General features: G+C 37.9%; 15 protein-coding genes across 23 annotated transcripts; 5 read left to right on the top strand and 10 right to left on the bottom strand.

Moving 5' to 3' along the window:
* Positions 1–19112: 19112 nt before the first annotated feature.
* On the bottom strand, positions 19113–73906 carry LOC120413585 (protein pinocchio). Of its 3 annotated transcripts, none has more exons than XM_039574479.2 (4): positions 73346–73906; positions 72188–72438; positions 21676–21742; positions 19113–20455 (listed from the first exon to the last, which is right to left on the bottom strand). In XM_039574479.2, the coding sequence occupies exons 2-4, from the start codon at positions 72423–72425 to the stop codon at positions 19933–19935; spliced, it is 828 nt and encodes a 275-aa protein (XP_039430413.1). In that variant the 5' UTR covers positions 72426–72438; positions 73346–73906; the 3' UTR covers positions 19113–19932. The 3 variants fall into 3 exon arrangements, with proteins under 3 accessions (XP_039430413.1, XP_039430412.1, XP_039430414.1); XM_039574478.1 differs by lacking the exon at positions 73346–73906 and adding an exon at positions 72779–72843; XM_039574480.2 differs by lacking the exons at positions 72188–72438; positions 73346–73906 and adding an exon at positions 27368–27751.
* Positions 73907–77210: 3304 nt separating this feature from the next.
* On the bottom strand, positions 77211–78148 carry LOC120413641 (uncharacterized). Its single transcript, XM_039574556.2, has 2 exons — positions 78008–78148; positions 77211–77940 (listed from the first exon to the last, which is right to left on the bottom strand). Exons 1-2 carry the CDS (start codon positions 78044–78046, stop codon positions 77287–77289), a joined length of 693 nt encoding a protein of 230 aa, XP_039430490.1. The 5' UTR covers positions 78047–78148; the 3' UTR covers positions 77211–77286.
* Positions 78149–82605: 4457 nt separating this feature from the next.
* LOC120413583 (uncharacterized) lies at positions 82606–83584 on the bottom strand. The gene is made up of 2 exons (XM_039574474.2): positions 83426–83584; positions 82606–83367 (listed from the first exon to the last, which is right to left on the bottom strand). The coding sequence occupies exons 1-2, from the start codon at positions 83468–83470 to the stop codon at positions 82681–82683; spliced, it is 732 nt and encodes a 243-aa protein (XP_039430408.1). The 5' UTR covers positions 83471–83584; the 3' UTR covers positions 82606–82680.
* A 22-nt stretch (positions 83585–83606) lies between these two features.
* On the top strand, positions 83607–84585 carry LOC120413584 (uncharacterized). Its single transcript, XM_039574475.2, has 2 exons — positions 83607–83759; positions 83822–84585. Exons 1-2 carry the CDS (start codon positions 83709–83711, stop codon positions 84488–84490), a joined length of 720 nt encoding a protein of 239 aa, XP_039430409.1. The 5' UTR covers positions 83607–83708; the 3' UTR covers positions 84491–84585.
* Positions 84586–88422: 3837 nt separating this feature from the next.
* On the bottom strand, positions 88423–91017 carry LOC120413617 (TBC1 domain family member 23). 2 transcript variants are annotated; one of them, XM_039574523.2, is made up of 3 exons: positions 90863–91017; positions 90665–90794; positions 88423–90600 (listed from the first exon to the last, which is right to left on the bottom strand). In XM_039574523.2, exons 2-3 carry the CDS (start codon positions 90679–90681, stop codon positions 88500–88502), a joined length of 2118 nt encoding a protein of 705 aa, XP_039430457.1. In that variant the 5' UTR covers positions 90682–90794; positions 90863–91017; the 3' UTR covers positions 88423–88499. The 2 variants fall into 2 exon arrangements, with proteins under 2 accessions (XP_039430457.1, XP_039430458.1); XM_039574524.2 differs by having other exon boundaries at positions 90665–90797; positions 90875–91001.
* A 3114-nt stretch (positions 91018–94131) lies between these two features.
* On the top strand, positions 94132–188717 carry LOC120413643 (uncharacterized). Of its 3 annotated transcripts, none has more exons than XM_039574558.2 (7): positions 94132–94224; positions 94338–94383; positions 98733–98967; positions 143491–143607; positions 143744–144095; positions 180707–181137; positions 187590–188717. In XM_039574558.2, the coding sequence occupies exons 3-7, from the start codon at positions 98814–98816 to the stop codon at positions 187778–187780; spliced, it is 1245 nt and encodes a 414-aa protein (XP_039430492.1). In that variant the 5' UTR covers positions 94132–94224; positions 94338–94383; positions 98733–98813; the 3' UTR covers positions 187781–188717. The 3 variants fall into 3 exon arrangements, with proteins under 3 accessions (XP_039430492.1, XP_039430493.1, XP_052564087.1); XM_052708127.1 differs by having other exon boundaries at positions 94170–94216; XM_039574559.2 differs by lacking the exon at positions 94338–94383 and having other exon boundaries at positions 94153–94224.
* LOC120413649 (uncharacterized) lies at positions 118899–119893 on the bottom strand. The gene is made up of 2 exons (XM_039574564.2): positions 119672–119893; positions 118899–119605 (listed from the first exon to the last, which is right to left on the bottom strand). The coding sequence occupies exons 1-2, from the start codon at positions 119714–119716 to the stop codon at positions 118994–118996; spliced, it is 657 nt and encodes a 218-aa protein (XP_039430498.1). The 5' UTR covers positions 119717–119893; the 3' UTR covers positions 118899–118993.
* Positions 130385–131589, top strand: LOC120413644 (uncharacterized). The gene is made up of 2 exons (XM_039574560.2): positions 130385–130545; positions 130607–131589. Exons 1-2 carry the CDS (start codon positions 130510–130512, stop codon positions 131504–131506), a joined length of 936 nt encoding a protein of 311 aa, XP_039430494.1. The 5' UTR covers positions 130385–130509; the 3' UTR covers positions 131507–131589.
* Positions 132003–134500, bottom strand: LOC120413648 (uncharacterized). Its single transcript, XM_039574563.2, has 2 exons — positions 133060–134500; positions 132003–132994 (listed from the first exon to the last, which is right to left on the bottom strand). The coding sequence occupies exons 1-2, from the start codon at positions 133093–133095 to the stop codon at positions 132326–132328; spliced, it is 705 nt and encodes a 234-aa protein (XP_039430497.1). The 5' UTR covers positions 133096–134500; the 3' UTR covers positions 132003–132325.
* LOC120413646 (uncharacterized) lies at positions 136136–137143 on the bottom strand. Its single transcript, XM_039574562.2, has one exon. It carries the CDS (start codon positions 136969–136971, stop codon positions 136216–136218), a length of 756 nt encoding a protein of 251 aa, XP_039430496.1. The 5' UTR covers positions 136972–137143; the 3' UTR covers positions 136136–136215.
* LOC120413645 (uncharacterized) lies at positions 139830–141065 on the bottom strand. Its single transcript, XM_039574561.2, has 2 exons — positions 140908–141065; positions 139830–140846 (listed from the first exon to the last, which is right to left on the bottom strand). Exons 1-2 carry the CDS (start codon positions 140950–140952, stop codon positions 139989–139991), a joined length of 903 nt encoding a protein of 300 aa, XP_039430495.1. The 5' UTR covers positions 140953–141065; the 3' UTR covers positions 139830–139988.
* A 7854-nt stretch (positions 188718–196571) lies between the features above and the next one.
* On the top strand, positions 196572–199214 carry LOC120413637 (intraflagellar transport protein 80 homolog). The gene is made up of 3 exons (XM_039574553.2): positions 196572–197551; positions 197613–197992; positions 198047–199214. The coding sequence occupies exons 1-3, from the start codon at positions 196754–196756 to the stop codon at positions 199122–199124; spliced, it is 2256 nt and encodes a 751-aa protein (XP_039430487.1). The 5' UTR covers positions 196572–196753; the 3' UTR covers positions 199125–199214.
* Positions 199215–199536: 322 nt separating this feature from the next.
* On the bottom strand, positions 199537–202233 carry LOC120413632 (reticulocalbin-2). 2 transcript variants are annotated; one of them, XM_039574548.2, is made up of 3 exons: positions 202077–202233; positions 201057–201896; positions 199537–200092 (listed from the first exon to the last, which is right to left on the bottom strand). In XM_039574548.2, exons 2-3 carry the CDS (start codon positions 201890–201892, stop codon positions 199921–199923), a joined length of 1008 nt encoding a protein of 335 aa, XP_039430482.1. In that variant the 5' UTR covers positions 201893–201896; positions 202077–202233; the 3' UTR covers positions 199537–199920. The 2 variants fall into 2 exon arrangements, with proteins under 2 accessions (XP_039430482.1, XP_039430483.1); XM_039574549.2 differs by lacking the exon at positions 202077–202233 and having other exon boundaries at positions 201057–202034.
* A 4679-nt stretch (positions 202234–206912) lies between these two features.
* LOC120413588 (zinc finger protein swm) lies at positions 206913–219476 on the bottom strand. 3 transcript variants are annotated; one of them, XM_039574488.2, is made up of 3 exons: positions 219322–219476; positions 216342–217407; positions 206913–209752 (listed from the first exon to the last, which is right to left on the bottom strand). In XM_039574488.2, the coding sequence occupies exons 2-3, from the start codon at positions 217011–217013 to the stop codon at positions 207080–207082; spliced, it is 3345 nt and encodes a 1114-aa protein (XP_039430422.1). In that variant the 5' UTR covers positions 217014–217407; positions 219322–219476; the 3' UTR covers positions 206913–207079. The 3 variants fall into 3 exon arrangements, with proteins under 3 accessions (XP_039430422.1, XP_039430421.1, XP_039430423.1); XM_039574487.2 differs by lacking the exon at positions 219322–219476 and adding an exon at positions 217491–217618; XM_039574489.2 differs by lacking the exon at positions 219322–219476 and adding an exon at positions 217491–217617 and having other exon boundaries at positions 216351–217407.
* Positions 219477–223446: 3970 nt separating this feature from the next.
* On the top strand, positions 223447–224266 carry LOC120413618 (uncharacterized). Its single transcript, XM_039574525.2, has 3 exons — positions 223447–223796; positions 223872–223973; positions 224043–224266. Exons 1-3 carry the CDS (start codon positions 223551–223553, stop codon positions 224181–224183), a joined length of 489 nt encoding a protein of 162 aa, XP_039430459.1. The 5' UTR covers positions 223447–223550; the 3' UTR covers positions 224184–224266.
* Positions 224267–230682: the final 6416 nt, after the last annotated feature.

Raw genomic sequence — 230682 nt, 5'->3', positions numbered from 1 at the left:
AGCGGATATAATAATTGTGGAAAATAAAACTTTTTTTGTACAGTCGGTACTCGATAATTCGAAACCTACATTTCCGAAGATTCCACTATCCATTATAGAATCTTCGAATGATTAAACCTGGGTGCTGAATAGTGGTTCGCAAAACGGCCTCAATTTTGAACTGTCAAGGTGGAATCAATTTACTGTTCGCCAAAAGTAGAGAGTATTGTTATTGATAATGAAAAATTGTTTTTTTGTTGATGCAAGAATGAAAAATTTGTGGCTCAAGAAAGAAATTAAAAAATCTTAAGAAAGCTGAAGGTGAGACCATCACCGTGTTCTTGAAACCACCTTGAGACAGGGTTATTAAAAAACACTCAAAAATCAAGAACTGAAAATTTGGTTTCTTGGACCTTTTCAAAACAACACTCCAGAAGTTGTCTTTATTGTTTGATTCCGTTTGAAAACCTGGTTTAGTGAAAATCTTCTTTGTTTGTTGGATCAGCTTCGCTAGCGCTAGCTGGACCAGGAAGAGCTGCAGGATTCTAAAATCAGCCAGGAAATATATCGGAGCCATTGCAGAATGACACTCTCGCCGCAGTTCTTTGTAACCCGTAAAAAGAAAAATCTCCTCTAACCGGTCAAAGGGCGACAATTTTTCAGCAAAAATGTCCAAAACTGGACAAAATAAGACACACTACTGATTATAAAACAGCTCATTTACCAGTAAGAAAAAAGTCATACTTGTGCTTGAACAGCCTCCTACTTTGTATACCGTAAACCGGGGTGACTTTGATAGGATTTCAATTTGTTTTTAGAACATTTTCCAACAGGTAAGGTTTTTCTCAAGATTATTATTTTTAAAACATGTACTGGGGTAGGCCACACAAAGTCCATGCACTATTTTGGAAAAAAAAGTTTTTTCAATAGTGTTTAGAAAAATAGTTACGTTAAAAATTCTTGGTTTTAATTCCGGGGTGTTAAAATCATATTTAAGATGTTCAAAGTTTATTTGTACGTTAAATGTACCATCACTAAAGTAGCTGATATAGTTTGTAAGAAAAAAAAAATCAATGTTTATATTAAGTTAACTAAGTTTATAAGCTTTTTAACAAAATACATTTAAATTTTAGGTAAAATTGATAAAAGTCTGAATTTTGCCTGAAATTTGTTAAAAATTGTTTTGTTTATAAAATTATCGATTTATATTGCATTTTATACTGAATTCGAAGCACGAATCACAAGTTTTCACATTTTACATGAAATTTGTTCAACTGAATTTGCCTATAAATTTGGAGATTTTTTTAAATTGTGTTTCAAAAACACATATTATTTATTATTTACAAACTTATTTAACCTTCTCCTAGTGGAAAATTGTCCAAAGAATCCGAAAATGCATTCCGTTTTCCGATTAAAAATCATGTTCATTGAGAAAATCATGACACTTTGAGAAGTTTAAAATAATGACTTTCATCCACATTTTCTAAACTATAGTTAACTAACTTTATAAACTTTTTAAAAATTTATGAAAAGTTCTTCATGAGGTACTTTGAACACTTCTCTACCACGGTCAGTATGTTTCTGAACCATTCCTTACGTATTTTAAATGTACTCTTCATTTTGCGGAAAAATCGCAAACCTATCAAAGTCACCCCGGCTATCAAAGTCACCCCGTTTTACGGTATGTAAACAAAGTGGGATCATTGGAAAATCACGTTACGCATTCTCTCTATTCATCACCCAGAATTAAACCATATAAATAAAAGATTTTTGTATTTTTGTAACCTTTTTTATTTATTTTTGAGGCAACTTTAAGATCATACCCATATGATGCCCACAATTTCTACTTCGTAGCTTGAAGGATTTTTCAAAAAAAATATCATTTTCCGTGAGTCCAATTTTACATAAAAGTCCCTTGGTCACCTAATTTCAAATACTTATCATTTAAAGCTTCAAATTATTGAAAAAAAAAGTTTTTTCGAATGTTTAAAAATGAAAGGGGTCGTTCCACCCCTCCGCCACGAGTTATTGAAAAATGACCCGTTAAAAAAATCAAACTAGGTATCAATTGATTTTGAACAAAATGTTTTCTTTGGTTTTACTTTCTTTTTCTGATGTTTGATCTTAAAATTTGTAAGATATTAAAATATATAGCGGAATTAAAAGGAACAATTTGTCTCTTTGTATTCACAAAAACGCATTCTGTTAAAGAATTCGATTTGTGATGCCTTTTCGTTGGGTCGCAAAATTTTTCGCGTCCGTTGTCGGTGTGCAACAACAACAAAACCCTATCAGACCATTTCAGCTCGATAAACATTGTAACTCGTCGTTCGCAACGTTAACCAGTACCTCACTAAACATCAATCATTTAAAACTCGTAAAATCATCTCAAGTTAAAAATTGCACTGTTCAATCGTTCATTCATTAATTTCAAATGATTTTGGTTCTATCTTTCCACAGCCGGCTGTCTAAGACTAAACCATTTCATTTTAAATTTAACAACAGATAAACGGGAAATGTCTCATCCGCAGCATCCGATTGCTTGCCTTGAGAATAATACCTAATACCATTCAACAAACATTTCATCATCTTCTGTGGTGAATCCTGACCAAACACCCTATCCTACTAACAAATTTCCAGGTTCCTGGCGCTTGTGGGGTGTAAGCACAGAGTAAACCTGCTGCCCTATTCCCGTCCCTTAAAATCGGGGTCTACAAACTGACCTGGCGGGCGCCGTTGGTGGCCAATGACTGTTGCCTATTCGCAACTGATCTAGCTTTAGCAATCATGGTGTTTTATCTTTTCAGCGCATTCATACATGCTGTTGATAAGGGAAACACCACTAGATCGTCGAAGCCTATAATCCAGGGGTGACCAAAGTATGGCCCGCGGGCCAAACGTGGCCCGCGAGGTGATATTTTGTGGCCCGCGAACCCATTTTGAATGATCAATCAAAATGGCCCGTTGACCATCTGTAAAATGATTTTAAACTTTTTCAAAATTTAACTTTATTTTAATTTTTTTGTAAAGTGAAGTAAAGTAAACTTTTAGTGCTGATATGTTTTTGTTTTTTTTGTTATTATTAAACTAATGATTTATTCTTTTTGTTATCCTTATTTTGCGATACAAATATGTTGCTCAATGGATCTAATGGAAACTTTTTTCACACGTTTCAATGTGAGAGAAACTAGTAAATATTGTCATAATTTTCATCATTTTTTTGGAAATGTTAATGAAACGTTCAAATTAGGGCCTGGTGGCTCGGTGATTAGCGGCTTCGGCTGCCGATCACTAAGTTGCTATGGGGCGCGGGTTCGATTCTCGCCTTATACTCCTGGCCTTCTATCGCATGGGGAAGAAAAACGACGGTCCATTTGCGTAAAAGAGGTTTTGGGTGACTCATCACATATAACCTTTTTGATTGCTTTGCTTTTTTATATAAAACTGTAATAATAGCAAAAATATAAGCATTACATATTAATTTAAAAGTCATTATGACCATTTCAATAAACTAAGCTTCAAACTTACTTTGCACTTAGAAACATTCCACCTCGGGATTTGAACTCATGACTTATGACAACTGGATAACGAAACTGATTGACTACCATCTGATTCAGACAGACAAAATTTTAAATCAGAGGAATAAGGCGGCTGCAAATATTTTTCAAAGCATTTGTTATTTAAGTGCAATCAGCTTAAATACATTTAAAATGCATTCCTCTGCGTTTATAATCATTTTGGGCATGCTCGGGTTTATTCAAAAATAATTTGAATTTTAGTGAACTTTCGATTAACAACAAAAAGTGTTTTTCGCAAAAATGTATTTTTTCGTCGAACCTTACATATTTTGAAAATTATGATTGCAAATCTAAGTGTGTTTTTCTAACATTTTCCAACAATTTGTTCATTGAAATGTTGAATATTGTGGCTTGTATTTTCAATTTTCATAATTCTTTAAAAAAAATTTGCCTCCCCTCGACCATGGCCATGACCATGAGGGACAAAATCTTTTTTAAATATTTGCATCGGCCTTATTGTTGGAAAAAAATTTGAACCATTTTTCATGAGTGTAACAATTCAAAGATAAAATTTTGCCGTAGCATAAATTGTTCTGATTTTATGTCATCATTTTCAAAATATAGACAATACTTAAAATTTAAATGAAAACACAAGTACATTCAACTTAATACCTTTTTTCAAATACCCAAAACAATTATTTCAACAAAACTGGTGGAAACTGTCATTTCTCGTTTTCTATTATTTTTAAATAACGAAAAGGTTAAAAATAAACACCAGAATTTCAAAGAATAACTTCAAGTAATAGAATAACAACGTAATTTCATAATATAAATAAATAACCAATTTTATAGAAATGGCCCGCAAGCTCATTTGAGCTTCAAAATTGGCCCGGCATCTAAAAACTTTGAGCACCCCTGCTATAATCAGTAGTGCTGAAAGGATATTACGGTTCTGTTCAGCAACGGAGGGGCAACCATGGGTGATCTCTCATGCTCATGTTCATGCTCAAAACGGATTCTGTTAAAACGCTTAACCAAACCACAATATTGTTAAGAGTTCACAATAGAATACACAAGATTTTACAATGGTTTTTTTTTTATTATCTGCAATATTGTTTTGTATTCATTTTTTTTTGGTAAAATTTTGAAACTGGCTGGCCAAAACATTATATTAAATTTGAAATGGCTTTTATAGAAGGGTAGAAAGTTCTTAAGTATATAAAAAAAGTTTACAATTCAATTGTCAAAACCATTTGCACAATTCTTCGAAAATCTTTTCACCAAATCACCTCACCCAAAGTGCTTTCCCCCAAACTTTCCACAGGTTTAATTTGATGACTTTATTTTTATGTGTGGGCCTTCGAACGATGGGGGCCACGTGTCTGAGGGGCTGTATTCTAGACTCTTTTCTCCCACACTCTGCACCCTTACACCGTGCCACGTGGCTCTGGGTGTGCTCGCAACTTTCCAACCGCCTTCGGCTACGACGAGGGTGAAATTTGCTTCCCCTCCTCTCGGAACTAGACTTTTAGTCAATCAAATAAAAGGGTGCCGAAAATGGGCCACGCACAGTTTGGCCGTTTGATTAATTTGTTTTATATTGGGGGGGAATGGTTGAGCAAAGTTTATATCGCGCCCACGTGCTGTGCCCGTCCGAAGGAATGCAATCAAGGAACGCAGGCCGGTTTGCCCGTATGTAGAGGACCGTGTAATTTGGAAACTTTTCCTAGTGATGATGTCCTTACGACTTTCTTTTTGAGGCCTCACCACATTCAAATGCCATCACATACTTGACATAATTCCCCTCATCCGTTCTGGATGGAAAAATAGTTCTGGGGCCAGCGCCATAGTTTTCCCACTTCAACTTGTCCTTGTTTTATCCATATTACCCACATCCTGAAGAAAGAGTGAGAGGAAGGCTTTTCCTTCTGAGATAGTTCATATGATTCATCTTGAGCTCGCCACCTACACAACATCCGGCAACCAGGCTAGAACATTCTGCTGTTAAAACACAATAAAAAAGTTAAGTGTTCAATTTACCTATTTTATGTATGAAGATAATTTCTCTCAATCAAAAACGAGATCATTTTACTCTCTACTGCCTGCTAGGGGAAATATACCCATCTTAATCACTCTAAGCCATTCGATCAATTCTCATCACTTTTGTCGTTTTCCGCTATTAAATCAACATTTTCAGATGTATCAACAATGGAAAATTGCTTGCTCAATTTTATTTGAGCTTTTTATAATTTTGGAACAGTCAAAATCACTTTATGAAAGTTGTAATTCATGTTCAAATGGCTGCCTGGCCGATAATAGAAATAGGCTGCAAAGGGTAAAGTTCCCCTAAATGGTACAGTCGAAAGTAGAACGATGTCGTTTTAGATTGAGAGTTTTTGGTGACAACTAGAGTCAAATGTCTCTTGTGTGTTTTTCCTCTCGTTCAAACTGTACCTTTTACTCTCTGTTAGATGTTGCGCAGTTTTGAGTGCAAATATTGTAAGGTAAATCAATTATCATATCAATTTAAATTTCAACCTTTCTTACGAGTAATAAGGAGGAGGTATGCTTTTAAAAATGAGCATGAACAAAAGGTCTCAAAATTCACATCATTTTTGCACAGTGCAGTTCGATCCCGCAAAGTGCTTGTTATTATTCTCTGCGTCTTGTCGAGGAGAAAATTATCATTTTCCCGCTCATAACGGGTTGGCTTGGCGGCGGCTGGATGGGGGTGGAAAACATTTTCCTCATATTATGTCCTCCGGGCAAATACGACAGGACGCGCGACGAAGCAAAAAAAAAAATGGACGAAAGGAATTTTGCAAAGTTTGCACATGCCGGATAGAACTGGCAGCCGGAGTTTTTCCGTTGGCCTTTCGGGCTACAAGTTGTGGGAAAATGGCCTTTTCCCGGCGAAGGCGATGACGATTAATTATTCCACTCATGCAAAAGTGCAAAATTGTCGTTCGGGTCATCCGATCGTCAAGGTAATGTGGTGGATGGTAAAATTAAGCACCTCACGTATTGGTACGTTGGTAAGTGCTTGAGGTTCGGACACGTGTTTTGTAGGCCCACAACATATTGATGTTTTATCCCTAACCAATTCCGGCGTAAGCTGTTTTATTAACTATGTAGTGAATGGTAAATGCACAAAATAATGATCATGTTTTAAGAAAAAAAAAACTTTTTGAATATTACAAAATGTGGGCACTTGTTTGTAACTAGCTTATATTATTGCTATTTCCAAAAAAGTTTAAATTTAATGCGTACAAATATAAACATTTTACAATTTTCCACTTCACTCAAATAGTAGGTTTTGGTGGATTCTCTCCGTCCAGACGTGAGTTTGAATTGTAGACACGACAATTATATTTTCGAATTTACTGCATTGTTTCCAATTCGGGTATTTCACAGAACAAATAATATAAGTAAATTAAAATGTTATTTGGCCTTTTGGCTTTAATTTAATTTGAGAATTTTCTATTTTCTATTCAATGTTGAAATAAAGATTCTCTGCTGTATAAATGTATAAATTTTTGTTAGGTTGTTTGCAGATATTATACATGATCAGAGAGCAAACTTCAACTTTTTAATTGAAACAGTTAGTCTTCATCATCTGAAATCACTTTAAAATGAATTTTCATGTTTCGACAACCGTTTTTAGCATGTTTGAGCTCGTTTAAAAATATTTTGATTTTCTGTGCAATTCCGATGTACAGTTCTGCAAAAAATTTGTGTCGCTAATTCTTGGATATTTTGTAAACTTATGATTGCAAAACAACTGTGCTAGTGTAAAATGCATTAAAATATTCTTTTTCATTGCATTGCTGAAAGATGGCTTGCAGATTGAGGGGATTGAGATTTTTAAAAAAGTGTCCACGTTGTTTGTTAATGGTCCCTTATCTAATGTTTATACATTTTTACGTTAAAATTACTACCAATAAAAAAATATAAACAATACCATAAAACAATTAATTAAATTCAAAACGTAAAGAATTATCAGGGTAAAAAGCTGTTGTTTTTGAAATACCGTCAGTGGGGGTGACATTGGGTCTGGGGGGTGAGATTGGGTCAAAGTGATTTTTTACGGATATTACCATTTCTCAGGTTCTTCTCACTGAAAATGAATTCTGTTCAAAGGATTGTGTAGGGGACATCTTAAGATGACTTCTCAGAAAAAATCTCGTTCCTAGGACAAATCCTGTTATTTTGGCAGCTGTCTTAAGTTGGGGTACGTTTTTGGCCAAAAATTACCTCTCGAAAAATCATTTTTCTAATATTTTTGTTAGAATTGCTCGAAAACTACCCAAATGTTTGAAAATCTCCACTTCAAACATTGTAGCGTGTCAATACGATTCCCTCGAACAAGAAACACTGTTGGATGACTTGTTTTTACCATATCGTTGTTTTGAGCATCATTTTAGTTTCATTTGACCCAATGTCACCCCTTCTAAGGGGTGAGATTGGGTCAATTTTCAAACAATTGGCATTTGAGGTAGTGTTCATCAAAATCCACCATATTTTGGGAAAATGTTAGTTAACTATCTAAGAACAAATCTACGTTGAAAGATTTTCGATGTTATTTAAATTGTTTTTGTTATTAAGAAAATACGAGAGGTGTATCGTTTTTTGACCCATAGTCACCCCCACTGACGGTACGTTAGGCTGGTACAAATGTTATTAAAAGTTTTGTCTCCCCTCTTTAAAGTTGTCCCGAAAAATTAGTTAGAAAAAAAATATTTATTTTTTTCAAAAAAACTTCTATATTTCAATGAAAATTTAAGTGCAATCAGTTGGAATCCATTTAAAATATATTCCCCTTCGTTAAAAATAATTTTTATGCATGTTTGGGTTGATTTAAAAATATTTTGAATTTTTTAAAATTTTTGATGTTTATTATTGCAAAAAGTTTTTTTTTCGCTAATTTTTTTTGTTTTCGTCAATTTTTTTTTTCAAAACCAATAATTGCAAAACAACTAATTTAGTATAAAATGTATTTTAAAGTGCTTTTTCATGCAAATGTTATAACTATTGCTTGTTATTGCAATTTTTTTTGCCCTCACCTTGACCCCGGCCAGAGCTGAGGGACAAAAACATTGAAAAATATTTGCATTGGCCTATACTTAAAAAAAATCAAAGTAAAATGCATACTTTGAACATTTTAATAAATGTGTTCCTTTTTGATTGCAAACCTCATTTTACACTAAAAAAGTAACTAAAAAATGTTTTATATGTATTAAAAAAAACAAAAATTAAAATTCAAAAAAAGATCAATTTCGTAGAAAACTGCTCTTATGTTTTATTAACGTGAAAACTTCAATCATGGTCATGATTTTTCGTTCAAAGATATAATTTTTGCGTCGCTTTCAATATTTTGACAAAATTCCTTCAACAAGTTGTTTAGAATAGTGCCCTACACATGCTGATTCCTTTTGGTAACGATTATCCCATTCCTTGTAAAGTAATGGAAATCGTCATTAATCAATGATTGCCAACTAGGACGTCAACGACTGTGCCACAAAAGTATATAAATTTTGAAGCACATTTGATTTAGATCAAAAATTCTTTCAGTGGCTTCAAGAAGGCAACAACCGGCACATGCTGATTCCTTTTGGTGCTAAAATTCGTTAAATTGAATTTAATACAAAATATTTAATAGTGATGATTAAATTTCTTCGAAAATGATCAACGGCTTCACCTTAAGAGCGAGTCCACGAACAGAGCACTCCTTTGTATGGGACGTCATTTGGACCTCACCAATCTACCTGATAATTTCAAGGGTTGTTTGTACATATAAAACTAGCATCTGCCCAAAATATGAGCACTCTAGGTCAACGGGAAGTGGGGCCAATCGAGACACTAAGTTTTAAGGTTCAAAAACGTCAAAAATCTTAAAAATGCTATAACTTAAGGTAAATTAAGTTTTGAGCCCGATCGGAGAACTTTTTTTTCGGTTTAGGCTCTTTTCGAATGGAATTGCTGAATATTAACACACAACATGGAAAGTGCTTTCTGCCTATTAGGCCCAAATAGGGGCTTCTACCATACATTTAATATTGTTTTAAGATTTTTATTGTTTAAATATTTTAATGGATTTAAAAATTTTAATAGCAATAAGCGCAAATTGAGCAACCATATATTTATTTCATCATTTTAAGTAAAAGCACATGACACGACAGGAACCTTTAATCAATTTCAGTACTTAAAATAGGTGCGTCACGTCCCCACGTATTGGTATCAACGACCCGAAAACGGGCCGGCTGCCATGGCCGGGCCGCGGTTTCCATCGTAGGAAAATGCATAATAATAATTTAGACGACGCCGGTAACAAAGTGGCCAAACGTTGCTCTGTCGTGAATCCTGCGTGTGGCACTTCTCCAGGGAGGGAGGGTGTGAGTCCAACCTGTCTAGCCTGGTGGGGCGTGCGTTTTTGAGCTACTCTGTTTCACGAAATGAAGCCCCACCTCACCCTTCGTGTTACGTCAATAATGAACCACGTTGACCCAAATTTGGTGGATATTGGGGAGCAAGTTGTTTGGGTTTTGGAGGCATGATATAAAGCTCGACGTTCGGTGACAGAAAACTGCTACTTTAGTTAATAGGTGGATCGATGAATAACGGATTATGTTTATGAGAGTTTTCCCATCTTTCCAAGATCCTCAAAGAGATGCAACTGGGGTACGATGTCAACGACGACTTATAGCAAAAAAAGCAACTCGGTTTGCCGGTTGTAACCAGTGACCTTTATTTTCACATTCATTCTCGATTGCGGCACCGGAAGTTCGCCTTTTAGACACACTCTCTTACGGGTGGAGTGAGAGTTTACACAATTATGAGTACTTTCATCGTCATACCGACTACACATCTGCAATGTAAAAAGAGGAGCATCTGAGCGCACAGAACAGAAATACTTGGTCTAAGGAGAAAGGTCCTGGCTGGCGGGCATATTCAGATCGGCATTCCATCCTTGAACAGAATCTTCTGGCTTCTTCAGTTTTACGATTACGCAGGGTAAACTGACATTGCTTGGTTTTAAAATTTCTAAGGAAATTATGAAATTAAATTTTTATTTGAAATTATATTGCTTTATAGAGGTATTATAAAAATATTCTCTTAAAAATATGATTTTTTTTCAACAACTTTAAATCAAATCTTTAAATTGGTCGATGGTGCCCTTCACTTTTGGGGCAATTACTGTCAATGGTGGTTTTTAATTCAGGGTACAGAAATATTAAATTGAAATGAAAAACTAATCACTATATGTAATACTTCTACAAACAACACAAAGAAAACCATGTTTTAATTGAAACATTCTGAATCAAGATTTGAATGTTTTTTTAAAACAAACATGGCCGCCAAATGGCCAATTGGGGATGATGGCTTCCTGAGCCTTAAATTTACTAAAAGTTCAAAAGAGCACAAATTTTATGTTCAAAATAGGAAATGTACGTAATTTGTAAATGTTTGATAATGACTGAATATTATATATTGACAGAAAAGGGACTATCTACAAACCACACTTTTTGGAAATCTCAAACCCCCCCCCCCCATCGTGGACAATTTCCATTTCCATACAAATAAAATCTATTTTGTATAGTGCGTGTACAATCGCCAACCCCCCCCCCCCCCCCCTAAGGTGTCCGCGTGGTTTATGAATGGTCCCATAATAAACAATTATAATACCTTCATATTTTATAAACCTTTTGAAAATCTATATTTTTGTTAAGTGCTTATTTTTTTTTTTGGTCCAATACCCGCTAACCGATAGCGAAATTATGGGAAAGTATAATTTGTATCAGACTTTGTATATGCCGAATCCTGATACAACTTATCTCAGTCCCGGGTATTAGGTGGTGTTGGATCAAACATCCAACTTTGGTCCCGCCGTGCGATCGCTATCGGCGCCGGGCTCTACCATTTTCCGCGAAAAGAGCAACTCGTTGAATCACTCCCAACGCGAGCGTGGTGAGTTTCTGAAACGTCACCTGACGTCAAGTTTGTTTATGTTTACTTCTTCGTCTTCAGTGATTGGTTCTGTGATATTTAATATTAGGTTTTACACCGTGACGTCATTTGACAGCTCGTGTGCACTGTTTACATGGTCTTCGTCGATTGTCGACGAACTTCCCCGAACAAAATCGACGATCGCATCGAACTGTGCTAAGTCCATGTAAACAGTGCACTCCTTTCTAACCTCCAAATCCAGTCGGCGTAAAACCTAATTGTGAACTTAGCTTTAAGATGTGAGAAATAAATCGCCATCTTTTACTTTCGACCGCCGAGGAGGCTGGATGCCTCTCGGTGCACCTGGAACAACCGTGTTTCATTTCAACCCGTGCCAAGCCCTGAGGGATCTTTTGTCCGCCCGTAAGTCCACTGCTGCTTCGGTTCCTGCGAGTTCTGGCCATCCACAAACACAACGTAGGAACGCTGATTCGGCCTCTGTCCGAACATTTGGTGCCGTGACCAGGATACGGATGCCGCCGGAATTCCTGGACTTTCTGTGATAGCAGCGGCAGAACTTCAAAATGGTGCCAACGCCATCGCTTCAAGAGGTACGTCAACCATTGTGCAGCTTCGCTGGTGTTCGGTAGTTGAGCCATCGATCATTTGCGAGGCACTGGCCTCCAAGCTACGGGCTCACTCGACTACCGACATTGCCGATTCCGTTCAACCCGTCCGGCTTCAAGCTTGACTCGAGGATGTCAAGGCTGGGGTCAACTTGCACCTTTCCCCCCGTGCGGATGAACGCCCGGAGGAACTACGAACGGAATTGGCCCCTTTTTTGGTGACAAAATGGCTGACACCTCCATCTACAATTTCGATATCGGCATTGGGCGCTGAATTCTACCGCTGGAGCAAGAAGGAACCGTCGCTGAAACCTTTCGGTCACGGGGGCCGGAGCAAGCCATCGTAGTGCATCGACTTGCGGACATCTTTAATTTAAAAACATCCGTTTTGGGGGCCGGTATGTTGGATCAAACATCCAACTTTGGTCCCGCCGTGCGATCGCTATCGGCGCCGGGCTCTACCATTTTCCGCGAAAAGAGCAACTCGTTGAATCACCCCCAACGCGAGCGTGGTGAGTTTCTGAAACGTCACCTGACGTCAAGTTTGTTTATGTTTACTTCTTCGTCTTCAGTGATTGGTTCTGTCATATTTAATATTGTGAACTTAGCTTTAAGATGTGAGATATAAATCGCCCTCTTTTACTTTCGACCGCCGAGGAGGCTGGACGCCTCTGGGCGCACCTGGAACAACCGTGTTTCATTTCAACCCGTGCCAAGCCCTGAGGGATCTTTTGTCCGAGTTCTGGCCATCCACAAACACAACGTAGGAACGCTGATTCGGCCTCTGGCCGAACAGGTGGTGATAGCTCTCGCGCTGCTTCCAACGACCCATTTCAGAATGGCAGAGATCCTAGCGGCCCAATTCCGAGGTCGTTGGGCATTGTCCGGCCCCACCTTAACATAGAAGCAAGCACCAGACGGATCAGAGCGTATCTAATATGAGAAGAATACAACATGTTTTACAACCTTCAGATGGCCGACTGGTTAGAGTCCCAGACCATCAATCCAGAGGTGTGAGTTCGAATCCCACCTGATTCAGTTTCGTTTTTGTTTCAATTCCTGATTCCAAATTTCAAAGGTACCGACCGGGATTTGATCCCTGAAACTTCTGCTTGTGAGGCCGAAGCCGTAACCATTAAGCCACGGAGCCGGTTGAATTTTTCTGAAGTGCCTAATTTGCGTTTAAAAGTTTTTATTGATTATTCTTCATGACTATTTTGTTGTTGCAATTCTGTTTTCAAACTGCCATAATTTCCTGTCAATCTTTAGGGACGAAATGATTCACTTATCGTAACAGTGCTGAAAAGTTAATTGTATATTTTTGAATGAGAGTAGACAATTTTATAGTTTACAGTGTAGGGTTGTAATAGTAGTTTATGCAACAAGTTGCAAAAAGAGGATTTTTTCAGCATGAGTCGTACATTTATCCAACAAGGTTCACCGAGTTGGATAAATACGAAGAGTGCTGAAAAAATCAAGTTTTGCAACGAGTTCCATACAACATTTTTTGCAATTCCAAAAAACACACACTGAGTGAAATTTTAAGTCAAATTTTCAAGTATTTTGTCAATAAACCGTTTAAATCAAAAAAATGTTGAAAAGAGTTACTTTTCGAAACAAGTGCTGAAAAGTTCAACTTTTCAGCACCCATTTGAGTGCTGAAAAGTAGAACTTTTCAGCATTTATTTTGAAAAGTGTTGCTATTCGATTCTGTTATTTTTGGTACAGAAAAGTAGGCTTTTTCGTCGTTCAAGAATGACAGGAAAAGTAAGTAGTTTCACGACGGAATTGCAAAAAATCGCTTTATGTGTATTTTTAAAAATTCATTACAAATATAAACAATTTAAATTAAAACATGATTTCTTTTTGTTCCTTTTGGGAAACTAGGACTAATATAATAACCCTGCCCAGCAACGATAAGATTCTTTTCCACCAGAGAAATGACGCAGGCGGAAGGAACATACTTGGGGCATAACGCTCGGCAGATCTCCAACTTCCGGTGCTCTTCACCGATGCTGTGGTCCTTCTGGTCCAGATGAAATATGAGTAGATGAAAGAAGTGGCACAAACTGCAAAGCCAGGCCACAGTCCGCAGTCCCGGACTTCCCAGTCAAGAGCCGCTGTCGATGGGGCACTTCGAATGAGCAACAGGCGATTTTTCTCCTCAGTGGCACTCGAATTCCACGCCCAGAGGGGCTTGCGGTCAGGGTTCTAGCGGTGGTGATGCAAATTTCCGCCTTTTTGTGCCTAGCTGCATTGTCTTTTACGGTCCAATTGTGGGACCGACGTTTGAAGATATTCGAAGGACGCACCCCGTACCCTCTGGCTAGGAAAAAGCCTGATGGCCTGATGTGGTGGTCCCATTTCAAACATCCGGTCTATTTGAGGAACGCATCGTGCATAATTATTATTTTCTCATGATTCTCTTTTTTAGTTACTTGGGGTCATGTGTAGATTATTATGATTCAGATATATTTGCATTTGTTTTGTATTTATTATGTTAGGAATTCAAATGATGATACGTTTAAATTGCAATTATTCAAATGCGTTCTTTTCAAAAACATGTATTTTTTTACAAAATTTTAGCCATTTTCAACATTATCAAATCTAGCATTGATAAAACAGGTTTAGTTACATTTTGGTTTTTTTAAATAATTTCACACAACATTTAAAAAAAAAATCTTGTTTTTTTTGTGCAGGACAAATCTCTCTTTATTATACAAAGATTTTATTGTAATTTGAATCCAAAATTTACGATAAGGGTATTGTAAACCGAATTGCCAAGATGATTTAATATCGACCACGTCCAGACTTGATAGTAAAGACATAAGAAAATCACCCTCCATGAAGTCATTTTTGAGTGTCAGAACATGCGTGAATGGAGAATTCAGCACGCGACACAGTAAAGTGACACGCATAGGACAGGGGATTCATCGGACACGAGGATAATGCTAGGTCTTGGAACCATGGGGGGAAGGCATCCTTCGGCAAGTATTAAATTTCATTCATAAACATTCCATTCCGGCAGTCGGTGGCGTCGCGAAACCGGGAATTCTACCAAGAAGATCCGGTGGCACACATATGGTTCCCTCTCACAGTGTGGTTTGTTTTTTACGACATAAGGTTATTTATACATTTTTGACCAATCGAAAATTTTAGTTCAGTTTTTGAAGAACCTACCACTTGACCTACAATATTTTTTTGAGTATTTTTAAACGTCTATGCTTTCTTGGGTCAATCGAACTTAAATTATGATTTTTCTCAGATCTTGACTAAAATTTACAATTGAAAAGTCTTTATGAATTCTTTTAGAACTCAACAATTCTGGAGTTTTTTTTAAAAGGTCCAATAAACCAAATTTCCAGTTTTTACTTTTTGGGTGTTTTTAGAACCGCCTTGAGTCAGGGGTATTGAAAAACACCCAAAAAGCAAAAACTGAAAATTTGGTTTATTGGTCCTTTTCAAAAAAAACTCCAGAATTCAACTTTAAACAACACTACTAAACTCACGAAAAGGAAGTTTCACTGTACGTGCTTTGCATATGCTCCCGTTACGCAAGTGTGTCTCATGTTGACCCTTAAATTATGTCACACGCGTTTCGAGGCTCGCTCCCCCTTTCTTTTAGTGGTCATGCGGCTATTTGTCACGTGCTAATAAATGGTGCATACCTACTATAGCCATTTTGTGGGGGAGTGGCTGAAAATGGAAAAATGCTTAAAATTTGCTGATCAGTGACAATCGTGCCCATGAGGACACGCAACAGTTTGGTTGGGGAAGGGAGCAGCAGAAAGTTTTTTTTTAAATAATTATTTTGAAATTTTAAACGTATGTGAAACATCATTATTATTTTATTAATTTTCTTGATACAGAAACAAATATTCCAGCAATAAAAAAAAACTACAAATTTCAGAATCCTTAGTCTAGTGAGCTAACTGAACCTTCTAAAATAATCGAAATATTTTACATGAAAATGTCGAAAAGATGATAAATAACTCCATTCGTTTAAAACAAAAGCTTAAGATTCGAACAACCTCGCGTCCCCATTGATCTGAATATCTGTGCAACAGGTTGTACGAAGCTTTTTCACTTTAATGAATAGGCCACATTCTGAAATTACGTAACGCTTGCGTGTTTGGGTCTTCATACGACATTTGTATAATTAATTGTAAATTGTAATCTTCGAGAAATATGAAAATGAAAGGAATATACAATTTGGTGATAGATAGACGCGTTGCATAGATAAGGAATAGTCCACTTGAAAGCTTTCCTCCAAAACACTTTCGAGCTTTTGGTGCACTAGCGGTCTCTATGTTTCAAAATGACTTTACGATTGGCGCAGTGTGTAAGAAAAGCAGAGGAAAATGCTCGCAACAGATAGGGTGGTTATTTTGAGTTAAAACTTTAAGAGATTGAATTCTGGATTTTTTTTTGAAAAGGTCCAATAACCCAAATTTTCAGTTTTTGCTTTTTGGTTGTTTTTAATACCCATGACACAAGGCGGTTTCAAAAACACCCAAAAAGCAAAAACTGGAAATTTGGTTTATTGGACCTTTTCAAAAAAACTCAAGAATTGTTTGTGTAGGCGACATATTAAAATGACTTTGCTGAAAAAAAAACAATTCCTGTCATTTTCGCAGCTGTCTAAAGTTGAGGTATGTTTTTGGCTTTAAATTACCTCTCGAAAAATCAACTTTTTAATATTTTCGTTGGAATTGAAAAATACCCAAATGTTTGGAAATCCCTGCTTCAAACATTGTAGCTTGTCAATACGATTCCCTCGAACAAGAATCACTGTTGGATGACTTGTCTTTACTATATATTTGTATTTGAGCATCATTTTAGTTTCATTTGACCCAATGTCAACCCCCTCTAAGGGGTGAGATTGGGTCAATTTTCAAACGATTGGAATTTAAGATAGAGTTCATCAACTTCCACCATGGTTTGGGAAAAATTTAGTAAACTATCTAAGAACAATTTTACGATAAAAGAATTAGAATGTTATTTAAATTCTGGAGTTTTTTTTTTGAGAAGGTCCAATAAACCAAATTTTCATTTTTTGCTTTTTGGGTGTTTTTGAATACCCTTGACTCAAGGCGGTTCTAAAAACACCCAAAAAGCAAAAATTTAATATTTGGTTTATTGGACCTTTTCAAAAAAAACTCCAGAATTGTTTTCGTTATGACGAAATTACAAGAGTCTTTCGTTTTTTGACCCATGGGGTGACTATGACGGTTTTTGTTAAAACATCAAAATAAATAGATTTTTTTTTTTAAATTGATATAAATGTCATATTGATGTAATATTTTAATTTACTCATTATATTGTGGATTGAGTTGGTAGCCGGATTTTCTGGCATCTTCTCACGGTCATTGGAAACGGTCGTGGATAGACCTAGGGGTTCTCAATTGGAGTGAAAAAGTTCAAGTTATAGAAAAAATATGGATTAAAATGTTGATTTTTAATCACTTCTCCAACATTAGGAATAAATGTTTGAATATGCTCGCAAATATTTTATTCAGTCGGAAAAATAATATTTTTCTTGAAAAAAGTTTTATTTTTAACCACATGATCACCCCAAATTCTGGCTCGATGTCGCCATCACGAGACCGCGTGCTCCGTTTGTTTGTCAACAAAGCTGCAGGTGGATGGTGGTTGATTAGGTCCTAAAAACATATGAAACAAAATAGCTTATAGGACCTTTAAAAAACTCTAGATATTTTCTTTGAAAACAGGCAAATTTTCAATTAATCGTAAATCACGAACTTTTAACTATTTTGGGTTTTTTGTTGTTGCATGAAAACATTGTTTCTGAGGAAAATCCCTATCATAATCTATGTGAGCTTGCAGGTTTCCTATCCTAATCACGAAGAAACAATGATCTGAATGTTGGCCCTATTTGATTAAAAATATGGAAATTCAACTTCGAACATTTGTATCTTGGCTGATTTCAAACCGATTTCGAAGATTTTTTTTGAATATGATCCTGAAGGATCTCAAGCATAATCTCCAACAAGATAGATTGACTATGGATACATTTATCCCAAGTTATTTTAGGAAATTATCCTTCAACAATTTATCTATGGTTTTTTTTATTATGCAAATCAAAAAGGCACTTTTAATGCCGTTAAAATTTGTTAATTTGACTCTCAAATGTTTTTTGAAATCATTTTTCTGGCATAAAAAATAGGTGGATGCATGAATAATATTCAATATAAAATATAAAATTTGCATTGTTTTAAATTATCGAGGGTAAAATATATTGAAATGATATTTAATTTGGTACTTAGGGTAAATGAGCAACTCTCTACGAAATCGGCCGATTTCGACCATTTTTATTTTTTGTTTTTTTTTTTTTTTATTTGGCTCAAACTTTGTGGGGGCCTTCCCAATGACCAAAGAAGCTATTTTGTGTCATTGATTCACCCATACAAGTCTCCATACAATTTTGGCTGCTGTCCATACAAAATTGGTACGTAAATATTCAAATAGCTGTAACTTTTGAGTGAATTTTCTGATCAATTAGGTGTCTTCGGCAAAGTTGTAGGTATTGTTGAAGACTATTGAGAATAAAATAGGTACATGGAAAAAATGCATATTTTTTAATCAACTTTTTATTAACAAAACTCAATTTCCCAAAATACGTATTTTTTTAGGGGACAAATATCCGCAACTTTTGAGCTACAAAGAAACATGGTCAAAAAATCTGCCGCCGAGTAATATATTTTTGAATAATAGTGATTTTTGGAAAAAATCGAGATTTCATGCAAAAAAAATTGACGAAATATGGAAAAGTTTGAGCCAAATAAAAAAATACAAATAAAATCCATTTCCGGTTTTGGTAGAGAATTGCTCAAATATCTTTATTTTGGACCTACATACCTAGGCGGAGATCTTTTTTGAGATTTTCCGGATGAAATGTAGCAAGAATCATCCGAAGAAATGATATTCGATTAAGAACAGCTTTTAGAAGTTTAAATTTCGTTTTGGGCTGCAGGAATTAGTAAACGATTGTTTCGATACGTTTTTCGAGAGGTAATGAAACATATTGTTTATACATTTTATTTATTGTTGTTATATTGAAAAATATACATAATTATATCATACGTACTTAGGAAAAAGAAACTTTAGACCACAAATATTAAACATAATACAAACAAAGTCTTAAGGCTTAATCCGAAATTCTGTTTCTCATTTTCTTTTTTTACACAGTCGGTACAAAAATTTTAACAGCTAAACCGCTGCAGTAAGTGCCTTTCACAGAAAGACACCCCCAGCAACGTGCATGCATGGAGTCCTTCTCCGCCATTTTCCAAAAAATCTTTCCGTTAAGCTATCACGTTACTACGCTAAATCCTATACTGGTTCAAAAACGCTAAACTTTTGATCAAAATGTACTCGCCAACCTTTGAGCTGCTCTCTCTGTCTCTCCCTATCGGGGGATAATAAATATAAAGGCTCTTCTCTTCACGATTACACGAGGTGTATAAATATTTGTATACGTCAATTCCTTGTGCCCGGATCGTCACGAACGAACCTTTGCTGTCGCTCTGTCAGATCTACTGGTTGATAAGGTTGATCGTGACGTCGCACTCTTGCGTTCGTTTTTCTTTTGGATTTCTGTATAAAGTTTTTAAAATGCAACATAAGAATAGTTTTCTTTTTCTCTCTCTCGCGTGTGTGCTCGTGTTGGCTATCTGGATAGGAACTCATACTTGAAATGGGTCAAACTAAATGTGTTTACTGCTCGAAACGGTGTGTTTCCTGTAACTAGCTGGAAATCTAACGCATGGTTGATACAATTAACGTAAGAAGTTTTGCTTAGGGCTAACAACGTAATTGTTCAGACGTGTCCAGTGTTGAAGAGTTCAGTTGTGGGCCTTCGTGGTGAGCTTTTCCAGCCGGGCGCACAGCTCCTGCTGCAGAAACTGCTGGTTCGCTGTTCCGTGGCAGGTGGACATGGCCGCCGACTGCATCAGCTGGTGATGGCTGCCAAAGCTGGCACAACTGCTGAGCGGCGCCGACGACTGCAGCTGGCTGATCATCTGGGCGGGAAATTTGGCGGCGCACACGCCCTGCCAGCGCGACTTGCCACAGGCATGGCTCATGGTGAAGTCACGCTTCCACGGCTGGCCGCACATTCCGTCGCACAGCATGCACGGTCGCTCGAGGCTGTAGCCGCCGCACTCGGAGCAGTCCAGCGAGACCTGGTCGTGGGTCCAGGAGACGCCACACGTGAAGCACGAACCCAGCTGGGCGCGCAGATCTTCGATGGTGAGGACGGCTTCGGAGCTGACCTCGAGGGCGGCTGCGGCGGTCATGGCCGAGCTGGCCAGCGAGGGGCTGCCGACGAGGTCCGACAGGGACGAGGACAGACTGAGGCTGGTGCGGCTGTAAGGGGGAAAAACGAAACGGGGGTTAGTTTGGCTGACTTGGGAGTTCAAGGTGGTGACCGTGACCCAACCCTTTTTCGAGATAAACCGGATATAAATAAACGCTGACGGAACCACGTTGTTCACGACTGAACGTGCTATTTTTATCACGCGGCGTGTACTTTTTTAGTGGGAACTAGCCAGGTGAGGCGTGTACTAGGCAGAACGGCTGGACAATAAAACACTCGCGCGCGAGTAGAGATAACTAGGGTGGTTCTCACCGATGACAAGATAGAGCCCGAATGAAGCGACTAGGATCTACCCTAAGCACTAGTTTAAGCTACTCTGTAATGTTTAACTATTGCCTCAGACGGCGTCCATTTCGGGACACAGTCACATGTGTAAGTGTATATAATTGCCGCGTATGTGTGTCGCACACTAATCGTCGGAAAGGAGTCGTCAATGTCAGGTTCAGCGCTTTGAGTGGAGGTTCTAACATTATCGGATTGTGCGGCCGTTGGCGTCGTCGAGAAGATAAAAAAGGGAGAATAGAAGCTGACACGAGTCGAACTGTCTAGGGTTATGCAACTCTCGTAATTTTAGTTTACGAAGACAAATGATTGGATAAGTTGCCATTTACTAGCGGTGATGTAACGGAATTAGTTGCAAAAGAGTCGCATTACGTTGAGGTTATCTGAGAACCTCAACCTCGTCAATCTCAGAAAAATATTGGTTATAAGAGCAAATTATCCTGGTAATTGTAACTTAGAGTTTGACCCAAGAGCTGTCAGAAATAACCACATGGCGTACCCCGATAAAAAAGTTAATCCTAGAAAATACATGATTCACACGTTGAGCTATAAACTCGTTTTGTACACATTTAGTGTAAATTTTAGGTAAACAATTTTCCATTGCCATTTTACCGTGGCCAATCCACTCACGGCTTGCAATTATTTGCCAATTCATGGCCAATTAGCTGCTCGAGATCGAAAAATTTCAAAAAGAGTTTTTCACTTTCTTCCGCGCATTTCAACCCCGTTAAAAATGAATGTCGACTCTGGGGGCGCTTCGATTTTCTCTAATTGGCCGGAATTTGCCATTTCCGGACGGTTTTCTGCACCATCGCTTCAAGTCGTAACCGCGCGCGCGCACTAATTGAAAGGGACAGTTTGATGGCTTTGGACGACTCAAGTCCGATATCGTTATGTCGATCCCACCCCTGACGGTTGCGACACTTACCTTAGCGAACTACACAGTTCGGCCAGATGGGGAGCCTGTACGCTGGCGACCGACATTGTGGATGGCACTGAAAGAGAGAGGGAGAGAAACCACAGAGAAAATTAACACCGACATTCCACGGAAATTGCAAGCGCGAGAGATATCAAAAGGTCTTTCCATGACTAATTCAATGATTTCATTTCCTATTGCGAGACAACCAATCGACAACATGGCACCCAAGGTAGTCATAAAACGACCGGAATTCGACGGAGCGGACACGCTTGAATTGACATTAGTCAGACGCCGTTCAGGCGGAACCGACAAAAGTCGGAGACAACAAGAATGCAGCTGCGTCGTTGCCAACCTTGATCCGTGCGAAAGAGGAACACGGCTTACTTTGATAATCTGCGCGTCGCAGAAACCTTTCTCCGTCGTCGGTGCCGCCAGGCGGCGCCACCATAATGAGTCGACATATTTGCGACTCGCATGACTCGCGAGATTCTTGAACATGCGTTATCAAGAATGTTCACGGTACACCCAGTCCCCGAATGGTTGTTACAGGGTGATGCAAAGCCGCCTTCTAGAAGACACGCGCGCCTCTCGGGAGATTATCATGTAAATTGAACGTGATTTTCCAGAGTGCGGGGAATTACCGTCCGGGATGAGCAGATGCAGACAGATGAGTCCGGATTTAGGCAGTTTACTCAGTATCACGTGGGCAGCTCGCGGGGATCAACGCGCTAAACTGGTCAGAGCCAGGGTCGAGAATTTACATGATCAAGGTGCATGATTCATAAACAAGATTGTCGCGAACAGGGGCGTGGAACTGGTTTCTGGAATGACTCGCGTTCTTTCCATTTGTGGTACACAGCTAAAGAAAGCTAATTAAACTGGAAAGCGACCCGGAGCAATCACTCTGGCGGTGGGTGTGTTCCTGATAATGGGCACGCAGTTGGACGGTGGCTCCCCAATCAGCTGTCCGACGCCTGTCCGAAGCTTATCGGAGTCCCGCTCTTCTTCGCAGAACCCATTTGTTTCATCATGCAATTGCATCATGTCCGTGGCCTCCAATCTTGGAGGATAGACGCGGCCGTAGATCTTCGGTTGGCGTGCTCTAGTTTTGCGAGTAAAAATCAGCTGATTCAGACAGAGAGTCGATAGAGAGAGAGGGCACTGCGTGGCTCACGGAATTACCGCGTGCACGAGCAGGGAATGGAAGTTGTTGCCATTAGGCTAATCGTTGAACATGCTGTTGAGGTAAACATAAACAGCGCGGTAATGTGCCATCAAGAGTCGTGTAAACGTTCGGCTTAATCTGAATGGAACAAAGCATTGTCATTCCAGGGAGCAACTTGGATGAGAATGCTATCACGCCACTTGTCGTAGTACTGGAATGATGCGGTTTCGCTGTGGATTTTAAACAGGTGTTTGATCTACAAAGCTTATCTATGGTGACCCCGTTGAAAATTTGACAGTTGTGAATGTCGACCAACTCGATTCAATTCGACGCCGTCATGCAGATTAAGCTGATTTCGTACGGGGTAGTTTTATGTCTTTACAAAGACTACAAGCGCGTGACACGATTTCCTGAGCAATTTTGCACGAAGAATCGGGGAGCTGGTGGTAATTTTCAGTTTGGACTGCGCGGCAATTTGCTCTCCGTAAAATGTACGATAAATCTCAACTGCACAATTGAATCACCGGTCATAAATCCGAATGAAACGTTCCAAGCTCGTCCAGCTGAATGGGTATCATCAAGAGAAGTCGTTGATTGCTGCAATAGTTGCGCGAAGGACTGCTGGACAACTTTTCAAAATAGAACAAGCAATACCGTAAAACCGTTTAAACAAATTCGAATTTTCATATTTAATTAATTCAATTGCGAACAATTTGACGCAAGCAAACTACTTTGTTGCTCGCAATTAAAATTCTAAAAAAATCCTACATTTTCCCATGACCGGCCGGTGATCCCACGAACTGTTCCAGTTCCATCGAATTCCCAGCTCCGGCCTAAGGTTTCCGGTTCAAGCGGCAACCCAGGTTAATGGAATTCTCACATCCATGTGACGCAAAGCGCCGTCGTCGACGTCCAGAAAGTGGACTTAATTAAAGCATTGCCGCGGTCAATTGTTTCCCAAGCAAATTAATTCTAGCGCGCGCGCCGCCTGGTGGAGAAATCTTGCATATCTCAATTTGTTTATTTGCGTGCGCGCGCGATAATTTCACGCTTTGCGCGAGCCAAGATAATTGAACAATTAATTGAATTGCCGTTTCGTTTTCACTAGACGGCTAATGACCGAAGCGCCACCATCTTCTCCTCCGCAGCGTTGATTGGGTTATTGGCCGCGGCATCATGAAATCGAGAGCATCACGCGGGACTGGGAGTGAAGGTCGCCTGTCAATGCGCTTCACGAAGCGGCCGCATGGCGGCGCTAGCCCTAGCCTACATTTTTGCGGCGATGGATTATCAATGTCGACTAATGGGCCATGTTTACAACTTTCGGTAGTATTTTATAGGTCATTAATTGGCCGACCTAGCGCCGCGGCACTCGTGCCATTGAACCGCACCACGGACAAAGAAAATCTATTTCCGTTTTCGATTCGAATTTTAACCAAGTGGGCGTTCGACGAAACCACACGGCACTCTCCTTGACACATTTGGGTTATATTGTTTGGTTTTGGAAGTGTCCTCGGATGACCTTGCTCGCCCGGCAGTAACGGTTTATCCGGGAAGAAGCCGCGTTTGGTCGATAGACGGAATTGGTTAACTACTCCGCCGGTGGCGACGGTCACGTCAATGTCAATTCGTGAATCTGCGATAAATCGCAGGTTGCATGTCGTGCTTTTATTTACGTGCAAACGAACCTAACTCGTTTATCGACATTGTATTATCTCATTCATCCGATAGACAGATTGTTGAATCAATATCTGAACCTCAGGCACAACATAGCTTATTTTCACTTTCCGTGTAGTTTTGACAGCTCGCAGGGTTGCCGAACCAGTTGACCAGTTGGGGTGATTCAAAGGAAATTCGCACCGCACTAATGGCGGGCTAATTATACCGTTGGAAATGCCAAAATTCGCCAAGTCACGACTCACGGTCGGGCTTTCTCTTACGACCCAATATTTTGGGGGGATGGTCAGGTTGTGCAGCTCTAATAGCAAACCGTTGATATCGGTGTCGTCCCCGTTTACGGGTAAGTTTAGCAATGTTTTTGCACGCCTTTGTGCTCAACTTCTGCGAACGGTCACGATTACGTAATGCACACCTCTTGACTTCCTCCAGCTGCGCGGTTACGGTCTGCACATCGCTTTCTCTATCCATCATCGTTGGGAAACCTGTCGACACCCCTTAAAAGTCTCGAGCTGCCGCCGCCGCCGAGATTGATGCTGATGGACACCAATTTGGATCAGTTGAGCGCGCGAGGCGGCTTTGTTTGGGTTTGAGATTTCGCAAAGGTTTGCACTGTGTCATAATTTGTGCTACAGCAAATTGAGATATTAGCCGGTTGAGTCCAGATTTAGCTGTACTAAACAAATTTGCAACAATTTAAGCTCTCCCTACAGTGCTGTAGAGCTGATTACGCTGTAGAACTACCCAGAACCTCATATCTTTAGATCCGGCAGATCCAATTGAGTCATTCAGAATATTTTATGCATTGTCACCAACACTTTCAATTGCAAAACATTCCGCGAATCACGACATAAAGCCCCATTAAGAACCCATTCAGCGAATTTTGGTCCCCCGAGAAGAGGCCCGTCTGATGACCAAAAGGCTCGCATCAATTTGCCAATTGATTCCAATTAGTACGCGACGGTAGCAGAAACAACAACGAAGACCGCGCTGGGGAACTGTTCTAAAGTGTTACATAAAGCAATAACGAAGAAGAACAACAACGATTCTGGCCAGGACATGGTTTAAGTTAGTTAGTGCCAGCACTTGACCGGTTTAGGCCAGTGTCAACTGCTGCAAACTCAATTAGCAGACCATTAATTGATCGATGTGTCTTGATCGTTACCATGGGTATAGGGTAGCTGGGCCAACTGTTGATCAAACCACTCAATTTTCGAACATCTTGAACGTCGTTTCTTTCAAAACCCGATATCTGGACCCTCGACGGTACCTCCTGATGGAGACACCGATTCGTTCCGACTTGGACCAGGATTCGTTTGTTCAATGAAGTCCGAACCGGTTCGCGTCGGTATCAATAACTTGGCCGGCGCTAAGCGCCGATCGTCCTTACAATGTGTGCAAACCAAATTCCAACGCACTGCGCAGAAGTGCGGCGGGAAACCCCCGCGCTGTCGATTTGGGACGCGAAGCGCGTCAAAGTCACATGACTGTCTGCGCGGACCATCGTTATTGACAACGGATTTTGCGTGCGTCAGCGTGACCATGCGCCGGAGATGAGCGGCGAGGCGGCAGCTGAAGCAGGAGATGATTTGCACTTCACGCGCGGCGGATGAACGGTTTCGCGCAAGGTTTCTTCGGGGTAGGGAAATAGGTGAAGGGGACTGGGAAAGGCCCATGTTTTTGTTTTGAAGGATTGGGTTACGGACCTGGAGGTGTTTCCAGCGAAGCCGGTTTGAGAGATAATGACGGAAGAACAAATGTTTTGAAGTTCTGTTACGATCTGAGGATTTTTTTTAAGTTTCATTAGGATGTTTTTGAGCATCAATAGAGGTATTTACAACCTCTTGATCTAAAACAAGAACCTTAGAGAGCTCCGTTGTATCAAAGTGAGCTGACTTAAGTAAACATACATGAAGAATTCTTTTGTTCTCAGACTGCAATAGAATATCTTGGAACAGTCACATGATCCAAGGACTTTTTGACAAATTGCGTATTTCAGTCACTTTTACGAGTCAGAAGATCAAATTTGGACTCAAACTTACGGTCGGTTGTTTTTTTGTTGGCAACACTGACCAACTTGACCAATAGAGGGGTGGTTCATTTTATTTCTTAATCCTAGTCTCTGCCCAAACCAAGACGATGTTTAATATTGAAATGTTAAAATTAAGGTTAAAATATTGAGGTTTTTAAAATTTCATTCTTTGTAGTTTTGAAGAGTCAGACTGATTTGGCCTGACGTCGTATCTTGTCTTAGTCACAGTCTATGTCCAAAAATCCGGTCGATGCATGACCTATTTGGCACCCGTTCAGCGCAGAGATGCACAGAACGACTTTCAACCGGTTCACAGCTCAGCTGGTTCTAATTTTAAGATGCGTTGCACCCATAAACCGTCTGCGGCGACGACCTCCACGGACATTTAACCACCGCACCTCAGCTGACCTCAAGGATTCCGACGCCGGACGACGCCAGTCTACTGACCGCGAGAACGCGTTCCTGCGCGCCGTGTTGTAACAACACCAACTTGGCGCGCGCGCGAGCCAGTTCATGAAGGTAGCAATTATAATTTTCTCTGTACAAGATCGCGCTAATAATAGTTACGCTGGTGTAAATGACTCCACCGAGCTCAGGTGGAATGTTTTAAATTCCGAGGCGTCGCGATGTATCAACAGAGCGCGGGAGGTCAACCAGTTTCCTGCAGTCGCCGAACTTCTCGAAATGATTCAAGCAAGATTGTCATTGAACGCAGGGGCCAAACAGTCGATGACCTGGATATTTGGACAACTACTGCGTCGCAGTAACAGGTCGACCTTGTCGGACTTTGAGCGGACACTATCAGCAGTAATACAGTCAACACTTACATTAGTTATAATGAGTCCTGATGCGGGAGGGTACTTTTCCGGGTAATTTACTCCGAACACTAGACTCGAGCTGTTCAGCTATTCAACGTTCAACTTGGCTGATGTTAATGTTCAGCAATGTTCCACAAGATGCACTTTGGCGCTTGTCTTATAAATTTTCCGCTTATCTTCACACTCTTTCACCAGGTTTCACCTCTGGTGACTTTTAAATGCACTTTTTTCTGCCTTAAACTCAAAGCTTTACAGTTTATCGCACCTCGATGTTACACTTTCAACTTAAGCTTCAGTAGGCAGCACACAATAAACAACGATCAAACGACTTGGTCTGAACTGAAGCGCTTGTAGCGGTTTGCAAACCGAACGTAACGGGTAGCGAGCAACAACTGAGAGCCGAACTGGTCGAGAGCGTTGTATTTATAAAATTTGCACACACGACGACGACCGCCGTAGAGCACACATGCATCAGTCACGACGGTGATAGTGGAGACGACGGATGGGCGTCGTGACGCCGCGCTACCGGCATGTTGGTGCGGCGGGGTGTGTATGTGGGAAACCAAAACAAGCCGAATGGATGTGGGTGTGTAGGTGGAGGGTGTATGTGCGTCTTGTATGATAGTACAAATAGTGGCATCCCCCAAAAGCGTGGAACTAGGGGTGGTTGAAGAACTATTTTGATTACTATTCTTTTCAAAAACTTCATTCCCCCCTTAAATCTTAAACTAATTGATATCAATGAACAATTGTCATTGATTTATTTTTTTTTGTTCGTAGCAAGTTTAAATTTCTAATAACTTAAAAAAAATTATAGCTATTTTGAACAATTTACAAATATTTGAACAGCTCATATTTAATGACATATTTTTTTTTTATTGAATAATATTTTTCTAACTGCAAATACTCTTTCATTTGCGGGGTATTTTAAAAAGTGTAACAATATTTTACAAAGTTGTAGAGCAGAAAAATACAAAAAAATTGTATTATCATAAGGGGTTTTCTTGTAATCACCACGAGTTATCAAGATTTTAGTTTTGAAAAAGTTACGTAAAAAAACAATATGCCTAATATAGGTCATATTAATTTTGTAATATTAAACAAACGATTTTGAGTTATAGCTTGGGTCAGAAATGGGTCCTGCAAATTAAAGAAGAAAAATGTTCTCCTCAATTTTTTGCTATTTTAAAATAATGTTGTTTTTTTTTGTAAAATAAAACCTCACCAAAAAAATAATGTGAAAAGGAACAGCATAATTTTTTGATGAGGTTTTATTTTACCAACAAAAAACGTTACCCTCCACCTCAAAAATAAAAATAATTCACTCAAATCAGAATTTTTTTCCGTTTACTCATTTAAACATTTACATGCTCATTAGGGTGTAATATCACAATCGATTTTCCAGCACAGCACTTTTTCAGTTCCTTTTGGGGTTCTAAACAACTCCCCAAAGTTTGGGACCGATTGGTTTAGTCCTCACTTTGCGCAAAGCCATCCAATTTTCCATATAAATTTGTATGGGGAAAATCATTTTTTTGGATTTTGGTATTTATCAAATCCACGTTTCATGCTATATCAAAACCGGACTCATATTCGAATGCTCTAGAATGTCCTCTACAACTTTGCCGAAGAGAGAATGGTGCTAACTTACTCCTGAAAGAAGATATAGCGTCCTCAAAACTCGTCTAAAACCTAATTTTCGAGCGAAAAACACGTTTTAGACGAGTTTTGAACACGCTGTATCTTTTTTTTAGGGACAAGCTAGCACCATACTCTCTTCAGAAAAGTTATATAGCATGAAACGTGGATTTGATAAATATCAAAATCCAAAAAAAATGGTTTTCTCCATACAAATTTATATGGAAAATAGAATCGCTTTGCGCAAAGTGAGGACTAAACCAATCGGTCCCAACCTTTGGGGAGTTGTTTAGGACCCCAAAAGGAACTAAAAAAGTGCTGTGCTCACTAAATTTGAACAACTTTATTATTTCCATACAACCATATTACACCCTAATGCTCATAACATTTGATAGGGTTGCAGGGATGCCACTTGGTTTTCTAAAATGTCTGTGAAAAAGTCTGTGTATGTCTGTGCACTTGCCTAAAATTCAAATATATCAATTTATAGCCATGGAATTCTATCAGAAATTGTGTTTTCAGGCATTTTAAGACTAACGAAATAAGTTTCGGTTGATATTTTTTCAAAATATTAATTTAATGAAGTTTTTTAAAAGTCTGTGCACCTCAAAAAATGTCTGGCACAAGCTCAAATGTCTGTGAAACACAGACAAATCTGTGTATCTGGCATCATTGGGGTTGACAGATCTCCAGTACTCATGACTCATTAAAAAGATCTATTAATTAAATATCCAATGCCACCTTGATTGATTCGGACGAAGGCTTCAAAAAAGTGTATAATTAACACTTATAACTTTTGATAGGGTTGTCAGATCTTCAATCTTTTAGGCTCGCTGTAAAGGTCTATTGATTACCCATCCAACAAGCTAGATCCGGACAACGTTTTCTTCACAATATTTGAGATCCGGCCTCCAAAAAGTGTATAAAAAGCACTTAAGTGCTGATATTTTTTAGACTCATTGGAAAGGGCTTTCAAATACCTTTCCAAAAATGTATAGCATGACGGATTTTCTTAGAAAAACCACCCTTTTTTAAAATCTTCCAAACTTTAGCCAAATGAACTTTTTTAAACTTCATAATGTTAACTAGGGTCTTGTGGGACCTCAAGACGGATCGAATGAGGCCAATACGGTCCAAATCGATTCAGCCAGTCCAGAGATAATCGAGTGCATTTTTTGGGTGCACGGACTTACAGACATACACACGCACAGACATTTGTTCAGAATTTGATTCTGAGTCGATAGGTATACGTGAAGGTGGGTCTGCGAGGTCGAATTAAGAAGTTAATTTTTCGAGTGATTTTATAGCTTTTCCCCAGTAAAGCGGATTACGCACTTCGGAAGGAACCGGTCAAGAAAAAAATCAAATGGGCAGCAGCGGCAGCACAAGCAAGTCAGAGAGGGTGAAGAAAAGCCCCAAGAAATTGCTCGCTCTCCTTTGTTCTGCTGTTCGTAAAGCTGTTTCTTGACCCCTTTCCTTCCGATCTGCATACTAGCCTTAAGGTGAGGAAGGCAAAAAACAAATATTTCAAAATAGCAATAGATTTAATATATTCTCAGGAGAACTTTTTTCAACTTTATTTTGCAGTCTAAAAAATTGGGTCGTTACATTCTTATATCAAAGTAATATTAATTAGTTAGTTTAAAAAGTTTAATTGTAGAAATCGATCATCCCTACACTGAAAAAAAATAAAAGTACCAAATTCCTAAATTCTAGGAATTTTGGCTCCTTTCTTTATTAAGTAATCCAAAAAACCCGATTACTAAATAAGGAAAAGAGCCAAAATTCCTAGAATAAAGGAATTGGGTACTATTTTTTTATTTCAGTGTACCGCCAATGTAAACATCAGAAACCAGTTGTGCAGTTCAATTTCATGGAAACCCCACAAAAGGTTCGGAATCGTGTAGCATGGCGCCATTCACACTAACATTCGCACACACAGACAAGCTTACACATTTTTTCCTCAACTAAGCGTTGATAAGTGTGACTTACACGCTAACAACGGATGATGATACGAATTAAGGCAACGCTGGGCTGCTGGTGCAAATCATGTGTGTTTGGCAGATAGTTGCTGCTCTTGAATATTGCACCGAATGCTCATCACACTTCATCGTGCGTGCACACACACACACACATCGATGCCATTGATGAAAGGTTACGACGTCGCGACGCCTAGAACGTGGCGGTGGTTTGGTTCATGCTGGCTTGGTGGTGGCAATTACGCGCGAGAGTTTGAGTTTGTTTTGGCGGCTTTGCGGAACTTTATTTAGAGGCTGGGCTGAAGTAGCGCGAAGGGGCAAAACCACCATGGCCAAGCGATCACCACCGCTGTTGATGGAAGTGTCGCAAACGACTTAGGGCGCCGCAACCAATTGATTTGCCTATTCTGCGTGAGTAGCGCGAAGAACTCGTTTGCCTGGGGATTTTGGGGAAATCCACACAGGGTTTGGAGATAAATAATGATTTTAATTCATTTCACGAACTGATAGACAACCAGAGATAATCTTGAAATTCCCGGGAAACGGAAACTTTTTATTTGTTAATCATTGTTATCCGAGCATTCGTTGGTGAAGGTTGTCTGAATCAACATGACTCGTCGCGTCCCGGCGCAAAACGCCGGCAATATCGCCCTACCTGCCGCTCAAGCAGGCAAAAAAGTGGGAATTTCCAAAAGGAAGGTTGAGGCCTCAACTGATGGCCAAAAACCGGGGATTTCCAAAAGGAAGGTGCTTTTGGAAGTGACATCGAACAGCAAAAAGACGAAAAAGAGCGACGGTACTGTACCGATGGATGAGGAGGAGGAGAACTCTTCATCGCACGAGGAGCAGCTTTTGAAGAACAACAAGTTCGCTGGACTGCCTGACGAGGACCAGGTAGCGGAAGCTAAGGAGAATGAAGTGAAACAGCGAAAGGAGAAACTGCCTCCTTTTTATGTGCGGCAATCAGCAGCAACGATCGACTTTCGAGCGGGGCTGGTTGAACTCATCAAGTCTGGGAAAGTCCAAGGCAACATTCGTCTGTGTCAGGACGGATTTAAGGTGCTGGTGCAATCCAGGCAGCACTATCAACTGGTCAAGGATTACTTGACCGAAAACGAGGCGGAGTACTTTACCCATGATGTCGTCATGGATAAGCCGTTCAAAATCGTCGTCAGAGGTCTGTACGACATGCCAGTGGAGGAATTAGCTGCCGAGCTAAAAGTTTTGAAACTGGATGTGTTGGCCGTGCACAAAATGAGCCGACGCAACAAAGACATCAAGTACCGTGACCAGCTCTACCTGCTGCATTTGGCTAAGGGATCGACGACGCTTCCTGAGCTGAAGGCAATTCGAGCGGTTTTCAACATTATCGTGTCGTGGGAGCGATACCGACCAGTGCATCGTGACGTCACACAATGCTTCAACTGCCTGGGTTTCGGGCACGGAGGTAAGAACTGCCACCTGAAGCGTCGTTGCGCCAAATGTGGTACCGATGCGCACATCACATCCCAGTGCATCCAAGATTCGCTGGTGAAGTGCCTCAACTGCAACGGTGAGCACTCGTCAACCGACCGAAAGTGCCCCAAGAGAGCTGAGTTCGTGAAAATTCGGCAGCAAGCATCGACGAAGAATCAGCCTCAGCGTCGTAGAACTCCTCCAGCCCTGGTGGAGCAAAATTTTCCACCTCTTCAACCGCGACGCCAGGTCCCGAACTTGGCACCGTTGCCGTTGGATCCCAGGAAGAGAGCTGAGATGAATCATCCACGGCCGGGCTCCGAGGAGCCGAGACCGCCACCACCGGGCTTCAGCCAGGAGCCAAGACCAACCCAAGAACCAGCAGTTGAGGAAAATGGTAATGATCTTTACACCTCAACCGAACTCCTCAATATTTTCAAACAGATGTCCGCTGCACTGCGTGGATGCAAAACCAAGACCCAGCAGATTGAAGTGCTGACCTCGTTCGTCATCCAGTATGGATCGTAGGTCTCTCAAGCTGCTGAATTGGAACGCTTGCTCCATTAGGAGAAAGAACTTAGAGCTGGTGGATTTTCTTCGCGAGAAGGAGATCGACGTAGCTGCCATCACGGAAACTCATCTGAAGCCCGGTGAAAAAGTTTATCTGCAAAACTACAAGATCGCGACGCAGCTCGATAGGACCACCTCTGGAGGAGGAGGTGTGCTTGTCGCTGTTCATCGTGATCTCAAGCCACGCCGGCTGCCACACTTTAAGCTGGACATCATCGAGGCCGTTGGAGTGGAAATTCCCACTTCGGTTGGCCCAGTACTCTTCATTGCTGCATACTGCCCACGTCAGGTGAATGCCAGAGATGGTTCAGCAGCAAAACTGAAGAGCGATATCCAGAAGCTGACACGGCGGAGCGCAAAGTACATCATCGCTGGTGACCTCAACGCGAAGCATGAAGTTTGGGGCAACAGCAGGAGGAATCGGAACGGAGTGATTCTGCACAACGATCTGCAAAACGGATACTACAACGTTGTGAGTCCGGATCGTCCAACGAGGGTGGCTCGGTCTGGGAATCACTCAATCATCGACATCTTCATTACCAATATGGCTGAGAACGTGGCTCATCCTGAGGTGTTTGAAGAGTTGAGTTCTGATCACTATCCGGTGGTTGTGGAGGTTGGAGCTTCCGTTACTCCGCAGCGGCAACCAACCCGGAAAGATTACCACAACGTTGACTGGCAGCAGTTTCAGCAAGTGGTAGACAGCAACATCGACTATGATCAACACCTTGAAACTTCTGCCGATATTGATCGTTCGCTGGAGGTGATCCAGCAGGCTATCAACCAAGCAGAGGCTGCCAACGTTCGGGAGGTTCCTGTTAATTTTAAGGTAACTGATATTGACGTAGATACTAAACACTTGATTAGACTTAGGAATGTTTATAGGAGACAATATCAACGGACTGGGGACTATGACAAAAAGATTTCAGTGAACAATTTGAACAAAATCATACAAGACCGACTTGACAATATCAGAAATCAAGAATTTTCAAAACATGTAAGCCAGCTTGGGAATTATTCAAAACCATTTTGGAAACTTTCAAAAGTTCTTAAAAACAAACCAAAGCCTATTCCTCCTCTTATTGTTGAGGATTCTCCCTTGATTACATCAGAGGAAAAGGCAAATGCACTTGGGCTTCATTTTGTTAGTTCACATAATCTTGGCGCTTCCATGACCAGCCGTAAAGAAACATCAGTTGCCAATAGTATTTCAACAATTAATAGCTCTACTTTTGAATTTCCTGCAGATTCCCATGTTTCTGGTGAGGAAGTCAAAGTTGCAGTTAAACAAATGAAAAATATGAAAGCTCCTGGCTTTGATAACATTTTTAATCTGGTGTTGAAAAAACAGAGTGATCAGTTCTTTCAACATCTAGCCAATATTTTCAATAAATGTTTGCAACTTGGTTACTTCCCCACCAATTGGAAACTGGGCAAAGTCATACCAATTTTGAAGCCTCAAAAAGATCCAACATCGCCAACAAGTTATCGTCCCATTAGTCTTTTGAGTAGTCTGTCCAAACTCTTTGAGAAGGTCATCTATTCAAGGCTTTTGGATTTTACCAACGATAATAATATAATTTTGAACGAGCAGTTTGGCTTCCGAAAGGGACATAATACTGCTCATCAGCTTACGAGAGTAACTAAAATCATCAAGCAGAACAAGCTTGAGTCTAAATCAACTGCTATGGCTTTGTTGGATGTTGAGAAGGCTTTTGACAATGTTTGGCATGATGGTTTGATACATAAACTGTATTTATACGGTTTTCCAATGTATCTTATCAAAATTATCCAGCACTATCTTTCGGAGAGATCGTTCAGGGTTTTTCTGAATGGGATTGCTTCTGGATTATTCAACATTGATGCTGGGGTTCCCCAAGGAAGTATTCTTGGCCCACTTCTGTACAATATTTTTACATCTGATTTGCCTACTCTTCCTGGTAATGGTGTGTTGTCACTTTTTGCTGATGACACTGCCGTTATTTATAAGGGTAAAATAACCAGATATTTAGTTGGCCGTCTTCAGAAGGGTCTTGACGTTCTTTCCGAATACTTTGGCGACTGGAAAATTCGCATAAATGCAGCCAAAACTCAAACCATCATTTTTCCACTTTCCAAATCGGCCAGATTTGCCCCAAAGGATGATGTTTTGATAAAAATGAATGATGTTTCGATACCCTGGTCGAAGGAAGTTGTCTATTTAGGTCTCATACTTGACTCGAAACTATTGTTTCGGCATCATGTAGATAAAATATTGAACAAGTGCAGCATTCTCATCAGGTGTTTGTATCCTTTAATTAACAGAAAATCAAAGCTTTCTTTGAAAAATAAGTTAGCAGTTTACAAACAAATAATTTACCCCGTCATTGAGTATGCAGTACCTGTTTGGGAGTGTTGCGCTAGAACTCATAAATTGAAGCTCCAGCGTGTCCAAAACAAGGTACTCAAAATGGTTTTAAATGTTCCTGGCTGGACAAGATCAAGTGAGGTTCATGAATTAGCAGAAGTAAAAATGTTGGATCAGAAGATTCAAGAAAAATGTTTGAAATTCAGGGAAAAATGTGCTATTTCTGAATACCCCTTGATTCAAGGATTGGTTTAGTTTATTCTAAGTTTTAGTTAGTTTTAGGTTAGGTTATGTTTTCTTAACATTTTTTTTTTCCTCATTGTACCTAGTGTTACAAAAATGATAAATCATATACTTTTAAAGTTATGAAAATGAACAGTGTTTAAGTCACGAAAAACAAACTAAAGCTGAAGAGCCACAGCTGACCACTTATTATGTAAACCAAATGTAATTATTATAAGAAAGATTCAATAAAGTATATTTAATTCAAAAAAAAAAAAAAAAAAATTTATTTGTTAATCCTGGGATTTTTGAAAACTTAAATCTAAATTAAAATTCCCCGGCTCTCTGTTATTTCTTTATGAAAAACTACCGTATAGACAATTAACCTTATAAGCCATTAGTTTTTCTAAGTGCTACAAGTACTACTGAACTGCTTCAAATATTGCTGTCTGTAATTCCGATTCGTCCCAGATGTCGATGCTTTATACATAACGTTGTCCAAGCATGAATACAATTCACATCAAAGTTTTTTATTGTACACATTAAAATTTTCTGCAAACTTATGTTAAAAAAAAAAAATTAATCAAAAATCTTTATTGATTCATTTCAAAACACACTCTTTACCTTTTTTTAATGTTTTGTTTCTTTACCTTCTTCATTTTATTGAAAAACTTTGGGGCATAAGAAAGAAATAATTAAGAATATTTTTGATCAAAAATACTTTGTTAAAAAAACTATTTCGGGGTAACTTTTTTATCTATTTAGGTTTATTCCTCACACCTAAGGACAAACCCTTGTTAAACTTTTTATGTGTGTAATATTTACAAAAACGTGAAGTTTGAAGTAAACTTACTTTTATTATTAGATTAGTTACAAAAGTAATAATAATAATATTTTAAGTTATTTAAAGATTTTTGAGTATTTTATATTTTTTGTATAAATAGTGTAGCGTAAAAACATTTACAAAATAAGTTTTTCTGCGTAATCCATCACGAGTAATTCCGAATAAACGCTGCATCATCGTCGCTCACATTTTATTGCTTATTTTGGCACCAGCAGTTCAGAGTAAACATATGGCTTCACCAGGGTGCCCAGATTATTGAGAACCTGGTTTTACAAATTGACTACTGTTTGCACTTGGATATTCTATGTCTCTGAATTAGATCAAAATTAATCCCCACTAACTCATTAGTTTTAATTTGACGCAACAGCTTTAAAAGCCATAAAAAAAAACAATTCATTAGCAAAATATATCTTCTGGGCACCCTGCTGTTACACCCACTCACGTGGATGACTTTCTGCAGAATATAGTCTGCTTTGCTGAACAAAATTACTCGTTTCCTGGAATCTTTTAGCGTATCTCGACCAATTGGTACTAATTTATTGACATTAGCTTGGTGTTGTTGCTGCTGGCGTCATTGGGATTTTCAGTTAATCATTACCAGATTTAGTAAGTTATGCTAAATAGTTTGATGGTTTTCTTTGTAAATATTATTTAACCTGTTCAATTATCATTTAATGGGGTGCAGGTCACTCGACAGAGGAAGCACTTTTAACGCAATTTGCTTCAAAATGATTGACAGGTGTTTTCTTGAGCAGAGAGGAAGAGAGTAAATGTATGGAACGAAAACGAGTGCAAAAAAAAAAAAAAAAACGTTTCCGAAAGTGAAGGCTGGGTTAACTAATTAGCTATAAAGCAAATTTATAAACAAATATATTTATTTAAAAGCAACTAAATTTTGTATAAGAGGAAATCTAAAAAAAAAGAACTTTTATAATTACGTTTGAGAAAAATTGAAAAAGGAATCAAGTGTTCATTTTATCCCAATTTTCAGAGTGTTGAGTAGAGGAACACCCATTTTAAGCCTAATTAGCTAATAATATTCCTATTAAAAACATTTAAAAAAAATATTTCCTAAATGCATTCTAATCAGTCGAGTGTAGAGGTGGGCAAAATCGCTCTTTTTTTGGAGCCGCTCATTTTCGTTCGCTCTTTAAAATGAGCCGCTCTTTTGAACGGCTCTTTCACTCTTTTTCACAATATAGATAAAAAGGATATTTTTTAAGAATGATGTAATTTTTAAAGCTATTTACATTGGATTTATATAAGTTATTTAAAAAAATAATCAAAAATGAAAAGTGCCCATAAAAAATCATAGGTATTGGCGATATCTATGCCAAAATTTCTACTTGAACCTTAACGTTTGAATGATTGAATTGCATCCAAACTTAAATCTAGGACTTTGAAGAAATTGCTATTAATTTTAAAATGGCTTTTTTTTCTGCGAACATTAAACTTACGCTGATATTTTATTAAAATAAAATATTCTGTTAACTCTTTTCTACATTCTGATTTGATCGATAATGTTTATAAACGCTGAAGTTTATTCGGGCAGGAGGAATTATTTTTTCCTAAATCTCTAAGCTATTTAGTAGATTTTTGATAATAATTTACAAGTTAAGCAAATTTAAATGCTCAAATTTGCATTTGGGTAATATTTTGTTGTACGATGAATACAATTAAAAGTTCCTTGGTTTTGTTTTAAAAATTCATATACTTGTGAAATTTAAAAAAATAGCAGGAAACTGAATATATATGCATGAAAACTTTTAAGTGGTGTTCAAAGATTGACATCAATGCTATTGAGAGTCTTTCAATATATGGAGCCTAACATTTCAAAAGGGCACAAAACTTTTGTAAACAATAGTAAACAATCCCTTTCACTCAAAAGACAGTTTGCATAAGGTGTGAGAGGGATACACTCCTGTTTACAAAAGTTTTGTGCCCTAATGAAATGGAAAGCACGATATGTTGATGAGAAAGTTGCTATAGACTTCCCAATGAAATATGACGATTCAGCTCTGAAAATAGCTCCTCATTAGTATGTTAACGTTTTAATTTTAAAGTACTTGAAAAGTACTTTTTTACAATCATTGAAATATTTGAAATTGTATTTTCAATTCTCAAAAACAAATTTTACAAATACAAATTTGTTACAAATTCAATAAATTATATTTATAACAAGTTAATTTTAAAACTTGGACCATTTTGGAACGATTCTTTCAAAAGACCGGAGTTTAAAAAAGAACCGCGGTTCTTTTTTAGTGAGCCATGTTTCGTTCGCTCTTTTTAATGAACCGGCTCTTTGAGCGGCTCGCTCTTTTTTTGCCCACCTCTAGTCGAGTGCATTGGGCCACGCCCATTTTTCTATTTTCAGCTTAGTTCTTTTTTTCTTCCAGCGCTCTTTTGGGTCTGCTTAGTGCTGCCAAAATTGATGAAATTTTAAGCGAACACTCACGAAAAGTAGCATTCATAGCGAAAGTTTCCTGGCAGCACTTGCTCACTCTAACAGGGGCTGCACCAGCATGTTGGTGGTGTTGGTGGCCACCTTTTGTTCTTTATTTGCCTTCGCTCCTCGCTCGGTTTTCTTCAGCCTTCGATTGGAATGGGTAGTCAAAATTGAAACGTCAAAAGACTGAACGCGCTTGTTTTTTTGATGGCACTAACTAGGTTTACATGTTTCGGGATTATTTTTCAAGTGAGTGACTAATAGCGTGGTTCACGGATATATGAAAAAGACAAAAGTGTTCAATTTCGTTTGCATCAACCGGAATTTTGAAGTACTATGACCCAAAAAGCTAGCCTGAAAATTTTAGCTTATTTGGTTAAGGTTTAGTTGCTCCAGTTTTATATGAAGTTAGAATGGAATTTTAATAAATTTAATTGATTTATTTTGGAAATTTTCTATAAAAACATGTAAAAAGTTACAATTCTCCATATTAAATTGAATCAAGTTCCATACTAACTTCAGATCAAAACTGGAGCAACTAAACCTTAACCAAATGAGCTCAAATTTTAAGGCTAGCTTCTGGGGTCATAGCACTTTGAAATTCCGGTTGATGCAAACGAAATAGAACACTTTTGTCTTTTTCATATATCCATGAACCACCCTAGTGACTAACTAATGGGCAAAAGAACATGTTGCCGTTAGTTGGAAGCAATTTTATATCTTAAGCGCTTTTAAATCGTTGGCGCAAGTGAAAAGATATTGATGGCGACTTTCGTTAAGCAGTTAACCTCTCATCTTGCGTGTGGATGTGTGTGCCACCAAAATGATGAGAAATGGTCTCGCAAAATAGAAATTATGATCAAAAGTGCATGAAATTTGATCTTTTTGGCCAGTAAATGTCATAAATTTGCATGCTTACTTGAGGCGGTGCTGTTGCTGGTAAGTTTATAGCCTAAATAGTATTTTTGGAGCTTTAATCGAGCATCAAACTCTTCATATGACGAAGATAGGTGTTTGATTAGAAAGGGTATATTTCCCCTAGAAGGTAAGTTTAATTAAAAAAAACATTTGTTCAAATTAGTAGCTTGTTGTACATTAGTATACTCGCAAGTATAATGATTTTTAGCTACTGGGAACTGGATGGAAAAAAGCTCATGCTACTTAATAATTTGAGCCATTTGAGATGAATGTCTCAAAGGTTATATTATTTTAAATTTTCAGTTTGATTGATTTTCAAATATCTTACTCATTTTTTTGGTATTTAAAAAAAAATGTAATGTCTCAAAAATTGAATTTCAGAAGTTGAGGCCTTCAACATCGATGTTTATCTAAAATAAAACAAAACTTAAAATTGCATTGAATAAGTAAACTGAAAGTCGATCCAAAAATATCAGCTCTATGTCACTGCGCAAAGCGACACAGAGCTCTGTTCCAGTTGAATTCTTCGCGTCTCTCTGCCTGAAGTGGCAATCAAGATATCACTCGACGACTACTCATCGCGATCGGTTCGAATCGGTTTAGTTCAGGTTGGGACAACACCCGAGAATTGGTCATGTAAGTGGCCGGTATTCCCTTGCAAAATCGGCGGGCTTTCAGCTCAATTCAAAAGTTTCGCATCGGAATTTGAACTATTTTTCACGCCATCACGTTTTTGTCTTTTTTTGTTGCTATTTTGGGCAGCTTTCGCTTTTTTCACTCTATTTTCTTCGATATTGCTCACCGTTTTTTTTCGCGATGATATCCGTAACGCTTTTGGACAGCAGTGGCTCAAGCGTGATTGCCACAACTGCCCGTGTAAAGAAGTCGAGTTGATCAAGACCTTAAGTGGTGCATTCTTCCATTGACCATGGGAGGTTCGGGGAGTCCACATGGACATCCACGCGATGGGCGCAGGACGCGTTCCCTGTTCAATTATTTTTTTATGATGTAAACGACTTAATCATTTTCAAAGTCAATCCTATTCAGGCCACATGGCTGAGCTCGTGATGGCAAAGACGTAAATCTGTTGCCTGTTGGTTTGTACGAATCAATCATGAGCCAGAGATGAACGAGGGCATCAGGTTGCCACGAATGATTTTTGTTTTTCAAAGACAGCTGCATGAATAAGTACATACTTGGCATTTTTCGGGAGTCCCCCAATTTAGACATGTTTCAAGCGAGCATAATCAAGCCGATGACATGCAGGTACACGCTTAATTGACATAGTTGAGGTGTGTCATACAACGCTCGCAGCTGCTGTCATCGCGGATTTCGGTCACGAAGATTTGGATGTCGCCAAAAATTGGTTTCGTTTGCGTAGCGAGAAAATAGTTGTGTTCATAATGTTGCACAAAACCTAAATAATAGGACCATAAACCCTTTGTAAATGTTTATGTACGACGGTTTAAAACACGTTAGCAACCATTCAGAGCCGTACCTTGGGTCCACGGCGCCCTTGGCGAAGCATCAATTTGACGCCCTTCCAAATTTACAAGCATTTTTATAAATCGATGTTAATTTTCAACAATTGCTTCAATGAGTTTTGATTTTATAGTTTTATAATACCTTAATATGAATAAATCCAGAAACACAGTTATTTAATGTTTAATTGTCTTTTTTCAGATAAATGCGCAGAATTGAATGCTCAATCATGATAAATTTTGGTATACCGTAATCTGGGGTTAATCGGGACTACAGTCTGAATAGGGACAGCAGTTTTTAGAGCACTTACAGCTTTTAAATTTGGAAATGGATGTACAAATTTTGTTGGTCTGAGTCTGTTCTAATTGAAACCAACCAGAAAAATCACAATATCGTGCTCCAACATGGTTAAAACTTCTGTCCCAATTCGCTCCATGTGTCCCGATTGACCCCAGTTTAGGTAACTTGTTAGCAAATTTGATATTTTCTGTGCAGGCTTAGATGATCTGATCTAGTATTAATTTGATTGTATAAGCAACGAACTATCCCGGATTCGTTAAATAATTAGTTGATTCGACTTTGGATTACATTTCGGTGCAATTAGAAAAAAGAAAAAGTCCTTCTTCAAAATTGATAAATAATAAGTCGATGCCAGTGTGCTCTCTTGTGATATCTAGATTGGAATCCCAGCAAGTTCAATACAAAAGAGCACGATGGCATTAGCGTGGTTCACGGATATATGAAAAAGACAAAAGTGTTCAATTTCCTTTGCATTAACCGGAATTATGAAGTACTATGACCTCAGAAGCTAGCCTGAAAATTTGGGCTCATTTGGTTAAGGTTTAGTTGCTCCAGTTATAATCTGAAGTTAGTATGGAACTTAAATCAATTTACTATGGAGAATCATAACTTTTTACATCTTCTAATAGAAAATTTCTACAAAGTTGTTTCCCGGATCAAAACATATAAGAGAACTCTTACATAACATTTTATCGGGTTGAGGAAAACTTTCTAGAAGAAGAGTAAAAAAGTGATAAATAAATCAATAAAAGTTATTGAAATTCCATTCTAACTTCAGATCAAAGCTGGAGCAACCAAGCCTTAACCAAATAAGCTCAAATTTTCAGGCTAGCTTCTTGGGTCATACTGCCGTTCTACGCATAATTGTTCAATGTTAAAAAAGTGCAACTGAGAAAAACGCAATTGAAATTTTTCGACCGTTTTTTGTGCTGCTATGCATAATTCTAGAGTTTTTTTTAAAGGACCTATAAACTATTGTCTTCCATATGTTTATAGGTCCTTTTCAAAAAAAAAAAATCGAGAATGGTCCCGTAGGTCCCTATTCACCCTATATGTCCCTGATTGCTCCAGTAAGCAGTTTATCACTCTTAATTGTTATTTTCTTGCCTTACAAAAGGTAAACAAGACACAATGCTTTGTAAAACTAATGATTCCGCGAAGGAAAATACTTGGTGGGACAAGTATGCGTAGAAGTACAACGATGGGAAAAACAGACTTGGTGTTGTTTTTGATAAGTTTCTTAACAACGTACTTGATTTTATGTGTTTTTCGAAAAGCAAACGTCAAACTAAACCTAAAAATGACAAAAAGTCAGAATCGACCAAAAATGACATGGGACAATTATGCGTAGAACGGCAGCATGGTACTTTAAAATTCCGGTTGATGCAAACAAAATTGAACATTTTTGTCTTTTTCTTTTTCATAAATCCGTGAACCACGCTTACCGGCATTGAAGTATTATTTTTCAACATGCAGCGGCAGAACCAAACTTCGTCAAAATCAATTCAAGATCATTAAAAATACAGCGCAATTCATGAAGAAACTTATTTTAATAATGGGTAATTCTCTACCAACCCACACGAAATCGGGAAAAGTTGCCCCGACCCCTCTTCGATTTGCGTGAAACTTTGTCCTAAGGGGTAACTTTTGTCCCTGATCACGAATCCGAGGTCCGTTTTTTGATATCTCGTGACGGAGGGGCGGTACGACCCCTTCCATTTTTGAACATGCGAAAAAAGAGGTGTTTTTCAATAATTTGCAGCCTGAAACGGTGATGAGATAGAAATTTGGTGTCAAAGGGACTTTTATGTAAAATTATACGCCCGATTTGATGGCGTACTTAGAATTCCGAAAAAACGTATTTTTCATCAAAAAAACACTAAAAAAGTTTTAAAAATTCTCCCATTTTCCGTTTCTCGACTGTAAAATTTTTTGGAACAAGTCATTTTATGGGAAATTTAATGTACTTTTCGAATCTACATTGTCCCAGAAGGGTCATTTTTTCATTTAGAACAAAATTTTTCATTTTAAAATTTCGTGTTTTTTCTAACTTTGCAGGGTTATTTTTTAGAGTGTATCAATATTCTACAAAGCTGTAGAGCAGACAATTACAAAAATTTTGATATATAGGCATAAGGGGTTTGCCTATAAACATCACGAGTTATCGCGATTTTATTAAAAAAAGTTTTGAAAAAGTTGGTCGTCATCGATCATGGCCGTTCATGGTCACCCGCGACAGACACGGACGACGAAACAAAGAGAAACGCAAAAAGTAACTTTTTCAAAACTTTTTTTCGTAAAATCGCGATAACTCGTGATGTTTATAAGCAAACCCCTTATGTCTATACATCAAAATTTTTGTAATTGTCTGCTTTACAACTTTGTAGAACATTGTTACACTCTAAAAAATAACCCTGCAAAGTTAGAAAAAACACGAAATTTTATAAATGAAAAATTTTGTTCTAAATGAAAAAATGACCCTTCTGGGGGGTCAATGTAGATTCGAAAAGTGCATTAAATTTCCCATAAAATGACTTGTTCCAAAAAATTTTACAGTCGAGTAACGGAAAATGGGAGAATTTTTAAAACTTTTTTAGTGTTTTTTTCGATGAAAAATACGTTTTTTCGGAATTCTAAGTACGCCATCAAATCGGGCGTCTAATTTTACATAAAAGTCCCTTTGACACCAAATTTCTATCTCATCACCGTTTCAGGCTGCAAATTATTGAAAAACACCTCTTTTTTCGCATGTTCAAAAATGGAAGGGGTCGTACCGCCCCTCCGTCACGAGATATCAAAAAACGGACCTCGGATTCATGATCAGGGACAAAAGATACCCCTTAGGACAAAGTTTCACGCAAATCGAAGAGGGGTCGGGGCAACTGGCGGAGAATTACCCTAATAATAATAAGAGCATTGTGAGCAAAATATGAAGATATGAAATTTTTAATCATTTTTAGTGATTCGCCCATACGATGCTTGAGAATATTTTTATAATATATTTCTTTTAATTATGTTTTGCATTGATTTTTTTCATCGGAATTTTTTATTTATTTTGAACTCGTAAAATTAAATTTTAATTGAAAAGACAAGTTTGAATAAGTTTCTCATTACCAATGCTTTTTAGACGATTTTAAAAAGTAAACAACACTAGTTAAGCTAAAACAGAAAATGTGTTTATTGAAAAAAAAAATGTTGGTCTTTTTGGTAAAAATTTACAGCAGTTTTCCTTTTTCAAAACTCTAGTATTTTGAAAAAGCATTGGCAAATTTCAATGCACGAAGTTACTTATAAGGGGAAATCGTGCCGAAAATATTTCCAAGGCCTTTTTTAAATCGAAAATGTCGAAATTTCTTAAGAAAGGTATATGTTTTAATGTTGAAGTAATTCCTGTTTCAAAGAAGCTTAAAATATAAACATATTTTTATCACAATTTGGCTGATTGTGATTCACAGCCAAATTAACGTGAAAATAACATATAGTTGGACAATTTTTTAGTCTGGATGGTGTGATTTAAACTTCATTTTCGACTGTTCAAACTTTAAATGCAGCATTTATCTTTAAAAGCTCTTCTAGAACTCCTTGAACTTGTAATTCTACTTTATAATTTGGCGCCCTTTCGGTTTCAAATGCTGAGGATGTTATAACTGATATGAAAATGTTGTACAATCAACGATTTCGGCCAACTCCTTAGGTACGGCGCTGGCATCCATTTTTTATCGCTTTTTTCATTTCATTTAAAAGCAAAAGAAACTATAAAAAATTGAAAAAAAAACTATATTTACTATTGACACACTACAAAATAAAAAAGCTGCGGTAATATACTAGCAACAATCACTAGGTGAGTGAGTCTAGTTTCTCAATGCACCATCTTAGCGTACACGCGGCACGTGATTTCGCTGACCTGGCTCTGGCATCAACCACCCTTCGGCTATTATTTTCGTTTTGGCAGCCCCCTTACATCTCACTCGTAATTCATTCACGCGACTATTAGACCATGCTTGGGGCGGGGAGCAAAAAATAGTGCACCTAAATTTGCACTTTGTCACCGCCACTAGTAGTAGTAGTAGTAGTACTCGCTAGTAGGTGGGACTTAGCTAGCCATTCAAATGTCACCGAGGCGCAGTTGGGCAACTGCCAGCGGCGATCCAATTAACTTTGTTACGCCCGACTAGAGAGATGAATTAGCACATGCCGGTGGTCGGTGTGATGATTGGAAGGGTTCGAACGTGCCCTTCTGGACCTGGCTGGTGACCAACCAACGCCAGGCGTCTGGGAAGAATATTGTGTTATGTCTCCTCAACACGAGCGGTTCATATTTCTTGGTTCTGTGATAATGCACAACCGGTATTGTGTAACAAAGGTGATTCCTTCTTGGAAGTTACACGGGCAGACAGTTCAATTTAGTTCAAGACTTCAAAAAAGTGTGTAATAATAAAGTACAAGGAATGAATCCAAGACATTTTTAAACTCAATCGGGAAACCAAGCCTGTAGACCGTTAGAACCGTTAATTCCACTCACAACAACCCAGCTTTATTTTTACGTTTCCACTTTCAAAACATTTTTTCCACGGAACGGATCATATTGACGCCTCGTGGATTTCCTTCCCGCGAGCGATAAGAACTGTTGGGGGGTTTCAGATTCGTCTCGAGGGCGACTTTAGTCTTGCTTGCAAATTGTCCACGCGAAGCAAAGATCAACAACGAACGAACAGCCGGTACACCTGTGCCACACGTGAGATGGAACACTCGGCGGTGGTCAAGTTCTACGCCGCATACACACAGAACCAACAGAACTAATTTGAAACTCGTGGAGCTGGTGACCGGCACGCGCCGACAAATGGCGCCGCAAGGGGGCGTTTTGTAACCCTTTCACGTGCTTGAGCAAATCGCAACAATATAATCACCAATATTTCAGTATCTTAGAACATGATAGAAACTGAATGATTGATCTTTAAAAATGCTATTTCACATTTTGTGACAAAAGTGCTATGAACTACTGTGCATTTCTTCTAAAAAAACAGCAATGGATTTCATGAGATTTTTTTGATTTGGTTGAAACTTTTTGAGAATGTTGAAAATGAAAGCTTTGAGAAATTTTCCAATCATTCGAAAAAATATTTTTAAAGTTTCATATTCAAGCCCGACATCCTAAACGAACCAAAAACTACATTGACAATCTTACCATTAGTTTTCGAAATATCGTCAGTTGATAAATTTAGGTTAATTGGAAAACAATATTTTTGAAAAAAATCATGAAATTTAGAGTATCGTGTTAGCAGCAGTGCCGGGATGGTAGATTTTTGTAGTGTTCTTTTTGTGCTGTATTCGTGATCGTGTTCAGAGTGCATAATTGGCAACGGGAGCGCGTGGTCGTATAACATATTCGGAGTGAAAAGTGATTTTTTGTATGCCTTTTGCTTCGCTTTTTTGTCGTGAATAGTGTGCTGCGACGAGGCCACGCGCTTGCCTTGCAGAATTTTTGTGTTTTATGTGCTTGTGTAATCTTAATTAATTGTTTTGTGATTTTCAAAGCTCTTTCTTTATCAACATTGATCGGAAGGCACGGCGTCGGGTAAATTGTGTACACATTTTTCGAATAAGGTTTTATTTTTTTACGGTGAAAAAGCCATTTCTATATAATGATCGAAAGACGCGCTGGCATTTTGGATAGTCGAGTGGAGTGGAGCAAAATAACTGTGAGTGAGTGATTTTGTGTGTTAACCTGAAAGACCTTCCCATAGCATCGTAGCTCGGGAGGCATCAAAAAGCCAATACCTTATCCTACTAACCCGAAAAATATTAATCACGTGATGCTTGAAGATGATGCTGTGGATTCAAAGGCCTCATGCTGTATCAACATTTCTAGAACAACCTTATCAGGAAAAAATAGTCATCCTTACTTTCAAATGTGTCTTATAGGAAATTTTCTCAGCTTTCCAATGCTTCTAAGAGCGAACTGTTTCATTGAGAAATTTCTGAGATATTTTTATTTTAAGTTTTTTGTTTAAAAATCCTTTATCATTTATTAAAAACTTTTTAAAAACAGTTCAGAAAACTAGCTGAATGATGTGTTATGTGTCTTTTACTCATCAAAATGGGCAAAATAAGACAAAAAAACAAATTTGTAGAATGTTGCAAATCGCTAAACATTTTTATAATTATATTTTAACTGAGTTTTGAACATGTGGATTTTATTCAGTAATTAGAATTATAAAACCGTATTTACATGAAAATGTTACTACAACTAATAAATTATTACATAATTTTTGTGAACAATATCACGTGTCTGCTCTGATTTAGCAGAAACTACCAATTTTTTGCAGGTGTGAGATTGTTATTGGATTTTTATGAAAAAAATATGATATTCCCTTTGCTTAAGGAAATATCACCAGGATGATGAAACATGATTTAAAATCGGAAATGTACTACAAATTACTGTTGCATGTACAAAAGTCATATTTTCATTTTCTATTTTTTTACTCTTGAAAGTATCATTAAAATTTTGTGTTTCAACTGAGAATGTTGAGAACACCTTCATTAAGATTTTTTTGGTTGAAACAAAAATAAAATGTTAATTTTAAGAAAAATCAAACAGAAGCCTCCATTACAAGCTTTTTGAACAAAACTCAAGTTACTTGTAAAACGTTTTTAAAACAGACAAGACTTCTATAACATTGCTGATTACAAAAAATCTAAAAAAAAACCTTTCATACTCATGAAAAGTATTTCCCCTGAAACTCTACACAGTAATTTGTAGTTCAATTTCAAGTAAATAACATGTTTTGGTATCCAAGCAACTGGTTAATGTTTGGTTAAGGAAATATGATATTTATTCATAAAAATCTAATAACCCTTAACAATCTCAAACCTGCAAAAATTTCGATTGTGTCAGCTATATCCAAGCTAAATCCGAGCAGACGGCTGATATTTGTACACAAAATTTTTGTTATCATCTAATTATTCTAGTGAACATAAATTTAAATACGGTTATCTGAATTATTTCTGAATAAATCCCGCATAATTAGAAACTCAATTAAAACTTAATTTTCAAGATATTAAGCAAAGGTTGCAATTTAACAAAGTGGATTCTTGTATAATTTTGCACATTTTTATGAGTAAATGACACATAAAACACGTCATTTGACAAGTTTCCCAAACTGTTATTTTTCCAATAAATGATGAACGATTTTAAAACAAAAAACTTAAAATAATGTTATCACAGAAATTTCTCGATGGAACATTTGACTCTTAGAAGCATGGGAAAGCTGAGAAAATTTCCTATAAGACACATTTGAAAGTTGCGATGACTATTTTTTTCTCCTAAGGTTGCCCAGAAAACACACCGTGCCCCTTTTCGTTGAACTGCAGGCTTCTTGGGAGGGCACCGGTATTGACTAATAAAGTAGGGATCTTCAGAGTTTAAACAGTGAACGGATGGTTGGCTCCCATTGATGATTTTTGATTCATTGTTTGACTTCAGCTGATCTGTCAATAACGGAGTAGCAGCTCATTGACAGTCAACCATGCTCATTAGGGTGGGTACGTTTTTCAAAAAGTTCTCTGTTCAAATTTTAGTATGGTTACCCTTGTAGGGCATGCCCATAGGGACTTTCATGCCAAATATCAGCTCATTTGGTTGTAAACTGACTGCGCGCATCAGGGTTAAAGTTTACATGGGAATTACTATGGGAAATAGAAACTTTTTGTTCAAACGCTCCTACAGGTCTGGGAAAATCACGCGCCAACTTCTGGTATGGTCAAGCCTATGGAAAATGGTCTGGAGAACACTTTTCCCGAAGAGAGCATATGGATTCGTTGTCCCTAGACCTGGCGCATCGGCAAACAATCCGATGTCTCCGGAATCAACGGTTTTCCCTCAAAAAGCATCAAAATTTCCTTAGCATGCTATGAAAGCTTGATGAACATCGCGACGCCATACGTCAGGCAGCTACCACGTGGTTGAAATATTTGCAAAAAATACAAATTCGCTATGCAAAGATTCTGAATTCGACTAAATAATATCAGGATTACTCGAAATGATCATTTTCTAGTTAAAAAAAGGTTTGCAATTAAATATTCCAGCCGTTTCTCACCCACGTGATAGCTGTCTGACAAATGGCGTCGCGGTGTTCATCAAGCTTTCATAGCATGCTAAGGAAAGTTTGATGCTTTTTGAGGGAAAACCGTTGTTTCCGGAGACATCGGATTGTTTGCCGATGTGCCAGGTCTAGGGACAACGAATCCATATGCTCTCTTCGGGAAATTGTTCTCCAGACCATTCCCCATAGGCATGACCATACCAGAAGTTGGCGCGTTATTTTCCCAGACCTGTAGGAGCGCTTGAACAAAAAGTCCAATTTTCCCATAGTAATTCCCATGTAAACTTTAACCCTGATGCGCGCAGCCAGTTTACAACCAAATGAGCTGATATTTGGCATGAAAGTCCCTATGGGCATGCCCTACAAGGGGAACCATACTAAAACTTGATCCGAGAACTTTTTGAAAAACGTACCCACCCTAATGCTCATGCTCATTTTTGAAAAAAATCATGAAATTTACAGAAAAATATGTCTTTATGAAAAAAAATCCAATGCTCCTACGAGCCTAAATGCACCAGAACATATAGAAAATAATTAAAAACACAAATTTTAAGAATAGTAGTTTTTTAAGAAAGTTATTTTTTTAGTGTGATTCGGTTCTCTTACATATTAAATGCTACATTCATCCCTCATATTCGGAACAGTTTACAGATCAGATCGGAACAGTTTACAGATGTACACAAACTTTGGATCTCGCCAGGAGTACATATTTGTAACAAAAAAATGACTTCACACACTGAAACCAGTGAAACTCAAGCTTAGTGATGTTTTATCCATGGTCTGATAACTTTTTTTGTGAAAATATCAGTTAAATTCAGGTGTTCCACAATTGAGGGAGGCACAATAACATCCCACAATTATGGAACAGGCCATTTGGAGGCAGTGTTTTGATGCTTTGGATAAAATGGTCTTGAAATAAAGTTTTTTGTTTAAAAAGTACTGCTTTTACTAGTGAAATAACAAGAGAATGACCAAATAAAGGTCCTAAAAATAGTAGGGTCGAGAGAAAAGCTGCATTTGGCGTGCTATTGACAAATTATCACAAAAGTGTTCCGAATATGTGGGAGGACTGTATATTAAGTTGTATGCAAGAGCGAAGAACCGGCCTAATTCTCCATACAATCACTGGAGAAACCCCATTCGGCCCTGTCTAAATATTTTTGAAAAATTCAAGGTGCACGTGTTTCTGGGTACCCCAAACTTCATGTTTCCCATCGAGATTAGGCTGCACAGCCATTTATGTCATTTTTTGGAGTCGAAACGAAACGAAACTATTGGCTCTACGCCCCCCGGGGCATGGCCTTCCTCTAATGTGGGATTTCTGCTCCAGCGCCTCTGACGAGACAGGAGAAACCGGGACCGACGTTTTACTTCACCATCCGATAGAAGCTCAGTGGATAAGGCGGGAATCGAACCCGCGTCTCATAGCATCATCGGGATCGGCAGCCGAAGCCGCTACCCCTGCGCCACGAGACCCACTAGAGTCAGTGCTATCAAATATTACATATCATTTTTATAAGGCCAGATGCCAATATTGTACGAGAGTATAGTCCTCTCGCGTGTTCATTCGTTCATTGGAACAGTTCATCCTATGAGTGACTTATATGGACAAATGACCGCCACTTAGTCTCCGAACCATGGTGGTCCATACGGCACAGGCACAGATCAATATCCCGAAGGTCTTGGGTTCGAATCTCGGTACCGGTACTTTTTTTTTGATAGATGAACTTTTTTTTGAAGATGAACCCATGAGTAAAGTACTCTCGGTAGTTTCGGGATTTATCCTCTCAGTTCGCACACAGTACCATTTTACTACCGAATCGTGCTCTTTATCTTCTGGTATGCCGATGTCCAGTGCTGGGTGTATGGATTGGATACCTGTATGAACGAACTTATTATGCAAACTGACGTCCAGACGTGATTATTTGAAGGCCTAGCAAATTTTCATTTCGGTTGTTGAATCTTCGGATAATCAAACCAGGAACAACATATTTTTTCGCAGTATTTTATAATTTATCCGCTAAAATTTGACCTTAATAAAGTCGCAGAACTCGAATTTGATGTAAAATTGAAAAAATAAAAAAGAACAAAAAACTTTTTTTTTTGTTCATGATCCGACTATTCGAAGTCACATATATACTAGGGTGGGTACGGATTTTGAAAAGTTCTCAGATCAATTTCTGGTGTGGTTCCCCTTGTAGGGCATACCCATAGCTGTTTAACACGTGGCGTCGCGGTGTTCAACAAGCATTCATAGCATGCTAAGGAAAATTCGATGCTTTTCTGGGGAAAACCGTTGGTTCCGAAAACCCCGGATGTATTGTCGTTGAGCTCGATGGGGGTTGGACGAATCGACCTGGTCTCTTAGGGAAAGTTGTTCTCCAGACGATTCCGCTCAATTCTGGCCATCCTAGAAGTTTCTACATGTTTTCCCCAGGCCTGTAGGAGCGAATGAACGAAAATTCAAAATTTCCCATAGTAAATCCCATGTAAACTTGAACTCGCTTGAGACAAGCCAGTTTTCAACCAAATGAGCTGAAATTTGGCGTGAGAGTCCCTATGGGTATGCCCTACAAGGGGAACCACACCAGAAATTGATCTGAGAACTTTTCAAAATCCGTACCCACCCTAATATATACCTTCGGATAATCAAGTTTAAGATAAGCGGGAATGGATAAAATTAGTTTTTTGTTCCGAAAATATAATATTTAAAAAAAAAAATAGTTTTGACAAATCGATTCAATTTTAGATTTTTGGAAAAACACGAAAACAACATTGCCGTTAAAAATGACATCACCCCTCCTAAAATGCGTCGTTCCCACCAAATATGGAGGTAATGAGTACAAAAACAAAAATCTCCGCTAACGGCGCAATTGAAAGAAATGCAGGTCATGCGGAGTATAAACCTTACGCAGAACGTCTTCACGCGGAACAGCGCTCTTTGAACTCCGCAAGTTGTGGTCATTAAAGCTAACCGATTCGTTTGGGTCATTGTGTGGGGAAATTTATTAGACCCCTCTCTCTCTCTATACCAAAAAGATCGGGAAACCGACAACACATCACCGTGCGGACACGGTTCACCTAACTTAACGCTGTCTGTTGATACTAACTATTTTTTTATCAACAAAACGACACCCAATAACAGGCCATATTGTCAATTATTTATGGTCTTAGTTTAAGGTATTACTATGGGCGGGGATCCCCTTTCTTCTCCACCTTCAACGTGTTGAGCCTTTATTGTTAGATAATAATAATCGTGTTAAATGCGCCGCATGTGAGCACAGGTGGAACTAAATCATATCAGTGTCGTTGGGAAGCAAGATATTAAACGTTATTATGTCAACTCCGGTGTAGCTACCGGTTGAGCTTTCGTCACGCAATCAATCGATTAGTGACGAGTGAGATAAAGCCCTGGGTATTTTAGGACGACATTGAAAATAATATTATTCTTCATTTAATGTATTGCAAGGTATTAGTTGCAGAAAATTTAATCAAATGCAACTCTAATTATTTTCATATTTTCCACAACCTCTTTTTTATGGCAAACCCGTGCAAGCCGTTAAATCTCTTCACACCTCTCTGTTTTGGTCCGGAACGGCTGGCGAAACCCAACATCTTTGTCAGATGCGACCAATTTGCAGCGCCAATTTGAATCATATGCCATTCGTAATCACATGATTGGCGCTGTCATCGTCGTCGCTTCCTCTCTGAGTTAAGCTGTCTGCCTTCGGTCAACTGGTGGAAAAAATAAACCTAAACCGCGCTCTCTGTTTTATTTTCGCCCCATACTTTGCTTATTTATAGAAATAAAAGAACCAGATTTACGTTCATCCTACGCTAAGAAAAAATACATTGCCGGCCATTTCGCTCTCGATTTAAGCTAAACAAAATTGTACCCAATGACGTTTGACGCGTTGCGATGCAAATTGTCAGATGACCATCTAGCGGGGCAAGTGAGTTGCCGTGGTTGTGCTCACTTGGCGAAAGTGGTATTTCGTAAATAAAGATTGAGATATCATTTAGTTAGCCCGTCGATTCAGGACCAAACTAGAATTAAATAATTCAGATAAGTTTATTGAATTCTGTTTCCTATTTTTTAGTTAAATGAAAATTTGCGAAAGTTTTAGCTTTATTTGACAGCTCCAAACATATTTCTAGAGTTTTGTTTTTGAAAAGGTCGTATAAACATATGAAACACAATAGCTTATTGGACCTTTTTCCAAAAAAAAAAACTCTAGATTTTATCTGAAGCTCCCAAACGTCACTTTTGAATTGTTAGAACTTACCTTTGCGAAAGTTCAAAATGCATGTGTAAAAATGTGTTTTTTTCCACAAATATTCTGATGTTCAATGAATGACCGTAAATCGAAACATCATCATTATGTTATACACTCAACCCCCGGTGGTTGGTTAAAGTCAAACTTAAAAGTGACGAACTGTCACTTTTCACACGGCGCCCACACACACTATCAAAACAAACGTTTGTTAGTGTGTATGAACTCCGTGTGAAATAGAGATATCCACGCGCGAGAGTGTGTTAGTTTGTAACAAAATTTACACGCAGACATAGGCAAATCGAGTAGAATGATTCGTCTGTCAAAATCAGCTGTGTCCTTTGTTATACCACGAGCACGTGGTAAACAGCTGGTTTTTACAGACGATTGATCTACTCGATTTGCCTATCTCTGCGTAAAAAAAGTGTAAACAAAATCAGCTGCTTGGAATTCAGCCAATCACAATCGTTCAAAACCAAAACAATACTTCAAACACAAATACTAGCACAGAATGATGGTGTGCGTGAGAGAAACCGTGGAGATCTCTATGGGTGTCAAACGTGACCCCGTTCGTTTGGCAACAGTTGGCGTCAAACCATCGGGGATTGAGTGTACATCATTTGGTAACCCAAAAAACGTCAATTGCGTTAAGAGAGTATCACGTCGCGTGTAACGGTCAGCTGAGAGGGCAACGATTTTGGCTCTTTCTGCTTGTTCACTTGTATACATTACGAAAGTGCGAAACCTCAAGAATCGTCGACGCCGTCGCGCCTGGTTTGACGACGGAATGTCAGACGACACTGTGACTGTCATCGGCGTCGTCGTCGTTATGGCCAAGAGATGATTGTCACTACGCAGCGTGATTGAGTGAGTGAAAGTCTCCGGTGATGGAATAAGTGGGAATGGTTTCGGGGTACTTTATGTTCCGTAGTTGCTAAATTGAAGCCAATGTCAAATTTGTTAAACAATAAATTATGATAATAATACTATAACATAGAAGAAATCTAGAAATTATTGAAACTTTCAAAAAGAAATCGACGGCGCCACATTTTCCAACAGTTGCAATGGACACATTTAATTACGCCCCCATTCGCTTGCGGCCTTTCCCTCTGGCACCAGCGTATGTCGCGTAGATTGGTACGCGGAATCGATCACCCGATCGGCGGCAAACCGGCGCCACGTGGCCCAGCGAAGATAAACACTTGTCACCTGCTAATAGACGCCTATAATAAACCGCGATGTCTATTTCTGGCCCCGAGGAGTCCACAATCTTGAAGCTATTTACGGAGACATGCACCGTTGCATCAGCCTCAGCCTCAGCTCTGGAGGACATGTTTCCGGGCATCAGTCGGCAAGCTGATGTTGTTGAATCTTTCACTTTTGCAGTGCATGATCAGCGAATGCGTTGTTGTTGTGACACCCCGGAGGTGTGGAGCTTCTGAGCTGGGGAATTGTGTCAGAGGCGTGTGTCAGACAGGAGTGATTAAATGTGGTTATTTATGGGTTCGTGGCAGGAGGATGGCAATAGTCATAGAATTACGTAACGGTCATTATTGTGAATGACCCAATAATAATTACTTTTGATTTCATTGCTTATCTGCTTTGGTCACGGTTCTTGTATGTTGTGTACCTTCTCAGAAAATGTTAATATCAATTTTGTGCTTTTTTGTGTACGATTGGGATGAAATGATAAAATATAATGGAATAAATAGTATATGTTTGATAAAACCCTTTTTTTATTTTTTTAAACGTTTGAATTTGGTTTTTGTTCTAAAAAAGTGATGGAAATATTTTTTTTTTTGCGAAAAACCAACAAGTAGCATTGTATGTGTGACAATCTTACTTTCCATATTTCTCATCGTGCTATCTTTTGAGAATCTATGACATTTCCCCGAAACCCATTTTACCGAAGGGACATTTCCCCGGATGCCACTTCCCCGAAAAGACATTTCCCATAATAGTCATTTCCCCGAATTCCATTTACCCGAATTTCCCGTTCCCCCTAATCGTCCACATCCCCGAATGCCATTTTCCCGAATGGGCCACAACCCCGAATGCCACTTACCCGATTAGTCATATCCCTGAACGCCATTTCCGCTTGACCGCGTTCGGGGAAATAGTATTTTATAAAAAATAATTGGTGGCAATTTTTATCACATCAAACTACATATAATATTTCTTGAAAGGTTCGTATTGGCCTTGAATGATCAACTTTCTTTTTGGCTCCATTCAGAACAGACGTAGCATTTTTAGTGGGAATGGGTTGTTTAATGGTTTGTGACTATCCATTCAAATACAATGAATATTGTTACAGACTTTTTTAATATATTCTCAAAACGAACACTTTTTTCTTATGGACATGATAGTAATAAAAAAGATAACAATAATGCAATAGAAGTGCGATTTGCGATCATTTTATTCACATTGCTGGTTTGGGATTTAATTTTATGGCGAAAAGTAAAAACTTTAAATAAAATTCGTACCAGCCTTATAAGGCTTTCCAGGCCAAGTGAAAAAATATAATTTAACCCAAAAATGACGAACTTCTCGTCACAATTGGACAAACTATTTTAATGAACGTATGAGCACGATTTGTTGTTGTTGTAGCACGAGAGGTCTTCACTCTCGCGTTTTCAACTGAAATCGAGTGATAAATAGCTCAATAAGAATTGGGTATGCAAGCTTCTATCAAAAGTTTTGCAAAATTAGTTGTTTGAATAGTAAAAATCAGCAAATTGGATCGAGTTAGCAGCAAGCACTTAACCTGCCAAACATATGAGAATTTGTCCGATTTTTGGGTTCTTGAACAAAATCCGAAAATAAGACAAATTTCCTTGAAAATTTCTCTAAAACATACAACGCATCTTATTATGCCTTTAAATACAAATGTTAATTGAAAAAAAATCTGATATTTTACAACATTTAATCAACAGCTTACCCAAAAAGCTGTTCGATGAAATTGAGAAAAAAAAATAACTGGTATTCATGGAAAAAGGCTTTAGCGAAAATGATGAAAAGGGGATATGAAAATTCTGGAAAATTAAAATTCAACTGAACGGCAATTGGCGTAAGTGTCACTTCGGGAAAAGGGCATTCGGGGAAAGGGCATTCGGGGATGTGGCTGATTAGGGGAAGTGGTATTCGGGGATGTGGCCGATTGGGGAAAATGATTTTCGGGGAAATGTCATTCGGGGAAATGAGCTAGATCCATCTTTTGAGTATGAGCATCGATCTTGAGCAATTCTCTACGAAATCGGTCTTTTTTCTTCAATTTTAATTTTTGTATTTTTTTAATCCGACTGAAACTTTTTTGGTGCCTTCGGTATGCCCAAAGAAGCCATTTTGCATCATTAGTTTGTCCATATAATTTTCCATACAAATTTCGCAGCTGTCCATACAAAAATGATGTATGAAAATTCAAAAATCTGTATCTTTTGAAGGAATTTTTTGATCGATTTGGTGTCTTCGGCAAAGTTGTATGTATGGGTACGGACCACACTGGAAAAAAATGATACACGGTTAAAAAAAATTTGGTGATTTTTTTTATTTAACTTTTTATCACTAAAATTTGATTTGCAAAAAAACACCATTTTTAATTTTTTTATTTTTTGATATGTTTTAGAGGACATAAAATGCCAACTTTTCAGAAATTTCCAGGTTGTGCAAAAAATCCATGACCGAGTTATGAATTTTTAATCAATACTGATTAAAAAAAAATCGAAATATTGGTCGCAAAATTTCTTCAACTTCATTTTTCGATGTAAAATCAAATTTTCAATCAAAAAGTACTTTAGTAAAATTTTGATAAAGTGCACCGTTTTCAAGTTAGATCCATATTTAGGTGACTTTTTTGAAAATAGTCGCAGTTTTTAATTTTTTTAAATTAGTGCACATGTTTGCACTTTTTTGGAAAAAATATTTTTGAAAAGCTGAGAAAATTATCTATATTTTGCTTCTGCAGACTTTGTTGATACGACCTTTAATTGCTGAGATATTGCAATGCAAAGGTTTAAAAACAGGAAAATTGATGTTTTCTAAGTCTCACCCAAACAGCCCACCATTTTTTAATGTCGATATCTCAGCAACTTATGGTCCGATTTCAATGTTAATATATAAAACATTTGTGAAATTTTCCGATCTTTTCGAAAACTTTATTTTCAAAATTTTCAAATCAAGACTAACATTTCAAAAGGGCCAAACATTCAATATTACGCCCATTTAAAATGTTAGTCTTGATTTGAAAATTTTGAAAATAAAGTTTTCGAAAAGATCGGAAAATTTCACAAATGTTTCATATATTAACATTGAAAATCGGACCATAAGTTGCTGAGATATCGACATTAAAAAATGGTGGGCTGTTTGGGTGAGACTTAGAAAACATCAATTTTCCTGTTTTTAAACCTTTGCATTGCAATATCTCAGCAATTAAAGGTCGTATCAACAAAGTCCGTAGAAGCAAAATATAGAGAATTTTCTCAGCTTTTCAAAAATATTTTTTCCAAAAGTGTGCAAACATGTGCACTAATTAAAAAAAATGAAAAACTGCGACTATTTTCAAAAAAGTCACCTAAATATGGATCTAACTTGAAAACGGTGCACTTTATCAAAATTTCACTAAAGAACTTTTGATTGCAAATTTGATTTTACATCAAAAAATGAAGTTGAAAAAATTTTGCGACCAATATTTCGATTTTTTTGAAAAAATATGTATTGATTAAAAAAATCATAACTCAGTTAATGATTTTTTGCACAACCTGGAAATTTCTGAAAAGTTAGCATTTTATGTCTTCAATAACATATCAAAAAATAAAAAAAAAATAAAAATAGTGTTTTTTTGCAAATCAAGTTTTAGTGATAAAAAGTTAAAAAAAAATCACCAAATTTTCTTTTACCGTGCATCATTTTTTTCCAGTGTAGTCCGTACCCATACCTACAACTTTGCCGAAGACACCAAATCGATCAAAAAATTCCTTCAAAAGATACAGATTTTTGAATTTTCATACATCATTTTCATATGGACAGCTGCGAAATTTGTATGGAAAATTATATGGACAAACTAATAATGCAAAATGGCTTCTTTGGGCATACCGAAGGCACCAAAAAAGTTTCAGTCGGATTAAAAAATACAAAAAAATCGAATGACCGAAATCCTGGAGAACTGCTCTCTTTTGATACCCATACATCTAGGTTATCTATAAAACCCACGTTTTTAAATACCTGCAAACAGTAAGTTTGATCCGCTAGAACAAAAATTACGAAAGTCCATACATTTTTAGCAGATTGCTAAAACGAAACCATAACAACGTTATGGTATGACGTAATTCCGAGTTGATACGAAATTCCAATGAAAAATCTATTCTAGCGATACAAAGACCCCCAAAACGGTGTTATACTCACTCCAAAATGCTTGTTTAGCAATTGTATGGTAATATATTGACATTTAGTAAAATTAAAAGTTTGAAGTTTAGATAAGTTTTATATAGAATTTCCAGAGTTATATAAACTTTTATACTAAGTAATGAGTAAACTTTATGTTCAATCCAATTTTATTTTTAATTAGTTAAGGATGCCTACTTTATTTTACTTTATTTTTCGAAAGGTGTACACACTTTTTTGCACCTTTTTTGATATCTGTAATAGTATTTGTTATATAACTTTTTATGGAAATCATCTTTTCATGAGCTTTTTACAGCAAAATGTTCGGCATGAGTTTTTGAACAAAACGTAGTACTAGGTTTCTGTAAAACTTTCAATTGTTTACATGTTTCATCACAAAAAGTGCATAGTGCCCAAGGGTTATACTTTTTTTACATACTGCATTTTAAACACTCAAATCGTTGAAATTGTTTAAGGATTTGGTCCGCAAATGAAACAATTTTGGAAGAAGATGACATAAACTTCCCCAACAAGTTTGTATTCTTGAATAGCATTTGTCACGTGAAATATATTCAACATTCTTTTTCCACAGATACATTTAGCTTGGTGACGTTTTATTCGTGCCAATGATTATAATTTCAAAGTGCACAACTATGCTACCCGTTATCGATTCCGGACGTTGATAGTGAAAAGACTGAATGAGCGTAAACGCCAAAACTAAGAGTCATACCTGGTCCACTACACTTCGACGTCGATAAGAAATTCGCGCACGTGATAAGTGAAACCGGCTGACGAATCGCGTGACGCCATTACGCTTTTTGACCAAAAACAACCCAAACCAGTCCACACCTTTAAGTAAAGCGTCGTCACCATTTAGTAGCAAAAAAAAGTTGTTGTTTGTTTTTCTCTCGGTCGGTAATCACATCAGCGCGCCATCACTTATTTTCCCATCTCGAAAAACGTTCCAAACAATATTGGACGGAAGTCAGCGATCTGTTAATAACGATCCCGTGTACCGTCACACGGCAGCGGCGGCACCACGTTGTTTGAAATTTATGACAGATTCGATAGTGGGTGCCCGGTTCGGCGTTACGATTGCAATCGCGTGGAATGTGACAGGTTGTACTGTGGCGCAGAACTAATGTGGGGGATTCTGGCAGATCGACTCCGGTTTGAGCCGGTGTTCAGCATCGTGGACGTCCACGTGAGAGAACCTGTCGAATCGTGTAGTTTTCAAAAACATTACATTATGCCGTAACTCTTTTTTTTATGAAAATCTTGGGTGTGATGATTTTTTAGATCAAAAGTATAGAAGCTCAAAGACCATTGATAGAAGCTGAACAACAGTTAATTAGATAATAAATTTAAACACATTTTACCGCAATGAACTAAAGGTGCACTTTGAACCCAAGTTAAGCTGGACTCTATTAAAAGTCAGTTAGTTCAAGTTTGCAAATCTTTTCCAAAGATAATAAATAACAAATTTGACAAACAAAAATAATCGTGTAAACTTGGTGATAATACATTCTGAGCGTTCTGGAACAGTTCACCCTCAGGAAATTGCACACTTTTATTCCATTTAAAATTAGCCCACTAAATCCGGCAAATCTGTTAAGCTCCAATATCTCGCCAAGACCCCGCCCAGGCACACTGCCTTCGAAAGCAAATCCCGACGAGTGGACTTGGATACCTCCCGGAATTCCCCATCCATCATGCTCCCTAGCACGGCAACAGCCACAAAAGACGCCCCATTCGGCGCACACACAGGTGATACCAGTAAAGATTAAGCAAAAGTCAGGGTTTGATAAGAAGGTGGACGCGATAAAACCAGGTAAATCGAATTAAATGTGCCAGTTGGGCGAGCGAAAGTAACGGTGATAAGGTGAGCTACTTGCTCGGAATGGCCTCGAAGAACATCTGATTTTTATGTTTTGTCAAAATAAATTGAGAATGTCACATTTTTTTTTGATATTACAAAATTGGGTGAAAACAATCAAATCAGGCCATATCAGTTGAAATTTTTTGACATTTTCTTCTAATTTTTTTGCATAGGAACAGCTCCTTTAGATTGAACACCCCCTCAAATTCGAATGATTGATGGCACACGCCCCCACCAACTTGAACTTATTTTCGTCCGTTATCGTCTGCCATCGGCCAAGTGTGGCATGATCAGCGGTTTTTGCACACGCCTGAAAATATTTACAATAAAACATAATATTTACAAGCCCCAGGGAGAAACGATCCCCTGCAGCGATCTCGGTGCAACTGGAGAGGAGCTTTGGCCAAAGTTTAGTCGTGGAGACTTTGTTTGTAAACATTAATCGGGAGCCACTGGAAACTTTCTGTCTGGGGCCTTAGGCTTGGCTAGGGAGAAGCGTGCCACGCTAGAACGTGTTTAACCTAGTAATTTTCCACAATAGTACACTTGGTAGCACCCAAAAAGTAGAACAGTGGTTCTTTTCGTAATTATTTTACCTTTATATATTTAAATAAAAATATTTATATCTAAGATATTTTGAGGAACGTAATGAATAAAATTTGCCGGCAGTCCATCTAGGGTATTTGTCCCTATTTTGGGCCTACTAAGCCGAGCGCACTTTTTATTAGATATATTCTCAAAGGCAGCCACCAAAGGCAAACGGTGGGTTGTTTGGGTGAGACTTAGAAAACATCAATTTTCATGTTTTTAAGCCTTTGCATGGCAATATCTCAGCAACTGAGCGTCAAATCAACAAAGTTATAGAAAAAAGAGAATTTTCTCAGTTTTTCAAAAATATTTTTTCAAAAGTGGGCAAACATGTGCACTTATTTAAAAAAATGAAAAACTGCGACTATTTTCAAAAAAGTTACCTAAAAATGGCCTTAACTTGAAAACGGTGCACTTTATCAAAATTTCACTGAGGTACTTTTTGATTGCAAATTTGATTTTACATCGGAAAATGAAGTTGAAAAATTTGTGCGACCAATATTTCGATTTTTTGAAAAAAATCAGAATTGATTCAAAAATTCATAACTCGGTCTAAGATTTATTGCACAACCTGGAAATTTCTGAAAAGTTGGCATTTAATGCCCTCTAAAACATATCAAAAAATTAAAAAAAAATAGTGTTGTTTTGCAAATCAAGTTTTAGTGACAAAAAGTTAAATAAAAAATCATCAAAAAAAATTTACCGTGTATCATTTTATTCAGTGTAGTCCATATCCATACCTACAACTTTGTCCAAGACACCAAATCGATCAAAAAATTCCTTCAAAAGATACAGATTTTTGAATTTTCATGCATCGTTTTTGTATGGATAGCTGCCAAATTTGTATGGAAAATTATATGGACCAACTAATGATGCAAAATGGCTTCTTTGGGCATACCGAAGGCACACAAAAAGTTTCATTCGGATTAAAAAACACAAAAATTAAAATTCTAAAAAAAAGACCGATTTCGTAGAGAATTGCTCTTCTATCAAAATAGATCAAAATGTATGTAAAAAGCTCGATCATTTGGTACCCATATTGTAAAAAACCAAATTTTTGAATAAAAAATAAAAAGTATTATATTTATTCAAAAAAATATTTTTGTGAATCATTTCGTTCTAAAAACACAGTATGCGTATTCTTGAGTACATCATCCTCCCGATACCAAAACACTATTAATTTGGATGTAAATGTGGGATGTTGGAATTTTTTCGGGGATTTTTACCTTCTTCTCACAGCAGTTTTCTAATACAAAATCAAATATTCTTGTATGAATCGTCACAAATTTTCTAAACAAAATTTATTTAACAAGTAAATTTACACTCACTCGAAAACGGAATAGTTTATCACTTTTTAAAGTCGGTTTGAGATCTGAAAAAAATTGTATTGTCTTACACAGTCAAGAAATGTAGTTTTTAAAGGTGCCTTATTTTATACCCCGATGAATAAACGGTTCAGTATTCATATTGGTAAACAAATTGTTAAGTAAGTGATTTTAGAGTGTTCTATTCTTAAAAGCAAAAATGAATCCTAAAAAGTGTACATTTTAATTTATGCAATTATTAAGTAAAACAATAAATGTTTGAATAAAAACACAAAAAGTCATACGTCATTGGCACATCCCTTGGGAATGACGTTCTACTAAACATCTCACTTTTATGCAAATATTGCGAAACTATTCCTTTATTTACATTATTTATAGCGGTACGAGTGCTGGAATTAAGGGCAGCACTACGACGCCAGACAAACATCCTTTCTGCATCTGCCTCAACACAGCCATGGTTAGTGACGTATTGAAATTTCTATTTCTGTCCGTTAATTATTTTCCATATGGGCTCTGTTGCTATTTGAAGGCTGACGTAGTTGGTTTCTATGAATAGAGTAATAAATGGTGCATTTCTAATCGCAAATTTATGTATTGGATAACCCATCAACCATTTTTTTTTCTTTAAAAATTGACATTAAAAAAATCTGCCATGTGATGCTAGATTGCACAAGCAAATCATGTGACAATTAAGTAACCGGTAAACATCGCACCTTCCGTGTGTTAAAGGTAAAGAGGTGCTTCTAACCTGTAGATGAGTCACACATTACACTTCGTTACACTCTTTACCAAGATCCGAGTGCTCAAGTACAGCATCCGTCAATCCGCTTTACAGTGCTTTACAATATGCAAAGTAGCATTTAGTGGGGAGCTGTGAAATGATAGCAACGTTTAGAAGAAAAAAACGTTACTTAATCCACCTTTATGTGGTTGGTGCCTTCCTCACATTAATAAAGTCAATACATTCAGTAAAAATAGCAACATTCCCCCTTAACATGTTTAACAAATCAACTTTATTACTCATTTCTTTTAATAGGGTTCGCAGACCTTCAATATATCTGGCTCATCGGCAAGGTCTGATAAAAAACATATTCAACGATAGTTTGCATGGAAGATTCAGACAATATATCTATCACAATATCTGAAATCCGGCCTCCAAAAAGTGCTAATAACTCTTGATAGTGTTGTCAGATCCTCGATGTTTTAAGCTCATTTGAAAGGTATTTTGATTATCTAACTAACGACAGGTCGCATGATGGACCCAGACATCATTTTCATTGAAATTTCTGAGATCCGGCCTCCAAAAAGTGTATAAATAACACTTAAGTGCTAATAACTTTTGATAGGGTTGTCAGATCTTCAATGTTTTGGGCTCATTGGAAAGGTCTTTTAAATACCTTTCTAAAAATGTATAAAATAGGTTTTCTTGCAAAAACCACCCTTTTTACAATCTTCCGGACTTACGCCAAAATTGTTTTTTAGCATAACTTTTGAAGTACTTAACTAAACTTGCTGATTTTAAATAGAGATCTATGGGACCTCAAGACGGATCGAATGAGACTAATACGGTCAAAATCCGTTCATCCAGTCCGGAGATAATCGAGTGACAATTTTTTTGTCCACCCACCTACACACATCCACACAGACATTTGCTCAGAACATGATTCTGAGTCGATATGTACAGTATGTAAAAAAAGTATTTACACCCCTTGGGCACTATGCACATTTTGTGATGAAACATGTAAAAAATTTAAAGTTTGACAGGAACCTAGTACTACGTTTTGTTCAGAAACTCATGCCAAACATTTTGCTACAAAAAGCTCATGAAAAGATGATTTCTATAAAAAGTTATATAACAAATACTATTACAAAAATAAAAAAGGTGCAAAAAAAGTGTGTACACCTTTCGAAAAATTAACATAAATAATGTTATTTGTTGACAAATCACCATAAATCCAGTCTCCCAACTCCAAATAGGCATCCTTGACTGATTAAAAAAATAATTTGGATTGAATATAAAGTTTACTAACTACTTAGTATAAAAGTTTATATAACTCTGGAAATTCTACATAAAACTTATCTAAACTTAATTTTGCAAACTTTTAATTCAACTAAATGTCAATATATTACCATAGAATTGTTAAATAAACATTTTGGAGTGGGTATAACACCGTTTTGAGGGTTTTTGTATCGATAGAATAGATTTTTCGTTGGAATTTCGTACCAACCCGGAATTACGTCGTAGGAAAATCCGCCGGCATCCGAACCGATCCACGATTCACAAGTCAACCTATGTGGAATCGGAAAGGGCATAAAATTTCCGATCTTTTGATACCCATACATCTAGGTTTTCTATAAAACCAACGTTTTTAAATACCTGGGCAAAAAGTAAGTTTGATCCACGAGAACAAAAATTACGAAATTCCATACATTTTTGGCAGGTTGCTCAAACGAAACCATAACAACGTTTTTGCTTAGGTATTTAAAAACGTGGGTTTTATAGAAAACCTGGATGTATGGGTATCAAAAGATCGGAAATTTTATGCCCTTTCTGATGCCACATAGGTTGACTTGTGAATTGAGGACCGGTTCAGATGCTGGCGGATTTTCCGACGACGTAATTCCGGGTTGGTACGAAATTCCAACGAAAAATCTATTCTATCGATACAAATACCCCCAAAACGGTGTTATACCCACTCCAAAATGTTTATTTAGCAATTCTATGGTAATATATTGACATTTATTTGAATTAAATGTTTGCAAAATTAAGTTTAGATAAGTTTTATATAGAATTTCCAGAGTTATATAAACTTTTATACTAAGTAGTTAGTAAACTTTATATTCAATCCAAATTCTTTTTTTAATCAGTCAAGGATGCCTATTTGGAGTTGGGAGACTGGATTTATGGTGATTTGTCAACAAATAACATTATTTATGTTAATTTTTCGAAAGGTGTACAAACTTTTTTTGCACCTTTTTTATTTTCGTAATAGTATTTGTTATATAACTTTTTATAGAAATCATCTTTTCATGAGCTTTTTGTAGCAAAATGTTTGGCATGAGTTTCTGAACAAAACGTAGTACTAGGTTCCTGTCAAACTTTAAATTTTTTACATGTTTCATCACAAAATGTGCATAGTGCCCAAGGGGTGTAAATACTTTTTTTACATACTGTATACGTGAAGGTGGGTCTACGAGGTCAAATTAATAAGTTCATTTTTCGAGTGATTTTATAGCCTTTCCTCAGTAAGGTGAGGAAGGCAAAAACGGACAAATCTCACGTGTGGCGATCCCACGTGGAAACGCGGCGATTCGCAGTAAGGTACACACATTCTATCACGCTGCCGCGGTCCCTTGTTTTAAAAACTTTAATCAATGATGCAACGACGTTTTTAAAAGCTGGGAATGTCTTTCAATGATAACGGCTAACCAGGCTTTAGTCGACAGAGATTGAAACTCACGTTGGTCGGCACGTTCAGAGGCAGATGTAACTCAGCTGATTTGATCTCATTTTTTGTACTGCAAATTCTCGGTTGAGTTTTCAAAAAGCCGTAAGAGCCACTGTGACCTTTGACACTAGTTTTCGTTTTTCTTGAAAATGGAAAAAAAATTCATTTATCTTTAGTTTGGGGCACTTGAAGGACTTGAAGATGAACAATCTCAAGCATTTTTGATATTGGTTTTTCGTAAGTAGGTCGAATACCGATGCAAAAAGGACTTTGTTTACCAATGGCTCTTACGGCTTTTTGAAAACTAATCCGAGAAATGTACTTGGGCTACCAGAGGTGTATTCAAAGTGAGAAATTAAATTGAAATTGCGTTTTTTTGTTGTTTAAGGCGAATGGAAATTTATCATCACCACTGTAAAAACAATCAAACTTTGCGATTACTATTTCAAATATCAAAACACAATTGTAAATTCTAATTTTGTTTTGTTGAATAGTGAATATCCAAAGAAACTTTGCCAAATTACCGAATGATCAGAATATTATCATGGCAAATTCAGCTGCGATATTGTCCCAAACTCCAGGAAACGCTTAAAACATCTCGACATTGCCAGAAGTCTTCTAAACCAACTGTCGTCAATATTAGCCCAACCAAATAAGCCTTAGCAGCGTCAGGAGGCTCGTCACTTCACTCTTTTTTTGCAGATTTTACGCACAAATTCGTCTAATCAAAATGTTTTCTTGCTGCTATTTTTCGCCTCACTATTTGTGCTGGCAGCCAGTCCAAATAAATAACAACACCCACTTTTGCTGACGTTGATGCCGTGCAAAAATAAGACGGTCCAAACAACAAGTAAGAGTTTTTTTTATACATTACATCTATGGTATACCGATTTTACTACTGTTAAGTTGGGCTAGATTGGAGCAAAACTTGCAATCAAAGACTGTGTGAATTTAAAAATTGTTTTAATTTGTTCAAAACATTTTTAATTTATGTATATTTAATTGATTGATTGATCAATATTTATGGAACTTCTTTAAAATAAAGTAACATAGCTTTACATGTAAAACAAGTAATCTAATAAATGATCTTATCAGCAAACCACGTCCATCCGACGGTGAAAGAAGAGGTGTATGAGAAAGCACTTACCTTCCTGTCGATTGGTTTGTTTGTTGATCCGTACAATTGCTGCCTGTGGGTCAATCGATTGAGCAAACAGATTGCCAGCAGAAGAAACGAGCAAACGGTGTGCGGTGGCTTAAAATTTGCATGCCACAAACCCAGAACAATGCAAAAGTAAGTCAATATATCCAAACGGTGGATGCTGGTGGCTACGTGCGTGGGCGGCGATTTGGACGATTTTGGATGGTGCAAATGAATGACGAACATGTGCGTCAATTGGCGTGATCTACGCGGTTGGAGATAGTCACGAGGATATTTTGTTGTTTTTTTGGGGAAAAATGATCTAATTTAATCTTTGAGAAATAAAACCCCATTCTTTATAAGAAAACATAAAATTACCTTTTTTAGTACCGTCAGTAGTGGTACACCTCTAGTAATTTCTCAATCGAAAACAATCTGCATAACATCGAAAATCTTTTAACGTAGAATAATGTTTCGATAGTTTACTAACATTTTCCTAAAATATGGTGGAAGTTGATAAACTCTATTTTAAATGCCAATCGTTTGAAAATTGACCCAATCTCATCCCTTAGAGGGGGTTGGTCAAATGAATCAAAAATGATGCTCAAATACAAAGATATGGTAAAAACAAGTCATCCAACAGTGGATCCGTTTGAGAGAATAGTATTGACATGCTACCAGGGATGGAATAATCGCAAAAAAGCATTTTTGCTTGCGAACTTTATTCTCCCGCGAAAGAGAGAGGAGGCAAATCACGCAAAAGAAAATCGCTCCCGAAATTCTCCAAGAAAATAAATCTGCTGATGATTTTTGGTGATTTTCCTTGTCGGAACACTTAAAATTATTTATTTCGTTTTGTTTACACACATTGCCCATCTACAAAATGTGACAGGTCATTTTTCGACGTGTAACGTTTTACTTGCGTAATAGTGAAAAAGATGTTCCGCTGAATAATCAAGATGATGATTTTTTTAAGAATCCTTTTACCGATCTTTCGTGCGCGAGACAGGAGAGCCATGCTGCCTTCGGATTTTTTTCTCTTGATGAACGTCCAATGATTATCTTTTGATGATGATTATTCCATCACTGCATACTACAATGTTTGAACTTGAAACTTTGAAGTAAAGATTTTCAAACATTTGGGTGCTTTTCGAACAATTCCTACAAAAATATTAAAAGTCGATTTTTCGAGAGGTAATTTTTGGCCAAAAACGTTTCTCAACTTTAGACAGCTGCCAAAATTACAGGATTTTCTCTAGGTACGAGATTTTTTTCAGTTAAGCCATCTTAAGATGTCCGCTAAATAACCCTTTTAACAGAATTTAGTTTCTTTGAGAATAACCTGAGAAATAGTAAAATCCGTACAAAATCTTGTTCATCCAATCTCACTTCCAGACCCAATGTCAGCCCCACTGACGGTAAATGAGAAAATGTGCAATCTATATGAGTTTTACCAGATAAACACGCATCTTTATCAAGACGTGTCTTCTAGGATTTTTTTTTCTTTCTAAAAACTCATTAAACTAACTAGAAAAAAAACCCTTCACTAAGGTCACCAACCCATAGCATTAATAAAATCGTATGACATGTAATTTAAGGCAATTATTTTCCCCCCAAATTTTTGTTCAAACCTATTAAATTTAAAAATCACTTTTAAAAAATCTGAATAATACATACAAATTATATAAAATTTGAGTTGAATCCAGTTTTGCCTTCCTCACCTTACTGAGGAAAGGCTATAAAATTACTCGAAAAATGAACTCATTATTTGGACCTCGTAGACCCACCTTCACGTATACATATTGACTCAGAATCATGTTCTAAGCAAATGTCTGTGTAGATGTGTGTAGGTGGGTGGACAAAAAAAATGTAACTCGATTATCTCCAGACTGGATCAACGGATTTTGACCGTATTAGTCTCATTCGATCCGTTTTGGGGTCACATAGGTTTCTATTTTAAATCAGCATGTTTAGTTAAGTACTTCAAAAGTTATGCAAAAAAAACGATTTTGGCGAATGTCCGGAAGATTGTAAAAAGGGTGTTTTTTGCAAGAAAACCTATCATGTTATACATTTTCAGAAAGGTATTAAAAAGACCTTTTCAATTAGTCAAAAACATTGAAGATCTGACACCCCTATCAAAAGTTATTAGCACTTAAGTGTTATTTATATATTTTTTGGAGGCCGGATCTCAGATATTTCAATGGAAATGATGTCCGGGCCCATCATGCGACCCACCCATCGTTAGTTAGATAATCGAAAAACCATTCAAATTAGTTTAAAACATCGAGGATCTGATAACCCTATCAAAAGTTATTAGCACTTAAGTGTTATTTATATATTTTGTGGAGGCCGGATATTGGGATAGAAATATTGCCTGAATCATCCATACGAAGTTTCGTTGGATAGGTTTTTTTTTTCAAACCTTGCCGATGAGACTGAAATATTTTTAGGTCTGTGAACCCTATCAAAAGAAATGAGTAATAAAGTTGATTTGTTAAACATGTTGCTATTTTTACTGAATGTATTGGCTTTATGAATGTGAGGAAGGCACCAACCACCTAAAGGTGGAATAAGTAACTTTTTTTTTTAAATACAATAGCTATCCCAACTTACTTGTAATGGCCTTAACTGCGGCTTTTTCTCTATAGAGTTGATACAAAATTTTAACTTTTTGTATGAAACGTGGTGTTTAACCAGATCACCCCCTCCTCCCTTTTAAAAGGCCACGTGGTTTATGCACGAGCCTTTAGATCTTTGACATGGCCCCAAAAAATTATTCTTAGTAAGTGGACTTATTTGGGAAGAAATGGAAAATAAAAAAAAAAATGTGATTAAATTATTTGAAGTTTTTTCTGAAGACCCTTAGGATAATCAAACTTTAGATAGTCGAAACTTTGGGCAATTGAGTCTGAATGTTTCTTTCGAAAATTAAGTCTAAATCTTGTCTTTGTCTAAAACGTTCTTAATTTAAGTAATGTTTTCACAACTTGACACGACTAAATATTTGTGCTCCGATATTTTTAGCAAAGACAATATTGAGCATCTCCCAAGCCCAAGGCGGTACACTCAACCAATAAGTTTTTCAACTTAAACTCTTTCGAAATATATTTGCAAAATAAATATTTTCATCACATCCAGCGACGCGCAGTGATAATCATCGGCCCAAGTTTGCCATCTCCGATGGAAAACAGATGACGCACTGGAACTGGAGTCCTCATTAGCAGATCCCCACATCTTGCTCACAGTCAGAGATGCGACCGAGATGCGAACGATGTTTACCCTATGTATCAAAACTTCAAGAGCAACTCTTGAACCCGTGTTTACAGCTTGCGGTGCGGTACTGACTGCAGTAGAGATGCTTTACAAAATACCATGTTGACCGTGTACCAAGTGTCCCAGATAGTCGCTTGAACTATATCGCTTGATGAACAGATATTTAAAGCTTTCGAGAAGATTCCTGTTATGAACTTATAGCGTTTGATCTGATGTGAATATACATTGTCAATATTTTGATATCTTTATCCGTTTTCAGTGAGACTGGATATCTGGACCGGGATCCAATAATCGGATCTAGATTGTCAGACAATTTATTTTATTTCATTTCTGAACATTTGAAATTAGTAATCATTCCTACAGATAACGAACAAAAACCTGCAAACAGTAACAGATGATCAGATTTGGTCTCATTCATATTTTCAAGACATGCAGTCAAGATTCGATTCGACTTCTTAGCATCAGAAGTCTCGATTATCCGATGTTAAAATTATCCAAAGTTTCGATTATTCAAAGCTCGTTTTTCTGTAGGGAAACTTTGGATAATCTAATTGTATCTAGTTTGCTTTAGTTTCTTACTCTTAACATCATATTTAAGTTTAGCGACCAACATATTACTCAAATTTAAGTGGTTGATTTTAGTTTCATTGCCAAATTATTTGTTTCAATGCTCCATCATCGCCATCTTGGATTACAAATTTCAAGATCACTTTAAAATATTTTTGGGATCTCAACGACCCAAAAAAGGATAACGAATCTGATGCTTTAAACCCGGACAGTAGTAAATGGTGTAAATTTGGACGGTGTAATGAAGACTCTTGCATGATGTAACATTGCCTTAATGCATTGAGGTTGCAATGTAGGTGGAAAAGGGGAATTACACTAGAAAGGAGGTATATTTACATATGTTAAGGGTAAAATTGTGCACGTATTGCCAGATGTAATATTACCATTTTTTTACTGGTCAGATTATTATATTTGAGTCAGCAATTCTACGTTTGGCAGATTATATTACTACACATTGTGATTGACGAAGGTAATAGTCTGGACCCCATGCCTGATTTTTTGTTCTATTCTTATTGGAATTCCATACATGCGGAATTGCAGACACGGACTGTCAATTAAATAAGAAGAAATTGTTTTATTGCAATTATCATCCTCCGAATTGTGCACCCGCAAAGCTATTCGTTAAGATGAGTCTTTTACTCGTGTACTCACCTTTCAGGAAGCGCGGCAAGCTGGCGGGCACGTGCGTCGTCGTCGCTCCAATGCTGAAGCAGGTCGTTGAACGGCTCAGCACGGCGGTGGGTGTGCGGAAGACAATCCCACCGGTGGCAGCTCCGGACATATCGCCACCGGAAAAATCCGGATCGTCCGAATCGAAGGCCACGTTGTCCTCCCACTCGGACACCACGGCCCCCGACGGCTGTTGGCCTCCCAGTCCGTGCGATTTCATACTGACGGACGTCCTGCGCAAGTGAAAACAAAACAGTTTTAATTTTCAGTCCAAGCCATCCTTCAGGCAATTGCCCGACTGGCCGTGCTGGTGTAATTCGATGCATCCACGCAAATGCTAATCCAGCGAATGTTTAACCTTTGCTACGCGTTTTTTTGTCTTTGCAATTGTCCAACTTAATAAAATGATAAAAACGTACCACGTTCAGACAGCGTGGCGAGTATCGCACCTTCATTGCATCAGCACAAAAAACTAACAATTGTCTGACGTATAAAAAGTTGTTAATTGGGACTTGGTGGCCAAGAACGTGACATTCGGTACTAACAGTTTACTGTAAACTTTACTTTTCTTACATAAAATCACATATATACTGAGAATGTTGGTGTAACTCACTGTTAAACATAGTTGTTTAGCTCCAGAATATGCTTACTACACGAATTTAGAGAATTCAACAATCATTGACGTCCCTATTATATATGCAGCTTGTGCAACAAAATAGAGTCTGCGACAATCGCATCACCAAATCAAAATTTGTCGCAACTACAGCTATGTTGTGGACCAAGGCACCTTACCAAAGGTTGATGGACTGATAAATCCGATAAATCTGTTGCATTACATTTTGCTCAATTCAATGCCTAATCAATGTAATTATTATTTAGTAATTCATACATTTGTGAAAAAATTAAGCTAAACGTCTAACCTAATCTGTGAAAAACTTTCTTCTAATATGTCACACAACATGTCGCGCGACATAGATTTCCATCTGCTCACCAACACGCGACAAGCTGATAATAATCGCACACACAAACTTAGACAAAAAATAACACCATCAGCAACAGAGAGTCACTAAAACATAAGAAAAAACTCCACGCTCTTTATTTGAAGCACCTCACAATAAAACCCCAAACGAAAGCACTTACTTTTCGCAAATCAGATGGCACTCGATCGGATATTTTTATCAGCAAATGATTGTCGGACGAGGGCTGCAACACCGCCACGCTTGGTGATAGAGATTTTTTCGCTTTTCGGGACACTCACGGGAATTGATCCCAGCTGTGTACCGTGGCACTTGACACCTTACTTTGCAGCTTACACTATAATTTTCACACATTTACCGAAAAGCAAACCAAATGCTGTCACCCGATTCTGACGTGAGGAAAGGTGAACTTGCAGTAATATCAATAAAAAAAATCGCACTCACTGCTAATTACCGAGATTTTTTTTCTCTTTTTGTTCTTAGCACCTCAGAGAATCACACCAATGTCTACGAAACATCTGCAAATTGTCACCTCGAATTGATGAATGAAGACGGCTCTGACGGAAGCAAAAATTAGCACCTTTCCACAACTATCGACTCAGTCAACTAAACACTGCACTTTGTGTCGCTACAAGTCAACAAAAGATTGCAATTTTCGACCTGTGCACACTCAAAACAGAAGTTTTTGTTTGACCCTGGAATTTGTTGTGCTGCAAACCTAAGGCGAATCGTCTTTACAGGCCAGCAGCAGGCAATCACACCACTTTGAAGAACGCGTACAGCGAAAAGTAAGTGAACCGCATTAGAGGAGAGCGTGTCGCGTGACGAGACGCCGTGCGACGCAACATGCGATTTGTGTTGCACGTGGCAATGCAATGCCGCCGCATACGAACGTTGACCAGAATTAAAGGAATTGCGCCTAACGTTAGGCATAAGTATTGCGTGTACGTACACGATGGATTTTTAGGTTAAAATTTGTGGTCTCCAGCAAAAACAAATGGTAAGCTAGTGTGCGTGAGGTCGGGCTTAGATAACTCTATAGATATTTTTTCTTATCTAATTAGGTATTTTCACCGATTTGAGCCAAATTGGTGGAGAAGTTTATCTACACTCAAAAAAACATTCACGTTGATGTTACGTGAAAAGCTATGTGGTATTTTTCCACTAAAGTATTCACGTAACTTCTACAAGATGACTCTAGTAGAAACGGAATTTTCTTGGCCAGATCGTTTCACATCGATTCTACGTGTTTCACACGTAAAAGCTAAATGAATAAATTGATGATTTCTACGTGTTTGTTTTAGTAAACGTTATATGATTTTTGTAGTAGTAGATTTCAGTTTTGCCTCACTTTATTTTATTTTTTCGAATAGAAATAAAAATGATGTCAGTTCAATTTGCACAAACTTGGTTTATTTTTCAATAATTAACAAACATTGTAAAGATTAGAATTTTTCGGAAACACCGATGAGGCCTTTTTACCAGGGGTTTAGTTAGCCGAATCTGCTGACCTACATGCACACGGGAACCCGTTTCAAGGCCAGGACGACGTTCGCAACGCATCCGGCCTAGACGATCTGACCACCAGCTGGATGCACGATCTGACCACCAGCTGAACGAGTTGTGCAATCTAGACAATCTAGAAATCCTCCGGAGAACACTCAAGTGAACCCGTTGGCCTTGTCCGTGCAATTTTCGTTGGCGTTGAGCACCACGGTAACACCGGCCGCTAAGGTTGGAACGGGCCAGAATTCCAGTGGCCGCTGGGAAAGAAGATGATTACTTCCAGAGGTCAGATTCTGCAAAAAAAGAAAAAAATAGCTGTCATTCAAATTAATCAAACTTAACTAAACTTACCGTCTGTTCCATTTTAAAATTAATTTGGCGAGAACAACTCCAGCTGCAGACCTTTGCCGTTTGCTATCAATTTTCATACTAAAATAATCACGTAGAAATTTGACAGAATGGCGCACTCGAGTCTCGTTGAAGTTACATTTCAAAACACATAAAAGCTACATGAATAAACCTAGTGGAAAAATACTATAAGGATTTCCACGTAACTTCAACGTGAACACATTTTTTTGCCAGAACACTTTCACGTTATTTTTACGTGTGTCACGTAAAACGGGCCTAGTGAGGGGAAAATCGAGGTTACGTGATTTTTCACGTAGCATCAACGTGTGGATTTTTTTGAGTATACGAGAGCAAACCCGTCGTTTGTTTTTTTTTTTTTTTTTTTCAAAGCAAAAAGTACTTTATATTAATGGTACGTTCGTTTGATGGCTAGTTCCACACTGAGTGCCGCACTCAGAGCTGTCAAAGTGTTTCTTTGAAGAAACTCGCGCTAGTTCCGCACGAGTTTCGCTGCCATCTTGGAACTGAAACTCTAGTGCCGCACTCGATATTTTTTCAGTTTCATGCGAGTTCCAAGCACACTGACAGATGACGTTCGATTGAACCAAAACTGACACCGACGAGTGCGAAACTCAGTGCCGCACTGGCTGTTCAAACGAACGTACCATAAGTCATAACTCTAGAACTGTTGGACAAAGAAACATCCACTGGGTTGTAGGAAATTGTTGAAGGAATCAGGTCAAAATAATATTTTAACCCTCAATTACCACTCAATGTTCCCATTGATGCCGTTTCTAAATTCTACCATTAATCCAAGCCATTGCCGTGAAGAGCATGTTCTTCGTGCGCACTTTATAGATTAGGATGTAACAAAATGGTCGATTTTTGCAGACATTTCAGAGCCCGAATCCCAAATATGAGCTTGATTGGATGCGACAGAACCTGGCGCTTTGACTTTGATGTTTAAATGGGATTCAAGCCGTAAACTCGGTGCGTTTTGGGTTTTGTCAACCCTTAACGATTTTTGCATAGCTCATAGTCCGTGTTGCAGGAAACAACTTTTCCGAAAAAAATCGGTAAATATTAAAAATGTTACACAATTGGGTACTAAAGCCCTTTGTCAATTTTTATGTGCAACGGTAAAAAACACGATTAAAAACCATTTCTGATTACTTTTTTTTTCATTTTAATGCAAAAAAATGTTTTTGACAAGACAACATTTTTTCGATGGATCAACTATGGTCTCCTTGGAACGAGCTGTCAAGTAGGAGCTTATCTGTCAAAAAGGATCGCGAGGTTAATTTTTCAAAATTTATTTAAAAATCCATTTTAAACTCTTTGTGGTCGTACAAAGGGTCATTGTACTCCGAAAAATAAGCTTTATGGCTGTAAACAATAATATCAGCAATCTAAGCTTCATTTTAGGACCCAATTTATAACACCATCGCTGAAAACTTCAACTGTTTCTTAAGGTGAAGCCGTTGATCATTTCCGAAGAGAATTGATCATCACTATAAAATATTCTGTTTTAAATTCAATTTAACGAATTTCAGCACCAAAAAAAATCAGCATGTGCCAGGTGTTTAGTTGTACAAGCCACTGAAAGAATTTTTGATTTAAATGCGTTCAAAAATTTATGTAATTTTGTGGTACAATCAATGACGTCCTAGTTGGCAATCATTGATTAATGACAATTTCCATAAATTTACAAGGAATGGGATGAACGTTATCAAAAAGAATCAGCATGTGTAGGGCACTATTCTAAACAACTTGTTGAAGAAATTTTGTCAAAATAGTAAAAACGACGCAAAATTTTTACCTTTGAACGAAAAATCATGACAATGATGGAAGTCTTCACGTTAATACCCTTGTGGCAATCATCAGCTTGATTTGGCAGCTTAATTTGCCACTGTTGCCAATTTATTAAATAGAGTATTCAGAAACTGTGAAAAAAAAGTGGAATACAGTGTGTTTCGTACAACAAACTTATGATTTAAAAAAATGGTAGGTCTGCTATGTGGCACTTTGGGCCCTTTCCCGACCTTTTGCATGGAGAATCCAAAATATTTCGTCGGGGTTTAGAGTATGCATTGAGAGACTCAAAATTCCATATTTATGATAATGCAAAATGCAAGAAATGGTACTGTTTTTTGAAGTTGATATGAAAGAGTATATTTAGTTCTGCAGAACTTTTTATGTTAATTTATTTTCTAGAGTTTGTTTACAAGCGTAAAAAAATGCATTTTAAATCTACTGTTCGTTCAAGCATTGCTCCGTCTGAGCCTTCAGCATCTCCAGCTGACTCTTGCGTTGGTTCAGCCTGGTCGTCAGACACCCGGTGTAGGTGGGAATTTTGTCATTCAAATCGTTTACAAAATCAGTCACCGTGACATCCAGCTCGGGCAGCGCCTCGGTAATATCAAAGTTCAGCGCGGCAATAGCGTCGGCGATCGACTGCGGGTTGCTGATGATGTTACGCTTCTGGAACACCTCCAGCAGACTGTACTTGCTGATGTTCGTTTCATCTTCCAGGAAACGTCCGTAAACCGTCGCGATCACATCGCTGACCGAACTGTCCAGCTGCTTGATGCACTCGCTGAAGTCGTTTCCAATCCAGCCCATGATACCTTCCAGAATGGGTAGGTTATTGTCCCAGCACCACGATTCGAGATCCATTCCGTACTGCAGCAGGTCACCCTCGTCCTGAATAACACTCTCCAGGTAAGAAACCTTGCGATCGAACACGGTGTGATAGAAGCCGGCCAACACTGTTGAAGCCTTCTGCTTGGCGTCGGAAACCCTCAGGATGGCGTCGTCCTGGACCAGCTTAAAATCCGGGATTGCAGCACGGAGCATGTCGAGTGCGACCATCGAGTTGTTGCGTAGGTCCGAGGTTTGGGCGCTCTAAGATTATTTAAAAGGAAAACGGTCAACTTTAAACACTTTCACTTGGCAATTTTAAGATACTCACAGCGTAAGCCACAAACAGAAGAGCAATGAAAAATTTCATTTTATTGTTTGGGTTTGTGGATTTTACACGAAGTGATGGGTTTGAAGCAATCCTTGCGATTGATACCAAACACAATTTTTGCACGGTATTTATTTCAGATTAAGCGACCAATAAGCTCGTTGTCAGCTAATCAGCCAGTTATCGTTCTCATCTTTGGATAATGACATAAATTCAAATGATTGCCGTCTTCCGTTGCTTATCAGAATTCTTGCGATTTATTGTTTGCCATTCCAGGATAGAGTTTTGGACGTGCGAAATGACATCAGATCCAGGATTTGTATTTATCTATACTTTGTCTAGTATAATCAGCGAAACGCAAACAAATAACATCATTTGTGTCATTTATTTGAAAAGAATTTCAAATGGCTCAGGGTTTTTATTTTGAATGCCTTAGTTTTATCATGGGAAACAAGAATATGGCTGGCTCGTTTACATTTTTTTTTTAATTATGAAAATGGTTCAGAATATTATTGAAAACAAACTGCACTTTCATTGAAAATCATGTACAAATATTGGATGCATAAGGCATCAATGTTCATTTTTAGCTTGCCGTCTTGCTCCAGTAGAGTGAATAAAAAAAAAGATGAATTGCCAAAAATAATCTCTTGAATCTTGTCTTGCTCTCTTGCACTAGCCATTTTTAGTGTGTGTGAAAATTGCTGAAAGTTTGACAACTGGCCAAAGATTTCAGGTCGGAACGTGTTTAACACGTTAGAACTCGGGTAGTATGACTTTGACCAACCAACGGGGTACAAACTAAAAAAGTGTCAAACGAAAAAGTGACCAACCATGTATGTTAAATGGTTCAACCATTTTATCTAAGTAGGTAATAGAACTTAAAAAATAATAGTTTAAATTAGGCTTTTATATATTTTGTAAAAGTTTATGTCTTTTGCTTCGTAGTTATATATTTTTTTACAAAAAAATCAGAGCAATTTCAAAATTACTTCCAAAAATAGAATGTTCCTTCTAAAATTTTAAGAATCGGTTGAAGCTTTTTACATCGAAGCCGTCGTGCTATTTTGTCGCATTGTTTGCATTGTTCCGAAGTTTGGTTGAATTTGGTAGCCGGAGTCTCGAGTTATAATTGAAAATATTTTCGTTAGTCGGGCATGTAGTGTCTGTCACTTTTTACACGGCGCTCACAATAGGATTGCAATACGGTATTCAACCTACTTAAAAATTCATTCACTTCAAGGCTATAGATGCAGTTTAACTCATTAAGGTCAAAATTCAAACAAAGGTAATTAAGTTTCCCGGACACTGGAAATACCGGAAAATACCTTATCAAAAAACGATTGACAGCTAAAGTAACAATGTGTATATTTTCAGAATTGCAATTAGAGGTGGGCAAAATGTATTAATTTTATTGAGCTTCTCATTTTTTATTTTTTTTTTTGAATTAAATATATTTTATTGAATCTTTCTTATAAAAATTACATTTGGTTTACATAATAAGTGGTCAGCTGTAGCTCTTCAGCTTTAGTTTGCTTTTCGTGATTTAAACACTGTTCATTTTTCTTACTTTAAAAGTATATGATTTATCATTTTTGTAACACTAGGTACAATGAGGAAAAAAAAATGTTAAGAAAACATAACCTAACCTAAAACTAACTTAAACTTACCATAAACTAAACCAATCCTTGAATCAAGGGGTATTCAGATATAGCACATTTTTCCCTGAATTTCAAAAATTTCTCTTGAATCTTCTGATCCAACGTTTTTACTTCTGCTAATTCATGAACCTCACTTGATCTTGTCCAGCCAGGAACATTCAAAACCATTTTGAGTACCTTGTTTTGGACACGCTGGAGCTTCAATTTATGAGTTCTAGCGCAACACTCCCAAACAGGTACTGCATACTCAATAACGGGGTAAATTATTTGTTTGTATACTGCTAACTTATTTTTCAAAGAAAGCTTTGATTTTCTGTTAATTAAAGGGTACAAGCACCTGATGAGAATGCTGCACTTGTTCAATATTTTGTCTACATGATGCCGAAACAAAAGTTTCGAGTCAAGTATGAGACCTAAGTAGACAACTTCCTTTGACCAGGGTATCGAAACATCATTCATTTTTATGAAAACATCATCCTTTGGGGCAAATCTGGCCGATTTGGAAAGTGGAAAAATGATGGTTTGAGTTTTGGCTGCATTAATGCGAATTTTCCAGTCGCCAAAGTATTCGGAAAGAACGTCAAGACCCTTCTGAAGACGGCCAACTAAATATCTGGTTATTTTACCCTTATAAATAACGGCAGTGTCATCAGCAAAAAGTGACAACACACCATTACCAGGAAGAGTAGGAAAATCAGATGTAAAAATATTGTACAGAAGTGGGCCAAGAATACTTCCTTGGGGTATCCCAGCATCAATGTTGAATAATCCAGAAGCAATCCCATTCAGAAAAACCTTGAACGATCTCTCCGAAAGATAGTGCTGGATAATTTTGATAAGATACATTGGAAAACCGTATAAATACAGTTTATGTATCAAACCATCATGCCAAACATTGTCAAAAGCCTTCTCAACATCCAACAAAGCCATAGCAGTTGATTTAGACTCAAGCTTATTCTGCTTGATGATTTTAGTTACTCTCGTAAGCTGATGAGCAGTATTATGTCCCTTTCGGAAGCCAAACTGCTCGTTCAAAATTATATTATTATCGTTGGTAAAATCCAAAAGCCTTGAATAGATGACTTTCTCAAAGAGTTTGGACAGACTACTCAAAAGACTAATGGGACGATAACTTGTTGGCGATGTTGGATCTTTTTGAGGCTTCAAAATTGGTATGACTTTGCCCAGCTTCCAATTGGTGGGGAAGTAACCAAGTTGCAAATATTTATTGAAAATATTGGCTAGATGTTGAAAGAAGTGATCACTCTGTTTTTTCAATTTCAACACTAGATTAAAAATGTTATCAAAGCCTGGAGCTTTCATATTTTTCATTTGTTTAACTGCAACTTTGACTTCCTCACCAGAAACATGGGAATCTGCAGGAAATTCAAAGGTAGAGTCATTGATTGTTGAAATACTATAGGCAACTGATGTTTCTTTACGGCTGGTCATGGAAGCGCCAAGATTATGAGAACTAACAAAATGAAGCCCAAGTGCATTTGCCTTTTCCTCAGATGTAATCAAAGGAGAATCCTCAACAATAAGAGGAGGAATAGGCTTTGGTTTGTTTTTAAGAACTTTTGAAAGTTTCCAAAATGGTTTTGAATAATTCCCAAGCTGGCTTACATGTTTTGATCATTTTTTAAAGTATTTCACTAAATCAATATAACTTGTCTTTATTGAAACAACTTAAAATTGCTCAACATATAAATATTGCAGAACAAATTTTTCCGATATTTATGATAAATGGTTCAAATTGAAACAAGCGTGGGTTTATTATATAAATTTATGGTTTGTATATTTTTTCGGTTTGATGAATCAACCCATTTGAGCTGCTCGTTATTTTTGCCCACCTCAATTATTGACGAAATGTACCCGGAACTAGATAAAGAGATTTTTTTTCATTGAAGAAATGCGCAGCTCAGTTTCTTTTTCCCATCAGTCCTTAGGTCACTGTAAGTATGATTCTTTGTTTCTTTATTTCGGTGAACGTTTGCTTTCAATGTATTTATTTAATTTATAGGCTAGTATGCAGATCGGAAGGAAAGGGGTCAAGAAACAGCTTTACGAACAGCAGAACAAAGGAGATGGAGAGATTTCTTGGGGCTTTTCTTCACCCTCTCTGACTCGCTTGCGCTGCTGCTGCTGCCCATTTGACTTTTTTCTAGACCGATTCCTTTCGAAGTGCGCATACCGCTTATACTGGAAAACTAACTAACAGCGAGTATTATTTTGAGAACTATTAACAAATAACCTAAAATTGATTTAATTTTGATGTCAGCTATTTTAATATACCTTTTTAAGTTACTGTTGATTTTTTTTTGCAAAATGTTAAAACAAACAAAATTCTCAAAAACAAAAATATTAACTTATTAATAGTTTTGCTCCACTTTCTACTCTAATTTCTTTTCTATTCTAGGTTTACCAATTTATTTGGTTGTTCGTGGGATTAAAATAATATTTTTCAGTGTTCTACAGAGAGATTCTGCAATATAAGGCATTGTTTATGGTTTAAGACAGGCCACATATTATTTGCTATGTATATTTTAAACCTATTGTATGTATGCCTCTGTTTTATTTAAAAATAGTCAATATTTCTCAAAATCTCTGATACTTAAAAAAAATCGTTATTTCTTCTATCAAAGAAGAACCCCCTTTAGGATATGCATATCCGTATCATGTAACAAAATTATAAACTCTGAGTAAATTACATTAAGTGATTTCAAGAATAGTCCTTATAAAATTTACCCTGAAAAAGCTAATATTAAATGAATCGATGTGTTCAATTAATAATGATGGGGTTTCACGTTTCTTATGCGTATTTAGACAGGCAATTAGGTTAGTGTTCAATTAGGCTGTTTTTCTTTATTATTCATTCATTATTCCGAAACATTGTCAATAATAAAATATGATTAAATAAGTTAAACAAAGGGGTTTAATGAATTATATTTAATTTTTGAAACTGCAACTTTATTATCATTTTTATTATTATTGCATATTTTCAATTAAAAGCAACTGCTAGATAATCCTTCCCTTGCAAATCTGCAGCAACTGCGACCTTATATTATCGAGGGCAGCTTTCAAGATGTTATCATTCTCAACCAAACACACCCGGTACACTTTCGCAATGGCACCAAGTCTAGCCTCAAACTGGTCAACAGCCACGTTTAGCTCCTGTGCGATTTTGGGAATAAGCTGCTCCAAAACGCTCAACTTGTCCGCAATTTTTGGAATCAGATCATCGGGACGCATCAATATGTTGGTTCTGTCCATCGCCAACAGTACGTTCAAATCGGCAACCGTTGCATCTTGCTGTAGATCTTCGAGAATTTTGACAATTTCCTCCCGAATCAACGTGTCCACGTCCAACACGCAGTTGGTGAACTCGACTCCGGCCACCTTCATGTTATCGTCGACCAGGACACGCGCATAGCCCAGACACGCGTTGTCCACGTAGATCGGCGGATACAGCGATTGGCTGTTGAGTTGGTAGAGGATCTCCTCTTCTGCCCAGAAGGACTGTTGCAGGTATAGCTCTTTGACTTGGACCAACTCTTGGTGGAACTGCACCAGGATCTGGGTCGAGTTCTGCTTGGCTGCGGTGACCTCCTTGCTGACGTAATCCCGGAATGTGTCGAACTCTATTTGGGCATCTCGCAACTTTTCCACGACATCAAGTGTTTCTTGACGGTCTGCAAAGATAATCTAGAGCCAAAAGACGTCAGCTTCCGGTGCTAATCGCAATTTAATCAACTCGACTTACATGCAAAAACGCTGCAGCGAAAAATATTTTATGAATGAACCTCATTCTGTTGACTGGAGGTCTGCTCACGGGCAGATATCGAGCACGAATGGTAATCAGAATTTAATCTACAGGTTGATTTTATATGGCCTGTATTGGGTGATTTAGGATTACAAACGAGTATGACGACTGCTTTCATTGAGTAAAATGCGCAATCAAACGGGCTCGGTATAAAACGTCGATTGTCGATAAATTTCGCTATCATTTCGCGAGCAAACCTCAACCAACGGAGGTCGTTATCAGGATGGGGGACATCCTCCTGCAATCCATTTTATTACCGCTGCTTGTGGTGACCGTAAGTTCAATTCCAAGAAAATTCTTGTTTGTCCTTAAATGCATTATTTATCACACGAACAGTTCACAACAGCTCAACGGCCAAGCACGCTGAAAGTCATTGACGACCTGCGCTATGCAGACCCGTACATGCGAGCCCACCGTAATCTGGTCCTCGACGAACTCCACGCAGCCAGACTGAACGCATCCGACCTTCAGTCGGAAATGATCCAACTCATGGCCAATCAGAAGCAACGGTACGTCGAGTTGGCCGTTGACGCGGAGAAAGCCCTGGTCGGGGACATCGATCGAGAGATTGGCGATGCACCGTGCCTTGGTTATCTGCGGAACATCGTGGAGAACAACATGTACATGGCTGGCATCTTCTTCACCAACTGCGTCGATGAGTTGGACGCTAAGCTTGACGCGGAGACCAACAGCGTGTACGGAGAACTTCAGCGAGATGAGATCAGCTTTATGCGGGGAAAATTGCTGGATGCGTTCAATCGGGAGAACATGGTACGAGATCCTGAGCGGATTAGTGAAAAATTGGAGGCGAAGACGGTTCAGTATCAGCAGCTTTCGACGACCGCGGTGGCACAGTGGAGCAGTATTGTGGGCCGATTTCGTGACCGATTGGTAACGGTGAGGAGTGTGTACGAGCAGTGTCTTATCAACAATCAGAACCTGTTGCAGTTGATTTTTGACAATACCAAGAGACAACTGAGCCGGATTTGTCGGCACGGATTGTAATAGTCCAAATCATATATTATCATTTAGTCATCGTATAGTTTTACGAAAAAAAACTTTCATTGTGGAGAATAAAATAGCTACAGATAAATTTGGAATTTGGACTTTAAAATATTTTAAATATCGTCATCTGAAGCCAATTTGGACAAACGCGACAAAAATGGCCATACTTTGCCATAATGTTTTGATAATTTTAAATAATAAAAAAATGCATTTCAAATTGTTTTATGTCTAATCTAATCTAATCGAACACAATCGCAGCCAGTCCAAAGAAAGCATCCGGGAAGAACTTATGGTTAGAATACGCCTCAAGTTCCTTCTTGTCATTATTAATGATTGCAGTACTTTCGAGAACCCCCGAAGTGTATTACACTCATTAAAGCGGCCCGGCCTACTGCGTTGCATTAACCGCATGAGACAGATTCTATGAACGGATCCCACATTTCATAGAACCATCAGGGGAAGAAGAAGAAGCCGGGGACATACCGTACCAACCGGTTCGAGTTATTTATAGATTATAATGGTGTGTGGTGTGTAGGGGAATCGTTGGGGAAGGGGATTGTTGTATTATATAGTAAATGACCTTGTGTCATTATTTCACCATTACGAATTAATTCACTCAACGAGTATTAATCCCTTGGTGGCCGAATGTCTAGAACATCTGATTTCCAATCCAAAGGTGTGAGTTCGAATCCCACCTGATTCTATGCGTTTTTTGTTCACATTCAAAGTTCAATTACAGTCGAAAAATTTCAAAGAGACCGGTCGGGAATCGAACCCTGAACCTTCCGCTTATGAGGCGGCTATGTTGCTATGTTTATGTTGACTAGAAATCTACCTCTATTAGGGACCATCCATAAACTACGTGGACACTTTAGGGGGGGGGGGGGGTATGGCGATTGTCCACGCTCCATACAAAAAAGTTTTTTTTGTATGAACAATTGTCCACGAAGCGGGGGGGGGGGGGGTTGAGATTTCCAAAAAAGTGTCCACGTGGTTTATGGATGGTCCCTTAAGCCAAGTTGTGAAAACAATGAGTTGCTTACAATTTCAGTGCTGAACAGTCTGATTTTTAAAGGTATTGATTTTCAAATCTGTTTTTATTTTTTTTTGTTAGGGAAAAGTAAGCCGTTTCGTTTCTCCAGAAGAACAGGAAAAGTTGACAGATTCACAGCGGAATTGCAAAAAATAGGTTTTTGCCCCCTCATTTTTCGGGCCGATTTCAAAGGGAATTTTACAACACTATATTTAAAAAAAAAGTTGATTCTATGGCTTACAATTTTAACTTTTATTTTTTTTTGTTGCCCTCCCTCGCCATCGGTCAGTTTTGAAGGATGTGAAAAACAACCTAAAAACAACCAAAATTTTCAACGGTCTAAACTGCCCCTGATCGCATAGATGTCCAATATGCATTTTCTTCGATTTCGAGTTATTGATGGCAGTTTGGTTCAACATTGTGTGCTCTTTCGAAGGAGCCTATAACATCCAGTACATTGTTCTAGAAATCAGGAGGAAATCCAGTTTTTTCGCGAAAACTCAACACGTAGCCTTATGTATGGGACAAACTTCAAATGCGTATTTCTCAGCTTGCTGTTTTTTCATATGGGACATTTATGCGAACATGGGCAGTAAAGGACACTAAAAAAACAACGGTTTTATTCACATTCAAGTCAAAGAGTCACTTCTCTCTGTTCAAGTATTACGATTTCCCTTTGGAGACCAAGCCCTCGTCATGAAAATTCCATTGCATAAAATTTGTCTCATATCCGTACCGTCATCTGGGGCTAATGGGAACACATGGAGTGAATTGGGCTGCTTTAGCCATGTTTTTGCACAATACTTGAATATCAAGACTTTTTTTAAAAGGTCTTATAAATAAACAAATTAAACACAATACCTTATAGGAACGCCTAAAAAAATCTAGACATGTTTGATTGGTTTTGTTTAGATCAAACACCGAACATTCGTATTAGTACAATGATTTGAAAATTTGTACTTTTAAGTATCCTATAAACTGTTATTCCTATTCAGACTGTTGTCCCAATTCGCCAATTTACGATAGGTATTTGTTTGAAAAAAAAAGTCAATATTTGAAAAATAAAAATAAAAACTCTTGTTAGAGTAATGAGAACGCAGTGGATTACAAAACACGTCCAATCGGTAAAAGGTTTATTTAACTAATAATTGTATACATGTGTATTATATTATAACCAAGCTGCCGGCACACAGTGCCTACTTGATTGCGCGCAGTCTTCAACTCAACACTCCTCCTAGACTGCTGCGGTCAAGCCGATCATCCCAGCCAGCTTCTCCGTCCTGATCCTGGCTAGTGGCTTTGTGAGAAGGTCCGCCACCATGTCCTCCGTTGGACAGTAAACGCATCTTACCCCCCCCCCCCCCTTCTCGATCTGGTCCTTCGTGAAGTGGAATCGCGTGGCAATGGGCTTCTTCCTGTTGCTGAACTTCTCGGCAGACAACATCTTCAGGCAGCTTTGGTTGTCTTCCTGGATAACGACTTGCTGCTCGTCGTTCAGCTCTTGCAGAAGCACCTTCAGCCACAGCGCCTCCTGCACCGTTTCGGAAAGTGATACAAACTCGGCCTCGGCGGTTGATAGTGACACACAGCTCTGCTTCCTGCATGCCCAGCTCACCGTTCCGCCGTTGACCTTGAATACGAACCCGCTGTTGGATTTTCTGTCCTCACGGTTCTCCGCCCAGTCGGCGTCGCAGAATCCAACGATCCCGCTGTCGGTTCCATTCTGGCTCAGTCGCGATCGGTAATCTTTGGTTCCTTTCAGATACCTCACGACCGGCCTCGTGTTGACGGCAATGTACAGCAGCTTCCCAACCAACTTCTGGTACTCCTTGTTGTCCGGAAGAGACTCCTCCTCCGACTCGCGCTTGATGTACCCCGGATCCAGCGGAACAGTGGACACCTTCGCGTCCGCAAGTCCGCTCGACTCGACGACTTCTCCGATGTACTTCCGTTGGCTCAGGAAGTAATCACCTTGTGCGTTCTTCTCGATCTCCATGCCGAGGTAGAACCGGATGTCGCCCAGAACGCTCATCTCGAAGTTTTGCTGCAGCGCTCCAGCCATCGACCGCTTCCACCGTTCCATCCGCCTTCACCTTCGGTTCGACGGCATCCCACAGGTCTTCAACTTCGAGGTGGGTTTCGACCGCAAACTTCCAGTCGGCCCAGTTCTCCCGACCGACCAGCCGTTCGATCCCGTAATTCCGATCGGACATCTTCCGCTAGTCTTCGCGCACGTCCGGGCTCATAACCTCTTGTTAGAGTAATGAGAAACGCAGTGGATTAGAAATACGTCCAATCGATTAAAAGGTTTATTTAACTAATAATTGTAACCAAGCTGCCGGCACACAGTGCCTACTTGATTGCGCGCAGTCTTCAACTCAACAAAAACATTTTGTTAATTTTGATACATATTTTGGTTTATTTTTCATCTTTTTGCTACTAATATACAGGTTGCGTAAGTGTTTCTCTGTATCATTGGATGAATTGAACGGTTTCACTGTTACAGGTTTTTCTTTTTCTTTTTGCCTTAAATTTATGCAACATTTTTCATACTATATTGGGATGGGCTTTTTAGTTATAACATAAACAATAATCAATTAAGTGTAAACGGTTTACAACCACATAAATAAACATATCATTCTTAGAATTCATAGTTGGGGAAAACAAAATTAAAATATTTCACAGAGGACAGGAAAGCAACCTCTTTTGCTGCGCTAGTTCATAGTTTTTAAAATGGCTTCAATTTCGTTGGCTTTTTTTAGGTTTGTTTAAAAATAGGGTCTTCCACATCAATCATCTCTGCAATATAGGCTTTTGTTCTAAACTTTTGTATTTCTCATAAGTGTTAAAAAGTGGTTTGCTGTTACTGTTGGTTTGCTCTATAAAAACACTCGCCGGCTCTATCAATCGCGAGGAGGAGGAGGGGGAAAGTACACGTGGTGCTTCTATTCACCAATTAAGTGCCCGGCTGATTCTCTAGGTTTGCTTGATGATATGCTTGGAAATCAGCTCGGTTGCGTCGCTTGCGTTCGGTATCAGAAAGCGGTCCATGTCGGTAATGACGAGGTTCTCCTCCTCCGGGTAGCCGTACTTGAACGTGATCAAATCGCGGTGCCGCTTTTTTGCGGTGATTTTGACGATGCTCTGGAGCGGTCGCCGCACGATGACGCGCGCCTTGTCCTTGCGGTCGAGCTCGCGCAGCACAATGATGTGGGTGGGCGTTACGAGCAGGTAGCTGTCGTACATGTACCCATTGAGGTGAACTTCTTGGCACTTGAAGGAACGAATGACGTCCGGTCCTTTGAGGTAGGCCTGGATCGAGACGAGGTCGTCGGAGTTTTCCGTGTTGGAGCCGGGCTGCTGAGCGGCGGGTTGTTGCGGCGCATCGAAGCTTGCCGAGGGAAGATACTCGTCGTCCTGGTCTTCGCCGATGCTGAAGACGGGCGCGACGTTTCGGTAGCGTTTACCGTTGCGTTCGTTACGGGATACGTGCTTCTCCGGGACGGGTGCGACCGTCGCGTTTGGGTTTGAGATGTAATCGAAGAGTTTGCCCTTGACCTCGGCCGATTTAGACTTCATCGCGAGCGAGAGTTTGCTAAACAGGTCTATTGTTGGCTTGCGTTCGGCTGGATCCGGTGGAGGATTGTTGTTTCGGCGGTTGTCCGCTCGTTTGAGGCTTCCGTTGCCACCGCTGACGGCGTTGTTGTTGATGCTCTTGCCGTACTGGACCTGACCTTTGTTGCACACCAGACAGCTGAGGGGATCGTGATCTTCCAAGCAGTCGATCATGTTGTCTCCGAAGTACTCGTGGATAGCTTCGTAGCCTCCGGTGAGCAATGACACGAATTTGGTATTTTTCTGCAGGAACGAAGCCACGACCATGTGCGTGTACTGGTCTTCTTCGAGCCGACCAGAACCGAGGAAGCAAAGATGCTCTCCTCCTGCATTTGAATTTGCTTCGATAGCGTTCTTCTGTGAGCGTAGAAGTCCTTGGACAGCCGTTTGAAACGCTACCGGTTCCTGCAGCATCAGATTGCAGTCCAGGTGGAACGCCGTCGAGAGATGACCCGAGTTGTACTGATCCGCGGGACGACAGTCGACCAGGAAGAAGCGCACCGCATCTGGGTTGGAGTTTTCACTGCTCGTTGAAGCGTTCTCGACGAGCTCGTTTACCGACACTGGCAGACACAGGGCTTGCGAGACGACATTCTCCTCTGCGGCGCTGCTCTGAACGCCAAAAAGTACCTTCAACAGGTCACGCTTGAACGACGCGGGCGTCTTCAACGAGTAATATTGCGCCAGCGAACAAAAATCCATCACGTCGTCCGCTTCGATGTTGCACGGCATGTTGACTAGAAAGCTGATCAGCTCCTCTTTGGACGCACTTTTCAACGCGATCACCTGGTCCCGCCCGTTGATTAGCACGATTAAGCTTAGGAAAAACACCAGAAACGGATCCGACTGCTGCAGATACAGATCCCACATAGCCAGCACAACCTGCAGCGAACACGTTGACGCAAACAGCGTGTTGAACCAGCTCATGGCGTAAGTGTCCGGCGTAACGCGCTTCGTATCCAGTATAGAACACAACTCCGGATCGTGGTACTGCAGCAGCAGTCGAAAGATGTGAAACACATTCCCATTCTTTACGCACCCCTTCGGAATGTACGTGTCTCTGATGGCCTCAAACAGATTGTAAGTATCGGACCGCAACAGTTTCAGCGACAACAACGGCAATAGCAACTCAACCCACCCGTTGTTCGACTCGTAAACCAGATTTCTATTCTTGCAGTAGAACGTCAGAATCGACTCCAAATCCGCAACGACCGCCACCTTGTCTTCCTCTTCATTCCCTAGCTTCTCGACGAAACAGTTACAGTCCCGTCGGAGCTTTGTTTGAAACGGAAGGTCAAAGATCTCGTTGAACTGCGCAAGCTGGTCCATTTTACTCCTAACGTCCAGGCAGACCTGCCACACGTCCGGCCGTAGCGCCTCTGGAATAGCCTTTCCCTGGCATATCGCATAGATATCATCCACTGTACAATCGTCCAGCAGTGCCGACTCCAGCTCGATCAACCTGCGGATAAAACCCATATCAAGACCCCCTTATCTCGCAGATGCCCCAAATAAACATTACTCACCACAAATTACCGTCCATCCTTGAAGCCTAGAAAGTCGTCACCACTTTTATTTTCCCGACGAATGACGAATGTAACTCTCAGCAGCTGGTTTTGGTCTTCTAGAAGCAGCGATCGAACGACATTGCGCGCCCTGAAACATGGAACATTACACAACTCATCGAGCCCCCTCGGGGAGGGCTAGTCAACGGACGATCTTACCTGTACTGGGAACACAAACTTTATTTACTTTTCGGTCAGCCACCAAAGGAAGATCGTCGCGCAGCAAACTCTGCCAGCTCCTCGACTTTTTTCTTTTCTTTTCTTACGCGAGCTGCTGATGAAAGACACTTTTGACAGTCCACCGAGTCACGATTTAGGAATCGGGGAGAGAGTGGAATGCATTATTCTCTCGCGAACCAAACAGAGAGGAGAGTTTGTGAACGAGGGGCGTGTTTGGTGTGCGTTTCTGACGTCCCGAGTTGAAGTCAGCTCTATTTAAAAATAATAATAAAAGAATGCTATTTATTTAATTTAACCTTGAAATTAAGTACCTTTGTAAATACTTTATCTTTTTTCAATTATTTTAACAGTGAGCCAGAACATTTTATTTTGCTTATTCTTTTTTAAATGCAAAATAATTAATTTTTGATCACTTAAAAACTTATTTTTGTAGCAAAAGGTTCAACAGTGATTGGAACATTAGGTTTAAAAATAATACCACATTTCGGCGTTTCAATGACACGTTTTTTTTATTAATTTGTATCGTATGGTATTTACATCATTTAAAAAACTAGATTAGAAATTTAATTTTCACAAGCCACGACTATAATAAATAAATCTAAAGCCGATTTTTTCATTTGCTACATCGATTATGTACTCCGTAAAGTTGCAATAACTGCGATTTTATATCCTCAGATTAAAAAACTATTGACACTCTTCACTATTTCTAAAAATCGTGTCTTCTTCAATAGTTATGCAAAAGTTAAACTATATCGGCTTAAATTCGGAAGATTGTGAAAAGGGTGGTTTTTTACATAAATTCCTTCAAAAAGATGTGTTATTTCTCTATAATATTTATGATTACCAGGTGACTTTGATTGGTTTGAGATTTTTTCGCAAAATGAAGAGTACAAATAAAATACGTATGTAATGCCATGGAATCATACTGACCTGAGTAGAGAAAGGTTCATGGTACTTCTAGAAGATGTTTTCATTAAATTTTGAAAAGTTTAAAAAGTTAGTTAACTAAAATTAAGAGAACGTTGATGAATAGCATTAATTTCATATCCTCAATGTGTGATGATTTTCTCAATGAACATGGTTTGAAATCGGAAAACGGAATGCTTTTTCGGATTCTTCGGACAATTTTCCACTAGGAGGAGGTAAACGAAGTTAGTAAATAATAAAAATTGTTTGTTTTTGAAACGTAATTAAATAAAATATCAAAATTTTAAGGCATTTTCAGTAGAACAAATTGTAAACAAAATGTGAAAATTTTTGATTCGTGCTTCGAATTCAGTTTAAAATGCAATATGAATCGATAATTTTACAAAAAAAAACTATTTATAGCATAATTCTGACTTTTCAACAATTTTACATAAAATTTAAATGTATTTTGTTAAAAAGCATATAAAATTAGTTAACTTAATATAAACATTGATTTGTTTTTGTTAAAAACTGTATCAGCAACCTTAGCGATGGTACATTCGACGCAAAAATAAAATTTGAACACCTTGATAACCTGATTTTAACAACAAAAACTATGACTATCACCCCAGAAATCAAAATATGAATTTTGAACGCAACCATTTTTTTAAACACCACTGCATTTTTTTTAAATAGTGCATTAACCATTAACCTTAAGTGGACTACCCTATATATACTATAGTACATGTTTTAAAAGAAAACCCTTAATAGTTGGAAAATATAACAGAAATAAATTAAAATCCTATCAATGTCACCCCGGTTTACGGTACCTTTTCTCGACTTGGATTTGAGTCAAAGCTAGGAAGCAAAATTATTTTTTAAAATATTCAAAATTAATCATTATTCTAACCAAACCCTCAACCTGATTTTTGCCTACCTCACTGAGGTAGGCTATAATCCTGCTCTAAAAATGAACTTTGTCGTAGACCCACATATCGACCCAGCATCGAAAACTGAACAAATATGTCTCACTCAAATGTATGTAAAATATGTCCGGATCCAACATCCGACCCATAGTTGGTTAGGTTATCAAAAGACCTTTCCAATGAGTCCAAAACATTGCAGATCTGGCAACCCTGTCTCGAGATATGGCCACTTAAGTGATATTGATGTACTTTTTGGAAGCCGGATCTCACTTAAATGTATGTAAACTATGTCCGGATCCAACATTCGACCCATAGTTGGTTAGATTATCAAAAGACCTTTCCAATGAGTCCAAAACAGTTAAGATCTGGTAACCCTGTCTTGAGAATAGGCCACGTGATATTTATGTATTTTTTTCATTCCGGATCTAAAAAATAGATTAAAAATAGATCCATTGTTGGTAATGAGTGAGGAAGGCTCCAACCACATAGAAGGATTAAGTTAGTTTTTTTCTTATTTCTTATCACTTATAACATTTTACTGTTAAAAAGCTCTATCCGATGACAAATTTAATTATTAAAATAACAAAGGTTAAATATAAAGGTTGAACTATAAATAAAACATACCAAAACACCGATCGGAAAACTGCGTTGTTTGCCAAAGACGCTTAGGACTTATTGTAACCAATAAAAACTGTTTAATATTTGTAGTATTCAAATATCGTTAAAAAAACGGACCTATAAAAACACAATAATTTTGCCATGAACATAGACAAAACGAAATAAATTAAATTAGCAGGTAATTTGTCTTAAAAAAAATATCCCAAATATTCTTTAGTAAGAATCTACCAAAGAAATAAAAAGTCTACATAAAAAATGCTTTTTCAAGGGACATACCGTATCCTTAAATAATATCTCAAAGCTATCATTTCAATTTAAAACTTTAAACTTGAAATAAAATTTACAATGGCCAAATTTATCTGCTATATATATAAACCTATAGGTTAACACAAATGATCATTAGAATAAATTCAAACTTGTACGCAATCGCCTCAGCCACTGGATAAAGCTCTTCCGGACAAAGCTCAAATTTTCTCAGTTTCACCCCTCGACGATTAAAAGCTCCCCTTTCAAACGCCGACTTCCTGCTCGATTTCTCAGCAACGCCAACCGATTTTCCGCCTTATCAATCGGCCCTCGATAAAAACTAAATGCGCGCGTAACTAGTGCTAATTTTCCCTCTCCGGAAGTTTCACCCTCGCCCCACTCTCTCTCTCTCTAGTCGATTTGTGCATCCACACGAAGAGGGATGAAGCTATGGAAACCATCGGACCCTTTTCGGGGAGGGTGGTGTGTGTGCGTGCGTGCGTGTATGTGTGCTAATCTCGGGGGCCGGGAAAGCGCCTATATAGAAAAGGAAAACGCGACGAGGAAAATGATTCAGTTGTGCGGTGCATTTCCACCAGTTGACATCCCAGCAGCAGAACTCCGGAACTGGGAAAAGGATCTAAGGTTCGGGAGGAACCAGTTTTTGTGTGATTTTGTGCTTTTTTGTGTGAAGAAGAACATTCGGTGTTGCTGAACTTTGTGAAACTTAATACTTTTTTTTGTTGCTATTTTTTCAGTGTTTTGTGGTTGTGGTAGAGAAGTGCAGTGAAAGTGATTTTACATGTGAGAATCCGTTTGCTTTTTGAATCTTTACATGATTTTTGGTTGAACATTTCGAACAATTTATGGCACGTGGAAAGGTGATGGAAACGGAAAATTTAAGATAAAGATTGATGTAACCGATCAGTTTAATTTGAAAATACCATGGGGAGTAAATATTGTGCTGCCTTCGCAGTAAAAACGTTTTTTTTTATAAATTATATATAAATTTGCAATACATTTTCCCTTCAATTACAAAAAAAACTTCATTTATGTTGTTAAATAAACTGAGAAATGGCTACCATCATAACTTTAGGGCATGTGCTCAAATGAAATCATTTAAAAAAAGTTTCAATCATTTCGAATCAACAACTGTTTAAGATTGTTACAGCTATATATATAAGATCATATTTATTCAATGGAAACTTACTTTGAACAGAGGTCTTCAACAAAAAGCATAGCGTCAAACATAAAATGACTAAAACTTAGCAAAAAAAATGGTTAAGGAAAAATGCAACATATTTCGATTTAAAAAAAATTATCAAATTGCATAACAATTTGCATCTACAATATTTCGTTTGTGAATAAAGTTAAAATTGAAAATGTTAAAAATGCCAAAATCGTCTGTTGTGTGCTATCTTGTGACAACGTCCATTTTGGTCGAAAATAAGTAAATGATAACGTTTTGCTGAACTCAACAAACCTTACAAGGTGCCTTAAACGGATTTTGGAAATTCGTTTCCGTTTTTCGGATATCGCAATACACACTTGTGACATAGACCAATTTATCATTAACATGTGACACTTGTGACACGTAGTACAATTTCACTTTCAAAGCACACTTGTGACACGTGCTTTTCAGATTTTTGTTTACATAACTAACTGTATCTTTTGACTGGTGTAACCAAATCAGTTGAAACTTGGAGCGTTTATTTGGCGATAGTATACGAACCGATTGCTTAAAAAAATTACTCCATGCTTTATAGTTTTGAAAATATTTATCATCAAAGTTTAAAGCTCAATTTTCTCGACAAGAACTAAATGGTCATTGTCACATGATAGCACACAACAGACGAAATATTCAAATATTATAATATTGCTGTTATTTTATAAAACATTTTGTCTAAATCGAATCTTCTACTGTTTTTGTTGGGAAATGCATTTGCCCTTTATTTTGGTATATTGGTGGTCATTTTACGATTTTTTCAAAAGTTCAGAAAATCTTTGGACCTCTGGTTGTTGAAATACAGCCACAAAAAGAAAAGGTTGTAGAAAATATTAGATATTTTAGTTATAACTCCAATTCAATTCAACTTTCAAGTAACGATTTCTCATTACTTACATTTGAAAAGGATTGAGATGTCAAATTAAGCTCTTCTTAATATTAGTTTTGAGTTTTGATTTATAATTTTGATAATATTTGTATCGAAGAAGTCAGAAAATTTCACTATGTTTAATTTTTTGACTTTACAAATCGGATCAATACCTATAGTTGCTGAAATATAGGCATTCGAAAATTATATTTTTTGTTTTTATTTTCATTGGCTATGTTTCAGCAACAAGTGGTTCAATTTTCAAAGTTTTTTGGACAATGTTATAAAAAAGTTTCTGGATTTTGGAATAAAATCGATTTTTTAAAAACACAAAAATCAAAATTTATGCGGATTTAGCTCGAATCCAGTGCACTTTACTAAAATTTCTGTGAAGTAATTTTTGATATTAAATTCGCATTTAGAAATGCAATCAAATTTTGTGTGGACTTTTACAAGATTTACTAAATATTATGTTTTTTCACAAAACAGGCAAAACTTGCAAAATATTTTTTGCTCTTGTTCATTTCTTTTTAATCCTCTAAAACATTAAAAAACTATTTCATTATTAACTCGGATCGCTTTGAAATTTAAACACAAATAACACCACCTTCCGGGAATGATTGTAAATTACACTGACCTATACAAAATTACAAAAATTACTGCGCAGGCTAGCTCAACCCTCCATACAAACTTTGGAGAAAACCCATTAGGCCCATATTCTTTGATAAATTCTAAGTCCACGAGCTTCTGGGGACCAACACTTCATGCTTCCCTTCGAGTTGAGCCTGCGAAAAAAAAATTTTTTGATCGGTGTTATTACTTTTCTCGATATATATATTTTTCAAATTATTCTACACAAACTTCAACGCTGCAAAGCGACCCCTAAACCTTTTTAAAAAGAATTTGGTTCAAACTTGCACATATACTAAAATTTGCATCATTAATCGAGTTTGGGGAGGAGGATTTTTCAAAATATTCATATTTCGTTGTCAACCTAATGAATAGCTGCCAAATTGTGTGAAAACTGATAATATGAAAGAAGCAATGACGCAAAATGAAAGGTCATAGGAAAGGCCCCTACAAAGTTTAATGCAAATGAAAAAAAATATTGAAAATAATTGATCGCCGAAATTTTGGAGAATCGCTCAAAAAGTTTTGAAGGTCTTCTTTTAAAATTGTTTTTTCAGCATAAATTTCATAAAAAAAAGAGAGTAACAAATATATTTCCAATAAACCTTGAAATTAACATTTTCAAGTTAATTTTAGATTGAGTATTTTTTTTATTCCTAAAATCAATTTAATAGAGTTTCCTATGAGATAAACCACGTGAAACATTTTGTTATTTAAAAATTTGAGTAATTGGCTAACTGTTAAAATAAGAAGAAAATATAAAAAACGAGTTTAGTGTTACTGAAAGTTGCCTTATTATGATGTAATATGGTTGTATGGAAAAAAATAAAGTTGTCCAAATTTAGTAAGCACGGAACTTTTTCAGTTCCTTTTAGGGTCCTAAACAACTCCCCAAAGTTTGGGACCGATTGGTTTAGTCCTCATTTTGCGCAAAGCGATTCAATTTTCCATATAAATTTGTATGGAGAAAACCATTTTTTTTTTGAATTTTAATATTTATCAAATCCACGTTTCATACTCATATTCATATGCTCTGGAATTTGCTCTACAACCTTTCCGAAGAGAGTATGGTGCTAGCTTGCCCCTTAAAAAAGATAAATCGTGTTCAAAACTCGTCTAAAACGTGTTTTTTGCTCGAAAATCAGGTTTTGATACAACATGGAACGTGGATTTGATAAATATCAAAATCCAAAATAAAGGTTTTCTCCATACAAATTGATATGGAAAATTGAATCGCTTTGCGCAAAGTGAGGACTAAACCAATCGGTCCCAAACTTTGGGGAGTTGTTTAGGACCCTAAAAGGAACTGAACAGTGCTGTGCTGGATAATTGATTTTGATATTACACCCTACTGCCTTATACGCGCAAAATATTTTTTTAAGGATTGATTTAATTTTGTGTGATTCTTTACAGAAATGATTGCATATTTAGTAGGGTGTGTCATTTTTTTTTATTTAGGTTCCCAGTTTCAATCCATTTTGTCCCCAGCTAAACGTATAACAAAGCGAAACCTTAACACAATTTCCATCTGTTTTGCGAAACAAAAAAACTGCAGTCCTGTTCGATATTGTGTGCAGCTTTTACAGTAGCAATATCAAGATCTTAATTGAATTCCGGTCGTACCGGTACAAGGGTAGGGGCAAAACAAGATGACATTGTGCTGCTTTTTTCCTGTTTTCGCTGTGTAATTCCGTGTATGCATTCTGGTTTTTCTATAAAAATGCTTAATTCAGAATTTAATTCAATTGTACTTCAATTTGGTTAAGGGGGAAAACAGGAAACACACAGTAAAGTGGAATTGAAATTGAATACCTTTTTTGCTCTGATATTTTTTCGTTGGTCAAAAATTGATTTCTTAGGTTTTTGACGATTTGTTATCCGATCAATCTTTTTCTACCTTCAACCAATGCTCAAGTGCGGCTATTTTCTTCAATTACTTTTGATTGTTTCCGGTGAATGAAGCAATCTTTCGTCGTGATTGACAACACGAGGGAGTTAATCGCGCGAACCCTATTGCGAGAGAGGGAGCTCCCGGAGGCTATATGAAACCAAAATTTATGGAGTTGGTCTACCTTGGCTCACCGAACACCTAAAGTTTGTGTTCGCTGTTGGCGAAATTTTCACGTTCCGGGAAAATTCATTCGTTGTTTTCCCCGCGGAGCTTTTTCTCGTGTCCTCGTGCGACGCCAAATTCCACGCTTCATTCGTCTCTGTTTATGTTTAGTGACAAATTAATGAAGAGTTGATTAAAGCTGCTTCTTTCATTTCAAAGCTTAAGTTCAAAGAAATAAATTTTCCGTTTCCAAAACAAAACTTTTCCATCGCCAAAAAAAAGGCACACACCCTTGTAGGAGTTGAAACTTTTCAACCCCAGAAGTAAAAATTCCGTGGAAAAGTCCGAAAATAATTGCTTGAAAAATTCCTAAACAGGGTGAAGTGGAAGTTCGCCAACGGCACAACACGTCACAACTGTACCGGTCGTCGGCAGCAGGAACAGCGCCAGCAGTGAAAATGAAACCCAGCCCTGGCCAAGCCGGTGGAGGCCGCTGCCCCCAGAGGCTGCTGTTGCTTCCGCCGGTCGCGCTCCTGCTCGGCGGCATCCTGGCGACCACCGTTGGCGGCGTTCCGACTTCGGTGCTCGCCAGCGCGAAGGATTCCAGCAATGGTAAGTCATTTTTAAAACAAACTTCCTTGAACAACTCCAAAGAGGCAAAAAATACACCCAGAGTTTATGTCAAGTCCAAGAATCATTGAAATCTGACAACTCGTTCGAGACTTGCTCAGATCGAAGCAGAATCAAAAAGTTGATTGAAAGAAAAACAAAGAGTTCATCCTCTCTGCTAAACTGGCCGCAAGCAGGGAGGTGGTATCGGTTTGGCGGAAAAGTTTTCCCATCATCTTCATCAGGAGTCCATTAGCGAAAATGACGCAGCAACATTATTGACTGAGAGGAGGTTTGATACGTGAATTAACGAAGGGACGGGGATAAGATTTGGAAAAAATGTGTTTATATTTTTGTACTTTCGATTAGCCGGCTTGTTACCGTGAGAAGCAGGGAACCTGATTTTCGGTTAGAATGATTTGGAATGACTCACTCGGTGTAAGTAAGATCGCACGAATCGTCAGCGCGCAATCAATCGTGAGCTACCACGATTCAAAAGCAGCAAGCGATTGATCTGATCTCTGCTCACAGCTATTCAATTTCTCTGTGAATCTGTGCAAGAAAATTTAATATTTTTCAACAGCGTTTGAATTGTTATAGTTTTTCGATAGCCTTTCAATATTTATGTTAATTTATAACACGGACGAACGGACATGACACGGGGTTTCAAAAAGTGAAGCAGGTTTTCTTTTACTTCTTCTTGGCGAAAACCTACGCAAGCGAGATCGCTTATGTCAAAATCTTCGCGCCACGTGGTTTAAAACGTAAACAAAGCCAGCGGATGATGCAAACTCATGGGCATTTTTTTGATATATGTAGTCGTATGAATTTATATTAAAATACCATTTAAAAAAAATCAGCAATTTTAGTATTAATCATAAATAACATAGTAATCATAGAGACAAACATAATGCCAAAAAACTGTTTCTAGCACCACACTAATGCTAAATGTTTTAATTAATTATTGCATAAGACATTTTGAGAAATCATAGGTAATCGCGCGTTGCTACTTCGACAACTTGAATGTAGATGGCGCAAGTGATAGTTAGCTTCAGAAATTTTATTGACCCACTTAAATAACTATAGGGGAGACTGGGGAGACTTGATCCCCTTTTTTGTATCGCACATAACTTTGTCAATTACTCACAAAACTATAAACTTTTTGCATGAATTGAAAGCTTAAACATTCATCTATGTTTGGCTTATAAGGGTATATCATCAGATGAACTCTTCTAATCATGCCAAGCGTTTTAAAAAAATATTTTAAACCGGCATTTTAAAAATGTTAGGGGTAACTTGATCCCCCTTTCAACATTTTGAAGAAATCTTAAGCAAAATGTTTCTTATTCATCCAAACTTTAAATTTTCTATAAGTTACAGCAATTTCACATAAAACCTGTACGTTTGTGTTCAAAATTTAACAAGTTTAGTATGTAAAATATTTAAAAACTTAAAATATTATTTTTTAGGTCAAAATTCAGCATGTTTACAAAAGCTGGAAATTTTTGTTTACAAAACTTTTGAAAAAAGGTTCAAACTGCAGTAAAGTATGTACAACTATACTAAAGGAAACTAAGTATGAAATCCCAGCCCAATTAATTAATCTTGAGGCTGATTCCAAGGACTGCAAAAATGCAGGGATCAAGTCACCCTAAACGCACTTTTTTAAACAATTGATTGTAAAAATAGTATGACGATAAATTTAACATCAAATGCTTAAGGGTTTCGAAGTTGATAAGTTTATCAAACAATTCACATACAAAAAATATTTTTTTGAATATTTTTTTAGTGTTTTTTATGCATATCAGAAAAAGAAAAAAAGATCTCTTGGAAGTTTTTTGCAGCTCGTTTTAGAAAAATGTGTGTAACTCAATCAAATTTTTTTTTAATTTTTTTCTTTGTTTTCTACAATGAGTTTTAGTTAATTTCGCACAACTTTCTAGAACAAAGCTAATTGTTTTACCCACATGCTGATGAGATACAGGCTTGGGATCAAGTGTCCCCGGGGATCAAGTCTCCCCACTCTCCCCTAATACACGCATGATGTGGCCCGATTATTATAAACCAATGTTATTTATGGAATTGAGTGAGTTTTTGAGTTTTTTTTAAAGATGCAAATTTAAAGCATAATGAAAGTTCAACCAAAGAATACCTGCTTTATAAATAACAAATTTCGGTACTGTGCTACCCATAAACAGTCCTAAAACAAACTCCTTGGTAGTCCAACAAGCACTAAAAACACACATCATTACATAGTTGCTTGTTTCCGGACACGTGCCGATGGTGATGAATGTTATTTTTAAATTTAGTCCCACTCCAGGGCAAAAATACCAGTCCCTAGTTCTAACTGAAAACAGTGCGTAAGGTAACGATACATGCTACTTGTAGGATGCTAGGATAATATCCTTGATTACCCCCCGATTTCCTGTGCCGTCTGTATCCCAGACCCCTCCCGGAGGGATAACATTTGAGGCATGTCTCTCTGCGTGTGTGTGTGTGTGTGTGTGTTTTGGGTCACATCAACAGAGCGACCCAACAACATACCAGCGGGAGCATTCCGCACGTGCCAAAAGTGCGAAAATTGCTAGCATGAAGCGCTCCCTCCCGGCAGCAAAGACAAGACAAGACGACTCGGTGGGGAAGCACTTTTGCACGTGTGTCTTTCGGGTGGCTTCAATTGAAAAGATCGTATTACGCACACATATGGTAATACATTATCTGCCTACCCCACCCACCCTCTCATCTGAGAATATACACTCTCCTTTGCATCAGATTGACGACAACATGTCATTATGAAGAGGTTTGGGTGAAATTTGATGAATCCAGGAGATAAGATTCTTTGCTGTATCGAGTATCGCGGGTGGAACATTTCTAAGAAGTACTTTGTGGAATTGGGACATGCCTTTCAAATGGCAGTGATATGCCTAATTAAACATTCCATAAGGGATGAGTTTAAGGTGATGCTCACCTTGTTAACAGGTATCTTTCATATTTTGTTATTAAAGCAATTGAAAGCATTATTATTGATTCTTCGGCAAATGTGTGGCGAAACGATAGTAAATGTTAACATAATTTGTGGTTAAGATGAAACCGTCATTCATTTTCATAGAGAGTAATCAGCATATGGCGGTTGCACTCTTCTTGAAGGCCCTGAAGGATTGCTTGTCTAAAATAAATGTGTCTCAAAGGTTATATAATTCTGTCAAGCAATAATTGACTTCCTGCTTGACAAGCATTGATTAAAAATTATTTTCATAACTTTACAAGGAAGAGGAAAATCTTTACATCTGTTTCATTTTTTTAACATTGACAATCGGGCCATTAGTTGCCCAAGTAACATTATTTGTTACCGATGCACATTCCTGACTAGTTTGAAACAAATAAAATGAGTAGATACGACTAATGTGTAACCTTCAGCGTGACTGGAAAAGCGCAATTTGGAAGCTGTTTTGAAACTTATTTTACGTCAGGAATTTTGTTGAAAAAACGTCGCCAGAAAGTTTCTATTAAGTTGTCAAAGAAAGTCATATAAATAAAGTTTTACCAGATATGTTAGGTTTATGTTGCGGCAATATTATTAGAACATGATGTTTTTTGTTTTCGTTTGATGTAAAGTTGACCTGTCAGATATCTCTTCCCCTCAACAAATAAAAAACATATTCAGGAATATTGATGTCTCAATTATGTTTTCGCTGAAGATGAAAAATATGAACAAGTTTAAAACCGTTTTCATTTCGTCTACGGAACTATCTGTCGTGATATAGTGAAAGATAGTTTAAATGATCAGTGAACAACAAATTTTACTGCGAATTTACCTGCACCGAACGAAATTTGATTTTACCTTCAAATATTTGACGGGCCTAATTTCTGAAGCAAATTTTTCACTAAAAAGATAATAAAATGAATGCAAAATAAATCCTAATGCTATTTTTAGCTACGGATACTATACAACATCATTAGTAACTAATGCATTCAATGATTGTATTCATTTCAAACTAAATTTAATCAGTTTAACTCCATAATTATGTAATCATTTCATTTGTGATCATTACCATATTACAAAAAATGGAATAAACAGCATGGCTTCCATCAAAAAACAGGGTCTAATTCAGGCGTCGACAAAACAATACATCATAATTATATATCTGAAATGACTCATTTTAACAGTCAACAATTATTAATTATTATCGCTTACAGAAAATTTCATAACGAAATTTCAAATTAAAAATATTTGTTAGCAGATGTGAAATAGTTTGATATACTGCAAACCGAGTTGAAAGCAATTAAACAATAATAATACTAAAATTATTAGTATTTATCTGCAAGGTATACTTTAATGTTCAAAAATAATGTGAATGCTCTGTATTTAAAGTTTTGCGAGGTTTTGCATGTTTAAAAAAATAAAAACAATCCGATTGCTGTGCCTATTTATTATCATGCACCTAAAATACGGCCCTGTTTTGATTTTTTGTCAACTTTCGGTTTGTTGCATTTTTGTTGTGATAATGTTTTTTGAATCATAAACTAACATGTTGACCATGCTTTGTTTTGTTGCAAATATGTGTACAAATTTTCTCCGTCTGTAGCGAGAACTGTCAATTTGTCGCACATTGTGGATAAGTTGTATTTTATGAATGTTTATGGCAAATTGTTTAGTTTCGCCAGCAAATCCAAAACACATTTTTTAAGATAGTAATGCAAGTTTTTCCCCGCTAGTTCTGGATCTAAGCTTATGTAATTTTTTGGAAGTTGGATTGTTGGGCACATAAACTATAAATATTTTTAATAGTGCGTTCGTTGCGTTTTGTTCGATCTAATGCTCGATTCCCCAATTTTGGAGGATTTCTCGTAATTCAATCGGGTTATGTTTCGGGAGAATTGCAGACTCGCCATCGTCAGACTAGGACAATCATTTTGCGATGCATCACTATCGGAATCCATCGAAGACGTTGACTCAGCTAGATCAAATCGAGGGTGTTGTAAATCCATCCGATGGTCTTTCCTTTTTTGATTTCTGTGGGCTGTTTAATGTAGTCTGCATTTCCGTTCACCAGTTTCGGCTTCCTTACACGGAACGACGCCAGATTGCTAAATTCTAAAGCGGTTTTTAACCTTACTTTGCATTCCCCTTCATAATTTCTGCTGTTTATTACTCGTCGGACACAAACTGAATGAATCAAAACAATCAATTCATGCTGTACCAAGCACAAGAATGTTTTGGCTAATAAATGTTTCTGTGACATATTCATAACAGAATGTTGACAAAATAAAACCATTCGTGAAGTACATGCAGTTGTTTCAAAAATAACTTAGTTCTATCAAAATATGTTGCAAATCATCAGCTTTTTCAGTTTTTCGGTAGGCTAGGAGTAAGTCAAAGACACTCATTACAGTCATCCCACATATTCGGAACGGTTTCCAGATTGTCCAATGTTCAAAAAATCATAGCGAATCGATAATTGAACTTAATGATTCGTTTTTACCTTCATTTGAAAGCTTTTCTTGCGATCTTTCGAATGCTGTATCGAACATCTGCAAATTTTAACTTTTATAAGAAGTTTTTGAAGAATTACTTTGACCCTTAAAATCCACAAATTCGGAACACTTTTTTCTTACGAATGTAAACAAACTTTGGATCTCTCCAGGAGTACATATTTATTACCAAATAATGACTTCACACACTGAAACCAGTGAAACTCAAGCTTAGTGATGTTTTATACATGGTTTGATAACTTTTTTGTGAAAATATCAGTAAAAATCATGTGTTCCACAATTGAGGGAGGCACAATAACATCCCACAATTATGAAACAGGCCATTTGGAGGCAGTGTTTTGATGCTCTGGACAAAATAGTCTTGGAATGAAGTTTTTGTTCAAAAAGTACTACTTTTACTAGTGAAATAGCAAGATAATGTCCAAATGAAGGTTCTAAAAATAGTGAGGTCGACAGAAAAGCTACTTTTGGCATGCTATTGACAAATTATCATAAAAGTGTTCCGAATTTGTGGGTGTTCCGAATATGTGGGATGACTGTATATTTTGTTTCAAATTAGTTGTGAATAAGTGTCGGCCACAAACTCTAAACAGTTGTAACAATCGTAACTTTTCTACGCCCTTGGTGTAACATAGTTCAGAATTAGTCATTTGAAACATGTTTCGCGATGCTGCTTGGGTGCTGAGATATCGAATTAAGAAAATAGTGGGTTGTTTGGGTGAGACTTGGAAAACATCATTTTTTCTGTTTTAAACCTTTGCATGGCAATATCTCTGCAACTAAGGGTCGTATCAACAAAATTAAAAAAGCAAAATTTAGAGAATTTTCTCAGTTTTTCAAAAATATTTTTCAAAGGTGAGCAAACATGAGCACTAATTTAAACAAATGAACAACTGCGACAATTTTCAAAAAAGTTACCTAAAATGGCTATAATTTGAAAACGGCGAGCAAAATTAAAAATATTCTAAATATATGCCTTCTCGTTTGTAATCATAGTAGCCCATGTTTTATGCTAAAAACGCTTAAATACTAAGAATTTTGAAAATTCTTCACTTTTAGCTCACTAAAATGCAAATATCTCGGCTTTGCGTGGACATGCATAGAATGATAAAAAAGCAAAATGATCTCCGTAAAATTTCCTATAAGCTGAATGCATTAATTTTGGCTGCTAAATTTTTTGGCTTGTTTTGGAGAGTGATTTTTGAAAAAAAAATTCCAGCAAATACAAATTTTTCTCCCTAAAACGCCCTGCCCAAACACAAGCTTTAATGGACTACAGGAAAATGTTCAGGGGACATTAAACTATAACTTGAAGCCCAAGGCGACCAAAGTTGAATGGCTTTAGTATGATTGTTATGCGCATTTCTGAAAAATACTAGAAAAATGCACTTTTTTCATTCAAGCTCCGCGCGCGAGTTGTAAACCAATTTCGGGAATTTGTTGTTCTATGAAAACATTATTTCTGACATCCTTATCTTTCATTCAAGGGGTGAGCACCAAAGATTTGACAACCTTTACATTTTGTTTGGCACGGCCTACTTATCCCACTTATCCATAAATATGATTCGTTCCTTTCTCCCCTTAATGTGAAGACTTCCATCATTGTCATGATTTTTCGTTCAAAAATATAAATTTTGCGTCGCTTTCAATATTTTGACAAAATTACTTCTACAAGTTGTTAAGAATAGTGCCCTACACATGCTGCTACATTTTGGTAACGATGCGAAGTTATGGAAATCGTCATTAATCAATGATTGCAAACTAGGACGTCAATGACTGTACCACAAAATTATATAAATTTTGAAGCACAATTGATTTAGATCACTAATTCCTTCAGTGGTTCAAGAAGGCAACAACCGGCACATGCTGATTCATTTTGGTGCAGAAATTCGTTAAATTGAATTCAATACAGAGCATTTTAGAGTGATGATTAATTATGATCAACGGCTTCACCTTAAAAAAGTTGAGTACAACACTTCTGGTCGGCATTGGACGGCTGTCATGGTGGTGAGAAACTGGTTAAAGTGGAATTGGTTTTATTCCCAATTACTAGTTCCTATGCAACTTGGGCTTAGGCAATCATCACATTCATGGCGAAATCCATCACCGTCTCCTAGCGAAGCGAATACTGACATACGAGAAAAAATGAATACAGGAATGTTTTTCAACTGAAAGCCATTATGAAAATTTTCCAAGACTACAACTTTCTAATCCGTTTCTATTCATGGCAACACTCAACCATAAGAGCATTTGTCCATATTACAATTGAACTCGTTTACTAGTAAATCGACCTCTCACTACTGCCTCCAACATTAAACCGTGAAGGATCCTACCTCTGGACTGTCTTGTTTTGCTTGTTTTAATCACGTTCCATTTTTTTTCTCGAGATTGCTCCACAGACCGTGTTACACACACCTTGGCGCACAGCAAATCACTAACAGATCGTTAATTAACGGAACAACCTTCCCCTACTTGACTGTGATGGGACCCTCATTCTCACTATCCCTAAGCTGCCCGAGATCTCCGGTGCGAGTCCTTGAAATGAGATCCGGGGATCCCTTCTCAACTTACGCGTGTACATTTCTACCAGCAGTATTTTTTGTAATTGATTTTGATGGAATATATGTCCTATTTGCATTTTTATAGATTGTCAGTCTTTTCAAGTAAATTTTATATTTCGTCGTAAAGTTTAAATTTACGAACGAAACCACGAATTTAAAATATTTTGAAATTTTCGAAACAAATAAGACAGTTTTGCGATTACAGTTCGGCTAATGTCCCTCCATCCCACCAACCAAACACACGTGGTAAGGTGAGCAGAGAAAGAAAGCAGGAAAATGCTTCCGGACCCGGTCAAGTGGTCACACAAAACCCAGTAGTCCCCGAAGTCACCCCGAGGAGGACCTGTTGCGCGGCGATACCTGACGCCTCTGTTGATTGGAGGGTGGTGCGTTACTGACCATGGTGGCTAATGGCCAGCAGCTCCGTGCGCGCTGTGGGCTGGGACTGGGACCGGATAGCTGGACAACAACAGGTTGTTGGCTGTTATTATCCGCATGGGAAAGCTGGAAAATGGGAAAATGAAATAATAAAATTTAATTTACGTTAGAGTCACTCTCTCTCGTTTTTTTCCCACTCTCCATGTAGGGGAAATATGCCCATTTTAATCACTCTAAGCCGTTCGACCAATTCTCATCACTTTTGCCGTTTTCAGCTATAAAATCAACATTTTCAGATGTATCAACAATGGAGAGTTGCTTGCTCACTTTTGTTTGAGCTATTTATTGCTTTGAAACCGTCAAAAAACACTTTATGAAAGCTGTAATTCATGATCAAAGTGCTGATAGGCCGATAATAGAAATAGGCTGAGAAAGGGTATAGTTCCCCTACTTGACTTTTTTGTCGCTTCGCACTTCTTTTTCTTTTCTACTGGGAGGATGAGTGTAGTTTTTCTGTAATATCATTTGAACTTTGCGTTAACTAGCGCTGTTCTTTGAACATTCATCAGTGTTTCAGTTAGTAAAATGTTGTTTCATAACTGTAACTTCCAGTGAATTTTCAATAAACAGTTACAAGTTTAATTATATCTAACTAGCGTTGACCTAACTCTGATTTAGCAAAAATAAATTGGTTTGGATATGAAAAACTGCCATCACAAATGAATAGAACAAAAAAATACAATTTTAAATCAGTCTGATTGATTTGGGTGATAAAAATCAATGGAAAATACGTTCCATACAGATTTCTAGGCTTAGTGATTTTTCATTCTAAAAAAAAATCAATTTTTTACGGTGACCACAATTTGCAAACCTTAAATTTCGCAGGAATTTCACGGAACGGGAAAAAAGCTGTAATAACTTTAAAAAATTATGTAAAACAACCGGACAGATTTTTTACATTTAATTCTATATTAAGCAAATAAGCTAAGTGATTTTTCAAGCTGAAAATTTCCAGTTTCACGGGACCATCAAGTTTTGTGAAAATTTTACGGGCTTAAGAAAAAAAATACAATGCTTTGGAAAATGACTGTTTTTTTAACGATCTAAATAATACTATAAAGACCATGTAATTAAAACTCTGTGCTGAACTGTACATGGAATATTCACTGATATTCAACAAAATTTTGAAGAACGAAATCGTGATAAAAGTGATAGTAATTGAATCTAAACGATAGTTGTTTCAATTAGTTGTACTTTTATTTTAACAAAACATTTCAAAGATACTAAAAACTAAATTTCAGGATTTACTTAATTGAATTTATTTTAAGTAACATTTCAACATTCCAAGTAACAAACTACACTTTAAAAAATTCAAAGTATCAATGAAGTCTTCTGAAAACATCCCGGAATTCTACCAGTGTTAGGGTGTCCAGAAAAAAATGACCCCAGCTCCACAAGCGGAAAACGGTTTTTTGGGTTCTTTTAAGCATCTGTGTAAATTTTGAGCGACATTGGATGAGATTAACCCATTGATACCCGAGCCTAAAGTTGGTGAAAAAAATGTTTTTCAGACAAAAATAACTTTTTTAAATCGCTAATAACTTTCCAGGATCGGATTTTACAGTTTTGGTATGTTCTACAAAGTTGTAGAGCATTAAATTTTCAAAATGGATCTCACTTTTGGGAATATTTGGATGGAAAAAACGCACCGTGCAGACCAAACCGTAAGAAACTTGGGATCTCCATACATTTTTTCGATTTTTCCCATACAAACATCACCTTCGAGTATCAATGCCCAAGTAACATTTTTTCCAGGAGTTCTTCAAGAGCTCTTCAAGATAGCTACAGCATAGCAGTTTGGACCGCGGTAGGATAAAATTCTCTTCAAAACTTCTTCAGGAGATTGGAAGAGTACTTGAAGAGAGTTTTATCCTACCGCGGTCCAAACTGCTATTCTGTAGCTATCTTTAGCTATCTTGAAGAGCTCTTGTAGAACTCCTGGAAAAAAATGATACTTGGGTGGGTAAATGTTGACCGAATTTGCTCATATTTGGCCCAGAGTCCTAAAATAGGTCAAGGAACAATATTCAGCTTGTGAAGTGAGGTTTTGATAAAAAGTCGCATATTCTGGGCACCCTAACCAGTATATATCCAATCTGTGGTCACAAAACGCAAAATTTGGAATATGCTTAAAAATGACAAATTTCATTTAAATTGCTAATATATTCGAAACATAATTCTATTTTCATATGATTTAAGCGAACATATTTTTTGCCAAATTTACATCAAGTTTGTGGACCGTTGTGGACAAAATATTTGTTTTTTTTTTTTATTCTTGGCAATGATTTCAGATAATCCTAGAATTTCACGGGATTTCACGGAAATTGTGCAATTTCACACTGCCCGCGAACTCGTGAAAGTTCACTAACCCTACAGATTTCGCATGAAAATTTCAGATAAAAACTCTTTATTGTCAGATATAAGAAATTACCCTGTTCTAAGTTTAAGGATATTATTTGGCGCTAAAATATTTTTGAGTCAGAAATTTTCAGCAAAAAAAGGTCACAATAAATTTATAGTTTAATTTTTAAAAAGGTCGATTGATTTTGTCGTCGAAAATTCAAGATTCAATTTTCAAAAACTGTCTCTCGTAAATGTTCCCGAAGAATCCGTTAAAAATATTCTCAGACTTGACTGATGGGATCGCTAAAACTGTATTTTATGATTTCTAATGACATTTTCATACGTTTTGAAATTTTTTTGTTTGAACTATGTATTATTGCCCAACTAATTACCGTAAAACGGGGTGACTTTGATAGGTTTGCGATTTTCCGCAAAATGAAGAGTACAATTAAAATTCGTAAGGAATGGTTTAGAAATATACTGACCGTGGTAGAGAAGTGTTCAAAGTACCTCAAGAAGAACTTTTCATAAAATGTTGACATGTTTAAAAAGTTAACTATAGTTAGTTAAGAAAATGTTTATGAAAGTCATTATTTTAAACTTCTCAAAGTGTCTTGATTTTCTCAATGAATATGATTTTTAATCGGTAAACGGAATGCATTTTCGAATTTTTTGGACAATTTTCCATTAGTAAAAGGTTAATAAAGTTTGTAAATAATAAATAATATGTGTTTTTGAAACACAATTTAAAAAAAAACTCCAAATTAAAAGGCAAATTCAGTTGAACAAATTTCATGTAAAATGTGAAAACTTGTGATTCGTGCTTCGAATTCAGTATAAAATGCAATATAAATCGATAATTTTACAAACAAAACTAGTTTTAACAAATTTCAGGCAAAATTCCGACTTTTTAACAATTTTACCTAAAATTTATATGTATTTTCCTAAAAAGCTTATACACTTAGTTAACTTAATATAAACATTGATTTTTTTTCTTAAAAACTATATCAGCTACTTTAGTGATGGTACATTTAGCGTACAAATAAAGTTTGAACATCTTAAATATGATTTTGACAAGAAAAACTATGACTACCAAAGTCACCCCGGAATTAAAACTAAGAATTTTCAACGTAACTATTTTTCTAAACATTATTGAAAAACCTTTTTTCCGAAATAGTGCATGGACTTTGTGTAGTCTACCCCAGTACATGTTTTAAAAATAAAAATCTTGAGAAAAACCTTACCTGTTGGAAAATATTCTGAAAACAAATTGAAATCCTATCAAAGTCACCCCGGTTTACGGTACCTCCATTTTGCTACCAAAAAGCAAAGCAATCCACTTTAACGACCCCCGGGTCTTTGGTGGTCTCTATTGCAAGTTTCTGCTCATTTCTAGGCGTCCGAAGGTTATGTGTGGTGAGTCACTCAAAACCTATTTTACGCAAATGGACCGACGTTTTACTTCTCCATCCGATAGAAGGCCAGGAGGATAAGGCGGGAATCGAATTCGCGCCCCATAGCAACTTAAGGATCGGCAGCCGAAGCCGCTAATCACCGCGCCACGAGGTCCTCATTTTGCTACCCTAATGGATTAAAAAGAGAAGCGACCGTGATATGGTTATGGTGTTCGCTTTGTAAGCAAATGGTTCTGCATTCGATTCCCATCTGCTCCCATTGGGAATACTTATATCAAAAATTTAAAGTAGGTCGGAGTGATGTTCGATCGTCCGTCATTTGGATTAGTTAGCAAAAATGCTAGCCATTGTTTTGCTGAGCAGGTCTCTACGAAATCGATCTTTTTTTTTGATTTTATTTTTTGTATTTTTTAATCCGGCTGAAACTTTGTTGGTGCCTTCAGTATGCCCAAAGAAGCCATATTGCATATATAGTTTGTCCATATAATTTTCCATACAAATTCGGCAGCTGTCCATACAAAAATGATATATGAAAATTCAAGAATCTGTACCTTTTGAAGGAATTTTTTGATCGATTTGGTGTCTTCGGCAAAGTTGTAGGTATGGATAAACGACTACACTGAAAAACAATGATACACTGTAAAAAAAATTTGGTGATTCTTAATTTAACTTTTTGTCACTAAAACTTGATTTGCAAAAAAACAATATTTTTACTTTTTTTAATTTTTTGATATGTTTTATGGGACAAAAAATGCCAACTTTTCAGAAATTTCCAGGTTGTGCAAAAAATCTTTGACCGAGTTATGAATTTTCGAATCAACACTATTTTTTTCAAAAAATCGAAAAGTTGGTCGCAAAAATTTTTCAACTTCATTTTTCGATGTAAAATCAAATTTGAAATCAAAAAGTACTCCAGTGATTTTTTTATAAAGTGCACCGTTTTCAAGTCATAGCCATTTTTAGGTAACTTTTTTGAAAATAGTCGCAGTTTTCCATTTTTTTAAATTAGTGCACATGTTTGCCCACCTTTGAAAAAAATATTTTTGAAAAGCTGAAATTCTCTAAATTTTGCTTTTTTGAACTTTGTTGATACGACCTATAGTTGTTGAGATATTGCCATGCAAAGGTTCAAAAAGCAGGGACATTGATGTTTTCTAAGTCTCACCCAAACAACCCACCATTTTCTAACGTCGATATCTCAGCAACTAATGGTCCGATTTTCAATGTTTAAGTATGAAACATTCGTGAAATTTTCCGATCTTTCCGAAAACAACACTTTAAAAATTTTCAAATCAAGACTCACATTTCAAAAGGGCCAAACATTCAATATTACGCTTTTTTGAAATGTTAGTCTTGATTTTAAAAAAAAGAACATATTGTTTTCGGAAAGATCGGAAAATTTCACGAATTTTTCATATTTTTACATTGAAAATCGGACAACTATTTGCTGAGATATCAACGTTAGAAAATGGTGGGTTGTTTGGGTGAGACTTAGATAACATAAATTTTGCTGCTTTTTAAACCTTTGCATGCAATATCTCAGCAACTAAAGGTCGTATCAACAAAGTTCAAAAAAGCAAAATTTAGGGAATTTTCTCAGCTTTTCAAAAATATTTTTTTCAAAAGTGGGCAAACATGTGCACTAATTTAAAAAAATGGAAAACTGCGACTATTTTCAAAAAAGTTACCTAAAAATGGCTATAACTTGAAAACGGTGCACTTTATAAAAATTTCACTCGAGTACTTTTTGATTGCCAATTTGATTTTACATCGTAAAATGAAGTTGAAAAATTTTTGCGACCAACATTTCGATTTTTTGCAAAAATAGTGTTGATTCGAAAATTCATAACTCTGTCAAAGATTTTGTGCACAACCTGGAAATTTCTGAAAAGTTGGCATTTTATGTCCCCTAAAACATAGCAAAAAACTGTTTTTTTTTTTGCAAATTTAGTTTTAGTGACAAAAAGTTAAATTAAAAATCACCAATTTTTTTTACCGCATATCATTTCTTTTCAGTGTATTCCTAATCCCTACAACTTTCGCGAAGACACCAAATCGATCAAAAAATTCCTTCAAAAGATACAGATTTTTGAATTTTCATATATCATTTTTGTACAGTCATCCCTCATATTCGGAACAGTTTACAGATCGGCCAATGTTCGAAAAATCATAGAAAATCGATAATTGAACATATTGACTTGCTTCTACCAGTATGTGAAAGCTTTTCTTGCGATCTTTCGATTGATGTATTGACCGGCTGTACATTTTTTCGTTTTATATCAAGTTTTCAAAGAAAAACATTGACCCTTGAAATCCACAAATTCGGAACACTTTTTTCTTACGGATGTAAACAAACTTTGATTCTCTCCAGGAGTACATATTTTCTACAAAATAATGACTTCACACACTGGAACCAATGAAACTCAAGCTTAGTAATGTTTTATGAATGGTCTGATAACTTTTTTTGTGAAAATATCTGTTAAATTCAGGTGTTCCACAATTGTGGGAGGCACAATAACATCCCACAGTTATGGAACAGGCAATTTGGAGGCAGTGTTTTGCAGCTCTGAATAAAATAGTCTCAAAATGCAGTTTTTGTTCAAAAAGAACTACTTTTGCTAGTGAAATAGCAAGAGAATGTCCAAATAAAGGTCCTAAAAATAAAAGGGTCGCCAGGAAAGATGCATTTGGCATTCTATTGACAAATTAACACAAAAGTGTTCCGAATTTGTGGGTGTTCCGAATATGTGGGACGACTGTATGGATAGCTGGCAAATTTGTATGGAAAATTATATGGACAAACTAATGATGCAATATGGCTTCTTTGGGCATACCGAAGGCACCAAAAAAGTTTCAGCCGGATTAAAAAATACAAAAAAAATCGATTGACCGAAATCTCAGAGAATTGCTCTGCTTCTTTGTTTCACTCAGTTTAAAAGCTTGTTGTGTTCCGTCAATCAACTCTGAGATAAAATGACAACTGTCAGAGTAATAGAGAACTTTGCTGAAAACAGCGACAAATTTTGCTAGTTTTTCTGCTGCCAGATATTTTTGACAAAAATAAGCAAAAGCAAACCAACAGAACTATGTTACTTGTTTTGATTTTGCTCAGCCGATGGCGTCAGCAAAAAAGAGGCAAACGACAGCTTTTTGAAGAAAAATCCTCTTATTCTAGAAATGGATAAAATCAGGAAATATTCAGCTTCCGTGTTCAGTGTTCTTACTTATACACATTTCTCTTCAAAAATCAAAACATCGCTAAAGGTGAATGAATACAAGATTTTTTTTTTCTTTCCCTGCTCCATGTGCGGTGTGATTTTCCTGTTTTCCTATGATGGCATTTGTATGGCCAGGAAGGGTACTACCCCATCCACTTACCACACTGACGATGCTGTTTATGTGATGCCACCGGGAAAAGTGGGAAAAAGCATAACCAAGAGGCACACTTTTTCCCGTCCTCAACCACCAAAACCACTCCAGCGGATGCTCCAACGAGAAGTACGACGGCAATGTGTTGCGATGAATGATCCTGACGGACGAAGAATCGTACTTGACTGCGACCATTAGTTAGTGGTGAAGTGCGTTTTTAACTTGCTTCCTGTCCCATTATAGTCGCGTTGAGGGAGAATTCAGATGGATTTAGTAAAAGTATTTTGAAACGATTTTTAAGTCATTTCAATAAATTTGAATTTGAAGTTAGGGTTCCTTCCTAACCAATAATAATCTGTGATCAATCACTTGGGAGAACCTTCCGACGAAAATTTCCATAATTCACTATTGTCCGGTGTTCGTCCGTCTGCGTCACAAAACTCACCGGGGACGATGGCGGCAATGAAATTTACGTGATGATGAGGTTTAATTTGCTGATGAGATGAGATTACTCATAATTTTATGGTTCCCTCTCGTTGGCCAAAGTGTGGCGTGAGTTTCCGAGCTTGTTTTGATTATTTCCTTCTCCGTCAGGTTAGCATCTGGGGACTCAAATTTTCCACAGCGGAATAAACCTGTCCGTGGGGGCGTTTTTGGAACGGAAAGTTTGTAATGAAAAAATGATGAGCTGGAACCAAATGGTTTCAATTTGAAAGACGAGCTTTAAAATGAAATGATGTATTATTTCATGCAAAACAACAAACGATTAGCCAAGGATACGGCGAAAACGTTTACCGAAAATCTTTGATACAATTTATTTAAATCCTGTGTTGTTTTGCACGTGTTTGCTAAATAAGAAAGAAATACATTCAAACACATAACCCCCTAAATTTCTGTCAGTTTTTTAAACAAGGGTATGTTTGTGTTTCTAAATGCTGGCTTGCTTCACTGGTATCTGAAGCAGCGTTTGTCAATCAATGCCAACTGACAGGGGATGAGAGGGAATGTCCGTCCCAATACTGGATGAATGAAATCGATTGGTTGATGTTGAACAACGTCTTAAAAATTTAGGACAACTTTTGTTTTGTTTTGTTCTAGAGGTAAAGGCACCAGTAGTTAGTACATGTAGGGATTATGGGTTGCAGGATTGAATATGTAATAAATTATTAAATGAGTATTTATTATAAGATTGATATAATTCATAAATAAGAGTTAAGAGCGCAACAAAAAGTGCGCACCTTCATGAATATTGCCTTGTTAGCTGATTGTGGATCGAGTGCGAGAGCGCGCTAGCTAGCTACGAGAGAGAACAACGAGCGAGAAAACAACGAGATGCGCGCGGCCGGCGAAAGAGAGAATGAAGATTGTCAAATCAGTTTTGTGGTTAATTTCTGTGGAATAAGACGTGTTGTTTGTTAATTGCAAAATATCTGTGTTTTTATTATAAAAGAAAGTCCCCGATCACGACAGTACACAATGACTTTTAAATCATAAAACATAAACATTTAAATACACGATTCTTTCTCGATAAACTTTTTCCATGTCATAGTCATAGGTCCAAGTCATAGTTATATTAAAATAGTTCCTAAAATATAGGAATTGATTGATATTTACTTTATTTAAAATTAGGATGGTTGTTGGGATGCATCGCCTCTGATCGAATGAATGTCCCATATGCGACGTATTCGGAAAACGACTAACAAAAGGGGTCAAAATGTAAACATTAGTTAGACAACTGCATTATGACGTGTCAGTGCTTTTTTTGTACGAGACCGAGTCACGTAGCCCAGTGGTAACGCTTCCGCCTCGTAAGCGGTAGATCGGGGTTCAAATCCCGGCTCAGACCAACACAACTGGTAATCTTTTCCCTTCTGGATTCGATTGCTTAGTAAAGGGAAGGTAGTAAAAAGTAAATCTTTCCCAGTTCCTGAGGGGAACACCCTTGAAGAGTATCGGGGCCGGCATTTACAAAGCGGATTCAGTGGCAGTTTCATTCTCAACTTAATGTTAACATGTTATATGGTTAATGTTAACATTCCATAGGTCGCCTCCCTAAGGTATCGTGACAAGGTCCAGTTTGTGACGATACACTACCTTCCCTTTACTAAGCAATCGATTCCAGAAGGGAAGGTAGTGTATCGTCACAAACTGGACCTTATCAAGACACCTTAGGAAGACAACCTGTGGAATGTTAACATTAACCTTAACATGTTAACATTAAGTTGATTTATAAACTGTTACTGAATCCGCTTTGTGAATGCCGGTCCCGATACTCTTCACGGGTGTTCCCCTCAACAAGGGAAAGATTTACTTTTTTTATTTACTAGTGCTTTTTAATTTGAATACGTTTGAATTAGCCTGTGGCCTAAATGTGTAGAACAAACTTGCTTAAAGATTATCGAACATAGCCAGTTTATCAATTTGAAAATTAATCAATAGATACAGTCATCATTTTCTGTTCGAATAATTGAGTCTGGACTGTAGAAGAACTTTGAAAAAAAATTACCCCTATGAACTTTGGATAAAAAGATCTGACAGCATTTTTCTTCCAAAATACTATTTTTATCTGAAACTGTTTTTAAATGATTGCAGGACAACTCTAGAGTTTTTTTTAAATAGGTCCTATAAACATATGAAACATAATAGCTTATAGGACCTTCTAAAAAAACTCTAGAACTGTACTGATGTGTAGGGGAAGGTGGGGCAAGACGACCATACGGGGCAAAAGGAACAATCGCTCGTTCGGCCGTATTTTTTTCAATTTTGATTATTTCCAGTATAAGGAATTGTTGCTAGCAATGCAATTAGCTGATTCTACTACCACATAACCGCCAAAACGACGTAAACGCCACGGGGCATAAGATTAAATGAAGTTTTTTCCAAAACCTTTGTTTTCTTATAATATTTGGAAAGAACAAAATAAGGCTTAGGTTTCGTTTTAAAGCTCATTTTATCAAAATGCTATTTTTCCTAGATCAGTAGTGTCCCTACCAATGACTTGCGCCTATGATAAAATATAATTTAAATTTTGGTTATTTTTGTTGAGAGCTTTTGAAAAATCTTGTTCAGGTGGGGCAAGTGTACTATATGGATTGTTAGTATGGAAAAAATTACGAATTGCTGCATAAATACATGAAAGTACTTAAAAACTGATAAACAATTCTTGAAAAAATGTCCATACAAAACATAGTGATATAATGAAAATTTACTATTTATCATCTAAGTAATATTTTTTTCGTTAAAACGATACAATTTTAAGTAAAATATTATTATTTAATCTAAAAATAAAAGAAGAAACCTTTCAAATACATTCTAATCTGATGTATCTAAGTGATAACAGTTCAATTGTTGGCAAATTAACATGTTTTTTCATGCATTGTTCCTCTTGCCCCAACGGGTTGTTCGTCTTGCCCCACTAGTTCAGTAGAACGTACGGAAAATGAAAAATTTTAAGATCATTTTTTTACATTAAAAGACTGGATTTTTTAAAATCTTGTTCTAACAAAGTCTTAGTCAAGACCTAGAAAAAGATAATTATAATAAAATCCGACAGATTTTATTTACTTTTTAATGGGTTATAACGAGCATTTCCGAGCAGCTTGTTACACTTGCCCACTTTCCCCTACTATTTTTATCTGAAACTGTTTTTTAAATGATTGCAGGACAACTCTAGAATCAGTCACAATAACAAGATTTTCAAAAATTCACATAAAAATAAAAAAAAGCATGGGGACTTGAATGGACGAAACAATCATGCAAAATGACCAAAAAAACTATTGTCCTCCTGAAGCACCAGAGTGAAACGAGTTTGTATCAAGATGCCACAGTTTTTTATTTGTGTTCTTAAATCGACATAATTTTAAACTAAAAGGCAGATAATTTTGTTAGATTTAATCAATTCGACCGAACTTTTTACTTAATCATTTCAGACGCTACACTTTTCATTTGTTGTATTATTAAAGCAATTTCAAGAGCGTTTTAAAACACGCTCTAAAATATGTTTTGTTGAACAGCTTTTTTCAAATTAAAAGATTTTATGTGTCAAAAAGTACTTTCCCATAAAATGATAAACCGTACTTATTGTTTAAGTCATAAAAAATAACATTGTCGAAGTTAATCATGAAGCTCTTTGATTGCTGTTTGTTCAAGCCATCTATAGAAACAATCATTCCAAACTCTCAGCCAAAATTTCCGTCAATGAAAAACAAAAAACAAATTTCCCAATTCTAGCTCCCCTTCTCAAAAAAGCATTTCACACCCATGCTGCAGCGGTGGCTAAAACTTTCCATCCCCAAAAATAACACCGACAGCCAACTCGTAAGCACTTTTGAATAATTTATTTCATCAACTTTGGCCCGCTCTCGTTTTGCAATAGGATCCGCCCACTTGGCGTGGGACTCCGCCCCTCGATTAAACTTGCTTAGCGCAAATGGCCCGCACCTGCTGGGCGGTAAAGTTTAAATTGTCCGCCAACCGGGACTGGGCCGTGGCCATGCACGCGCGGAACGCGGTCTTCAGTTCATCAAAGGTGGCGGCCGTCAGGGCGCTCGTCGTCACTTCGGGGGATAGCTCGGTGCGGGTCTGCTGCCAGTTGGCCAACTTTTGGCGGATTTTGGCGGGATCGGCAAAGATGTTCTCACCGCGGAACACCGCCAACAGATTGAGTTGGTCGTACTGGTCACGGGACAGCGTCTGGGTCGTTTCGGAAAGTTTGCTGAACAGGGCTTCGTCAACTTCGTTCAGACAGTTGGTGTAAGCGATTCCGGCGAGACTCATCAGCAAGTTCACGTTGGTCCGGATGAACTCCACGCACTGTGGGCCGTTGCGCTGCACGTCACTTCCGGTCAGTTGGTTCAGCAATTCAGCCTCATCGTTGAGCGCCGTCTGAACGTAACTCTCCTCGGTCAGCAGCACTTCACGTTGGCCACTTGCAAGAAGGTCCGATGCACCGGAAAATAGCTTCGTGGCACGTTTCAGCTGGGCAAAGATCTCAAGTGGGTCCTCGCGCTCGGCCAATGCAACCTGTAATCAGTGAAAATCGCCGTTTAATCCGACCACTTGAAATCCCGTGTGCGGCTAATCACTCACATTTCCTGCCAGCAAAATCACCGCCGATAGCAGCACCAGTTTCATCTTGATCCGGGTGATTTATTGATGACGCGCGCGCGCAAAACACACTGACACTGTCTTGGGTCGGTATTATCGGTTATTATCAACGGATTCTACTAGAAGAAACACTTTTTTACCGCGCAATGAAAATCAGTTTGTTGTCTACGTTTACGACTAGAGACGCATTCATGAATGATGGCCAGTGGCGACAGGTAGTGCAGTTTTATATTTCTTTATCAGCGCGCTTCATCGCGAGCTTTGACTTCTTATCGATGTAGGGCCAGTTCCTGCTCAAATCTTTGTTGGCATTTTAATGGGTTTTTAACAGTTCAATGAATGAACGAAATTCAAATAAATATTTTAATTGATCGTTGAAATAATCATTCAGGAAACAAAGAATCAAAAAAGATATCAAAGTCATACTATTATCTTCCTTTGCAGGCAGCAATAGGACCAATGCTAATTATGTTTAGAGCAATTCTCTCAGATTTCGGTCATTCGATTTTTTTTTTGTATTTTCAATTTCATTTTCGATGTAAAATCAAATTTTCAATCAAAAAATACTTCAGTGTAATTTTCATAAAGTGCACCGTTTACAAGTTATAGCCATTTTTAGGTAACTTTTTTGAAAATAGTCGCAGTTTTCCATTTTTTTAATTAGTGCCCACTTTTGAAAAAAAATATTTTTGAAAAGCTGAGAAAATTCTCTATATTTTGCCTTCTTGAACTTTGTTGGTACGACCCTTAGTTGCTGAGATATTGCCAAGCAAAAATTTAAAAATAGGAAAATTGATGTTTTCCAAGTCTAACCCAAACAACCCACCATTTTCTAATTTCGATATCTCAGCAACTAATTGTCCGATTTTCAATGTTAAAATATGAAACATTCGTGAAATTTTCTGATCTTTTCGAAAAAAAATACTTTCATTTTTTTAAATCAAGACTAACCTTTCAAAAGGGCGTAATATTGAATGTTTGGCTCTTTTTGAATGTTAGTTAAAAATTAGTTAAAAATCACCATTTTTTTACCTTGTATAATTATTTTTCAGTGCAGTCCTTATCCATACCTACAACTTTGCCGAAGACACCAAATCGATTTCTTCAAAAGATACTGATTTTTGAATTTTCACATATAATTTTTGTATGGACAGCTGCCAAATTTGTATGGAAAATTATATGGACAAACTAATGATGCAAAATGGCTTCTTTGGGCATACTGAAGGCACCAAAAAAGTTTCAGCCGGATTAAAAAATACAAAAAAAAATCGAATGACCGAAATCTCAGAGAATTGCAGCTCCAATGCTAATTTTATTTGATTTTTTTCACTCCCCCCTTACTAATTCTGAGGACTAGTAACTTCTCCTGGAATGAAATGTGCAGTTACTTTTTTCCTTTTTTTGTGGCTTGTGTAATAGGATGTACCGTCATCTGGAGCGAATTAGGACAGCTGTTTATGCCTTGTTTCTGCACAATTTTTGGATATTTTAAATATTTTTCGGATAGAACAGACACAGATTAAAACATTTTTTGCACCGATTTCCATATTTTATTCTCTATTCAGCCCTGCCGCTCTCACTTTAAAGTTTAAATAGGTAAATTTGGTGCGTGATGGGTTTTGCCAGTTTTGAACCCCTTAAGGCTCTGAAAGGCATCATTCCCGATCGTATTTGCTAAAATTGTGAAGTTATCGCAGATTTAGTGAAAATAGTTGTTTTTTCCGTTTTTTTTTTCATTTTCTCCTTTTTGGACGTCGTTGTTGGGTTGATTTTATTTATTGATCGGTCTTTCGCTCCCGTATTTTTGCTCATGGCGTGTCGAAAACCGCAGATGCTATGAAAAATTTGGTTTTTGCGAAAATCGACGAAAATTGAAAATTTTCATATCACCCTAAAGTGGTGTAGGTCACCCTAACGGCCAAATAAAAAAAATACGGGTCTAATCAGGGCCCGGCGATGACCTGATATGAGCTACCGAACAACATTGGCAATATGGCGTCGTTTGTTTACAAACATGGGATTGTTTGTGGACGAACCGAAAAATTTACTTTTTTGTAAAAAAAAAATCTATAATCATTGTGCAATAACATAAAGTCTTCCAAAACAGACAAAATTTCATTAAATTCCAGACCAGAATTTGTATTATTATTTTTTTTTCAATTTAAACCTCTTTTATCGCGATTCTGATTAAGATTGCACATCAAATCATCGTGCCTTTAATGTATCTTTAGTTTTCACATCGATTCGCTGTAGATTCGTGTTTAAATTTTGAAATTTAGCATAAATTAAAATAAGTTGCAAAATTCCCAACTTCAACCATGTGCAACAATTTCCACATCACCCATGTGGGGAACCGATAATGGGGTAATTCATGCGTTCCAAACTGTCAAAATTCCAAAACGTCATTGCCAATCTTCGGTTCGCTGCTTTTGTTCGTGTTTGAAGTTTCGGGCCGAGACTCTGGGTCTAATTCTTTCGGCCACCCCACTCCAATTTTGAGCTAATGGCCTATCTACAATCACTTAGCTTAGAACATCTAAGTAAAGTAGTTACTTAGGAAAGTCTGCAACTTACGTTCGTCATCCACAATCAACTTAGAAAACTTGCTGGGCTGATATACGTTGCTATGCAGTTGTTTGTTTACCTTTGATATGGAAACGTCAACTTACCGTAGATTTTGAAATTTTCCAAACCAAACGTCAGTTTCTAATTTGATTACTTTTCTATTGTAGAAACTCAGATTCATTTCCATTGATTCAAATTCCTAAGCTAAGTGAAATTTTCTAAGCTAAGTGATTGTAGATAGGCCATAAATCAAAACAACTTTTTTTTCTTTAACTTTCGTATGGAACTGCTGAATTGTTTTTAGTGTGTGTTGCGAAATGAAAAAATGATGCATAACTTCAACATTAGGCGCACATTTTAACTGAAATTTTGGCCTCAGCATCGTGTTCCTGACAAATTGCTGCATAGGTTTTCCAATTATGATCTATGCTTTATTTTTAGTTCACGAGATATTGAATTTTAAATGTATAAGTTTAATAAATCAATTCCTGCTGGTCCTTTTCAACCTTTCTTAAAGTCCATGCCTCTGTGTTTTATGAAGGCTCAATTGAGTAAACATTTAAAATAAAGCCTCCCATCAAATTTAAACCTTTAATCCCTCAAGGGCTAATTTATACCCAGAGTTATTTATTATCACCGGTGTCTTCCACCCTCTGCTGTAAGGCACTTCATTCCAGGGTGAAATATTTCGGCCTGACCTACAGTTTCGTGATGTTATCTAGCAAGGCTTTGTTTTGGCGCATGATGGAATGGAGCTGATGCGTAAATACCACTGCTCTCAACGCGCGTTTGACCACGCGTGCCACCCGACTGATGGAAAACGCTAATCGTCGTGGTTTGTCAAAAAAAAAGTGAGGCCACACTGCACAGTGGGGCGAGGTGGCAATCTAGCGGGACAAAATTAATAGCGCTCTGGGGTTACGTCCTAGAGCTTCGGTGTCTTCAGCAAAGTTTCTCAGAAAAATCAGGGCTACATTTTGGTACTAAAATGTAGTTCCAATTTTGGCCACATAGGTGGCGCTGAAATCTAACTTTTTCCAGTGACCTCCTAGCGAGTTGGTGTCTTTGACAAAGTTGTAGATCTCGCCAAATCACGTATAGTCACCCAACATGTCAAAATTCTCAAAAATAACTGTGCTAAGTTACAGTTAGTTTTAAAAATACACAAATTAGCTTGCGGGCCAAATGTATAAAATCGGTTATTTAAAAAATTAAAATACGTTATTTTATCATTCAATAACAGTTGTCCATCAGTTTTGTTTATGTTATTGTTTTAGGTATTTGAAAAAGGTATTTAGTTTAATGTTCTTGTGTTTTCTTTGAAATTTGTTTTTTTTTGGAAATAGGTGACATAAAATCTGAACAATTTATGTAATGGCGTAATTTTAACTTTCAATCAATTGTAACGTTTTGGACGTTATTTTCCAACAATTAGACTATGACCATGGTCGAGGGGAGACAAACAAAAATTAAAAGAAATATAAAAAGTGAAATTAAAAGCCAGAAATTAAACATTTCAACATAAAAAATGGTTAGAAAATGTATTTTACACAAGTACATTTCTTGACTTTTTTTTGATAAGGTCCTATAAACAAATGTAAACATTGAGTGTATCCCTTTCACACCTTATGTCAAAGTCCATCGGAGTAAGCGGGATACACTCAATGTTTACATTTGTTTATAGGACCTTATCAAAAAAAAGTCAAGATTTGATTTGCAATCATTATTTCCAAAAAATGTAAGATTCGGCAATAAAAAACATTTAAGCGATGCGATCTACAACTTTGTCGAAGACACCAACTCGCTAGGAGGTCACTGGAAAAAGTTAGATTTCAGCGCCACCTATGCGGCCAAAATTGGAACTACATTTTAGTACCAAAATGTAGCCCTGATTTTTTTTAGCAACTTTGCTGAAGACACCGAAGCTCTAGGACGTAACCCCAGAGCGCTATTAATTTTGTCCCGCTAGATTGACTGAATATTCATAGCTGAGCAATTCTCTGAGATTTCGGTCATTCGATTTTTTTTGTATTTTTTAATCCGGCTGAAACTTTTTTGGTGCCTTCGGTATGCCCAAAGAAGCCATTTTGCATCATTAGTTTGTCCATATAATTTTCCATACAAATTTGGCAGCTGTCCATACAAAAATGATGTGTGAAAATTCAAAAATCTGTATCTTTTGAAGAAATTTTTTGATCGATTTGGTGTCTTCGGCAAAGTTGTAGGTATGGATATGGACTACACTGAAAAAAAATGATACACGGTAAAAAAAAATTTGGTGATTTTTTATTTAACTTTTTGTCACTAAAACTTGATTTACAAAAAAACACTATTTTTAATTTTTTTTATTTTTTGATATGTTTTAGAGGACATAAAATGCCAACTTTTCAGAAATTTCCAGAATGGGCAAAAAATCTTTGACCGAGTTATGAATTTTTAAATCAATACAGATTTTTTCAAAAAATCGAAATTTTGGTCGCAAAAATTTTTCAACTTCATTTTTCGATGTAAAATCGAATTTGCAATCAAAAAGTACTTTAGTGAATTTTTGATAAAGTGCACCGTTTTCAAGTTATAACCATTTTTATGTAACTTTTTTGAAAATAGTCGCAGTTTTTCATTTTTTTAAAATAGTGCCCATGTTTGCCCACCTTTGTAAAAAATATTTTTGAAAAGCTGAGAAAATTCTCTATATTTTGCTCTATTGAACTATGTTGATACGACCCATAGTTGCTGAGATATTGCCATGCAAAGGTTAAAAAACAGGAAAATTGATGTTTTTTAAGTCTCACCCAAACAACCCACCATTTTCTAATGTCGATATCTCAGCAACTATAGGTCCGATCTACAATGTTAAAACATGAAACATTCGTGAAATTTTCCGATCTTTTCGAAAAAAATATTTTCAAAAATTTAAAATCAAAATTAACATTTCAAATTAGCGTAATATTGAATGTTTGGCCCGTTTGATATGTTAGTCTTGATTTTAAATTTTTGAAAATATTTTTTTCGAAAAGATCGGAAAATTTTACGAATGTTTCATGTTTTAACATTGTAAATCGGACCTATAGTTGCTGAGATATCGACATTAGAAAATGGTGGGTTGTTTGGGTGAGACTTAGAAAACATCAATTTTCCTGTTTTTTAACCTTTGCATGGCAATATCTCAGCAACTATGGGTCGTATCAACAAAGTTCAATAGAGCAAAATATAGAGAATTTTCTCAGCTTTTCAAAAATATTTTTTTCAAGGGTGGGCAAACATGGGCACTATTTAAAAAAAATGAAAAACTGCGACTATTTTCAAAAAAGTTACCTAAAAATGGTTATAACTTGAAAACGGTGCACTTTATCAAAAAATCACTAAAGTACTTTTTGATTGCAAATTCGATTTAACATCGAAAAATGAAGTTGAAAAATTTTTGCGACCCATATTTCGATTTTTTGAAAAAATCTGTATTGATTTAAAAATTCATAACTCGGTCAAAGATTTTTTGCCCATTCTGGAAATTTCTGAAAAGTTGGCATTTTATGTCCTCTAAAACATATCAAAAAATAAAAAAAATTAAAAATAGTGTTTTTTTGCAAATCAAGTTTTAGTGACAAAAAGTTAAATAAAAAATCACCAAATTTTTTTTTACCGTGTATCATTTTTTTTCAGTGTAGTCCATATCCATACCTACAACTTTGCCGAAGACACCAAATCGATCAAAAAATTTCTTCAAAAGATACAGATTTTTGAATTTTCACATATCATTTTTGTATGGACAGCTGCCAAATTTGTATGGAAAATTATATGGACAAACTAATGATGCAAAATGGCTTATTTGGGCATACCGAAGGCACCAAAAAAGTTTCAGCCGGATTAAAAAATACAAAAAATAAAATTAAAGAAAAAAGACCGATTCCGTAGAGAACTGCTCAGCTTAATTATAACTATTTTTTAAACTAACTGTAACTTAGCACAGTTATTTTTGAGAATTTTGACATGTTCGGTGACTATCCGTAATTTGGCGCGATCTACAACTTTGTCGAAGACACCAACTCGCTAGGAGGTCACTGGAAAAAGTTAGATTTCAGCGCCACCTATGCGGCCAAAATTGGAACTACATTTTAGTACCAAAATGTAGCCCTGATTTTTTTGAGCAACTTTGCTCAAGACACCGAAGCTCTAGGACGTAACCCCAGAGCGCTATTAATTTTGTCCCGCTAGATTGACTGAATATTCATAGCTTAATTATAACTATTTTTTAAACTAACTGTAACTTAGCACAGTTATTTTTGAGAATTTTGACATGTTCGGTGACTATCCGTAATTTGGCGCGATCTACAACTTTGTCGAAGACACCAACTCGCTAGAAGGTCACTGGAAAAAGTTAGATTTCAGCGCCACATATGTGGCCAAAATTGGAACTGCATTTTAGTACCAAAATGTAGCCCTGATTTTTCTGAGCAACTTTGCTGAAGACACCGAAGCTCTAAGACGTAACCCCAGAGCGCTATTAATTTTGTCCCGCTAGATTGACTGAATATTCATAGCTTAATTATAACTATTTTTTAAACTAACTGTAACTTAGCACAGTTATTTTTGAGAATTTTGACATGTTCGGTGACTATCCGTAATTTGGCGCGATCTACAACTTTGTCGAAGACACCAACTCGCTAGGAGGTCACTGGAAAAAGTTAGATTTCAGCGCCACCTATGCGGCCAAAATTGGAACTACATTTTAGTACCAAAATGTAGCCCTGATTTTTTTGAGCAACTTTGCTCAAGACACCGAAGCTCTAGGACGTAACCCCAGAGCGCTATTAATTTTGTCCCGCTAGATTGACTGAATATTCATAGCTTAATTATAACTATTTTTTAAACTAACTGTAACTTAGCACAGTTATTTTTGAGAATTTTGACATGTTCGGTGACTATCCGTAATTTGGCGCGATCTACAACTTTGTCGAAGACACCAACTCGCTAGAAGGTCACTGGAAAAAGTTAGATTTCAGCGCCACCTATGTGGCCAAAATTGGAACTGCATTTTAGTACCAAAATGTAGCCCTGATTTTTCTGAGCAACTTTGCTGAAGACACCGAAGCTCTAAGACGTAACCCCAGAGCGCTATTAATTTTGTCCCGCTAGATTGACTGAATATTCATAGCTTAATTATAACTATTTTTTAAACTAACTGTAACTTAGCACAGTTATTTTTGAGAATTTTGACATGTTCGGTGACTATCCGTAATTTGGCGCGATCTACAACTTTGTCGAAGACACCAACTCGCTAGGAGGTCACTGGAAAAAGTTAGATTTCAGCGCCACCTATGTGGCCAAAATTGGAACTATATTTTATTACCAAAATGTAGCCTTAATTTTTCTGAGCAACTTTGCTGAAGACACCGAAGCTCTAGGACGTAACCCCAGAGCGCTATTAATTTTGTCCCGCTAGATTGCCACCTCGCCCCACTGTGCACTGTATCTACCAACCCCGAGGGCTTGGACTGCTCGTTTTCACTTCAACCCACACTTTTTCACTACACACCATGATCATGCGGGGGGTTTCGTTCCGGCCCAGCCTAATCCCAAAGGGGGAGGGGGTATGACGGTGTGGTTGTACCCAAACTCTGGAGCTTAATTAAAATTTGCGTATCATGGAACGGCGAGACCGGGACAGGAAGCTTGTTTTTGCGGACACACTTTTTTTATAACAGGCCGTTTTGGAGACATTTTATCTGGCAGGCAATCTCTCATGCTTTGCTTATCGCCTTTTTTTTGCTGTTTTGGGGTGGCGGTCAGTTATTGTGCCTTCCAGCGGTTTTGATATGGGTAAAAAATGAACAGTTACTGGATCTCCCCTCTCGTTCTATACCACCCTGAAGAGGAAAAAGAGAACAACCACAATGTTGTAAAATTGTCGTACGAGTTCATCGTGTAAACGAAGCCAAAGTTACGCACACGTGGGACTTCCACGCGCGAGAATTGAATGAACGATGTTTTGAACGCAATTCACAGAGCAATAGCTGGTCGCTGGTTCCTGGAATTGTAATCGAAATATTGCGAGTACTCTGATGGGTAGTTCGATAAAGTTCGCCTTCGCGAGCCACTTCAAACCACCTCGCCGTAGTCTGGGCAAATAATTTAATCCTCCCGCAGCAACGAGTTGACGGGTTGAGCGATGTTGTGCGTTGGTCACCGTCGTCATGGTCTTGAATATTGGTTGGCGATCAATCAGTCTGCGGTGTGGGGATGTGGTGCCAACGACGAGCACTTAATTATAGAATTGATCGACGAAATTGATTGATAACAAGATAGAAATAGATTGTTTACATCACAAATATGAGTAATACACAATATCTAGTCAAATTTTCCAAAAGTTCCTATCTGCAAAATTATAGCACATAGGTTGTTATGAAAAAGTATTCTACAAATCTTAACATTCACTCAAGGACGTATTAGACTAAGACAAACAAACAAAATTTTTGAATTTAGCAGTTTGACTGTTTTTTTTTATTGCGATTTTGCCGCAAACAAGTTTGCGAGTTTGGCAATCAACACACAAAAAGGGCGAGTTTGTTTGTTTGTTTGCCACAGTCTAATACCTCCTTCGGTCAACAATAATAAGCGACCTATGTCATATGCTTTTGCTGTTTGCATGTATTTATACGCACTTTTTAGACGACCAAGGTCGATTCCCGTTTTCAACATGGCAAAAATGATATATGTATTGCGTTTTTTTAGAAAAGAATTTCTTTTCCATCTCTTGAGATTTATATTGGCAATAAAAACTTTAAAAATATCTAAATTAGGTCAATATTGAATACTCGCTTTATAATAGACTTTCTTGGATGGACTTCTATTAAATTGTCTTTAATAAGCAGTTATCTGTCGGCCTGTGTGGATCAATCGGACCGCGCACTGGGCTCACAATCCAGAGGTCGCCGGTTCGAATCCCGAGGCAGACGCAAAAATTCTAAGTGTTAATATAGGTATTCGGTGCCCTCTCCCCGTGCCATACCTTCACACTTAGGAGATCCGGGAGGCGGAATCTTGTCGCAAAAAGAACGATACACGCCTGTGGATCCGTTGACGAAACCGCAAGGTTTAAGAGGGCCACATAATAAGGTTTTCCGTTAATAAGCAGACAGATAGGGGGAGAGGGGGTAATATGCACCCCCGGGGCAAAATGCACCCCCTACTTTTCTCGGTATTTAGAAAAATTTTCCGGAGAAAAAATCATAGAAATTTGAAGCTTAACATTGCTAAACCATGCTGGAAAAATTTGAGGATCGCAGTATAGAAACAGCTCAAGTTATTAGCAAAACTTTAAAATGTTGTGTTTTCATCTAATTTTCATGGAACTTTCATTATGATTTTTGGACAATATAAAAAGCATTTATTGATATTGTAAGTGTTGAGGTATATAGTTTTAGCCATAATCTTCATTATTCTGTAGATAAATGAGTCCAAAAACATCAAAAAATGCATTTTTAATTAAATTTTCTGCAAAAAGCGTGGTCGGGGCAAAATGCACCGCTGTGAAGCTCCTTTGTAAAAACAGCGGTGTCATCTAGTGGTGACTAGTGAAAACTGCTTTTACCCGGTGCATTTTGCCCCATGTTGTGGTGCATTTTGCCCCTTTGTTGTAGTGCATTTTGCCCCAATGTTGCGGTGCATATTGCCCCGCATGGTTGTTTGAAATGTATCAAAAATGTTTTTAGAAATTTGATATTTTCGAACAATTTTGTGGTTTTTTAAGACTTTTTTCACATGGATGACGAAGAATAATAGTTGTTTTAGAACATCGAACAAAATTCTTCCAAAGTTATACTGTAATGGTTGAGAAATCACAGTTTTCCCTTAGGGGGTGCATATTACCCCCTCTCCCCCTACTACATTGTTGTCGCAATTTCGCACTCATGTCCCCGCATGCAACACCGGTGCAGGTTTGCTAAAATTGAGCAAATTTGGTAAAACATACGGCGTTACAAGTTCCAATCATTAAGCAAACACTTAAAACTTGGTACATACTGAGGGCCTTCCGAGTAAAATGATTGGTTGCTCATCATCAATAAATTAGAAGATAACGGTTCGAAAGTGCTTAGAAATGTTGACGAAAGCTCTAAAATGCACATAAGCTTAGATGGTATAAATACTAAATCAATCAATTGGACTTGTCACAATTCCTTAGGGACACAGTCCGGAGCAACTTCAGCTAGTTTCATTCAGACGAGATTTGGCTCGGCTCGGAAGTGGAGGCAGTGACAATGAAAGTGATACTGGCGTTTTGCGCATTCTTGGGTGTAAGTGATCGTCTTCAGTGCTGAAGAGTTTAAATGTTCTAATGGTTTGAACCTGTTACAGCTAACCGCAGCTCAACGGGAAGATTCGCTCAACGTCATCAGCAGCTTACGACAAGTTCAACCCGCGTATCGAGATTTACAAAATTTTGTCGTTGCGGTAGTGTCAAATGCCAAAATCAACAGTTCTGATGTGATTTTTGCATTTCACGAGCAAATTTCCTCGTCCAAGGAAAGCTTCCTCAGATCAGCTATTGGAAAGGAAGCTAGCACCTTGTACCAAATTAACGGTCAAAACCAGAATCTCGACGCGAGCTGCCTCAACCTTTTGCGCAGCAGCATCGAAGTCAACATCAATCTGGCGGGAGTTTCGTTCAGCAACTGCATCACGGCCGTCGACGGTCGCCTCAATACGGAAATCTCCCAGATTTACCGCGAGCTGGAATTGAACGAAACTTCCTTCGTGAACATCAGCATCTACGATGTGTTCCGCGGTCAGAACATCTTCATGAACCCGCAGGTCATCACCGAACTGTTGCAAGCCAAGCTGGCTCAGCTGCAGCAATCTCCTACGGGATTGGTTGCCGAACTATCTCAGCTTGTTGACGGTTTTCGCGGTCGGCTGGATCTGGTTCGGGCAGCCTACGGTCAGTGTTTGAACGCCAATGACCAGCTGCTGCAAACGGCCGTCAATACTGTGCTGGTTCAGCTGCAGCAGATTTGTCAGGGTGCGCTGATCCCGGATGTAACCACCGTGGGGCCGACCACGGTTGACCCAGAAACACCGGAACTGACCACTCCGGAGTTGACAACGACTCAAGTGCCCGAGACCACACCTCCATCCACACCGGAGCTGACGGCGGCTCAAACGGATGGGCCCACTGTCGAACCTCCAGCTTACATCAACTTTCTTCCCAATGGACCTCCAGCCGTGCAACCAGACAGTGACTTCCGATGGAACTAACATGCAGCTCAATTATAAGTTCCTTTAAAATTAATTTATTTACGTGCCAACAATCTTTCAAAATAAAAAAAAATAACAAATGATTTAGACAGTATATCGTCGCTTGTGAACTATCTTGTGATACACCTTATCTTTTTACAGCAGACGTATCACAAGAAAGCACACAAGCGACGAAATTGCACATCAATATCCAACACAATCCAACAAAAAATTACAAGACAACAAGACATAATGCTTCCGTTAAAGAAAATACTTGGAGGGACACTTATGCGTAGACGTGTAACGATGGGACAAACAGACTTGGTGTTGTTTTTAAAGAGTTTCTGTACAAAGTACTAGATATTATGTGTTTTCTGAAAGTATACATTAAGCTTAACTTGAAAGTGATAAAAAGTCAGAATCGTCCAAAAATAGCATTGGACATTTGTGCGTAGAACGACAGCAAACCAGTTAAACAGTTTTTCTTTTTTTTTTTTGTAAAACGGTTTTTAGAAGGTTTGCTAAAACTTGCTCGTAAATTGCTTAGAGATGAATGGTTGGTTGGCGTCTTATATACAACTAAATTGTTGTGTTCAACAATTTTCTAGAAGTTGAATATAATTCCAAAAATATTTCTGAAAGAAATTTCTGAAACAACCTAAATGTAAACAAGCCAAAACTAGCCCTCTATTTCAAACGTTTTCATGATAAGCCCTTGGAAAATATGTTTCACAAATAAGAGTAATTTATTGCCAGGATTTTTCTTGAAATTTATTTTTCATATCGTATCCTCTGACGTGCTATGGTGCCTTAAACTTAACAGGTTTTCGATTAAAATCCTTATTTTCCTTCGCAAAGAACACTCAGTTGTTTTGAAGTTATTCCAAATGCTTCAGAAAGTAAATCATCATTGGCTTTTAAACATCCCTTATACTTCGCAACGATCGGCACCAATTGGCTCCGGAAATCCTTCACATATCCCTGAAAAGTATCAGTCAACTCTGTTGGCAATTTCTTCAACTCCTCCAATTTCTCTTGGAGTTTTATGTCGATTGCTTGTGGGTCTTGAAAAATGTTCAACCCTCGAAAGGCCTGATAGATGCTGTTTTTCGTCGGAGAACCACTGCTTCCATCCAGTTCGCCGTAAACCTTAGCAATTTGTTCGTTCAGTTGGTCATCGATCTCCACTATGCAGGTACTGAACTTGATTCCAGCAAGCAATACGTCCAAGTTAACTTTAGTACGCAACAAACTCAAACACGATTCGTCGGACATGCTCGAGCTGCCGATTTTTTGCAAAATTTTGGTCTCATCCTGGATAGCCGAGCGAAGGTACTGTTCCTTGGAATCTGCGACCTGTGTGTGGAACTCAAAGATGATATCCGAAACGCTTCGTTTGCTGTTGGCGACTGCATCCACCACAAATACGTTCAAGTCCCGATAGGCGGGCTGAAGGGCCCTCAAGCTGGTGACCACTTTGAGGGATTCATCTCTTGCTGCAGCTGCTACCTTTGGAAATGTGTTGACACATTAAATTGAATAAAGTTAATTCATCGAAAGTAAAATTTGCTTACCCCTAGCGCAATCAACAAAACTATAATTGTTTTCATTGCGAAAAATACCTCAAGTGAACCTTTGCTTGTTCACGTTATGACTGTGGATCAAACGAAAAATTAACGGCGATTTTATACTACGCACTGTAGCGAAAATGATACCATCAGGTTCTTACCCGACCTGAAGTACTGTCTAGAGAGCATATTATCATTTAACCTAATTATGATGAGTAGTTACGTTCGGACTTAGCTTGAATCTGAACTGATAAAACGCATTTTTCATACATGAATGGTCTGGGCAGGCAATTTGTTGAGCTTCTAAAACAGAGCAGATTATTATCACCAAAAATTAAAAAAGTGGTTTTTCTCTGTCTTGTTGTTTTATATCCTAGAAGATTTTTTTGTATAACATTTGATTCAAAATATAAATCAAAAAACACTTAAACAACTCCAAAACAGTTACAGTCGACTCTCTGGTTGTCAATATCCAAGTAACCTTCGAGGAAGAGAATCATCAGTTTACAGAACGATGCAAAATGAAGACTCGATTGAAAATATGTTTTTCTTGGTACCCAGCTATGGAAGAGAATCATGGCAACGTCCAGCAAACAAAAACAAACTAATGTCAAACACCCTTCAAAGCTTCGTTTCGCAAAGAAAAATGTCTATGCAAGCCATGAGATAGTGACAATATTGACAACCGGAAGAGATTTTCAAACCAAACAGAATCCAAGGGACCGTCGAGGAAGAGATCCTTCAAGCAAGAAAAAAATATCGAGGAATAAAGCCAATCGAAATATGCAGTTTGAAGGGACTGAAGAATTCATCGATAGATGGAGCAATATTGATATCGAGAAGATCGACAGCCAGAGAGTCGACTGTATTTTTAAAATTCCGGAGTTAAACTACTTTCTCTTTCAGTCATTCTCGAACGACAACATGGCCTACTTTTCTCTGTCAAAAATACCAAAATCTTAAAACTAATCTAACTTCTTCTTACAGCTTGTTGCATAAACACCAATTTTCGTCGAATATAAGCTATTTGAATAAGTTTACAAAAAAGTGTTCACGTGGTTTATGGATGGACCCTAAGCTGATTTAGGAAAAAGTACATCATTGTTCAAACTTATATTTATCATCCATCGCATCGCATTCAATTCCCGTATTGAATGGTGTTATGAATTTGCCACTATATTTCGAAATTTGGTCTGTTGCACTGGTGGTGCGAGGAATGCAATTGATAGCGTTGCAACGGTCCTCAGGGAAAATGTTGACTCGAGTTATGCAGCGACTAGTGGTTATTGAAATATTACATTTTAATTTTTATTGTTATTGTGCAGTTACATTTATTTGAAAAAAGGGATAATTTTGTTGAATATTCTAAGATCACATTTGCACCATCTTATAGCAAATAAAATATAAATTTTATCCTTATTCACTTTAACATTCCTCTGACCCTTATTGCTTTCATAGATACACTATTCGTCAAACATGTTGGTGGTCTATGGATGTACGGGGAAGTATTTTTTTTTTTTTTTTGCCCAGCAGTGAACTCATGTAACTTTTAGTTTAGTAAAAATAAGGCTTGAAATTCTGACAATCTCATTTTGAAAATCAGATTTGTACATTATTATTCTTTTATTTCAGACGGAAATGGTGATCTTTTTTCACAATCTGTGTAAGTCTCATTTCAAGTGACTGTTGATCAGCGTTAATAATGCTGACTAAGCTTAAAACTTCAAGTGGATTAAAAATAAACGCATGAGCACTAAGTTGTGGTTGGCTTTGGTTGGTAACAGTGCAAACCGGTTTTTTTATCGATAATATAATATTAATAAATAAAATTTAAAATAATGAGCACAATCAACATCCATTGGTTGTTTTGAATGGCGATAAAATTAATTGTACACCTAGAAAGTTTCATCCCGGTTAACTCAATGTCATTCTTTAACAGATTTCAAAAATAATTTAAACAGTTTTCACTGACGTTCTGATACTGAACACTTGATACAGAAATCCTTTCTCGGAAGCAGGGTTACCAGGTCAAAATTTAAAAAATCTGGCGAAGTAACGATAAAATATCTAGAAAAATCTGGCACATGAAAATAACCATTCTGACGGTAAAGGGAAGTGGAGGTATGAGTTAATTTAAAAGTTAAAATTGTAATTCAGACGGTTAAACTGATTTAATAGCCTCAAAAATGATGAATTTGCATGTTCGAATTTGAGAAACGCATTTTTTTTTTATTTTCATATTAACTTGTTCATATTAATCAAAAAAATGTTCAAAATAGGTGTTGCGACGGAGCGCGTCCGAAGCAGCCCCTTGTTCTGCGTCAGTGTCAGTGTTTTGTGATTGTTTGACTGGTGCCCGTGCTGTCAATTTGAGTAAGCGGGAGCACGGGCGCAGCTGAAGAATTCAGCTGTGAAAAAACACCAAAGATGTAAGTTTTGTAATTTTTGTGAACTATTAGTGTTATTTATTAATAAATAAACTTTAGTTTTGTAGCGAGTGGAAAAGAACGAAGTTTTCTTTTAATCACTCCGCTGACAGAACCGGTGCCCGGTTCAGGACATCCCCCGCGACTCAACAATAGGCATAAAGTGAAAAATCTGGCAAAATCTGTCAATATCTGGCACAGAGAAGGGTGAATCTTTATTCGGACTGTTACTTGAAAAAATATGGAATTCCCAAATATATCTGGCAATCAAAAAACAGGATATTGTATAATTTGTATAAATAATATGTTGCAAATTTACATCAAATTGTATTTGAATTTTAATGTTTAATGACGTGCAAAAGTTTTCCTTATAAATGATGTAACATTCGGTTTTTTTTTGTGTGTGTGGGAAATATTTTTTTAATAATTTTATTGATTTTCAAATTTCTATTTAAATTATCCAAAAAAGCCTGAAGCAAAGCTAGTTTTAGCATCATTGTGACGGGTTGTTTACTGATTCTTACGCAACTTTCTAATCACAATTAAGAAGATAATAAGTTGAAAATGTGTTACCACATACTTGTGAACCCACGTTTAGAGTTTCCCACGATAACCCACGTCTGCAACAATTTTTAAATAAATAATGAAAAATTCACTTTTTATGCCCTTTATGGAGATAAACAGCTAATTTTATTCTACTCATGATAAAAGTAACAATACTTCAAACATTTAACATCTATTCATCCTCGTTTGGCTCCTCCGCTGTAGGTTCCAGCTGCCCCAGACAAATCTGCACAATCTGAGTGCGTACCATGTTCAAAGCCATGTTCAGCAAGCCGACCCCCTCGTCCAGACACTCTTCGTATCGTTCCTTCAGCACCTCCAAGTCCTCCCCAAATCCCTCCACGTGTTCAGCCAGTTCATCGTCAAAATCAACCGGATCGCGCAACAACTCTTCCCGCCTAGCGTTCAGCTTCTCGATCAAACTTTCCGGATCGTGGAAAATGTTCTCCCCCTCAAACATGTCAAACAGCCTGGCCACCGTCAGCAGCGACTCCCCGTCCTGAAGTGACCCGTAGAAGCTGTACAGCGTCTCGTTGAACGACTCGTCGACCTGTTTGATACAGTTGGTGTACGAAATACCCGCCAAATTTACGTTCAAATCGGCACTCGATCGGACAAACGCCAGACAGGCTGGATTTACGGTTTCCGGTTGGGCGGAGATAATGTCCAGAACCTGACCCTCCTCGTTGACTGCGGCCAGGACGAACTTTTCCTTCGTGTCGACGACGTCCTCGTGCAGCAGGGAGATCAGCTCGGAACCCTTCAGTTTGACGCCGGTCAGCTGGTTGACCACGTGATCCTGCAGGTCTTTGTACAGCGGCTGGAGGGACTTCATCGTTTCGATCACTGCAAGTGAGGCTTCACGTTGGCCGTAAACTGTGGTGGCAGCGAGGGCCGCCAGACAGATGAAGATTGCTTTCGGGAACATCTTTGATGAACTTTGCAATCGATTGTAAGATTGATACTGAAGAAGCTGATTTGCATTTCTGATTTTATATGCAACTGATATTGAGATGCATCTTTTGTCTTCCGGATCCTATCTCCGTTGACACAGTTTTGGCACGAATTGCAACAATAGATGTCAAGATAATGAAATATCTGCGTAGATTCAAGCATGAATCATAGGAATTTGTGTAACAGTTATTCTTGATTGATTTTTATATTTTAATAGGCCGCTGCAAATGTTCTTTAAAGTTTATGTATTGATAAAAATGTTAATAAGCGTTATTCTAGGTTTTAAAATAATGTAATAATGGCAGTAACCTTAACTAGTTTTGATTGCTACAAGCTAGGTAGCGAGCATAAAAAAATATCAGCATGCTATTAAAACTAGTAGGCAACACTATTAGTAAAAAAACAGACCCACAAGATGCAGCGATATCAATTGTCTCTTTCATCGTTATCAATTGCAATACAAGTGTTGACGAGGGTTAGTATCATAAAGATAACTTCATTCTACTCAAATGTTTTGCTGGCATTCGGGTTCAATCACTGATATTTCCATCTTAATCTGTGATAGATGAAACGCTGGTCAAGTTAAAAGATTAGGCATGTGACACATTCCGCCGTGACGTTGCAACGCTTTGACTTTTCTTTTTTCAGTATTTCGGCTGTAACTCAAAAATTACATTGAAAAGGTACATATGTTATTACAGATTCGGAAAGTGCATTAAATTTCCTATAAGAAACAATGTTGAAACATTATTTTAAGCGAATATTCTATTTTTGAGAGGGGGATATGTAGCGTGACGTTGCAACGCGTGACTTTTTCTCAATCCTGACCCATTTCATGTTTCGCCATTAACTCTGCTCTGTTAAACGGCAAATTTGGAGTTCTTCTTCAATTTTTAGTGTAAAATTGGCCAATAAATCGAATGCAATCATTAGTTTTTCGAAAAAATTAAACCTCGATTTTTGAAGACTGCTTATATTTCGTGACGTTGCAACGCTCTGTTTTCGAAAACAGGGTTTTTCGTTGCGTTGCAACGTCACGAAATTATAGTTTCAAAATAAATCATAGTTTTTGTTAGGCTGAACAACTGTAGGTTAAGATTTGATTATAAGACATTAATGGACAGTACAAGGACATGTGAATTGATTGGCCTGCCCATGTTAGACCCCCCCCCCCCCCCCTCCCCCTATTCTGCTTTCACAGTTGCAGTACGATTTACGAAGTTTTCCAAAGGGTTTTCAAAATATTTTTTTTTTTGTATTATTCCATTATCACGAAGGAAACTTCCCCCCTCTCCCATCCTCTATCCATGTAACGGGACGTCCATGCATTACGTAACGGCGTAATATCAAGGGGGAGGGAGGAGGGTTCGAGGATTTATGCAAAAAAAGTGCATCGGAAATGTATTTTCAGGGGGTGGAGGGGGTCTAAAAATATAAATGTTTTGTTACGTAATGCAAGAACGCTCCCTTAATATTTTAATGGTTTTGGACAACTTACAAAACACGTGGAAGTTTTAGAAGGGAGGTGAGGAACTTCAAGTTTTTAGGAGGGCTTATTTTGAATTTATAAATAAAGTGCCCATATCGTTTGTTCATGGCCCCTAAGGGGTGATCTGCAAACAACGTAACTTATTTTGTTGACTTTTGTGCTTTTTAAATTAAATTTGAGGAAATAATATAACTGTTTAAATGCGCGTCATAACATTTTTAATTGTGAACAACAAAACGTTGCATACAACTTATTTAAGTCCTTCCCTCGTCCAACTACAGAGTGACAAAAGTTTGTGAAAAAAATCGAATCACGTGATTTTTATTGCTTAATGAATTTCACTGTAATTTGACTTACATAAGGGTGTGGGATAAAAAAAATCACTGCGTTGTATTAGAATGAACCCTCACGTAAATCAGTTTATCATAAAGGGGCCATCCAGTAACCACGTGATTACTTTTTTGAAAGTTTTAGAATTTTCCCCCTTGTGAACATCGGTCTATTTTGATTTGTTCAACAAGTTTCATTAATTTACTTTTTTTCGAGTTGCATCAAACTTAAATGACGGAATTTGTGAATGACCCATGTACAATTCTTCTGTAAATATGCTTGGAAACATTATATAAAAAATAAATAATATTAAGTATCCTTTTATCTTCAAAACCAACTACGCATACACCTTTTTTGCCATGTGACCAATATGATTTAAAATTTCGTGACGTTGCAACGCAAACTTAAACCTGTTGTAACTTTGGATCTAGACAACCAATTAAGTCGCTCTAGATTGCATTTGAAAGCTCTTTCCAAGTACAAAGAGCATCCGAAATATCAAAATGATTGAATGTTTAGTTTTTTGTTGACATAAACATATGTCCCTTTTTCGTGACGTTGCAACGCAATAAAATGGTAAACTTACACAAGTTTGAAAAAATACTTAACTTAAGATAAACTGCAAACCCATGACATTTCCGTTTAGAACAACTAAAAACCTACAAAATGCAATCAAAGGAATATTTTTTGGATTTTATTTCGCTGAAAACCAGGAGTTTTTAGAAAAATGTTTTAAAACGATGATTTTATCACGAATTGATGCATAACCTAACCAACTTGTACAAAATGATATTCAAATGATCAATTAATGAAAACCATGATTTTTGAAGCTTCAAGTAGTCTAGAATCGAGGAAAAATATCCAAATAGCTCATACACGCTTTTCAAAATTTCATCCTAAGGTGTACATTGCCGGAGAATGTGTCATGTATTTTTTTTTGTTTGTCCTGTTTTGAAAAATAACACAAATGACGCACTTATTCTTAAGACAATAATATCAACATCGTATGATAGTACTTTTTATCTTCGACGAAGATTACAATTTATTTAACTTAGCTTTAGATAATATCGGGAAACAGATAAATAAATGACTCATGAGAAAATATATTCTAATTTGCTCAAAACACTGCTGTATTCTTGGAAGTTATTCGTTCAGTTGTCTAGCCAACTAACTTACAGACCAAATCGTTCGCGGAACATTCTCAGAAAATCCGATGGTTCAGCCACGGGAGTTCCGCGGAACACCGGCGCTTGCGGGATCGATGCCACTGGGTAGTTCTGCTGGTACTGCTTGTAGTCCTCTGGGATGGATTGTTCGGGCGAAATCTGTCCGGGCAACGATTCCGGCGCAGATGGAACCTCCACGGCTTTGCAGGTCGCCATCATGTTGTCGTGGGCCAGCTCCATACCGATCTTCAGACGCTGCTCACCGTCGGTCATGCACGTAATGTACGATCGCTCCAGGTTGTCCATGGTGACGCCCAGCTGGGAAACCCACGCGTTCACTTCATCGTACAGGGACGTTGGGTACTGCTCCAGCTCGCCAGACTTGGAAGACAGCTTGGACAGAATGCTATCGGGGTTGTAGAAGATGTTCTCATCCTTGAACACGTTCAACAGCCCAATTCCCAGGTAGTCGGACTCGTCCTTCTGCATGGCTGCGTAGAACTTGCTGATCTCGGCTGTTAGAGCGGTGTTGGCATCGGAAATGCACCCGGAGTATGCGGTTCCAGCAAGGTTCATAACACTGTCCGCAAGGGATCTGACAAAGTCAAGACAGCCGCTGTTGACTGATGCGGGTTGGTTGTTGATCTGGTAAAGAAGCTTGTTCTCCTTCTTGATGGCATCCAGCACGAACGTTTCCTTCACGATTAGGACATCCTCGTGGAACACGTTCAGTTTCTCAGAACTGCTCAAACGGGCATCGGACAGAGTGTGAATGACAAAGTCCTGGATCTCACGGTACCGTGGACGAAGGGTTTTCACGGTGGAGATGACAGTTTCCGATTTGGGACGGTCCGCCAGTACAGCCTGTGAAATTCATGGTTGTTAAAAGTTGTCCCAACTTGATTCAACTAATTTTAAAACTTACGGTCATCCCAACGAGTACAATTGAAAATATCACGAAGGATTTCATGGTTCCTGAGTGCTGTTGAATGCTTCGAATTTGACTTAACTAGTTCGGAATCGCTAATGATGTCTTACCTTGGCCGGTAAGGATTTTTATACTTCGTTCTCTGATATCGAACGGATTGCAAAAAAAGTGTTATCGAAGGGATTTAATCTCCCACAAATCCGCGTTCGATTGATAACCGCAAAGTTAGCAAAAACAACCGCACCCGCGTTCTAATATGTGTGTGAGACCAAATTTTTATGAATGGAAATTTCATTCCAACCTTCAATCTGAATGGGACTTTGTACGTCCGTCTGCGAATTCTTCAAAGACCCGTACACCTTTACAACCAAAAAGGTCAAGTCTAGCCAGGTGATTTACTGCGGCATCCGGTTCGGCTATGAAACAATTTCGTCCGGCGGACTAATTCATCAATGATCGATGAAGTCATAACGAGCGATTGAATTTGTCGTGATTTGCGATTAACACCGGCCTGATAGCCGTGGATTGGGACTGCGAAACTACAGGTGTTTGTCTTATGAGGAAATATGGATTTAATAAAAATTTCTTAGAAAACACTTCCTTCTTAAAATGAATTACATATTTAACTCAAAATTTTAAAAAAGTAAATGAAAATCACATTCGACACCCATAAATCCGTATGCTCAGTTTTGAAAACCTCAGCTTTTTTGCAAAATGAAAATCTGACATGTATTTCTTGAGTCATCGTATAAAAAAAATCATTTTTCCTGTTTGCTTTTCCTCCAGAAGCTGCATCTCAGCAACCATTGGTCCAATCTCCAATAACGTTGAATCCAAATTTGTAGAACATTTCTGCAGTTTTTTTTTAAAGGTCCAATAAACCAAATTTGCATTTTTTGCTTTTTGGATGTTTTTTGATACCCATGACTCAAGGCGAGATTTGGTTTATTGGACCTTTAAAAAAAAACTCCAAATTTTCTGATCTATTCGAAAAACATATTTTCAGAGATGATTAAGCTTGCTATCACTTCTACAAGTAAAAAAAAGGTTTTCAACAAAAAATAGTGTAAAGTGGCAAAAACTTTAAAACGGTGCACAATATAATATTGTATGCAATGAACTTTTTGAAGTGCACATGTTTCTGGGGACCCAAAACTTCATGCTTCCCCTCAAGTTGAGCCAGCGCAGAAATTTTGTTGGTCGGTGTAATCAAATCTAAACATCTAAAAATCAACTCAAAAAAGTCGCTTGAATTTTTTTCCACGTTTTTAAAAAATATTAATTTTCGAAAAATTGGCAACACTGCAAAGTGAATGTTGACCAACTAATGTCATAGTTCGAATGATGCCATTATGTGTCATCTAAAACACATAGAAATTTTTTTTTTTTTCAAAAATACTCAACCCCCGGTGGTTGGTCACTTTTTCGTTTGACACTTTTTAGTTTGTGAAATTTCGACTTTGTTTGTGATAGCTGACAGAACACTCCAATCGTCTTCACCACGACAACCTGATTTTTTCATTCTGCTTTCGTTCGTTTCACACACAAAGGAATGAGTGCTACGCAAAGTTACTCACACAATCATTGACTTCCCTCCAGGAGAAAAATCGCCTAGAGAGCGGTCGTTTGACATTCTACCGAGATTCCGATCATCTCTCCAATGATAGCAATCATACGATTTCTGTCACCACGCAGCATACATTAGGAAGAGAGAGACAAAAAACGGGAGAAATAGAAAGAGCGCGTTGTCTCGTTCGGGCGGCTGCTTGAGTGGTGCTCAGTTTTCGTTCGTTTCGTCTTCGTGTTTACGTTCATCGACCGTCGCCAAGCAATGACGGTCATGATAGGCGTTGTTTGTCAGCGATCAAATATCGTTTTGGGAAATGATCGCTGACAGAAAGTTCTATCGAATATCGAGCAGTCCCGTTGAGTGATTGATCCCTTTTCAAGCATTGATCAGAAAATCCGTTCTCAAGATACAGATTTTTGAAAGTGTTAAAAGTCTTTATGTATGGATAGCTCCCTAAATCTACGGAGAATTATATAGACGAACTAAAGATACAATATATCTTCCTTGGTGCAACAAAATTTCTTTCGAACAAAAAAAGATGCTCATTCTTGGGAGAATGCCTCATTTTTTTTTAAATTCAATTCGGTCATGTTTTACCCAAGTACTTAAATTAATTAGGTTCTGTACAATTCATCATGTTGAATACCATTTCAATTTCTAGATAACGGATGTGGTCACTTTAATTTCAAGAAATTTTCGATTTGCTATCAGCGCGATTACGGTTAGGAATGCACCCACCCAAATCTTTACATTGTCCGCAAAGCCACAACCACAAATCCAATACGGACACATTCCGTGGCATCCCCCTCATTATCGCTGCGCTAATGGAAAAACATGCCACACCCGATCCCAATCACGACGATGCCAATTGGAATGCCTAAATAAATTCCAGAACCATTCCTCGTCCTTCCGGAGCAAACGCTGATGTATTTATCCGCGTCCTAAATGCCTCTTTGGATTTCATTAATAATTCAAAATTGTGTACATTTCGCATTGCCATTCCATTCCAGCTGCTAACCATGACGACGGCGGTGGCGGAGGTTCCGACGCGGCCCATCAGCAGTCCGTGACGGCCGATCCGCTCGATGCCCGGAATCATCAAATATCCGTTCCCCAGAAGCGTGGAGGTGAGCACCAAGCCGCAGGCACATCTTATAATCATTTAATGTTGGGCTGAGTTTTATTTCTAAATATTTTTTAATAACTTTTATGCTTTTACTAAAAAATTTCAATAAATAAAAATCAAATAATTTCCCGTTCCAGTGAACCCCTTGCTGTACAACGATTTGGACTATTCCGGCAATTCTATTCCCCACGGCGGTCAGTGGGACGACGAGGGACTCTTCGACCAGGGACCCCTGTCGGCGGCTGCCCTCTACCCAACCCTCGGGGCTGGCCACCCGTCCGACGGAGCAGCCAGCGTCGGACGGCTGAGGAATTACGACCTGCTGGCAAGTTTGCTCGGTCCGCCGCCGCAACCACCCGTGCAGACCTTCTACGACGGACCGGTTACGCCGTCCGTTAGCTTCCCGTACGGATACGGGTACGGACTGGATCGGAACAAGCGAATGGCCAACTTTGGCCATGGCAAGAACCAGCGCCAGCGGTCGCTGAGGTAAGTTTGCTTGCTGCTGGTAAGATGAAAACCACAGTCAACAAAGGGATTGGTTCTGTGGTTGAGCTTTCTGATAATTATTTCTGCTACAAGCGATTTCTACGTTGAAATTTCCTACCTTATTTCACAAAACACATTCTAAAAAAAAGTTTTTCATGTTTTCAACATGATTTCAAACCTTCTTTAGTTAGTGTTGATGTATTTGACTCAAAAGTGAAACTCTCCAACAAAAAAAATCCGAAATAAACAATAATGATAAACAATTTATAAATCGATTGGTGATGATTGTTATACGCATATAAAAAAAAAAGAAAAAAAAATAAGCAAAATGAATTATTTCCTGAAGTCTTCGGTAGATAGACCATCACCAATCGATTTGTCAGGATATTTTACTTATAGATGATCATTGGATCACGGGAAATGTCAAAAGAAGTTGTGTTGTTCGTTTGTTTCTCGGGCAAATTTAACTCCCAACCCCAACAGAAGAGGGTGAAGCTCTATTTTATTTCATTCAACATTTATGTTCGAAAGATTGGATTTTTTTGACATCAACATTTATTATTAGATATCCTCGCGAAAATAATTGGTTTTCCGGTGTTCTCAAAACTCAGCGTGACACGGCCAGACACCGATCCGGTCCGAGACAAAGGACAACTTCCAAGATTCACTCCACTCTCATGACAACGCACATGACGAAACACGTCGTTACCGCCAAGTCCCAACACCATCCTTCTCTCGCGTATACGAGCAAGCAACATCACTCCAACACTGATCAGTTTCCGTCAGATTCTCGCTAGCTTGTGCAACAGAAGCAACGTGAAGCTGTTTAAGGTGAAGCCGTTGATCATTTTCGAAGACAATTGATCATCATTCTAAAAAGCTTTGTATTGAATTCAGCTTAACGAATTTCTGCACCAAAATAAATCAGCATGTGCCAATTGTTGCCTTCTTGAAGCCACTGAAAGAAATTTTGATCCAAATCAATTGTGCTTCAAAATTTATATAATTTTGTGGTACAATCATTGACGACCTAGTTGGCAATCATTGATTAATGACGATTTTCATAACTTCGAAAGGAATTGGATAATCATTACCAAAAAGAATCAGCATGTGTAGGGCACTATTCTAAACAACTTGTAGAAGGAATTTTGTCAAAATATTGATAGCGACGCAAAATTTATATCATTGAACGAAAAATCACGGCAATGATGGAAGTCTTCACGTTAATGACTGTTTGGAGTGAGCGGTTGCCATCCCGTCTGTACCAAGCAGAACATACGGAAGAAAGGGTTTCTTAGACGCGCACGGATTCGATGTCTCAAAGAATACCGCGAAATTGGATGTTTTGTCTCACATGGCCAAATCGGAGAAGCTTCTAGTGAACGCTTTCGCACGGAAAGAAGGTTTATCGTGAATCTTACTAATTTTCGGTTAAAAACCCTAAAAAAATTGGTTGTTTTTCCAACCACGATTTTTTTTAGCTGGAAATCCTAAAAAAAATTCCTGGATTTGACAGCTGGATCCAGGTCCTAAAAATGATAAATCTAGCTAAATTTTTAGTAAATTTTACTAATTTGCAAGCTGGAAAAATGCTGTCAGTCTCAAAAGCTGTATGTTTTGAGAAGGTCTGTTAGCTATTTTAGCTAGATTTTATGGTATTCTAGGGAGTTTTATAGTTAGCCCAGCGAGTTTTTAGGCTGTTTCAACCAGTTTTTTTGGAATCATTCTCAAAATTTTCCATTGATGGCTGCGAAGCCAGGTATTTTCACACATCTTTTTAGCTAGTTTAGCTAACTTTGCCACTATTCTTGGTAGGTGTTTTGGTTGGAATAGCTAATTTTTCCACTGTTTCTACAAGTTTTCTTTCAAAAGCCTCCGTTGCTACCTGCAAAGCACGCATTATTCACCCAGCCTTTTGGCTGATTTAGCTCGTTTCTTTTTTGTTCTTGCTTCGTTTTTCGGTAAGTCCAGCTAATTTTTCGACTGTTTTAACTGGTAATTTCGAAATCATTTTTAAAAATCCCTTGCTGCCTGTAAAGTTGCTTTTTTATTTTCAAAAAGACTTTTGCTGGTGTAGCATGATTTTCCGCTATTCTTGGTACGTTTTTTGGTAGTCCAGCAAGTTTTTTGGATGTTTCAATAGTTTCCAGGCTTTTAAACTATGTTATAGTTGATCATCCTAATTGTACGGCTTTGTTGCGATATTCTATTGACAAATAAAAAAATGAAATACATTAATACAAAAATACAAAAATACAAAAATACAAAAGTACAAAAATACAAAAATACAAAAATACAAAAGTACAAAAATACAAAAATACAAAAATACAAAAATACAAAAATACAAAAATACAAAAATACAAAAATACAAAAATACAAAAATACAAAAATACAAAAATACAAAAATACAAAAATACAAAAATACAAAAATACAAAAATACAAAATACAAAAATATAAAAATACAAAAATATAAAAATATAAAAATACAAAAATACAAAAAAAAATTACGAAAACTTATTTTGGTTAAATTATAGTGAATTCATGTTAAATTTAAACTATTGTTTGCATTTAACGAAGTTTAAATATAACATCAAATTACTTTTACTTAAACAAAATAACTTTACTTTATCCAACTTAATTTAACTTAATTTAACTAAATTTAATATAATTTAACATACTTTAACATGATTTAACTTAATTTAACTTAACTTGATTTAACTTAACTTAATTTAACTAAATTTAACTTAATTTAACCTAATTCAACTTAATTTAACATAATTTAACTTAATTTAACTTAATTTAACTTAATTTAACTTAATTAAACTTAATTAAACTTAATTCAACATAATTTAACTTAATTTAACTCATTTTTACTAAATTTAACTTAATTTAACGCAATTTAACTCAATTTAGCTTAATATAACTTAATGAAACTAAATTTAACTTAATTTAATATAACTTAATCAAACTTATTTTAGCTTAATTAAAGTTTACTTAATTTAACTTAATTTAACTCAATTTAACTTAATTTAACTTAATTTAACTTAATTTAACTTAATTTAACTTAATTTAACTTAATTTAACTTAATTTAACTTAATTTAACTTAATTTAACTGAATTCAATTGAATTTAACTTAATTTGAGCATGAGCATGGGCATGAGCATGAGAGACCACCCATGGTTGTCCTTCTCCGTTGCTGAACAGGACCGTAATATCCCATCAGCACAACTGGTCACACGCTTCAACGATCAAATGATGTTTCCCTTATCAACAGCATGCATGAATGCGCTGAAAAGATAAAACATCACGATCTTCAAAACTAGAGCCGGTGCGAATAGGAAACAGTCGTTGGCCACCAACGGCGCCCGCCATGTCAGTTTGTAGATCTCGAGGGGATGGGACGGGAATGTTAGTTAGCACAGGCTGCTACCAAGGGTGGGTTCTATACGATATCCACACCCCCGCGTGTGCCGGAAAACTACTTCTACTTGGGATTTTGTTAGTGGGGAAGGGTAATGGCAAGGATTCATCATAGAGGATGATGATGTGGCCCAATAATCAATGAATTTTGTTGAATAGGGTGATGTATTATGTATTCTCAAGGCAAACAATCGGATGATGCGGATGAGACCGTTCCCGGTTATTTGGTGTTGAGTTTAACATAAATGATTCAATCTTAGACAGCCGGCTGTGGAAAGATAGAATCAAAATTATGTGTGATTAAAAGGTGAAATATTAAACTCAGCGTCACATATTTACGTAGAGTTGCCCTGAGACTATTTATACTTTTAAATTATTATAAGATGAGCGACCAATTAATGACTGAAGAGTTATGATGTTATCTGAAGGACTTGAACAATCGCGTTGAAACAATATTTGTCGCCGTGATTCGCGGGAAACGAATGGTCGAATTGAATGATAATTTATATTTTGCTGACGCAATTTAAAAAGAATCTTCCCGTGAAACAATTGCAAATCATAGAACAAAGAAATCCGACTGTGATGTGTATCAAATACATGACTAACGAGAAAAACACACCGACGACGATGGACGAAAACGGAACGCGAAAAAAATGCGTCCCGACGGACAGGCACCGCGAAACGAACTGGCTCAGCTCTGCTGTCATCGTGACAACCAGAGCTAGCCGCACCTTCACACACACACGCACGAACTCACCCGAAATACACACCGACGACGATCGACGAAAACGGAACGCGATAAAAATGCGTCCCGACGGACAGGCACCGCGAAACGAACTCCAATTGAATTTAACTTAATTTAACTTATTTTAACCTAATTTAACTTAATTAAACTTATTTTAACTTAATTAAAGTTAACTTAACTTAATTAAACTCAATTTAACTGAATTTTACCTAATAACTTTAAATTTAACTAAATTCTACCAAATTACATTAAATTCAACTGAATTCTACCAAATGTAATAACATTTGAATAAATGTACTTACATTTACCTATATTCTACTACATTTACCTAAATTCAACTACATTTTTCTAAATATAACCATTTTCAACTAAATTAAGCTCAATTTAACTGATTTAATTTAATTTTACTTAATTAACTTGATTGAAATTAATTTGACATATATTAGCTGAATTTAACATAATTTCAACTCAATTTTACTTAATTTAACTTTTTTTACTTAATTTTACATGAATTTACTTTATTTTACTTAATTTTACTTAATTTTACTTAATTTTACATAATTTTACTTAATTATGCTTAATTTTATTTAATTTTGCTTAATTTTACTTAATTTTACTTAATTTTGCTTATTTTTACTTAATTTTGCTTATTTTTTAAAATTTTACTAAATTTACCTTAACACAACTTAATTTAACCAAATTTTGGCAAATTCAACTAAATCACACAAAAAATAACTAATTTCAACTGAATGTATCTGAATTTAACTAAATTTTGCTTAATTTAACTATTTTTTTTTTAATTCATCTTAATTCAACAAAATTTATTCAAACTTATCTAAATTTTACTAATTTAAACTAAATTTAATCAATTTCAACGAAATTTTACTAATTTCAACTAAATTTAACTAATTTTAACTAAATTTTGTCAATTTAACTGATGTTAACTGAATTCTACATTTTTATTTAAATTCTACCAAATGTAACTTAATTTAACTAAACTTAAATTGATTAAACTTAATTTCACTTAATTTCACTTAATTAAACTTAATTGAACTTAATTTAACTTCATTTCTAACAATATTTATGGATGTGCTTAAAATGCATTAGGTACCCTTTTTGTTCGGAGCTGTCAAACATTGGCCAATCTATGTCTAGACATTATGTACCCGCCGCCCCTCCAGGTGGACAGATGTCCATACAAAAAAGTATACTGTGGACAATCGCCAGCCTCCCCTTTCCCCAGCCAAAGTGTTCGCGTGGTTTAGGGATGCTCCCACTTTATGATAAGTACATGTTTTTACCTACGCATCATCCAAACAATAACGAGAGGCTCAACTTCTAACCACTTTCCCTCAACACAAAAAACTTCTCACCTTATTGATCCTTGCACTGTAACTTGGATTTAGCCCGCACTTTTCTCTCGCACTTTTAACATCAAAATTTCCAAAAAATTAGGCAACCATCAGTTGTTTATTTACATTTCCAGTCGCAGTTTCCACCAAACTGGACATTCGCACTTCGAAATTGCGATTGACAGGTGAGCAACACCGGCTCGCTTTGATCATTTTTTGAGCAAATTAAAATTTCCCAAGCCAGTTTGACAAGTCGCAATAGTGCGATCGATAGCAATAATTTAGTGCGAAGTCCAAGTTAGTGAGAATTGCGCAATATCTACTGAAACTTACCTTCAGGTGTCGATCCGCAGAAAACCTTCCAGGCTTTTGATTTATTCACTCACACAGCACATTCTATCACCTTTTGCACTTGCACTTGCACTTGCACTCAAACAGCACACATAACCATCAAAAAACTTCGTGAACTGAGCGGCTCAAACAGGATCGAACACAATACAAGACGATGCTTTGTTTTGGTCTCGAACTGATGACCTGTCAAAAAATCCATGCTGCCGGTTCCAGCTAATTTTTTGGTAAAATTACGCAAAATTGTGCTGAAACACCATTATTTTTTGTAAAATCTCTCCTGTCATTTTGATTTGGGCTGTCAGTTTTGGAAAGCAAATCAGCAATCAGGGTTAGCTATTTCACCAATCCCAGGTTGGTAAATTTAGCTGTAATTTTAGCTGATTCAACCAAAAAAATCACTGTTTCACCAATTTGAAGCCAGCTAATTTGAATTGTTAAATTATGGATAGAACTCTTTTCCGTGCGGTTACAGCTTGCCAAACCGAGTGGAAACCTTTAATTAGCGAGTCGCTTTCAGCGTGAAACACCGCCATTGTCATCATCATCCGAAAGCTTTTCCCAATCTCCAGAAAGCTGGCAGATAATCGAATAACGAACGTCTGGCCACGTGGCTGGCGAACCTGTTGCGGCGACCGGTACTGGTGTGGCGATGCAACAAGTGGAAAAACGGAAATTACAAACGCAAACAGACGGCAGGTCCTGCTAGCTATTAGGTGCGAGTCGTCCGGGGTCGTCGGGAAAAGTGAACAAGAGCGTCAATTGTATCAACAAAAGTATCTTCTCATTATCGGTCTGTTTGGTTTTCATCTTATCGAGAGTTGAAGTCAAAGTGGCTTCTGCAGTGAGTTTATGTCAAATTTTCATGTATTTTGTCAATAAATCGTTTAAATCAAAAAAATGTTGAAAAGTGTTACTTTTTTTTCACCTCCGTGTACGCACGAGAGCAAGCAGCAGTCAAGTGCTCTGTTCTCTACCGTTTTTTCGAAATTTTTCGCCGTAGTTGATAGTGATTACCCGCGAGTTTGCTTCTCCAGCATGCCAAAGGCCGGCCGTGGCCGTGGCAGTTCGAGTGCGGCCTCGAAAAACCCGCGAAGTTCGTCTACCGGCCGTGTGCAAAAAGGTAAACAAACAAACGCCGTGTCGGCCGCCATCGCGCAGGGGAGCGTGAACGCAGATGGAATCGACAAAAAGTATCTACATCCCGGATACGTTCCGAGATCACCAGTGCGAACCCGTTCCGGTACTTCCGGTGCCACGACCAGTGGCACATCAACATCCGCCAACATCCCCATCAGGAACGAGTTCCAGATGCTGAGAGACAAAGAAAACAACAACACCGACGGTAGCAGCACTACCGACGACGACGACGATGACGTGCGTGCACGGAAGAAAGTGTCGACGCCAAAAAAGAACAATTCTCCAAAGGAACGTAGACCACCTCCAATTTTTGTTTTGGACACGTTGGCGGACGATGTTGACGAGTTGCTGGAAGGCCTCGGATATTGTCTGAAAATCGGTAAGTCGTCAGTGCAAGTTTACACATTTGACGAAAAGAACTTCGACCTGGTTGTGGAGAAATTGAAGCGTCAAAACTTCAAGTTTTACACATTCGACCCCGTGCAGAAGACTGCCGTTAAGGTCGTTTTGCAGGGGTACCAAGACCGCCCGATCTCCGACCTCAAGAAGGACCTCTCGGGTGCTGGCATAACGCCGCGTGACATAAAAGTCCTCTCGCGGAAGACAACAGTAACAGGTACACACACCCTGTACCTGTTGTACTTCGACCGAGGCACCGTCAAAATTCAAGACCTGCGGCAAACTAAGGCGTTGGATGGGTTTTGGGTAAACTGGCGGTTCTACTCAAAGAACCCGTCGGACGCAGCACAATGCCACCGTTGCCAGAAATTCGGCCACGGCTCGCGGAACTGCAACCTCCCGCCCCGCTGTGTGAAGTGCGGTGAATCACACCTCTCTGAGGCGTGTGCACTGCCGTGCAAAGCGGACTTGGAGGACAAGGCAGAGCAAACGAAGGCGCGCATCAAGTGCGCCAACTGCGGAGGTAACCATACCAGCAACTATCGTGGATGCAGCGCACGGAAAAACTACCTCGAGGAGCAGGAAAAGAGGAAGAAGAAAGTAGCAGCGTCCCACCCTCCTCAGCGAAGTACGAGCGAAACCGTGCCGGCAGCTGGTCATCATACGGTTCCAGCGGACAACTCAGCGTTCCCTCCTGGATGGGGGCGATCGTTCGCCAGCGTGGTCGCTGCCGGCAGTGGCAATACGGCCCAGCAAGAAGTTACCGGAGAAGATCTCTTTACCCTGCCAGAGTTCTTTGCTCTCGCAGGGGAGATGATGACGCGGTTTCGGACCTGCCGTAACAAGGCGGAGCAATTTCTGGCCCTTGGGGAGCTGATGATCAAGCACATCTATAAAGGATAAAATACTGTGATCTAGTTTTAAGCTTTTTCTTTTTCTATCTCCTTTCCCTTGCAATTTTAGTAAGTTTTTTTTATTTTTTTTCTTACTCTTGGTGACAACTTTATTTACAAGCAATAACTGTTCCAAAATGGATTATGATGTAACACACAGCTGTAAGGAACTCCAAAACTCTGTTATGTACCTCAAAAGAACTAATTGTATCTTGATTATTCACCAATAAAACCGAATTGAAATTGAATGTGTTACTTTTCGAAACAAGTGCTGAAAAGTTCAACTTTTCAGCACCCATTTGAGTACTGAAAAGTAGAACTTTTCAGCATTTATTTTGAAAAGTGTTGCTATTCGATTCTGTTATTTTTGGTACAGAAAAGTAGGCTATTTCGTCGTTCAAGAATGACAGGAAAAGTCAGTAGTTTCACGACGGAATTGCAAAAAAAACTTTTTTTACGGGCATTCAAGAGCATGTTTCGGTGGGCGTACTGAGCCGAAATCCTAAATATGAGCTTGTTTGAACGTAACAAAAGCTTGTGTTTCGCTCTTGAATTGTAAATGAGATTTTACAAGTAAAAATATATGTTTTCTAAAAATTCAATTTTTGAGAAACTTTGAAAAAATTGAAAGAAAGAGAAAATATTCCTTTTTTATAACGTTTTATCACAAAACTCAATTTTGACTAACTTTACTAACTGAGATTTTTTCATTTATGCGTTCAATGTTACAGGGTTAATTTTTAATTTTTAGAAAAAAATGTCTTTTTTAATTTTAAAAAATAGTGTCCATCCTCGTTCCCCTCTGATAAAAGAATATTTGAAAATCTGAGAAAATTATTAATTTTCTTTTTAAGTGACATTAATAATCCGACCTTTGGTTACTGAAATATGGTTTTGTAAAACTATAAAAAAGATAAATAAAAAAAAAAGAAATTATTTTTTCAAAAAACTTCAGAATTTCAATGAAAGTAAAAGTCTAAATTATTAAAAACTACACCCAGAACTGGGCATCGGCATACGAGAGGATAAAGAGCACGATTCGGTAGTAAAATGATACTGTGTGCGGACGGAGAGGATAAATCCCGAAATTACCGAGAGTACCGTAAACTGGGGTGACTTTGATAGCCCGGGGTGACATTGATAGAAATTTGATTTGGCCACTATTTTTGATACATCCAATGTAACAGTCACATTTTTGCATATATGTTCGATAATAAGCTTTCCCTTAATGCTTACATACTCAAAATTCTCAAAAATGTTTAAATATTAATTTGACGGGCATTTGAAAAACCTATCAAAGTCACCCCGGGCTATCAAAGTCACCCCAGTTTACGGTACTTTACTCATGGTTCATTTTCCAAAAAAGTTCATCTATCAAAAAAAAAGTACCGAACCCAAGACCTTCGGCATATTGAACCGTGCCTTTGCCGTATGGGCCACCATGGTTCGGTGACTAAGAGGCGGTCGTTTGTCCATATAAGCCACTCACAGGATGAACTGTTCTAATGAACGAATGAACACGCGAGAGGACTATACTCTCGCAATATAGCACTTTCCTCACGTTTCTTTTCGTGAGGACTATCCCCTCGTTCTTTAACTTTGGGTGTATCTGTCATGGATTTTATGTTAAATTTAGACACGTTTAACATGTTTTGAATTTTTATGAAATTCCGATATACAGCACTGCAAAAAAAATTGTTTTGTCAATACTTCAATATTTTAGAAACATATGGTTGCAAAACAACTAGACAGTCGGGTGCCCAGAATATGAGTCTGTTTTTTCAAAACGCTGCTCCACAAACTCAATATTGTTCCTTGAGCTATTTAAGGACTCTGGGCCAAATATGAGCAAAATCGGTCAACATTTGCCCATTGATACTCGATGGTGAATTTTGTATGGGAAAAATCGGAAAAATGTATGAAAACACAATTTTCTTTCTCACTCTGCACGGTGCGCTACTTCCATCTTAATATTCCCAAAAGTGAGATTCTCATTGGAAACTGTATGCTCAACTGCAGCGTGCCCACCTACTCGAGGAAGTTGGGGCAATTATATGGACGGTTTGCCGCCCCCCTGGCCAAATATAGAACAAATTTCTGCGGTTGGTGCGGCAGTTGCCCCATGTTGCCCCACCCTGTGCGCGCTAGTGACGCTCTACAACTTTGTAGAATATACCAAAGCTGTAAAATTCGATCTTGAAAAGTAATTAACGATTTAAAAATGTAATTTTTGCATGCAAACACTTTTTTCACCAAGTTCAGGCCCTGGAATCAATGGGATAATCACTACCAATTTCGCTCAAAATTGGCAAAGATGCTTAAAATAACTCACAAAACCGTTTTCCGCTTGTGGAGCTGGGATAATTTTTACTGGACACCCTACTGGACAGGTATATAATGCATTTTAAAACACCTTTGTTTATGCAAATGTTAAAACTATGGCTTGTAATTTAAATTTTAAATTTTTGTAATTGACATTTTTTCCCTGTACATTTTTCTTCCGAATAGTCCTAATCATTACCTGCAATTTCACCGAAGACACTAAATCGATCAGAAAGTTCCTTCTCATAACACTTTTCTATGAACAGCACCCAAATTTGTACAGAGAAACCAATTAATGGCTTATTTGAACCTTAGAAATGGAGGGAGAAAGTTTCATCCAAATAAAAATAATATACAATTAGAGTTGATTTGCAAAAAACTCAATCCCGCTCTTTATGTTTTGCTTTTTGAAATCAATGTTATTGTATTTGGGGAAAAAAGTTTTAGAAAATGTAAAGTAAAGGAAAGTTTGAGCAACTTTCAACTCTCTTCTCCTAGCCAAATAGTCCAGAATAACTCACTTGCAGACGTTATCCATCCATTCAAACCAACCAAAGAGGCTGACCACAGAAGTAAGAAGCCCAATCGAAAATTTTACATCATTTTGCTGCCCCACCCCTCCACCGATCACTTTATAAACTAAATTCATTCTCGTCTCATTCGAAACTCCGGAAAAATATTCTTATTTCCGACGGCAACAGGGGAAAGGGAAGCATGCTTTTTTATAGGAATGTTCGATGTCAGCAGCTGATGCTATTGACTAAACTTTTACTCTCGCCCAATGCAGAGGAGCTGCTTCCTGTTCCGGTTCCCTTTCTCACCCATATGCGAACGGCACGCTTCCCATTCCAGAGCTAAACTCTTGCCAAGTTTAGGTATGGTTGAATGCTAAACATTTTTTGGCATACTATTTTTGCCGAAAACAAACAATTTTATCGAAATCATAAAGTTGATTGAAAAGTTCATTGCCAAAATTTAAAAAAAAAAATATTTGAAAATGCAAACAGATGTTTTTCCAGAGAACTACTCAGTACCAAACCGTGTCCTGGACCGACAGACAGGAAGCTTCATTGGTCGTCCTGTAACACTGCTTCTGATTCAACATAACATCTAGTACTACAACGGCGTCGACGGGTCGGAGTTCGGAGGGCTGACTTCTCCGGGGTTGGTCCGATGTTTATTCTGGGGAGAAGGATGCCTTTTGCTGCCTGTTGCATACTGTTTTTTTTTGCTTGCGCTTTTCCCAGTTTATCCTGTTTTTCCTCTCCAGGATGGAATGTTGGCCAAAGTGATGGATATTGATTTCCACTGTTTGTGGGTGTTTGGGAGCAATGAGCGATTTCCCATATATTGAACTCTGCTGCTCTGCTGATTTGGTACCTTATAAGAGGTCGCAATTCAAGTGTGATTGCGTTTCACCAGAGTGGAGTCCTCAAGGACTGTCAAGTTTGTTGACACTGGTACTGTTGGTCCTTGAAAGTGGAGGAGAAGTCGAACGCGGAAAAAATGCCTTATATTTGATTTTCAGATTCTAAAGTCCTTAATTTGTTGGCCAACATTTATTATGAAATGGTCGTATTCAGCAGTAATAAAAATAGCCAGTCTATGCCATTTAACCTTATCACGTTTAATCAACTGTTTAAACATTTAAACTGAGCACTTGAATGATGAGCTCTCAACATAACATGATTTATAACTTATGACATCACATTAGACTATCTGCACTGCGATAAAAACGCACGATTCAACCCCCGTATAAGCATTAGAAGTAGACACTAAGTCATTACTGAGGCAACTCCGGACGTCACTCGCCGTGTCCAGCAATTGATTTTTCCACCTCCTTGGGCCATTTGGCTGAATAAATACAACAATGTTTTCATTTTTGTTGTTTCGTTCGATTTACTTATGTAAATCGAAACGGTCAGTCAGTGAGCGCCTGTTGGGGCTTGACCTCCCCTCCCCTCATTGACCCAGCAAAATCCCCTTCCGGTGGGACCCCATTTGCATATTTGATTTCGATTTGATAACATTATCATATCGTCAGAGTCCCAGCGTCGCCAGACTCGGCAGTGTTCGCAAAAAAGCGCGCTTTATTTTAGTCCCGCAGGCTGTTTATGTGCGTACTCCCTGTGCAATTAGTACCCAACTGAACGGTCATTCGTAAAATATGCAGACAGATACGTGGCGACAATCTTTGGAGGTATTACTTGGACAATGTCTGGGTACTCTTCGTGAGATAAAGTCAACTTTAACTTATCATTTTGTGTTTGAATACTGACCTATATTTGGAAGAGATATCTTTCGTCACAAACCATCTGCGCCTAAAGGTCTGAGTTAGCTGAAAATCATTAAGAGACAAATCTGTGGACGAATGCCCACATTTCGGTTCAATTCACCCAAATGTAATGAGCAACAACAAAAAACAAACAATTTTTAGTTTAGTATGAATTTGAGTTACTTTATGTGACTTTTCCGATGCTTAATTTAAATATGGCAACTTTTTTGGGCAATTTGGAATGCGCTTACACGAATATACACTAGGGTGACAAGAGAATTTCAAAATTTTCACAGTTGCTTATTTTTGCCTAAGGAATCGAATCAGGGAGTTCCCCAGAGGCCGTTTTTTTGTGACCCTCGCCCTTAAATAGGAAAAAAACTGCAAGCTTCAAGGCAGAACTAATACCAACAAAATCTAAATAAATCAAACTTTTTTATGATTCCAGAAAAGCTGCTTTCAATTAGATTTTTTATTTATTTGGGGAATCACTTGAGTGATGTTTGCCGTCAAGATAAGTGTCAAACTGCAAAACAATACCCATAAAGTTAACTTTTCAGCACTCAAATGGATGCTAAAATTGTAGTTTATGCAACAAGTTACAAAAAGAAGATTTTTTCAGTACGAGTCGTACATTTATACAACGAGGTTCACCGAGTCAAATGTCCATATATTTTGTCAATGAATCATTTAAATCAATGTTTTTTTAAGTATTACTTTTCCAAACAGGTGCTGAAAAGTTCAACTTTTCAGCATCCGTTTCAGTGCTGAGAAGTAGAACTTTTCAGAATTTGCTTTTCAAAACATTATTTATTTTTTTATTTTCATCTGTTATTTTTGGTAGAGAAAGGTAGGCTATTTCGTCGTTCGAGAATATCAGAAAAAGTAAGAAGTTTCACGACGGAATTGCAAAATAGTAGTTTATGCAACAAGTTGCAAAAAGAGGATTTTTTCAGCACGAGTCGTACATTTATCCAACGAGGTTCACCGAGTTGGATAAATACGAAGAGTGCTGAAAAAATCAAGTTTTGCAACGAGTTCCATACAACATTTTTTGCAATTCCAAAAAACACACACTGAGTGAAATTTTATGTCAAATTTTCATATATTTTGTCAATAAATCGTTTAAATCAAAAAAATGTTGAAAAATGTTACTTTTCAAAACAAGTGCTGAAAAGTTCAACTTTTCAGCACCCATTTGAGTGCTGAAAAGTAGAACTTTTCAGCATTTATTTTGAAAAGTGTTGCTATTCGATTCTGTTATTTTTGGTACAGAAAAGTAGGCTATTTCGTCGTTCAAGAATGACAGGAAAAGTTAGTAGTTTCACGACGGAATTGCAAAAAGTACTATTCAGCAATGTTGTTTATGGCGATGAGCAATTCCCTACGAAATCAGTTTTTTTTTTATTTTAATTTTTGTATTTTTTAATCCAGTTGAAACTTTTGTGGTGCCTTTGGTATGCCCAAAGAAGCCATTTTGCATCAATAGTTCGTCCATATAATTTTCCATACAAATTAGGCAGCTGTCCATACAAAAACGGTATATGAAAATTAAAAAATCTGTATCTTTTAAAGGATTTATTTGATCGATTTGGTGTCTTCGGCAAAGTTGTAGGTATGGATACTGACTACACTTAAAAAATAATACACGGTATTTTTTTTTTTTATTATTTAAGTTTTTGTCACTAATACTTGATTAGCAAAAAAATACTATTTTTATTTTTTTTATTTTTTGATATGTTTAATAGGACATCAAATGCAAACTTTTCAGATATTTCCAGGTGGTGCAAAAATCTTAGACCGAGTTATGATTTTTTTAATCAATACCGATTTTTTTCTAAAAATCAAAACATTGCACAGTGGGAAAAAAGGACCCAAAAAATTACCGCAACATGATTTCGCGCAAACCATCGATAGCTATACACCAAAAGCTTCGTTTTTGTACCTGGAACAATAATCCGATGAAAAATCGCACTGCACGGACCGGTGACCGGAGTACAAGCCACCGGAAGAACAGGATTTTAGGAAAAAGTGTCAGATTATTCCAATTGTGAACTGAGCTTTCTTCTACCATGAACAGTCATGCAAAACAATCCTATAAAAATATTAAATACCATAGGACTCATCGGAACCGGTTCCACCGATCTCCGGTGGCCACATCCGGAACCGCATTAGGAAACAGTGTTAACCAGTCATGCGACGTATCCAACTTCTTGATTTTGGATGGGGACTAGCGTGGTTCACGGATATATGAAAAAGACAAAAGTGTTCAATTTCGTTTGCATCAACCGGAATTTTGAAGTACTATGACCCAAAAAGCTAGCCTGAAAATTTTAGCTTATTTGGTTATGGTTTAGTTGCTCCGGTTTTGATATGAAGTTAGAATGGAATTTCAATAAATTTAATTGATTTATTTTTCACTTTTTAACTCTTCTTCTAGAAAGTTTTCCTCAACCCGATAAAACTTTATCATGTAAGAGTTTTCTTATAGGTTTTGATTCGGGGAACAACTTTGTAGAACATCGCAAAGCGCTAGGAAATGATCCCGAAAAGATACAGATTAATTTTTTTAGCATATTTTGAAATTTTGCCGAAAAAAGTAAACTCTAAAAAACATCCTGTATCTTTCCAGGATCAATTCTTAGCACTTTGCGATGTTCTACAAAGTTGTTCCCCGGATCAAAACCTATAAGAAACCTATGAATAGGAATATTTTATAGGGTATTGGGAAATTTTCTATAAGAACATGTAAAAAGTTACAATTCTCCATATTAAATTGAATCAAGTTCCATACTAACTTCAGATCAAAACTGGAGCAACTAAACCTTAACCAAATGAGCTCAAATTTTCAGGCTAGCTTCTGGGGTCATAGAACTTTGAAATTCCGGTTGATGCAAACGAAATAGAACACTTTTGTCTTTTTCATATATCCATGAACCACCCTAATGGGGACATGAGTTATACACTCCTCTCTTAAAAACATGAAGTTTGATATGTCGCAAGAGTGGTTTCAGGATTTTGCCAAATATGATCTTCGGATATGGCCACCGGAGAACCTGGGAACCGGTCACCGGAGATCAAAAATACATTTTAAGGATACTCTCCATCCAAAATCAAGAAGTTTGATACGTCGCATGACTGGTTAACTCTGTTTCCTAATGCGGTCCCGGATGTGGCCACCGGAGATCAGTGGAACCGGTTCCGATGGATCCTATTATATTTAATATTATTCTAGGATTGTTTTGCATGACTATTCATGGTAGCTTTTCAGTTTCAGTTTCAGTTCACAATTGGGGTAATCTGACACTTTTTCCAAAAATCCGGATCTTCCGGTGGCCTGTACTCCGGCCACCGGTCCTTGCAGTGCGATTTTTCATCGGATTATTGTTCCTGGTGCAAAACCGAAGCTTTTGGTGTATAGCAATCGATGGTCTGCGCAAAATCATGTTGCGGTAATTTTTTGGGTCCTTTTTTCCCACTGTGCATTGGTTGCAAAAAAATTTCAACTTAATTTTTCGATGTAAAATTGAATTTACAATTAAAAAAGTACTTTAGTGAAATTTTGATAAGAGGCACCGTTTTCAAGTTGAGGCCATATTTAGGTAACTTTTTTGAAAATAGTCGCAGTTTTTCATTTTTTTAAATAAGTGCACATGTTTGCCCACTTTTGAAAAAAAAAAATATTTTTGAAACGCTGAGAAAATTCTCTATATTTTGCTTCGTTGATACGACCCCTAGTTGCTGAGATATTGCTTGCAAACATTTAAAAACATGAAAATTTGATGTTTTCCAAGTCTCACCCAAACAACCCACCATTTTCTAACGTCGATATCTCAGCAACTAATGGTTCGATCTACAATGTTAAAATATGAAAAATTCATGAAACAATATTTAAAAAAAAATTGAATCAAGACTAACATTTCAAAAGGGCCAAACATTCAATATTACGTCCTTTTAAAATGTTAGTCTTGGTTTAAAAATTTTGAAGATATTTTTTTCGAAAAGATCGGAAAATTTCACAAATGTTTCATGTTTTAACATTGTAAATCGGACACATTAGTTGCTGAGATATCGACATTAGAAAATTGTGGGTTGTTTGGGTGAGACTTAGAGAACATCAATTTTCCTGTTTTTAAGCACTTGGATGGCAATATCTTAGCTCAGTATCATAATTTTTCTAATTGAATTTCAGACCTTTTCTTTGCCAACCTATTTTCAGTTGAATAATAAAGAAAATATCAAAACATATTGAAAACAAATCTCAATTTCAACTCGTTGCTTTGCTATGTCTTAGCAAGTATTTGTCCAAACGTCATAGTCGAAACATGAAAAACATATTTAAAAATAAAAATACAGATTAACATTAGATTAACACCTTTTGTAAAAATATTAATAAAAAAAAGTCAGTTTTTCTGGACTGTTCTTTTACACAAAATACAACATTAGTCGAAAACATCAAACAATCAGAATACTTCTTCTCAATATACAGCTTTTTGGAATATTTAAATATTTTTTGTATGGTTAGTTGAAAACATTGTATGGAGACTAGTATGGAAGAACCACTGGAAAGCCCACCACAAAGTTTCAACCATTTTTTAAAAAATCTCATGAAATCGACCGATTTCAGAGAGAATTGCTCCCAGGAAATCTCCAGTCCAATTTTGAGTTTGATCCGAACACTTTTGTTTTTTTTTTCTGCTGATTTCGTAGAGGTTTGCTCTATGGTTTTAAAAATCGAGTGTTCCAAGTAAAAACAAAACTCCACTATCCCCTACCTTCACTTCTCCAGAGATTCCAGGAATAAAACAACAGAAACATTCGAACTGCCTTCGTGGAAATCACCGGACCAAAAGGGGCAGGGCACCAATACTTGTGGCGCCAAGTCTGCCAAGAGTTTGCCGAAGAGCAAAAAATCTCCCTTCTGGGTTGTCCAGTCCAACCCGCTTCGTCAGCGCAAAAAGTGCACATGAAAAAATAAAGATTATCATTTTTGCCAATAATTCCATGTTTCCATGCAACCAAAGTAGCAACCAAAGTACAGGGTTGTGGGCTGTGATTGTGACTCAACAACAACCAGCAACCAACCGGGAGGGCTCTGAATTGAGCAACAGATTGTCAAGTTGACGTCAATCATCTTCTTTGGCTGTGACACACAAACACAGCAACTTTGCAACATAATCATCATCCTTCGGGAGGAGGAAAATGTGCTGTGTTGCTATCTTGAGCGCCACCAGATGGATTTGAAATTTGTGTCCTTTTTCCAACGGATTCAGACGGGGCCACCACGTGTTGATCCGGCCCATGAATGGGAAAGTGAAAATGACAAACAGTTTGGAGAGTTGGTGAAGAGGGGGGTCCTTTCGAGTGAGACATTTTCCTGTGGCCCGCAGTTTGACGTGCACGGGCGGAGATAATATTTATTCATCAAACTCAATGTATTGTGTGTAAATGGGTTTGAACAGAATGCAGACGAGCATGATTTGCATAGTTGGTATTAATATTTATTGGGATTGCCACGGGGGGAGGCAAACATGCGGAAAAAAGTTGAATACTTAATTCTTGCGAAAAGTATTTGGAAAAGTTGCTTTGGTTCAAATTGGCCTCTTTTTTTTTGTTGCATACTTTTCTTCGGTACTTTTGAAGATATTTTACAAAATTTTCGATGGCAATTTACAATGAAAAATGAATACTATTTAACGCGTAGGTATTGTGATTTGTTTTATTTTTTTGATGGAGAATAACCTTTTTATGAGAATTTGAGAATGTTTGGCTTTTCCAGCATATGCAAGTATTTTTTTCCAAAAAAATAACAAAAATCTTGGCAACAGTTACCACGTTAAAAAAATATTCAAATTAATTTTGGTTTTGTTATACAACTTAACCTTCCCTTGGTATTAAAAAAAAATCACACATAAGGTATTGGGGTCCTTTTCGACCCCAAACTTAAAAAAATGGTCAAAAATCCAGTTTTTGACCGATTCCGGTTCTTTTGGTCACAAATGAAAGCTTAAAACGTCCCCTTTCCGAAACCGACCTGGAAACCCGGATTTGGTCACTGTGGCCACCGGGAATCGGCTACAACCGAAAAATGACTTTTTTGAGACCCCAACTTTGACGACCTGTATCTCCGGCAAATTTCAACCAATCAAGATGCTCTGGGTTGCATTGGACAGGTATTTACCTGTACTTTGACCACAAATATTAATATCAGGGCGAGGTGACCTACCGGTTCCGGAAATCCGGAACATCCGAAAAGTTCATGTTTTACTGTTTTTCACATATATGTGATACCAATACTCTCATGATAGTTGAAATTGATCCATAAAACAAACTAAAAACACAATACACGATTGCCAGAACCACTCTGGAGTGTTAGTGGCCACTTCCGGGTAACCTGGAACCGGTTCCCGGGTGCCCGATGAACGGCCAACTTGACTTTTTTGGTGAAAACCCATCATGTTGCATATCAAACTTCATGAAATTGAAAGATATGTCCATTTTTGGTAATACCGTTGTTCCCTGATCCATTTTGGCCATTCTGGAACTGGTTCCCGGTGGCCCCTTGGGGACATTCCCGGAATATGAGAGAAACCCTATCATCCGACATATCAAACTTCATGAAATTGAAAGATATGTCAATCTACGGTCATCCCGTTGCTCGCTGATCCATTCTGGCCAATCTGGAACCGGTTCCCAGTGGCCCCTTGGGGACACTTCCGGAATATGAGAGAAACTCTATCATCCGACATATCAAACTTCATGAAATTGAAAGATATGTCAATCTTCGGTCATGCCGTTGTTCCCTGATCCATTCTGACCATTCTGGAACTGGTTCCCGGTGGCCCCTTGGGGACATTCCCGGAATATGAGAGAAACCCTATCATCCGACATATCAAACTTAATAAAATTGAAAGATATGTCAATCTACGGTCATGCCGTTGTTCACTGACCCATCCTGGCCAATCTGGAGCCGGTTACCAGTGGTCCCTTGGGGACATTTCCGGAATATGAGAGAAACCGTATCATCCGACATATCAAACTTCATGAAATTGAAAGATATGTCAATCTACGGTCATGCCGTTGCTCGCTGATCCATTCCGGCCAATCTGGAACCGGTTACCCGTGGCCCCTTGGAACACTTCCGGAATATGAGATAAACCCTATCATCCGACATATCAAACTTAATGAAATTGTTAGATATGTCAAGTTACGGTCATGCCGTTGTTCGCTGACCCATTCTGGCCATTCTGGAACTGGTTACCGGTAGCCCCTTGGGGACACTCTCGGAATATGAGAGAAACCCCATCATCCGACATATATAACACTTCATGAAATTGAAAAATGTGTCAATAAACGGTCATGCCAGTTTTCGCTTATGCATTCTGGCAATTCTGGAACAGGTTCCCGGTGGCCCCTTGGTGACACTTCCGGAAAATGAGAGAAACCCTACTATCCGACGAATCAAACTTCATGAAATTCATGGATATGTCAACCAAAGGTCAGCGAACAATTGCATGACCGTAGGTTGACGTAGTTTTCAATTTCATGAAGTTTGATATGTCTGATGGTAGGGTTACTTTCATATTCCAGAAGTGTCCCCAAGGGGCCACTGGTAACCGGTTCCAAATTGGCCAGGATGGGTCAGCTAACAATAGCATAACCGTAGATTGACATATCTTTCAATTTCATGAAGCTTGATATGTCGGATGATAGGGTTTCTCTCATATTCCGGGAATGTCCCCAAGGGGCCACCGAGAACCAGTTCTAGAATTGCCAGAATGGATAAGCGATCAATGGCATGACCGTAGATTGACATATCTTTTATTTTCATGAAGTTTGATATGTCGGATGATAGGGTTTGTCTCATATTCTGGAAGTGTCCCCAAGGGGCCACCGGTAACCGGTTCCATGATGGCTGAATGGGTGGTGATCATCGGCATGACCGTAGATTGACATACCTTTCAATTTTATGAAGTTTGATATGTCGGATGATAGGGTTTCTCTCATATTCCGGGAATGTCCCCAAGGGGCCACCGGGAACCAGTTCCAGAATGGCCAGAATGGATCAGGGAACAACGGCATGGCCGTAGATTGACATATCTTTCAATTTCATGAAGTTTGATATGTCGGATGATAGGGTTTCTCTCATATTCCGGGAATGTCCCCAAGGGGCCACCGGGAATCAGTTCCAGAATGGCCAGAATGGATCAGGGAACAACGGCATGACCGTAGATTGACATATCTTTCAATTTCATGAAGTTTGATATGTCGGATGATAGGGTTTCTCTCATATTCCGGAAGTGTCCTCGAGGGGCCACCGGTAACCGGCTCCAGATTGGCCAGAATGGGTCAGTGAACAACGGCATGACCATAGATTGACATACCTTTCAATTCCATGAAGTTTGATATGTCGGATGATAGGGTTTCTCTCATATTCCGGAAGTGTCCCCAGGGGGTCACCGGTAACCGGTTCCAGATTGGCCAGGATGGCTCAGCGAACAACGGTATTACCAAAGATGGACATATCTTTCAATTTCATGGAGTTTGATGTGCAACATGATGGGTTTTCACCAAAAAAGTCAAGTTGGCCGTTCATCGGGTACCCGGGAACCGGTTCCAGGTTACCCGGAAGTGGCCACCAACACTCCAGAGTGGTTCTGGCAATCGTGTATTGTGTTTTTAGTAAGTTTTATGGATCAATTTCAACTATCATGAGAGTATTGGTATCACATATATGTGAAAAACAGTAAAACATGAACTTTTCGGATGTTCCGGATTTCCGGAACCGGTAGGTCACCTGGCCCTGATATTAATATTTGTGGTCAAAGTACAGGTCAATACCTGTCTAATGCAACCCAGAGCATCCTGATTGGTTGACATTTGCCGGAGATACAGGTCGTCAAAGTTGGGGTCTCAAAAAGGCCATTTTTCGGTTGTAGCCGATTCCCGGTGGCCACAGTGACCAAATCCGGGTTTCCAGGTCGGTTTCGGAAAGGGGACGTTTTAAGCTTTCATTTGTGACCAAAAGAACCGGTATCGGTCAAAAACTGGATTTTTGACATTTTTTTAAAGTTTGGGGTCGAAAAGGACCCCAATACCTTTAAAGTAACTTTTTTTATGGACGCTCCCCTAGGGGTCGTCCAAGGTTTGTTTGTTTTGTGAAATGTGTACTTATACTATAAATTTAATGTCAGAAAATTTCAAGGCTTTAGCATGTATATAGCAAAAGTTATGGCAAATTTAATTTTCAAAAAGGCCGAAAAAGACCCCAATACCGTAGGAAGGTTAAGCTTTAACTTAAGCCAGTGGTTTATTTTCCAGAAGAAGCATTATAAACTGTAAGTTTAAATTCACTACCATTTTTAACGACATGCCCACCCACACTTGAATGGCCATAAATCACCTAAAACACGTCGAAAATTGCGAAAAAGGAATGTTTCTTTTTTTAAACATTCTCCCATCCCACCAATTGCCAACGGATACGTGTCATGGTATGACACAGGACAACAGTTGAGTGATTCGGAAATAAATTCATCCGTGCTTGGCATCGGTGACACGAAGGACCCGGAAGACGCGAGTAAACTGACCACATTTTGATGACTTGCGTCGTGGCTTTGGAGTAAGAGCTCGCTGTCAAGTAGAACTGTGACTAATGTTAGGGTATCTAAACTGTAAATTGAAATGACTGAATATTTTTCTCTTGTATAAAATTAAGGTAAAAATGCATTATTTTTTTCCCATTATGTTCCCTTTTACAATAAATGAAATGTTCTATCGGCTTTAAAGTAACACGAATATGTTTTCATACAGGGAACGATGAGCCAATCTAATAGAGTATACAAGCCAACGAAACCACACCGAAATAGATTTCCCAAACCCAAACAAGTTGAAAAAAGCCACACATCAAAGCTAGTACGACTTTAGATGGCAGACATCGCCACACAACCAGGCGAAAAACCACAATGATTGTTCATTTTGGGTAAACTTCCGGTTGAATTGAACCACATCAATGTGACTGGAAAGCTGCCAATTATGATGTGGGTTAATACAGAACATCGATCAGATGATTTTTAGATTCTTTTGCCTTCCTCGCTAATAATCCTGCTCGAAAAAGTAACTTTTGAAAAACAGCTCGTAGACCTATATTCATGTATACCTATCGACTCAGAATCGAAAACAGAACAAATGTCTGTGTGTGTGTGTGTATGTGTGTGCGTATTCCCCTTGGTGCTCAAAATTCTTGCCAAGTTTTCTCGGCACGGGCACTGGATTTGAGTCAAACAAGTTGCATTCGGTCCGGTTTGGTGCCCCATACTGCACTATTGAATTGTTTGAAGATCCGATAAGTAGTTCAAAAGTTACGTATAAAAAAGTGTCAAAGTTGCAAATCGGGTGCTGGAATTTTGATGCCGGATCTCACTTAAATGCATTTAAACTATGTCCAGATCCATCATCCAACCCATCGTTGGTTAGGTAATCGAAAGACCTTTCCAATGATTCTAAAACATTGAAGATCTGGCAACCCTGTCTCAAGTTATGACCACTTAAGTGATATTTATGTACTTTTTTGAAGCCGGATCTCACTTAAATATATGTAAACTATGTACGGATCCATAATACGACCCATTGTTGGTTAGGTAATCAAAAGACCTTTCCAATGAGTTCAAAACATTGAAGATCTGGCAACCCTGTCTCGAGTTATGACCACTTAAGTGATATTTATGTACTTTTTTGAAGCCGGATCTCACTTAAATGCATGTAAACGATGTCCGGATCCATCATCCGACCCATGGTTGGTTAGGTTATCGAGAGACCTTTCTAACGAGTCCACATCATTGAAGATCTGGCAACCCTGTCTCGAGTTATGACCACTTAAGTGATATTTATGTACTTTTTGAAGCCGGATCTCACTTAAATGCATGTAAACGATGTCCGGATCCATCATCCGACCAATCATTGGTTAGGTAATCGAGAGACCTTTCCAACGAGTCCTCATCATTGAAGATCTGGCAACCCTGTCTCGAGTTATGACCACTTAAGTGATATTTATGTACTTTTTTGAAGCCGGATCTCACTTAAATGCATGTAAACGATGTCCGGATCCATCATCCGACCCATCGTTGGTTAGGTAATCGAGAGACCTTTCTAACGAGTCCTTATAATTGAAGATCTGGCAACCCTGTCTCGAGTTATGACCACTTAAGTGATATTTATGTACTTTTTTGAAGCCGGATCTCACTTAAATGCATGTAAACGATGTCCGGATCCATCATCCGACCCATGGTTGGTTAGGTTATCGAGAGACCTTTCTAACGAGTCCACATCATTGAAGATCTGGCAACCCTGTCTCGAGTTATGACCACTTAAGTGATATTTATGTACTTTTTTGAAGCCGGATCTCACTTAAATGCATGTAAACGATGTCCGGATCCATCATCCGACCCATCGTTGGTTAGGTAATCGAGAGACCTTTCTAACGAGTCCACATCATTGAAGATTTGGCAACCCTGTCTCGAGTTATGACCACTTAAGTGATATTTATGTACTTTTTTGAAGCCGGATCTCACTTAAATGCATGTAAACGATGTCCGGATCCATCATCCGACCCATGGTTGGTTAGGTTATCGAGAGACCTTTCTAACGAGTCCACATCATTGAAGATCTGGCAACCCTGTCTCGAGTTATGACCACTTAAGTGATATTTATGTACTTTTTTGAAGCCGGATCTCACTTAAATGCATGTAAACGATGTCCGGATCCATCATCCGACCCATCGTTGGTTAGGTAATCGAGAGACCTTTCTAACGAGTCCACATCATTGAAGATTTGGCAACCCTGTCTCGAGTTATGACCACTTAAGTGATATTTATGTACTTTTTTGAAGCCGGATCTCACTTAAATGCATGTAAACGATGTCCGGATCCATCATCCGACCCATCGTTGGTTAGGTAATCGAGAGACCTTTCTAACGAGTCCACATCATTGAAGATTTGGCAACCCTGTCTCGAGTTATGACCACTTAAGTGATATTTATGTACTTTTTTGAAGCCGGATCTCACTTAAATGCATGTAAACGATGTCCGGATCCATCATCCGACCCATGGTTGGTTAGGTTATCGAGAGACCTTTCTAACGAGTCCACATCATTGAAGATCTGGCAACCCTGTCTCGAGTTATGACCACTTAAGTGATATTCATGTACTTTTTTGAAGCCGGATCTCACTTAAATGCATGTAAACGATGTCCGGATCCATCATCCGACCCATCGTTGGTTAGGTAATCGAGAGACTTTTCTAACGAGTCCACATCATTGAAGATTTGGCAACCCTGTCTCGAGTTATGACCACTTAAGTGATATTTATGTACTTTTTTGAAGCCGGATCTCACTTAAATGCATGTAAACGATGTCCGGATCCATCATCCGACCCATGGTTGGTTAGGTTATCGAGAGACCTTTCTAACGAGTCCACATCATTGAAGATCTGGCAACCCTGTCTCGAGTTATGACCACTTAAGTGATATTTATGTACTTTTTTGAAGCCGGATCTCACTTAAATGCATGTAAACGATGTCCGGATCCATCATCCGACCCATCGTTGGTTAGGTAATCGAGAGACCTTTCTAACGAGTCCACATCATTGAAGATTTGGCAACCCTGTCTCGAGTTATGACCACTTAAGTGATATTTATGTACTTTTTTGAAGCCGGATCTCACTTAAATGCATGTAAACGATGTCCGGATCCATCATCCGACCCATCGTTGGTTAGGTAATCGAGAGACCTTTCTAACGAGTCCACATCATTGAAGATTTGGCAACCCTGTCTCGAGTTATGACCACTTAAGTGATATTTATGTACTTTTTTGAAGCCGGATCTCACTTAAATGCATGTAAACGATGTCCGGATCCATCATCCAACCCATTGTTGGTTAGGTAATCGAAAATCCTTTCTAACGAGTCCACAAAATTGATGATCTGACAACTCTGTCTCGTGTTCTGACCACTTAAGTTATATCTGTGTACTTATTTTTCTGGACCTAAAAAAATAGCTGAAATATGTGTCTAAACCACTCATATTACCCATTGTTGGTAAAAAGTGAGGAAGGCATCAACCACATAGGTGGATTAAGTTAGTTTTTTTTTTTTTTTTTGCTCAAAGCTTGAAATATTTTTTAATTTGCGTTAACATTTGCCAACTACTAGAACCAGTGAAATTAACTTTAAATTCTACACATTCCAAAACCATGCTTTACAATCCACAAAGTTTATCATATTTTGTCTAAAAAAAACTGCTCTCCTGCAGAGTGGAATTTTCAGGTATGCTTAAACTAAAAGTTACACGTCGGACAAAAAAATATATTTTCACCCCCGTACAACCATAGACGACAAAAATGTTTGCCGATTAGGGTTACTGAGCAGTTCTCTACGAAATTGGTCTTTTTTCTTTAATTTTATTTTTTGTATTTTTTTATCCGGCTGAAATTTTTTGGGTGCCTTTGGCCTAGTTTGTCCATATAATTTTCCATACACATTTTGCAGCTGTCCATACAAAAATGATGTATGAAAATTCAAAAATCTGTATCTTCTGAAGGAATTTTTTGATCTATTTGGTGTCTTGGGCAAAGGTGTTGGTATGGATATGGACTACACTGAAAAAAAGATACACAGTAATAAAAAATTGGTGATTTTTTATACCACTTTTTGTCACTAAAACTTGATTTGCAAAAAAATAACACTATTTTTATTTTATTTTTTATAAGTTTTAGAGGACATCAAATGCCAGCTTTTCAGAAATTTCCAGCATGGGCATAAAATATTTGACCGAGTTATGATTTTTTGCATCAATACACATTTTTTCAAAAAAAACGAAAATTTTCAACTTCATTTTTCGATGTAAAATTGAATTTGTAATCAAAAAGTACTTTAGTAAATTTTTGATAAAGTGCACCGTTTTCAAATTAAAGCCATTTTTAGGTAACTTTTTTGAAAAAAAAAGTCGAGGTTTTTCATTTTTCAGAATTAGTGCCCATGTTTGCCCACAGTTGAAAAATTTTTTTTTTTGAAAAGCTGGAAAAATTCTCTCTATTTCGCTTTTTTGAACTTTGTTGATACGACCCTTAGTTAGTTGCTGAGATGTTGCCATGCAATGGTTAAAAAACAGGAAAATTGATGTTTTCTAGGTCTCACCCAAACAACCCACCATTTTCTAATGTCGATATCTCAGCAACTAATGATCAACTAATTTTCAAAAATTTTAAATCAAGACTAACATTTCAAAAGGGCGTAACATTGAATGTTTGGCTCGCTTGAAATTAAAAATTGTGTTTTTTTTCGCAAACTAAGTTTAAGTGACAAAAGTGAAATTAAAAATCATCATTTTTTTTACCGTGTATAATTTTTTTCAGTGTAGTCCATATCCATACCTACAACTTTGCCGAAGTCACCAAATCGATCAAAAAATTCATTCAAAAGATACAGATTTTTGATATCACTTTTGTATGGACAGCTGCCAAATTTGTATGGAAAATTATATGAACGAACTAATGATGCAAAATGGCTTCTTTGGGCACACCGAAGGCACCAAAAAAGTTTCAGCCGGATAAAAAAATACAAAAAAAAATCGAATAAGATGGTGCCAACATGATCTTAGCATATTCAAAACAAATTCTCACAAAAAAACATGCTTAATATGTTTTAAAAAGTAAATGCAACCGCACAATAACAATACACTCAAACCCCGATGGTTTGACACCAACTGTTGTCAAACGAACGGGGTCACTTTTTAGTTTGACACCCTTTCTACGCGGAGTTCACACTCACTACCAAACGTTTGTTTTGATAGTGTGCGTGAGCGCCATGTAAAAAGTGATAGTTCGTCACTTTTTAGTTTGACTTTGACCAACCAACGGGGTACAAACTAAAAAGTATCAAACGAAAAAGTGACTAACCACCGGGGGTTGAGTGTAATAGTTCAATATTTCAATACCCGCTAGTCGGTGTATAATTCGAGTCAAAATATTCCCTGAAGACCGTTGCAATTGCATCGCTATCAATTGCATTCCTCGAGCCACCAGTGCAACAGACCAAATATCGAAATATTGTGGCAAACACAACACGCCATTCAATTAGGGAATTGAATGCGATGCATGATAAATTCGAGTTAGAACAATTCCCTTTTTCTTCGTAAATCAGCTTAGGGGCTTTCCATAAACCACGTGGACACATTTTTTAGAAATTCTAACAACTTTTATACGACGAAAAACGTGTTTGCATAAAAAATGATTTAAGTACAGAAATGATGTATACATCCAAGTCCATTTTCTAGACAACCTTAACAATACAACCCATCACCGTAGACGAAATCTCTCCTACATTTCCCATTGGGGACCATTCACAACGGGATTCAGTCCCAACCTCTAAGTTTCGTGCTCACCAAAGAAATTAAAACATACTTTCCATGCATCGAGACAAACATAGCCGTCGTGCAAATGTGCTCCTTTACTCCTTAAGTGTGGGAACTCTCCCCGACCAGCTGGTCCTTCTCGGCGACGACTACATTTTATAGTTAAACCCCAACTCTCTCCTTCCAGTAGTGTTCCCAGCGCGCATGAAAATGAACGATGAAGCCAGCCAAGAGTTATGACATTCGTTTAAAGCTTCTTGGGTTTACTATTTTTTTGTTGTTGTTGCATTTCGTACTTGATTTATGAATACGACCACATGTATGCGAAAACGGCGTTAACACCAACCTCCCCCTCCCGGAACACGTGGCTGGCCTTTTCTGTAATCCTCCGAGACCAAGTCCAAGTCTACGCTCTGTCTGCCCTGCCTTATTGCCATCATCCTTCATCCTGGGATCGGTCCCGAGCGCCTTTAACGGGAGAGCGCTCTTTTTGCGTTAATCCTTTGTTGACCCATCCGACGTGACTTGTTGCCGAGGTTCGGCCTTGCATGCCCCTTTACTTAAGCCCCAACGGTCAATCCGTCCGTATACCATCGCTTAGGGAACATGTGTACATGTGTCAGTTCGTCATAGCCGGATCCCGAACAGCTTTATGGATGATGCTGCTGGACGCAGCGAAATATGGTCAAAAACATTGTTTTTAATACGTTTGTTCTATCTTTTAAGGATATGACTATGTTTAAACAAATATGTTGCCAACTAAATTTTTATAAAAAAAATCATCAAAGAATATAAAAAAAAATGTAAGAATGGAACCATGAAGAATATGAATATTTCTAAGAATAACTGAATGAAGACAAAAACTTCAAAAAAATCTTTTTCTAACAGTTTAGCACTTTTTACTATTCAAAAATATGTTCTTAACACATTTTCATTCCACCTTGAACCACAGTGCTCGTCGTCTGTGACGAGAGGCCAACCATCAAACGCGCAGTGGAAATAAGTAGATTTATTAACCATCCGAAGCGTTTAATGAGGTAATAGCTTCCAACCGCAGCGAAACCCGCTAATGATATTGCCACGCCGGGGGATTTCCGGGCTGAAAAGGGGGAAGGGGGTTTAGTTTCGTTGATACCACATATTGCACTGCATCCGCAGTACGTCGTAGATCATGCGAGTAGCACGACGAGGCTACATTAGAAAAGTTTAATTTAACTTTGTAATTATGTGGCGCGCAGAGATTACACGATGAAGTCGAAAGCATGCACCAGCATCACGAGGAGCATCGTTTTGTATGAAGTTTCCTTGTTTTAAAGGGAATCTTCAATTTCTATAGACTTCACATGGCAACTAAAAGGATTTCTCGTTCTTGTCATCTGTCGTTTACAAAGACGAGTTAATTGTAAGGAGATAATTAATGTGAAGCAGTTATGTGAGACTTTTGTTTACATCAATAGAACATTTTAGTGAATTGAAATCCTATTCGAATGTCTATCACTGTTTAGTGACTTAGTTTTAAAACCAAAAATGTTTTCTTTACAACGAAAATAATTTATCGATCTGCCTGAACCCTTTGATTTTCGAAGCTTGAAGCCGAAGATGTTGCTCTTATTTTTATCCCAAAAATGTCAACCTTCCCACATGCTCTAATGTCGACCCGGAATCACCCCAGGCTCGTACACGTTTAGCAAGATGTTGCGGATGTTTTGCTTCCATTGCTGCTAATGGATGGAATATCTCTACCTTAACTCCAACTTAAGCGTCCCGAGCGGCAAAATCCAATTAACAGGAGCAGCCTTTGGCTTTTTTTGGAATACATTTTTCGATTCTAGCGGTATGACTAGTTTCTTTAAGTTGAAGCCGTTGAGCAATTTCGAAGAAAACTGATCATCACTATAAAATTCTCTGTATTGAATTCAATTTAACGAATTTCTGCACCAAAATGAATCAACATGTGCAGGTTGTTGCCTTCTTGAAGCCACTGAAAGAATGTTTGGTCTAAATCAAACGTGTTTCAAAATTTATAAAATTTTGTGGTACGATCATTGACATCCTAGTTGGCAATCATTGATTAAGTACGATTTCCCTAACTTTGCAAGGAATGCAATAATCGTCACCAAAAGAAATCAGCATGTGTAGGGGGCACTATTCTAAACAACTTGTGGAAGGAATTTTGTCAAATTATTGATAGCGACGCAACATTTATATCTTTGAACGAAAAATCATGGCAATGATGGAAGTCTTCACGTTAAAATAGTTTTGCAATGTATGGTGGATTTAAAAGTATTTTTAAATATACAATCCAGACTCGATTATCCGGAAGCCTTGGAAAAATTTTACTTCGGAAAAATTCGGCAAAAATCGAAACTTCGGATAATCGAATCACGGAAAAAAAAAAGTTTTCGCTATTTTTTATGAGCTTTACTATGGCTCTTAAACTATTCTGAAATGATTTAGAATTTTCAATCCAAGATGGCGGCCAAAATGGCGATGATGGAATATTGAAAAATACATTTTTTTATTTAACAGGCAATCAGTCATTCAAATTTGATTAAAATCGCAGAACTCGAATTTAATGTTTAAATAAGGAAATAAAAAATACAAAAAAATATTCGTGATTTGATTATCCGAAGGCCCATACAAGCCTTTGGATAAACGAACTTCGAATAATCGAAACTTCGGATAATCGAGGCTTTGGATAATTGAATCTGGAATGCAGAAAAGTAGCATTGAGTAATATTATTTTTGACGACGAAAAGTATGTCGTTTCGTCATTCAAGAACGACAGAAAAATACGGAGTTTCACAACCGAAGTGCCAAAAAAAATCTTAGCCTTAGCTGAGGCATGGTTTACAAAAAAAATCAAGATGCACAGGAATAAGACAGAAATCGGCCAATTTCGACCGATTATTTTTAGTATTTTTTTATTTGGCTCAAACTTTGTGGGGGCCTTCCCTATGACCAAATAAGCTATTTTACAAGTCTCCATACAATTTTGGCTGCTGTCCATACAAAAATGGTACGTACATATTCAAATAGCTATAACTTTTGAGTGAATTTTCTGATCAATTTGGTGTCTTCGGCAAAGTTGTAGGTATTAGAATATTGAGAAAAAATAGGCACACGGAAAAAAAATCAGATTTTTTAATCAACTTTTTATCACAAAAACTAAATTTCCCTAAATACGTATTTTTTGATTTTCGAGATTTTTTGATATGTTTTAGGGGACAAAATCCGCAACTTTTGAGCCATAGAGAAACATGGTCAAAATCTGCCGCCGAGTTAAGAATTTTTGAAAAAATAGTGATTTTTGGAAAAAAAAAATTTATTTTGCAATTGAAAAGCACTCTACATATTTTTTGATAAAGGGCTCTGTTTTCAAAATATAGACACCGAAAGTTTGATTTTAGCGAAATATTTGCAGTTTTTCGATTTTTAAAAATAGTGACCGTGAGTGACCAGTTAAAAAAAAACATTTTTTTGAAAAGTTCAGAAAATTTGATATAAAATTGTGTAAGAAAAATTGAAGATTGGACCTCTGGTTGCTGAGATACAGCGGCTTAAAGAAAAAGAAACATGACATTTAAAGTTTTCTCGTAATATTCAATATTACGCCCTTGTTAGTCTTGATTTAAAAATTTACAAAATATTTTTCCTAGAAAAGATCGGAAAATTTCACGAATGTTTCATGTTTTAACAATGAAAATCGGACCATTAGTTGCTGAGATATCGACATTAGAAAATGGTGAGTTGTTTGGGTGAGACTTAGAAAACTTCAAATTTCATGTTTCTTTTTCTTTAAGCCGCTGTATCTCAGCAACCAGAGGTCCAATCTGCAATGTCTCTTAGACAATTTTATAGCAAATTTTCTGAACCTTAAAAAAAATATTTCTAGAAATGGTCACTCATGGTCTCAAATTGAAAAACTGCAGATATTTCGCTAAAATTTAACTTTCGGTGGCTATATCTTGAAAACAGAGCCCTTTATCAAAAAAGTACTTTTCGATTGCAAATTAAATTTTGAATAAAAAAAAATTACGTCAAATTTGTTTTTGCATAAAATTTCGATTTTTTCCAAAAATCACTATTTACAGGGTGACCACTCAAATTCCATTTTCAAATTCCCGACTTTTTTCCAGACTTTTTCAGAATGCTTAAATAATATGCATTTCATATCTAAAGAATGATTTTAAACAAAAAACTTTCTATAAGAAAAGTCAATATTAACTTATTTTAAGCGACTGTTTGAAGAGACAATTTTTTTAAATAATTATGCAAGAACTCAAAATTTCTTGGATTATTTTTTTTTTGCAATTTCAATATTTTCTTTATGTTTTCAAAACGTAAAAATCTTTTTCAATTTTGGATTTTATTTTATATCTAAGTTTTCCGCAAACTGAAAATCAAGCTTTATCTATGGTAGGTAATTTACCCATACTCACAAAAAAAAGTTCAAGGGCAACATTTGGAAAAAAAATTCAATTACTTAATGAATTTAGTTAAACAATTACAAATATTTACCCAAAAAAAACTATTGCCAAACCGCAAGTTCGAATCCTGTTTCAAATATTCAATTATGTGACAAAATGGAATAGAATCATAATTCTAAGCTGGCCATTACGCTCTATTTTTATATTAGTTTTTCATCAACTATACCTCTTGTTTTGTGAACAAAAATTATTAGCAATCATTTGATTTATAAAAAAATATTATGAAAATCTGTGTCAAAGACTCCAATATTCATAAAGATTTTAAAGGTCTTAAACAGCTTTTCCATACTCAAATATATTGAAATAGTGAAAATAACCTTAAATTTAAAGTAAGTTACTAAAACAAATTGTAAATTGTACAAAATATCACAAAATTTATTCAAGAGTTAAAAAAGCTCAGAATTCCCGACTTTTCCCGACTTTTTGACATAAAATCATAAATTCCCGACTTTTTCCCGATTTTTGACGGATTTTGACGAATTCCCGACTTTTTCCCGATTTTTGGCGGATTTTGACGAATTCCCGACTTTTTCCCGACTTTCCCGACTCGGCGGCAGATTTTTTGACCATGTTTCTCTATGGCTCAAAAGTTGCGGGTTTTTGTCCCCTAAAACATATCAAAAAATCTCGAAAATCAAAAAATACGTATTTTGGGAAATTGAGCATTTGTGAAAAAAGGTTGATTAAAAAGTCCACAATTTTTTCCGTGTACCTATTTTTTCACAATAGTCCTCAACAATACCTACAACTTTGCCGAAGACACCAAATTGATCAGAAAATTCACTCAAAAGTTACAGCTGTTTGAATATGTACGTACCATTTTTGTATGGACAGCTGCCGAAATTGTATGGAGATTTGTATGGGTGAACTAATGACACAAAAAAGCTTCTTAGTTCATAGGGAAGGCCCTCACAAAGTTTGAGCAAAAGAAAAAAATACAAATAAAATCCATTTCCGGTTTTGGTAGAGAATTGCTCTATTGTAGAAAAAGAAATATCCAAAACTTTAGTACCGTACTACTAGAGCGTCCAATTTCCCGGGGTTACAAAATTCGCGGGAAACGGGAAATTTTCAACAAATTTGAAATTTGAAATTTAGCGGAAATTATTCTAATCCTGTTTCTGATTAATCTTTTGCAACGAAATTGTATAGAACAGCAACTTTAATGGTTAATTTTGAAATCTTTCAAATCAACCCAAATGAAAGAAAATATTATTAGTATTTTTGTTGAGAAGGATTTTTTTAAATCAAAGTGTTTGGACAGTGAAAATCTATGCTCCACAACCATAAAATTGCTTTTAAATTTGTCTCAGTGACCATAAAGTTAAAATAAAAAAAAACCAAAAAAATCAACTTGTGAATAAATAAATAATCATTGAATTTACCTTAAAAATCTAATTTCTAGCGCTTTTTAACTTGAAACACAATTTTTTAACTTGAAAATTTGATACGAAATTGTTTTTTAATGGTTTTATGATATGACTTTAGTTATATGGTATTCAGCCTAATAAATCAATTAGATTAAAATAATTTTGAGCCTTTAAAAGTGGTTGAAATTCAACAATATTTTTTCATATATAACCCTCTTAAGCCCTTGGTAGCTCACGTGCTTCATAAATTTATAACTTCAATCTGTTGATCTTGGCCGGAAGATGTAAATATCTTATTTTCAAATGATATTACAAAAAAAACATTAAAAAAGGTTGTCAAAAATAAAATAGTTTATATTCATTCCATAACAGCGTAAGTTTTGTTGTCCAACATATAAGCAAACAGTATTCCTAGTGGTGAATGCTTCAGAGATAAATATTATCTGAATTAAACCTTGACATGAAATTTACAGACAAGCTGATTAGTTAATACGAACAGTAGATGGAAATAAAAAAATCAAATCTCCAATTATTATTTTTTTGCAAAATTTCAAAACATTGGTGCCAAAAAGGTAGGAAAATGTATACTTCTGCTTGTATTTCGGGAATTCCCGGAAAATTTACAAATTTCCCGGGAAACGGAAAATATTTTTTTCCGGGAAATCCGTGATTTTTTTCCGGGAATTTTTTCCCGGGACGGGAAATTGGACGCTCTAGGGACTACAGTCTGAAAAGAGACAGAACGATGCACATTTTTTGTTGTTTTGCCACTATTCTATCCGAAACAAATAAAACATATCCAGATATTGTGCAAGCTAAAACAGTTGTCTCAATTTGTCCCATGTGTCCCGTTTTGCCCCAGATGACGGTACTAAGCTTTGTTTAAATAAATGGACAAAAAAGGAATGAACAACGACTACTTGCGCTGGTGATAACAACCTGTTGCACTCAATCTCGCTCCATAAGCCATAAAACAATCAAAGAAACATTTCAGAAGCATGTCATTACCGTGTCCCAAATTCACACCGTGTTCGTGACACCTGGCAGGCACACACCCCGGCGTGAAGTGGGTTTCCATTAACGGGCCTGGGCAAATTAAATTAATAATAAAAGATAAAAGCCCTACTTGGCGCAAAAATCGATACCTTCCAAGTAGCACGTCATATCGCCCTTCAACAGCTATCAATATTCATTGCAAGGAAAAATCATTATCGCGCAAAATTATTTGATTGATGACCTCGACAGGAGTGAAACACGTGTATCCGATACAGCTACAGATTGGTGCTCGAAAAGTGTCTTTATCACCCTATTTAGGAGCTGTCTGATCACGGGCAATTGGATTATGGCAGCGGGCTTTTTTTTTTAATTTGAGATTTGGGCTCATTTATACGCTCACCGGAACAACCCCCAAAAATAAATTTGACCGTTTGTTTTCAGAGTTTACTCCTCTGCCCCTTGGTCAATACCATCAACTCAATGGTCAATGGTAAAGTTGTTAAACTGGTTTAAAAAGTCCCACAGACAAACCAACTAATAAAAGTCAATTTGCAATTTTACTAGTTCATCCCGTCTGGCAAGGGTTCGCTTGGCAAAACAAATCAACCTTCAGTGACATCGAAACCAAAGCGAATGTTTATGATTACGGGTGGGGAAACGTAATCCAACTGCATTATCTCGCCGGATCAGGAACGTGGTTTATCTTCGCTCCTGAATCCAGCGACCAGCGCGCAGTACCGGGTGGAAGGACAGTAAATTTGTAATCTGATATTAGAGGAGGACTGCTGCAAGTCGCGCTTCTATAAACGGGGGGTCTTTTCCAAGTTTTCTTTGTTGGAGGTAAGTGCTCTTAGCGTTGCTGCTGTGGCCACCCGAGAAGGAAAAGTGCCAAGTGCCCTGGAAGTTGCACCTGACCTCCCGCCGCGGAGAGTGCCTCACTCGCGGGGGTTAGTGTTGTGTCCTTGGGGGGTGCACACACAGGGAAATATCGGTAAATTTAGTGTGGGCGGGGATGCTTGGTCGGTATTAATATTGGTGGGGATGGTCAATCTAATTAAAATGTAAATTTATTGTGTCCTTTATTTGGACTCAAATTATGTAACACAATTATTTATTTTTCATCTAGTTGATGTGAATACATTTTTCGATTCAGACTGATTTTCGTTGAGCAGATTTGAAATATTTGGTCGTGAAAAACTTAAAAGTTAATTAAAAATTATGGAGAACAAATCAGTATCCTAGAGCAGACAGTTTAAACCACGTGCTAGAACAATGAATCCCAAAGGATCCGAATAAAAAGCAGTGTTAATTACTCCGCCCATCACACTTGCTCAACCACCTCAGGTTGCACACCCACTACTACTGATGACTGTTGGCATCTGACCGGTTTAATCTATCAACTGCTGTTTGCCACTATTTAACTCTTTGGTTTTCCTCCCCCTCATACCGTTTTCCAGCGCATCCCGGTTGAAGCGCAGCCCGGGAAAACTGTCGGCGGCCGACGCCCTCTCGCTGCTCGCCATCCTGGACTCCCGCGATCCGTACTCGGCCGCCGCCGGAGGTCCCCTGTCCGAGTACGGTCCCAACGACGTGCTGCCCTACTCACCGAGTTCTTCGATGGCGATGGCGAACCAGGCCACCCAGGACATTCCCCTCTCGTTGGCCCTGGCCCAACTGCTGGCCGAACGGAACAGTCTTGGTGGCGGCGGCGGCGGAGGACCCCTACTGTCCCCGTATGGTGACCTCGGGAATGGCGACGACGACGGCGGTGACGGCCAGTGGATGAACTCGTGGACCGAACCCGGCGTAGACTACATGGGCTTCCCGATGGACGTCGGAGCGGGGCGATTGAACGGGGGCTACGGCATTGGAAAGCCGTCCAAGATTGGTGAGTTTGGGTTGGGGGGATCTAGATTGAAAAAAAAACAATAACTGATAATCTTTTGTAATGATAATTTATGCAATCAATACAAATCAAAACCAAGAGCTCCCAAATCTAATAGTAGCGATCTCTAATGATTTGATTTTGATTTTTCAAATAAAAAAATCAGAAATTTCGCTCGACAGCATTACCTTGGCGTTCTCTATTGCGGAATTCCTACTCGAAACTATGTGTGCGAAGGCTTGAAACGGTGAGGCAATCCAAACCTCGTTTTACACCTGAAGTCCCATCCACGTCGAGATTCAAACTGACGAAATTATGATTAATGAAGTTTTGATATGAAAACCCTTATAAAATAATAAAACTGGAAAAAAGGTTTTTTTAAGTGATTCTAAATGTTTTAAATAAGACTTCATTTTTCAACTGACGATATCTTGGCAACTACCGGTTTGAATTTAAATGTTAAAAAAATAAAAAAAATATTGTAAAATTTTCCGGTCTCTTTACAATTTTTTTTAAATGTTAAAACTATTTTCTCAATCCCGAAGGTCACAAAACACAGATATTGCAAATATAGTTGTTGATTTTAAACATTCAAAGCATTTTTCTTGGAAAGATCGGCAAATTTTCAAATATGCCAAGATATCGTGCGAAAAATCAAGTAATTAAACTAAAAAAAACTCATTTTTAGTGCGTCCATCCCGGGATTTTCCCTAAACCGGGAATTCCCGAATCCCGGGATTTTTGATATTTTGTCCCGGGAATTCCCGAAATTGAAAAAAAAAAACATTTTTTGCTCTGGAAATTTAGATTTGGTTGTGGAAATAGATGAACAGTTGAATACTTAATCGATCTTTTTTTCTGAATTTTAATTTTTGTATTTTTTAATCCGGCTGAAACTTTTTGGTGCCTTCGGTATGCCCAAAGAAGCCATTTTGCATCATTAGTTTGTCCATATAATTTTCCATACAAATTTGGCAGCTATCCATACAAAAATGATATATGAAAATTAAAAAATCTGTATCTTTTGAAGGAATTTTTTGATCGATTTGGTGTCTTGGGCAAAGTTGTAGGTATGGATAAGTACTACACTGAAACAAAAATAATAAACGGTAAAAAATTGGTAATTTTTAATATCACTTTTTGTCACTAAAACTTGATTTGCAATAAAACACTATTTTTATTTTTTTTTTTTTTTATTTTTTTTATATGTTTTAGGGGACATAGAATGCCAACTTTTCAGAAATTTCAAGGTTGTGCAAAAAATCTTTGAATTTTCGAATCAACACTAATTTTTTCATAAAATCGTAATATTGGTCGCAAAAAATTTTTCAACTTCATTTTTCGATGTAAAATCAAATTTCCAATCAAAAAGTGCTTTAGTGAAAAAGTTAAATTATAAATCACCAATTTTTTTTACCGTGTATCATTTTTTCAGTGTAGTCCTTATCAATACCTACAACTTTCCCGAAGACACCAAATCGATCAAAAAATTACTTCAAAAGATACAGATTTTTGAATTTTCATACACCATTTTTGTATGGACAGCCGCCAAATTTGTATGGAAAATTATATGGACAAACTAATGATACAAAATGGCTTCTTTGGGCATACCGAAGGCACCAAAAAAGTTTCAGCCGGATTAAAAAATACAAGAAAAAATCGAATGACCCAAATCTCAGAGAATTGCTCATTAGCAAATTTGTATTCAGCATATATCAACATTTACTTGGCTTATAAGGGAAAATTATTTTAAAAAAATAGTTTAGTGATCCGCAAAATGCCTATCGCTTAAAATATGTTTCATTACATTTTATTTATTTTTCAAATGTTTACGTTTAATGATGATTTTAAACTTGAAAAATAATCATATTTAATTATTTTTCATCAAACATCGGCATCTGAAGCTAATTAGGACAATAGTAACGAATTGAGACAGCATAATGTTCTGATTTTTTTTAATTAACAAAACAATTAGTACTCCAGTGATTAAATTTATTGCTCTATTTTTTTGAAATTAAATTTGTCTTTATTGAACTTTCTTATAATAATTACATTTCATTTACATTCTAAGTGGTATGGCTAAATGCTCTTCATCTTTGTTGTATTTTTCGTTTTATTATTAACTGATCACATTCATTCATTTATTTCAAATTGTTTTACATTTTTGCATTTAATCGAATACATTTGGGTAAAAAAAAAAAGAAAAAATCACTTTAACAACTAATCCTAACTTTCGTTTTCGTTTTCGTTTTCGTTTTACGGAGCAAGGTGGGGGACGCGGCCTCAAGTCAGTCCAAGTCCGGTTTCTTGTGGAAAAAAGGGTAGTGGCCGAACTAGTATTGCATACCAAATGAACACCACCGGAAGATATAGGGGATCGGGAGGGGGAAGGTGAAAGAAAATTAGTGTTGGTGTGAGTAGCAGTTACGGTAATCTAAGTTTAACACTGAATAAAGAAAATCTGAAATTGTGATTCAAAGTAAAAAGGCCCGGAATAAATTAAATTATTAGTTAATTAAATAAGAAAATGTAACTAATCGGAGATCTATACAAAAGAAACCTATGATGTATTCCAAATTTAAAGGAAATAAAAAATACTAGAGAAAAAAAGATGAAAACTAACTGCCGACCTGTCACGTCCGTCAATAGTCTTGTCGTACATTACAACTAGAAACAGATCTGCCAATGAAATGTTACACTTCGTTCAAATCAACTAATCATTTAAGTCCAATTATTCATCTACGGAAAACTATCTAACTTTAATCAACAACCTAAACTAAACTGTCTGAAAGTAAATTTAATCTCAAATCCCCGAATGTTTTATTATAACGCCAAATAAGGTAAAGGATCTTGTTTTTAAACCAGTCTTGCCGCTTCCAAAAACCAATAAACATAAATGAACAGTTCATAAGTTGAACACTAGTAATTAAGACGACTATTTCATGCCATTCATTTCATTAGGGCATAGAGCTTTGCAAACAAGAGTGCATCTCTATTATACCTTATGTAAACTGTCATTTGAGTGGAGGAGACACACTCCTGTTCACAAAACCCATGCGCCCTTTTGAAATGTTAGGCTCCATTTGATCGTCAAGGCTCCAGTAGACCCTCGATTCGCAACAATGGTCGATACAACCATAATCCGAGAACCGTTAGTTCAACAGATTAACGAATTTTGTCCGATATCATCGCACTATTGATTGACCGAGACTCTATGGAAATTTTGACATATCAAAATGCTACGTAATAATAATTTTTTTAAATAAATTTCAAAATCTATTCTATCCTTCAATGCCTAGAAGAGGCCTCTGTTTCTGTTGTGAGTAAGCGCTGGTTTCAGAGTTCATTTTTCAATTTAAAAGGGGTGGGAGACGACTAATTTGCTTCATGAACTCCTACTAGGCCTTGGGACCACCTCTTAAGACACTGATGGCTCCTAGCTAGGAATTAAACCTAGACACAGCGTCGAGGCCCGCTTCGCACGGCAAAAATGTTGGCTGGGGGGGAAGTGATATTATCACGAAATTTTATTTTAAAGCCAACATTGCTAACGGCGTCGAGGTCCTTACTCATGCCCAAGGAACAACTAATCCTAACTTAAAACTAAAATAAAAATTCTTTGAATTATTCAAAATCATTAGAACGAGTAAACTACGAACTGTATTTTAAGATGAATGCTCCAAGGGTTCTTACTTGTTCCTGGCGAGTTTTGCACCCACGCAGTGTTGTTGTCATCTCGATGAAAATGTTCAGAAGTTCTTGTGGTGAAAACAGGTCACTACTGCCTTCACCCGTTGATGTTGGTTGGTTTTCCCTCGGTTGCTGACTGAAACCTGCAGGTGTTGTATTCTCTGCAACTTTTGGCCGCTGATTCAACGGCAATGGCTGCAGATTTGGAGCCACTCGAACAGATTCCGCTCCTGGCGACGCCAAAGCAGGAAAATCTACGTCCGTGAAAGTTGGTGGTGTGCGACGATTTGGTTGGTGCCTCGTCGTCGCTTGCTGCCGAATTTTCACAAACTCAGCACGTTTTGGGCAGCTTCGATTCTTGGTCGAATAGTCGCCGCCGCAATTGAAGCATTTGGCTTCAATGTTCTCGTTGATTGTGTTGCAAGCTTGAGTTTTGTGCTCACCTCCGCAGGTTGCACAACGACTCTTGATGAAACAGTTCCTTCCACCATGTCCAAACTGCAAACAGTTTGAACACTGTGTCACGTCACGGTGCACTGGACGATAACGTTCTTAAGTCACGATGATGTTGAAAATTGCCCGAATTGCTTTCAGCTCAGACGGCGTTGTCGATCCTTTCTCGAGATGAAACAGGTACAGTTGATCACGATACTTGATGTCCTTGTTGTGTCTCGTCATCTTGAAGACTTCGATCACGTCTAACTTCAGAGTTTTGAGCTCTTCTTTCAGCACACTCACATCCATGTCGTACAGGCCTCGGAGGACCTGTTTCATGGGGCGTTTACCTGGATCGTCATGGCTGTAGTATTCAATCTTGGTGTTGTTCAGGAAATCCCGAACGTAGTTGTAATCCTTTCTGGTAGGTAACAGAATTTTGAGTCCATCAGCACACAAGCGAATGGAAGCTCGTAAAGCACCAGATTTGATAAACCCGGTCAGCCACTCTCGCACCGAATCCGATGACGATGATTTCACAAAAATGGGTGGCAACTTTTCCCGTCGTTCAAATTCTTCCTTCTCGCTCACGTCCACAGGGAGGGTAGCGAACTGGTTTCCAGACGAATTTTGAGCGTCCTTGCTCAAACTGCCTGGATTTGCAGGTAGCGCTTCGGCATTCTTTAGCTTCTTCAAATCTGCCGATCCTGCTGGTGAGGACCGCCTCTTTTTCTTGCCGTGAGGCATTTTTGCACTTTTTAAGCACTTTTTTTGGTGTGTGAGGGACGCACGTCTGACTCGCTGCTCTGTCAACCACAGACTCATTTATTGCTCTAAAATATCCTGTACCTATGCAGACTGCAGTCTCGATTTCCCCCAGTTGGCGGTAGTGACATAAAGATAGTTTGTATAATATGTTTTATGTAATACATGGAATTCTAAACTTTTTTAAAATTTTACGTTGGGTGGTTTCGTTTTATTTGTTTTCGTTTCTTGTTTTTTTACAGTTTAACTGATTTTTTTTATCTTTTGCAGTCATTAAAAAAAATAAGGAAATATATTTAGAATATATTTAGAATTTTATGATTATTAATATGAAATAATTTGAATCACATTGGACTAAAAATTATGATGCATTTAAAATCCATAGAACAAAAAACATTTTTTTTTATATTTTTTATACTAACTAAAAACTGCTGTTCTTGTTCAGATTGAAGTAAAAATTATCACCAATTAACAGTATTGAGCTAATTTTATGATTGTAAGCTTGAAAACATAACAAAATTGATGAAAACATAGATTTTATGACTGTTTAAAAAATTCCCCGGGATTTGAAAAATATTTTTCCCGTTTCCCGGGAAATTCAAAACCCGGGAGAATTGGACGCCCTGCTCATTTTTCTCAAATTTAATTGTTTTTTTTTAGGTTTTTAAAATGTCGAGGCTTTTCTCAGTTTATCAATGAAAAATATATTTTAAGAGATTGTATGTCGATCTCTTCAAATATGGACACATTTAAATCAAAAATGTACATTTTGAATGCATGTTGGAAAACATTTTTTTTAATTATGCATTAAACATTTGCATTGCAAAAACTTGTACGGTCGAAAGAAAACTATCAACAATATTAAACGTTTATTTTTGTATTTAGAATGAAGTAGGGCTTATTATATTACCTTAGAGCAATTCCAGCTCAAATCAGGAATTTTTCTGGTACTTTTGTAACCGACCCTCTCCGATTTCAATGAAACTTTGTAGACATGTTATCCTATGCCTATATAAGCCATTTTTGTGCATATGGAGCCAATAGTACTCGAGAATAACATTTGAGAAGGGCGTAAGGTATTAAAATATTTTTGTATTTTGCAATTTAAAAATAACTGTATCTCGAAGCCGCCCCCCCCCCCCCCCCCCCCCCCCCCGTTTCGGGCCGATATTGGGGGAGACATAAACTTTGAAAAATATTTGCAACGGCCTAAATGCTTGTAAATTAAACATGAAATTGTAAATGTTTACTGATACCAATTCAAATTTTAACCAATTAGGTCAAGAGGACGGTAAATCTTAAGGATGTTTTTAATATCTTGATTTTCCACTGATGGGATGACGAAAAACGAAAAACACACCGGCGATGAACACATTTTCATTGAAATTTTCCAGTTTTATGAAAAAACAAATTTTCGCCGCCTGATTTTTCGAACCATAAATTATGAAAAATATTTGCAACGGCCTAAGAAAACGGCCTAGAAGTTTAGATTGACCCCTTAACGTTTTAAGCATTATTTCCGTAGTTCTTGTTACATAAATCCCCCTTTTTTGTGTTTGTCCCAGGTTTCACTCCCCAAAAGCGATTCATGGTTTCAGAGCGAAAACGCAGCGTGGGTAGCCAGCAGGAGGACAACGACACTGATGAACACCACGAGAAGCAGGACGTCGACTGCAAAAGCGACCAGAAGGGCTGTCTGTTGCGAAAGTACGGCCAACTTGCCGGCTCCCGGCCCAAAGTGGAGGCCTCGGCCTAGGACGGAACACGACCCCAGCACCGCACACCCGGACAACCGACATTGCGACCCGATTTTACTAGATGTCTAGATAAGGAAAATAAACACAACATGTTAAGTAGCAAACTGTGCAAAATCGTCACGGAGGAGGTGGAGGAGAGACAATCGGCAGGACGGCTAGAAGCTGAACCTCACCCCAGATGGCTCCAGGCGACTAGAACGGGACACTTGGCAACCAACGGCTACCGACCAAACGGATCAATCGGAACTGAAAACTGGAACATGAATTTATCAATATCATTATTATTGTGAAAGATTGAATAGCTAAAATATTTCTCCGTATTTTCGTTAGAGCATATGACTCAAACAAAAAAGAGATAATTGGGAATGGAATAAAAACATTACATTGTCGAAATAAAATGAAATTTAATCATTAATTACTCAAGCATAACATACTTAATCAAATTCGAATACAGATATCTTCTTGTTTAAATGTTGTTCAGAATTAATCAAATTACGGCTACCATTGCGAATAATCGAAATATCAGACATTTTATTGCATAGGAGAGAACAATCTCTTATGATCGGGGCTCTATTTAAAGGAATAAGTGTAAGATGGCTATTAGTAGTTAAATATAAACATCACAATGCCAAATGCTATAAATTACGGTTCAGAGGTAAAAAAGTTTTAGTGCTAGGATCAAACAAAAAAAAACACATTCTATATATCCTTAAATGAAATTTCAAAGAAAAAGTAAAAAAATAAATATTTATCACACTGATCGTTCAAAATCCACAATAAAAATTATTAAACCAGACGGTGTTACTTTGCACATCATGAAAACAACAAAAAACAACGCCTAAAAGTTGCAGTAAGGATAACAAAGTCGCGAGCGTTTACTTTTCACAAATCAAACAACGTTATCCCTAAGTTCAAACTACAAAACATCGTTATGCCGACACGTGGTCGCGGTCGTGCGCGATCGCACAAACGCACAACAGAGAACTGTGAGACGACTGCGACCCGTGATCTCGCACGCACGCCGCGCTGGGGAGACGGAGAGAGAGAGAGGTACAGAGGGAGGATAGAGTTTTCACGTAATAAAATCCCTTGGTTGGAAAACAAAACACACCCAAAGTTTGTTACTCTTTACGTTTCGCGAGTCACCCGACTGAGTGTTGAAATCCAACCTTCGTTGAAATGAACTTTCAGCTGCAGAAACGGTGTTTTTATTCTGGAAATCCGAAAGAAAATATGGTTTGCAGGGATGACTCAGGGTAAGTTGACTTTTGAAATTCAGTGAAGGACGTTGAAAGTTTTTTTTTTTCGTGTCGTATTAACGTTCTGAGAAAAACGCGTTTTAATTGTTGACCTTCAATAAACAAACATATTTGGATTGTCGCACTTGCAGGGTGTGTCAAGATAGCACGGTCAGTTCAGAACTAAATTTCATATGAAAGTGGCAACATTTCAGGGAGTAATAATATAAATATAAATATATATAAATATTGAAATAACAAGCTATACTTTCAACATTTGCCTGGGAAAAATGTTTTAAAATGCAATTTATACTTGTTCTGAATCAGCTATTTGCAATTAATAGTTTTCAAAAAATGTAAGATTTGACGAAAACAAAAATTTTACCAAAAAATGTATTTTAAATTGATTTCAGCAATTTCCATTAAAATTTTGAAGTTTTCTGATTTTTCGGGCCAACATTGAAAGGGAGAGACAAAAACTTTAAAAACTTGAAATTTGGTACCAGCCTAATGGCGTTCTTAACTAAATGTGATTGAAAATCGACGTGCGACAAGATAAATCAATCAATTTTTAAAATCGTTGAGTTTTGTGAAACAGGTACGGCACTTGTTCGGTGACTGGGTGTTGTTTTTTTTCTTAACTTATTTTTATTAGGTCCTTTTAGGTGCTGTGACCAGATTGGGACCGAGGATCAGTAAAGCAATGTATAATAAAAAAAAACTTCTTAAATTCCATACTTGGAGATGATGTAACTGATGAGCGTTACTTGGTCCAAGCGGGTCTTGCAGGTCTTGAACCTACCGATGTACTCGGAGAAAATGCCCCACAGCTCAGCCGAACTGTAGAGCACCTCCCCGGCTTCCTCCTTCGTGGCTCCACCGTCTCGAGAGCCACTGCTTTCTTGGCTTTTTCCTGCGGAGCGAGGGCGATCCTTCGATGTTCCGTCCGGGACTGCACCCGGCAATGGAGGGAACTCCGCCGGCGTGAACGCCGGAACTGCTGGACCCTGCTTCTCCGCCTTCCTTGCCGGCGGTTTCGGTTTCGACGCCTGCTGGCGCCTCCGGATGAAGTCCGCACGCTTAGGGCAGCTGCGGTCCGTGGCTTCGTGAACTCCAGAGCAGTTGGCACACCGCTTCGGCTCGGCTTCTTGGACTCTGCACTCGTCCGTCTTGTGGGGATCCCCACAGTTGTTGCACCTCCCTTTCAGGTGACAGTTCCTGGTTCCATGCAGTTCCTGCACTGGGTCACGTTCGGCCGCTTGTTCCGGTAGGCATCCCACCGGATGATAGTTTTTGCCACAACTTTCATTGCAGAGAGCTTCTTCAGATTGGTGTATCCCTTGGGGAAGACCACAATGTACGGAATTTCGTCCACGGTGGACTTTTTCTTCCGCTCGATGGCATGCACCTCCAGCGCGTCTAGCTTGAGATCCCTCTTCAGCAGGTACTTGACCTCGTCCGGTTTCAGTTCATCAGGTAAACCACGAAGAACCACCCGATGATTTCGTTCGCTCCGCCGTTCGTGGGTGTAGAATTCCACTTTCTTCCTCTTGAGGAGCTCCTGCAACTTGTCAAAATCTTTGACAGAGAAGCAGGTCACCTTGGTTCCAAATCGGGTTAGTTTGTAAATCGGATTGAAACCAAATTTACAACTTTCCACTATCGCCACGAGCTTGTAAAAATCTGTGGTGTTCTTCACCACCAAAGGTGGTTGCTTTTATTCACTTGCCGACTGGCCGGGTGTTGGAACCGCGTCTCCTCCTCCTGCTGGGCAGGCATTGTTTTTGGGTTTGTCGCCCGAAATCGCGCTGAATTTGTTGCTATTGAGCAGGGTCTTCTCAACTTTTTCTCCTTCGATGCCGATTTCAGTGACCTCGCTGGACTTCTTCCGCTTCCGATTCCCGCGGACGGGACGAAAATCTTCCTCCTCGGAGGATTCCTCCACCTCCATCCGTCAAAAACTTCCAAGCACGCGAGATGACAACACGAGCAAAACACGTCTTAACTTGTCGCTGGCTTGCGACTGAGTGATATTGATGTTTGTGTTTCATTCCATTAATTGAAAAGTAAGTATTGTAAATAAACTTGACTATTATTATTATTATATATTATCAGGATATTATTATGCATCGGTGGTCCCATCATAATTTTTCGTTCAGCCCAGTTAGCGAGCAGCATTCGCTACATTCTCAGCCCAGTTACCGAACAAATATATAACTCGAAAATAGTGCATTTCAAGAATTTTTTTAAAGGTCCTATAAGCTATTGTTTTTTCATATGTTTATAGGACCTTTTCAAAATAAAACACAAGATTTTATATTTTGCCTTTCTTACAAAAGAAAGGTTTAAGGTTTGCTTTTGGAAAAACGCTTTTTTCAGAAATCTAAAAAAATTCGTGCACGGCGAGGATTCGTCCCAGGAAAAAATCCTATTACTAAATTGAAGGTTTAGATACGCTCTTTCGATTGAATTTTGGCCCGAAACCCGGAACTCAAAGTTCGATTTTTGAGAGCTCTTTTTCTGAAATACATGGCCGATGTCTGTATCCGCTCTTAAAAATTTGTGTCTTCCATCACTGGAAAACCGCTCGTAAAACCCACAATTTTTAAAAGCCAGATCTGTAGCCGTGGGGTCGGAGACGAACATTTTATTTTTCGATTCACAATTTTCGACCAGTAAATGTGGTGAAAGCCATTTTTAGAGGTATTTTTTGGACTATTTTACAGATAACACTATCAAATTTAAAGAATTCAGTTTCAAACAAAAAGCCATTCGAAAACATGCGCCATAAACTGTTTGGGCCCAAAATTTGAAGCTTTTCCAAAATGTATTTCCAGAGATATAGCGATTTTAGTGTTTTTCGTCTTATTTTTACCCTATTTTTTCCTATTAAATTTTTGAATTTATACAAAATCATATACTGAACATCAAATTCGAAGTCCCGGCTCGTTCTCGCTCGAAAAGTCGTCAAGTCGAAGCTTCAACGCCAGCGCTTTTACGCTTGCGCGTTTTACGCTGCGCGTGAAAGTGTTTTTTCTGGCTTCTCATAATTGATCGACAAAGTGCAATAGCGATACATATTTTTTAAAGTTAATCATAGACTAACATTATAGACTGAGTACCCTTTTTTATTTTTTTAATAATGTCAATCCAATATGTTTTTCTTAATTAAATTTAAATGTCTTGCGACAAATAATGTACTTCTGAAATTAAAAAAAGGTGCAGGTGGTTATGTACTACATGACCAATATGACAAAGAACTTTGAACAATACTCTAAAAAGTAAATCCATTTTTATTTATATTTTTTAATTCTTTGCCAATTTATTTAATCATAAATAATTAATTCTAATTTAATGTTTTGAATAATTGGCACCTCTGTGGAAATAAATTGTCAAAAAACGAAAATATTGCCAAATCAAGTATGGTTCAGAAAACTCCGGGTGTGGCCAATCCTGTCAAAATGGCCATTTTCATTATCAGTATCAAAAATCATGAATTTTGATACCCATATTGCCCAAATTTGTATGGTTCCGTAAATGTCCTCCCGGGAGAACCTTCCCTCAGGGCAATGGCCACTTCAGGTGTGGCCAATCCTGCCAAAATGGCCATTTTCATTACCAGTATCAAAAACCATGAATTTTTGATACCCATATTGCCCCAAGTCGTATGGTTCGATAAATGTCCCCGGTAGAACCTTCCCTCAGGGCAATGGCCACTCCGGGTGTGGCCAATCCTGCCAAAATGGCCATTTTCATCACCAGTATCAAAAACCATGAATTTTGATACCCATATTGCCCAAATTTTTATGGTTCCGTAAATGTCCTCTCGGTAGAACCTTCTCCAGGGCAATGGCCACTCCGGGTGTGGCCAATCCTGTCAAAATAGCCATTTTCATAACCAGTATCAAAAACCATGAATTTTGATACCCATATTGCCCCAATTTGTATGGTTCCGTAAATGTCCTCCCGGTAGAACCTTCCCTCAGTGTCATGGCCACTCCGGGTGTGGTCAATATCCTACCAGTTTGGTCCCAACCCCATTGCCCCAAATCATTCTGGTTTTCGGGTGACCGTCTTATCAATCTTCATTAGAACAGAATTCCTCCCAAGTTGGTGCACAACCTGTGTTTTTCAATGTGTGCATGTGTGTGTGTGTGAGCAATAAATTACCACCGTGGATCCGTCTTTGATGAAACCTCGGTAGGCACTGAAATTGGTCAGAGGCTATCTGTTAGCTTATATAGTTCGCATGAAATGTGGCAACAGTGGTGCAACATTCTCGCGTGACAGTTCCAAGAAAACAGGAGACGAGGCAAAATTTGCGCCATTTGGTTTTTGATACTGGTAATGAAAATGTCAATTTTGACTGGATTGGCCACACCCGAAGTGGTTGTCCGGTAGGAACTTCTTCAGAACCTTCCCCCAGGGCAATAGCCACTCCAGGTGTGACCAATCCTGTAAAAATGGCCATTTTCAAAATTTCATTTCCGGTTTCAAAAACCATGAATTTTGATGCCCATTTTGCCCCAATTTATATGGTTCCGTAAATGTCCTCCCGGAAGAACCTTCCCTCAGGGCAATGGCCACTCTGGGTGTGGCCAATCCTGCCAAAATGGCAATTTTTATTACTAATATCAAAAACCATGAATTGTGATACCCATATTGCCCCAAGTCGTATGGCTCCGAAAATGTCCTCCCGGTAGAACCTTCCCTCAGGGCATTGACCACTCCGGGTGTGGCCAATCCTGCCAAAATGGCCATTTTCATCACCAGTATCAAAAACCATGAATTTTGATACCCATATTGCCCAAATTTGTATGGTTCCGTAAATGTCCTCCCGGAAGAACCTTCTGCAGGGCAATAGAGATCTCCACGGTTTCTCTCACGCACACCATCATGCTGAGTTAGTATTTGTATTTGAAGTCTTGTTTTGGTTTTGAACGATTGTGATTGGCTGAATTCCAAGCAGCTGATTTTGTTTACACTTTTTTTACGCAGACATAGGCAAATCGAGTAGATCAATCGTCTGAAAAAACCAGCTGTTTACCACGTGCTCGTGGTAGAACAAAGGACACAGCTGATTTTGACAGACGAATCATTCTACTCGATTTGCCTATGTCTGCGTGTAATTAAACTCCAAACTAACACACTCTCGCGGGTGGATATCTCTATGGCCACTCCGGGTGTTGCCAATCCTGTCAAAATGGCCATTTTCATCACCAGTATCAAAAACCATGAATTTTGATACCCATATTGCCCAAATTTGTATGGTTCCGTAAATGTCCCCGGTAGAACCTTCCCTCCGGGCACTGGCCCCAATCACTTCGGTATTACGGTGACCGTTCTGGCAACCGTCAATAACTTCTTGGACCTCCTCTCAAGTTCGTGCACCACCTGTTTCTTTCAACGTGTGCGTGTGTGTGTGTGTAAGCAATAAAATTCCCAACGTAAGGTCCGTCTTTGATGAAAGTCTGATGGACACTAAATCAAAGAGTATTGAAAATAGAGCGCGGACTCGGAACAAATTTCCAATAAATTCATGGTACCAACCAAAGGTACAACCGTAACGCCTTCAATGAAGCGTTACTGTTTTTAGGCGTTATGAAAATTGAATTTGATTTTTTTTTGCATCACAGCAATCTACTCAGAAAAAAATGACAGAATCAAAACAAATTACCATGTTCTCCGACCCATATTCTGGAAAGCGTTTTTTGTTTGACATGGCCGGAGCCGGTGGGATATTGCACGTCTGTGTGCGAAAAGTGGTCTCCTGTAGGAACGGCAAAAATGTGCGCCTTCGTTGGCGTGAATTTTGAGGTAATTATCTACAATAAGAATTTGTTCCAGCTTGGAAAAAACTTCTACTTATATCACAATAGAAGACTCAATCCGTTATATTTTTTAGGTTTTGCCAAATGATATCGACTAGCTTCGTAAGATGACAAAGCATTGTGCTTGTGGGACGCCTCATGCTAGTGCTTGAAAAGGAGCTGTAATTGATGCCGTTTCCGGCAAGACTCTTCACAAAAAAAGTACAAGATCCGGGAATATGGTATGTAATCGATGGATTGTAGGCGGTTTGATCACGTGTTAACCTTAACTTTCATCTTTCAGAGGAACAGTACAGTACGCTTGTCACTAGGGTTGGAAGATGCTGGCCTCCTAGTCGGCTGGGTTTGAATAAAGTCACCTGCTTCATTGCAAGAAGCGGCTACCGTTTTGAGCAGGCAGTCAACTAAAGCGTTGGCGTTGGCGTTGGCGTTGTCGACGACGATGGAATGAGAGGGTTCGAGACATGCTTAAGTACTAATCAAGGTCCTCGAATCTACCACTGTTGGTACAGAGACTGGCCGTTAAACCAAGAGTTTGCTGCAAACAACAAGTCCTTAAATATAAGTCAATAAGCAATATCCTAGTTTTTTTTTTCATCTAACTCAATTCGAACTAAAAATTGGGCGCACTCAGATGATCTTCCCGCAAAGGTCGCGTATTTGTCTTTTTTTTTTTGGAAAGCGTCCGGTACAGCGAGAGAATTTCGAATGTCGTTACGTGTTGGGCACACGATCCTGAAAGCCAAAACTAGCCATTTACAGTAGATGGTGCCAAACCACCATTCTGATGTGTTTTGGAGAATAGTCAATCGCAAACCGCCAATGTAGGAGCTCGATGTTCCACGATCATCCGATCCGCTTCGGATCGGTCTTACTGGATAGCGTGAATTCTGTCCACGTCTAAACATATGAGGCCCAGCATCATTGTCAAAGATGATGCAAAGGATGATCCACTCTCGGTTCGCCCGAATCAGATGCTGTGTCTGCCGCACAGTGGGAATTAGCTTGCACGTCTGATTCCAGCAATAACCACTGGATGAAGCCGAGAAAAAAAGCCGTTTAGTTTGGTAGGTGAAAGGCACTGCATTCGGCAACTAAATTACTGGACTACCAACGACGAGCAAACATAGTCAAGTAATTCAGTGATATTTTCTAGAACGTGATTTGTTTTGACAATTAATTTTTCCAAACAGAGAAAAAATTTGACATTTAGAAATGTCATGAAAAAACGTAACGCCTTGACTCCACTGAACAGTAATTGCTCAACCCAATTTTGTTTTTTTTTTCAGACTGCTGAGACGTGTACCGCGTGTACCGCGTTACGGGGTCAAAAATTAATTGCCAGTGCACCCTCTCATTTCCCTTCTCTCTGACTAAATCCTCCAGAGGCTAACTTTTAGCTTAAATAGTTGGCACGGCATCCACGCAACAGAAACAAAATGTCACGCCGAGGGCATGCGACGGTAACGCTACATTTTCGAAAAATTTTGCATTGACACCGCAGATAGAGCTTTAAGACAAAGTCCTTTGTCAAAATGGCATTTGAGGTTTAGCCTTTAAAGATTAGAAGCTTTAGGTAAAATTCTCACTGGATGGTATCATTATGTTTTTGAAAAAAATAATTGCACGAATATATTTCTCGGAGTTTCATCATTTTGTAAGAAAGGCTCTATTTCCCCTCTGGTGATATTAAATCGGGTTTTTTGCAAAAAAAAAGTGTATATTAGTGTACAGACGACCTTATGTCCACTCAACCGTTACAAAAACCAATATCCAACCCGCGCAAGCGCACGAGCTAAAACCATGCACACCGTTGCCCGTTTCCTAGGCAATATGCAACCCTCAAACATTCGGATATTCCTCAGTCGCCACACGGTATCGGTGACCGAACACAGCAGCAAAAATGAAATTCAAAATCTACCACACCAAGGAACCCAAATCCGGCGAGGCCATTTCGGCGCTGGGTTGGTGCAACAACGAGGAAGTGTACAGCTGCAGCGAGGACCACCAGTTGTTCCGATGGACCTCAACGAATCGGGAGTTTATGCAGGTCGCCAAGCTGCCCGATGACTTTGCTCCGACGGATTTGCACTGGCTGCTGCCGAAAGGGGCGGCCGTAACGAGTTCCGGCGGGGCTGCCGGTGGCAAGGGCAGCGATACGCTGCTGATTTGCAGCGGTGACGGCCGGTTCATAATTCTGAACAAGAGTGCCCGCGTTGAACGGAACGTGTCGGCGCACAGTGGTTCGATTGTGGCGGGGCGATGGAGTCCGGATGGGGCGGGGTTGTTGACGGCTGGTGAGGATGGGATCATTAAGATTTGGTCGAGATCGGGAATGTTGCGTTCGACGGTGGTTCAGCACGAGGGGCAGATTAGGTGCGCTCGGTGGGCACCGAATGCGACAGCTATTGCGTACTGCCAGGGTCCGTTTGTGGCCATTAAGCCGCTGGCCGCGAACAGCAAGCTGACCAAGTGGAGGGCGCACGATGGGTTGGTGCTGTGTATTGCGTGGTCCAACAATACGGACATGTTGGCGTCGGGTGGTGAGGACTGTCGGTACAAGATTTGGGACGCGCAAGGGGCTAACATCTATACCAGCGTGAGTGATGACTACGCGATTACCTCGTTGGACTTTAGTCCGGATGGGGAGCTGCTGGCGGTGGGAGGATTCAATATGCTGAAGCTTTGCCATTATTCGGGGGTAAGTTGCTGTTGGTGTCAGTTGAACAAACTTGACATGCTAATGCCAATGCTTATTCCAGTGGAGCCACAGCATCAACCGCTTCAACCAGGACGTCGTTGGATCCTTGTTCAACATTGTATGGTCTGCGGATGGAACGCAGGTGACGGCCGGTACCAGCACCGGAACGATTCTGTTTGGACACATTATCGAGAGGGAACTGCGCAATCGCAACCTGAAGGCGGTTACCGCTGGGCGAAAGACGATCCTGCTGCATGACATTGTGGCACGAACGAAGGATACGTTGGACTTTTCCGAACGGATTATCAAGTGGGAGTTGGGCTATGGTCATCTGGTGGTCGCTACCTCCCATCAGGTGCACATCTTCAACGAGAATTACATCAATACACCGATAATTGTGGACGGAAGGGCAGAGATTAAAATTATCATCTTGGGAAAGAAGTAAGTTTTGTTCGAAATTTGACGTGCGACTTGTTCTAACGGCATGTATTGTAGGAATTTTCTCCTGGTGGACAACAACTCAATCTGGATTTACACCTACACCGGTCGGCTTCACCTGAATCCACGCTTTCCGGCGTCGCAGTCCCAGATTCCACACCTCAACAGTCGGTGTGTGTCGCTGGGTCTGGACACGTTGGCAATCCGCGACTATTCCGACCAATCGTTAATCCACGTGTTCGACCTGCTACCGGGAGCAACTCGACAGGAAGAACCGTACACCATCCAGAACAAATCCGCCCTCGTCGAGGTGGCCGTCTGTCGGTTCGGAAACCCGGACGATCAGTACCTGGTGTTCATCGACGTCAACCGGGACCTATTCATCACCAACGTTCGAAGTGGCCCCGATTACATCATCCACAAGATCGGAACCCAAGTTTGTACCGTCATGTGGTCCAGCGACACCAACATCCTCGTCGGTCTTCACGACTCCTGCTACAGCGTCTGGTACTGTCCAGGGGAAGCCTGCACCGATCCCACCCTGATCGCGCTCACCACCTTCACCTTCGACACCAGTGAATTCGGCAAGAACATCACGCTGGAGAACTTCGAAGGTGCCAACGTTACGTTCCGCAGTTCCGGTGCCATCTTCACCGTTTCCGTGAAAACCTACTGCGTAATCCTGCACAAACTCTTCGCGGACAACTCCTGGGAACGCGCCCTTAAACTCTGCCGTCTTGTCCAGAACCAGATCCTGTGGGCAACCCTGGCCGCGATGGCCTCCAAGCGGAACCAGCTGGAAATCAGCGAGGAAGCGTTCTCAGCCGCACTCCAAATTGACAAGGTGAACTACCTAAACTTTATGAAAGATCTCGGCCAATCCAGCCCCGAGCAGATGGCGGAAAACTCCATCATGAACGGGCGCGTCCAGGAGGCGGAAATTATACTGCTGCACAACCGGAAGATACGGGAGGCGATTCTGTTCTGCTTGCGGATGCACCGCTGGAGCCAGGCGCTGGAGATTGCGCAGAAGCACGACACGGACCTGGAGCTGGTGATGAAGGAGCGTCGGAAGTACCTGCAGGCGCTTGGGAGGGAGGAGCACGATCCGAGCTATTTGGCGTTGCAGAATTGAGCGTCGTTTGACAACTGTTTCTGCATTTTTTTTTTATTTGGATGAAACTTTGTACGAACCTTTTCTACGACCAATAAGATATTTTGCATCCTTAGTTCGACCATACAAGTCTCTATACAATTTTGGCAGCTGTCCATACAAAAAGGTTATTAAAATATTCAAAAAGCTGTATCTTGAGAACTTTATGATCAATTGCTTTTAAAGAACCTTCTTTTACAAAAGAAATAGTTGAAAGGAACACCATTCTCTATGAACTTCTAACAATCACACAAGATGTAAAATATGGTTAATTTGGGAAATAAAATGAATAAAATAATAAAAATTGAATGGCCCCTTTCAAAAATAAAGTACTTTTGTTCCAGCCATCAAGGAATTTTCTCAATTTTTCCATCAATGAAAATTCTCCTCCATCGATTGGTTACAAGAAATTAGTTATTGGTTAATTTGTTAAATACCTAGCTGATAATCGCAGGTACCATACATAAAAGCTACCGGATATTTCTTAAGACTCTTCCGAAATTGACCTTTCTAGTAAATGCACGAAATCGAAGCCTCTTGATTCGATCTTGAAGAAGAGAAGTTGTGTTGGGCTCTACTGACTAATTTGTGTGTTTGTGTTCGCGAGATTCCTGTCTGTTTGATGGCCATCAGAAAATTTGTTCGTTAGATTATAGTGCGCGTTGCGTTGTTGGCAGAAGAGTGGGACTAGACGAATTTAAATTGAAGCCAACGCGCGCGCGTCGTTTGTACCACATGCAATTTGCTCAAAAGGGGCGACAATACAAAATACTTACAATTACAGCTCGTCATCAAAGTGGTGAATGTTCTGCAGATGATCACCGTAATCGGTGGCTTCGCTGCCCACAAAGATGTCGTAGTTGTCGATGATTTCCTTGTACGAGAGACGATCGTCGTGGTTGTCGTCTGTGGACGCAAAGAGGTGGCCCACTTCGTCCTCTGCCACTTCGCTGCAAGTTCACATAAACATTAGAGTTTTTTTTTTTAGTTAACCCTCTAACGCCCAGAGCTGTTTGCTTATCGTAAAAATAGTAAATGGCTTAATTTTGGTACAATAATGCAGGAAATACTTTACTTTGACCCACAAACATCGAATTGGGGCAAAAAAGTAGAATTTGAAGTGGTGCACCAGAGCACCATCAGGAAGATGAGCAACTTTTTTTTAAACCACAAAATCTCGTTTTCTTCAAATCTATTGGTTAATTTGTTTGAAAACGCTTCGAAATGTGTAAAAAACTACTTATTCTTTGCTGCAAGACCATATTTCTGAAGTATTAACTACAAATTCTAAAATCTCTGCATTTTCAGGTTTCTTTGATTGGCTCATTCAAAACCTACAAACAACCATTTTCATGAAAAATGAGGAAAATAATAAAATTATCGGTCTAATAACAATGTTTTGTCTTGTTTATGAATAGTCAAAACGTTTATAAACTTTTGTTTTGATAAAAATAAGCTTTTTCTGTAATTTAAAAAAAAGTGCTCCTGAATATTTAGTTGCTCATATGCCTAGGTGGTGCTCTGGTGCACCAAATGAAAAAGGTTGAAAAACACTTAAAACCGGTCCAAACTCACAATGTTATTCACAGGGGTTCTTGTCCAAGGTTCAAATGATAGCAAAACATTTTTTGTTTCATAAAATTTTGTGCTTGGTATTTTTTACGGGCTTTCGAAAACAGGTCTTATTTATTTCCCTAAAATTGGCCCATTTTTGTCTACATTTCACACTGTAACTTTGCTTGTGCTTAACCAAATTTGATGAAATTTGGGAAGACGTTAGTATACATTCTACATGAACACCTGCAACTTAAAGCACCATGAAAAGTTGTGTCAGTTCCGAGATATTTGAGTTCAAAGTTTTGGTGCTCTGGAGTAACCACGGGCGTGAGAGGGTTAAGAATATGTTCAACTTACTCATTGCTAGGCAAAATCCAGGACAGAATTTCATTCCCGTTCAGATAGCCATCACCGTCCTTGTCATAATCGTTGTCAAACCGGTCCTTCTCCGTTATCAGCCACTCCTTGTCATGGTTGCGAGACTGCTCCGCGGCGTACTCTTGGAAGTCAATCTTGCCGTCCCCGTTCGCGTCCTTATTGCGCAAGGTTTGCTTCAGCACCACGGAAAACATCTGCGGGAACTCCTCCGGCGACATGAACAGGACAAACTCCGCCGAGTCCAGCTTTCCGTCCTTGTTTTCGTCGGCGGCCTCGAACATTTCCTTGTCGTCGGCAATCAGCTTCTTCTCCTCCTCCTTGGTCGGATCAAACTGCCGCTCGCCGTCCTCATCGTCGTCACTCTCCATCCCGTAAGTATCCGCGTAGTATTCCTCCCAGGTGATGATGTCGTCCCCGTTGGTATCAATGTCCTCAAACCTATCCGCAGATTCCTCCTCCGCCAAACTCTTGAACGACCTCAAAATCCACGCCTTCAACTCATGCCTGTCGACAAACTCGTCATGGTTCAAGTCCATCCGGGTGACCAGCACGGCCAGCCGCTTCTTCGACTCTTCCGGCGACAGATTGTCAAACTCTTCCGCCTCCTTCACACTGCCCAAAATTGCCTCGTGGTCAAACTCGGAGTGGTGCTCGCCTATCCCGTCCATGTGGTGCGAATCCCGCGGGGCGTAGCTTCCATCCTCGAGGCGCTCCTTGGCCCCTCCGCCGGCAGTGTGCGAGTGCTTGTGGGTTGTGGCCGCCACCGAAAGACCCAGGACGGTCCCGGCTAGCAGCAGAAATACCTGCAGGTTCATTGGCCTACGGGGATGACGCAAGAGAGTAAAATTAACAGCCACGCAAGAAACGCATCAAATTCAGGAATTTCGATGTTCTAATTTTAGCCCCGCGCTTGCAATTGTCTGCCGGAAAAGTTCAAGTGGATTTCGTAACTGGTTCGAGTTTCAAGTTGAGGTGAAAAAGCACTGGTTTGCAACTTACCTTGATGGTTTGTTCGATTTTCCTACTCGTACGCGTCGTATCGATTATTTCCGGAATGAAATAAAAATTTAAAAATCCAGCTGCGGAAACGATTTTCTGCTGGCTTGCTGGCACTTCTGCTGATGTACGTGATGTAAACAATGCGATGGAGGATTAATGCACTGCACTATCAAACGAAAAGGGCGATCAGTTGAAAAATATTTCAGGAATAAAAAGATCGGATAAAAAACTTTCACTTCTGTTTAATTTTAGATTTAAAAATTGTTGTATAATTATTCAAAAAATAGATTCCATTTAAGCCGTTTTCGATTGTTTGCATGTTAGCAAAATGACATTTCAGGTGCACGTTCTAGGAAAACTAAACAGTATTTTTAGTTTTTCAACTCACTTGTTTGCACGCAGGAAAAATTGTTGGCTAAATATTGAATTCGAACAACGAATTCGTTTTTGCGCTGCGAACGGAAATAAAATATGATATCATTTTAAGCCTAATAAGCGGTCGTGTTTAAATGATGCTAGATAATCTGGAATGTTCCTTGAAATTTACTAAAACCAAGCAAAAGACTCGCTTCGAAGTTAATTTTTCCAAATTGATTTAAAAATCCATTTCAATTATTTTGACGTCGTACAAAGGTCAATAATATTACAAATTTAGGACCCAATTTGATGTTAAAATCAAAACATTTTTGTTCATGATTCGATTATCCGAAGTCTCTTATACACCTTCGGATAATCGAGTGTGAATTAAAATTAAAACAAAGCCTGAATATTAAAAAAAATCTCAAATAAAAAAATCTGAAAACATAATAAACATAAAAAAAATCAATAAGTTTTCTAAAAATCCCATAAAAACTTTTTTTGCCTTCCTCACCTTACTGAGGAAAGGCTATAAAATCACTCGAAAAATGAACTTCTTAATTCGACCTCGTAGACCCACCTTCATGTATAGCTATCGACTCAGAATCAAATTCTGAACAAATGTCTGTGCGTGTAGTACACGTGTCTGGGTGTGAGTCCATGCACCGAAAAATATTCACTCGATTATCTCCGGACTAGCTGAACCGATTTGGTTTCATTCGATGACCCTAGTTAATATCATAACGTTTAGTAAAGTACTTCAAAAGTTGTGCTAAAAAAACGATTTCTGCCAAAGTTCGGAAGATTGTAAAAAGGGTGGTTTTTGTAAGAAACCCCGTATTGTTTTATATTTTTAGAAAGGTATTTGAAAGACCTTTCGAATGAGCCTAAAACATCGAAGATCTGACAACCCTATCAAAAGTTATTAACACATAAGTGTTATTTACACACTTTTTGGAGGCCGGATCTCATATATTTCGATGAAAATGATTTCCGGGTCCATCATGCGATTTGTCGTTAGTTAGATAATCAAAAGACCTTTCAAAAGAGCCTAAAACATCGAAGATCTGACAACCCTATCCAATGTTATTAGCACTTTAGTGTTATTTACACACTTTTTGGAGGCCGGCGTGGTGATTATTGCATTCGATCGTAATATTACGATCGTAATTTCTAGACTCACGATCGAGATTTCTCGATATTAAGATTACGACTTACCATCGACAAATCTCGATCTACCATCGACAAATTACGACTTACACTGAAAGAAAGGCCCATAGTAATATTACATGTTTTACACATGAATTTGCCCCATACCACTTTGCATGTGAAAGTCATGTGTAAATCACATAGAAAATTTTCATCGCGCTGCATGTGCAAACCAAGTGAAAATCACGTTAGCTTCATGTGTCGTTTCATGTGACTTTTATAAGAAATGCTTATGAAAATTAAATGGATTTCACTTTAAAATCAAATGTTTTTCAATTGCTTTTCAAGTGAAGATTTTTGGTATCCTTTTCTTTTTCTTTTTTATATTCATGTTTTGAAATAAAAATGCGTTTCGTGCATTCATTAGTTTTCCATTTATTTTTAAAAATATATTACACTTTAAGCCTTCTACGAGAATACACATACACATCACTTTTTCATTCACACTTCACACAAAAAATGCTCTCCGTATAAGCAGCAAGCCGTGCTCCTGCGCCACACACCGGGACTCTCGCGGGTCTCCTTGGACATTTCCGGATCCTCGTTGACAATCATAAACATGCCTCGATGGGGGTCAGTCATCATCAAAAAAAAATGTTATGCAGATACTTAAAAAAATTTGAGGCAGCGGCGACGAGAAGCAGATGATAATTCCCTGGAAATATGATTAAAAAAATGGTTAGGCATAAATTTTTGTCCAAAGAAATATTTAGAAAATACATACCATAGTTTTAGAGATAATCCTGCCACAATTTCGTGAAAATAAAACCCTCTTTTCTGGCGAATAGTCCAATTTAAACGCGAGAGCTCTGACTCAGATTTAATGTGAGTGGCCATCTTGACTTAGACAATTTTTTTCTTTTCGAACTTCAATATCAAAACATTCGATAGTAACGAGAAATTCACTTGAAACCTAAAGGAAAAGTCAATTGGGGTGAATCGAAGTGCAATTCACGTGAATCTGGGATGAAAATCCCATGAAAAAAGAATGGATCAAGATGGCTGTAGCTGACGCGGTTTTCACGTGCATTTATAATGAAAGTCATGTCTAAGTCAAAGGAAAAGCATGTTAATTCATTGTGTTAGTTTTTGGATTAGCTCACGTGAAAAAGCATGTGAACTTGCTATGTTGGTTTTTTTCAGTGTACCATTGAGAAATTACGATCGTAATTTTACTGTTGAGAAATCTCGATCGTGGATCGAGAAATTACGATCGTAATTTGTAATACCATTTTTTGAATATTTTTTTATTTCAACGGAATTTTAATTTCAAAAACTTCAAAATTTTCAAAAATTTCAAAAATTAAAAATAAATAAAAAATTAAAAGATTCAATAAATTCAAAATATTAAAAAAAATACAAAATTTAAAATTTCCAAAAATTTTAAAATTTAAATTTTTTTTGAGCTTTTAGATTTCATTTAAATTTTTGGAATTTTTTTGAAACTTTTTGAATTTTTTAAATTTTGTGATTTTTTAGAATTTTTGGAATTTTTTGATTTTTTTTTTTTTTGATTTTTGGGAATTTTTAGAATTTTTCTGATTTTTTTATTTTTCATTTTATTATATTTTTTCATTTTTTTTTATTTAAGTTTTTAAATTTTTTATTTTTTTAAATTTTTTAAAAAATTTTAAATTTAAAACAACCACCAAAGGGTGGATTAAGTAACGTTTTTTTATTTTTGTAAATTGGAAATACAAAATAAGACTTACGATAAAAAAAATGGAATGGAATTCATAATTTTCGGAAAAAAATATAATCTTTAGATTATTATAATCTTTAGATCATTGAAAATCAAACAAAATTCAAATTAAAAAATTACAGATGAGAATTCCGAAAAAACATGAAAATAGTAATACTTATTTCAAACCGGTCAAAAATAGCAGTTTAATATATTTCCAAATTCATCAAATTAACCATTTTTGATATAGAGCCGATACGTAGTTCCAAAGGGGTAAAAAAAGAGGAAGCGATTTCCTAGGGCTTTTTTAACCTCTCTGTCCATTTGAAATTGTCTTTGACCGGTTCTTACCAATACAAATGTTTAATATTTTGATCATCAAAACAATCTCCAACCAAATAACACCAACGCATACTTGTGAGAAAACGAAGGGCGGAAAAATAAAACACAGTCATGTAAGTTTATAGCTATCTCCAACTCTGTTTACGAGTTCTTTGTAATCTTCTCTTTTTTGAAATCAATCTTTATTTTTTGCCATCGTAACTCGTCAATCTTTTGTTGTTTTTTTTTTCAAGCTTTTTTGTTGCTTTCTCTTTTGCCGACTTGCGTGAATATCTTTTTTGTTTTCTCTTTTTTTTTGTTTTTTTTCTTGATTCGTTATTTTTTTCGGCGTTTTTGCATGTTTTTGCTTGTGGATTTTTTAAGCAGCTTTTGCATTTCAACCCAAACATTTTCCTTCCGCTTTTAAACAGTGTGCGGCATGTCTAACGAATATGCTTATATGATAACAACAGAAACGGGATTCTCTTATCAACTAAGACTCGGCTGCTGCTGCTGCTGTCCAGTGTCCAGTGACCCCCGCCGTTGTCGTTATCTGGAAGAAAGAACGGGAAGAGAAAAGGAAAACAAAAAAGACTCGCTCCACGTGTGTTTCTTGGGTCGGTTGACGATGACCGTCGAGATGCTGCTGCTGATGTTGGTGCGTGCTCGCTGCGATGTTCTTTCTCTCGATTGCGCAATAAATTTAACAAGTATTCGTTTTCCGCTTAATCGGTTGTTTGTTTGTGTGTGGTTTGTTGTTTGAATATATATTAAAGTTATTTTCCCTTTTTTCGCAGGTGTTTTAGTTAAGATTACAAATCACTGTATGTACACTTAATTGTTATTTGTATCAACACTAGATTTTTTCATCTATTTTTGTATATAGATTAAATTTGTAATAATTAATATTTAATTACTAGTTGTTTTCTTCCTTTCGGGGGATTTTTGTTTTAAAACTACCATCGTTTTTTGTTTGCTTCTGTGGTTTCTTCTTCAAGGAAGCTAGATTCCGTCCGCGCGAGCTCCTCCGCGAACCAATTTGGAAAGAGGGGTGGTAAACAACAACTAAAAAAGCACTCAACGAGAGTTTCGTTTGAGAAATGCCTTCGACAGCCGATTCGTATGACTAACATGATAATTTTGGGCGGCTTTTTGCTCGTCGTCGTCGTCGGGAATCGAGTTTCCTTACTCGCTACTAACAATTCCAAACGTTACAAAAAAAACTGTCGACTAAAAAGTTAGATAACAACAAAGAAAAAGTTTGTTTGTGTGTGTGTGGAGTGGAAAATCTTACAATCTACATTATTTTGAAGAAAAATAAGAAACAAAGTTCACTTAAAACGCTACTGACAATAAATGAAAGAGTTTTTCCCTTCTGTTGCTCTGTAGAGTTCAGTAGACTGGTTCCTCTCCCTCTCTCGCGATGGCTGGATTATCAACGGCGCCAGGAGCGGTCCTCCTCTTCTTCCTCTTCCTCCTCCTCGACCATGCGCACCTCGGACGCTTCCTCCATGGAGCCGGTCTCGATGAGCGTGTCAGCGAGCGATGCGGCCGAGCTGGCGTCCACTCCAGCGCCAACTCCGACGCCAACGCCACCAACGGCTACGGCTCCTTCGATGGTGGCCGCGACCTTACCGGAAGCATCCGCCCCTTCCTTGGCAGCGGCATCCTGCTCGACGACGGCTTCCGCAGACGATTTGTCCTTGCCGTCGGCGGCCCCAACCGGAGCGACAACCACGGCAGAGTTTGGTATTGTCGTTGGCGTCGTCGGGGGAACCGTCGTTGCGACCCAGCCAATTTGCAGCGTAACGTCGCGGAACGCCTTACCCCGGACGAGAGCCTTCTCGGCGTTCTGCCGGATCGAGTAGCTGATCAGCAGCGATGGCACCGTTTTGTCCAGCTGATGTTTGGTGATTTCGCCAAAGTTTTTAAAGTGTCCCAGCAGGGCGTCGGCGTCCTCGGCCGCGAACCCAGTGATGGAGATCGTGGTGGGACGTCGATCAACGCTGTTTGAACCAAGCGGCCGGTTGATGGGACGCCCGGGGCGTGGTCCGGAGAGTTGCGGCTTTCCGGTGCCAGGAAGAGTTCCGGCGATTGGCCCTGCTGCTGCAGGTTGAGGGTTGGCACCACCGACGCCCGGGATACGATGCGTTCGTTGTTCCGCCGCGATGATCTCCAACTCAGCGTCCAGAATGTCCTTCTCGTGCTGTTCTTTTGTTTTACGCTTGGGCAGCAGCGTTGCCGCAATCTGGTTCTGCTCGCTGGAGATTTCCGCCCTGAGGGCAGCGATCTTCGCCTCGAGGTCCTTAATCGGTGCAAGCAGCTTGGTACGCATCGGATCGGTCGCTTCGACCTTCTCCACCATCATGATCAGCTTGCTCAGTTCCTTCAGGTAGCCCTGCATCAGATCGTACTTGCCCTTGTGCATCGTCTGGGTCAGTTCCTGCTTCTTGCGTAGCAGTTCCGACGTGGCCCGATTGATCTTGGCGTTTTTCATGCGCAGCTGATTCGCAGTTACGATCGGGGTCGTAACCGTGTTGACCAGCTTGGTGGCGGTGTTGGTGAAACCGGTTGCGACCGCCGTTGTGGCCGGGGCCACGTTCTCTCCACCGCTGCTGGCTACGATTGCACCGCTACTGCTCGTGACCACGACGCCATCCTTTGTGGCCGCGGGTGTTACGGTCGTCGGTGTACTTCCGGCCGTAGTAACATTAGAATTCTGGTTTAAATTGTTGTTGATGCTGTACTGATTCGGGTACGACCTACGCAGCGAATGTTCCGTCTTGGCCGCCGGAGTGATACCAGGCTGTTCACCACCGTTTCCTCCCGTGTGCCAGAATACTTTAATGAAGCGGTTGTTCAGCACGGCTTCGGTGCTCCGATAGGCCACGTTTGCCTCGGCGTGCGTCGAGAAGGTCACAATCGCAGCCTCCGGATCGCCGTCGTAGCTGATCTGGATGTTGACAATCTTGCCAAACTTGGAAAAGTGGTTGTTCAGATGAGCGATCGCGTTCAACCCGCGCGGGATCTTTCTCAGCTCGAGCGAGCAATTCTGCTGAGGGTTAACGGCACCACCAGCACCAGCCGGATGTCCAGTCACGCGTGGTCCCAACCGGTTGTTCAACGGAAGCTTACGCTTCAAATGTCCATCAGCAATCGCAACGGCGTCCTCGGGCTCAAATCGTCGTTTCGTCTGCTGCGACGAAACATCACCACCCTTGTTGGCGTCCACAACCGGCACCGAAATCAACTCCCGCTGCAGCGGCGTAGCCCCAATCGGATTGCCCGGGAAGCCCGGAGGAAACCCAGGAGCAACGTTCCTAAAGTTCCCACCAGCCATTCCACCACGCGGTCCAAATCCACCTCCAACGTTCACTCCTGTGATGTTTCCTAGCCTCTGCGTGATCGACGGCCTGCCCGGCGGGAAGTTCGGCGGACGGTTCCACAGTTCCGGCGCGTCCGGACTATACTCGGGATGAATCGGACCCGCCCGCAGCTGAGCAGCCGACTGAATCGTAATCAAAGCCGGGTTATTGATGTCCTCCAACACAACCGGATCCACTCCGTGATCCCACGGGCAAGTTTCCCCTCGCATACAGTAACCCTTTTCGTCAAAGTCCCGGCAGCGTTGCCGTTTCCCCGTTCCCAACAACGCACCATCAACCACAGGTTTGTGCTCCACCAGTGCCGGGGCCGCTACATTCGCAGGAGCCGCCACGGCCGGAGATTCCGACCGGGCCATCTTCCTCCGATCCGCCATCGGCGACGGTGATCGGCTTCTCGACTGACTCCGGATCGTACCCCGGTTGTTACCACTTCCACCCGTCGCTCCAGAACCTCCACCGCCGCGACGACTTTCGTAGTTGTTGCCATGGTTCTTGCGGTCATACCGGCTGCTGCTGCTGCCACCGCCGCTACGGAACGAATCCCGTCCGGGGGATTTGTTTCGGTACGCCCGATTCGACTTGTCCCGGTTGGATTCGCTGCCCCGCGCCAGGCCACGGTCCCGTGACCGGGAGCGGCGGGAACGTTCAAAGGAGCGCGAGCGCGACCGAGAGCGGGACCGGTTCGATATCCGGCGGCCACGGCTGCGGCTGCTTTCTTTGCTCTGGTTGGGGAATAGAGGGAGAGGAAAAGTGGATTAGAAAATGAACATGCATTTATTTAGGGCACCATTCACGAATGACGTAGCATTTCACAAGGGACGGGGGTGTTTGATGTGACGGTCATTTAAATACCTTTCTAAAAATGTATAGCAAGACGGGGTTTCTTACAAAAACCACCCTTTTTACAATCTTTCGAAGTTAGGCTAACATTGTTTTTTAAGCATAACATTTGAAGTACTTTTCAAAACTTCATAATATTAACTAGGGTCTTGTGGGACCCCAAAACGGATCGAATCGGACTAAAACGGTCCAATTCGGTTCAGCCAGCCCGGAGAAAACCGTGTGCAGAATTTGATTCTGAGTCGATATGTATACGTGAAGGTGGGTCTACGAGGTCAAATAAATAATTTCATTTTTCGAGTGATTTTATAGCCTTTCCTCATTGAAATGAGGAAGGCAAAAAGCATTTTTCAATATTTCATCACCGCCAAATTTTAAATTACTTTAGGGTAGTTTAGGGGTCATACTTAAGCTAAACAATCAAAAATAAGACAACGAAAAAAAAAATTCTTCCGTGATTTGATTATCCGGAGTGAAATTTTGCCAAGGCCTTCGGATAATCAAGTCTGGACTGTCTGTTTGATTATCCAAAGTAGCTTGCAAACTTTGGATTTTTAAATCATGACTGAATATCTTTTATTGTTTTAAATTTTCTCAATTATTTACCGCCACTTTTGGCCGCCATCTCGGATTTGAAATTTTCCAGTCACGTCAAATTTGCACCCGACTTATGAATACCGAGATCAAATTTGCCACCTTGAAAAAACTCCGTCATCCCCACCGCTAGGGTACCAAATTTGCCATTTTTTGCTCTCGTTTGCCTTCAAAATCAATAATTATGTGTTGATTCATGCCGAGAAATGCTGAAAGTTTATTAAACTTTTTAATCCTATTGAAAATTCAATAACTCAATTATTCCAAAAATCAAAAATTCAAAAATTTAAAAATTCAAAAATACAAAAATTTAAAAATTCAAAAATCAAAAAATTTGAAAATTCAAAACTTTAAAAATTCAAAAAAATAAAAATTCAGAAATTTAAAAATTCAAAAATTTAAGAATTCAAAAACTCAAAAATTCCAAAATTTAAAAATTCCAGAATTTAAAAATTAAAAAATTCGAAATAAAAAAAAAGCGTTAAAAAAGCTTAAAATTCTTTTAATTTTATAAATATTTTTTAAATTAAATTTATTTATGATTTTAAAATTTTATTATTTTTTTATTTTTCTATTGTTTTTAATTTTTTTTTTAAATTTTTTTTTCAATTATAAAAAAATTATTAATTTTTTTTTAATTTGAAAAAAAAATATTTTTTTAATTTTTTGTTTTAATTTTTGTTATTTTTTTTAATTTTTATTATTTTGTTTTAAATTTTTATTATTATTTTTTTAAATTCTTAATTTTTTATTCATTTTGTTATTTTTTTTAATTTTAATTTTTATTATTTTGTTTTTAATTTTTATTTTTTTATTTTTATTATTTTGTTTTAAATTTTTATATTTTTAAATTTTTATTTTTTTTATTTTTATTCTTTTTTTATTTTTTTATTTAATATTTTTTTGTATTTTTTATTTTTTGTATTTTTTATTTTTTGTATTTTTTATTTTTTGTATTTTTTATTTTTTGTATTTTTTATTTTTTGTATTTTTATTTTTTTTTTATTTTTTCATTCCTTTTTAATTTTTTTACATAAAAAAAACAATTAAAAAAAAGTTTTTTCCGTGCATGATTCGATTTTCCGTGCATTATTCCATTTGCGACGGTAGCAAACCAGAATAATAGCGGGTAGCAAAGTGAAATCCCGAAGAACTGAGAGCAAATTTGCTACCGCGATAGCTAGCACTAAGTGCATCTCCAGCGCGGGTAGCAAACATCGAAGCAAATCAAATTTGCACCCGACGTCAACCCCATCGCGGTAGCTGTCGCGGTAGCAAATTTGCTCTCAGTTCTTCGGGATTTCACTTTGCTACCCGCTATTCAGTCTGTTTGCTACCGCTTCAAATGGAATTATGCACGGAAAAATCAAATTAAGCACGGAAAAAAATATTATAAAATCTAAAAAATTTAAAAAAAATATTTTTTTTTAAATTTAAAAAATTTATTTTTTTTTAAATTTAAAAAATTTAAAAAATCTCAAAAATTAAAAAAAATTTAAAAAATTTAAAAAAATTAAAAAAATTAAAGGATTTAAAAAATTCAAAAGAAAAATTAAAAAATCTAAAAAATTTAAAATTTTTAAAAAAATTAAAATATTTAAAAAATTTAAAAAAATTAAAAATTTAAAAAAAAATTAAAATTTCAAAAATTTAAAAAAAATCTAAAATTTAAAAAATTTAAAAAAAATTTAAAAACTGAATTTTTCAATTTTTAAGTTTTTTTTTAATTTTTGAATTATTGAATTTTGGAATTTTGGAATTTTTGAATTTTTGAATTATTGAATTATTGAATTATTGAATTATTGAATTATTGAATCAATGAATTATTGAATTATTGAAATATTGAATTATTGAATTATTGAATTATTGAATTATTGAATTATTGAATTATTGAATTATTGAATTATTGAATTATTGAATTATTGAATTATTGAATTGTTGAATTATTGAATTATTGAATTGTTGAATTATTGAATTATTGAATTATTGAATTATTGAATTTTTGAATTTTTGAATTTTTTGAATTTTTAATTTTTTTGAATTTTTGAATTTTTTGAATTTTTGAATTTTTGAACTTTTGAATTTTTTGAATTTTTGAGCAGACATAGAAAATCTCCGAAACACGCATTCAAAACTTTGCCCCCGGCTTGCCGGTACTTGTCGGGTATCAGAAAATGAGTACCCGACAGGTACCGACACATATTTTTCTTCTACAGATGAACTTGAGATCAAATTTGATACCTGCTTTGTTACGCGCGGTGGGAGACTCGGGGGCAAACTCGAGAGCAAACTAACAGGGAATCAAATCGGGTAGCAAATGGTTTAACTTTCAACATTTTCGAAAAATGAAATTCTTTGAAATTTTTAAATAGGATTAAAAAATTTCATAAACTTTTAGCATTTCTAGGCATGAATCAAAACATTATTATTGATTTTGAAGGTAAACGATTTTGATTTGATTTGATGGGATAACCAACAGGGCCACAAGGATGACCTATGTAGCGGTTGCCTAGAATTACAGTGGCTCTGACTTAAAGGGAGCATCTTCAAATTACTGCCGTATGAAGGGCCAAAAGGGGGTGGTTGGACGCGAACAAGCAAAATCACTCACGGTGTCCTCAGGGGAAGAGAATCTCCTTCCGACAGTAACCTCCAATAACTCCGAAAAAAGTCTGACAAAGCTGAAAAACAGGGCTCGCACCCTGTTGGGGGCCTAAAAGGGCGCGGCAGACAGCTGGAAACTGACAGAGGTTAATAGATGTAGTAATTGGACAATCCTTAAGAATTGTTCAATTAATAAACTATTTTCCCCTTGCGACGTAGTTCTGGTCTTCCACTATCCACGTCCAGTTTCCGCCATTACAGCATACCGTCCACTGCCCTGATGCTCCCTCCCCAATCCCCGGCTTTGTTTCTAACTACTAATGAAAAGGAAAATCATAGATGAGAAAAGGTCAATGCGGATGGAGAGCAAATCGAGCTCAGTATCCCCTCACAAAGACTGGTAGTAAGTGTGAAAAAGCGGTGAAAATAGAAAGAAAGACAAGAAGAAAAAAGGAAAAGATAGTGTGTCAATGCGGATGGATCGATGATCCCCTCACAAGGACATAAAAGAAACAGAAGTTAGGGAGAGAAAAAGAAGAACAGAAAATCAGTAAAAAGAAATAGTAAATGCGAATGGAGAGCAAATTGCAATCTCCACTCACAAAGATTTAGAAAAATATTCAACAATTCATTTGAAATGATAGAAATATTGTCTTAAATGGAATGAATGTATGTCAGTGTAAATAAAAGAATATTCTGATATTCAAAATGGAAAGATCTCACCAAATCAGGAATCTTTGACTTCAGCCCATTTTATCGTCTCGTGTCACATGTCGTCACATTTTGCCAGAATCTTCAAATGTTCAAGGTTGAAATATCCCATTCCATCTGCAGTTCCTGCAGCTCATCTGGTACGTACTGCACGATCGACTGCATGCATCACCGGTTAGATGGTCATCACTCGGCAATTGCTTCTGCTGCTAGGATTTGTGACGCTTATGCAAATGGGAAGCAGTTCTTGGAAGCGAACTGCTGAAACCATTCCTCAAACAAATGCAGCTGTTCACTGAATTCGGGTTGCACCTGGCTAGAACCACAAAATGTCTTCGCACGATGGTCACTGTTTTTAGTTGTCTCTTCCTTCCCGCTAACGTCAAACCGTGAAGGTTTTTTTTTTTCAATTTCACCGAAACTACCAGTAATTCTCTTCTGCCACTACCGGTATCGATGGCCAACGGATCAGGGGAAGAAATTCCCGTAAATTCACTTATAATATCACAATGTCGAAAAAAAAATTAAATTGAAGGGAAAAAAATGACGCAGCAAAAATTTTCCACGCCCGCGCGCACCGATTACTACGATAATTCCAAGTGATTATTTATTGATTTTGAAGGTAAACGAGAGCAAAAATGATAAAAACCCATTTTTGCCCCCCGCGGTGGGCTTGTTTCGGTGGCAAATTTGCTACCCTAGCGGTGGGGATGACGGAGTTTTTTTCAAGGTGGCAAATTTGATCTCGGTATTCATGAGCCGGGTGCAAATTTGATTTGCACCCCAGCGCTGGAGATGCCCTTAGGAGCCATTTTTGAGCTTAACGGCCCATAACAATGTCAATGTCACAATGACGCCAACTGTCACGGGGTCACTTTTTAGTTTTACACCCCTTTTACACGGAGTTCACACACACTACCCCAAACATTTGTTTTGACAGTCTGCGTGAGCGCCGTGTAAAAAGTGACAGTTCGTAATTTTTTAGTTTGACTTTGACCAACCGACGGGGTACAAACTAAAAAAGTGTTAAACGAAAAAGTGACCAACCACCGGGGGATGAGTGTATCCGAAGAAAAATTAATTCGAGGATAATCGAGGCTAGACTGTATTAAAAATTAAGTAAATACAAATTCTACAAATTAAATAAATCAAAATCATAAAACCTTAAAAGTTCTAAAAAAACTACTTAAAAGTTTTCTAATTTCAAAATTTTAAAAATTTTAAATTAAAAAAAAACAAAAAAAATATAGAACAAAAAATAAGAACTGAAAAAAATCAATCAAGAGTACAAAAACTTCTAAATTCTTGCAAAACAGTGTAAATAGGCCACAACATTAGTATTCATAAGGTTATACTTTTTTTTACATACAGTCCAGATTCGGATAAGCGAATTTTCGGATAATCGGATTACAACGTGAAGACTTCCATCATTGCCATGATTTTTCGTTCAAAGATATAAAATTTGCGTTGCTTTCAATATTTTGACAAAATTCATTCAACAAGTTGTTTAGAATAGTGCCCTACACATGCTGATTCCTTTTGGTAACGATTATCCCATTCCTTGTAAAGTTATGGAAATCGTCATTAATCAATGATTGCCAACTAGAACGTCAATGGCTGTGCCACAAAATTTTATAAATTTTGAAGCTCAATTGATTTATATCAAAAATTCTTTCAGTGGCTTCAAAAAGGCAACAACCGGCACATGCTGATTCCTTTTGGTGCTGAAATTCGTTAAATTGAATTTAATACAGAATATTTTATAGTGATGATCAATTTTCTTCGAAAATGATCAACGGCTTCACCTTAAGGCAATCAACCATTCAAATTTGACTAAAGTGAGGTCGCAGAACTCGAATTTGATGTTAAAAGGCAATGCTTTAGAGGCAACAATTTATTTATTTTATTTAGTTGGTGTCGTTAAACCTGCAGAAATCAAAGATTCCCTTCTAAAGTTACCCGACGTTACATACTTGAAAAAAAGTTTCGTAGCTCGCAATACATTACATGAATCAGTTATTTTTAGTCTATTTGGTCAGAAAAATATGGTGGGTACATGGAAAATCATGTATCATTAGTTAATGTAAACAAGTAATTTTTTGTTTTCGAACCAAATTTCGCAAATTTTCATTAGAACTGATTCGGCCTCACTGAGACCTTTTTCTGCACAAGTGAAAATAAAGCGCTTACAAAAACGCATTCCAACCAATTAACAGCAATCAAAAACGAGTATATCCTCAATTTTCCATTCACGATCTTGCCCAATGACGTCACCGCCCAACGACGACGACGACGACGGATAACCAATTCAATAGTTTCGCTCGCGCTACGCGACCTCCACCCAACATCGACCCACCGCCCGCCCAACGCATCGCTCCGGTGACGATAAATATAGAGAGACAAATAAAAAAACGCATCGCCTTCGTCGTGCAACGTGTGCAAACGACGACGACGACGACTATCGGTGTTGGTCGTCGGGTGATAATTTTTCTGTGCATAATTAGACCTTCGGCATGGGGCATGGGGAAGCGCAACTAGGTTCACTCTGTTCAAAATACTAACTTTACTCACATGATCCTCCTTGCTGGAGCTTTTGACGGGGGGCGTCGACTTGGCGGGTACCGCGCTAGCCTGATTGGGAGTGGCCGCCGAGATGGCACCGCTGCTGGCACTGCTCGACAGTTCGCTGCCGTTGTTTTCGTGACTGCTGCTGCTGCTCGATACGGTCGTCGCTCCGGACGGAACTCCGGCTGCCGCGAGCGAGTCTTTGGAGGGTTTGCTTTCGTGCAGGGGCGGGGTGAACTCGCGCTTGATGCGCACCTTGGAGCTGGAGGTGGAGTTGGTACTGTGGGTTGAATTGCTGCTGACCTGTTCCGTGGTGGTGGTGGTGGTCGTCGTCGTCGTAGTTGCGGCAGCGGCGGGACTAGCTTGCTGGGCGGTAGCTGCTGCCGTGGCCGCGGCTGTTGCCGCTGCAGCCGCCTCCTTCGCTTGCACCACCTTGATGTACTCTTCACTCTTGATCGACCGGAACAGCTGCTCCAGGAAGGGTTCCGTCTCCGCGCCCAAAAACACGTCCAGCTGTTCTTTCATGCAGTCCCGCAGATCCTTCTCGGGTTTGTCCTTCTTCAGCAGGGCCAGCACGTACCTGGCCAGGGCCGCCGGATCGGCATCGCACAGCGGTTCCAGCACCTCCGTCAGCCACGTCTTCAACGCGTCCGGATTGTTTATGTGCATTTTTTTTCTCACTCCTTCTTCCGACCGCGACTTCCACTAGACTATTCTACGATCTCCGTTTGACCTCAACGTTGACAATCTCCCTCCTCGTCACTGGAACACAAACACACTCTCTCTCTCTCACACACACACACACGCCCTGTGTGGCCGCGCGCGCGGTCTATTATTGGAAACACCACCCGAACAGGCCCAACACCTATTTCGTTGTATTGTGTAATTCCGTGGCCCTCTCTGCGCGCTAGTGTTTGTGTGCTGACTCTTTCTGCTGCAGAAAATTTTCCTCCTCCTTCTTCTTCTTCACGGTGCTACTCCTCTGTGTGTGTGTGACACGATGGAAGAAAAAAAACGCACTGCCCAAGGTGTGGGAAATGGCTAATTTCGGTCCGTTTGCGATCTGGAAGGGAAGCAAAACGATACACACTCGATTAGCGTCAACATTGGGCAAATAATTAAACACTTTTTTACGCGAAAACGCACCAAAATCGGAGCGATTTGACGAAAAGAAAATTCAGTGATACGAAGTGCTGCTGCCACTCTTTGCCTTTTTCGACTCTGTGCCTGCTTTGATGGCGGACGGACGGACAGTGTGTGCGAAGGGTTGCCAGATCGGGCTGACGTTTTGAGGTGCACCGTTAAAAAAAATGATTTCTGGCGTTTTTTTTTTTGTTGTAAAATCTAATGTAACATTTTTTTACTTTACCGTTATTGATTATGACTATTTGAGGGTACAATTCTGCTAATAGTTCACAGTTCGTTAAACACAAAATATTTAAAAATGGTTATATTTTATCCACTGGCGGTACCAGCCTCTAACAGAAGGGGGAGGGGGTTACTCGCATGAGAAATTTATCGATAACGTTGTCGAAAATCAAGTAAAATGGCACAAAATCCGTATTTTTTTTTTGAGTTTTTGCCTTCCTAACCTCAATGAGAACAGGCTGTAAAAAGGCCCAACTTTCGAACGAGTTGATTGAATTGAGATTGATGATCCCTATCAAAAATTACAAGCACTTAAGTGTTATTGATGCTCTTTTTGGAGGCCTAAGATATATTAATGAAAACTTTCTCCGGATCTATCATGCGACCTGTCGTTTGATAGGAACCCCCCCCCCCCCCCCCCCCCCCCCCCCCCCGAAAAATCAGGGAGCAATAAGTATTTTTTCAAATCTGGAGTTTTTTTGAAAAGGTCCAATAAACCAAATTTCCAGTTTTTGCTTTTAGGGTGTTTTTGAAACCGCCTTGAGTCAGAGGCATCAAAAAACACCCAAAAAGCAAAAACTGAAAATTTGGTTTATTGGACCTTTAAAAAAAACTCCAGAAATTTACAACTCGTGCTGAAAAAAAAATCTTTTCCCAACTTGTTGTATAAACTACTATTTTGACACTGTGTTGAACTTGGCGTTGAATTTGATGTTTTTCTATTCGCCTTTCTTATACCATACTGCCGTTCTACGCATAATTGTCCCATGTTCATAAAAATGCAACTGAGAAAAACGCGATTGACATTTTTCGATCGATTTCTGTGTTTCCACGCAAAATTGTCCCGTGGGTTCCTGTTCGCCGTATATGTCCCAAATCACCCCAGTTAGCAGTTTATCACCCTTTATTTGTGATTATCTTGCTATACAACTGGTAAACAAGACATAATGCTATGTAAAACTGATGATTCCGTGTAAGAAAATACTTGGTGGGACAATTATGCGTAGAAGTTTAACGATGGGACAAACAGACTTGGTGTTGTTTTTGATGAGTTTGCGAACAAAGCACTAGATTTTATGTGTTTTTCTTAAAGTACACATCAAACTAAACTTAAAAATGTCATAAAGTCAAAATCGTCCAAAACTGACATGGGACAATTATGCGTAATACGGCTGCATAATAGTTGAAAAATAAAATAAAAAGTGTCCATGAAAAACAATACAACATTTTTGTAAAATAGTCAGTTATTCGCATTGTAAAGAGAGAGAGACGTTTAAAAACAAATGAAAATCAATATTTAAATTTGCTGAAATGATCCGAAACTGTTTGCAAACAAACTGAATAAACTTCGAAAGACTTCAGAATCATAGCAACCAACCAAACGAATCCCCACAAAACTGGCAACCCTTTTCCGTGACCGTCGTGCCTGTCTTCGTTTTCTATCTCTTTCCTTCTTCTTCACTTGAATGCATCAAAAACCCACGGCACGGGGACCGACCATCGTGCTTTTCCTCTCTCGAGGGAGGTTGAAAAGTTACATAAAAATAGCTCAATAAACAAATCGCCACCGCGATGGTCCAGAAATTTCCCTCCCTCGGTCGAAACTCACCTGAACCTGGAGGACACTCCGGACCACAAAAGTATCAGAACGGACAGCGCGCTTTCTTCGTGCCACAAAATGGATGTCTTTGGCACCTTTCTCCCTGTTGGTTCGCGAAAAAAAAATCGCCCGACGAAACGCACGATCCTGCCTCTGCGAGAAACGTTTCTCTTTTGATTAGCAGCGCAGCGAGGATGGCTGAAAATGGCGATGTCAAAAAGAGCAAAACCAAACTGCCCAGTGGGGAAGTACTCGCGAGATTGGAAAGCTTCGGTGAAGTACTAGAATGGTACAGACTTGACACAGATATTAGGCTGGTATGCAGATCGGAAGGAAAGCAAAACTTCATACAAAAACGTTACTTAATCCACCCTTAGGTGGTTGGCGCCTTCCTCACATTTGAAGGGTGCTATCCAAAATGCAAAAAGTGTGTAAATATCACTTAAGTGCTTATAACTTTTGATAGGGTTGTCAGATCTTCAATGTTGCGTTGGAAAGGTCTTTTAAATACCTTTCTGAATATGTATAGCATGACGGGTTTTCTTACAAAAACCACCCTTTTACAATCTTTCGGACTTTTGTTAAAATCGTTTTTTTAGCATAACTTTTGAAGTACTTAACTAAACTGCATATTTTTTTATAGCGACTTATGGGACCCCAAGACGGATCGAATGACGCCAAAACGGACAAAATCGGTTCAGCCAATGTCGAGACAATCGAGTGACAATTATTTGATCAACATCCCACCACACACACAGACATTTGCTCAGAATTTGATTCTGAGTCGATAGGTATACATGAAAGTGGGTCTAGGACGTCAAATTAAGAAGTTTAATTTCCAAGTGATTTTATAGCGAGGGGCGAGACACAGTTAATCAACTATAATTAATCTAATTAATTGGAGCTGATTTTGGTTGATTAGCTAATTGATTAGCGCTGATTTGACAACCCATTCCCATCCTACGTCAAATTATCTTGGCATGTCGAGAAAAGTTGTTTTGACAGCTACAAAATGAGTTTTGCTTTGAAATGAGGGAAGAAAAAAAAAAGATTTCCTTGAAAATGAGTTTTTGTCGATGGTAAGTTGACCTAAAATGTAAATCTTGTCCATTTCTTAAGTTTCGTTATCCTACAGCAGAAAACAGATTAAACGTCGCCGTCTCTCGTCGAAATCGAGACTGGTTTAGTTCCTGCACATTCAGCGGCAAATGATCAAGGAACTGTTGGGTCCATTGTTGAAGAAACCGTAAGATCCGGTGGTGGCGCACAAGAATAGGAAGTTTCCCGGCCACCCGTACATCGTCGTAGTTCCTTCCGGGCCGAAACTGGCCTCGCCGAGCAGTCGACTCCAGAAGTGGTACTCGCTGTTTGCTGTTTGATTCGGTGGTTCCGATTAAGATGCATCCCAGGGGAAACGTGAACAAGCAATCAATGCAGACGACGCCGGTTCTGTTCGTGATTGGCCAAATGTCCACCCCAACCCGACGAGACATCCGAAATCCAACCTATAGCTTTCGAACAACAGCAGCAACCTGGCCGTGACCGGCGGTTTAGCGATTATCCCACAGCGGCCACGGCCTCACCACCAATTGCCGCGAAACGAAAGCACCGCATGAACCCGTCTGCCGGCACCGTGGACGGGGAACAGGACAAAGCGGCTCAAACCACAAACAACCCGCCAAGCGAGGCTCAAAAGTCCCAAAATAATCCCGCGCCGAAAAGTTGGTCCTTCAGCAAAGCCAGAAGGAACTGGATGTGGCCATCATGAGCATTCTACCGGACGCGGACAAGGTTCCGGAAGTTAAGAAGAAGGCATCCCCAGTCCCCAACTTCCAGATCTCCGGTAACGACACAACAACCAGCGGCTTGGAGATTCAAACACCATTGATTGTTCGTCACTGTGCAGTTTCGGTGTTTACAAAATAATTAGTTTTTATTTTTATTGGTTTTTCACGGTAATAAAAAAATCGGTTCTTTTGTTGTTTTTCTTTGGCCACAAGGCCCGATGATTAGTCGCCTTTTAGTAATTGTTATGAGGCAATAACTACCCCGTTTGGACCCAGTACATATTTCTGAACGGAACAACCTGATTTATTATTAAAAAACAGAATGTTGTGTCTAAAATAACTTAAATTCAATAAAAGAAAGTTCAATCTTGGACAGCCTTTTGATGATACCGGTCTAACCGGAGAAACCCACAGCTCTGTATATCGTCCAAAACCGTGGAGTTTTCCGCCCAGAAGGCTGTTCTGGATGATGACGAAGCACCACTTCCGACAAATCCGTTCGGTTTCGTAAAGCCTTTTGTAGACTTTCCTGCGCAATCCGTTTGTGAAAATTGACAAGACTTCCAAGCTGTTATTGGCCAACCCGGCCTTTTCGTTTAAAATCCTCATAAAAGTCGTTCCGGAGAAAATCCGCAACGCTGTCCGCTTCCTCAGCCTTCTAAAACACTTTACTCCGAGCACTGTAGGACGCCGACCTACTTATTTTTACCCTCAGCAGCTTCTCCATCCATCTTTAAGACGCCGGTTTCAAGACAAATTTGATAAATTTCAGATTAATTTCCATTATCCATGCGGCCGCACGCGAATATTTTTTGTTTTGCTTTGATTTGTTTGACGTTTGTGCGACAGACCAAGGCAGATAGAATGGTGGGAATGCGCTAATTGATTAGCGTAAATGCTAATCAACTAACTGAAATTTCTAATCAACTAGGCGATAATCTTAATTGATTAGGGCATGTGTCTCACCCCTCGTTTTATAGCCTTTCCTCAGTAAGGTGAGGAAGGCAAAAAACGCCCATGAAACGGTCAACTTTATTTTCGTGTACGTACACGCAATACATACGCACGTAGATTACTCTATTGCTGTTGGCCCACGTGTCGCCAACTATTGCTAGTTCCAACCACTAAACCAACTTGCAACCTTTGGATTGTGAGTTCACTGCATCGTCCGATTAATCCACCCTGGCGGGACCGAAATGAAATAAACCGGAGTAAAAATAAACTTAACAAAAATCATACAAATATCTTTTTTCTTATTGAAAAAATCAATAATAATCTGATATCAAGGGGCTGGAAACTCTAATATTACTTAGGAATACTGAGTATACTAATGGTATTCCAGTATACTTGTTAGTATACTAACCGAAAAGCAATAATATACTAACATATATTTTGATATACTGGTTAACATAATAAGTATAGCTCTAAGAGTTTCCAATCCCTTGTCTGATATTCGACAATACATATGATTCAAAAATAAAAATTTGTAAATATGGAAAAACAAATATTTCAGAAATTTTACATAACAAAAAAATATGAAGGAAATTCCAACCATTTTTTAAATCTTTATTTTGTAAAATAAAAAAAAAAACAATATAAAAGTCAAGATTAAAGAATTCATAAATTCAACAGCTCAAAAAAATAATAAATCGAAACCTGAAAAATTTCAGAAATTACAAGTCAAAATTTAAAATTTAAAAAAAAATCTGAAATATAGATATTCAAAACACATATTTACGAAATATCCGAAATTCTAACATTCAAAAACTCTAATTTTCAAAAATTCAAAAAACTCAAAATTCCAGAATAAAAATGTGGAGTTCAGATATTTCAAAATTTAAGAATTTAAAAATAACAAAAAAACTAGAATATAAAAAAATTAAAATTAAAGAATTTAAGAATTTAAGAATTTAAGAATTTAAGAATTTAAGAATTTAAGAATTTAAGAATTTAAGAATTTAAGAATTTAAGAATTTAAGAATTTAAGAATTTAAGAATTTAAGAATTTAAGAATTTAAGAATTTAAGAATTTAAGAATTTAAGAATTTAAGAATTTAAGAATTTAAGAATTTAAGAATTTAAGAATTTAAGAATTTAAGAATTTAAGAATTTAAGAATTTAAGAATTTAAGAATTTAAGAATTTAAGAATTTAAGAATTTAAGAATTTAAGAATTTAAGAATTTAAGAATTTAAGAATTTAGGAATTCAAGAATTTAAGAATTTCTGAATTTAAGAACTTAAGAATTTAAGAAATCTATGAGCTCTTCGCATTCTAGTACTTCAAAATTCGAACCTTCCATAGCTACGCCAAACCCAGTGGGCTTTCTCATCTGTCACACGATTATTGTTTTTTTTTCACTCCGGTCAGTAGAAAACTCGCGAATCGGTCTGTGTCCGAACGATTCCGGTCCGTAATTTAACCAGATAACGCGACACCCCTCCCTCCCACGATGGCCTCCAACACGGGCGGCATCAAGCCGATGACCATCGCGGGCCGCATGGTCCGCGAGCGGGAACGTCTGCTCGGGATGAGCCCGGAGGAACGCGCGTGGCGGGCGCAGTGGCTCAAGGATCAGCAGCTGGCCCACAACGAGCCCCGTTACGTGCCCGAGTACTGGAAGGAGCGGCTGAACCCGATCCGCCGGGTGTACCGCGCACCGCTCGACATGGTCCAGAAGGGGCTGACGCCGGTTCTGGTGAGGAGAAGGCTTGGCGAAGAATAGGAGAAGAGTTTGTGATTATGTAATTTGTGTTATTTTTGTTTCGACCAGGGACTCGAATGGGCTCACGCGATTCGATTCTGGACCGGCAAGGTTGCCCTCGGCGCATTCGCCATCCTGGCCACGACGTACTACTTCAAGTACAACCAGAATGTGGGTTTCTCTTTCAATTTAACAATACGTTGGTCACATTAATTATCATCTGCTTTTGTTTGAGCGCAGGACTGGACGCGAAAGGGCGGCTGGCGAGTGATCCACTCCCGGAAGGCGGTCTTCCCCGGTGATCCAGGCTATCCCAAATTCGACAAGCGCACCGAGCCGGCTGAATACGCGGCGCGTGGCTTCAGACAGTCACCGATTTAAAGGGTTTGTTCCGTTGTCGTTGCTGCGGCGGATGATTGTGTAGATTTGTTCGGGGTTAAATACATTGGAAAAGCATTGTGGAACAGAGGAGAACATTATTTTTAATCACTGCCTTTCAAGTATTATAGTTATGTTTTCTTACAATGTACCTCTCTCACCTCTTAATTAATCGTAACAGGATGAATATTGGCGTAAATTATAACAGAGAAGAAGCTATAGCCTATACTTATCAGCGATAATCATTAACATCACTTCCGTTTCTGCAATATGTTATGATTACCAGGCTTTTTGAATAGAAATTTAACTTGTTCAAGAATAAAATTCAAACCGTTGAAAATTTGGGTTGCATGATTTAAATTATTTGGAACTTAATTTTTAAAATATATTTATAATATAAAAGATTTGTGTAATTGTAATTGTAATTGATTGTTTATTTGTGACGAGAGCCTGTTAGTTTACAACTTTTTATCAGGTGTCACATTCTGCAGATTTTTTTTCCCGATTTGGAATTTCAAATTGTATTTTTTTTTCTCTCAACCCTTCTGAATTTTGACATACATCGATTAAAAGCATGTCAGAATGTCAGAAAACCATTTTTTTTTATTTTCATCAAAAAATAAATAAATAAACGAGTTGACATTTTGCATGAAACTTTCTGGTCGGTAGGGCAATCCAATCCTCTTTTTACACCTAAGCTCCCATCCACCCCGGGATTCGATCCGACAACCTTTGAATTGTGAGTTCAACTGCCGACCAGCGACCCTACCGAGACAGTTTTCCTTTTTTTTCTTTTTTTTTTTCGGGGAGACGACTTCTACATATCGAGGTTTTTAAGCGAAGATGGCGTTCGAATGGTGAACGCCCGAAATGTCAAAATCACGCAGTGGTACCAACATTACGGAACAAGTGTGCCATGGCATGACAGCCACATTTTTTTTTCTAATGTTGGTGCTACTGCGCGATTTTGACAGTTCGGGCGTTCACCATTCGAACGCCATCTTCGCTTAACACTCAAACGTTCGGGTAGTAATCTGACCCCTATTTTTTTCTTAAAAATGTCATAACTTTTGGTAGAATTGACCAATTTGGATGCTTCCGGTTGCAAATGATCCAGATTTGTCTATATTTTTAACTGTCAGATGGGGGACAAATATGGTCCACTTTTACCGGAGATATTCCGGATTCCGTTGGGGTACCTCGGCCCTGCTATATGGGACTTTGGTCAATATAAAAAAATCTATTTGAAAGAACAATGCCGGAAATGATGCAAAACATCAAGATATCATTCTAATACATCATCCTGCAAAAATAATTGACATGGTCAAGACCTTTGGCCACCGGAACAGGTTCCAACCGGAAACGGTTCACTATGCTGATGTTGATTGGCGCCCAACTGGAACCGGCTCCGGTGCCCCGTATTACTTAACCATGTCAATTATTTTTGCAGGATGATGTATTAGAATAATGTCTTGAAGTTTTGCATCATTTCCGGCATTGTTCTGTGAAATAGATTTTATTATATTGACCAAAGTCCCATATAGCAGGGCCGAGGTACCCCAACGGAATCCGGAATATCTCCGGTAAAAGTGAACCATTTTTGTCCCCCATCTGACAGTTGAAAATATAGACAAATCTGGATCTTTTGCTATCAAAAGCATCCAAATTGGTCAATTCTACCAAAAGTTATGAGATTTTTAAGAAAAAAAAATAGGGGTCAAATAACTACCCGAGCGTTTGAGTGTTAAAAACCTGGATAGACTGAGCTAACGACCTATTTAGTTCTTTGAGTCATGTCAACTGCCGTTCTACGCATAATTGTCCCATGTTCAAAAAAGTGCAACTGAGAAAAACGCGATTGAAATTTTTCGACCGATTTCTGTGTTTCTACGCATAATTGTCCCGTGGGCTCCTATTCGCCAAATATTTCCCTAATCGCCCCACTTAGCAGTTTATCGCCCTTATTTGTGATTCTCTTGCTATACAACAGGTAAACAAGACACATTGCTCAGTAAAACTAATGATTCCGTGTTAGAAAATACTTGATGGGACAATTATGCCCAGAAGTTTAACGATGGGACAAACAGACTTGGTATTGTTTTTCATTAGTTTCCGAACAAAGTACCAGATTTTATGTGTTTTTCTTAAAGTACACATCAGACTAAACTTAAAAATGTCAAAAAGTCAAAATCGTCCAAAACTGACATGGGACAATTATGCGTAGAACGGCAGTCAAGTGATTTAAAAAATCATTAAATCCGAAATTTTCAGAATAATGGGGGTAACAATTTGAAGAAATCTCAGGCACGTTTTCTATCCAGGTTTTTAAGCGAAGATGGCGAAATGTCAAAACCACGCAGTAGCACCAACATTAGAAAAAAATGTGGCGGTCATGCCATTACACACTTTTTTCTTAATGTTGGTAACACTGCGTGATTTTGACATCTCGGGCGTTCACCATTCGAACGCCATTTTCGCTTAAAAATCTGGATACATTAGTAATTCTCTTCGAAATCGGCCGATTCCGGCATTTTTTATTTTTTGTATTTTTTTTTTATTTGGCTCAAACATTGTGGGGGCCTTCCCTATGACCAAAGAAGCTATTTTGTGTTATTGGTTCACCCAAACAAGTCTCCATACAACTTTGGCAGCTGTCTATACAGGGTTTTAGGGGACAAAAATCCGCAACTTTTGAGCCATAGAGAAGTATGGCCGAAAAATCTGTCACCGAGTTAGGGGCAGGGGGCAGAATGGCCCGCCTATTAGGCTTAAAGTAAAATGCGCCAAAAACCATATAAAAAAAATACAAATTTATGAATTCAGTGTAGAAAGCTTATGCTTTGGGATGTTCCCTTCAATGTTGTATACTTGGTTGATGAAAATTGTTAGCTTAAAACTATTTTTGAGCCACTTAAAAAAAAATGTTTTTTTTCAGCTACTTTTCCTGGGTGCGGGGCAGAATGGGCCACCTTAGAAAACAAGCCATTTTGTCTAATAAAACGTTGAAAGAAGATAATAAATGATTAAAGGGACCTTTCTTACATAGTTTCCATGAAGTTAGACCACTTTTATGAAAATAGTCACTTACCAAAACAAACATTTACGAAAATAGTTTTAATATGTTGAAATAAAGCACTATTTTTACAAATAAGCATCAAAACAACTAAAAAATCAACTAATGTTGCATTAAACGTGGTTTGTGAACCTACCAGGAGCGACATAATCCATTTAACCAAAATTTCATAACTTTTGATTGTTTTTATAAGGCAGGAAAAGGATGGTTCATTCTGCCCCCAAGTGGATTTTAATTTAACACTTCCACCACCAAGTCTCTAAATTATTTGAAGGTTCCGTTGTTGTTTGATTACCTTCGTAATAGCTCCTGGTAACATTATAAACATTTAACAAACTTTTTCAAACAATCTAACTTTCGAGAAAGGTTATTTAAGAACCTCGAAATAAACAACATTTGCGTGGTTTTGTCAATACATTTTAATTTTTGCTCATAATTTGAAAAATACAATGAATTCAAACGTCGTTTTCCGTGTGGTGATGTTATTTGACGTTCTTTATAAGACCCTTGCCTTACAGTTGGTTTAAATCCATTCTAAACACAAAACCAAGGGTGGCCCATTTTGCCCCCTCTGCCATTATGATTTTATGAAAAATCAGTGATTTTTGAAAAAAATTAAATTTTATACAAAACAAAATTTGACATATTTTTTTATGTAACATTGAATTTGCAATCGAAATGTACTTTACAGATTTTTTGATAAAGGGCTCCGTTTTCAAGATATGTTTTAACATTGAAAATCGGACCATTAGTTGCTGAGATATCGGCATTAGAAAATGTTGTTTTTTTTTTTGGGTAAGACTTAGAAAACTTCAATTTTCCTGTTTCTTTTTGTTTAGGCCGCTGTATCTCAGCAACCAGAGGTCCAATCTTCAATGTCTCTTAGACAATTGGGTACTAAAGCCCTATGTCAATTTTTATGTACAACGGTAAAAAACACGATAAAAAACCATTTCTGATCACTTTTTTTCATTTTAATGCAAATTTTTTTTTGACAAGACAACATTTTTCCGATGGATCAACTATGGTCCCCTTGGAACGAGCTGTCAAGTAGGAGCTTTTCTGTCAAGAAGGACCGCGAGGTTAATTTTTCAAAATTGATTTAAAAATCCATTTTACACTCTTTGTGCTCGTACAAAGGGTCATTGTACTCAGAAAAATAAGCTTTATCGCTGTAAACAATAATATCAGCAATCTAAGCTTCATTTTAGGACCCAATTGTTTAGCAAATTTTCTGAACTTTTCAAAAAAATATTTTCGGAAATGTTCAGTCATGGTCACTATTTTTGCCTTCCTCACCTTACTTAGGCTATAAAATCACTCGAAAAATGAACTTCTTAATTCGACCTCGTAGACCCACCTTCACGTATACCTATCGACTCAGAATCGTGTTCTGAGCAAATGTCTGTGTGGATGTGTGTAGGTGGGTGGACAAAAAAATTGTCACTCGATTATCTCCGGACTGGTTAAACGGATTTTGACCGTATTAGTCTCATTCGATCCGTCTTGGGGTCCCATAGGTCTCTATTTAAAATCAGCAAGTTTAGTTAGGTACTTTAAAAGTTATGCTAAAAAACGATTTTGACGTATGTCCGGAAGATTGTAAAAAGGGTGGTTTTTGCAAGAAACCCTATCATGTTATACATTTTCAGAAAGGTATTAAAAAGACCTTTCAAATGAACCTAAAACATAAAGGATTTGACAACCCTATCAAAAGTTATTAGCACTTAAGTGTTATTTATACACTTTTTGGAGGCCGGATCTCAGATATTTCACTAAAAATGATGTCCGGGTCCAACATGCGACCCCTCGTTAGTTAGATAATCGAAAGACCTTTCAAATGAGCCTAAAACATCAAGAATCTGACAACCCTATCAAAAGTTATTAGCACTTAAGTGTTATTTATACATTTTTTGGAGGCCGGATCTTAGATATTTCAGTAAAAATTATGTCCGGGTCCATCATGCGACCCATCGTTAGTTAGATAATTGAAAGACCTTTCAAATGAGCCTAAAACATCAAGGATTTGACAACCCTATCAAAAGTTATTAGCACTTAAGTGTTATTTATACACTTTTTGGAGGCCGGATCTCAGATATTTCAGTAAAAATTATGTCCGGGTCCATCATGCGACCCATCGTTAGTTAGATAATCGAAAGACCTTTCAAATTAGCTTAAAACATCAAGGATTTGACAACCCTATCAAAAGTTATTAGCACTTAAGTGTTATTTATATACTTTCTGGAGGCTGGATCTGAGATATTGTGATAAAAATATTGTCTGAATCTTCCATGTGAATTTTCGTTGGATAGGTTTTTTTATCAGACCTTGCCGATGAGCCAGAAAATTGAAGGTATGCAAACCCTATCAAAAGAAATCAGTAATAAAATTGATTTGTAAACATGTTAAGGGAATGTTGCTATTTTTTACTGAATGTATTGACTTTATGAATGTGAGGAAGGCACCAACCACCTAAAGGTGGATTAAGTATCGTTTTTAAAATCGAAAAACTGCAAACATTTCGCTAAAATCAAACTTTCGGTGGCTATATCTTGAAAACAGAGCTCTGTAAAGTACTTTTCGATTGCAAATTCAATATTACATTAAAAAAATAAGTCAAATTTGTTTATGCATGAAATATTGATTTTTTCCAAAAACTACTATTTAAAAAATATATATATATAACTCGGCGGCAGATTGTTTGACCATGTTTCTCTATGGCTCAAAAGTTGCGGATCTTTGTTCTCTAAAACATATAAAAAAATCTCGAAAATAAAAAAAAACACGTATTTTGGGAAATTGAGTTTTTGTGAAAAAAAAAAGGCTTATAGATAAATCGGCATTTTTTTCCGTGCACCTATTTTTTCTCAATAAACCTCAACAATACCTACAACTTTGCCGAAGACACCAAATTGATCAGAAAATTCACTCAAAGGTTACAGTGGTTTGAATATTTACGTACCATTTTTGTATGGACAGCTGCCAAAATTGTATGGAGATCTCTAATCAGACCCTAACGCAGCCAATCTTTCGAAGGGATCCTGGAAAGTGCCTTTGGTTAGATGACACCTGGCACTCTTCTTGTCATTTATTAACATTTGTAGTGCGCCATTGCATTGAAATGCATTGAAACATCACAAGCGTTATTTAAATCAGTTAACAATGAGATTTTCAAAAACTGTAGCAGTAAAAGTTTTCATTTTCAAAACAAGAAAAAAACTTTTAATGAAGCAAATTTTGACCACTTTTTCTTTAAAGAGTAAGTTACTTTTGTCATTATAGTAATTTTTTTTTGTGTGTGTAGGTATTAACAAACTATTATTTATAGTACCGATAATTTATAAAATAGATATTTCATCACTTTTCCAAGGAATAATGTTCCGGAATTAAATTCTTAGAAAAAGTACGGCCAGCCGAGAAAAAAGACAT

The sequence above is a fragment of the Culex pipiens genome, chromosome 2 (assembly GCF_016801865.2).
Source record: "Culex pipiens pallens isolate TS chromosome 2, TS_CPP_V2, whole genome shotgun sequence".
Lineage (NCBI taxonomy): Eukaryota > Metazoa > Arthropoda > Insecta > Diptera > Culicidae > Culex > Culex pipiens.
The sequence above is the reverse complement of the archived record's forward strand: the minus strand, read 5'-3'. Positions and strand labels throughout refer to the sequence as shown.

Bases quoted from the DNA above. Each gene is read 5' to 3' on its own strand.
- LOC120413632 (XM_039574548.2), bottom strand. From the start codon at position 201,892: ATGAACCTGCAGGTATTTCTGCTGCTAGCCGGGACCGTCCTGGGTCTT. The intron at 200,093-201,056 runs GTAAGTTGAACA...GTGAACTTGCAG, and splicing joins TGGATTTTGCCTAGCAATGA to CGAAGTGGCAGAGGACGAAG.
- LOC120413585 (XM_039574478.1), bottom strand. From the start codon at position 72,828: ATGTTTAACAGTGAGTTACACCAACATTCTCAGTATATATGTGATTTT. The intron at 72,439-72,778 runs GTAAGAAAAGTA...TCACTTGCGCAG, and splicing joins CAGTATATATGTGATTTTAT to GACGTCCGTCAGTATGAAAT. The intron at 21,743-72,187 runs GTGAGTACACGA...TCTCTCTTTCAG, and splicing joins CTTGCCGCGCTTCCTGAAAG to TGCCATCCACAATGTCGGTC.
- LOC120413646 (XM_039574562.2), bottom strand. From the start codon at position 136,971: ATGTTCCCGAAAGCAATCTTCATCTGTCTGGCGGCCCTCGCTGCCACC.
- LOC120413637 (XM_039574553.2), top strand. From the start codon at position 196,754: ATGAAATTCAAAATCTACCACACCAAGGAACCCAAATCCGGCGAGGCC. The intron at 197,552-197,612 runs GTAAGTTGCTGT...TGCTTATTCCAG, and splicing joins AGCTTTGCCATTATTCGGGG to TGGAGCCACAGCATCAACCG. The intron at 197,993-198,046 runs GTAAGTTTTGTT...CATGTATTGTAG, and splicing joins ATTATCATCTTGGGAAAGAA to GAATTTTCTCCTGGTGGACA.
- LOC120413618 (XM_039574525.2), top strand. From the start codon at position 223,551: ATGGCCTCCAACACGGGCGGCATCAAGCCGATGACCATCGCGGGCCGC. The intron at 223,797-223,871 runs GTGAGGAGAAGG...TGTTTCGACCAG, and splicing joins AGGGGCTGACGCCGGTTCTG to GGACTCGAATGGGCTCACGC. The intron at 223,974-224,042 runs GTGGGTTTCTCT...GTTTGAGCGCAG, and splicing joins ACTTCAAGTACAACCAGAAT to GACTGGACGCGAAAGGGCGG.
- LOC120413583 (XM_039574474.2), bottom strand. From the start codon at position 83,470: ATGAGGTTCATTCATAAAATATTTTTCGCTGCAGCGTTTTTGCAT. The intron at 83,368-83,425 runs GTAAGTCGAGTT...TTTTGGCTCTAG, and splicing joins TCGCTGCAGCGTTTTTGCAT to ATTATCTTTGCAGACCGTCA.
- LOC120413648 (XM_039574563.2), bottom strand. From the start codon at position 133,095: ATGAAAACAATTATAGTTTTGTTGATTGCGCTAGGG. The intron at 132,995-133,059 runs GTAAGCAAATTT...ACATTTCCAAAG, and splicing joins TTTTGTTGATTGCGCTAGGG to GTAGCAGCTGCAGCAAGAGA.
- LOC120413584 (XM_039574475.2), top strand. From the start codon at position 83,709: ATGGGGGACATCCTCCTGCAATCCATTTTATTACCGCTGCTTGTGGTG. The intron at 83,760-83,821 runs GTAAGTTCAATT...TCACACGAACAG, and splicing joins TACCGCTGCTTGTGGTGACC to TTCACAACAGCTCAACGGCC.
- LOC120413649 (XM_039574564.2), bottom strand. From the start codon at position 119,716: ATGAAACTGGTGCTGCTATCGGCGGTGATTTTGCTGGCAGGAAAT. The intron at 119,606-119,671 runs GTGAGTGATTAG...CACTGATTACAG, and splicing joins TGATTTTGCTGGCAGGAAAT to GTTGCATTGGCCGAGCGCGA.
- LOC120413641 (XM_039574556.2), bottom strand. From the start codon at position 78,046: ATGAAATTTTTCATTGCTCTTCTGTTTGTGGCTTACGCT. The intron at 77,941-78,007 runs GTGAGTATCTTA...AAATAATCTTAG, and splicing joins TTCTGTTTGTGGCTTACGCT to AGCGCCCAAACCTCGGACCT.
- LOC120413588 (XM_039574488.2), bottom strand. From the start codon at position 217,013: ATGCACATAAACAATCCGGACGCGTTGAAGACGTGGCTGACGGAGGTG. The intron at 209,753-216,341 runs GTTAGTATTTTG...TTCCCCAACCAG, and splicing joins AGGAGGATCATGTGAGTAAA to AGCAAAGAAAGCAGCCGCAG.
- LOC120413644 (XM_039574560.2), top strand. From the start codon at position 130,510: ATGAAAGTGATACTGGCGTTTTGCGCATTCTTGGGT. The intron at 130,546-130,606 runs GTAAGTGATCGT...AACCTGTTACAG, and splicing joins CGTTTTGCGCATTCTTGGGT to CTAACCGCAGCTCAACGGGA.
- LOC120413643 (XM_039574558.2), top strand. From the start codon at position 98,814: ATGAAACCCAGCCCTGGCCAAGCCGGTGGAGGCCGCTGCCCCCAGAGG. The intron at 98,968-143,490 runs GTAAGTCATTTT...ATTCCATTCCAG, and splicing joins CGCGAAGGATTCCAGCAATG to CTGCTAACCATGACGACGGC. The intron at 144,096-180,706 runs GTAAGTTTGCTT...ACCGTTTTCCAG, and splicing joins CAGCGCCAGCGGTCGCTGAG to CGCATCCCGGTTGAAGCGCA.
- LOC120413645 (XM_039574561.2), bottom strand. From the start codon at position 140,952: ATGAAATCCTTCGTGATATTTTCAATTGTACTCGTTGGGATGACC. The intron at 140,847-140,907 runs GTAAGTTTTAAA...TGAATTTCACAG, and splicing joins TTGTACTCGTTGGGATGACC to GCTGTACTGGCGGACCGTCC.